At 39.6% G+C, this 243,793-nt stretch overlaps 3 protein-coding genes across 7 annotated transcripts in view; all 3 read right to left on the reverse strand.

Annotated features, from left to right (window-relative positions):
- The window catches only part of ADCY5 (adenylate cyclase 5), a 199,309-nt gene extending 184,077 nt beyond the window's left edge, over window positions 1-15,232 (reverse strand). Inside the window, exon 1 of the mRNA XM_062498190.1 lies at window positions 14,107-15,232. Coding sequence (XP_062354174.1) covers window positions 14,107-15,108 — 1,002 coding nt within the window. The 5' untranslated portion in view covers window positions 15,109-15,232. The remainder of the gene's footprint in view (window positions 1-14,106) is intronic.
- A 9,080-nt stretch (window positions 15,233-24,312) lies between these two features.
- HACD2 (3-hydroxyacyl-CoA dehydratase 2) lies at window positions 24,313-43,954 on the reverse strand. Of its 2 annotated transcripts, none has more exons than XM_062498066.1 (7): window positions 43,824-43,954; window positions 37,753-37,870; window positions 37,446-37,464; window positions 34,619-34,707; window positions 28,428-28,549; window positions 27,573-27,751; window positions 24,313-26,882 (listed from the first exon to the last, which is right to left on the reverse strand). In XM_062498066.1, exons 1-7 carry the CDS (start codon window positions 43,952-43,954, stop codon window positions 26,800-26,802), a joined length of 741 nt encoding a protein of 246 aa, XP_062354050.1. In that variant the 3' UTR covers window positions 24,313-26,799. The 2 variants fall into 2 exon arrangements, with proteins under 2 accessions (XP_062354050.1, XP_062354051.1); XM_062498067.1 differs by lacking the exon at window positions 43,824-43,954 and adding an exon at window positions 41,598-41,653.
- A 2,745-nt stretch (window positions 43,955-46,699) lies between these two features.
- Window positions 46,700-243,452, reverse strand: MYLK (myosin light chain kinase). 4 transcript variants are annotated; one of them, XM_062498730.1, is made up of 33 exons: window positions 243,258-243,452; window positions 187,612-187,769; window positions 166,412-166,619; window positions 164,805-164,853; window positions 162,146-162,311; window positions 160,074-160,239; window positions 157,246-157,282; window positions 154,861-155,420; window positions 153,032-153,235; window positions 151,811-151,945; window positions 145,161-145,313; window positions 128,924-129,061; window positions 128,072-128,269; window positions 126,657-126,903; window positions 119,433-119,513; window positions 118,184-119,073; window positions 108,449-108,565; window positions 105,014-105,094; window positions 102,020-102,022; window positions 93,657-93,707; window positions 91,927-92,054; window positions 88,445-88,598; window positions 76,119-76,421; window positions 72,581-72,616; window positions 72,388-72,481; window positions 71,201-71,404; window positions 66,808-67,025; window positions 61,736-61,859; window positions 54,034-54,186; window positions 52,939-53,062; window positions 51,636-51,765; window positions 50,633-50,752; window positions 46,700-48,817 (listed from the first exon to the last, which is right to left on the reverse strand). In XM_062498730.1, exons 1-33 carry the CDS (start codon window positions 243,418-243,420, stop codon window positions 48,561-48,563), a joined length of 5,850 nt encoding a protein of 1,949 aa, XP_062354714.1. In that variant the 5' UTR covers window positions 243,421-243,452; the 3' UTR covers window positions 46,700-48,560. The 4 variants fall into 4 exon arrangements, with proteins under 4 accessions (XP_062354714.1, XP_062354713.1, XP_062354716.1 ...); XM_062498729.1 differs by lacking the exon at window positions 102,020-102,022; XM_062498731.1 differs by lacking the exons at window positions 46,700-48,817; window positions 50,633-50,752; window positions 51,636-51,765; ... (1 more) ...; window positions 54,034-54,186; window positions 102,020-102,022 and adding exons at window positions 56,228-56,345; window positions 58,564-58,637.
- Between the last annotated feature and the right edge of the window lie 341 nt (window positions 243,453-243,793).

The following is a 243,793-nucleotide window of genomic DNA, read 5'->3' on the forward strand; positions in this document are numbered from 1 at the left end:
TCATTGAGTATTCAACTGCAAGGTTTTTGCCCGATTTTTCCTATTCAGTTAATTTTCAAAATATTCTGGAACAGTTAAAATTTTGGTTAGGAATCACATCACGTCACTTCATGTATATGGGACTTCTACACATGCCATCTATACTCCAGCATACATTCCAGAGCAATCACTGGTCACAAACACACACTAGATATCACAGATATTTGAAGGCCCTCATTGCTGTGCTATCTAGTTCAAGAAGATGGATAACAGAAGAATGGCTCTGCAGTTTCCCACCAGTAGGTTCCTTTGCCAGGCACTGCCACTTGCAGCAGAGCTCATCAGAAACCAGCCCAATGTTCTGCTGAAAGGAGGTCAGACACCAGGAGGGACAAAGCACATCAGGGAGAGATGGTGCTGGATGTCTGTGAGGCCCAACTGCAGCACATGGGCAAGTCATGACCTGATTTGCTGGAAATAGGGATCATTTCCTCTGCAGCACTGGGAGCAGAGCAGGCAGGTGGGCCAGGCGCAGCAGCAGAAGAAAGAGGCAGGATGCCAATGTAAGCCTGAAGCAAATTAAATATCAGAAGGCAGCAGGTTCCTTTGAGACTGCTTGGTTGATCTTTTGGCAAAGGAGAAAAGCAAGCCATTAAAGAGGCAGAATACACCCGTGTCAACTTCATTTGCAGCACTAATTGCCATGTACATGCACTAATTGCCCTCACATGAAGTGCAAGGACTAGGCACTACTTGAATCCCAGGTAGTAGGTGAGTCTTCCTAAGTAACACGTGTTGGATCTTGCTCTCACCACACATTCCATTTGTACCAAAGAAAAATGGAAGGAATCAGTGCAGTCTTGTTTTTTCATCAAATTATCCACTGCAGCTTATTTAGAGACCAAAAAGGAAGCTTTAACCAGGCCAACACAGATATTCAAAGCATTAACAAAGTTTGGAGCTTCTTACCAAGATAAGAGAAGGTAAGAGCCACTGAAAAACTGTTCCCTGCTGTCACTCTGGAGGACAGGGCAATGGAGATGTATCCTGCAGCCACCTTCTGTGACTGTCTTTTCTTTTGTCAGTAATAGCAACACTATTTGATTGCTCACATTAAAGCTGGTGGCTGTCAGGGCTCATCCTAGGCACCTGCACAGGTAAAGTGCATCAGAAAAATAAACACTGGTGGCAGGAACACAGGGCTGCACAGCCTGGGGACTTACCCTGGGGCTGTTTACATCACTGAGGAGGTGAAAGCAAGGAAAAAGCAGAGGGAGGGAGGACTGCAGCAGGTGGACAGAAATTGCTTGGACACCCTCTGTTTTGTTAAGGGTTTCCTGGAAAAACAGAATTTTGAGAACAGTGCAAGAGATTTTCCAGAGAAGCTGTGGATGCCTCATCCCTAGAAGTGTTTGAGGCCAGGATGAATGGGGGTCTGAGTAACCTGGTCTAGTAGATGTCCATGCCCATGCCAGGGGTGTTGGAATTGGGTCATCTTTAAGGTCCCTTCCAACCCAACCATTTCATGATTCTACAAAAAAAGTGGGTTATGTCCTTCCCTCCAACAAAGTCTGAAATCAGCAGTTCCTATCAGGATGTTAACATGTCCTTAACATCCTTCAGCTGCATTTGCTCCTATTTCATTAACACTCTTTTCTGACTAGATGATACCTACCCTCTAAACTGCTTGTTCAGGTGTGTATGTGCACCTCCCAGACTATTTTGGTTCAAATATACAGGCTAAACTAACTCTGGGTGAGTTGGGCTGCAAAAAACATTTCAGTTACTAAGTCTGACAGTTTGGAAGTAATGGTATTGCTGTTGAAGCACACACAACTAAAAAAACCTGGAAAACCAGACTCAGTGATCCATTACCACATAAGAGAAGAAGAAGAAATGCACCTCTCACTACTAAATTTTTTACAGTATTCCTTGCCATATTTTTTTTTTTTTCCTAAAAAAACCCTACAGAGAAGTCAAACTGGGGAGAGAGACAGGAGACACTGCAGACACATCTTCCACCAGCATGTCTCTGATACACTGCAGGGTGCCTAGTACAAGACAGATGCCTCTCAGTAACATGAGGATTGATCAGTGTAAATCAGTCACTATTGTTCTACACCAGCTGTCCCTTCATACAGAAAAGACCTGAGGGGAGTTAAAGACATTTTGCAAAGCAGCCAGAGGGGAAAAAGGTTTTGTTGATGATATGCAGGAGGCATTTAGATTCCAACTCGTTTCTTGTCATGCTAAATAAAAACTAGACAAGGCAACAATGATTTAGGGTATGGTTCAAAGAGAGGTAAGATTCCTTTTAGATCTAATTGGGACAGGGAATAGCAGAGGGAGAAGTAAATATCATGGCCATTAAGATTAGAAAGTTAGTTGACTCAGTCCTGAAAATTGCAGCTCTGCATAAGACCACTGTTTGAGCTGAAGGTATCCTTCAGGTATTTTTCCCTTCTAGTGAAAGGATATCAACATTTTCACTCTGCCCAGACCCAAATGCTGTTTCAATGAGCAAGCCAATGTTACAATGCCACCCATTTGAAGGGAGCACAATATTTCTCCAATAAACTTCAGCAGGAGGTTTGGCAGGCAGGGAGCTGTCACAGCATCTCCCCATGAAGTTTGACATGCAGAAGATATGCTCACATTATAGCGTATGGAGTATTGCAAATGGCTTAAACAGAAGGAGAGCTGCTGGAAACCAAAGGAGCTGCTCTCAGGAAAGACACAGAGCATCACCTGCCCCTTCTGTGGCTTTCCAGGTGGCAGCCTGGCATCTTAGACATACAGTATTTTGCCCTGGTCACAGCTGCTAAGGAATTGGCAATGAAAAGGTTTGGCCTCAGATCCAAGCAGGAGGTCATGATCTGAGAGCAGATAATTTCTCTGGAAGGATGAGTTGTGAGCAGTCACCCTTTGAACAGAAACAGCCATAGAGGGGACACTCGTGACTAGGCTCCTGAAAAACAGCTTTGGAAATGGGACCAAGGGCTATCTAAACATGACAGATAAGCTTCTCTCTTGACTCTGTCCCCATCACAACCAAACTCCAACCCTTGACAAAGGGGAAGGCACGTAGCAGAGTTACACTACCTCTTCCAAAAGAAAATAACATACAAGAGAAATGCGCTAAGCTAATTGTATAAAGTACTCCTTACTTACATAAGCTACAGTCTCAGCCTGAAAATATTATGGTAAAGATTGGTCTGTCCAGAAAAGTTCATCAAAATAAATTGAAGAAAATTATTTAAACCTGTGAGAACGCTTTTTTAACAAGCATGACTTTATTTAGTTTGCATTCCCTCTGGAAGTGAATTAAATTAACTAGGTCCATTTGCATCTAACATAGACAAGTAAGGTGGTTTCAGCAGTGGACTACAGTTTCTGTATAGTGGTCTCTATATTGTGGTTTAACTAATCCACAGAGTGTTACCTTTCCTAGACATCATTATTTGGACAAATCTTCAGTGCCATGACACAGCCAGATACTCATAACCTGCATTAGGGAAGGAAAACAAACAAAAACCAAATTGCAGTTTCCAAACTTTCCCTCTTGAGATATGAAAATATTTTCAGGAAATACTTCCTTAAGTGTTTGTTCACAGTCATTTCAACCACAGTGCAAAAGGCATACACTTTTAAGAGTCTCTGAAGCAGGCCTGGAGTTCTAAGGAGTTGCCCAAGTACAGCTACCCAAACAGCTGAGAAGGGCCAGGCACAAAAAGGAGGTCACCTGTGAAAGGACGTCAAACCTTCAAGTTTACTGCTTGTACTGCAGTGCTTTCAGGAAGGCCCAGCTCAGGAATGAGACCCAGCTGTGCCAGATGTCATTCAAATGCACTGTCTGTGACAATAGAGAACGGCAGGCTCTGGGTGGGGTGGGAAATAAAACCAGGTGAGACAAGGAAACTAAGCACCAGTTTCATCTGAGAACAGCCAGAGAGCTCTAGTCACAGACAGCTCTTCTTTACTGTCTGCTCCTACCCAGGACTGTGCTTGCTGGTTTGCTTAAAAAAAAAAAAAAAGACCATCAACAAAACAGACACACCAGAAAGCACATCAGTACTTCTGTGACCCCCAAAACCACATTTTTTCAGACAGATCTGTGAGTACTACCTACCCCAAATAGTGTAGGTCTTGTATTGGTGCAGCAGAATGGCAAAGCTGAGCTCTGGAAGTATCATATAATTTCTGGTTTTGTACCTTTCAAAAGTTATCAGTGCATCTGTCATATCAAGGGGGTAGCACTTGTTCTAGCACACCAACATGACAAAGGAGATAAAAGGCTGAGATCTAGTCCCTCATTTTCATGGCTTGTCAACAGCCTTGCAAATTTCTCAGATATGATAGTAAACCCATATGCACAGCATCTATTTGGTGGTGTATTGCTAAAAAGTCCAGAATAGACATGGAGCAAAGAAAAATGCCATATTCAACATCAATTAAGAGGGCAAAAATGTAATTACCCAGTACAAAATCTAGGCATTATGTCAGAACCCCTTCACAACTAACACATTAATCTGTTTTATATTTAGGTAGATGCCACCAACTTGAGCAGAGAAATATCCCCAATATATTCCACCACAGAGTATTAAAATCCTGTCTTACTAACAGAGAAAGTATAAAAAATAAGTGTTGGTTCAGTTCACCTACAGTTCAGAAACCACTGCAGATTGCTTTTTCAACTGACAAATACTATGCAATTTGGCATTTAAACTTTTTCTTTTATTCCATACCATCTGAATGGGAGAAATTTTCGAGAGTAAAATTGTTCAGTGGGTACTGTTAAATGAACCCAGAAGTCCATCCCGACCTTAAGATCCAGAGTTCACCTCTCAACAGCAGTTCCCACTCTAGTAACCTACTTCATGTTCAATGGTCTGAAAGACTGGATTTAGCTTTCAGCATGAGTGAGACTGACACTGTGATTACACATTCTCCCACCACACTGCAGAGCCTCCTCTTTCCTTACTAGAGCATTTCTTCCTCTCCCCTAGGAGATTACTAGTAACCACCTGCCCATATAAAAGAAATCCCATTTAAATGGAAACATCTTCATAAATTACATGTTCCTTGGTCCCCCAATTTGTTCAATTCTGTGTATAAAATACCCACACGTTAAGCAAGAATACACAGAGAAAGCCTTTGGGTACCTCCCAGCAAATGGAAAGAGTTCATCAGTCAGCGAACATGTCTGAGGAACTCTGTCATCTGTGGGTTGACCAGCAAACTACTGTTTTTAAAAATACTGATTTGAGTAGTCCCTTACCATATCACTGTCTAAGTCTAAGAATTCAGTCTGCAGAGTGAGAAGGACACAGGGATCAGTGCTTGTAGCATTTAGTCTAGAGCAGGAAATTAAGGGAAGGAGACAAGGCTTTTTCTGGAAGGGAAGATATAGCCAGGGAACTGTTTGCATCAGCAACATTTTATGACAGATTCTTGCAAGCAATGTCATAGCCTTTTATTCTGACTATGAAGTGAGACAGAATGTCTTATACAAGCTGCAAACATATTTGAAGAATAAACAGTTTGCGTAAGTTGTCTCTTTGAGAGATCAATTTCTAATGTTTGGGGAGAAAAGAAAGAGAGAACACAAACCTTTCTTTATTCCTATTCCCCCTGTGTTGCATCAGCACAGTCCTTTGTTTACTGTCTGCAAAGATGCACTCTGATACTAGTGGAATGTGTATATTGAATTTGAAGAGCAGCTGTAATTCCCAAAACTCAAACCCCCAAAAGCAAAATTTCCCAGGAAAATACAGGATGATAGCCAAGCACAGCAACACCACAAAGACCCAATTCACAGTAAAAAATTTGATGGGTATTACATGGGTGTGTAAAACTTCTCATGAAAAGAAAAGGTAATTTAATATTTCATCTGGAAACTCATCACTCAAACTGCAGAAGTAGCAGTCTAGGTAAAGGAATTATAAACAAAATCAGGGCAGGATTGAGGATGCTTTGAAATATACTTCTCTTCTGCTATTTCTGCTGCTATGAAGTAGAGAAGCCACAAAAATGATGACTATACAATGCACACTACAGACAGTCCTGATAACATCTTAAATACACAAATATGATTTGTGTTCCTGATGTCTGGGGAAGGGAATAAAGATACATGGCAATTACATTAGTGACATATAAATATGAAGAAAAAAGAACATAATGATATTTTATTTGCAGAACAAAGCCTGACAATACAATGAAATATTCTATAGTGAATGCTGCAACAAAAATGCTACTGGGCATTAGTGAGGCCAGCCTGGCACCAGAAGCAATACTGTTGGTGATGCCAATGCTGCCCATTAATTCTTCAACTGTGTGGGGTCCTACCATTTGTAAACACATCATCTTTGTGGTGCAAAACCAACTGTGTCTGGCTTAAGCAGCTCACAGGTTTGTCTACCCACCAGGCTCCTGGGACATTCACAAACGCTCAAGTGGGACAGGACATTCACAAACGCTCAAGAGCAAGACTGGAAGCAAAAGGCAGAACTTGAAAATGTGTTCAGTCCATTTCTCTGAGTATCAGAACAAGACATCTCATGCTATATTCTACTGCAGGTCTGCTGAATGATGCCATTCCTGTACCTGCCAGTGATGAAACCAGCAAGAGTCAGCACCATCATAAAACATCATTGAGAGTTTCACTGGGAGTGGCCCAGCTGCAGGTACTAAAAAGCATTTTGAGTCTTGTCTTGGCCTGACAGAAATATTATGTGTGACCTTATTAAGTGCTAGAAACTTCAAACTTTCTTATGATAAGGTGAGAACATTTAGGAGTTCAGGAGACAAATATTAAAATTCTTGTCTGTTTCCCACACCCCCTCATAACCAGATTATCCTTTTTAATATCTTTGGGGTTGTGTTTTTTCATTCACATGAGATTTCCCCTTGGGTTTTTACCTAGCCTAAGGACTCCATATAATGAATCAAATTAAATTTCTGGCAGCAATGGGCTACATCTCAGGTAAAGACAAAAAAAAATATTTAAAAGTATCACCAGTGTCAAAACAAAAAGAAGAAAGAGCATCCCATGGATGAAAGATATCACAAGTTCAGATCACTAGGCTAGACTTCAGAGGTAGGGAAGGAGCTAACACCAAGCATATCCCACATCAAAACACAGGACTTGCAGGAGATGAAAAAGTCACACAGCAGTTACACAGGAACCCCACCCATTTCCCAGAAGCTGTAAATCTTCACATTCCTTGCACACACTTTGCCACTGTCCTAACCCTCTGGGCCATAAAAAACCAACATGTAGCACACGTGAAATCATGTAGCAGCTGGAAGTCTGGAGGGAGATTCTGGTGCACTCCAGCTCCCTCCACACTGCCTCTCCTGGGCACGGACAACCTGTGCAAGGTGCCATGTAAACCCTACAGTATAAAGCAGATGGACAGGAGGACAAACCTTGCCCAAGGCTGGTAAAACTTGGAGCCCTGTCTTCTACCTCCTCAGACAAAAGGGGGTATTTTCTCTGAACTGCACCCATCTGCACAGGGAAAAAGAATGAAAAGCAACAAACAAAATTTAAAAAAAAAAATCAAACAAACAAAAAACCCAAAATATAAGAAGATGGAAAAGAACAGAAAAAATTAAAAATACGTAAAGTGAGACAAGGAAAAAGAAGAGATGGGAAGGAAAAGAAGAAAAGAGAGAGACAGGAGCTTTTCAAAGCACAGGTTCTCAGAAGCCACTGCCAGCTACAGGGTGGATCACTTTACCACATGCATGGAATCTGCTGTCAAAACAATTTTGATTTTTAACTCTCAGTTCTTCAGCTGTTGCTGGGAATTTTTCATTGCATCTTCTACCAGGACAGAAGGAAAGTTCTTTTAGTTCAATTAGAAAATGAGCGTAATATCCAGCAGTATCAAAATATAATGACCAAACCAGCTAGTCTCAATAGACTGTAAGTATTCCAACTTCTGCAATGGCTAAAAAGGTTGTTTTTTTGTTTTTTTTAAAGATTGCTCCACTTCTCTTAAAAGACTGAGAGGGAGCCATGGTACATGACTGAAAGATTAGCTAATCAGACTCAAATTGAATGCATTTGGAGAACAGCCTGGTGCCCAAAGTTCACATTCCAGCTGGGCTGAGTCCCAGTCCTCTTCCACCCCAGACCTTGGCAGCGCTGCCCACACCACAATGGACTCAGAGCAAAAGGGCATTTAGGAATCACTGGGCCACTCAGGCTCCAGGAGGGCACAACCAGTACCAGTGAGCTTTTAGCACCAGGATAATCAGCATTTTATATCCACTGCTGTTCAGGTTTACAAATAATCTGAATGAGATTAATCACAAAAGACCACATAAATAAGATGTCCTGCCCTGGGCAGGTCTCTGACAGAGAACAGGGGTCACATGTCTGTCAGACTGAGCCATCGTGCCCAGGACACCAAAAGACAAGTTAATGGCTGCTTTGTAAGATCAGGGCATGGAAAGTTATCCTTCTGCCTCCTGTACCATCATGAATCCCAGTGTTGTCCCAAGGTATCTTGAATTCTCTGGAAATAAGAAGCAGCACACCCTGCCTTTTCAAGCATGTTATAAATGCCTAGAAGGACAAGTCGTTTTGCTATGCACCTCAATCACCCCATCAGGTTTTGTCTTCAATTCACCAAGATCCAAGCCAGCTATAAAAGTGCAATTACAACCACAAGGCTGAGAGAAATTTATTAAATAGGTCAGTTTATCAAGACAACAAACCTATTAAGAATCCAGGAACATGGAGAAATTAGACACACGGCACTCTATTATTCTAACAGGTTTTGATACTGGTGAACATTACAGTGAAATATCAAACTAATTCAAGGTGGGGGGAGGAGGATAAAGCAAAGGGGTAGATTAGGAGGTAGCAGGATCATGGGGTAATTTAGGAGGTAAGAAAAACAGATACGCCTTTGTAAACCTCAAGCAACACATGCCCAAGAGATAAAGACAATATTCTTACAAAGGACTAAATTGATACACAATACCTCAGGGATTTACTTAATTATTTCTATTAGAGAATTACTCTAGGGAGGCAACTATCAATGCAACAGCTACTGAGTATTTCAGGTTGCTATTTTTCTCCAAACAGAAGATTGCAAATCAATTTTCACTAACTTCAGTGCGACTGCTGCTCAGGCAGATTCTTCAGGAGTGAGCAGTGCTAGAGCTCTTATTACTGTACAAGAGCCCTATTGATATCAATGTTTATGCAAAACAAGGCATTAAGTGCTGTTTGAGGCACCCAGTACCTGGCCCCATGTGGCTGAGCACCTTAAAAATCCCATCCTATACAAACATTACTCAAATCTATTTTCCAAGTGGACAAAAGTAAAACAAGCAGCACATAACCATAGGAGAGCTGACACAGATCCATCTGCATTCCAGGTAGTTCATCTCTCCTTCTTGATGAATAAAGACAGTGCTGCTTGAAGAGAAGGAAAGCACAGTGCAAGGACTTGATTAACACACTGCTGAGAATCTGTCTCTAAATCAGTCATCACTTACATATATTAAGCCATGCTGAGGCTGAGATGGAACATACAGTACTACTTCTCCTACTGTGTGACTAACTTCTTGTTGAATGCCATTCAAATTGCCAACAAGAAAGCATCTCTACGAGGTGCTAGGAGATCTCCACAAGATTGAAGTTGATTCCCTGTTACAACAAGAAATTGTTTTTAGCCCTGCTGAAGTGAGTTTTTTATGAAAGGGAGAGAGACTGGTCTTCATACCAATGTCTTCTGATAAATGGTTAAACTGAAATGCTACTTTCAAGAGAGCCACCGTGCAGGAGCAGATCAATCATCTACCATTAACATGCACTGACAGAGAGAAAGGCCAAGACATGCAGACTTCTCAGAAGTGAGGGATGAGGAGTATTAATGTAACGCTGTTATGATGGAGACACTGAAAAGGGTTGAGCAAGAAGGAGCCCTGAATCAGAGACACAAACAAAAGATGTGCTGAGGTAGTTCAGAATTTTGCTATCAGAGGTCTTGTGCAGGTTTCCAGTAGCATTTGGAGAGAAAAGTGATCAGTGCATTTCAGTTTCTCTTGTAATGAGGTTACTGACACAAGACAAAAAAAAAAAAAAGCATTTAATTTTCGTGGTACCTTAACACTCACCCACTCACATTGAGTTAATAAACTACTAAGACTTAACTGTATCCTTGAACAAGGAACCTCAGAAAGTTACAATAAAACAGGTTTGGATGGGAAAACAGGAGTAAAACCAGCCTCAGCCTCAGTCCACGGGCTTGTTTGATGTTTGTATATGGCATTCTTATCCCCTACTCCTGGTCCCCCACCCACTCCCACACACAATCCTCATCCCTTTTTAAGTCTGATTCAGAGTCCAATAAACTCTCTTGTGAAATTCCCTGTCCCTTAGCCCATGTCTTACAAAAATGCCAGTGCTTACCCAAGACTATCTGCACTGAGGGCAGCTGGTCTCCTCACATGACTTCAGTTAAGCATCTGCAACCCACAGGCTGCAGCTCTTCCCATGCACCGCCCGTACAAGTCTGTGGGTCAGCTGGGCACTGGCTCCCATGGGCCAGAGAATAAATCCCACTCTTATCTCTGTCCTGAATGCAAGGGAGATTACTGATAAACAGTACACTTTTTTCTCAGTTAAGTATTAGAAAGCCTCATTCACATGTAAAGCAATGCTTACGTGAATTCTAGAGCTGAGTGTTTTCAGAGGCTGAAAGTGCATCAAAGCCAACACATGGAAAAGGCTGGCCTGAAGACAGATACACTTACATGCAGAGAGAAGAGGACATACTTCCATGCAGTGAAACACATTTGGAACCTGTCCCAGAATAATACAAGGACATAAACGTGAAGACAAATACAGTCATCCCCTCTCCAATAAATCCAAAAGCAGTTCCTCTACAGCTAACTGATCACAGAACACATGAAAAACCCTTTCTTTTAAAGCAGTCGGGATTTGTAGTTGGTGGAGGATCACCTATTCACTGTGTTCTGCTTCCAGCAGTATGCTGCCTTTGGAAACAAGTAAATTCTCAAACACAGGATTTCTTTTTCTCCCCTCCCTCAGCATTGGATAACTTTTTAATACAATGCAATAATTAGCACTTTCTTATTCCAATCAAACCTCAATTCAAGAAGCCAAGATCATTGCCTCTAGCTGATCCGACTCACAGAGGTACCAACTATACTCATATTTTTGACATGGATGCTTTCTCTTCTGAAAGACAGACTCCTCCAGGTAGCAAAGAGAAGTAAGAGCCTGCTTTGCAAATCGAGTGACCCCAGAAGAATTACCTTAAAAAGCAGTTCAGTTAAGACTGAACAATGACAACTACTTTACTCCTGTCACCTTATGAATTTAGAAACAGCAGACTGAATTAACCCTTCCATGAAGTCTGAGTAGCATAGCCTCGGACCAGAGAGTCTGGGGACAGAAAAATCCAGCAATTACAGGAGAAGATAATTCAGACAAACTCATGCATCCTCAGCTAGGAAATCCAACAAGCTGGGCGTCCCCCAAAAGGAACCTACTACCAAGGATTTCACTCTCTTGAGAAAGAGGAGCTTTTAACAGGCCCCAGAGCATTATAAAAGTGCCCAGGAGTCAACACAAGAGTCACCCTGCTTTAAATGTCGGTGGGTCATAACAAGAGTATATGATTTCTCCTGGTTTGGAAACAATTTGGAGAGGATTAAAAGCAGAAAAGCTTCCACAAAGTAAAACTTGCTTAAGTACTATAGTTTAAAATGCCCTGAAAAAGAGGGGAAAGGTGATATACATCCTAACCAGCCCTTCTTCTATGACTGTTGGATATAAAGTACCATCTCGTCACACAGTCACAAATGCATTCACATCCACTCCTGCTCCACAAAACCCATGCTGATGTGACTGTCAGTGTGAAGTCACAGAAAATCTTAACTCCTTCTTCTTGACTTTTCAGGTCTTCACTTGTCTTTGCCTCTGGTAGTTTGAAGGAAGAAATAGGGCTTGTGTGCATTAGGGGGGGCAGAGCTGAACCCAGTGGATTTCCACGGCAACGAGATACAGCCCCAGTGAGGAAGGTCTGTTAATAGCTGTGAGGCAATGTGCTCAGCAGAACAGATTTTTCTATCAAACAGCCAGAGATAGCAGCTTGAGTAAGGAATCTGATGCTTGGCCTTGTACAACCCCACTGAATTCAGCCCGTGCTACCCCAGTGGAAGCCACAACCAGAGACTGTTAGTAGGAAATAAACAGGCAACGTGGAGAGACACTCCACCTTCGAAGACAAAGCAAGAGTGCTCCTAGAACATTCCTCATAAACTGAACATTTATTGCCAAACCATAGGAAAACTCCAGCATTACTATGGAAGTGAAAGTAACTGTGCAATGCACAGATTTGTGCATACTGTACCATCACCTACTGCCCATGCTTCTACCTTTGACAAGTGCACATTCATACACAAGCCAACCCCTTACAACCTGCTATTTGGAAAGGGAGGAAGCTGTAATTGCTCCAAATTTTCTGAGGGAGTCAATCATTTGGCCTTTGTAATTTAGGCTCCTTCCCATTAAAATACAGTTACCAACACTTCCCAACACGATGATATTTTATTCATTTGTTTCTTCCAAACTCTGCTCATAACAGACTGCTAAATCATCTAGCCACAATCATGATGGGATTTGCCTTCCCATGTAAGGATACAGTCTCCAAACACACTGATTTCAACAGGACAAGTCCCAGTTTATAAAGCAAAAAGCTCACATGAGGATTTGCAAGACCAGATCCCCAGTGGGGAAGAGCTGAGGCCATTAGCAAACTTTTTCAAGTCAAGCAGAAAAACACCAACTGTCCCACTCACAGTGTATGCTCTGCTGGAAATGCACAAAAAGCCATTTATATCAAACATAACAAAAACACGTCGCGTACAGTTTATAAAAATATCTGTAACAAGCTAAGAACAAAGACAGAAACTCTCCAAGTAGGCTTAACCAGTCTGGGGGGAGAAGAGAGTAATTTCATGGGCTATTTTGTATAGCAGAACAGTGACAGCCTCATCCTGATGAGGTTTTATTTAAGTCCTACAACTTTTCTTGCCACTGCAATAGGCAGAACTCAAAAACCCCAGAACTCAAAGACTCAAAGCAGGCACCAAGCACTAGGCTTTATTTTGTATTACGTGTTAGGGCTGTAAAACTACCAAATGCCTGATTTTAATAAACAATCCCCATTTACACATAAGCATCAGGGCTGACTATGACAAGCTCATCCTTGCTCAGAGTCCTGCACATCAGAAGGGTGACAACTGCCTCACAGCTTCAACATTTTACATGTGGTAAGCTGAAAGCACGAGTCCCAAGGCTGCTTGTTTTGCTTGAAGAGTGGCGCCTTGTACTCCTGTTGTTTATACAGATATGGTAATTAAAAATTGCACTGTAATGCATTTGATAATAGTCTTATTGTTCCTGTGAACTGAACTGCTTCAGTTAAACATGATATCACAGCTAAATAACGACCTGCATTTATACTTTTTTTTTTCTTTTTATCCTGCCTGTACAGGAACTCCAGGCTTTTTCACCATAGAGATTTCTAGCACATCTCAGAGCAAAACACCTTCCTGCTAAACCAAAAGCCTACACCACATTCCCTTGGAGCATGCTCTCCTAAGATGCCTAAGTACCAACACTGAACCCAGACTGCCACACAAGGATAACCTCTACCTCATAAAACCAGCCAGACTTTCTACACATTTCTCAGTAGAACAGCAGCATGCTCAGATGCTTTTCCATGGGTGTGCTTAGCACAGGGCTGATTACATTAAATACAACTTAAGGGCGCTAGCTAGCAGGGCTGGCTGACAGTGTCATGGGAACCCAGTAAGACACACTTCTTGTATGTTGAGAGCCTTAACTTGGAGCAGAAACGAGGTAACACCACAGCTACAGAAAAAATAAAAAAAAAGATTACAGGCTAGTCACCTCATTGCACACCATCCCACACAGCAGCAGGTAACCCAGGAGTTCAGCTGGAAGTCCTGTCAGCCTTACAGCCTCAGGAAGGCCTATGGAAGTCAGACTACCCCACTCACCCTTGCCCTCCAATGCTGAGCACACATCCAAATCACCCAGGGCTTGCCTACCTGCTTCAGGAGGAACTTATCCTCTGCGTTGATCTTGAGGGAGATGGCCAGGTGGATGGCGGAGAGCACCACCCCGCTGATGACCGCAGCTCTCATCCGCACCGGCAGCAGCGTGTAGATGCTGTAGATAAAGAAGACGGTCCACCAGATGCCCTCTGAGGCACTCCTGGGCCACACCAGCAGAACCCCTACTACTTGCACTGCCAGGATGACCAGGATGACAGAGTAGCATGCCAACCACATGTGGTCCTGGTGGAAGTTGTTGCGGTTGCACACCATGCACAGCACCACCATCAGCACGATGGCCAGGGAGAGCACCACTACATAGGATACCTCATAGCGGCCGTGTGCGGCATGGAAGATCAGCATGACCACACAGACCAGCACCAGCACGGCCATAAGCATCGTGAGGCTGCTCTGGTTTAGTCGAAAGAAGTAGCGCTGATAGAGACGTTCCAGTTTCTCAGACTGGAACTTCTTGGACCTGAAGATTTGCAGCAGGCTACTGCAACAACTGCCCATGGAGAAGGCCGCCTCGGAGTCCCCCTCGTCCCCGTCCTCTTCTTCCAGCTCCTCAATCTTGGCCTTGATGCGTTTCTCATCCAGCCCCAACTCCACAGAGCGGGGCCGTACCTCCCCCTGCTCCCCCAGCTGCCGGGGGCTGGCATTGTTGGGGGCAGCGGGGGAATCACTGCCGGGAGGGTGGCGGGACCGGTGACGTCGGCTGTCGTCACCGTGCTCCTGCCAGGCGGATTTGGACCTAAAGCTCATCATCCTGCAGCCGCTTTCCCCGCGGTTCCGGGGCTCGTAGTCTTCCTCGCTCCTCCACCTGCTCGACATGCGGGAGGCCTTCTTGCCCGAGGACCTGTTGGGAGGCGGCGGGTAGGAGTAGCCATTGGCCCGGGCCTCCGCCTCGCCCCAGGCAGAGCGGTGCTGCTCGGTGCCTGCCCAGGGCGCGGGACCGCCGAAGCCCGGGGGGCTGACGCTGTTGGACCGGGACATGCCCTGAGGGACGGGGCGCAGGGGATGAGCGGATGAGCCGCCGGGAGAAAACCCCAAAAGGCAGCAGGGAAGGAGTAAAAAAAAAAAAAAAAAAAAAAAAAAAAAGAAGGGGGGGAAAAAAGAAAAAAAAATTAAGAAAGAAAAAAGGCAAAACCCTCAAACGCCCCCAAAGTCTCCGGAACGGCCGGGCGTCCCCAGAGCCGGGGTGTGCCCGGCGGGACGCTCAGGACAGTGCCATCGCCGGCCCCGGCACTTCGACACCGCCGAGCGCGCTCGGCACCGCGGGGACCGGGACGCCCCCGGCTCACGGCCGCTCGCCCTCAGCCGCGCCGCGGCGGCCGCAGGGGCTCGGGGCGCCGAGAGGGAGCCGCATCGCAGCGCGCCCGCACCGCTCCGGCCCGGCCCCCCGACGCTCGGGGCCGGGCGCAGGGCGGGCGCTTCGCCGCGGGCCGGTCGGCGGGGAGCTGGCGGAGGCTCAGGCTCGCAGGGATGTCGCAGCCGGCGGCGGCGGGAGCATCCCCTGCCCGAGGGGCGCGGCGGGGGGGCTGCCCGGGGCGGACCGGGCTGCGGCGGCGCTCCCGGCTCGCCTCGCCTCCCAGCGGCGGAGCCCCGGCGGTAAGGCACGGCTAGCGGCGGCCGCCCCGCTCATGCACCCGGCCGCCGCTCCCGCTACGCCGCGGTGCCTTCGGGCGGCCGCGGCGCCTCTCCCACACGCACCGGGGGAGAAGGGAGAAACCGGCAAATCTCAAAAATCGGAAGGGTGAGGGGAGAGAAAAAATCCCAAAAAACCCGAGAAGGAGCGGTGGCGAGGGCTCGGCGCCGGCTCCCCCGCGCTGCCGGCGGGGCTGTGGCGGTGCCGGTGCGGGGCTGTGGCGGCTGCGGCGGCGGCCCCGCGCGCGGCTCTCCCGGGGACGGCGGCGCCGCGTCCCGGCCGCGCTTTGTGCTCCCCATTCAGCCGCGCGCCGGCCGCCCCGCCCCCTCCCGCCCCCATTGGCCCGGCCCCGCCGCCGCGCTCTCCCATTGGCCGCCGCCGCCGCCGCCCCGCCAATGCGCGCGCCCGGGGCGGGGCGCCTTAACCCCTTCGGCGCCGCCCGGGGCCGGCTCCGAGCGCGGCCCCAGAGCTCCCGCGCGGGGCCAGCCGCCTCCTGCTCCGCACGGCGCGAGCGGCAGCATCGGGCAGCGCCGCCCGAACGCTGAACAGAAGAAAATCAAGCCCCAGAAAACCCTCCCGCAACATCAGCACCTGCTACAGGACCTACCTTAACACAGAAATTAAGGGTAAAGCGCACGTACAGGTAGGTTTACCTTGTTTTTTCAGCCACTTAAGCTACAGCCCTCACCTTCACCCGACAGCGCTGTGACACCGTTTTATGGCGTATTCCCTAACCTGGGAGCGAGGCGTGACGACACCACAGCAGTTCCTAAGTTTCAGTCTCCAGACTCTTCCACAGTGTTCTTTTAGGTGAACCACTCTTTCTGCAGATGCGAGTGAGCTAATTAATGATTTACAGTGTTTTGAAGGTAAGCATCATATGTACTAAGAATAATATTATTGTTTGATGTTCTGCATCATGTTTTATTAAAAACAAACTGTCAAATCAGTTAACTGCTTTGCTCAAGTTGCTGAAACTGGTAATTGTCTAGACATTTGTTCAAACATTGAAAATCCCTGCTCACAAGTAGTCCTTAGCAGTAGTAGTCCTGAAGCTGTGGTTATCAAGGGACAGAGATAAGCAACGTTTGTAGAGGTAATATTGCTGGACACAGTTGGGAAAAAAAAGCCAAGCCAGATAACCTTCCAAACAGAAGCCCTTCACGTGTCCTGTACACGTGTGCGCAACTCCACAAACTACAGCAGTTTAGGCCTCTTTGTGCATTTCAGTGGTTTGTAAAACCCTATGTTGAATTTTCAGCAGCTTCTTCCACAGAGCATCTTTTAATTACCTGGAATTCACGGTTAATACACACAACTATGTCAGTGGGGCTCACTTACATGGCACTTTCTTGACAGATGCTACACACTGCAGCTGATCACGACTGGACTCACAGTTTCCTTTCCATGAGGAGAATTTTTTATACATGAACACCACTGCCGTTCAGATGGGATTTACCATTTCTTGTGATGTTATACAACACCGTCACTATGCATACACTACTTTTGTTCTACTCGAGTAGAACACTCAAGAACTGCGTGGTTGGTTACTCTGGCTGCACACTGCCTGAACCCAGGGGATTATGACAGTGAAACAATTCTTCAGTGAGCTGTAAACTGGGACAGGTCTTTTTGTTTTGTACACAAAGTCCCATTTTGGAGTTCTTCTCTCAAAGCCAGCAGTAAAACATCTCACTTTTCCACACTAAAACCAAGCAAAATGAAAAAGGTGATCCACAAAATAAACTGGTGACCCTAAAATGAATTCTGCTTCACAGAAAATTACTATGAAGGCAAGCATGTATAGCATCCACACCTTGTTACATTTAGTTCTGGATATCAACAAAGCATTGCTCACATAACAGATCAAGCAATTTTAAGGTTTTTATATTTCACCATTGTAACTAAATGAGGTCTTACTTAGCTTTTGCATTATGATAGCCTCTGGAAGCCTGAAGCCTAGGCAGGACTCCAGTCACAGTAAGCTATAGCCCCTTTTCCAGAAAGTTTATATACAGAGGTACCAGGAAAATGGTAGTTTCAATTCTAGAATATCATTCCTGCTTCTTGTCACTATGTCATTTAGTTTGACATACAGTTTTGCTTTTCTGTACTGTCCTAAGAATTGATAATCAACTTTAGCATGTTTTAGAAAAAAAATCAGCCAGAGGGGAAAAAAAGTTTTGTTCTTGCTACAGGGGAAAACAAGTCTTCAACCAAAAGTGTGTAACTTTAGAAATATGTAGGTAAATATGAGGTGTTGAGTTTAAAGAGAGGTAAAGGAGCATTTGGAAGAGATTATGCAGAAAATCTCTGAAAACAACAAGGATGTTAAGAAGCTAAAAAATATCTTAGAAGCTAAGAGCAGCACCAACTAAATGGGTACTTCACCCAGTGAGGACATATAGGACTATGACAAAGAAGATTACACATGGATAGTAAAAAGTCTTTAATGACCACTTCTAGCTGATGATGTCACTGGATCACACAGAACCGTAGTAGAACAAAGGCAACAAGCAGGATATTTTAATATTAAGGATACAGACCATAATACAGACAGCTTATCTACAGCTTTCCTTCTAGTTTCTTCAAGTCCTGGCTCTCGTTTCTAATTCAGGAACCTCATTACAAATAGCAGTAACATACAATGTTTGTCTCAGCCAAAAAAGTTATGCATGAAAGCAAAACACTGCATATTCTGGGTGGCTGTAAAGTAATTTAAGAATGCCTAGTACTTGATTACAAAATCATTCAGGCAATCATTCTTTGTTAATGAATTATACATAGATTGAAGTTGCCTTTTTCTTTCACAACTTAGCCCAGCCACTTTCTGAAGGATGAGTGTAAAATTAAGGAGTTTCTATATCTCAGTCCCAACATGACTATGTACAAATTATGACCTTAATCTATACAAGTGTGCTTTGCATAGAAGTCCATATAAAATGAGAATATTTACTTGCTTTGTTCAGAGGTCAAACACAAATATCACAATACTGTGTAGAAAAAGAGAGAAACTTCCTACTCCTTATTCAGAAAAGCTAATGTTGCACCTTCCAGTCTAGCTTAGCCTCCACAAATTCTACCTGCTCCATCATGAAAGTTTTTTTTTTTTTTATTTTTTATTCTTTGTGGGTGGAGTAGTTGGGAAAAATTCCATTCAGTACCTTTAATCATATCTTTATAAAATTCTGAATTAAAATTGAACCATGCCTCTTTTTCAAAATGTATTTATCTGGTTAAAATAATACCTAAATGGAAGTAAACACATCAAAGATTTAGAGAATGCTTGCACAAAATCACTCAAATTATGTCACCCCCTCAAGAACCTTCAGGAAGCCATGAGTGAGTCAACAGAGAGCTACTGTGGCAGATCTAAACTTCTTCAACATACAAATTCACATAAATTCTGGTTTCAAATGTAGCCTCATAATTTGTATAAAAACATTTTTTGCTTTATTGTTATTACAAGAGGTGCAGTAGACAAACATTTGCATTCTTTTTTACATTATTTACTTCAAAGAGGGAATACCAACTAGATAGCAACCACAGAACAACTGTGTCACATTTCACTCTTCATGGTCTTCACGCACTATAAGATTCATAGAAGCATTAAATCCAGAATGTTAGAATATCCAAAGCAGCCCTCTGAAACCAAGAGATAATCACACAGTCCAGCTTGGAGCCATGAAATACTCAGATACTGTTACAAATTCTCTTGTTCCACACCACTCTTCTCCCAAGAATCCGATGATTCAAAATTAACAGAACCAAAAGTAAGAAAATAGTGAAAACACAAAACCACAGCGACTTAAACAAAAAAGCCCAACCCAAAACAATCTGACTCATTACTGACTTCTGGGGCTTTTTCAGGATACACAAGAAGCCTAGCAAGACAAGGTGCTTAGTGAATCACATTTATATATATATTTTTTTTTTTTCACAGCAACACCCATATTTTACCCCAAATGTAAAAATAAAATGTTCTGAATGACCATGCCGTTTAGTCCAAGCAAAGATGGGGCATAGATATATCTGCAAGTGCACATTTGCAATACAGGAGGATTGCATCATGAAATTCACTGTAACACATGTAATTTCTGTGGTCATTCCAGGGATTACACATAATTCTGACAATAAAGAAAAAAGCAGCCAAGGATTCCAGTTCTTGACACAGAATGTGAACACAGCAGCTCGTTTCTTAACTGTAGTGCAGATTTATCTGCTCACATTTGAGTAACAGCAAAGTAATGAAGAGGACTGAAATGTCTGTACTGAGTAGACTCCTGGAGGCTGCATGAAGCTCAAAGCACAACAGTAGTAGTCTTATGTCTTTCTGTAGGAATTTTTCATCTTCTTTCAGCAGTTTATTTCTTCAAAATCCAGTATGCTTAGGCCCCATCTGCAGCCATGCATCACCAGGAGCCTGAAGCTCAGCAGCCCATGAATGCTTACATCTGTCCCTCATCCGAACACACCTGTAAGCCTAGAGCAGGTTTCCACACATTGTCTGACTTGACAATACCGTTTGAAGAATAATTCAGCATTTTCAGACGGCAGAGTTTGCTTTTGCTAAAGGGCTCCAACAGTATCAACTGTCTTACTAAGTAACTACTTATTTAGTAACAGTATCCAGCCCTAAGTAAACCAACCAGCAATATTGGGCTTTCCATTTCACATCCATTTTCTTGCTGATGCAAGACAGCTTTCTCTGCGGTTCCAGTTAGCTAACAAAGCACTTTGTTTACTTAATTTGAATTGCACCAAAAAGCCGGGTAAGGAAACTCATTTGATACTCAAACCAGCAACTTTCCCAGCAGTAGTTTACACACAGGAACTGAGGACTAAAACAAAGCACCTAAGTCAGTGCATCCAGTTCCTTATAGTCTTGTAATAAACACCTGGAGGAAAATAATACAAACTTCATGTCATCAGCACACTAGACTAAACATTGCAGCATCCCCATTAAGTGCTGCTGTTCTGTCTTAATAAACAAACAAAAAATTCCTCCCAAAACCAAACACCGCCCTTGCCCCAAAGAACAACAACTACCACCACTGGATTCCAAAGGGAACAGGAAGCAAGTTTCATGTTTGGTTAATGCCCAAATATTCTTTGGGAAGCACACTGGTAGAGAGCTTTGTAACCTCCAGTACCTCTCCTCTTCCATCCCATCATTTTATCAAAGGTCACTATGTAGGGAAGACCAGCACTCATTATCTTTTCTTATCCAATAAGTGGATGTATTATACCTAAAGAAACCTTTAAATGGCCAACTGATTTCACAAAAGCCATCTAGTGTCAGGCTGATTGGAGGGTCCTCCACTTCCTATGTACTCCACAACTGGTGGTTTGTGGGCATGCTACATGTAGAAAAGAACGAAATGCTGATCTTTACATTGCCATCAACTTAAAACTAATGTTAAAGATACCTGAAATACCTGTATCCCTTTATATGTATTCTTCAGATTATCTCTGTAGAGTGAGACTCATCCACTGTCTTGCCCAAAAAGCTGAATGTAATTACACAGGAGCTACGATTCTGCAAGTTCAGGTGTTCAAACTATAAAATGTCAGTACTGAAGTTTTTCATATACATTTCCTGCAACTGGTAACAGTTCACAGAAGACTGCGCAGACTGTCTGTAACAGGAGTCAAAAACACAGGACAAAATGCAATTAATTGTTCACAATTCAACTGAATAAGCCTCTGCAAAAACTTCCACCAAAGATTTTCCCAATAATAACATTCCCATGTGGTACCAGGTAGCATAAAATTTCTGTGTACAAACTGCATAGAATAAATTAAATCTAGAGAGAGGCAGCTGTGACAGTTTGTGCAAGTATAACTAGACACAGAAATGTTTCTAAATATTGTGAAATATGGTCTCATAGTGGAAGACTGAAATAATATGCATCTACTTAAAACATTCAAAAAACTAAGATATAACACTAATAGCAACTTCTCTTTCCTTAATATTGGCACATTACCAATGTCAGCACATCAAAGAAAAAAAACAAACCTCTGACAACACTAATGCCCAAGCTAACTTGTGAGGCCATAGAAAGAGCTTTAGGATCTTTCACAGCTGTAAAGGAAAATATTACTCTGGAAATAAGTGATCGACAGTATTAAAGGAGTTACAAATTCTTCATCCACATTTGCAATTGCAGCTACTTCAAAGGTGGCCTCCAGAAACCACCTAAGAAGCTCTATTAATTATCTTACTACTGTAAGTCTTCTGACAAGTGTGGAAGAGCATTTGTTTAGGAGACAGGAAGCAGAATTTAAAAGCCACTTGATATTGAATGGAAGTTCCAGGCAGCTGGGTGGCTTGAATCAATCACTCCCAACTCTAGAAATGCTCAGTTCACATCACATGAAACTGAATCACACAGATATTCACACCTTTTTATTTTATATTCAGCAGCCCAGCACAGATCCCTCCTCTAGTCTTATGTCAAGAACTGCCAATACTTTTAATATGAGCCTTACACATTATTGTGACATTAACTTGCTGACAACCACAGAATCCTTAAGCTTTTCAGACTTTTTACTGTTACCCTATGGAATTAAAATTGATTCCACACACACTGTTTTCAAAATGCAGAGAGGAAACACAAATAGCCAGTGATAGTTACTGCAAGGCACAAATGGAGCTCAGCACCTCTCCATGGCAGAGCATTTCTGAGATTTTAATTACACAGCAGTGCTAAGTCACAGCCATCATGCGTAGGACATGTGCTGATGCTGGGCATGACAACAGCATTTCATCCCATCTTCAGTCAACAAAAAAATCACTGTAGTTGGGCAATCTTATGACAAGCATATGCCTAGAATAATAGCACTCACTCTGCAGCTACCACTCAGCTCCTATTAGAGGATTATAACTTGTTATTTATGAGCGTTAATGCCATCCAGACACAATTTTAAAGTCTCCCAGGAAGTGTTAAAAATGCTAAAAACGTTGCCGTGGTAGCAGACATATTATATTTAGTAAATGATCTCTGAAGTATTCTATTGCATTAGTTAAGCATTCCACTATATTTATAATACTCATTTTTGTTTTTGAAGGAAACCATCAGCATCCAGTGTACAAATAACAGCAGGAGAACAAAAAGCTCACACTCAGTGGAGGATCCTTCAGGAAGTTGTGTGTTGACATAGTCAGTTAAGGTGTTATAAACACTTCTTTTGAATGTGGAAAGCAGAACATTAAAAACAGTATGAAGTTTCTTATTTCTTTTGTCTGAGCTCCAGAGTTATGCATGCTAAAAGAACTTGTAAACTAAAAGGTACACATTGTATACAGATGAATAAAAATATAGCCCTAACTCACATTTGTAAAGTATCTGCTTTTGTTCTTTGAACAGTAACAGCACAACGTATTTTGTTGGGAATTATTTTATTTGGATTATAGCAATTAGTATCACTGATCAGTAGGCCAAATCCAGGCAGAGAGCACATAACCAATTTCACAAGGCAACAACACGGACTAGTATTTTAGCATACAAACCATTTCACTGCATTATCAAGTTGAAATATCTTTCAACCATGCATAAAAAAAATCTATGCTTAGTCTTTCAGAGCTCCAGGTAATACCAGATTCCTAAATATACAAAAAATACATTTAACTTATAATAATCTTAGTGAATCAGACTTATAAAATTACAATTTTATTCTTCACAACATAGAAAAAAAATACAAAAATGACTGTATATAGTTTTCACCCAAGTTTCACTGACATATACATCAAAATATATGATTTGATGTATACTCATGAAAATTTTAAGCTGAAAGGTTTTAAAATGACACTGCAGATTGGTCCACACAAACGCCAACCTTCACAATGGTAAGAGACCCTCTGATAAAAACATCACATTGTGAAAAATTACAATTTACCTGCACTGTAACCTGCATTCTTAGTGTAATGTACAATTATGAACATTTCTACAATTCCAGTTGTAACTACACACTGGTGCAAACCTTGGTCTTTTGGAGGGTAGTGACTAAGTTAGTAGTGACTAACTCAGAGCTGGCAGGGTAGAACATAAAGTGCTGTCAATTGAACAGTGCACACAACAGAGAGTACCAAAGCAGGGGAGGGAGGCCTGCTGGTTTGGATAGGCTGAGAGAGAACATGCAAGCCAAGTAAACAGTCTGTGGGGAAAATAAACCCCTCTGCATCTGTGACACAGCACCAATCAAAGCTTCTATTATAGAGTTCATGGAAACCACTTTATAGTTTCAGTGACAGAGGAGGGGAAACTTCTTTTACAAGGAGAAACCCCACATGTGTCAGCAAAATCAGTATTAGGGAAAAATCCAAGCAGTTTTAGGGCATCACACTATAGTTCTCTCTCAAGATCACCTTTCAGTGATTTCCACAGAAGATAAACTTGAAAAAGCACTGCAAGATGAAGCCCTGAATTTTTGTACATAGTAACTGCATGTTCAGACTTCAGAATCTAATTTATAAATCAACTTTGCTGGTAAGAATTCTTACAGTGAAAGCAACGTCTTTTGAAAGGAAAAGTAACTCGATTTTCTTTTAAAAGGCCATAGTTTATTTGCATTTGTATCATAAATTGATATTTCCAATTAAAGTAAATATTCCATAATAAAGCCTATTCAGCAAAGGTGTTGGTTGTAGAAGCTTTCTCCCTACTGGCAGCTTGCTCTGCTTTTCCATGGTGCCAATGCTATCTGCTGTAGATCTGTACTGTATCTTTCTCATCAACAGAGCCAGGAGTTTGGTTCATGCAGTATTACACAGCCATTTTTTATCTCCAAATTGGACCAATAAATTTGAAACCAAATCTTTTATTTGGGCAAAGAAATCAAATAAAGAGAAGTTCAGGAGCTGAGCACTGACAATATCCAGTAACCTAAGTACATCAGGATATCACATCTTTTAGGTGACACCCTTCAGAAATATTGACACTAACTTTTTTAATAGCAAGTATAAGAAAAAGGAGATGTTTTGTTCATAGGTGGAAGTTCACACTTTCAAACAGTAAGTTCAGAATAATACAACAAAAGCACATAACCTAATACAGAAATTAATTGAACTGTTGCATCTTTGAACCCAAAACCATTTTGAGGTTGTGTATGGCCACAGTAAGAGAATCACAGAATTGTTTGGTTTGGAAAAGACCTCTAAGATTGAGTCCAACATTATCCTAATACTGCAAAATCCCAGTAAACCATGTCCCCAAGCACCACATCTTCAGTTTTTTTTTAAATACTTTCAGGGATGTGACTATCACTTCCCTGGGCAACTTGTTCCAATGCTTGACAATCCTTTCCCATGAAGAAATTTTTCCTAATATCCCATCTAGACCTTTCTTGGCACAACACAAGGCAGTATCCTCTAGTCCTATTGCTTGTAACTTGGGAGACAAGTCCAACACCCAACCTCCTGTGTTTTTTAATCCAGTCAATAATTGGCTCCAAAATGCTGAAAATAGAAGCAAAGATTATTATTGTCTCTTGTCCTCTCTCTGCTTATAATAGTCCTGTTTGTGTTGAACAGGAAAGGCTCTATATAGTGGGAGTTAGGAAAATTCAGTCCTTTTGATGGAGCCAAAGAAAATTACTGAAAAATACCAAGTTTAGTTATTTTTATTTTTTAATATAGCTCTAACAAGCATAAACCTAAATAATTGTAAATCTAGCTCTTCCCATCTGCTAGAACAGAGAGCCTGTGTCCTCAGTACTTCCTGGCTGCGTTCAGGGAGAGCTGGGATGTGTCAAACACAACCGGGCTGTTGTCTCACCACCAGGGGAGGTGCTGGCAGGCACAGGAGGCAGCACTGCAGGTAGCTTGGGAGTGACCACACCTCTTTTATGCACTAAATCATGTAATGAGGGAAGCCAGAGAAGCCCACATGGTCTTGTCTAATGACACTGACTGGATGCAGACAGGACTATTTAGCCATCAATTCCTAACAGAGTAAAGCCATAACCTACATTTCCTTCAGTCTCTGCTGGATATTCACTCCTTTCCCTTTTCCTTTTGCTCCTATCATTCCCCACCCTTCTACTCCCAGTCAGAAGTTCCTTCTAGACTTTGGGCACAGCTCACAGAGCACTAGTGCTTTCTGCCTCACCACAAGGCTTTTTCAGCTCTTTCATTTTCCTTTTACCTTCCCAAGGGAAGGTTAAGCCTGAGAACTCAGAGAAAGCACCTAGGAGAATTTATAGTAAAAAAGGGAGAACTGCACCTGTTTCTGGGTGACCTACCTCCTTATATTTAGCTTCATTGCTGATACCACTAGAAGTGTTACAGTTAGTATTAATTTTGGGGGTTTTTTTCACATGTAAAAAAGTATTCAGGGATATAGTACTTGGGGTAGTTCTAATGTTTCAGAGAAGAATTACAGCCTCTGAATTAATGTTAGCATTTGAGTGATCAGCTTAAACAAGATCTTCAGAGAACACACTCTGGGGTCAGAAACTGTACTGTTTAAATTCCTAAAGAAGCACGTTCCCCTAATTTTCTGTAACTGGATTCTTGTTCTTGTTCCCATTCATCTTTTAGATATACAACCTACCTTTCTAAATTTGATACTTTGCCCAGGTTACATTCTCCACTGAAGTCTCTGACATTATCCTGAAGTATTCCAGAGCATATTGTTTGCTTTCACAGCAATACATACACTTTCTGGCATGCAGTCAAGCACTTAAAAAAGAGGTATCAGTAATATAATCCCAATTCAGGCATTTAGTGGGTACAACTTCATCACTCATACTGCAACCTTCAGGCATTTAATAATAAATGAAAACCATTTAGCACATCATTTAAGGAAAAGGTTAACTGCCAAGCCATATAAAGTTAAAGTTTTCTGAAGCACTGCAAGCTGAAAATTATTTCAGTGTTTGACATCCTGGAATTTCACTGAAATCAGATTTACTGGTTATTCTCACTAAATTATTGGTCTTTTACCTCTGACTTATCTTGGTATACTCTTTACAAATGTGCTGGGTATTGAAAAACTGCAGCATTTTGATGTTTGAAAAGTTCTGAAAAAGAGTTGGAATTACTCCGACTTCTTATGTTCTTCAGTGTGGGAGAGGACCTTTCGCCTCTGATGCAGCATGTGGAAATACAGCTGAGGGAAGACTGAGGAGAAAACAGACTCAGGTCAATGAAGTGTGAAGAGAGGCCTGCAAGATGCACAGTCACACGGTCAAGGTCACCAATTCTCTATTAAAGGATGTGCTTATCCACTTTTTGCTTAAGTTATCTATTGACTTTTACACTCTAAAGAGATGAACTGATATTGTTCTTAGGCTTCAGGTACTATTATTTTTTTTGTTAGAGCAATCAGATTTTTAATTGAACGCAAAATGTCTTTTTTAACTCTAAACATAGAAGCAGATGACAAAAGTTGCCTTAACTGCATGCACACAATACAAAGAAAAACAGAGTGCAGGGCAGAAAAAGTCCTTCAAGAAAAATTTCCAGATTTGATTTTTTTTTTCCTAATTCTAGTGTCACTTTTTCAGACTCTAAGGCATTTTATACACATCAGTGCCTCTTTCATCGCTCTCTATTCACAGCTTTTTCTCTTCCTTTTTCTAAGACTATGGCACACAGTATGTTTGCAGAACAACAAAGTAGGGGATGGAAAACATACAAACAGCAAAAGCAGAAATTTCCATGAGATACTAAACCTTTGTGAACCATGCAAAAATTAAGCACAGTCATCAGCAGGCTAAATGGGTTACTTCTGTGTATGTTAATCCCACAACTGTTTGCTTTCCCCAGTACAGCTGTTAATACTAAGAAATCTAACAAACTCATACTTACTTGGAATGTAAGAGATCATGACCAGGATCAGGAATGTATAGTAGTCAAATGAGAAATTGTACTTGTTAGGTAAACTAATGGAATACAAGCCAGATTGCCTGACGAAGGGTAATGCAGCATATATTGTGAGTAGTTCACCTGAGACTCCCATTGGATACAACACTATAAACAAAGTGTACCTAGAATGAAACATACATAGAAAGAATTAAAAGTTATGACAAAACCAGACAAAATATTTGTTAAATGACATTAGAGATACTCAAATTTTGAATTCTCCACTCAGTATTTGTTTTTCTTAGATCTTATTTGATTAGAGCACAGTTAGGTATGAACATTATTGCAAGGTAAGTATTCAAATCAGCAATTGTTTGGAAATATTTAAAGATGGTATCTGAGAATCTAAAAACTATCTTTAAAACTATTCTCCACACACACCCATTTTATTATATTGATTTTTGAACTCTTTGGTAGAGGTTGTTTTACTACTTAAAACAGGGCCAAATATAGTTGATGTAAATCAATGAGCCTAAATATTATTTCAAGGACAACCACTGGATTCAAGAATTACTGATAAATGTCAGTTTACTTACTGGCGTCCCTACTGTTTAATATCAGTTTCTTACATACAATTACTTTGTAAATGGAACTGAGTTCAGACAAACTACTCTTTCAGCTTGCAATGCAGTAGATTTTTGTAACCTGAAAATCTGCTGGAAGGAAGCAAGGCAGTCACGTTTACAAACAGGGCAATTACCTGAAGGCAGAATCTAATTTTTTGCACTGCAACTACTTTACAAGATAAATATCCCTGTCAGATCAGTGCTTTGAGGCTGTAATTTTTGTTATGCTACCGACCTGGCCCATTTGATGAGGTAAGGGAGATGGTTTAACAAGCTAAACGTGTAAAAAGAGTAACGGATTATCTCGGTGATTGTCCAGGCCACTACAAACAAGAGGACACTGTCTTCAGTTTGTACCTGTGAGAATGGAAAAAAGGCTTCGTATGAACTTGAGCATTACCAGTTACTCACCAGACCCAAGAAAACCTCACAAATCAATTCCTGTGGGTTGCTTTACTGCATCATTTTAGAGAACAGACTTCAAGAATGAGCTAAAAAGCAACATTAGTAACAACAGCAAAAAGCCTTTCTTACTGTGCTCTGTATTTTCCTAGTTGCTTAAGAATAGCTCTGCTTCATGATTGGGTAACTTAAGATCTCATATGCTGTGTAAGGTAAACGGGTACAAGAAACCCCTGGAATGCTGAGTATAATTCTGAACTCTTCCCATTCTTGTAAAGCACCAACCAGCTTCAGTCCTGTGATGTCTCCTAGTGCAGAAAGAATGGCTTAACACTTGATACCTGATTTATACTTAATATTCTGATACTAGCTTATAGTACTTCTGAGCATAAGCACTGTTTTTCTTTTTCTGAGCAGAAACTGGGTCCTACTTTTGAGCATCAGCAAAACAGCTAACACCAGATCCCAGACTGGGAGGAGAGAACGATGCTCAGATTTTCTCACCTCAGGTAAGCTTGGTGGGTACCCAATTCACTGTTCCTTGCTCCATTTTCTGCATATTGTAACTAGCATAGCTCCTCTAATGTTACCCTCAAGGCAGTATCATGTTTCACTGCTTTACACCTCTTGGAGCTTTTATGTCAGTCACACATCAGTGAACCAGCTGGAACTCCATCCACATTGTTACCCTGAGATCAGCTCAGCTGGTCTGAGCGTGGCACTGACAGTGCCAAGGTTGTGGATTTGATCCCTGCATGGGCCATTCATTTAGGAGCTGGACTCAGTGATCCTTATGGGTCCCTTCAAGCTCAAAATATTCTGTAATTAACTGCCTCTATCTGTAGTATTTATAATGTCAATCCTCAAAAGCATGTACTTTAAGAGTTATATTTATTAGGTTATAGAGCATCATTAAGAGGTTCAAGTTCAGATGGATCAAGTACATGAGGGGTCACATACCCACCATACAAACTCTTGAGGAAGCAGACATGATTTTTATGTGCCCTTCTCCCTCTCTTCCTCCCTCCCTCCCTTCTTCAACAGAATTCCCAGTGGTATGAGCACCTTAAGCCCAAATTCAGTGCTGGACCATGGGAACAAAAAGACCTCAACCACAGGGGCCCATTTTCTCTTTTCCTCCAACTCTTGAAAAAAGGGAAAAGGAAGTCAGATGTGGGTGGTGCACTCCATTAATCTTGGACAAAGTACAAACCAACAGAAAAAAAGGAACAAGAACATATATATATATATATGTATATACACACACTTATATGTATTGTATGTATGTGTGTGTATATATATATCTATATATATATATATATATATATATATATACACACGATCAAAAGCTTTTTAACAGTAAGGGACTGATTATATACTTTGGGGTAAAAAAAGGGATTTCTTTTTCAAGGGAATTACCCAGAAAAAGCTTTGTTACATACTGCAAAACCCAGAAAAATTTATACAGAAATCTTGAGCTATCCTGGAATGCAGAGCTGCTGGTAAGCTGTATTGTGCTGTAAATCCATGTTCTGCTGTGTGTAACATTTCAGGTCACTTTCACTGCATTTTGCAGCAAAAGCACATTATTCTTTTTCCACATTCTGATAATTTGTTTATATATTAATCTCCCTTACATCATCACAAAACAGCAAAATCCAAAAATTATTTAAAGATTTTCAGAGAAGAGACCAAACCTATTTTTACACATTGCTGCAGGATCCTAATCATGTTTGAGGTCTGCTTTATAAGCAAGACATAGCTCTCAACACGGAAAAGCGAGCAGCACTTCCCAGATGCTGGTGGTCCAAAGGAGGAACGTGCTTGACAAGCACTCCAGAGCTGCATCTCCTGGTCAAATTGGGAGTAGCAGCTTAGTGATGAGTTCACCTAAACCTCTGAGTCACAGGCTTCAACCTGTGCTTTAAATCCCACTTCCTTCCCTAGCTATGGAAATCAATAAAGTCAAAACCCCAAAGTTTGTAGCTTGAAGTAGCATCCAAGGATATGAGCAAGGACAAGAAACTGGGATGCTACCAGTGGATCACCTACATGGAAGTAGAAAATTACAGCAGTTACAGTCCAGTTCTATCACATGACATCTCTAACACTGCCTTCAAGGTCTGGTCTCCCCCCTTTCTTCTGGACTATAAGTTATTAAAACAGTTCACACCATTAGGAAACACACATCCCTGTTAGGTCACTTAAAGGATCACTAATAAAGCCTTCACAGTTTGTGTCCCTATTTAAGGAAGAAAGAAGACTGGAAACTGCTGGTTATCATTATAAAGTCTGTTTCTTGCACACTCACATAGCTGTCACAGTCTGTCACTATCAGAACACATCTTTAACAGTATTTCAGTACTTCAGATAAAGATGACTGAGATGTACATTACAAAACTGATTCACAAAACCATTTCTCAGGGGTCTTTTTCTCTTAGCCTCTGCTAATGCTGCATTTGCATCATTCCTCCTCCAGGCTGAAGATAGGGCAAATACACAACAGATCTTTAATAAACCACTAAGGCCAATGCTCCCTGAGAATTCAATTCTTCTTCCACTACTTCTTTTCATGCCAGTCCTTTAAGGAAGTTTTAGACACAAGTCAAAACACATTTTACACTTTATTTACACCTTATCTGTCCAACTCTCTTAATAGGGGTCAATCAAACAATAGGCATAATTTTTTGGCATATGTTTAAAGCCAACATATCATCAAGGGGGGTCCTGAATGTATTTCAGCTTTTCTGTGAATAGCAGAAAATGTTTGCTAAAATATGAAAGAAACCACTGTCTTTTAAGATGCAAAGATGAGAACTGGGAGTTGACAAAATAAAGCCTGAGTGGTTTTTAATGTTCTCCTTAAGATTGGAAAGGGAAATTTCTCTATGTTAAGAGCAACAGTTTGACAAATTTGCAGAAAATTTCAGCCAAACACATAATTAAGCAATCCAATGCAGAAGAGCAAAACCAGCAGCACTATGCAAGTGTAATGATGGAAAATATTGAAACAGCACGTCTCTCTCCAAAGAGCTCGTTCTCTGGTACAGTAATTAAAAAATAAAACATAAAATTAAGGGGCGGGGGGGAAGGAAGTTCCACGGTAGGCACAAAAGGCCTGACAGACTATTGTGTTGTATGGTATTGCTTTAACTTTACATATATATAAAGCAGTCATGAATCAGGTTTTTCAACTGTACTAAGCTATTCAGAGTTCTGACCCTTCCAGCATGGACTTTTTACTACAACTTTGTCCTAAATATCTTAATATGTTCTTCCCTCTTTTAAGTAAGTATGCTTTACTACTGATTGAAGATATCAATTCCCAACTGCAGTCCCAACTAGAGTCCAAATTACTAGCTCCATATGCTGTATAAGTTGTTTTCACAGCATCTCTTGCCTCTATGCTCTACAAAAGTTCCTCTAAATATACATTACACTTATTTGCAACTTATCTGTAACTGAGCTCAATGGGATAAGCAATAAATGCCTGCTGACACCATTTTTAAATACACATCAGAACTGGCTGCAGAATTATCTATCTGAATGGAACTCCATGAAGGCCTGCCATGATGTCACCAGATGATCTCATTGCTCACACAAATTCAAAAAGACATCTTTTCAACTGAAGGGCACTTTCTCTTCTCCTATGCCTACATACTCCCAGCCCTTCATACCAGCCTGCTCGTTCTCCACCCTCCTTTGTAGGGGAAACAGCAAAATTCACTTAACTGGTTCCTTTCTGACATAATAGCCAGCACTGATGACATGCCAGGCCCTCCTCCACAACACCAACAACTGCTCCTACAGTGCAGGTAAGGAGAATCTCAGTGTGAAGTGCTTTAACATTTGCCATGCTTCAACATTTACTGTGAACAACTTCATATTGAGTTTAACAACACATCAGCACTGAAGTCAACAAAAAGCACAAACATGTTAGTGGCAAGAAGCATGCTTCAAATCACATCACATTTCTAGAAGTGTATCCTGACAGAAGGAGGGATGCAAAACACATTTCTTCTTTAAGCTGTATTATATATGAAAACAGTTTGGAAAAGCAAGATACTGAACAAGTCTCACTCAAAAAGTTAAAGAGGAAAACTGCGTTTTATTTTACAAGGACCTCATCATGCAACTGCATCGCTTACAAGTTCCACAAAGCTGTGTGAGAATTTAATCCTGGCCTTCACCATGGAGCTCATTGGTGCAGACAGCCCTTTAGAGAAAGTAGAACACTTGTGACACTTGCAGTATGTCTGCCCAGGTGAGCCTGCAGGCCCCCTGGTTGGGGGAAGGGGAGGGGTCAGAATACAGCCTCTCATTTGATTTATTAGCTCTAAGTCACAGTTCAGAAATTCATCACAGGGTTCCTCATCCTCACCATTCTTATACCCACTTTCTAAGACATCAAAAAAGTAACACATAGCACAGTCTCTTGCAAGACTTTAACTAAAAGACCACACAGGTGTGAGGAAAAATATCTGCATGGAATGTTGTTGAAAGAATCCTTCTTAAAAGTCAAATGTTGGGCTAAACTCATTGCTACTATTTCGTTGTTTTTTTCTGGTAAGAATGTGGGCATAAGCTTCAAAAAAACCTAACTCACAACCATTATTATAGGTTTTTCTTTGATGCCTAACAGGCAACACATGGAATCATTCTAATCCATCCAATCTAACCTTTAATATTTGGGTTACTTCAAAACCAAGAGGCAATTCATAAAAACAGATTATCATTGTTCTTTATGAAGCATCAGATATCCTGACACGTATACATAACAAGCAAAACTCCAAGAGTATTTATTTTAAAGTATTTTATACATATATATAAAATCTAATGTCTTGAAATGATGGTGGGGGTTTTATTTTTTTCTTTTTTGGTTTTCTAAACTTAGTACTTATTTCTGGTGAATTAACAGAGACCAGAGTACATTAATTTGCACCAACATGGAAGTCCATTAGAAAATAGGTTTTCTGTTTCTTGAGAAAAATAACATTCCTCCAAGTAGCATGAAACTACAGCTTCACATGAACAAGCATCACAAAACATCACCAGAAAGGACTGTTAATTGCTAGGAACTACAGTGACCAGCATGTCTGGTACCAGGTTTGGAGGAAGGAAGAAAAAGAAGCTTCCCTCAAGACTTTGTAGTAATACAAGTTCCTTAAGCCATTCTCCACATCAAGTCACAAATAATCTCATGCATAAAGTGACTGTCACTTATTTCAGGCACCATGCTGACGCCGGTATCAAGACTAACTTCTTTCTTTAATGAGAAGAAAAACAACAAGATTAGCTGGCTAACATTACAGCAAAGATGCAGCATATTTGGGCTACTACAAGGATTCAGATTACATGAATCAGTCACCATAACCTGTACCAATTAAAGCATGTCTAGATTTTAAAACAGCTGTCAGGAATAATCTTCAAAAAAATGGGTTCCAAAGGATTCTAAAGAGAGCTGCATAAAATACAGTATTATTTGGTGTGGTGAGCCCTGAGAAAAAACACAGCCCCCAGAAATTACCTATGTTTGAATAAAAGAAAATTGAATGAAGGACAGAGGGAAAATTATCCTGGAGAGTGACAACGGAGAGCATGGAGGCACTGTTGTGCACAAACAACTAAGGGGGAGTTTCAGATGCCACAGGAAGTGAATTGCATATGCAGGAGGGCAATGAAATTTTGCTTTTAATTATGGCACTAATGAGATGAACACTAGAAGGCTGTACCAAATTCTGTGTTCTGTATTACACACTGGAACCTGTTTAACTGTCAGTAAGGAGTGCAGAATCTATCCAGGAGCTAGATGTCTTACAGAGAGAATAAGACCTTGCTCCATTTGACTGTCAACAAAAGATGACATTAGATCTATTTTTTTTTTTTTATCCACAGAAATTCATATGAACAATTTCCCATGTTGGGATACAAACAGAAGACATTTTAAGGAAAATAAGACAGCAATCAACACTTGCTTTTCAGCATGGACCAACAGTTTGTCTATCAATATGTAGCTTGACTTACCTCTTTTACACTATGTGTTACTGCCCATGTCAGGAAAACCCTTGACATCACTTGGAAAGCAGTCAGAACAACAGAAGAGGGAACAATGCCTGGAAGATATTTTGTAATTAGTAAATATTCCTAACTGACAGGGTGGGAAATAAAACACAGCTAAATCAAAGTCCAGTTATTTGGAATTTCTGGAAGGAAAACATTTAATTTTTTTTAAATTTGGAAATATGAAGTCAGTGTGTTCATACAGTGTAATGCAGTGCAATCCCCTGACAAGGCTTTCTGCATCAAAATGCAAACAAATGTAATTGATCTTGTTGCAATCACAGCACATTTCTCAATACACAGAACAGCTCAATAAGAATTTCAAACAGCTTCTGGGATACAGTCTTTCAAATAAATCTTGTTTTATTAAAATATCCAAGATACTCTTCATTACTATGATTTAAAAAGTAAAAATGATAAATATGTTTTGCACTGTATATCCCAAAAAAAACAGCCATCAAAAATTTCAAGTGTTTTTTCAGAAACAGTAATTAGCCCATATTTTGATAGATGCAAAGTTTGCAATTCCTTCCTGGAAATACAACTCAAAAAAAAAAAAAAAACCAAAAACAAAAACAAAACCCAAACCATCCAACCAACCGACACAACCCTGCAACAAACAAAGCCCAGGGAACACCTGATGCACTGGCAGGTACAGAAGCAACCTGGAAGATTTTTCTCAAGGAAGCAGATACCACTGGTTCTTCCAGCCAAGTTCTGAGGTACCAACTGGCCTGCCAGTAAAAGGATCCTACACAACCAGGTCTGACAGAGCAGAAATAGTTTTAGACTGCAAGATAACACAAAATTTCTAAACTTCCCATCACAAAGTTTTATTTTCTTCCAATAGCTAAATGATAGAGAGCAGGTGCAGCTGCTAAGATACAGTAAAAAATGCCTGTAAAGCTAATGCAAACCACAAGCAACACAAGCCTCAGAAAAGATGTAGAGACCAAAGACGAAAATGAGATAGGAAGAAAGAATAAGAAAAGTCAAAAGCAAGTTTCAACTTGAATTATTATTCAATTATTATTATTCAGTTTGAATTATCTTCATTGACACGTTTGGCTTCCTTGAGAGGAAAAATGAAAATCCTACAAGCATAGTTCTCTTCAGTTTTATCATGTTTTCTTGGTCTCTGGGCTACACATTGCCTCCTTTCCAGGTAGAGCTCTGTATTTTTAAAATCTTTGCCATATGTCAAAGTTTTGTTCTCAACAATGCTTCACAGAGACATTCCCCTATCAATCTTTGTATTTTGAAGGACTTGCCTCCCAGATGCTAAGCTAGCATTTCAGATTCTACTGAAAAGATGTGGAAAGTTATGCTGATACACACAGCCATCTGTCACACATAAACCCTCCCACTGACAGAGAATTGCAGCTCTAGTTAGAGCAATTAGTTCAGCAGGGGCAAAGGAATCTGTGAATTCCCTGTTTCTCCTTGCATAGAAACTTTTGCTAGAGTCAGTAGGACTGCAGCAGACAGCAGCAATGCATCCAGCTGTGCAAAACCCCCCTACTTTACTTAGCTGACAAACACTTCCATTAACAGAAAAACATACAATCCGCAGCCAGTTTTAAGAAAACCAGTCTTTTGCAAAAGAGCTTTGTAAGGGAAAGCAAAAAGAGAGAATAATAAGGGCATAAAATGCTGCCACTTTCCCCTAATGGCTCTCTCTAATATTAAATTGTGCTACTAAGGAAGACATGGGCTAAAAGGATCCACACCTCAAAACAACTGAACCAGAATGATTAGCTTTGCACACAAGCAGGCTGTATAATCATCTTATTTGTTGTTCTGCATCAGTCTGGAAGGTGAGACACAGGACTGTCTCCTGCTACTCACAGATTTGATGGACATAGACACCCAAGTGCGAGGAAATGAGAATCCAACTACATTTTTTACATTCTTAGATTCTAGTAGATGCTGGTGTCTGCACACCAGTTTAGCTTAAGAAAATAGCAGAGCATTAGGGATTTAGGATGGTAAAACCAGCACCTTATCTGCAAAGTTTTCTCTCCAGTGTTCCAAGATTCCACTTCTCCTTCTTGCTACTTGTTAAATAAGACCTTAAAACTGGGACATTTTAATATTAATTTTCGGCAATTTTTAAAAGAAGTATGGTTTATTCTGGTAAAAAACAGTAACTGAGATTTAGTAAAATTAAACAGTGCTGGAAGGATGGCCTTGGCAGCACAGGTAAACAGATGATAAACACAGTTGACTCTGAGAAGCCTTTACATGCATTTGAGGTGTATATGATCATTCATTTCTTGGGATGATCTGTGCAGTTTATGAACTGCCTTTTTAAGACATTTTCAGAGTAACTGGATGATCCATGAGAGCCAGAACTATTCCATCAACGACAGAACCAGACTGCCCTCTGCTGACACATTCCTAGCACCAGTTCTCCCAACACCTCACGTGGTTATTAAAACACCCCACAGAACTCACTATATAACCCCACAATCTAACACCTCCTGCAATATTTGGCTGACTGAACAATGATGGAAAAACAGCAAGTTTGTAGTTGCAGCTTCAGGAACCTCAACGTCATCTCACTCTTTAAACAGTGGCTAGTGAACATTCAGTTAGGAGCTGAAGCACTTTTATTCTTTTGTGACTTTTCAAATTAGGGAGCAAAAAACTAGAATGTATTTCAAACAAAAATTAGTAAGTGATGAAAGAATTAAATTTGGCAATTCACAGACTAACTTTTTTCTTGCTAATATATTGCTAAAAGTGCAGTCTTCTACAGAAATAATAAACTGAAAATTTGCAAGCTTACCAAGTGCACAGTGCAGAATCTAGAACAAAAAAAAAAAAGAAATTCAAATCACTAATATTTCAAATTAAGCAATTCAGACACACATTTAGTTCTGTTACAAGATCTTAAGATTCAGTATTTGCATTTCAATGATTAATATTTAGCTCTGCTCCCCAAGCTAAATAACAGACAGTAAAACTTCCCTCATGACTTGCTAAAAGGAAAATTCAGCTTTTGTGTAAGAATTAAAGTAGAATTAAAGTAAGTGTAAAAAATACAACACATTCATGCAAATATTAGTAATGCCAGGGAATAGGACTACACCCACCTCAAGCAAAGCTCCAGTTTGGAAGAATTTCAGGGGCTTTTCTATTGAATAGTAAAGGCTGTGGTAGCTGCCTTTAGCCAGATATGCTCGAACTAGACCAACTGCAATAACAAGCCACCTGAAAGAGAGAAAAAAGGGAACATCAAGCATACAATAAGTAAGAGAAATCTTTAATCCCTTTTTCAATACTTGAGAAAACAACAGGCAGAACTGTCCTGAAATACACTAACTCTGCAACACTGGAAATGTTAAATACTTGCATCTTCTACAAATGTATCCAAGAGAAAGATGATGCATTTTTAAGCATTTTTCAGCACCAACATGGTACCAATATCTATAATGTCTCCATTTATTTTTCAGTGAGGTCTATTTAATTTAGTTATGGAATGTATTCATGGCAAATCAGTATTTTGTTTAGTTTGAGCAAAAAACCCCTGACAGCTAGTCAGAGACTTCTGACCAACTTACAGCAGCATGACATAAACAAGATTCAGAAGGCATTGATTTTAACATTTCAGTTCAAAGTAAACCCCTAGACTTCATGAGAGGTCATCCAGCTTAGTTGGTAACATATATTAATGAGAAATAGTTACAGATAAATAACTGCAAGGAAACTGAGCTTGCTAAAGACTTGAAGGAAGCATGGCCATTCCCCTCCCAGTTTTCCTTTATAACCAACAAATATATCTGAGCCTATGTTAGTGCTTATGTAACTGCAAGTGTCTGTGAACAATGTGACCCTGTTGATTTTCCCTTCAGGTAATTTAAACAAACCTAAAAATTTTTCATCCTGGCTGATGAAGCTTTTGCTAACTACCACAGCTGTCCAGAGCTGGTGCTTGCCCACAACATGAGAAATTCTTCAGCTGAGTCTATGCCAAGCCACAAACCCAAGGTGAGTGGTCAACCCTGGCCAAATACTTTGCATTTGAAAGTAGTATTTACAGTTAACTTCAGTTTCTAATTACTTTTGGCAAATATGGGAAGAAGGAGTTGGTTGGTCAAGAAGAATCCTTAACAGAGGCTCCCAAACTTTTCACTGACAGGCTCATCCTGGCTGTCTTACACCCAACTACTCTGAAGGCCACTTAATTTTCCCTCCATCTCCCTCCGAACCCCTCACGTAAATCACCAAGTGTCTCTGCTAACCATTCACCTCAATGTGCAGACATGTAGCAAGCCCCCTGACTCCACAATAGTTTTTACCCTTTGGAAAAAAGTGTGTAGCTGTGTTTTTGTAACAGGGATGATGAAGAAACTCCCTTTATTAATAGCATATTAGAGTCTTACAAGTACTACATTAGCTTGGATGTTGCAAGTATGTGCACATATTATCTCAAATATAGTAATTGTTTGAAACACATAGCAAAGTTCAGATTTTTCAACAATAAGTAATTCTGGCACCCAAGTCTGTGTTTGTAACAAAATCTGTTAGAAGAAAGAAAGCTAATTAATTTCTGCCTTAACTTCTGGAAGACATGCACCAAAGAAAAGCAGAGGGAGTGGGAAAGAAAAGAGAAACAAGCCCTCCCTTTTTTTCAGAGAGACAAGTTATTTCAGTTAAAGCCATCTTGTGACCAAAGGACAAACATTTGCCAAGTAATTGCTGTTTACAAAGAGTAAATCAGATTCATTTTCTATTTGGACTTACAGTGTAGAATAAACCAGTAAGCACTGCAGTATTAGTGATTCTCCCCTGCAACACCAACTGCTTCTTCTTTACAACAGGAAATCAGAGCAGGTTGACATTGGGCTCTTCTTATCTGTCAAGTTTCTCTGTTTTTCCTGATCTTCCATGTTTGTTGAGAAACTGCAGAATTGAGCAATTTCTCCAATTGCACAAGATGCCACTTCTTGGCTGTGCCTGCATACCTTTCTCACCTGAACTGAGAGACTGGTAAATCCCACGGCTCCCAGAGGAGCTCCAGCCTTTTGCTCACCTCCACCCTCGTGCCAGATCACTGCCTCTAGCAAGACTGTACCTTCCATTCCATTTACTATCCTTCAAAAAGCATTTAATATAGATCAGAGCACAAATCCCTATGAAATTAAAAGCTAAGTTTGTGCTGAAGCTTTTAGTACCTCTGTCCAGCTTCTGTGATTCTTAAATAGTTCTTCACCCTCTAAGGCTAGACAAAATGGAACAGGAGAAGGTGAAAGCAAGGAAATCAGCTGAAATAGAACTTGGCGAGAAGTTTAGAAGGGCAGCAAAAGGCACCACTGTCTCATGAATGCTCATTTCTCTGACCTACACACTGAACTCTACTTGATAGCCCAGCTGGAGTTACATTTCATTAAATTACTGCTACCCTGTCTGTAAACTCCAAAGTGGATGACTACCATTCTTTGATTAATCCCAAACAAGAAAAATGAATACTGCACACAAAGAACATTTTATTTTCATTTGGTCAGACTTGATAGACAAGCTTTGTGCTCAGGTCCTTAGGCTAACTCCCTTGACTCTCTCACAGGTCACAAAAACATATTTGCTTATGCAAAGTTTACAGAGGTTCTGTAACATTTATGCAAAAGAATACAGCAGAGCTGTGCAGTGAGTGCACCTGAAAGGGAGAAGTGTACTTTGACTCTCAACAACCACTCACTGAAGACACGGACAATGAAACTCATAATCCGGAACACTCTTTGCTCAACACTGATTAACACAAACTCTTGCAAATTCAAAAGCTATTACATTACCATCGACCTTGTTGAGTGAAATCCTTTTTAAACTCATTGTTTATACCACCACCAGCTACTTATACCCAGAAGTACTAGTCAGTTACAGCACTTGACTAAAAATAAGAAACTTAATCACCTTTTAAAGCAGCTTATGTAACGTTTACATTCAGCTCTAACAGCATGCCCTCTCTCCCCACACAGCACTATTCAGTGATTTTGGTCAAACACAGTTTTCAGGAAAAATAATTTCTATGCTGCATCTATGCCTCCAGAATGTGCTTCCTCAGGTCAGGCATGACTACACAGCTTCACACTGTGATGGGAAAAGAGTCTGCCTGAACACAAGAGAAGCAAGATGCAGAGCTTTCTGCAGCTTAAGGCTTTGAACCATGGGCAATAAACCTGAGCAAGTACAGCTGAGAACCAACTGCAGTGCTGGTTATTCCCTGCTGTACCATGTTGGTCCCACTTCTGAAAAAAACAAACACGAACCAAATGGTAAGTGCATGCAGCTCCAGCCAGGGATCCACAAACACACATGCTTTTTCAACTGTTTTGCTCTTGTAAAAAAAAACACTGTATCATTTTTTTATGCAGGAATCCACACACTACGTGCACTACAGCATAAAACCAGAAATAAGATCTATTATTTTTGGAGTAAGTTCTGTTTTCTTTAGCTAAGTCAAGATAAATGCAAAGTAAATACAGTGGCTATGCTGATTTTTTTCAACTATTACTTGACCCATTTTAAATAAAGTAAATAGTCAAGGCAATTGTGGTTTTAAAACACTTACTTTAGTACCTATTTACTGCACGACAATGTTGTTGTGTACTTCAGTTTATAAGCCTTTTATAAACCAAGCAAACCACTTCAAAAAAATCCCATGTGCTGTTAGAGCATCACTTCATCATACGGGCACCTTGAACTTCTTTGGTTTTTCTTTTCATAATTCTCTTTCCAAGGCAGAGCAGCCTTTAGAGAAACTAAGTCTGAGCACTCTGGTTGACACGGGGTCAGTAAATAATCACTGCCAACAGCTGTGTATCAATCTTTTTGATTTTTTCATCTGAACAACTGAGCTTCTGTCAACCAGCTCCAGAAAACTACCCCTTTTAAAGGTTTAATGATAATAAGAAACAAACTGAGCTTTTTTGCTAAGCTCAGCCTTGTATATTGTGGAATCTCAGCAGTGTCCAGGGAAAGCATAAACTCCTCATCCATTTGAAGAGAAATTATCAGTGAGAGCCCCCAGTGACCTACCCCAAAAGAAAAGTGAGAGACAACAGAGATGTGACCATGGCCACAGAGCTCATACATTTGGTAACTCCCCAAATTGCAGAAATCACAGTCTGATCACAACCAAGTCCAGAGAAAAGCAGCTCATGTTAAAGCACCATAAATCACATCCCACCCAAGAGTGGAATTTTCTAAAACATTTGGTGTAAATCAAGAAAATGGGTAACACTGTGATCAAGATTTACATGGCAACAGAAAGCTAAATAGAGGTTTATGTTATTTATTTCTGAGGTTTCCAGCGCTCTAATTTTTTTAAATTTTTTTCTTCTGAAGAAACAGAAATTTCCCATGCTCAGAAGCTTGCATGCCATAACAAAAAGTTCATGACCACAAAGAAAGCTTTCTATTTATACCACAGCTTCATTCTCAGGTTTTTTATATCTTTTATAAACACACAAGTGAATTGCATATGAGCAGCAAAACAAGCAGAGAAATGCTTTTATTTCTTAGAAAAGTTCAGAGGTGAACTTGTTAACATAGTGCAGGGACACCACAACAAAACTGAAAAACCCTTCTGACTGCTTGCAATGTGTTGTATTACTCATGCAATTATTTAGGAAACAACAGATTACTTAAACTGGTGGCTAATTATCCTTGCCCTTTGAGTGAAATACTCTCCAAATATCCTGTGGAGCCATAAACCTGCTCAGTAACATTTCAGAATAACACATCTGTTGGGTAACAGTGTATCAAGCACCTCACAAGAACTGAGCTCTCCTCACTCCCCCACCTTTGATCCAGACAAGTGTAAATATCTTGTAAGCTGAAATAGCACCAGCTGCCACCAGCAAAGACAGGAATCTTCATTTCAACTGCCTTACTGAAGTGAATTGTATCTGTATTAATTTACACTAACTTCCTCCCCAAAATGTGACATTACTGGGTTTCCTCATCTTCTCACCTGCAATGGTTTATCTACACACTCATTTGGGATCCATTTTAAAGGCTCTGTTCTATTCCCACACAAATAGCCTCAATCTTTCAAAAGATGGTTTTATTTTTATCTAGATTCCAGTGAGATACCACAGCCAGAATTAATTCTTAAAAAAAAAAAAAACAAAACCAAAAAACCCTCCTTTTCTTTTGAAAGGAGAAAGAGACTCCCCAGTTGTTGCTATTTTAATTTTTGTAGCTAAGAACACACCTGAACGAGCACCAATTGGCCCCAGCCTGCATCGTACCATGCAAGGCAAGCGCAGAGCGCCAAGCTGGTCCAGGAGCTCGCGTGTCCCAAAAGCAGCTTCCAGCCTCAAATTACAGAGCAGCAGAAGGGTTTATGGAGAAACCTTGCAGGGCTCAAGACCTTTGCCTTTAATTACTGCTGTGGATAAATTCCCTGTATTTAAGATCACCTCTCTAGTGAAAATTGCTGGAATCCACATCACAGACACGGTGATGCGTGAACGTACAGCCACTCTGACGTGAGAATTGCTGCAGAGCGAATTAAGGAGTCACCCGTGAAACACGGCAGCTCCCAGGGAACACTCACTTGCGCTGCTGTGCAGAACTCCTTCTGCAAGGGGCAGGGAGGCCGGGCTGCGGCCGGGCAGCGCGGAGGGGTCACAGCGGGCCAGGAGCTGCCGAGGGCTCCACAGGCTGGGCAGGGCCGCGCAGGGCCAGGCCCGGGACACCCGGCCCGGAACACGGCCACAGGGCACGGTGGAGAGCCGGGACAGAGGGACGGCAGCAGAGCATGGACGGGCGGGAGCCCCTCCCTCTCCAGCACGAGGACCAGCGAGCGAGAGGAGCCGGCCGCTCGCTGCAGCGTACCCAAAGTGCGAGGCAGGGCCTCCGACAGCACGGGGGGCGCGGGGCACAGCCCCGGATCCGGACCCGGCACCGGGCGGTGCAGCCGCACGGGCTCGGGCAGATCGCAGCGCGGGCACGGCGGCGGGAGAGGCCGCTGCTCTCGGCCCGGCCCCGCTCCCTGCCCTGTGGGGCAGCCGCCCTGCCCTGCCCTGCCCTGCCCTGCCCTGCCCTGCCCTCCCTGCCCCTCCGGACCCACCCGCGGCCGCAGCCCGGCCGAGCGCAGCGCCCGCGCCCCGGCGGCGGTCGGGGCCGGGGAACCCCGCGAGCGACCCCGCCGCGTTCTTACCCCGCCGTCATCACCACGTTGTAGATAACGAGGTAGCCCGTGGCCAGCGCGCCCGGGCCCTTCCTGCGCCGCGCCTGCTGCCCGCCGTAGCCGTTGTCCGCCCGGTTGCCGCCGCTGCCGGCCGCCGCCATCTCGCGGCTCCCGCGCCCCTCCCGCTGCCGGCGCTCGGCGCGCGCGGGGCGGGACTTCCCGCGGGCCTGGCCGGACCGGCCCCGCGCAGGCGCACTGCTGCCGGCCGGGCCGGGCCCGGAGCCCGGGGCCCGGGGCTCGGGGGGCGCTCCCGGGCCGGGGTCCGCGGGCTGCTCGCTCGCTTTTTAGGACTGGGTCAAAACGCCCCTCTGCAGGGAGGAGTAGGTCTGCCGTGTCCTTAGAAACGTTAATAGCGTTAGTTGGTGAGGTTATTTTTGGAGTATCTCGTAGGTTTTCTTCACTTTTGTAATATAGTTCAGAGGAGAGAAGACTGAGAGGCGATCTCTATTAATGCACACAAATATCTCAAAGGCAGGTGTCAAGAGGATGGTGCCAGACATTTCGGTGGTGCCCGGCCACAGGACACGGAGCCGTGGCCATAAACTAAACCAGAAGGAGTTTGACCTCAACATGAGGAAGAACTTCTTTACACCGAGGGTGGCAGAGCACTTGAACAGGCTGCCCGGCAAAGGTGTGGAGTCTCCCTCTCTGGGGGCATCCCAAACACACCTGGACAGTGTCACCTGCTCAGTGACCCTGCCTGGGCAGGGCGTTGGACTGGATGATCTCCAGAGCCTCTTCCCGCCTTAACAATTCTGCGATGCTGTGTGAATAAGTTGCAGCTCATTTCCTGCTGAAGGTCTTTTACAAGAACAAAAGCCTGGAAAGCATTACTTATCCAGCGACAAACATTAAAGCATCCTTGTCAGGGCAGACAGAACTGCCTTTCTGAACAGCCACAAAAGAAGAATTTTATTTTTTTTTTCTCCCTTACAGGAATTGTAAACACGACTTGGAATTACTTCTCCACTCCTGTAAACATCACAGTTTATTTCCCATACATGTCGTTGTGCATTCCCGTTATGAGCAGTGCAGAATAACAGCATAAGCCTCACTCCCCATCTCAGAAAATTCTGCTTCCATGTGAGTATTTTTGTGGCCTAATAAATGCATGTGCATGTCTCCTGCAGACAATAGGGCTTAAAATGCAAAGATGATTTATGAGAAGTCCGTTTACAAACAGCTATGTTTTAGTGCAATATTTCAGTAAACATACTGAGAAATTTTAGAGAAATCATTCATTATTCATATATGTGAGTAAATAAAAAAAGATCTCTGTTTACAAAGTCTGACAGTCACTGCAGAGGAGAGGGCTGTGCAGTCCAGTGCTCTCTTCCTTGTCAGCAAAGGGATGCAGGGGCACAGCCGACTGCATGCTGTGCATGCAATCAGCAAAGGTCTCCTCATCAACAGAAATGTGCACAGGATGCTTGGGAGGTTGGACAGAATGGTCATTAAGTAAATTAAGTTTCTGAAAATCCAGGAACACAAGTAGTGAAAAACAGCAGTCAGTCCTAAATTCTCCACTGTCTCTTGAGAAGACTGAATGTCATACAAAAGAAATACAAGGAGAATTAAGTGGTCCACCTCAGGCAGAACCAGTGTCTTGCATAACCTCTGCTATTGGGGTTTCATCCCAATGACACCTCAAGAGTGGATTTCTGCAAAATTTTACAACTAAGGCAAGGTTTATAGAAAGAGATAATGCCTTTTATTTGACCACAACTGGCAAAATGAGACGGGGTTCAAGTACATAAATTATCTTTCTTCAGTGGAAATAGAATTCTATTCTTCAAACAAAACAAAAAATTCAAGGTCAAATATAGCTTGGAGTCAATTGCTCAGAGCTGAATCAGATGCATGTCACATAATTTTGGAAGTAGAAGTCATTGTTTCCTGCAGACTAGATTGGATGTTAAAAGGAAGCTAGAAGGAGATGGTAAACTCCAAGGAGTTTCCTTGGGGCAAAAGAAAAAGAGGCAGTCTATAGCCTAGGGAACACAAAAGGACTAATGAAGGAGGAGAGGGAAGGGAAGATCTGTGCAGGAACAGCCATTCTGAGTCTGGGCTTTGATACCCAGTACGTGCACCCCCAGACCTTGCTGTGAGCAGCCCAGCAGATCCAGACCTTTTCCTGCTTCAGGCGTGTGCTTACCTGGGTGGAACCAGCAGTCACTGAACAAAGCCAGGAACACTCACAAGACAGTGGGGCACACCTTGCAGAGAGAGCTGTTTGACGGGCTGAGGATTTGCTCAAGAAGCATGTTGCTACAAGCAGGGTGTTTGCACATCCTTCGCTTTAAGGAGAAGTGTGGTCCTGCTTGGTCTGTGGTGATGTGGGCTGCACGTTAGCAGAAGTCTGAATAAAGGCAGCATGAGCGGATTTGTCTTTATCTCTGTCTTTACAGTTTTTAGAAACATTGGTGTAAGTCCATACCTACATTGAGACTTCCCTGATTTCTTTTTCTCTCTTCCTCCCACAGTCTTTCAGAACTCTACATTTCCCCATCGTACAGGAATTCCCAGTTGTGAAACAAACCCAGAGCTGCCCTTGTGCCCCATTCGTGTTCCCACTGAGGCCTGTGATGATGCTGGAGACATGGCAGAGCACGGGGCCAGGAGTGCCAGCCCCAGGCTGTAGCTGGTGGTGCTGGGGCAGAGCAGCCTCCGCACAGCACGAGCCGGGCCAGGAGAAGGGCAGCAGCACCACAGACATCAGGGAGGCTCCACTGTTGCCACCTCATGGGTTTGTGTGGCCAGCAGCTATGAGGGACAGGAGGAGAGGCTTGGCCAAGGTGAACACGGTGACGCTGCAATAGAGCATACGAGGAGTGTGCTTTGTGGTAGTATTTATTTAGGAACCGTGAGTAACTACAGCCGTAGCGGTCTCATCTTTGCAATTCTGATGGTTTAACAAACAGGGAGAATATTAGCATATTTTTATTAAGGTACAAAATACACCCCGTTGTTGCCTAAAACATTTAAAAAAAAGTGAGGAAAGCTCTGTATGCTCTAAATCAGATTCAAAACCTTTCTGTATAAGGAATTGTGGCAATACTGTGTTTAGTATAACAAGAGGTTTTTGTCAATCAAAAAGAAAAGACATGCTGGCAATCTGAGCTTAGCAACAAAGAGTAAAGCAGTTACAAACCATCGTGTCATCCACATTAGTTGAGCTTTGAATGTAGAAGAGCAAATCGTATGAAACATACACAACTAGGTAATATCAAACAACCTAAGGTTGATAATGTACACACCTGTATTAAAGTACGCTGGCTACTTAAAGGTGAGGATTTAAGGTAATGTCTTTTTTTAAAAGAGGTAACCTTTGAAATGCAAATGGTTGCACTTTACACACAAAAAGTGGAAAAGAAAATCACTTTTGGAATGATATATAGATATAAGACACACTGGTTTTGGATTATGCATAATCACCTTGCAGCCTCTGATATTACCTCTGAACAACAACAACAAAAAATTAAAAAGTGCCAATACTGTGAAAGGAAAGCAAAGTTACTAAGATTGAGTGTGTTAACCATTTCTGAGAAAAAAAAATGGGGTTTGGGTTTTGTTTTGTTTTTCTGCGTTTTTAAAAAACGCAACGGCCTTACTGGTGCAGGTTCAAGACAAAAACAAGACAGTCAAGCTCATAAGGTAGAAATAAGTCCTATATAGGTTAAGATTCTTTGGAAATTGCTAAGAATAGAGGAGTTTGTAATCCAGGCTACTAACTTTTTGGCTACTCAAAAAATCTGTGGGAGTTTCCAGCTTAATCATCAGTTGAAATCTGTTTTGCAATTGCCAAATAAATGCAAGTAAAACTTTAACTAATCTGGGATTCCGTTCACAGACATGCACAAAGCAATCACTGATTGTGCAATAACTATTTTTTCACAGCAGTGTATATATGATCCATAAGTCTTTATTAGACTGACCAGCAACACAGAAAATATTCTCAGTCTTTGTGTTTTCAGTCTGTTTCTTAAGTAGGCAGCTGCAACTGCACTGAAGTGACAGGCTCCATAAGGGAAAGATGACAAAGTGGGATCAGCTGGCTAAAAGCAAGATGAGGAGTATCTCAGGAAACCACTTGGATGTTTAATGCTAGCCAGTAATACAAGGGCACTAGCAGCTCACTGACAGAGGCAGTAAAAATGTCTGAAGTTTGGACTGTGAGACTCTGCTTAAAGCAAACAAGAAATGAACCGTGCCAACATACAAATTGCAGTGCTGGCTGTGTCAAACCTTCCCTTACAGAAGATACTTCTCAGGGGATAGCCTGTTCCTCAGGACTAGAGAGATTCACTGCATGTCTGGCCAATGATTCCTTTGAAGTAGATCTTGGGGAGCCAACTTAGCTGCAGTTTTGGCTGAGAAAAGTGATGGTAAAGAGCAATGAGCTCAGTAAATAGGCTACTTTTCTTTAAGATGTTCAGAATATAACTTGGTTTCCATACATTTGATTTTAAGATTTGTCTGGGCAACTTTGTTGATGGCTTGCTTAAAGTCAATCCAATCATTCTAGCAAATTAAAAAGCCTGCTGGTTTGAAGTAATGCCCATACATAAAGCTAACAGGTATCAACTGATCATGCTGAAATAACAACCCCCCAAAGACCTAAGTTTCACACAAGGTGCTTTTGATAACTTGGTTTTCTGAGCCTTATAAGGAGAGTCTTTAAATATTTATATATTTTTTAGCCTTGTTTCATTCTTCCTCCTCTTCATCTTCTTCTCCTTCTCCCTCTCCTTCTTTTGCCATTGTTTCCACAAGAAGCTCTGCGGTGCACGTGGCTTCCCCAAGGCTGTTAACAGCTTTGCAGGTGTATTTGGCATCATCGTCCCCACATACTTCAGAAATAGTCAAAGAACAGTTCCCTTCCTCGTCGTAATCTATCTGGAAGTGACGGGACTCCTTGACGGGCTGATCGTCCTTAAACCACATCACCTCAGGGTCGGGATAGCCTGGAAGAGCGGAGAGAGAACAGTGACTGCAATAAACGAGCATTAACTCAGCGCTAATTACCTTATGCTCTAATTCCTGGGCATGGAGGTGCCAATGTGCATACATTGTTGGTAGACAAATATTTCATTGACTCCTATGGAAAATAAATGTAGATGATGTGAGACTTTTTTAGTTCACATTTACCTGAAATTATTTTTTATGAATAGCAAAAACTGCACGTGAGCACTGCAGTACTCGCTGGATTCCTCCTTGCAGTCCTTTAGCAGTGCCTGCAGACAGCTTTCTGTGTGCTGTAGCCATCAGCCAGGGACTCCTGACAATGCATCTGAGGCTCACTTTACACTGCAGCTTCTCAGGAGACAACAGTTCCCAACACCGAGATTTAGAATTTCAAAGGTAAGCTCTTTTGGGCTTAAAATTTAGTATCTTTCTCAGGTTGCTTTGCTGTGGTTAATCTGAGTCTTCCTTCTCCTAATCTGCTCCTTACATTGCACTCCCTTTTTCAGTGTTTGTTCAGGGTAAGTGAGGAAGTCTAAGAAAAGCATTTTGATTGTGCATCTCAACAGGAGTTTCAGAGCCTTTTATGAAGCAAATGGCTCTGCTAAGCCTCGAGCAGCACTCCAGCAGTACAAAGCCTGCTGCAGAACAATCCCTTATACAGTACTCTTGGCTGCTGTAACAAATTGAAGCTTTGTGGTCTCAGCCAAGTTCTGGACTGCAACGGGAGGATAACTTCCCACTGAGCAGAAATAAAGTGTAGGAATCCCTAATACACAGCGAATATTACAGCAATACACTGCAAAGTTTGGAACATCAGCCGTGGTACGTCCATCTGTTTTATTCCATGCAGTACTTGTGCACGTACCCCTCATGCTAAGCATCCATCAGCAATAATATTCCATCCTCACATCTCCACTGTGAGGTAGGAAAACCAGCCAGGGAAGGATTGGGAGCATAGAAACAAACAAGCAGAGGGTCGATAAGGCAGTTTCTGATTTCCTCATTTTAAGATTATGAATTAACTTGTACACATACTGCAGGATGGTACTGACCCTACCCATTTTGTTTTCACAGCTCTTCTTTCCAGATTTCTAGTTTTTATTCACAACTGAGATACACAAGGTTCAGTCTCATTGCAGGAGAAATGGCAGTGGTCTTGGCCTTTAGACTCTTGGGCTGACCATGCCCACACTCCTTACGTGTCTTCTCATAAACTTATACTTTGCATATTCCAGTCTGAGGTTTCTTTAAAGTAAGTTTAAAAACCCCAAGAACGGTATTTTCTAGATGTGACTTATGTGACCAGCACAAGAATATTATCTTTCCTTCTCGTGCATATACAGTTAGGGACTTGTTTGCCTTTAATAAAATGTATGTATGGCTTAAAGTTACCTTGAGGTGACCTGAAACTGGTCAGTCACTTCAGACAACTGACCTCCTACTAATTCTTAGTCTCTGGCTGGCACTGTCTACGAGTATACTATTGGAATTTATGCTTCTACTTTGCATCTTGCTTTTATTGTTCCCTCAAAAATCAAATGACAGTTCCCGTTTGCTATTCTAAATTAGTGATTTACACATGGACTCCTGAAGACTTCTGTTCTGTGGCAAGCACAGAACAAGCTCCAAATAATTTCTGTTATTGCAACACATTCGTGCTGTGATATGCAGATATTGCTAAAGCAAAATGGCACCAACTCCACAGTAATACAGAAGTAAAAATTGAAAAAGTGAAACAATTGGCCAGTGCAGAAAGCTGACAAGGAAGGAAAGAAAGAAAGAAAGAAAGAAAGAGACACACTTATTCAAAGTACCTTCAATTTTGCAGTCAAATCTAGCAGCACTTCCTTCCACAACTTCCATGTCAAGGATTTTTTTAGTAAAATATGGCTTTACGTGGGGCTTTTCTTCAGCCACTTCTTCGAGGAAAGCATCTGGAGGAGAGCAAAGAGGTAGTGAACAATTTTACAGGGCATGTTCTCAAAAGATGTATTTTAGTTTTTAATTACCAGATGATAATGAAATATTTTTTTATTTCACTTAATTCTGTCAGACTAACAGGATAGCAAGGACAATGGCTGCTTAGCTTTGTGCCAATCTTTTGCAGCTGGACAAGGATTCAGGCCATAAATAGAAAGAAATGTACGTGCAGGGCCACCATGCTACAAATCCTCAGTATTTTTCCCTTGAATTTGTTTCTAACCAAACCTGGACTTTTGCTAGTCAGAGGGATAAATGAGCTCCACTTGTATCAGGCCCACAGTCTATGTGTATTTGTCAAAATTACTTGCTTGATTTTCAGCAGTGTCAAACATCTGCACCTCTGACTGTTACACACCACTAATTCTCATTTCATCGATGTACTGGAGTAACAGACATTTCCTTAAATGCCCTGTCTAAGGAGCACGTTAATGCAGGGTGTGTGCCATGGTTACAGCAAGTGTTAATACTTTATTGCTTCCTTGCTTGCTTGCTTGCATGAGAAGGCAATATATCACTGTCATCTTTGTATAAACATGCATTCCCAAACTCAGAGAAAGTGCAGCTGACAAATCTACCTTAATTCTTTGGCTTTAAAAAGAAAAGAGTTTACTGCCTGTGCTTATACTGTGACATTTTGAGTAGCAGGACAATATAAGAATAGTGGTTTTTTGACAGATTTCTTTAAAAAATAGGAAGATAAAAACAGAGAGAGAGAGAGAGAGAGCGCACACAGGAATATCCAACTCAAAGACTGATTTCTAGCAATTTGCTTAAAGTTTTAGTAGGATTGATTCAGATACAGGTGAAAATATGGGGCAGAAAAAAAATCCTTACCTTCATTCTCTGCTTTGTCTGCATTTATAGGGCTGGTAGGCGAGCTCCCAGAGGCCTTCCTCCCACTCATACCAGAAATCATTGCCATGGATGACAGTCTTCCTATTGCTCGGACAGCATGGCCTGTTTTCTAAGACATAACAGAAAAGGCTGCTGATCAATCCAATCCAACAGGCATGTGATTTTCTGCAACAATCGTGCTTCGGACAAATTATCTGGGATCTCTGCAAACCTCACTGGAATTGGTGGACAAACTGCTTATATATAGCTCAGTTGTTCTAGGAGAGACAGAACAGGCTGGACTGAATTACCAAATTTAGTTGCAGATATAAACTTCCCCTGATGAACTCATACCTAAATGAATGTCTCTGTTAGCTGCGGATAAAAAGCACTGTGTGAGAGGAGAAGCCCTGTCCTGTGTAACTGGAACTGAACTCTGGTGGGGGATGCCACTCTCCACAGCCTTCTGGGCTGGGCTGAATTTCATCCAACATGGATAACAAGCTGATATGAAATGAATGAGAAAGCACCATCTGCATGATGGGAGCAGACCTCTGACAGGAGACAGGATCAACCACCAGGCTACTAAAATATGGTCAAACTATGAGGGCTGTAGTATAGACATTTGTATTGCATGAGCTTCAAGAGAGTAGAACATAAGAGGGAATATAAAGTAGATTTACATAAATTAGTATTTTGTAGACTACTCAAAAGGATCCAGGATTTCACACATCAACTCCTGTAGATACCAGCGTGGCACAGATGGACCTGCTACTCCAGTTCCAGCATTAAGAAAAAAGAAGATATGGAGGTTGAATACATTAGAGAAAACCAGTCTGACTGAATGCATGGGAAGCTGGAGAGGTTCCAACAAGACAGAACTCTTGGCATAATAGAATGAAACTGCCACAAAATAAGGTACCTTTAGGGAGGTCAGGCAAGTAAGTTTTACCTGAACTGTTCAGGTTTGTTAAGACTTACACAATCCCCCAGCTCTCAGTGGCAGGGAGAGGGCAGGGGAGAGACCTATCCCCAGAAGAGTAAAAAAAAACTATACTTGAGTTCATGTATCTTTTAGTAGCCTGAAATGTGATCATCCTGTGTAATCCACGTGCAGCTGTGCACCCTCCTACTGCCCAGCTGCAGGAACCAGATCTGCTGTCCTGCATTCCCACCCTGGCCATGCCAGAGCTTTCACCACCAGCAGAAACCCTCTGGTATGACGTGTTCCCCAGAATCATAAACATTAAAAATAAAGAGACTTATTAGGATATCCAGCCCAATTCCACGTCCTCTTCATTACCTGCCATTTTCTTCTGGCCATATATTTCTTCATCCTATCTTTGGAAAGTTTTTTGGCTTCCATGTTTTTGGTGTCTTTTTGCAGCCAGGGATGCTGAAGACATTGAGTACAATTTAAGCGACTCCTGTTTTTTTATAAAAAGACCAGTCAGTGTTGCCAATAACAAGAGGGGAACCTACCTGCTGTGACGTTATTTTGTGCTGTCTTTGCTGGGAGCTAATTTTTCTGTTTCCTAAATTTAGCAGCAAAGATCACATGGTTTTGCTTTCCCAGCCATTCTAACATCTTAAACTCACTTTTACAATTTCTGTAGATCTTTTTGAGAGAAAATTGTGCCTTTTTAAGTGTTAATAAAACATTACAAAACAAAGCAGGAAAAGGCGTTATGTTTTAGGTACGGAACACATACAGCAGAGCCACAATGGCAATGATTCAGCTGCTTCATGCTGGCAGAACCTTGTCCCAGATCTTCCTTTCCTTCACCATCCCACTGCTTAATACCTCCTGAACATCTAGCAGAACAGAAATGTCCAAATCTCTCGCCACACCTATTCTTCACTTTGCTCAGGATGCACAGGTAAATAACCCCTCTGTTCTCCATCCATTGGAAGAAGTAGGTTTCTTTTCCTTGGTTTGTTCAGACACTTCTGCAAACAGGGCTTCTAACTCTGATTTTATTTTTTCTTGCCCAATTACTACATTTATAGGGAAGCTGCCTGTTCAGAGATATCACACTTAGAAGGGACACACGTCAAAACTGCAACCCATTCAGAGCAAGACAGAACGTGTCATGCAGGAATGTGTGTCAGCCAAGAGTGAGGATCGGAGTGGCCACACAAAAGCCCCGGTGCCCCTCGCCCGAGGGGAGGGAAGAGCACAAAGAGCCTGCGATTGAAGCAGAAGCTCCGTTCAGCGCCTGCACCCGTGAGTGAAACAAAGAGCGCTGCACACTGCAGCAGGGTGGGCACGCACAGCTCCTTATAAAGTATGGCCAGAGATGCTCCGGCCATGTGGAGTTCCAGGGGGGAAACACGAGTGGCAACTGCAGCTAAATGCAAACACAGAAAGTGCAGCTACTAAGTCCAACAGCTTTACTTCATGTCTTTCTTTAGTAGATTGCTGATAAAGTCCTTGGCATCGTCAGAGATTTCATCGAAAGCCTCATCATCGAAGTCCCACGTTGCTGAGGTGACATTGGCAAGGGTTTCGTTGTCGTTGTCTCCCATGAAAGGAGAAAGTCCGCTGACCCTGGGGACGGAACAGACACAGAACAAACCACGTCAGCTTGCAAATTACTGGAGGAGCAAGTTAAAATCGCGTGTGACATCTCCCATGCTCTGCAGTTCTTTATCAATAAAAGCTTGCTTTAAAAACTAAATTAAATTAAAAGGGACTCAAAACTAACTGCAGATAGTCTTATGGGAAGCAAACTAGAATTTTTCCAGCAAAACTGAAAGGCACATTTTTCTAGTTTACTTCTCTTTTCCCAAGACATTTTTGAGGAGAATTAGAATTAGGTGAAATTGGAGCAAAGTAGTTTGTTAAATGACTTGTCTAGTTCTGCATAACTAATACTGGATTTTTCACACCAAGTTCAGTGGAATATCTTTTTTTTTTTCCCCTGGCATTTTCTCAGAATCACAGAATTGTTAGGGTTGGAAGGGACTTCTGGAGATCATCTAGTTTCATTTTGCTGCTTTTACTGTCAAACCAAGGTGGGGTTTGTACATTTTATTGCATTTACTTCTGCAGAGAGACCCCAAGAAGAAAGATGCATAATGAAATAATGAAATCCACAGGGTTATTCTGTAAACAAAGCACCCTGAATTATGCAGATAAAATGATGCTGCATCACTGCAGGCTGTGGAGTTATGCAGATGCATCCAGAAGTGATTTGGTCTTTATGTTCTCCATCAGTCATGATGATGCATGAAATGGAAATAATGCTCTCCTATAACCTAAGTTGAGCTTCCAAAGCTTTTTATACAATATAACTGATAAATTGCCAGTGAAAGGCAATTACAGAACATCATGGTGTCATTATTGCAGTCTCTGCAGTTGAGCATTATCTTTATTACACTGTGCATCTGGATACTTTTGATGCCTGTATATATCATACTTTCAGTAAAAACTTAGAGGTGAAAGGTTGCTTATTCCTTAGATCTACAAGTTATGCACTTTTCCAGGTCCTCCTGGAATGCAATTTACAGAATAAACTCTTCTTCATGAATTTTTACAGACTTTATTTGGTTTCTCTGTACAATCGTGTTAACCAGTATTACTCTTTATTTTTTTTTTAAATATAGAAAAATAACTGTAACTTATTAGGGTTCTGAAAATACTACATGGAAGTGATACTGTATGAATATAATGGTGCCACTGAACATCACAGAACAGACTGGTTTAAAAAAGGATTGGGGTCAAATAAAGTGAGCTATTAGATTGATAATGTTAGAATTATCTCCTTCAAAGTTATTTTGCTTCTTTTTTGGCTCTTATTACATTCAAAATCTGATTTGTTCCTAAGGATTTTTTTATAAGCAAAGCAGAAACACTCACTCTTTGAAGTCTCACACAGAGCAGACACTAAATCTTTTACCATTTCTGGAAGTTGTGTGCAGTACAACAGACTCTAGAATCTTACGTGTATACTTCAGAAACTTCTTAGTAATAATACATGAGCTGAAGATAAAAGGTTTGTTTATTCTCAGGCAGAACAAGGTAAATCAGAACAGAATGTATTTGCTGTCTTATTTTCCATTATATGTGGTGCACTCGAATGCAACAGTGAATCCTGACTTTGTAAGTGTGTAACGTGGCATAAATCTATTTATGAAGATTAACAGGCACAAGTTACCAAAGGCTAAAGGATAAATATACCAAAAATGCCCCCCTAAAGCAACTTCACCACGACTGTTCCCTGTGTTTGGCACTTGCTCCACTGGAGGAGAGAAGGTTTGTGCCTGACAGGACAGCACTGCAGAGCTGGCACAGCTGTGGACAGCGCGAGGCTCTGCCCTGCCCGCACCCCCTCCAGCCTTCACGGCCAGGTACATCCGAGAGGCACGGGAATCTCTGTCCTGGAGTCACAAAGCATTGCTGCAGGGCCTTAAACCCACCTCCTCTCCGACACCTGAACGTCTGCTCAGTTATGGCAATGTCAGTGTTCTCCATAATATTTTAGCAAGCGAGCAAATCTCGTGCAGTTTGCAGTTCTGATTTTGGGTTCCACATACTGACTGCTGGTTTGTCTCGTTTTTTACCTTGTGGTGGGAACAACAGTCTCAGCCAAGCCAGCAGCTTATACAAGGACAGGTCTGTGAAGTGTTCCTTTCGCTTATTGTCGAAAGAGGGGATGCACATTTTCTCTTCATCCAGTTAAGCTTCCAGAGGATGCACTTGGGCAGCTGGAGCAATAACAATCCCTTTTCCCTTCAATACTTGATTGAAGTATATCGGGGTGATCTCTACACAGTATTACCACAAATAGTGCTGTGCAGCTCTTGCACTACATTGGACAAGATTTTGGCCTATTTCCAGAGGTTAAAGCTGCAGTAGTGAGAGATCATATGCATACTAAAAACCTGCTATAGGTAGAGGGACATTGCCTCATGTGGAAACACCACTTTTCCATGGTGCTGTAAGTGGCAGTGCTTGTACTGCATGTCCCACACAGCTTTTGAAGGGTGAGGATAAATTAAAGGATGAGAATATTAGAGAAGGAAAAAGAAGTCCTTGGTTGTTGTTTCTGTGTGTGTGTATTTGCTTTTTTTTTTTTTTAATTTTAGAATTGTACAACAGAATCTGATAAAATTTTAAATGCTGTGGTAGGATTGCTCGATCCCATGCATTTCATAAATTACCAGGTGAGTCTCAGTTAAGCCTCCACTCACTTTTTAATTTCTGAACACTGGTGTAACAGTGCCCATTCAAACATTTAAATGAACCTATTTTCATATTCTGAATGTGCTGTTGCAGATTTACAAAGCTAAAACAATTTTCTTTCTCTACTACAGTTTTCCACTGTGAATCAGTTGCCTTGTTGTGGAAATACTTCTAAGGGAGAACTAGATCCTTGTCTATAGTCAGAAAACAAAATCCAGCAACTAGTGTGGATTATAGCCAGAAATTTTTATCTCTAGCACAGATTTCACTGACTGAAGTCTTGGTTGTTCATTTCTTAATAGCCATTTAAAGTAATAATGGTCCAGCAACTCTTTTGACAGATAATGGAAACAATTTTCTTTTGGAATGCTGAAGTGATAAAGATGAGCTACTGCTCCAGAAAATTAACACTGAGCTTACACTGCAAAGTTACTCTTAGACAAGCAGCAGGCTGTTTACTGAAAACATTTTTCCAGCTACTTTACCAGGCATCTTCCTGGCATGCTAGAACCATTTGTTTAGAAAGTCTTTCACAGTTTCCACTTCTAAATAAAGAAGAAATATATTTTATCCTCTAGGAGTTCCTTAACATTTATTGGTCCATTTTAACAAAGCTCTGAGTGCAGACTTAGAAATGTTAAGATAAAATGGTCCAATGTGGATGCAAATTTCATTCCTCTGCAGCAAACACCACGGCATTTCAACTGGAAATCTTTGCATTAAGACTCCCACTAATCCAGAGAGGATGGCTTTGCTGCTTTTCTCAAAGGTTCAGACTGTGAGCATTCCTCTGCAAGCAGTGTTTGCAGAACCAGCTGCCTAGGACTGCTGGCACTCAGCTCCTCCTTGCAAGCTTTGCCTTGCATTGGCAGCACAAAAAAAGTAACAGATCACAGTATGAACAGATCTTGGTATCTACTTCTGATAAACCTGTGCAGGGCATGTCAAATAAGCCTGTGATGTTGACACCTGCACCCTGGAGATCATTTAGAGAATTAATTCCTTTTCAACTGAACTAAAGCAAATAAATAGTCTAAGGATACTTCGTCAGGGACACACAGCTATGAGACACAGCCCCCACTGGTCCTCTCTGGAGGAAGCAGACCACTGAGCCAATGTAATGGGAGACAGCTCATTGCTGAAGCAAGGGTGTTATTGCTGTTCTCTTTGTTTCACATGCCCAATGGATTAATGAGGAACAACAGTTTGCCAGTGCCACTGAACAAATAAACATTTTCTTTCGAGCAGTGCAGTCTGACATTAAAGCCTTCCTAACTTAGTTTAAGGAAAGAACAAGGAGTGCTCTCACATCTTTAATATAAAGAGGTATAAATTTTTAACACGACTTGGAGCTGGGTGTAAGTCAGTGGTGCCTTACTTTATCCAGGTTCCAAGCCAGCACACCCAGAAGATGAACGATGCTGAAAAATCTTTCGGCCAACCCAAACTGCCAAACAAGGGAGGGGGAACAGCAGTGATGAACAGTACAATGGATAAAAGGGGATGTTTGAAGAATCAGGGTGTGTACTGTCAGGAAGGTGTTGAAGGAAAGGAGTATACAGCAAGATCAAATGTGATATTAAAACACAGCCTAAGATAAAGTATATTAAAAAATATTAATTGAGAGAGATCAACTGTGCTGAAAAGATAAACACAGCCTGACACTGATGAAGCAAGGAGAACTATTGGAACACAAGCAGGGGTTTGAATCAGCCACAGACAATTCCTCCCCGAACCTACTTGGATCCTATGGTGCCAGAAGGAAAAGGGAAATTCACATTCCATATACACCCATGCAGTGCTGAAACCTTAGACTGAAAATTGGTTTGAAATAAAGATTAGAAATTGTTTCAAATTGCTAAATATTTAAAGCAATGACTATCCAAATTAATCATAAGAAAATAACTAGAAATAGAAAAAACATGCAAATTCAGCAATGCCCTGAAGAATAAATGGAACAGAAAGAGCTGGAAAGAATTCAGGAGGTTTAACCTTCATTAGATAAAGATTATTGTAAATGCAGAAAGAAACACCGAAATAGACATAAATGGAGATGGTATATACAAGCTATATTTGTGGCCTGTTATTTCAAAGGCAATAGATCAACTTAAGTATGTGGAACAGTACTGTGATACAGAACAGGACAGAGTACAAGATAAAAGTGGAAGATAAAAAACATGATGTGGAGAATACAAACGGAAATTTAAGGAAGAACAAAGACAGATGAACAGACAGGACTGAATAAGTTATCCAGGAAGATTAAAAGGATTTAATATGTAGTTTAGAAATGTGGAGATCCCCATGAACTGTAGGATGGAATTAAATCAGTCATGCCAGAAGGAAGACAGATGCAGCATCCCAGCAGGGAGTGCAATATCTGTACTTGCATCTGCATAGCAGAGGGCTGGGGAGAGGTTTTGCTGCAGGGTTTTGGAGGAGTGCTGTCACCCTGCTTCCTACTTAAGATTACATCCAACCATTTATTCTTCTGCAGGGAAGAGCCTTCACTTACAGAGCTCACTTGAGCAGCTCTCTCTCAACTAAAGCTGGTTTGTTTCCACTGTTGTGCAGCACATAATGGAAACACAGTAATTTTCTAGGCAGGTGTTACGGCAGGTGACGCTGTCATGTGTTCCCAGCTGTTTCCCTTGGGACAGATGATAGGAACAGCAGCTCTGGGCCATCGGCTGCCTGGAGCAGGGCTGCCCTTAAGTACAGTGCTCTCCTCTGCCTGCATGGCCCCACTCCCACGGCAGGGGAGAGGGGATGCTCATGCCCAGGTATGAGCACAGTGATGGTGTGTGGGACAGACACCAAGTGAATGTGTCTTGCACTTCAGGTGTGAGATTTGGTAGTCCCGAGCTTACAATCAAAACGGGAAAACAGAGCTGCAACTAAAGAGAGATGCAGTTCTCAATGACTTTTATTTGCATTCTGTAATGATGATGTGATAGTTCATTTTGGATAATGGCTCACAGTTGTGAGTCTGTAAAAATAGCTGAGCTGTAAGAAAGTCAAGACCGATTGGGAGCCTCTGTCAGTCGGGTGGAGAGGTAAAGTCCAAGGGATGACTCACGGGTCCTCCCTAACTTCTATTACTGGATTCTTACAGCAAGAAAGACAAAGCTGATTATCACCGCTAATTATTATTGCGGCAACAGCAATGCATCAAAATAAATATTTTTCATGGTGTTTGGGTAATGTAGATTTCCCCTCATGACAGGTTAAATGAGCTTAAATCCACCTCGGCAAACAAGTAATTCCATAATATATTTCGCAAGGCATATCGGTTCAGCTGAACGAGTGTAACACCACCCAACCCCATCAGCTGAATGGTACAGCATCCAAACATCGTGCTTGGCACAGAGGAACTGGGAAGAAGAAGCAGACCGGTCTTCGGCAAGACACGTCGCCTTTTCCCCACTTGTTCCCTTCGCTTTGTCTCTGCCGCTGCTCCCCAGCTGCGGCAGCCCTGGCTGCATTCCCCGGGAACACCCGGTGCCGGCACCCACTTGTGCCTCGCTGCTCAGACTGGGAGCGCACGGCAGCTCGCCAGGGGCGCTGGCAGCAGCGAAGGGCCCCGAGGACGAGGAGCTGCCGCGGGCCGGGCGGGCTGCAGGCGGCGCTGCAGCACCGAGGGATGCTCGGTCCCGTCCCGGAGCGTTTGTCACCGCGCTGCTGCCTGGGTGGGCTGCGTGACTGCAGCCACGGAGCGATCCAAAGGAGCTTCCAAGATCTAGAAAGAAGTGCTTGTGAGTGAATGGAAAATAGAAGTCCTGTAAATAAACTGGCAGAGCGAAGTGACCTCGAAGCGTCGAGCACACTTCGCGTATGGAGCTGAAGATAACAGAAATATTCCGAGTCTTTGCTGGGAGTAAGAGACAGTCGAGGTGGTAGCTTTTGCATAGGCCAAGTAAGGAAATTGTGTTGCTTAGTTTGGAAATGAGAAGAGCGCGAACAAGCGCAGGCTCACGAGAAAAGCTGGAGCGCAGAACGACTGAGTAAAAACGAGGCAAAAAATTGGGCATGGCCAGGTGTCAAGGAGTGGGATGGCCAGGGCAGAGGGCACTCTTTAATAAAGGAAGAAAGGCATTGAGAAGAGTCTTTTAAAAGAACCAGTGCAAAGCAGATCGACCACTGCCTTATTACTGAAGCTGGAACAAGGGAGAATGAACCATGCTCCAAACTAAGCTTCTCTTTTCACTTGTTTATATGGCATCAAACGTGTAAAATCACTGCTGGAAGAAAACCACTTGCTGGTCTAGGCATGGAGATATTATATCCACATAAATTTCTCTAGATCCACTGATGTTTATAAGCATGCTGTATCAAATCATATATAAATATAAAATCTAATACTGAAATATGTAACCAAGAACTGCAGCCAACCATCCTCTAAAGTGTTTCCATGAGCTTAATCCATGCTGCTTATAAAATGTATTTATACAGCGGCTTCTTCTTGGTAATAAATTAAAATGCACCGTGAACAGATATGGTAATGCTGGGATACTTCAGTGTGTCCCACGAGACCCCAAAGTTTCACAAAAATTTTCTCTCATGGAATAAAATAATGGAAATTATTGGTTATTAGTGTATACCCTAATATTTCTCTTCAACATCTGGAAAGGAAAAATAGTTTTACTTTAATAATATAACAGTCACATTGTGTTTTTAAATGAGATGAAGCATTGCTGGTTTGTGATGTAAGAAGTACAACACCAAATAGTTGAATTTCCAGAACTGCCAATTCTGCAGTTTACCAATTGCACCCTTCAGAGAACTGCAAAGTTTTATAAAACATGCTGGAGGTGCTAATTACAACACAAAAGGCCTGAAAACTTCACAAGTTGATGAAAATTTTCTATGTTCAGACTGCCAGGATTTGTGAATTTAAGAATGGAAAAGTACTCACAAGATGTAGCAGATAACTCCTATACTCCACATATCTGTTTCATATCCAATAGGTTCATAGTTTATAACTTCTGGAGCTACAAACTCAGGTGTCCCAAACAGGACTTTCAGAGAGCCTGCATTTTCTGTGAAGAATGAAAGAGAAAATCATTAACTGATGAATGAAGGTTTTTAAAAAACAGTTATTTTCCAGTAACAGGAATACCAGATTTGCCCTAATATTTGTGATTTTGTTAAAGATGAATATCAGAAGAAATAAATTATGTCTAAATTGCTGTTTTCTTAGCTGACACATGTCTAGCAATAAAGAATTATTTATTAAGCATCCTCAAGCACACAGCACTGTATAAGGCACGCAAAAAGGTTCCTATTGCAAGGAGCTTCCACAAGAGCAACTATAAAAAAGGAGAGCCATCATTACTTAATTCAGATTTATATGTCCTGAAGTAAAAGAAGTGTTTCAGCCTTCATCCCTTTAGCAGTTGGACAAGAGAACTGCAGAGTCAGAAAGAAGCTACAGTTTTCACAAACTACTGAACATTCATCAAAGCTTGGGGCTCTGCATGTTGTGGTAAACAGAGCCAGTACTGCTAAAATTATAACAGTAGGAAATACCTATTTCAATCCAATGCATTTTCTGCTAGTGTAAACAGGAAAGAAAATCAATAGTGGGTTGCATGCCTCTTAAATTTGAAGGGGCACAGGCCAGCAGTGAAACAAGAGAAGGAGCAGATGATATGCACCAGTCAGATCACTACCTCACAGATAAAGCTAGACTTGGGCATGCTCTTAAAACCAGGCTGCCTACAAGCACACCTGTGGTGAAGGAGAAGCACAAATCATCAGCTGTCAGTCATCAGCTGCTCCAAACTTCTATTCAGCTGGCCTGTAGCACAGGTATTCTAGATTTGCAATGCTTCAAAACTCTGTGGAGGCTTTTAAAATGATTTACAGTGAAGCCACTGCTACCAGTATGAACTGAAAGAATGAGCTCTTGAGACACATGAATGGGCTTGATGTTCTTGTGCTGACCCACTGGTATTGCCTTGCTGGAAAATACAGTGATAGAGGTAAGAGGAAAACCTTTTAGGAAAACCTAAAAAATTACTGCCAGATTATGCTGCTGGTGTGCAAGTGAGTGATACCCTCTAGTATAGTCATTAAGTTAGAAATTCTTAAGCAAATCTCAAAGGGCTCATTTTTGTCTGTGCTTGTTCTAAATCTGATGGGAAGAAGAAAAGAATAAGCAAGGTCAGGAAGAAAGAAAACTAAGGACTAGATTAGGGACTGGGGAGGGGGGGGGAAAGAAAACACATCCCAATAATAGAATTGTACTGTAAAAAATATAAAAATGTCAGAATATAAATTGTGTCTAACTTGAAACAGGCATGGATTTACATTGAGAAACTCATGTCCAGTCTGCACATCTGCTTGAACCATCAGTGTATGTCTTAACTGAAATTCATTGCATTAGATTTAATTTTTGTGCAAGAGCAGCAGCCAGATTAGGCACAGTAGAATATCCTAGAGAGGAACCATTGCTCTCCCAAAGAGATTGCCGTCTAAACAAAACAGGTATGGATGGGAAGGCAAGCAGATGTAACATAATACAGTCCTGCTCCTGTTATGGTTACCATGAGTACAGGGATTTGCAGCTCTATAATCAAGAGAAAAGCTTAAAAAATGCCTGGGAGCAGCTGCACGAAATTACCCAGATCCTCCCATGCAAGTACACCAACATCAAGACCCTCCTGCTCTCTGACTATCTTTCAAAAAGCATATTCAAAAAGTATTCCACAACATCCCTAGAGTCACATAACCAGAGTTTTCTTACTCCCAAATGTATGATGTTTTTTTCTAACATGGCATCTAAAATAACTTAGCCTGAAAGAAGGGAAATGTGTTCTCCACAGTGGCAGCAAGGACTGAGAGATCACCTTCCTTTTTGAAATGCAAATGGGAAACCTAAGGTCACATTTTCTCATCCACCTTGATTTTAAAGTGAACACTTCCATTCTTTTTTCAGACTGTCCTTACAAGAAATTACTGAAATTTACCACAATGAATCTATTTTCTAAAAGCTTCATCATGATCATCCAAGTCTCAGGCTCAGATTTTCACATCCAAGTTTGGAGGCTTTTCTGTGCACCGTGTAAAGCACCATGCACAACTGTGTATGCAAAAGGTTGGTGCATAAAATGTGCTGCCCACAGGTCAGAGAAATGTGGGGGTTTTTTTTTGAAAACATGGCATTTGAGTGCAAGCACACAGTGTGAAAGAACTGACACAGCATTTTCTGTGTATAAAAGAAAAAAGACACTAAAAGAGTAAGACCCTTTCTATGCAGTTATATGTCAGGTCTTTACCCTGTTATTTGCAAGCTTAGTACACAAGTAAGATCTGTGTTTGGATATCCCTTAGTTCAGATAGAAAGCTGACAAGCTAGCTGGAAACTGTTGCTGACACTGTGTATAACCAACTGATTAACAATTATATCTTTACAGTACTCAAAAACCATTCTCTTTTCTCCTCCAGAAGTTTATCTTAAACAATTTTCTACATGTGTTCCTCAGCACACCAAAAAAGGTCAGGAAAATATCCCGCTGCAGCTTTGGTATTTCCTGACAGTGCAAGAGAACTAATTAACTGCAGAAGATGTCTGCAGAAGAAGCTGATCCTAATACCTTTAAAACTGATCAAAACACTGAATATTTAGAGGCACTAGTTTGCACTTGTTACAAAAAGTTTAATCTGAGAAGCTGTAGTGCAGAATCGGCCACTGCTCTCTTCAGCAATCCCTTGGCTGAGCAGCTCCTGCTCAGAAAGGTCAGGTCTGTAGGATGAGAGCTCCAATCCCACATCCATCAATGCCAACGTGAATTTGACAGCCAATTTCAAAGTCATAAAGCTTGAAGGAACACAAGGAGGAGGAATGTGCCCTCAGTGAACCACATAAGACAACTGGCAACAAGCAGGCATTAGTGCAGTGTTTTTAGCTATTTTTGTAAGTAAATGAAACATTAAAAGTTGTTTTCTACTCTTGAAGACCATCTCAACTGTAATGTTACATTGATTTTTGCAATTAAAACAGTGTTTATGTTTGCTGGGCACACAATGGAATGACCTCTCTCTTCCTAAGGAATACTACCACAATGGAGTTACCCAGAATGGCAGTTCTGATGAACAGCAAATAGCTGCAAGGGAGCCTGGCAAGAATTAGCAGCATATTAAGACAAGTGAATGTACAGTGTTGTAAAATCAGAATCAGCATTAGTGCCCATGGCTCTCATCCTTCTACATTGAGAGAAGTTATCTGGAGTTTAGAGATTTCCTACCTATGGCATGACTGGAGCAGCTCACAAGTTGGTGTCAGCCATGCTGTGCACTGTGATGCCACAAGATTAACAGAAAAGTGGAAAACCTGATGGATATGATCAGGCTACTGAGAATAGGATCTTCTGTTTGCTAAACATGGGCTTGACTGTGGTCTGAAGTTAAAGAGGTAGCTGAAAAAGTTTCTGTAAAAAAGCCATTCTGTGTTTATATCTCTTGTTGATGGAATCCACTCAGTGCAGCAGTAAATGTACAGTTTTCAGGCTGACAGCTGGAACATCATGGGCTAAAATCTTTCCCACACCTCTCACACAAAAACACCAGCACTGGAACTTAGTTAACAGTTCATCTGTTTCCTGAACAAGAACTAAATCAGTTCACGTTCCCAGAACACTACTGGCTCGGTATTGATGAAGGAACAAAAATGGCAATTATCTCATTTTTTAATAAATAAAATAAACTTCTTATATCTGAATTAACAGTGTCCATGTGACCAAGATCCATTTAGTACACTTTTGGAACAGAGCATCATCTAAAATTCTTCAAAGCAGACTTCTTTTCCCTTATTCATTCAACAAACCATTCCTGGTTTGTTTTAGTAAAATTATAACCTTGGGAACACAGCAGTCTGTTACTTAAGTGCCAAAAGAAGTAGGAAGAGCTGCATTGACGCAGATAACAAAAGCTAGGTGGTAGTAATTCACCTGTACTCTCTCAAAAATCATTATTTATTTTTAAATAAGTATTAAAAAATTTTAAATTATTGTTTTTTCAAAGAGGGAAGGCAAAAGATTTCAAGTAAGAATCCACTTGTGGACCCCGTTATATGAAGAGTAGGAATTCATATAAGTTGTCCCAATCAATTAATTTCAGGAGAGCCACAAATCTCAGCTCTCCCAGTGTAACAGGTTTGTAAACTTATTTTGTTCCTTTTAATTCCTGGAATGATTTTTTTTTTCTTTTGTAAAAATATAAGATAAAAAAAATATCAGTGTGGGATGTTGGTATTGTTTAACACTGAAAACACAACTGAAGGGCTGCTTTTTAGAGCTGAACAGTATGAAGACAAGAACCTTTGAAGGTCTTTGACTTTCAAGTTGCAGAGCACGTTGGAAGTTTAGACCAAAATGAATGATAGAAAGCTGATAAAAGGAATCTTAGGAAGAGGAAGGGCTTGTCAAATTTAATTTCCCCCTGTTGCATTATCTTTAAGTAGTGCTATTACACAGCTCTTTATAGAATTCCTCTGATGCTTAACATGTATGACAATATCCTGATGTTTAAGATAAGAAATTATAAAAATGATGGGAAAATATAAGATTACTGTAATTATCTGAAAGGCTTTCTAGACCATCACCTTAATTTTTGGTGTTAAAAAAGTTTAAAGGAATTGTAGTATTCATGAAGTATTTAGTTAGAGAGTTAGTGCTTTATGGCACCAAATGTAAATATTTTTTTTTAATATTAGTATTACTGTGTATTTTAGGTGAAATCTACAGGGATACTCTGCTGTAGAAACAGACAGGTAAATTCTGTACACCTCACTGCAAACTCCTCTTGAAGATATGATGCCCTACTCTCATTCTTGAATGTCTTCTTTTCCCATGTTTTATTTTTTCCTAAAAACAGAAATATTTATAGGAAACATCTATTTACTCTCTATATAATAATTACTTGAATGAATTATTGTTTGTCCTGCCCTTTCCCCCATGATAGTGAAATAAGCAGAGAATTTGTTACCTAATCTTCTTGCGAGTCCAAAGTCAATGAGTTTGATACTTGTACCAGTCTTGTTGACACACATAATATTTTCTGGCTTCAAATCCAAGTGGACAATACCCTGCTTATGAATGTATTGAACTCCTTCTGAAATCTGCTTCATGTATTTAATGCACTCTCTCTCAGTCAGTTCAAAGTCTTCATCAATGATTCGTTCAAAGAGTTCTCCTCCAGAAACCCTGTGAAAGACAGAATAAAGAGAGACTTCTGTAACATATTCATTTGGGGAATAATCAGGCTTTCTTTTTACAGCAATACAGAGAGTTCAAGCTTGCAGCAGTCACTTCAGGATGCAATCTATGTTTTATAATGGCACTTTCTATAGACACAAAGGCCACCTGGGAAGAATCTTCTCTTTTGTGTGGTATAAATAAGTAGATCTTTTCTGTTCTGAATCTCTGTTGCAGGTGAGGACTGTGAAACGCTGATATTGTTATTCCAGGCAGGAGGGATTTACAACCTGCCTGTAGGACTGTGTCACCTGCAGCTGTCAGTGAAGTGTGTGCTCTGTGATTGCCACCCTGCAGACACATGCTCGTAACACCGCTCCTGACTCCAAGCGCACGCTTCCCACCTCTTCCTTCCCTCCTATGATCTGTCAGTGCACAACTGCAGATAACATAATTTAGAACTAAAACTAAAATACATGGAATGAGTCTCAGGGAAAGAGGACAAAGCTGCAAGCAGATGAGGAAAAATTCAGGAAGAAAAGAGATTGAGAGTGACAAAGGCTGAGGGAGGACAAATTCCGATGCTATGTTTAACTGGAATGCAAACTCAAAGGGTAAATTACTGACCCAAGTGAGCTCAGAGGGAGTTTCCTCCTCAGCTATGACTGAGAAGGATATAACCCACAACACTTTTTGTGTTGGTATTTTTAGCTGAGCCCTCATCACACTCCTTGTAGGTCAATTCCATTTTAGTGCTAATTTAGGATGTGAAATGATTGGGTCTTTCCAGGGTAGCATCTCCTGGATTGAACTGTTTGTGTAACTGAAATGGGACATTTTTTAACCTAGATTTAATAAAGCATAATTGAAGCTGTGGCTTGTTGGGTTTGGTTTTTTTGTTTGTTTGTTTGTTTGTTTTTGTTTGAGTTAGTGTTTTGTTTCTTTGGGATTTTTTGGTTGATTTTTTTTTTTTTTAATTTTTGAGTAATCTCTCTACTGGTATATTTGCTTGCATCCAAAGATGGGAAATATTTTTTTCTTATGCTGCAGGTGAATGACCCATAAAGAAAGGAGCACATAGTGAAGAGCAGCTTTGCTTTTAGAAATTAAACACACCATGGTCTCTATATGGTTTAATATTTTGCAGCGTTCATGGTTGTTGCCAAATGCAATTGTACATTTCAGTTACAGAAGGAAAACATGCAACTGAAAAGCAGCCTTGCCATGTTTGCAGGTCACCAGATACATGATTATATCCCTCACGTACCAAACTGAATTTGAAACATCTGAAGTTCTGGATTCATTTCTTGCTTTGGCTATAAAAGTTCAGAAAATAAGTAATTAGAAATGCTATTGTGGTTTCCTATGAATGTGAAAAGAGTAAGAAGAGCATATGCTTGACAAACTGAGAGGTTATGTTGGATTAGAGCACATTTGTAACATAAAGTAATAGGATTGCCAGACCTGTTGGATAAACACTCAGGGGATCTAGTGTGTTGTTACTTTTCTAAGACATTAACCAGTATGGGTGTTTATAAAAACATCTGCAGCCAAAATGTTTGTATCTGGAGTACTCTGCAACCCCAAATGATAATCATCCTCTTACTGAAATGCATCAGTTGTTTCTGATGGTTTAACACAGATAGTGATGATTTATTTGTACTATAAAAGTGCCATCCTTTTCAGATCTCTAAAGGAAAAACTTTTCAGAAATTGTACTATTGTCTCAAGCACCACTTTTTAGCATATTTTTGTAAATGAACCGCTGTTAATACATCTGCCTGCTGTTTTTACCACGGGAGCTCTCAACACTCTGGTAGCAATGGTAGATTAAACTGCAATGCATTTATGGAATAAATACTGTTATATTTATTTTAGGGGCCAAATCCAATTTAATTTTTGCCAGGTTAAGAAGCAGAATAAAATCCGTGTGGATGAGGTTCTACACATACACAGGAGGAGAAGTTGGCTTTGTTCAAACAACTAGTTCAGAATCCAAATCTCTATTTTTCTGGATTCTCATCTTTTCAGTCTTCTCTACATGAGTCATATAGGAAAATATTCTTATCTATGGAATCACAGAATACTCATCTAAGGTTTTTGGTCCAGTAGGAACAGTGAGAAGAATTTAATTTGAAGTTGCCCAGGCAAATACTCAACTGCATTTTTAAAAATCTATGTTAGAAAAAAAGAAAAAGCCCAAGTAACTTGCACTATCTTAAATCACGTCAAATGATAGAATATAGTTCTGAGATTTTGCTCCAATAATCTTAATTTGCAATACAATAATCTCCTTCAGATCTATGTAAAAATAAACTGACTATCTGAACTATATAAAACTTTGAGGCACTTGCTGAATTAAAGTGCTGAATTAAAGTGACAACATGCTATTATTTTCAGATTTACCTTTTCCACCAAGATTCTTACAGTGGAACCAATATATTCCTATATTTGAAAAGGAAATGCCTGAGATTTGCCTCTGACTTCCAGTAAATGTTAGATGGAAAGGTTTCCAGGCAAAAGCACATCATTATAGTGTTTAATTTAAAAGTAATAATAAAAAAATCTGCTTTTATTTTGAATATGAAATCAAACCGTATAAAATGGTGTAATGAGAAATATTAAAAACAGAGAGTATGAAGTTTAAAAGGTTCCAGGAAAGGCATGGGAATAAAATTAAAATGAACAATTTAGAATAAATATCAGGAAGAAAAATCAAAGGGTGCTTCTCATCAATTTGAGTGGAAGGGGAGCTCTTAACTGCCAGTCACTGCTAAAATCTGATTTAAAGAAACTGATAGCAAGTGGCTTAATTTATTTGAAATCCAAGCATTGAAACTCTGATGGAAATGAAACAAACAGCTTGGAATTTTTAAAGGTATTTCCCACAGTTTCTTTGATATGCAAAGAAATATTATATTAATAGCTACAGCAGAAATGAACCCTTGGAGGCCCTTATTCAATACAGGTGCAGTTCTGGGCTGGGATTGTGTCAGATGGGTAATGTGACAGCAGAGAAGCTACCAAGTCATTGGCACAAGGTGCTACACGAGCACCTCACTGCCCAGACCTGCCCTGCTGCTGCTTGACACAATGGAAGTGTTCGGGGGGGCTCAAAAACCAGAAAAGGTGGCCACCCCAAAATAAAACCACATCCTAGTGAGGCTGGGTAACAAAAATTCTGTAAATTTGATTGCAGTTTTCTACATTTTTAAAGAGTAAAACCCCTTTGCTGTCAGGGGGAACAAATGGAGTGTAAAGCCATATGCTATTCCAGACTCTTTATACATCTCCCTGTTTTCCATTAGGTCTGCCAGCTCTCAGATCCAAGCTAAGTAGGGGCTGCCTTCCCTTACCATCATCCGTTTGCTCAACTGCTCAATTTAAAAATAAAAACACCTTCCTGCACATAAGTTCCAGGGTTGTAACATCCAATCTCTGAAATATGCCAGTGCAGTAGTAGTTTGCACATAATCTAAGCAAGTGCCAAGCAAGCAAAATAGACATATAGTCTCTTTTGCCTCTAACAATTTAAATCTTGCTTAGAATTTCCAGCCAGCAAGAAAACCTGCTTCTCCTTGCATCACAGAGCACATGAAGTCGATGTGGCAGCAAAACTGTAACTAATGTAAGTTTTTGGGGAAAACATCAGCACAGATCAGGATTTCATCTTCTTTCCATCTGGTACTGTCACAAGTATGGGATTTACACTACTCAGGTGCATTATGGATGATGTAAACATCAGTCATGTTGGCCATTATTGTTTGTGAAGACTGTTCAGCACATGTTTGTAACTGCCTAAAGTAAAACAAAGTTCTCCTCTTTAAACACATTTTAGCTTCTAAATGAAAGCCCAAACACTGCCAACTTTGTTCTCACCTCTCCCAAGAGGGCAACAAGAGTAAAGCTGCAAAAGCCCACCACATGTACTTTAAGAAACAAGCAAACTTGACAATAACAACTGCAGCACATTTTGACTGATTTTTAAAAGATTAACACAGATTCACTTAAACAGTTTAAACAAGTTGGATAAATCATTGGAAAAACTTGCAAGATCTGAAAATCATCTAGGCCCTGCAAATCCTGAAGCCTTTGACAGCCCTGTGTCTGTAAGTTGCTACTTTCATATGCACAATTATTTTCAACATTATTAACTTTGTCAGTATGCTCTGCTTTATACTTACATTTCCAAAACCATAACAATGTTGGCTTTTTCTTCAAAGGCATCTACACATTGGACAAGTTTTGGGTGATGTAGGCAGTTCATGATGCTGATTTCATCCCTTATGTTTTCTTTTTCCTTAGCAGAATATGCTTTGAAAAATTTTCCTGCCCAAACTTTTCCATTCTTCTTTTCAACAAGCCTGAAGACTTGTCCAAATTTTCCCCTGAAAATATATAACTATTTCCATAAAATATTTTTGCAATATATGGACCACCACAAATAGCAACAATTTATTAAATAATGCAGCACAACCATTCTATTCTGAAATACAAATGTCTTACAATTAAGTATTATCCTATACTGATCTGCAAAAACTTTTGAATGAATACCACATTTAGAGATACTCTGCCATTCCAGTTAACAAGTCTTATATCGGAGGGTTTAAAAATTGGGACACCTACCAGGATTTACTTCAGGCCTTTCTGCACACAGTTTTCTATAGATCATACACCTCTGAAGGGGCAGAAGATGGGACATCCCAGGTACAGGATTTAGGTGAAATCAGAATCTGAATACCCAAGGCTTCAGTATTGTTGTTTCCCTTGGCTGTAATGATGATTCTACCTCTGTGTTACACTTCTCAGGATTTTTTCATGGCAGCACAGGGGATCCCCTGGCCTTCAGCACCAATAACTGAAAGATTATCACGGCTTGCAGTTCACAGCACCATGAGCTGGGGCCCTGAGAAACACATCCAGGCTAATCACTGACCTTCTCTCAGCAATAGTATTAATGGTCTTGGGATTAGGGCTGCTGTCAACAGAGATTCCAGCCTGTGGGCAGGATAATCTTATTGCCACTAATGGATAGAATGGAAATGCAAGTTCACAATATGTACCTTTTTTTTTCCAGATAGCTTTTAGGACACTAAAAAATGAATTAATCCTCTAGCTTTGTTCATTTGTGGGCTCCATTTTCCTTACCAGAAATACATGTAGTGCCTATTTAAAATTATCAGTTAATAGGAGAAAAAGATCTTTATGGAATGGAAGCCAACGTATGTTAAAATCTATTTTTACCGCATCAAAGGAGCCCAACGGGGATGCTGAAAGTGCAAGACAGCCAAAGAATAAATGCACATGATCTTTATAACTGGCTGCTAGCCTTGAAAACTGTGTGTCTTCAAAAGCACAGCCCAGTACTTACGATCCCAGTCTTTCTTCAATGTTATAGAGATCTGACACCTTCTGTTCTGTGTTGATCGTAACTGTCCGATATTCAACCTCTGTTTCTTTCCCCTCTACAAATAAGCATTAAGGACCATGATTAAAAACCTCCAGAAAACATGAAGGAAGATCACAGATTTGCATTTGTCCTGTTTAAAACATACACTTCTTACCATCGTCAGATAGCTCTGCTTCATCTTCTTTAGGTTCTGTGATGAAAATAAAAAGACATTAATAATTTTTATATGGGATATGGGATATTATATAAGATATTCAAATTATTCTGAGTGACATGGACAACTGATAGACCCTATGGCAAAACAGCAAAAAGCAGTCAGGGAGTTTGTGCATTGACTTCATAATGAAAATCTCTCAACCACTTCTTCATCACTATTGACTATCCAATCACAATCTAGTCACCATTTCAGAATAAATCAAGTTCCTGTGGTTTGCAGTACAAATCAATTATACCTGCCTACTAGAAACATCAGCATACTGCATCAATTCAAATTCATCTAAGAAATACCTTTAGAATACCTCAGGGAAATAGAAAATAAATTAAAAATATTAAAATCAATAACACTTCTTGTTCAATGACAATTTTTTTTGAATTGTGAAACCACAAGTTAGGCAAGTTTGTACATGAAAATATTCCCTGAAAAGCATCCAGACAAACTTTTCAGACTCAAGATATTGAGAAAATCTGAACAGCATGCATTCACCTGAGTATGGCTGAATTTTGTAAGCACTGAGGTCCAAAAGGAGCCTCAGTTCTGCAGGCAGATTCAAAGACAGGTGAACCCAGTGACCTAAGTCAAAGCTGGCCTGAGTGTCCTGATTTTAATTTCTAATTTTCACAGACATGAGCTGCCTGTAGCACTGCTTTTTGCCAGCAGGTATGAGGGGAAAAGGGCTGTGGCTGGAATGTTACAGCGACCTGTTAATTCTCCTGTAGTTGCTGAAGCTGCACTTTGCCATCACAGAGTGCAAGCCTAACCAAGGGATTTATCCCCCCTGTGTCAACAGATCTGTGTTATGAAACATTAATGCAGTACTCTGGGTGCTGTTAGGTGCTTTAGAGCACAGAGTTAGATGCAGAGTATGAGAAGAAAACAGAAATAATGGGTGCAGGGGGAACAGATAGCTGGTCTGAGGCATCAACCTTTCACATCCTACACAAAATGCTACAGCATCTGTGTGCTGGTAGAAAAGCCAATCAAGTGGATAAAGTCTGTCCCTAAATACTTCATCTCTTTTTTTTTTTTTAATTTTTTTTTTTTTTTTTTTTTTGGAGTTGCAACCCTTGCATATTCCTGCACAGATGAGTTGGTTTGCAGAGATCTACCAGAAGAGCAGGGAGGGAAGGGAGCCTTCCCCACCCGGGCTAGCTGTCCTCAGACCTTCCTCAGCTACAACCACTCCTGCACAGAGCACATTACATTTTCCTCCCCTTTTAAGGGCTGTGTAAGGGAGCTGCTCCCAGCCAGGCTGCCAGTAGGTAATGTCTGCCAAATAGTGCTTAGGCAAGAAGTCAGTGCCTGGTTCTGCAGTGACACTGCATTGAAGCCTCTGAACAGAAACACTTTGGTCCACCAGTGGAAGCCTAAATTATATAAGTGGTACATATCTGAGCTTGGCTGAGTAGCTGTGCTAAAACCTTTCTTGGAAGTGAGTTAACAGAACCAAATTTTCCTCAAACATGGCAATGCATGCTTTAATCTGTTGAGACTCACAACCATATTTTAGTTTTCTTTAAATGCACAGTAGTAATGTAGCCACGTCTTTCTTCACTAAGATCATACTTGTATTGCTTTTATGTGCTGGCCACCTTAGTATGAAAATCAGTAATCAGACTTCCTGGCAGCCTAGAAAATCCTGAGTTACTCAGCTAAGTGTTTACATAGATGGCAGCTTAAGGTCCTGACTTTGACAGGTGCTGAACGCATACATTTTCCACTGCTTTTAATTAAAGCACCAGTTATATTCACACACTTGAAAAATCACACTTTAGATGATCTGCTCTTTTTCCACACCATCTGCAGTACCAAGCATTGAAATCAATAAGCCTTGGAAATGAGAGCACAAAGACCACGCCCCCCCACCCTGCAAAAAGAACACATTTTCTTTTTGCTCAAAACAACATTTTTTGTTGCTTTTTAATGTGTGTATCACAATGAGTCATACAATTTCCAGCCTTTTGTACTAAATCTGTGTAAGAAAATGCTCAGACTTAAATGGAAAAATAGCTTGTTTTCTTTGGTCCACTATTGGTAGTGGTTGCTCTAGGAAAAACATAGAGAATAGTCAGGTCTCCAACCCTAGAAGGTGTTTGTCCTGCAACTAAAGAAAGAGGGCATTCAAACACGGAATTTTGTTATGAAGGACCAATATCATATAGCTTCCTTTCAATTTTTTTACTACTTCTAATCTTATTTTTCCCACTTTGAGCAGAAGATGCATCTTGATTTAGATTGATTTTAAACCTTGCAAATAGAGGGAAGTAATTCCTCAGCATGCTTGCCATTTACCACTTGAAGAGAAATATGATTTACTTTTCTTTGAGAGGCCTATACAGTTGTGTGATGCTGCATCACTTTGCTATCATTTTGTCTTCCTTTAGCAATAAAACATAATTTCACAAGGGTTATGTGGAACACTTCAAGCTCCAAAGCCCTGCACACATAAATGAAGAGGGAGAGATACAACACACAGTTCACTCCTCAAAGACAGGAAAAATGGCAAAATTTGTTATTCCTGGTCTGGGCTTTTTGGTAAGGTGACTATCAAAGTCATCCTTACACAATAGATAGATGGAGATGTGCACAAAAATATGTGGTGACTTGCTGGTTTTGAAAAATAAAGCTGACATTCGTGTGTTTCAAGTCTTAGTACCAGTTCCTGAATAATTTCTACAACGATCCAGCTCTCCCTTCTCTTTGAGAACAACTTAAACAAAAATAAAGAAGTAAAAGATACTGAAAAAAAATTTGGAACTACATGCAGCTGTAACCAAAATCCCTAAAAAATATTTTTGGCGTCCATAATGCTGCAAAACCAACATGCTAAATAAGATAGCCTCGAATTCACAGGCTGGGTGTACTAGGGACACAGGACTGAGGTACACTATCACGCTGGGATTGAAAGCATTGCAAATACAGCTAGCTACAAGGCGCCAATTTATTTTCTGCTTCATATCCTGTGCTTGGCTAGCAGCAAACACATTCATTATTTCCAAGAGCAAATTTGGGATAATGTTTATGGTTTGTTTTCCCATGGTGCTTCCAGTATAAACTACAATGAATCCATTGGTGTATTTCAGGTAAGCCACCAACCATAATTTTCCAACTGGGCATGGACTGAATGTGTAATATCTGTGAAAGGTTTCATTTCCAATTACCTGTGCACCGAACTGCAGAATTCTGTCAGCCAGCACTCACCCAGCAAGCCAGAATGAGAATTAGTGCTTGCTTTCACAAGGCAGGGATTTGGGATCCCTGAAGGCAAGTTCCCACATTGCAAGTATGCAAAACTGATGTGCTCAGAGCCCCAAATGAAGTCTGTGAAGAACTTGAGCACAGTTACAGCCCAGCACAAGCATTCACCAACGGAGACATGTGGGAACGAGGGTGTGCCGCTCTCTGGCCTCACTGAAGAACTCTTAAGGAAGAGTTCAATTGAACTGAGATGTTTTTTCCCCTTGTAAGAACTAACCTTCTTGTTTCTCTCCAACTTTTACCAGCTCAGACTCTTGGCTGGGCTCGCTGACGCCGTACACGTTGGCAGCTCGCACGCGGAATTTGTACTCCCGGTCAGCCTGCAGGTCCTGCACGTTGAAGGAGGTGCTGCGGCAGGTGGTGAGGTCTGTCCATTTGTTATCCACTGAGTTCCAGATCTCCACGGTGTAGGACTGCACGGCGCTGCCCCCATCATAAGAGGAGCCGTACCACGAGAGGGTGAGCGAGGAGCTCCGTATGTCTGACGCGCAGGGAGTTCCGGCAGGTGGGTCTGGCTTATCTGCAAAAACGTACACAGCGCACACCGTGAGGATCAGGTGGAGCTTCCAGCAGGGTATTCCTGGCCCTAACTAACAGCCCTTCCCTTTCCATTCCATTGCTCTGCTTCACAGCTGTTTTATAGCAGCTGTGGAGACTAAAACCGGTCCCAGCTATGTCTGCAATCCCCCACAGCAGTGCAAAACACTCCTTGGTGATCTTCCTCAGAGGAACAGCCCTGTAACAGTCCCATCACTGTGATGTGCTTTCTTCTGCTCCCTTCATCTGCTTCTACACTTCAGGGCCACTGCTCACCTTTCACTGCCTCAGAAAGTGACACTCACCCAAATACACCTGGCTAGCAGAAATGCTAGAACCAGTTTGTTGGCATGGAGACAAGGCCTTGAAGGGTGGCAAGTTTATCTGCCAATGATTTAGTGAACAAATTCAGCTATGTGCAGTTTTTGGAAGTCTAGTGCACTGTGCAGTAAGAAGGAGTTAAACTCAGAATATATAATTTAAATAGTGAGATTTTAAAAATCTCATATGCATTTTGGAAATTTTTGAGGAAGTGGAAGATAAAAACTTCTGTATTTCCTCAGCTGAAGATTACTACTGAAGTCCTTATTAGATAAGTAGATACAATAGGACCAGAACCTGGTTTGCAGATGTGCAGCCAACTATGCAAACACCTGAGAAAATACAAAAGCCTGGCAGTTATACTAATTTTTCAATATTTAGTCTAATGATTAATTATTTAAGTCCATGTTCCTTTAAGACAGAAAAATTATGACTTTTGAAATAAATTGCTAGAAAATAACTGTGGAAGTTAATAATTTCAAAAGACTTTTAAGGGAACAAATAGCTTCTCTGGAAATAATCCTCTCAGAAACGATCTAGCAAAACCTACAAAATAATGATGATGTTGATGTGGATGAACTAGTGGCCAAAGGTTGAAAGAGAAATCAAAGGATGGGATAAATGAGAGAAGAGGAAAAGATAGGAAGTGTGAGATGCTACAAACAGTGGTTCCAGTGAAGATGGACTGATAAAATACTGTCCCATTTTGCTTGTTCAAGCTGCTAATGGACATTATCACTTTTTCTGCAGAAAAGGCAGACCTGACAAAGCAGCCAAAAATGCTTCCACTTTCTCAGCAATAAAACGATCCAAATGCTGGGGGAAGCTGTTGTAGACTTCGATAAAAGCCTCACTGTGACAGCCTACATCCCTCTATACTCAAATTATCATTCCTAGGAAAATTACCGAGCTAACAGAAATAGCCACAATTTGTCAGAAACGTGCCTTTGGTTCTTGGACAGAGGAACCTCTCCTCTGACTACTGTGGTTTAACTCATAGAGTGGGAAATTAGGACAGTCGAATCTGATTAAGATAGCTAAGCATCAGTTCACTATTTGGAAGAGTGCAAGTTTAATTGCCCAATGACTTCCCTTAAAAAAATTTTAGTTCTGTTGTGATGAAATATACATCTCCTTTCAAAACTTAAACATATCAGAAGATATATAAATAGAAATTTTTGAGTATGAGGAAAAAGTCTGAGAGGGAGGAAGGGAGGTGGACAATGAATATGCCACTGTATTCAGTATGAGAACCCCCAGGTGGAAGAAAAAGTAACTGCCAGAATCCAGATTACCTTTATTCATTTTGGCAACACTTAAAACACCGTTCCACTAGGAGTCATCATTATACAGCACATCTCTTGTAAAACACATGTCAGAGACCAGATGTCCTTAACCTCTGGAACAGCTTGTTGCCCTGCTTACTGGTCACATTTTACTCACCTAATTTTCTGCCAGAATGAAGGGGCTATTAGCAAGCCTGAATTTATAGAGTAGATATATAATGAACTGAATCACAGAATTGTTACATGATTTGTCTAAGATTAGAAAGAGAGATTGTAGCAAAGATGAGAACTGAATCTTGATCTCCTGGTGCCCATACAGCAGCACCCCTCTTCCCTGTACTGGTCCTGTCTCAGCCTCCCTGGAGCTGCAAGAAGTGAGGATCCAGTGCCCACACCATTTGCAGTATCAGCACATTTGTACCATACACATAGCAGCCATCAGAGAGCTGCTGGCATGGCACACGTGGATTGTATGATTTTAGTCAGACAGTGGCAACAGCATCTTCTTTTCACTACAGCTTGTTTTCCATGCAGACCTTGCTGGGAATGATTTTCTGTCCTTCTCAAAATCTTTACAGACGTGGAATATTCAGGCCTGTGTTTGGTTTTCCTCCTATGTAACCATCACTGCATCATCTCAAAATGTAGATAGAACTTGAACAAGTAACAGCCAATTTATCCTAAATCCAAACAGAAGAGAGCAGTTGTAGATAGCAGGAGGAAAATACTTTGAAGAAAAAGCCAAGCCAGTAGTTCATCATGTTACAGTGGCATCTGTTGAGATTTGTCAAAGCTGTACAGATTCTCTGACATCTGCTATGCACACAGCCAAACCTGGATGTATGTGCTGCTTTAAAAAAAAAGTGTTCAGTGCTGTGCACTGAATTTATATGAAGAAAGTGTGCCTATGTTTCAGTATTTGCAGAGCACAGTAGCCTGCTTCCTGCTCAGGACATGAAAATACGCTCTCTCATTGCTGACTTTCAACACACTTCTGTTTCCAACTGAAATGCTGAGCATGATTTACCAGTTTCCTAGGCCTCAGTTTCCTCAGTGAGCTCTCTTTCCATGACTCACCTAGACAACTTGAGTCCCTCTGGCCAGCATGGTTTACAGAAGCAAGGCTTAGGTATGTGAACACTGCAGAGAAAACATTCATGGCCAAGAGGATAGCAGTGGCAAAGGAAATGCTACGTGGCTTTAGACTAGTATCTGTTAGCCTTGGGAACATTTCTGTATTCCTAAGGCATTTTTAGGCAGACATGAAAACCTGCAACCTTGTCAGGACTCTACTGAGCCAGAAAGATGCACGTTTCTGTTTGAAGTCTATTGTGCTGCTTCTGCTGCAGATCTGTTCAGTGTATAAATACTGTAGTAGCTGCTATGGGAGATCATAAACAGGAATGAAAGCCTAATCTTTGCTCTTTTTTAATATGACAGATGCATATGTACCATTTTACCATGCTTAAAAATGACTTGATATCAGACTGGATGGTATTCTACAGCTCTGCGCATTCAGGGAATCTGCAGATGGTCTCTCCATGTGTCTGTTTTGTTTCTCAATAGTTTACTCTATGGGGATTTTAAAGGTTACCCTGTATTCATCTGTCTGTATGGAAAGCTAGAATATTTTGCCAAACTAAATTCCCTTCTGGAATATGAACTCTCTATCAGAACAATTAACTGCTTCCAATAAAAACATCCCACGAGTTGAGGAGGGGTGTGGAAGACAAGCACAGTTCTCTACTTTGTCCTTCTATTTTAGTGTTTCCCATTAATGTCCCTGAGCTGCCTGTCTCCAATATTCTGCTGCATGTCATGTGCAGCTTTTGACATGCACAATCATATTTCATACTTAGGCTTTTATTATGAGGGCTTTACATTGGCTTTAATGAACCACAATTTTATTCTTCCTCTTCTGGAACAAGCCATAGCTACAATCCAATATGTGAACTAGAAGGAAGGGAGAGCATCCAAAAGTGCATTTGTGCACATTTCCATAGTAGAAGGAACTAATTTAAAATATTGATGTCTAACTTCAATTTCACTGTTACATGCAACAAAAGAAAGTCACCATAAGGTCTCTTAACTATATGAAACTGGGGGTACTCCACCCTTGGCTAACTTACAGCACATATTTAACCCCTAAACCAAGACTTATGATGTTCTAGATGATCATGGTCAGACTGGCTGTATCCACACAGTCCTGTTGAACCTGGTCAGAATCCTACAAACTCCAATGCCTTTGCATGTAAATCTCTCTAGGAATATGAGTAGGGCTGCCCCAAGCTGGCTTCCAAGGCCTTGTGGCAGGCAAAGGAGCTGGACAAGCAGCTGCCTTGGCCTCAAACCTGACTCAGGCACTGCTTGCACAGCAGCACAGAGACTGCATTAAGTTGCCGGAAGCATCAGGAGCAGCTCCTGTGTGCTGTGAGTCATAAGTCAAGCAGAGAGGAGTAAGAGGAGACTGGAGGTGATGTGAAGGAGGGCGCTATTGCTTTGTAGCCCTTTGTGCTCCAGCAAACCAGGCACAGATTAAATCCCCCTGCTTCTCGACAAAGGGAGGCGTAAATTACCACTAGCCCAAAAGCAAGGAAGTCAGATTCCAATTTATTCTTTGTGGCATATATTCCTTAGGGCAAATGAAATTGTGATGAGCTGACCCCACATGAAGTGTTTAAGCCACTTTTAAGACCATACCAGCACTGAAACACACACTTGTTATTTACTCTCAAACTGAATTCAGCTGCACTCCTTCCTCAGCTAAATTCTCAGAAATATTGTGGTAAACAGGTTTTGATGATACAGCCTGAAGTAAACTTTAATTAACTTGTATTTGTGAACTCTGAGAAGCATAAAACATAAGCATGCTTGGTCTTTAAATCATTGCTATTTATCAGACAAATTTGACTTGATGCCATTGCCTTTTTTTTTCAGTGGTGTATTGGTTAGAGCATGTTGCTAATAACACCACGGCTGTGGGTTCAATCCCTGTACAGGCCATTCACTTAAGGGCTGGACTCGATGATCCTTGTGGTTCTCTTCCAACTCAGAATATTCTGTGATTCTGTGAAAATTCCTTTGCATAAGCAAAGGGCCTTTCTCTCTTTCTGAAGAGGTGGTGAACCCACAGCTCATCCAGGACGCCCATGTGACATGAGACCGTGCTATCTAGACCTCACTGCCTTCTCCACATGTCTCAGTTTACAGAGCCCTCAGAACACAAGAACCATTCCAAGAGACCAAAAAAGGCAGCAATCTCCTTATCTAACTAAGTGCAGGGAAATGGAAATTGTTCTGCTACTTACTGTGAGGGTCAGGCTGAGCCAAGGCAAAGCAATAGAGTTTGCTGTGCATTAAGAGCTTGCATGGCCCTGGCTCTTAAGCAGAGATACTGTTCCAGCAGAAAGCCTCTGAAAACTGAGAACAGTATAACCACAGCCTCTGAAAAGTTTTTTTTTCCTTTCGTTTATGAACAGAGACAGCACTGAAGCAATGTCTCTGAAGAAGTTTTCTTTATCTGTTCTCAAAATTGGTTTGTTTTCTTTCTAAATCCAGTTATCATATTACTGTATAATACTATTATTAACTATTGTGATATTTGTCTACCAGATAAAGAACAGACAGAAAGAAACAATTTAATTCCATTCCACAAGCTGTTTAGCCAGGGAAGGTATTTAATATGCTGCAAAAGCCAGTTGAACACTGTCCATGCCGACAGCACTGGCAAAGCTTTCATTTGAAATCCATCAGCAGGAGAAAAGTGAAACCATAAAAGGTCATAACTGAACTCGGCACTATCGCTGACAGGGCTCGGGGTCATGGCAGACCTCGTTGCTTCGCTTGGAAAACTACGCCCTGCTTCTCTTTTTGTAAGGGAGAGGAGTGCTACAAGTGGATATATTACCCCTTAACACCCGTAAAACTAATGTACACCCTATATGTTGCTGTACCACAGGTTTAGGATAAAGTTAAACTACAAAATGCCTGTGTTTTCCTGCAAAATAACTCAAGAGAAACTGAAATGAATGTGAGTTTTCTCCTAATGAAACAGACTCCCCAGCAGAGGCAAGGACCCCATGGAAAACATTTTCTAGTCCAGACTTTAAAATTTACATCTCCCTTGTAAAATATACTGCAGAATACTGTCCACCACATTGCTCCTCCTGACAACTCTGGCATAAAACTAAGTTATTTAAAAATTGCCCTTATGAGCTGTGGATAAAGCAGCTCACAAACTGGTGGCCCAGAGCATCACTTTGTGCTGTTGGGGTAACTGAGGCATGGAAGTGTAAAATGACCTTGCCCAAGGACACACAGGAGAACGGAGCTGGGAATGAAAGCAGAGCTCACCACTCCCACGCAAATGCCCTCAGCACAAGAACATCTTCTGCCACAGGCCTAATGGAACAAACAAATACATAATGTGTTCTCAGGAGCCTTTTTCTAAACCATCTGCTCCTAAGCCTGAATCAACAAGCTGTTCAGATTACTCATGCGCTGCATGTTAGGTATCTGCTTTGACTACTGATTGAATTAGAGCTCCCAAACCTGCCTACTAAAAGGCAGAATAAATTTTAGGAGTTTCCCTAGTAGGACTATCAGTGGATTAGTATCCACTGGAGTGAGTTTGGGTCCTAGGAATCCCATGTTTGTGTGCAGGAGTTGTGATTAATAATTTCTGAGTAACTAGGTAAAATACAGGAATTTTGTTGCAATTGTCAAGATATTTATTTTCTTCCTCAAAAAAATGCTGAAGTTAAACATCAGGAAAAAGCAACTATGCATGGAGTTTTACTGAAATTTCTCCTAACAGAAATGACATTGAAACTACATGGCTATTCAAGGAATAAACCTGGATTAGTGTGTCAGAACTGATGCATAGAGCAGCATAAGCTGGTTTTCCTCTACACATTTTTGTCTTTCCATGAAAATTTAGTTTTGGTATGGCCGCAGAGTTTTGCCACTATGAATCAGTGGGAAGCTGACAGTGGAGGTTACTATACTCTTGAACTACAACATCAGCAACGTAAGACATCTCTTCCTTAACCACTAGTGTAGTTGCCTTTTAACCATAAAACCAGTGACAAAAATACTCCAGCAATCCAGAAGAATTTGAAAGATTGAAGGTTACAGAGTGAGTCCACCCACATATTCTTAGGAAATTCACTGCATTCTTGACGTGATTGTAACAGGGAATCACATGGATACTGCAAGATATAATCTGATGCTTTTCAAAATAAGAACTTCATAATCATTCATATTTGCACTTCTGAGCTGCAATATTCAGTGTCCAAATGTCTATGGATGTCGCTTCATTGTCTGCTTCCCAGATGTCTGCACTTAACTTTTCCAGAGTGGGAACACAGAGCCCTGACCACTGGATCCTCTCTGTCTGAGTGGTGAGCACTGCGCCAGATTTCTCAGCATCTCACACAATGCATTCACAGTGCTGAAAGGGTTACTGTGCACTGCTGGTTTTGCTATCACATTTCCTTTTTGCAGAGTTTCAGGGCAGAAAACAAATGCTAATAAAGCTTGCATATATGTGACTTGTGGAACCAGAACCAAGCCCTTCATAGCAGCAATTAATGATCCTACTATTACACTCAATGACTATTGGAGTTAGTGATGATCAGACTTTTTTCTCAAGTAAACTTGGATTTTCTCATTTGTGCTTGGAAAGACTGTGCTCACACAGATTCTGCTAAAGGCACAGAAGTAACACCTTCCTTACAGAAAATAACTTCCCCATCCCAAGTCAAGTATGGAATGGAGTAGAGGAGCAGGCATTAGTGAATTCATGTTATACTACTTGCATGCCTGTATGCAACATGCTTATATAGAGATATATGTACATGTGTGTGTGTGTGTGTCCTTGAGTACTTGGTTTATCACTTTCCAACAGCAGAGAAGGCTGCAAAACATAGCACATGAACCAATGATGAGAGTAACCAAAACACCTTAACTTTTAACTTTAGGCCTCTCAGGGTCTAATGACATTGCTCTCATTCTTTTGCATTTATCTACCACAGAGCTTACTAATCACCATGATACTTATATATCTGTGTTTGTGCATAATACATATAGATATATATGTATACAGTTATACATATATACAGACAAAATACCACATCAGGAACAGTAAAAATCCAAAAGGATTTATGAAAGACAAATAATGTTGGTGAAAATCAGCCTCTAGTTAGGCAGTACGTGTATTTCTGCTTCTGTTTTTAAAAAAGTAAAGGACAGCACTTATATCCAAAGTATTCACTAAACACTGATCATCAAAAAGCCCCTGAATAGTAGGCATGGAAACATGAAGCAATATGCCCAAAAGCATGTGGCAGGCTTGTGGCATAGCTGCAGAGCAGATTATTTCTCTAGTGCCAGATACCCTTGTTGAATACTGTGTTATTTTTCTGACTCTTTGTTATAGTACCTAGCTTTAGCCAGTAGGAAAACCAAGTTTCTTTTTCAAAGGTGGTTATAGACCAGGGCTATCACACAGCTAAAATGTTCAGAGTCATAAATTTGATAAATATATCAAATACATCCAATAAATGGCATGAAATGAATGAATATTCCTTGCTTATTCCTTGAATATTCCTTGAATATTCATTGTAAAGTGAGGGCTCTACCTTGCCTAAATCAGTTATACTTTGCACTAAGCTCCTCATTGGCTTGTTCAACAGCTTTGGCAACCCAAGTCCACTTCAATCTGACACACTGTCTGCTATAAATCATTTGCTCAATCTCACATCAGGCTGTTTTGATTTTGGAGCAGAAACATGTTACAGTCTCCCTAGAGAGATCAGTCAGCTAAGGAAATTGCTTATTTAAAAGAGCTGATCCTAACAACAGAGAAGAGCTCAACATGGACATTTTGGGACCAGTCAACCCTTTAAAAGAAGATACTGTTTAACTTGGATGTCTCACAGACTTGCAGGTCAACCAATATTATTAGTGCTTGTACAAAGTTACACAATGAATCACAAGGCCTAGTCCTTGTGGCTGAGCTGTGTGCTCAGCACCACACCATTATTTAGAAAGTCTCCTTTAACTTGTTTATGTATCACTGCATCTGCCCTGTGCATTGCACACAGCTCACACTGGAGGCTGAGTGTAAAGGACATTTTGTTCATTGATATTCACTAAAGGAAATAAAATTCCTTAGAATGAAGTTGGGCTTCTTTCAAGAGCATCCTTTCCCATGGCCCAAACTGCATCAAATCATAAACTATTTAAATACTTTACATGTCAGAAACCTTGCACAGTTCAATTAAGATTGTAGTTGAGGCCTGAGTCTGACAGTTAAATTTAAGATTTTAGGAGCTAAATGCAAAAGAATGCAGGGTATTTTTGTTTCCCTAAATATCATTCTTAAAAATAATTTCTACAAATTGTACTCAGAGTTTACAATTTAAGACTCAGGGTTTAAATCATAGCAGGATAATTTCTGATTTGAATCCTGGCAGATAAAGTCAATCCTTTGTCCTCTGGTTGGAGGTTAAGTCAATGATGTTGGCTTTTTTGTTTGTTTGTTTGTTTGTTTGTTTGTTTTTTGTTTGTTTTTTTGTGAAGAAAAGTCTTTGACAACTGCAAGTATAAAACCAAGATCCAGGATGGTTTTAAATACCCTCAGGAAGGTCTTTAGACCTTCTGGTCAAAGCAGGATCAGCTATAAGGTCAGACCAGATTGTTCAGATGCTTATCCAGTCTGAACTTGAATACCTCCAGGGATGGAGACTGCACAACTTTGCTGGGCAACCTGTTCCTTGACAGGTTACAGTTGGAATTTAATTTGAGAAATGTTTACTGGAGTCTTTCACACAGGAAACTTGCCCATCAGCATGAAGACTTTGAAACCTACATGGTTGTAAGACGTAATAATAAAATAAATATATCTTTATTTCCATATTTATTTAATTTTATATTTTAACAAATGTCTTCAATTTACTAAAATTCAGAAAAGCCAAGCCCATTAGCCAGCCCTTTGAGAAATGTAGCTCTGGGTCTGCTCAGACACACTCCTCCAGAAAGCAAGTGTTCTGTATTTGTAGTTTCAGCACATTCAAGGCTCAGTTGTGCAGTGTGGTCAGGCTGCAGTGTTTTGAGCACACAGCACATGCATAGATGTGCCTTTTCTCAGTAAATTCACAGGGAGGCAGCTCATACAGAATTTAGAGCCTTATTATAAAGGGCTGAGGCAAATAGAGCTGATCTCTAACACCAGGACTTCCTCCACCAGTGATTGTTATGAAAGTGGGGTCAGAGCAGGCAGGGCAAGTTTCTTACCAGTACTTGGGATGGAGCAGAAAGAATGAACAGGCAGGAATTTAGAACTAAGGATAAGCTTTGATAGACTCTGAAGTCTAAGGTTTTGCATATTCAGAGAAACACAGCTTTCCTTTTTTGAAGGACATGCTTCAGAGAAAAGTATCTTCCAACTTCAGTGAACATTTGACACCTTTTAAAGGTGCAAGCAGTGTGAAGGATTTTATGTCTCACTAGTGAGATTCTAACCCCCTTCCTAGAAGAAAGACATGTTTGCTCCCTTTTCCCACATTTTTGAGTGCCCAGATGGAAAAATCTGGCCTTAAAATGCATGTGTAGCAAGCTGGGAGCTGGGAGGCCTTGTCATGCCTTCAGCAGTGCTGACATCAGCGAGATGTCTCACTGAAGAGCTTGGCAGTTTTACAAGATGGAATTTATTCTTTTTAGTTGGAAACAGAGAGCTTGTCATCAGCCAAAACACATGGCAAACTCCTGCACATTGTAAGGATTTTTCACCCAACTCTCCAAAAAGCATCTCTGGGAATCCCACAGTTCTCTGGCACATTTCTTAGGGAAGAGCAAAGCAGGAGGCTTGAGATGTAGCTTTATAAGGTTATAGAATTCAAAGACTTTCAAACCAATTAAATCCAAAGGATATAAACCAGCAACTTATATAATAAAGAGTCGAGGCTCACACAGTAACAAGATTATAGGAATTGTCTGCCTTGTGCAGCTAAAAATAATCCATCTTGCCCAATAACCTGCTACAATTAGCTCCCTGCAGCAGTTGCCTAGGAAAGAATGAAAAGGAGGGAAATGCAAAGAGCAATTAATCTCCTGCCATTCTTCCAGCTGCTAATTAGCTGCGTTGGGGTTTTGCAGCCAAAAGCTATACGCAGACCAATGGATATGTTTATTCAAGGACCAATGGTGCTCATTTTTAACCTAGCTGTACTTGTGACCTGTACAACCCACTGTTGGAAGAGCCATCTATGTGTTGTAGGAAAAATATTGATTCCATTTTCTTCTGTTCTTGAATTCTCTGTCACATTGCTGGAATCTACTTGATATTTATACTCATCCATCTTGTTACCTTTTAACTGCAATTAAAGTCACAGACTGAAAGGAATTAATTTAAATAATCTATTGACAAGATGTAGAGCAACATGCAATTGAGTCACATTTAGTCTGCTTCATTGGATACTGTACCTGAAAGTGTGATTGTACTTGTTAAACCTTGTATGGTATTCACTGGATTGGTGGGATGAATCTCCAGTCCAGCTTGGGTTTAAGGTATTTTGCCATTGGTTTAATTGGAGTCAGACATTCATCTCTAGCCTTACACTCACATTTCTTGCCTTGCTCACACCCATGTGGCTGTCGGGGCACCACCTTATGTGATAACCTCTCTGCAGGCCACAGGTAACAGAGCCCAGAAAAAGACCCATCCCACAGACTCATGTTTTAGCCAAATTGCATCTTTGCTTGTGGAACTTCCCTGGATGCTCTCTGATGTGCATCCACACCGAGGTAGGTTCAATTAGCCCTTTCAGAGCTAGATGTCACAGATCTAGATTTTGGCTGATCCTCATTAGGCTGCAGTTTTATCTGCAAATAAACTGCATTTATCTGCCAGTCTACATCTCTGTGCAGCTGTCCACAGTCTGCTACAACAAACCTGATGGTCTGGGAGTGTCACCTGACAAGGCTGTTTCAAGCTTTAAGATACCTGTGTAAAAGCCCACAGATGAAGGGCTCCGTATTCAAAACAGACTGTCTTTATTCACTGCTTTCTGTCCCTGTGCAACAGTAGACTGTGGTAGGGATTTAAAATGGAGACATGAGCTGATTTTATCTTGTGGGCGATTTTTTTTAAGCATGAGCTATTTTATGTATTTTATACCTTCATCACCATGGAATTTTTACAAATAAAGACAGTGTAGCCCTACTAATCTTGCTCATAGTCCTTATTGCAATGTCACTGTCCATCTTCCTACAGCTTTTATTTCAGTCTCCTTAACTGATTATTTTATTTAACCTGTCGGATATTATTATATAAAATTAAAATGTAGACTGAAGTCTGAAGAATAAGTATATAAATAAAATAAGATTATGGACTTACCAACAACTGTAAGGTTGACTTGTGCTTGTCTGCTGCCAAGTTTGTTCTCTACAACTAGGGTGTAACATCCACAGTGTTCCTGCTTTGTTGATGATATTGTTAGCTTGCTGCTGTTTTCAGCATTCTCAATTTTAATATATTCATTTTCTTGAATCTGCCAAATTAAAAGAAAAATTATGTGATAGATTTCTTTGTATCTGAAAGAGCTCAAAGCACAATGCAAAGTTATCTTACTGAGTGTTATCTGCAGATAACTCTATTACGGAAGTCAGTATGTGCAGCTGGTAAACTGTAATCAACACAAATCACCCAGAAATGCTGTGGAACATCATAATGGCTCCAGTCCTGAGAAGGCCACAGGGAGCATTGGTGTTGCTGGAACCCCACTAAGGAACAGGAGTGTCACTTTTAAACTTCTCTTTGACAGGCTGAAAGTGCAGACTGTGCAATTGTCAAAACAACAAACTTTGGTCTCACATATCTTAGAGAAACCACGGTGGAACGAGGGTTTAGCCTTAGCTCATTTGCCATTCCCCCTCTGAGGCCCAACATGCAGACCGTCCATAGATGTGACTTTTGCCCTCTTATTTTAAATAGGCTTATTCTGTACTTCCACACAAACCAGGGTTACAGTTACTTGGGTTTGAGCAATGGAAGATAATGCTGTATGAAACTGAGGTACAACACTACAGCTGTACAGAGAGACATTCAAAGAGCAGATTGAGCTTCCCATAGCTTTTTAACTTTCCGGAGAAGCAAAATTCCAAATCTCTGCTGAATACCATAGGCATATTATGAACTAGTTTTTAATTGAAAAAGAGCTCCCATAGCATAAATGGCCAAGGTGACTTAGATTTTAATCAGCATTAGCTTGAGACATGATAGTTCTTTAAAAGCCTCATAATGCTACACAGCAATTATAGAAGCTGTACACTGTGTTCTTATGAAACAGACAACATAATGTCAATGCCCTTCTTCCTCCCACCACTTCCTTCTTAGATAAGTGACTCGTCCAAGCCATTCTCAGAATTCAATTAAAAATGAAGGCTATTTAGTTTGCCTTATCTTGTCCCACATATTCAGAGAAGAAGAAATCAAAATTTTAAGAACAGGACTTTCCCTGCTCTTTCCTCAACTGAGACAAAACACATGCACTGATATCTGCCCAAAAGTAACTTTAGAAAGATTTTCCTACAGTAACTCAAATAGAAAGTTAGGAAATGGGGTTATGTAGGATTAAATTATACTGAAAGTTGTTCCACCCTGCCAACATAATTCTGAGATTCTAAACTGTCTTTTATGCTTTGCTTCATTAAAATTAGTCAAGGGGTGTTGTAGAACTAGATCTGCATCATTCAGAGAAAGCCCAGAGAGGCTATAGAGAAAGCCCTGAAGGGATGCAGAGAAATCCTTGAAAGGATGAAGAGACAGCCCTTAAAGGACGCTCAGTGATTTGCAGTGGTTGTGGGGAACATGGGTTGGATCCTTGAGATCCTGAAAGTCAGTCACTGGTCATAGTTAAGAAGCTTTAAACAGCTGGCAGTGCTCAGTGATGGACTCAGCTAATGAAACATCTTTCCAAGGCTTTCCCCTCTTTAGCTCAGCACAGTTCCAGCACCCCTCCACTACACTGCCATGGCATAAAACAGTATGGGTCACAGATTCGTGACATTCCCTCTTCAAGCAAAAGATACTGTTTTGGAATATACCTGAGAGAGGCCACTGTGGCTCTCCTGCACCTGAGGGAATGTGAGGAAGAAACATGGGGAGGATGCTGCAGCAAACAGTGGCAGGGCTGAAATCACAGCTCACCACTTGGTGGATCAGCTCAAATAACCACTACAAATAACTCCCAGTAAATTGTCAAAACACTTGGCTGGTTTTCACTTTTAGGACTTGGAATCAAACAGAGTTGAAATCAACCACAGTTCTAGAAAAGGAAGAAATCAATATGTGATGAAGTGTAAGTGAAAAATAAAGCAAAATTATGGTGTAGCACAGGGCACAGTAAGTGGCTCCCCTTTTCAATTAGCAAATGAGAGACTGCTGCCCTCACTTGTCCTCCTATAGTGTTTGGTAACCTTCCTGAAGTTTTATTCTTTTGAATCTCATTCACCAGAATTAATAATTTTTAAACTTTTGTCATTTAACTTTATGATTTTGCAATAGTTCCCTTTGTGGATAACCAAAGAAGAAAGTATAAAGGTGGTAAAAATATCATTTTACAAAGGAGAAAATACCTTGTATCATAGGTTATGGATCTGATATGAGCATTAGGAACTTCTAGTCCCTGTTATTACATAGATCTTGCATATAAAAAAGGCCCTAAAATTTAGCTAAATAGGGTTGTTGCATTTAACAATGAACTCAGAATTCTGCACAAACCAGAATCTCACTGTTGAGGGGTACATTTTATCTAAATGTTAAGACAGACCTTAGCAAAATCAAACACTGAATGCCACTGAAGCTTCTGAGACTTATGTTTTTTGGAAAGCAGTGGTTAACTCCAGTCTTGAAGTTAAAGAAATTTAAGGAAATATGAGTTCAGGAAAAAAACCATCATTTTCCCTAAAGTAAGAGGTTATTTGGATGGGCTCTGGAATACCCTTTGCACTAACAAACTGTTTTGAATTCTTTCAATTAAATGCTGACATGTCTGGATTTAGAGTCTAAACTTCCTTCTAGGAGGAGATGTTTTTATTTGTGTTCTATAGAGTGCATAACAAGTTCAGAACTAAAGAAACAGAGCAGCAGCTACAGTAGATATTTATATTTGCTCTGTCCTAACGTGACACTTCATCTTCCAGTCTGAACTTGCATTTTGGGTTATTTGATTTAAAGTTATTTTAAATAGCTTTGTAAAAGCGACTCTCTTTAGACAGTGCCCTTATGGACATGTGATATAATTTAAAGATATTAATTCAAGTAGAAGGAACTTTAAACCTAGGGAGTGAGGGCACTGATTGCTGTTGTGCCGTGTACAGTGATATTTGTGTTGCAAGACAATTCACTCAAGTTTTTTATATGGTATTTTGCCCCTATGACATAAATTTAGACCCAGCATTAACAAAAAAGTGGTCATTTTCAAAGAGAAACATGACAGATACTTTTCAGATACCTGTATCTTTCCCATCATTTACCCTTTAATTCATGGTCTAAGGTTTTCACAAAGAAACTATAATTTGTTATGGGAGGTGCCAGGCAGCAAAGGGTCTAAACTGTAGCAAGAAAGATTTGGGTTTGGCATTAGGAAAAAAATTCTAACACTATGGCTATATAAACACTGCAATAATTTGCTAATGGAGGTTGTGAAATCTTCATCAATGAAATGTTTTCAGCAGAGGTGAGGAAAACATCTGCAGGAACAACACGGACTTTGCCAGTTCCTCAGGAAGGGAGATGAAAAAATGGGATACAGTCATAGGTGTTCCTTTTCAGTTCTGCTTTTTCAAGGATTGTTAAAAAGAGACCAGAAAATGTACCTGCTTACGGAATTTCATCCAGGTGCAAGTTATGGGTGCTGTTCCTACCACCTTGGCAAACAATTCCACTGATTCACCTGCACGAACTTTTCTGTCTTCTGGGAACTGAGTAATCTGAGGAGGAGCAGCTGAAGGGAAAAAATAAAATAAATAAAATATCAATTTAAATGACTATAAGCTTTCTTAAATTTCAAAACACATACATTTCTCAGCTAAACTGTTTCAGAGCAGCATTTGAAATCCAGATTAGCAGTTACCTGTTGCTTGCAATGAAAAAAATTCAGTGGATTTGTTAAATCTAGGAGAGTGAAGCAATAACAATTTATCCATCCAAAGTTTGCTCATGCAAAACCAAGGTACAGACATCCAAAACACAAAAATATTGGCACCTACCACCAATTCCAAATATACACTTTATGAAATTTTGTTGTGTGTTTTTCAGAAAATATTTTTCTTTTGAGTTTTGCATTTTTGAAGTATGGCTTCAGCTGCCTTCTTATCAATTTGCATGTGCTGAGGGGGTCTGCAAACCTGCTCCCTGATGTCATCAACAGAATTCAGAAAATTTAAGACTCAAGATCTGCCTATGAGGATTCTGGCTTCAGTAGCCAGATAAACATTATGTGGCACAGAAACATCATGACAGACAAGGAAGGAAATTGATGTCTTTTTCCATCATGCTAAATTTTGCCATGAGCAATGATGGATCTTTTTGTTTGTGTATCACAGTGCTTCTTTTAAATCTTGCAGTCCCATTCATTCCTCTCTATTCCTAAATCAGGCATTCCTCCTCCTCCTCTTGTCTCTCACTGCCTGAGTAACAATAGATGGCAGAACATCTCCTGCTAACAGTGCTCCTTCCTGGCTCTCATCTGTGCAGCTGAGCTGTCAGATCCCTGGTAGCTGCTCAGCACAGATGGCAGAAATATCATAGGCTGGACAACTCCAAGGTGAAACCTATACTGTTGCTTATAAAATCTGCATGATAAAAAAATTATTCTTCTGTTTGTGTTGGAGAGGAAGGGGGCAGACTGGAGGACATATTGACAGAAATTATAAGGGGCATTCTCTAATATTACAATGACCTCAATGCCAAATGTAACATTCTTTACAAAGCACAGGGCTACTGGGCATGAAAAAGTTGATTTATTTTCCTTTTCAAAGTAATTAAAACAAAATGGATTTCCCCCCACTTTAGACCTGACCTTTTAAAAGTGTTCTTCTTTTGAAAATATCTGAAGGAAACTAGGCTGAGGTGTGTATCTGGCATAGAAAGCAGCTTGAACAGTTTAAAAGACTGATGAAGTTTTAAGACACTGAAAACAGACTCCTATAGAGAAAATTTCCTTGTAACGTTAAATATAGATAGCTTTGCCTTGGAGACTGCAAATGCACAAAGAGGTTACCATAATGCCAGTGATGAAGAAGTGTAGAATCTATCACCTTCTCTGTGGTAGCTACTCATGCAGAAGATTCTGTGATACACAGAAAAATTTCTTTCACAGATAGCCAAGGTGTGTTGTGGATATGCAAAAGGGCATAAGTTAAACACTACTGACACTTTGTAGAATCTTGGTATAGTTCATCTGAGTAACTCTTTGGATGCTCATAATTTAATTCTTAGTACAGTGTAAACAAATTTGACTTACCTACCATTTAATCACATATGCAAACAAACTTAGCAGGCAAACAGCTGCATAGGTAAATGTGGGTGATGTGCAACAAATTACCTGCTTTTGGAGGAGTCTTTGGAGCTGGTTTCTTCTTCACTGTTGCTTCACCTAGTTAAAAAAAAAAAACAAAACAACAAACAATAAACCATGTGAATTCAAAGGTGAGCTTTGGAAGGTACCAGACTAGCCACAAACATCCTTACCAATGCTTTGTTGGCACTTAAAAATATAATATGTTCTTCCAGCATATTAAATTAAAGAATTAAAAAGATCTTTAAAACCCATTTTTATTATCCTGGAAGATCCTCAGAATATTCACAGTTGAAGCTGAAACTTTTAAAAGAATCAAATAAATCTTCTACCTTCTCCCATGACCTGTCATCATCCATTCCTTATAGCAGTTTAACAGGTGAAAACACTGGGCCAAGACCCATCTCATACTGAATTACTGCTCAGATTTCAGCATAATCAATGGTGAATGATCTCAGTTAAAGGTAGGGTAGTTAACACTATGTGCTGCTTTTCATACCACTTGTGAGCTGGCAAAGAAACAGTGGTATACCAAAAGTAAATATTAGCACCACCCCTCTTCCTCATCCTCTTCCTTAAGCAGGGACAACATTTTGCTGTATTCTCAAAAGAAAAGGTCACAGCTACAAAACATGGCTTAGAACTTGAAATCTGGATCCATAAATTTTTAGAAGACAATGTTCTACAAATTGTGCAGGGTAAGTAGAACAGTAGAGAAGACATAGGTAGAAAGTGGCTATTAACTATTTTTAACAAAACAAGAACTAGAGGCCACTCAATTAAATTACCAGAAAACAGGCATAAGAGAATCACCAAGTTAAATATAACATCCATAATCTATCTTCACAAACAAGTAATGTTTTACAATACAGAAACATAAACGGGTTCAAAAGGACAAATTCATAGGAGTTATGTATAGTGGTGGCCATTAAATGCAAATCTGGATGCCTTCAAACCACTGAACTCCAGAAGGGAAGGAGTTCATTCCTTTTACAGCACTCTCTTTTTGCCTGCTGTTCTAAGCCTCCTGGTCAGAGAATGGTCTCTGCTGTGAAAGAACATTTCTTATTTTCTTATGCTCAACCAGGCAGCATGATTGAAGTAGTCTGGCTTTTAAGATGTTAATGCCTCCAAAGGAAGCTGCATGTACTAAGTGCTTTAGAGTATCTGGCAGATTATACAGAGGTGCCTAGTGATAGTCATAACAGATGCAAAAGTTTTGAAATTTTGGGTCTTTTCTTTTCTTTTCTTTTCTTTTCTTTTCTTTTCTTTTCTTTTCTTTTCTTTTCTTTTCTTTTCTTTTCTTTTCTTTTCTTTTCTTTTCTTTTCTTTTCTTTTCTTTTCTTTTCCTCTTTTTTCTTTCTTTTCTTTTCAAATCAGAAAGACATTGACCAGAAAAATTCCCCCCTGATTTCACCAAACCAATAAAAGCAGGTATCCAATTTTAAGCCTTTTGGTTGCAGCAAATTACAAGCTGTGCATGGTACCCTGGAACACATCATGTGATGCTCCATGAAACTCGGGAGCCATGAGTTGCAAAACCACTGTGGGAGTCTAATGCTATAGCTCAAATAACAGACTGATTTTTAGAGGAACTGGAGATAGTACATGATGTGGTATAGGATACGAAAAATCAAATTACTTTAAAAAAAAATCTAATGGCTTAACTGTCAACAGCAGTGTATATTCAGTTCATTCTGATGAACTTTATGCAGTGAATACAGAAAAGTTTTTTCCATATTGTTTCCATTTCTTAGTAATTTTTCCTAAAAGTATGCTTGGCTTGTATATGCTCTGAATTTATTGATTTTGTAGCAACCAGAAACACAAAAATGGAGGGGTAGGATATTCTCACAGCAGTTATGGCTGAGACAAAAAAGAATAGTTGGATATCTCCCAATGAAGCCTTTCTTTCTTTGACAGCTGCCAAACCAACAGAACTAGTTAAAGGTAAATTTAGGTAAATGCTTGTGAGGTGTTTATCCCAGTATTACTGGATTACCAGGGTGTAAGCAAGGTATCTGTCCTGCCATATCTTCCATGGGGACTTAACCCTCTTTAAACTGAGGCCTTCAAAAAGCAGAACTGCTCATTAAAAGGACACATCACTTTTTGGGCCAACAACAGAGTGACACGTACCCTGGCTGCTGTGGTGAGTGACAGCAAATGCATTTCTACATCCTTTTTCCTGCCTGACTTGTACAAGCAAGGCAGCAAGTGGTGTTCTCAGAGCAGCTTTCCTCTTTGTCATGGTGTGGTCACACCCTGAGCTGAGACTCTTATTTCAGGATGGAGCCATATTATGCAGATGAAACTATGTACATGATCAGATGCCAGCTGGAAGGCCAGTAGAGTCTGGCCTCTCATCTGCTCTTAAACATCCTTGTTAATGGAAATAACCCATTAGTTACTCATTAGATGCATAACCCCATTTAAACTCACTCAGTTATATGATTTAGAAACATGTAAAGATGTTTGTTTGTGTGTGTGCTGCATTTGACATCAGATTTTCTGCTTTTCTCTAAACTGAAATGAAGTAGCTGTTGGGTCTGTTCTCAGAGCTGCAATGGCTTTTAATACAAGCTACAATGACAGGAATTTGATTGCTTCCACACTCCATTAAGCCTGACATGAGCAAAGAGCAAGGATGAAGAAAAAGCACCATTTGTCAAGTGCTACCTTGGCAGATACTGTTGCTATTTTTCAGGAAAAAAGCGCAAATCCATGAATCCAGTATGATTTTCACTCAAAGATCACCCCTTGGCCTACGTTGTGTACTAGTTCCAGTACCTTAGTTAATAGGCAAGGTGCAGGCATACTGGAACAACTATGCTTAAGCCAGTTTAAAAGACTCCTACCTCAGTGAAGAATTCCATAGTAGCAAAGCAGAGAACAGGAACTCATCACTTCATTCAACTAGGGCACTGCTTTTTATATGCAAGTACAGTATTTTTTTTTTTTAATTTTAGTTTTTACCCACCACGACACTATATTCTCTTAACTGAGGATATACAGACTGTTACTGGACTTCATCAAACCATGTAGACTGCCAAGGGTTGCTGGAAGGTCTGGCTGAATATCCTGTTTTGCAGACATAAATAGCCCTGAGTAGAAATAAAAGGCTGGGGCAGGGTGGAAGGGGATGAGTACAAGGACAGGCCTCTGGCTCTGTGTAGCTGTCTTCTTTGGCTAATAGAATATACTCCACTGCTCTTAGATCTTCCTTAAGAATACCAGCTCATCTTACGCATCTCTTTGAAATGCAACTTTTTTTTTTTTTTCAAAGGCTTCTGGAGACAGCTAGCAAAAAAAAAAAAAGGCGAATAAGATTACTCTAAGTTGACAAGGTCAAATGATTGTTTTCCTTAAAATATTTGAGCCTCTTGGAAATGTTCGTTCAAGTCTATTTCTGCTGCATTTTTTTTCTTAAAGATGATTTGTCTTTCTTTTGGTATTTACATTGAAATGGGCTAATGCTGAAAAACAGCCTGGAAGTAAAAGGTCTAATATTTCCCCCTTAAATGAATCTGCCCTCTAGAAACAGCATAAACATTACAAGGCAGGTTTGCCTCTTACAGAGCTTGCTTTTGAGTAGGGGGACCTAAAGAAAAAGGGGAAAAACCCCAAACAGGCTGGTAGCTGCCAGGCATTTGGTTGTGCTCTTCCTTTCCCTGATGGTGTGGTTGTGAGAGCAGATATGCTCAGAAGCCTCCGTCTTTCTTTTCTGCTTCCCTTTTTTGGAATTTTACTAAAAATAGGAATAGCCCTCCCCTGAAATGGCTCTCTGCACAACTTGCTTTCATAAAGCATGAAGTAAAACTCTTAGGATCTGAAAAGAAATCAGTGCTCAAGATAGTTATTTCCAACCAATAAATAATTCCTACTGTCTTCCCTGAGGGACATGCCTAAAATTATGTGCTTGTCTTCTGTAGTGATGGATTTCAGCACCTGGTAAACAAGTACAGCTAATACCTAACTCCATTGACATAAGGAACAAGACCTATCCCTGCTTCTGTCTGCTTGTGGAACAGCCTCATTTTAGCTCAGGTGAGCAGAAGGGTTAATAACACTCTCATACTACAGGCATAGAAAACCATTTTCCTCTCATGCAAAACTTGTCAAGATTTCATCTTCCTAAGGGATCTAAATTGTTTTTTTCCAGCATTTTCAGAGTTCAAGAGCAACTGAAAAAAGAAGTCATGTCTGTAATGTGCCAGACACCATGTTAAGAATATTTATGGAAAATTTATGGAAAGCCCATATTTAACTATCTTCTCCTTCCTCCCCATCTCACTTGGATCCTTCAGGCTTGTGGGATGTGGGATCATGAGGTCTCCCTCTCCCTCATGTAAATGAATCCCAGTGTAACCTCCTTCAGATCCTTCTGGGGATAAATACTCAGGTCTGAATCAAAAGTGGCTGTTTTCTGTCAACCTTCACCGCTGCCTGCTTTGCCAGAAATCATGGAATGACTGAGAGCTAGAAGTACAGAAAAAAATTAAACATTTCGCCTTGTGGTCAAAGTAATCAATTATTTTGTTCTATCCTTGCTTCTGTCACAGACTTAGCTGATGGTACAAAAAACTCACTACGGATTTTAGCACAGATAAGATGAAATGGGAGAAAAATGATAGCTACAATTGTAGCGGAAAAAGACAACACATCATTACCTACCAGTTTATTCATACAGTTATGAACCTGTGCTAATTGCTAGAAAGGAAAATGAGAGATGTAATGCTCTGAACTCCAGCAGGTTGAAAACTTCATCAGGGTTTGGAAGTTTACAGTTTCACTTCATTGCATCCCAAAGAGCAAATTTCTTATAATGTTTCCAAATAACTGTTTAGTATCTAAACACAATAAAACAGAAAGCAACTCTGTTTAAATTTGATGACAAGCAGAAATTAGAGAACTTAATTCCACGCAAGTCAGTTATTTGTGTTTGTGTGCTTCACAACAGTTTTTTAAAGCTTTTATTTTCTTTTTCATTAAAAACAACTGTCATTTTGTTGCAACATCCCATATTTAGTTTCTAAATCATGCAGAGATTTTCCTCTAATTGAGAAATATACAGCCTCTGCCTTCTGAAAACAAAAATAAAACCCAGGAAATACTCACTTTTGTATTCTAGTCACGAGAGAGCTAGTATATACCAGCACACTCAGAGCTTCAATAATATCATCTGATACAGTGAAAATAACACAGTATTTGAAAACAGCTCAGCTGAAGGAATAAACAATCCCATAGCAGTTTAGTAACACAGTTCTTGAGCAACTTCTACAATTAAAGCAAATCTGAGGAGCACAGAAAACATCCAGTACGAAATAGAGCTCACAAACCCAGGCCATGTAAAAGGCTCTAAAGAGCTCTGGTAGGAGCAAGACAGCAAGGTTTAGTTTCTTAAGTATAAGTTTAATTTGCACCTTTTTTATATCCTGGGAGAACATCTACAATTAGACACTAAAAAGCTGTGCCCCAGTGTGTAGGGATAGGAATCTAAGGTAGGTTACTATCCTGCTACCCAGTCTGTTCCATAGGAAAACACTGCCAGGTCATCTGGACATTCAGGAGCTCTAAATGGTTTCAGTGGGAAAAGCTAGGTGCTATATGCTTATGGGCATTAATTAGCCAATGGATTTATGTCTGTTTTATAGATAAGAAACTTAATGCTTCTATTATATGCCTCAGATGTGCAATTTCTAGTCAACTGCTTAACTGGAAATTAGTGAAGCATGACACCTCTTCAGTTCAAGGCCACATTGCAAAAACTATTCATTTTTCTCTGCATAAACAGACAATAAACATTTCTGTCTACTTCTGTCAGCATACAGATATGTAGGATGGACTCCATGAAATACACATGGAAAAAACTGTTCTGTGCCAATATTAACTCAGAAAATGTCAGTAAGATGAGAGCTGTAAAGTAACTTGGCAGAGATTCAAAATGCATGCCCAGCATTAGAGAAACTGCTGAAAGGGGAACTCAAGAGAAGGGATTTGGACAACAAAATAGTGTTTCTCATTTTATACATATGTTAACAGATCTATTTTTCATCTGTGGAAGCAACCAACCTTCAGTCACCAGGTTAAATCTTGCACTGCCTTTTTAACTCAGCCCATCTTGGCTGTTGAGCCTTGTGGCACAGCTATTCACCCTTGGACCCCCAAGCCTCAGGAATGAAGGCAGCACCTTTCATAATTTAGAGTTTCAGAGAAATCCTGTTTAGGCCTTAAAAATAGCTAATGGCAATTTGACTTACACATACTAAGAGCAGAATTTTCAGCTTAGGAAAGAAGATCAATTTTTCCTTGAAAATTTTGGTTAGAGGCTTCTCTGACAATGGATTTCATATTATTCCACCACACTAAGTACTTGCACTCACTGTGTAGAAAACATCTTGGATCTCACAACAACCAGGAGTGGAGCAGCATGAGCCTTCTGGGAAATGAATGGGACTGAGGGAACTGGCTTGGACAGCCTCATTGACCCTCAAGAGCATCTCAGACTATCCCAGCGACCAAAGAGGTCAGCAGCAGCCACAGATCACAGCTGCTACCCAGCACCCACATTTCTGCAATTATAAGAACATCTCTGACCAGAAGAGTAACTTCCTTAGTAATTGAGTTCTTCACTTAGGAAGAGGTAAGTTTTACACTTGTCAATCTGTCATGAAATGAAGATTTTGAAACATTTCATATTAATCTCTGCCCAGTTTCATATTATTTTCATAGAATGGAAATCAATAGAAAACTTGAAACATTAACTGATGTAGTTATAAATTAACTAAATTTAACACATCAAATTTGATGTTTTAATAACATTTTCTTTAAAATGGTGCTTGTAAAGTTGGATTCTCTGACAAGATTGTTAAGTGAAGAGTAAATAACAGAACTGCACGCTAATCACTTGGCCACAGACTCATAATTTTTCCATGGAGATTAACACTTAGAATTCTCCCTACTATGGACAAGAATATATTAACATAATAAGGGGTCCTGTCTAGCATATTTACTTTTATGGTGCATTGTTCCATATATGTCACTACTCAGCCTTGCATTCAAGTACCAATAATGTTAAACCTTCAGATCTGGGAAGGTAACAGTGAAACCTGCCAGAGGATTTCATCTGGACAGTGTCAGTGGTGACATTTCATTAATAACCATCAGCAAGAGAATACAGCCATCTAATCAAAAATATGTTTTACATGAAATGTTTTGTATAGTAACATATATAAAAGATTTCTATCAGCAAGCTACCAAATACTGCTAAATAACCTGCAGGTGTGTAGATGAAGTTGTTTTCTTTGATGTAACTTTATTTTTAACTGAGTTGATTTGTGAAATCAAACTCTATGCTGGGTCAGCCCTTCAATGTATGTGGTCTGACTATGAGAACAGTGGGTTTAAGATGTATTATTCAGATGAGGGAATCCAGGATATCCTGTTAGCTTTTCATAACAATGATTGTGACAGGTGATAATTGCCATTTCTTAATATTTACTGGAAGTAGTGCTGTGAATTAGCCCTACAAAAAACTCTGGGCGTTTCTTTCCAAACACTTCAATCCAATGCTTAGATTTATGAGGATTATTTTCTAAAGCATTATTTTTTTTTTCTTAGTAGCCATAAGTGGGTTACAGTTTCTTCCTACTATAGTAAAGGTATGTTGCACGCTCAGCCACGGTGAAGTTTAAAAAATAGAATGTGACTGCTGTAATACTCCTTTTTCATCAGCAAATCTTGAAAATAGCCTTTGAGAAAGAGTGCTTTTGGAAAGCTCATGTTTTATGTAAACTACTGTTATTCCACTTTAAAAAAATGCATACTATCTTCAATACTGCATGCAAACTAATTTTGAGACTGAGCTATCAAGAAAGCTGGGTTCTAGACCTGCAAACAAATCTGCCTCATCTTGGGCTAATTCCTTCTGTTTTAGTCCTCTGCTTAAGACACATTGAGGACAACAAAATATTTGCAAGTGGGGAATAGTAATATATTTTTTTTAAAGGAATATTAATTTGTAAACATTCAAGTCTTTATTTACTCTTAAAAATCTCAAGCAGCACTTTGATTTTTCCAGTCTGTTGCGACAAAAACATTTGTTTAATAGACACTGAAGATTTTGCAAGTAGCTTTGGTAATTGAAGTAAGCAATTCCCTTTAAGCTTAATTTGAAGTAAGCTCTAATTTCAAAGGGAACTGGGTGCCTAAATTCCTCCACAGCAGTTTCAAAGCTTTCTAGAGAAATGCTCAAGTGGTGAGAATTTTTGGCTTAGTGTTTCTGCTACAGGGCTGTGTCAAGCCAGGAGACCCTTACATTACCCACTGATTGTTCTGGCATGGCACAGAGTATGCAGCATGATAAATAATGAAAGGGTCCAATTTTCCACTGCCTCTTTGAAGAAACATAACACTTTCTTACTCTAACTCAGTAACATTTGACATCCACTGAGCAGACCCAAATGACAAAGCCCAAGTCAGTGCAGTCAGGAAAGAATGAAGCAGTTCCAGAAGTGCCCTTCCCCTCTTCTCCCTTCTACTTCACCCAGATTCAAAGGTGAATCTGTTTCTTATTCTCAGAAAGAGTATTATTTATTCTATTTATCCTTAGAGGGTGTAGTGGTTTTGGTTGCATAACTATTTCTAAATTCTGGTGACACAATATTAATTCTAAGCAAAAGGAAATACATTGTAATTTTTGTAATTTGCCAGCATGGGAGCAATCTTTCTGCAGTAAACACTGCAAGCATCCATTCAGAGATGGTGTTAATCACTGAATGACACACAACTTCCTTCACAATGCTCTTCTTATTCTACACCAGAATCCAGTATGTATTGCATACCAAAGGAAGCACTGCACCAAATTCTGCTTACTATTAGATTTCTCCGGCTTACAAACCTGAAGCTTCCAGTAATTAAATAACATTGTCAGAATGAACAGCCAAATCACCTGAGTCAGCAACTATTTTCAGCATGAGACAAATCCTGCAAGTTAACATACTGACAACATTAACTCTTTTCCACAAAAAGAAATGTATTGATCATTTCTTTCAGGAACCTAAAGTTAATTACTTCCCTTAAAGTTTCTACTAGGGCAAAAAAACCCCAAGGATCTCTTGTAATTTATCTGAAGGGAGAAAAAGATGACATAGTTAACCATGAAATTTGACTTGCACTTCTTTACAGAACATGGAAAATAGGGATCATTTCCCTGAAAAGAATTTCTAAAAAGTACAGAGTATATAGTCTCTCTATCCCATAGAGCATATAGTGCTGTGAATTAATTCACTACTCAAAATTCAGAATTTATTCATTATTAATTCTAATCACATTATTCGGAATTTTTGTTCTCTCTTTCTTCAATACCAATATGTACACCCTACTTGCCATTAGGACTGTTAGTAACTTGATGTGGCAACAAAGACCAGAAAAGATTAGAGTAAAAATATATCTCTTTACAAGACTGGGACATCTTTATTCACAGTTATTCTCTATTACCCTTCTTTTCAAGAGATATACAGTAAAGCTAGGCAAATATTTGACTTGTAAAGCCCATTCTCTTTCAGCAAGGGACCTTTACAGTCTCTACATCTGATAAGAATTTCAGTGTAGATTGGAACTGTGTAGTACACTGGATCTGTTTTGTATATTTTGCCCCCGACAAACATACAAATTAAAACTTATTTCAGAAGACAAATACATTCCTCAGAGACTCAGATGTTAAAAAACCACCTGTGAAATCTCTGCTGCCAAATCCCTTTAAAATTAAATATGTATTTTTCAAAGCTTTTCCAAAAACTCTTTCAAAGCCCAGTTTCTTAATATTCGCTCTGGTTACCTTGATGTTTACTGTGCAGCAGGAAAGATGTTTTAAAGATATTTTGAAAAAAAGAGCTTATGAAAAATTCAAGGATTTGAAACACTGAAATAATATGCCGAGTAGAAAAATCATTCCCCATTATTTCAACCTCCTTTCCCCAAATATTTCTGCAGCCAGAATTGGTAGCTTCTGTTTTGCTATCTATTTTAATTTCCACTAAAACCAGAAGCAAAAGAAGCAGGATGTGGATCAGGTCATAGATATCCATATTTAGACTTAGTTCCCGACTCACACTTTCTCCTGGGAAAGCTGCAATTGATAATACTGCTGGGAGGATCAGAGGAAATGTGTGTGTTGTGTGCATAGAAAACACAATTCAAAACACTGTTTCATGGACATTTAAAGGGCTTAAAAATTTTATTTTCTAACGATGTTCAATAACAAAATAATTGTTCTTGTTATTATTTATTAATATTTATTTATTAATAAATAATAATTATTTATGTTATTATTTATTATAATTTATGCATTATTTATGTTATTATTGAAGCTCAGGTGTAGAGGTGGAGCATGTCAGTATGACTTTTCCCACATCCCCAAAGAGAAGCTGAAGAGAGAGTTACAATGCTCAGCCAACAGCTCAGAAATAGCTGTAGCCCAGGGCATAGTTTTATGTAAGTCACATTTCCAGAAGCACAATTATTACCTGTGATCATCAATCAGTATAAAACTGCTCTGAGTCCTGCTGAAAGCAGCTGAAAATGTTCTTGCTGGAAGACCAGATTAGAGTTTATTTGGGTTTTATTTTTTCAGAGAGCTGGATAAAATATTTCATGTTTCTATTAAACCAAATCTTTACATCTTTTTAGAAACTCACATGGTGGACATCTTAGACAAACAATTTTCAAAGCCCAGTTTTGATTTAAGAGATATTTGTATTCCTTTATTTCATAAGTAGTAAGGGTGTTAGGAATTCCTAAACTGACATTATTGTGCTGCCTTTACAATTTAAAATTTTCTCTTAACCAAATGCATATATGCTGAGTAGCAAACATGGGAATTTATAGCTATTATTTCAGAAACTATTAAAAGCAAATTAAGCATTTAGACTTAAAACAAAGAATGCAACATTTGCAAAACCACTCTCCACGGTCATGCCAAAAAAGGGCAGATAATTCTACAGGGCATTTCAGCCAAGATGTTTTTGCCTACCAATAGTAAAACTTCATATTGTCTACACAGGGCACAACAGAAATTGAAGCAAACTACTCGCGTATTTATGTGCTCTTTGAGAGGCAGCCAAAACTAAATCGGTGTCCCAAGTTTATTGCACCATGATGAAAAACACAGAGTGGAGTGGGTGAGGTCTGAACTCACAGTCTGGGCTCTTACTTCTAATCCCCACATGGCAAAAACTCATTTCATATGACTTAAGTGCAAGAGCTAAAGAAACAGCCCAGGCTTCTGATACTGATGTCTGCAAACAGAAGGGAATGACCAAAGAATTCCAAAGCACTCTTTTGTTTCTGCTGAAAAGAAAGCAAATCAAATCACAGTCACTTACTCTCTGTTGGCAGCACTGGGGGAAGCGTGGTCTTAGGCTTCTTGGTCTTCTTGTCAGTAGGCTTTGAGGTCTTTGAGGCATCTGCAATCAAAACAAACAATAAAATACAAATCCTATTTGAAAATCAATAATAAAAAACCAGTCTAATAAAAGGTTTATTTTGGATCTTTCTGCAAAGTTAGAGGAAATTGCTGCTCTTTAGACTTTTAAGAAGAATTTTCTCCACAGATTTGCTGGAGACTGTCACATTCTGAAAGGAAGAGGGAGCAGAGAGGGAAAATCCCTCCACAAAAGCAGCTGCACTAAGAACCCAAGTAAGCATCTAGATAAGAGGTCTCATCTAAGCTGATAGGTATTTTAGCTGAATAGACCAAGTACAGTGTGTTCAAAGCTGTGCTGGGCAGTGCTGAGAAAAGGGAAACAAAGCTGTATCAAAATATAATTTCATTCAAAAGAATCTCTTGCCATGTAATTCTTCTATTCCATTGTCTATGTGATCAACTGATTAACACATTTTGAAAAGTAACATTTCCTCCATCTGTCTAAATATTTCCAAGAAGATAATATTGGCCATTTGTTTATTCCTAAATAGAAACAGCAAAAGGGACACCACAGGACTGAATTTTGATGGATTGTAGTATTTTCAGAACTGCACAGCTCTTACCCTGAAACTGCTCATCACTGCAGGCTACACCAACAGCTAGGAATCAATAAAGCACCCTTACACCTGTATGCCACATGACATATAAACAAAAGGTGTGACTTTTTTTAAGGCTATTCTAAGCTGAGCATGATCACAGGGCTGGAGTACCTCTCCTGTGAAGACAAGCTGAGAGCCCTGGGGCAGTTCAGCCTGAAGAGGGCTTTGGGGAGACCTTAGAGGCCCTTCCAGTACCTAAATTAGCTCCAAGAGACCTGGGGAGAGACTTTTCACAAGGATCTGTAGTGCCACATCCAGCAGGAATGGCTATAAACTGAAGGAGGAAAAGTTTAGATTAGATATTAGAAACAAAATCTTTACTGTCAAGGTCATGAGGCAGTGGCACAGGTTGCCCAAAGAGATTGTGGAATTCCCATCCCTGGGACAAGACCAGACTGGATGGGGCATTAAGCAACCTGATCTGTGGGAAGGAGGCCCTGGCCATGGTAAGGATTGGAAAAAAATTGGTCTTTAAGATCCCATCCAAAACAAACCATTCTAGGATTCTATGACCTAAAATGCAAATCCTAACAAGCTCTGCTTGTTAGATTGTTTGATCCTGACATTTATCTTTGGAAGAAAGATTATGGTTATAGATTATGATCTCACTCTTGTGAGTGAGAGAGCTGTTAGCTACAGAGAAAAAGATTATATAAATGTTATGGAAACAGCTATTTTAGTCACCTTCTGCTAGGTGTCAGTGTGTGAAAATTCATCTAAGTTTCCTAAAAAGTTAACAGATGTAGAGAGAATCTCATAGTAAATAATTTAGAGCAGGAGGCTGTACGAGAGTTCAGACACTCAGATTCTGCAGATCTACCAAATGAAGTCAATCATTCCTCCAATCTTGAGACCCTGATGTCAAAAGAAGTATAATGACTACAGTTACTTAGTTTAAAAATCAGCATCTGGGATCCTGACAGTGGACTGAAGAAGGGAGAAATCTGAACTCTTGTTTTAGAACACAATTCTAATTTAAAAATAACAGTCATCCCCTCTGCCAGTGTCAGACATGGGATATCAAATGGCGTCTTTCCTAAATAGCTGGAGTTTGCTATGGTGCCATTCGTCAAAAACCTTTTCTCAGCAGCATGCCAGTGGAGAATGAAAAAGACAGATGAGGTGGCCAGTATTGAGGTAAGGAATGTGGTCATCCTGGTGCCCAACATGATGTGAGCAGTGAGCTCCTAATGCCATGGGTGCCACCATCACAGAAAGCCAGACAGCTGAGGCAATGTCATTCACATCATCAGACAAGGAGCTCACAGCCTCCCATGATCAAGACTTTGCAAGCCAAAGTCTACCTGCAGCCTCCTAGAGCATGCATTGTCCAGCAGGAAACTTGAAGTGGGAAATAGGCTAAGGGAAGCTTCAGGAAGAAAAGCAACTACTTGAAGGAGCTCAGAAGACAAAGACATAGTGACTGGGACTTTTAAAAGTTACTAGAGGAAAATGACATAAGTGACCGAGACATTTAAAAGTTTCTAGGGCAGCTCTAGAAAACTACTGTATGCTAAGCTTTTGATGATCTAATCCCTCAACACTCTGGATCTGTGGCAGTTAAGGTGTTTCAAGGACTAGATTTTGCTTAAAGCCTCTTCTTTGAACTTCAGCACTGACAAAATTTATTACTGTAAATTACAGAACCATAAACAATAGCTTATCAAATATCTAAGACAGATTACTCCATGGGTCTGTGATAGCATCACAGAAGATACTGGTACATTTAATTGCAAGTTTATGTGTAATTAATTCCTTTTCCAGTTACATGAAGACTGACCTTTAGTGGGGAGTTACAGAGCCACATTCTTACCTTGTGTCATGAAACATTAGGAAAAAAATAATAGCTTTCTTTTCTAGACCTCCAGCCACAAATACCACATCTGCAACACAGCTGTGAAGGTCCAGTACCCAAGTTCTGTTATTAGGCTTGTTGTCTAGTTTTGTGTTCATTTTAGTCACAATGGAAAGTCTCAGAGTATTCAAAAATAAGCTCATCAGAAGGTGAATTCATAAGGATATTTGGTTACTTAAAGCCCCTTAAATAATTTAAACTCCATGGCAGCTTTATACGTCTGTGTCTCACTCAGCCTCACCTAGGCCTTGCCCAAAGCCAAGACTGTTTAACAAGAGTACAGTGTCATCAGCATGACCATGACTGAAAACAAGTACCTCAGTCAGTAAACGATCCATGTTCCAAGACTATGGAACATAAGGGTTGTTGAGCTGCTAACTTGTTTATTTTTGTTCACTTATGCTAGAAAACCAAATGACCAAATATCTGTGAATGCAAAGATCTGGGGAGTTGTAGAGTGAGAAATGTGCCACACACAGTCCTGAGGCAGAGTGATGCCCAGACTCACAGGGGGTATTCTCACTGGCTCTCAAAGGATGCACACAGCTCAGAAACAAATCTTACAAGTTCAGCTTACTGCTCTAAAAGCCTTCTAGAAATACAGTGGGCAGCAGGAGAATACAGATTATTCCACAAAGCATCCAGAGCCCTTGGCTCTGTACTATCTCTCTCTTCATGCTCCTTTATGGTAGACATTGAATTAGCTATTGACCAAAAAGTGCAGAAGGAAAGGGGATAGAGTTCTTTTGTCTGTGTGTGTGTGCGTGTGTGTGTGTGTGTGTGTGTGTGTGTAAGTAGCTCCTAAAGGTCATTCTTGGGAAATGAGTTGGAAAACAGGAAGTTTTAAGAAGGGCCTTTTTGTACCCAGCACAGTACTTACCTTCTACCACCACTTTGCACACACATTCAGCTTTCCCTGCTGGGTTCTCTGCTATGCACTTGTACTCGCCCCCATCTTCAGGCACAGCCTTTTCAATGGTCAGTGAGCAGAGTGTCCCTGTACAAAGGAGGGAGAGATCAAATGCATGTTAGGCTGCAGCTCACAAAAACCTTAGTGCTAGTAAGGGGCAGAAGGCATCAAATGACCCAGTCCTTTACTACAGGTGACCTTCTCTGCTAGAAAAAGCTGCCCTTAAAAATTCAACCTTGTTGAAGTCTTATTAATGCTAAATAAATAAAAAATTGAATCTTACTGTTCTTCCCTAGGATACTCCAAGTTGTCCCCACAGCCCTGAACTGGTTGCTAAAGGTAGAGAAGACCCAGAGCAGCAACTCTGCTGCTCTTCTTTGTCTTACAGCAGAGATCAGAAGTTCTCACTCAGGTGACTTTTTTCCAGAAGTGCTCATAGTGTAGGACTGTAAATAAGAGGGTTACTGTCCAATGCCCGTTATTGAAGTTTTGATTCAGCCTTGTCTCTAGCACTCCCCTGAGCAGTCACATGTGTGAGAGCAGGACTTCAGCTGAGTGCCTAAGTTTCAAAATGGTACTGAAAGACATTTTCTTTTTGCTTGAATTGCCTAATGAATAACTGTCTGTAAAATACCCATTAGAAAGTCCAATATATTAGTGGCAATCAAATTTATCACTGCAAAAAATCCATTTATTTTCAAACAAAACCACAAAATTTGACTTAATTGGGTTTGCAGAAACAGGATGCGGCATAAGCTCGTTATTTACCAAGGGAAGCTTGGTATGGCCCAAGGGAAATATATTTCCTCTTAAAAATTAAAACTCTGTGAACCAAAAGAGAAGTTGTTCCCAGTAGATGTGGGATGAGGAAGAAGAACCTTGTCCCTTACTTTCACTTGCATTGCTTGGAACAATTAAGTACTTTCCTCCCCAGGGTGAATCCCAATTAAAACGCTCCACACTCTCCCCTTCCAAATATCCTTCATTAAATGAAGGTGAAGCGTGAGCTTGCTTTCCCCTTCATTGGAAATCTGGATCTGTCCCCTAAACACGGCCTGAGGCATTGTGCACTTCTGCCCATTGCTGTTGGCCTGTCCCGAGCACCCCCACGCTCCATTTACCTCAGCTGCAGGTTCCCCCTTCCTCCATTTGCCTTTCTCACAGTCATTCCTAATTAAAGACCTGAAGTGATGGATTTTTTCAGATATTTATCCTGTTTCCTGAGATGTAAGGAAATTTCCCAGCACCTTCTCTCTACCGTAACTGGAAGCCTCCCAGAATGCTCAACCCCAGGCTTCCCATCAAATGTATCCCCTGTGATGTGGGAGATGGCACAGGCACAGGTGATACTGGCCCATGAAAAGAATTCTTGAAAAGAATTCCCCTCCATCTGAAGAACTTTGGGAGTTTACCGGTTTTCTTTGGAGATGAACTCTGTTTGGACATGGAAATTATGCTCTTGGCACTCAGATTTTTCTCTCATTTTAAACCTGGATGTCATTATTCAAGAAAATAAATCTTATAAAAAACATTCAAAAGGTTTCTAACAAATTTGGTTTGCCAGAAACACACATCCATTAGAAGAAAATTACTTTTCCCCTCTTTATCATCCTCAACAAAATCAAGCAGCTCTAAATAATGACTATTTTCCCCTGAGAAATGATGTGAAAACTGCCTCAGAAGAGGAGCACTGACCCCTCACTCACATGGGCTGTGCTCAGCCAACCACAGGGTGAAAAGAAAATCCACGAGCCGTCCCTGAGGCAACGCTTTTCCATGAGTCAGGCTGAAGCCAAAAATGTCACGAGCTACAGTTCCATTCCAAATGGAGGAGAGACAGTAGAAAAGTATTCTTGCAGGCATCTAGCAAATATAAATTCACATGTCTCTGCTGTTTAAAGAGACACTTGGAGAGCAAGCCAAAGATAACTTCCAGTCTAAGAATTCATATGAATCTATGTAACATGATTAAGAAAGACTGCACATTGAAATCTAAAGATGCCATTGAAAAAAACCATAAACCATGGAACAAAGACATATATATATGAAGGAGACCTCTGGCCACCTTACTGCAGGAGAGGAGCCTGACCTATAAGAATAACTGAATCATTAAGGAACTGGAACAATGCAGAATTTACTTCTGCTTCTGCAGTTTTCTACCTGCTCAAAAGCCCTTCCTTAGCTCATTGAAGACTAACGTGACACAGGGTCACTCCTCAACACTCATTTATTGAAGTTATTTTGTGAGAAAGAGGGTGAAGGAAATCTATTTTTTTCAAGGGCCATGTCCTTTTTTCTCCTAACTCCCATTTCCCAGAAGAAATAATCTGTGTCCTATTTTCTTCCACTTCCTCTTTCTCCCCAGGAACTCCACAGAACAGCACATGTAAAATACATGGGGATTGCTGGGCTTCTTGCTACCACCAGATACAATGGTAGTAGCCCTCACTGGAGGAGTGAAGGGAAAATGAGACAATTTGGGTCACTCTCCTTTATATAGCCACTAGTATTCATGAAACTGTGGACTACTAGAACTAGGTATGAAATTGGCCAATGGATCAGAAAGATTTGGCCAGGTTGGATCGGGATTGTAATGGGAGGCTGTGGTTGTGGCTGTCGAAACCTCATTTTCATGGAAAAACCACCGAAACTCAGGCAAAAGTTGATGAGATTTCATAAGGACAGGAAACTTCCCAACCAGGCCTATGCTCTGTGAGTTAGAGCTACAGTCAATTCCCGGGGCTAGAAGGCCAAATGTCTTTCAATGAAGTATTTGGTATTTCCTCTGGAAACCCCATCAGACCTGAAACAACCTTATCTTCTCAGAACTCTAGAATGCCCAGACTGATTACTCCAGTTGGGTATTCTGAAATCCTGGCACTTCACAAATCCCAGTCAACGAAAAAATATGTGCTACTTTGTCCCCCCAACCCTCTATTTTTTTTAGGAACCAGGCCATGGATGATCCTTAAAAATTGTCACAAAGTGCAGGATTGGAATAAACCTGAACACTGGAATCTACCACCTAGACATAGGGACTGGTGCAACTCTAGGAAAGACCTTAACAACCATAGAAGCTGGTGGTTTACTGCAGACACTGGTTTAGGTACACAAAGCTTTTCCCTTGAATTTTGAGCTATTAAAGGATTCTCTGACTTGCTCAAAAATAGTGCAAGACAGTTTAAAATATCTCTAGGCTTCTGCATTCTTTCCATGAAACTCCACAGAAAGACAACCTCAGAAATAAAACAAATACACAAACCAACAAAAACCAGCTCCTTAGTCTCATTCCCCACACTGGAATCTAGCCAGCCAGCCTCCTAATATCTACCCATGATGTAGACTTAAGTTTATGGCTTTCTCGTTTGTATCCCATGGTATAAGAAAGTACTGTGGAGTATTTTGGCAATATTAATAAACACTGGTCTGTCAGAAATCGTTCCTAGGAAATGTAATAATTTTTTAAGGAACTCATTAGGTTAGAGTGCTAATTTTCTAATAAATCTCCAGTTGTCTGGGCAAGTTCAAATAGGTGCTAGTGTCACAGTCATGTGTAGAAATGAGAAGTGGATTGACCAGGAAAATATTGACTTACAGTTACAATGATAACAGAAGAAACAGTGAAAAACCTGCATGAATTTAAGAGAAGAAAAAATGTCAAATGTAATTATTGATAATTGACAGAGTTTTAAGGAAAACAATGCAAGAAACCTACTTCCATGATTCACAACATTAGACATTTAATCATCAAACGTATCTGTGCAAAGGTATTTTTCTTAACCTTTACTGAAATATCTGTGATATATAACATTATTCTGCTTGTAATTAATGCTACATTACCATTTTAATGACATTGATTTAGGAGGAGTTAGAGCTGCCAAAATAAAAATCTCCTGAAGAAGCTGATAATAGGAAACCATCACTCAGTCTGTTTCTAGTGGATTTCCTCTGTGATCAGACTACGACCCAAGTTATTAAATATTTTAATCTATGATGTGGAAGTACTCATAAATTTAACTTTTATAAATTTACAGATGCTAGAAAGAATCTTGGAAAGGGAAGGGATAACAGGGTAGTCCTACTAAACAATCTCATTTACTTACTAAGCTGAGTCCCATTCACTCATATAAAATGGGGCTTGAGACAGTGAAAAGACAAGCACCAATGGCAGCAAGGGATGCTGTGTATTCAGAAGGTTTAAAGGTTTAATAGAGAAATGACAAACAGGAGTTCCAACTTTGTGAGGTAGAAAGAGGAACAACAACCTCCACTAAGGGGAGCAACAGGAAGGTGATCTCACTGATGCTTATACCCACATGTGATTCTGCTTCCTCTTTTCTAAATAGTATAATAAACCAACAGACAGCAACTGGAGAGGAGGCATTGGAAAGAAAACCAAACCAAAACAACCCCAAGCCTCCAAGGGCTGCATGAGGTGCATCATGGAGAGAAAGTTTGTGAGAGCTTGACTTCCTAGGTCAAGCCGGAGGTCAAGTTTCAATAAAAAGGAGAAAGCTATCTTGGTTAGAGAGTCAAAGTATTTCTATCAAGTTAGAAATAAGGCATTGTTTTATTTCTTGATTTAATAACAAAACTCTTACTAGAACAGTTAGACTTTGCAATAAATTGCCAATGGTTATAGGAAATGGCTCTCATTTGCTGTGTTTAAATCCACACTACATGCATTTTCTGGAAAAGGATAGATTCAGACATAAATGACAGTGCAGAGAGAAATGTGGCTGGTGACAAACATGGTATTGTGTCAGAACTGATGCTCAGATGATCTCTCTAAGATTAAACTTTCTGAAAAAGCTTTTGCAAGGTGAAAAATGCATCCACTTTCAGCAGTACATAGTCATGCTAATTATACACCAAATTCTTGCTCAAATTTAATTAAAAAGAAAACAAAAAAGTCACAGCAGATCCTAGCTAGACTGGCAGACACAGATTTGCATGACTGATAGGAAGATTTAGGAGTTAAGTCACAAGAAAGTTGTTAAGGCATTATTGCTAATAAGATTACCAAGTCTTTACATGGCCAAGAAACTCGGGGAGAAAAAAATGCTGGATTAGACAAAGGAATAAACTCAGGGCATTTTCTAAGCCACACCATCACTGCTACCTGAGTCTATATTAGACAATTCCTCTTCTATCTATATAGTCACAGAGTACTAAATCTATAAAAAAAAAAAAGCCAAGCAAACTGACTTAAAAAATGTCAAATGTGTGAGTTTAGACTTGCATTCACTTCTACACCTCAGCTGGCCAGTTTACTAAGGATGCTGTGTAAAATCCTTTCACTGCCATTTTATAGATCAACTTTTGGAACCATGCAAGAACTTTCTCTGTGGATTTTCTGTCCAAAAGTGAGACACACAGCACAGGGCACTGCTTGGCCAGTGCTATACAAATGTAAATCGAGATGGGTCCTGCTCTAAAGGGTTCACCCTGTGAGGTAAACTGTTCTACTCAGTCCTTACGTGTCTAACTTCACTGCAATGTCTGCTAGAGCCTTCTTAAAAACTCTTTTCCAAACAAAAGGCCCCCCATAACTTCAAGCAAAGAAGCCTCTCATTAAATTGCCTCTTAACCATGCATCATCTACCCCATACCGTATGAACATATAATGCTCTGATTTATGAGTACCCTCTTTTTATTGTTAGTAACCATTTATTTTCACCTTTAATGGGCAAAACCCACATAAAGAGCTATCTTGGGAATGTAGATGACTGCACTCTGACAAGTTTTAAAGAAGAAAAATATAAAATCAAGCCATTAACAAAACTGTACCATGTCAGAAAAATCATGCAAGGGCTCACTTCATCATAAATCATGCCAATCAACCAACATAGTACTATCTGGGGAACTGTAAAAAGGAATGGAAGAACAAGTGTACTGATGTTCATTATCTCAAAGGGAAAATAGTTGAAATGTAAAATGGAAGGAACATGACATGATATAATCTATTGTGATTGTGACATTCAGGATAAAACTGCCCATATTCTGACTTCTAACTACATTTAACCCTGGAATAATGGAATACACTGCAAGCCCTAGATTAACTACCAGAAATCAGCACAAATGCTGCATAAAATATGCCTGAGGATGAAGGTCATTTTTGGATGGGTTTAGCTCTTCTTTTAGCAAAGGCCTTACCAGTCAGAGATTATGTTGATTCTGGGGTTTGTACACAGGCTTCTCCAAAGGCAGAGAATCAGGGATAACACTCTCCCTTCTCCTGCACTCCAGTGGCTAAACTGCCTTGAGTGGGCAATTTAGTGTCAGTCAGGCTCTGCAAGCACAGAGGAGACCTGTGAACAACGTTGTTTCCAACTGGTAAAGGGCCTCACTATCAACCAGGACTAATATGCCAAGCAAAGTTATTTTCAGTGATTGACTACATATAGTTTATACCTAGGTTGCCCATCCTGTGAACTTGTAACACTCAAGTATACTTCTAAGTTTGTCCTTCCTGGCCAAATACGTCACTGTTTAATCACATGTTCCTGAAACTGAATTTTATGTATTTATCTTCACAATATATTTGGCACCAGGAGATGGACAAACTTTTTTTTTTTAATTTTCTTATTTTCTCTCTTTTGGCAATGACAGAGAGGAATAATTCAATTTCCAAAACACAAATGCATAGTATTCTGGGGGTTTATGCATTATTTACACTGACCAGTTTGTGGGACAGTATTCCTTACTAAGATGGGCTAGTAGTATGGCTAAGAAGCAGATGGACATCCGTTACTCTAGATAGGGAATTTTCCAGTATCCAACTCATTAAGAGTAAGTTACACTCATTAAGTGCAAGTTATTGTGAAATACCTCTGGTGAAACTGAAAAAAACCCCCGTGGTCACCACCAAACATCACAACAGCAAAAAAGGAGTTGGTGAAATGCCTAAGAACAGACCTAGTCTATCCTTTTCCATAGTGGACTTTGTTGCTGAACACAAGGAAGAGCAAGGTCATACCAAAGAAATAAAAAATGGTTTTGCAAGATCTAAACCCGCAAAGGTGGGCTAGGTCTGTTTGCACTGAATTCCTTTTCTTCCCCACAGACTCAACCTTCTTTCAGGTAAGGATGACTCTAGGGTATTACCTCCTGGGCCTATTAAATGCTGCTCCAAGCTTTGACAAAAGCGCTGCTGCTGAAGTAGAGCTGTGGGTGTGACAGTGTTGCATTTTCAGTATTTGTGGCAAAGGATGGAAACTGGGATTTGCCTTTGACCTGCTGTATACTGCTTCCAGTGTAAATGTTCCTCTCTGTGTTTAAAGCTGCTCCAGACATTATCTATGACACTAATCCAGTAGTTTCCCTCTTGAACAGTATTTCCTGATGCTGAATGAATTTGATATTTCTCAGTTCTAGTCTGTTATTCCAGTTATTCCTTCTCCTCTCTTGGTTCCCTCAAGTATGTATGTGTTCCTAATTAGAGAAAAAGAGAAAACTGAATCTCTACAAAATCTGGAACTTACTTAAAGTATCATGCATACCTAGTTAATTACTTAACAGTTGGCATGAAAGAACCTTAGAGTGACAGAGCAGCAACATATTCTTCTCCAAGAGCCAAAGCTAGCAGGTACTGTCAGGAAAAGACCAAAATTGACCATGATGCAATGCACACTTTCAGTGTACCAGAGGGTATGCAATAAGATTCAAAAAAATAGTTCTAATCCTCATTCCTTGTCTTTCCATTAAAGGACAAAACTTACAGCCATGTGTAATATTTCTTTCCAAGTTCCTCTGCAAATACATGCAGAAGAAAGCCTGACTTTGAGGTGCTGATAACACTGACTACTGAGCATGATTCAAGGGTAACAGTGCAGGTATAAGTGGAACATAAGGACAGTGTCTTCACACCCTGCAAGAAGCTCTCCTGGAACAGTAGATTCTTTATGCAGGACTGACCTTTGATCCTGATCTCAATGGAAAGCACTGTTAATGTGTGACACCCTGGAGTGTTGTGACCAGGACTGTCACCCAGCCCAGACAAACTGGATGGGAGAAGCCTCGTGCCCTGCTCAGACAGGTGGCAGAGCATTTCTGGACATCAGGATCACTTCACTGTAAAGAGCTACTCTTGTTTTGCAGCTCCACAGTGTCATTTTATAGAGTGAATAAGAGTTGGGGGATTATAATAGCTAATTACTCAGATTATTTCAGTGAAGAAAACAGCTTTCTGCAGCACCATAACACTAAAGCTCAGGACTTTAGGAGGCTCCACCATAGCTCAGAATCTTTGGTACAGAGGTGCTGTCTATCTAATATATTTTGACAGCAGTCATGGAACTTTGGGATGCATAATTTCTTTTTCACTCTGAAATCTTTCTTTCAGCATAAGGCTAGCTAAAATGACTGATTCTGTCAGTCCTTTTCATAAGAATGGCATTTCCACCAGACAATGTTTTCTCATGTACATGACACTTTTCCTTAGTCTATACAGTCCCCTTGGGTGAAAATCAACATGTACCCACAAAAAAAAACCAAACCAAAAAACATTATGTGATTTCAGACAAAGGCCAGACAAATGCACCTGCTATCATTTGCTTTTCTCCATCTTCTTACTTTGGTATCTCCTCAATGCGCTACTCAACTACCCCAAGCCTCTCTGAATAAAATGCTATTTCTGACTGTGTCCACTTCAGGAAAATGCTTGTGTTACTCTGCTTGGAACACTGCACAAGAATCCACTGGTTGTGCTGAATTGTTCTGCATATTAACTTGATACTCATTTGCTAACACCAAAAACAGTCTGGATTAAACAAAGGAAGATGCAAAAGTGAGAGTGCAGACCCCTGTGTCAAGATATAATTCTCACTGTGAACATGAACTTTTTTGCTACAATGTGCCAGAGGGTACCATTCTCCAGATAATTCCCTTAGTGTTTTATGGAACACATGTGAAGTAAAGAAGGTGGGTTTTTTTGTGCTATCAATTGTGTTTCCTTCTTATTTTTGCCCCAAGGAAAATATATTTTGTCTAGATACAACATTAACTTTCATGCAAAAAACAATTTAGCAGGTTTGATCAACCAAAATATGAAATATAAAGGAATCACGCAGTTTGAAAACAATAAGTATTCCCTCTAGGGACTTCTACAAAATTTTATGCAGTCTTGAAGTTAGTTAAAAGCCACCAAGCCAGTGGAGTTCAAATATTTCAGTGCTCGTAATGGAAACAGAAGCACCTGTGGTGGGGCATTAAACACACTGGAAAACTGTTCTCAACTCTCATCTTAACTTGAAGTTGTCTGTGACACAACCCCTCTTTGTTTCTGTGTTTCTTATTGCAATAAAAAGCCTGAAATATTAAACATACAGAAGAATTCAATTAGAATTTGTAAACCAGCAATAATATAATGTTTTCAAGGTTCTAAATCCTTAAATTCAATTTAAATAAGTATCATGTACCAGCTCCTTAAACAGCATTAGCAATGTAAACAGCATTTAAAAATGCAAGAAGTTCAACTTTATAAAATTTACATCTGCAGCCTGTTAAAGGGGAATCTGCAAGAAATGTCAAACAATACTGTTCCTTGTGTACTCCACTGAAATAACAAGAAAGCTGCATCTGGAAACAGTTACTGGCACGGGACTTAAATAAATATTGCATTACCTTTAATGAACTAAATATTATTAATCAAGAGCCAGATATAACAGTGTGCCATCCAGCTGGCTTGTAATGCAATTAATTTACCTTCTTGGGAGATGACAATAGACTTTGATGATTTGATGGCTTTGCTGTCCAGAGTCCAGGTGACAGCTGCAGGGGGATCCGAGGAAATCCGACACTGTAAGACCAATTTTCCCCCATCAGCTACTTGAGCATCCTGAAGCTTCTCTGTAAAGGAGGGTGCTGTTCCTTTGCTTGCTGGTGGTTTGCTTGCTGGTGCTTTGTTTTCAGCTTTTTTCCCAATTATTCCGCCATCCACCACTGCACACCCATGTTCACAGTTTCTGTCATTCTTCTCCTCTTTTTTCACTGCTGGTTTGGCAACAGGAGCTTGAGAATTGGGGGTTGCCTTCTGGGCTTCAGAGTTGGCACGAGCATTTGGTGCAGGGGTGCCAGCGCTGCCATTCTCCGCAGGTGGCTTTTTCTTGGAGCCCAGCACAGACCTGAAATCTGTAACTGCAGGTTTAGGAGGTGGCACCTTCTCTGGCAATGGGGTTTTTGGGGTGCCCTTCTTGGCCAGTACAGAGCGGAAGTCCACCTGCTGGGGAGCATGGACTTTCCTCTCCTCCTCTGACAAGGTCTTGGGTTTGACCTGCCGCTGCAGGTTTGCTCGGAAGTCCATTTGCTCGGCTGGGATTTCTTTCAGTTCCTCCTCAGAAAAACTTTTGGTGCTGACTTTCTTGCCTAAAATATCACGGAAATCAAGTTGTTCAGCTTCCTGCTGCCTCAGGCTCTCCTCTGTGTGCTCCCGAGTTTCCACTCGCCTCTTCAGCACGCCTCGGACGTCTTCCTGCTCTTCCTCAGCTACTCTGGTTACACTGCTGTTCTTTTTGAAGCCACTTGTTCTACCAAATGTTAGTTTACCATGATCTCCACCATCTCTTTGCTCTCCAGAGCTGGCTGATTCCCTCCCACTATGATCCGAAAAAGAAAAGAAAGAGAGAGCCAGGAAAGGGGCTGGTTTAAAAATGTCAGCGAACAATCTCAGAGCAGGAACAAAATGTGTTTATAGAAGGGGAGGTTGATTAGAGGAGCATACTCCATTAGTTTATTGCATCAATGATGACTTCAGGAGCCATATAAGGGCACAAACAAAAAAGATCTTCTCTACTCTGGCTTGGTACAATGTGCTTAGCTTGTATGATGAAAACAATTTGTTAGGTCACATTTGGGGATTAGGTTGAACAGCAGCCAGCCTGGGTCTGTAAGGGCAGGGAATTAACGGAGCAAAAAATAGAACCCACCCATGCAAGTCCCTGGGAAAAATACTCACTCTCTGAGCATTTCTGCTGTGGAAGCTGAACTCTCCCGCAGCATCAGAGACACCTGGCAGCTGCATTCTCCAACTTGGTTCCTGAAATATGTAAGTGAAACAGAACAGGGCTTTTTTCCTTTGTAGCTTTCCTCAGTTAAGTGATTGTGTATTGCACTAAAGCAGCTCAAACCCAGTGTGGCATTACCCTTTTCTATGCCCAGAATTGTGGGAATTGACTGGGTGGATTTGGTCCCCTTCTATTTGGAGACAAGCTATCTCAGTTTTACTGATCTGTTGCTATCTGTACTCGGAACAACATACTCCCTGAACAAAAATCAAAGCAATTTACTGAGCAAAGCATCTGCAAACAAACAAGCTAAAGGAAAATAAATAAAAAAGCTGGAAAATCAAGGCAGAGGAAAGGGCTATTTTGCAAAACTGAAAATCTTTCCAACTCTGCCTACTGTTTATTTATTCAAATCCAAGCTCTTAAGTTTTCTAATGTTAAGATATTAAAAACAGGGTCTCATTTCCTTCCCTCCCCTCTGGCCCAACCAATCAGCAAAACCCATCTACATGGATTGCTCCAGCCTGTACATGTTTATATTAAAAAAACATAAAAGTGTCACCATATATGGTGCTGAGTACTTATTCTTCCTTTTGCAGAGGAATACCACAGATGCCTTCTGGAAAGGGCTCCCATTAAAGAATTCATTTAAAGTGCTCCCCGCTCCCCTGCAGCTCCCTCCCTCCCACAGATATATATCATTCTTCCAGCCCCAAACAGCTCTTCTCTGCTTAACACAGGGATGCCAAAAGGAAACTTTAACTCCCCCAGGGCAGAAGTTGTGTAAGGATTGCCACCACTCCCCTGACTGCTATTAAAAAACCAGACTTGAATTGATTAAGGACTAGAGATATCTTTGATCACTGAAAACACTTCTGTCCTTCCCAGTTTAGGTATAAGTTTCTAGAATGTCATGGATTATTTATCTTTTTTGAATAATAATAATTTTTGCTGCTGAAAGCATTTCCTGGACATGAGCAAAACACGTGTTGGAGGGGAGGAAGGCAAGAGAGGCAGGTTTTCCCAGCTGTGTTCTGCTTTGAACTTGCTAGATAAGAGCACCTTCAAGTCCACTTAGCCCTGAAGTTTAAAACATGGACTCAGGACTGTTCCTTGCCATAAATATACTGTCTGGTCTGGTTTTTAAATAGAGCATGGAAATACTTTCCTAGATATGGTACTGTTTGGGTGAAAAAAACTCTCTAACTTCACCCATTAATATCTTGCTGTGAAGGCAAGATGATTAACATAGATCACAGAATCACATATTAAGCACAAAGTTTTGTCTTTATAAGAGCAGTTAGTGCCATCAGCTTCTCAGATGGACTTCCCTTGATTTCTATTCATTCAGAAAAAGAAACAGTGGATCAGCCTAATATGAAAACTACAAAGAAATTGGTTTGGATCAAAGTATCTAGATTGCAAAGTAGAGGCCCCGCTGATAGAAACATACCTTATTTCACTTTAAGACCACTAACAATAAGTAATCAGAGAAATGTTTTTAACACTTTTACATCCAGTAAATCAGAATATGTGCACTACAAACTGCTATTGAAGGCAATCCATGAGGAAGCACTGAAAACCACAACCCTTGTTTCTTTTGATACAAAGAACTAGATGACATCTGAGTACCAAACAGAAACCGTCCAAAGGGCAGGAGAGGATCCAAGTCAATGTAGGGAGTATTTAACTCAGCCCTGCACTGGAGACCTGCCATTCTTACTTACTCTTACATGTGGCCTCCATTTGGAAGCAAGAAAAATAGAAAGCAGGCAATACAAACGGAAAGATAAATAAAAAGAATAGCACATCACCTCCTCCCAACATATTGATTGGCATAAAATTATGGCAGGGTAGCAACATTGCTGAAAATCTGTTGTTTTCATATAATGCGTTTCAACCTGGCCACTTTTACCACAGTTGGAACTCATGAGGTTTTTTTTCTGTTTCTCCAAAGATTTTAAGGAAAGCAGACACACTCTGGAACTGCTCAATCACAGGTGCTGCAGGGCTTTAACAGGCTGTTGGTTTAACTGAAGAGCCCTCCCGTTCAGGACTTTAAACCAATCCAAAGCTGACAAAGGGCAAGCCAAGCATGCTGAAATATAGACAACTTGCAGAGTACATTAAACGTTGAGGAACCCCTGCTCAGCTTCTGTCATGACTGTTTGGCAAAAATATTTGTCCACAAGAATTGTGTCACCAGTAGGAGAGGTAGAAGCAACAGGGACAGCACTGTCCCAGGAGAGGAATTCAGGGATACTGAATGTGGTCCTGACCACTGTGAAGAATAGTAGCATTTCTACAGGAACCATTTCTGCAAGGCAACTTTCCCTCTGCAAATTCTCTGCATATGCAAAGAGGCAAATACGGCAGGCAAAGTAAATCCTTCTAAAGTAAGCTATTTTTCACAGGGTTTGGAAAATAAAGGAGGGGGTAAGAAAGTAGGAGAGCATTTTGTACTTTCTATTTTTAAAGCCTTGGGAAGCACTTACAAATTGTGGCAACAGTGGGACAAACAAGTACCTAGATGGAAAAATGATTCACAAGGTAATTTTTTGATTTTAATTATGATTTCTGATTCAAGTGAATGGCTGAAAACCAGACTACTGGATACAAACCTTGGAGTCTGTGTCTGTTTATAAGTGTAGACTTCCCAGGATAAGGCCTGCTCCCAGTAAAATCAAAATCATGATTTCAGAAGCAGGGAGAACATACTTTTGCCTTCTGAATCCAGTGGCAGAGTCTAAAAAGATGAAGTTAAAAACACCAACCCACCTTGGAGATCATAGGACGGAAAAAGAGAAACAAGCCAAGAAAAATTAAGAAAGATTGAGTGATTTAGACACCAACTTCAATCACGAATAATTCTGGAACCTTGATAAATATTTTTTACATTTATGTCATTTCAGAATCTAGGCAAGAAAAAGATGCATAGGGGCAGCTAGAAAAAAGAAAGCCTTGCAGTACATAGGGACATCTTCAAGTCTTCCATGTCTCTGCTGTTTGGAATCTTGGCAATAACAATATTACTTGTGCAGCTTGAGGTTCTATGTGTTGGCATTTTATCAACAAAACCCTAGACACAGACAGATCCTGTGGCTCAGTTATTGTTGAATAATGATAGACATGCATAAAACCTACGCTTAGTAGCTTTGCGGTGAAGAAGTGCCTGGAAGTGTTGACTTTTGCAGGACTATGCTGTAGAATGCTCATGCACAGGACTTATCTTTAAAACGTCAAGGAATATTAATGAAAAAGCCCACCAAAAACAAATAAAACCCCAGCTGCAAAGCCTGAGGCAATTTTAAAAATAGCTCTGTGTCCTATTGTGGGATCAGTTTTCCTTGGAATGGCTTTTATGTTCAAAATATCTTGAAATACTAGTTTCTTGGCAGAATCTACTCAAATATTTTCACTGAACCTTAGATGAGACTTATTGTCTGCATGTCCCTAGGAAGCACTCCCTGGAGAAGCAGGAAAAAAAGCAGTTGTAATTATACTGGGGGGACATACTGAAATTTCCTACCAGCCTACCAAGTGTGAAATAAATATTGCAGACTAAATTACATTTTTTCAAGAATGGACTGAAAGGGGCAAAGAAGTTGATCCCTTGTTATAGCTGGTGCTTCAGTGCAGGTAACTGCAAATTTTCAGAAGTAGGTTTTGCAACTTTTCTGTGAGTTAAATGGAGAGATAGTCCAGACTCCACGAAGCTTTAGCCCCAAAGAAAGCAACTAATCTACTGGATCACAACTCTAGCTGGTGCAAAGCAGAAGATCACAACTCTAGCTGGTACAAAGCAGAACAGCTCTACCTGCTTCAAAGAGGATGCACTGATTAACCTCAATTGAAGGTTTTTGCCAAAAGATTTTTATACCTGAAAGAACAATAATTTCATTTGCATTTTACAGCACAAAATGGGAGAATGGAACAAGAAAGAGTAATGGTTTTCTTCTCTAAAAATAGACAATGTATTGATAGGAGAAAACAAGGTTTGCAAACTGAATGATATGGAAAGACAGAGCTATATTTACTGTTTAGCCTAATGAAATGTAATCTCAGGAGTAGTTTTTATATAACCTGAATTGCAGAGTATTTGAGGTACCACTGATTTATAAAATAAATGCTTTCCCATGATTTTAAACAGATTATCAAAATATCTAAATCAATATTAACCAACACTAACCAAACTTGTATGGAAGATGGCGTTAGGGAGAAATAAACCACTTAATGTCCGAGAAGCCAAAGGTTAACAAAGTAGATGATTTGTTTAAGGAATTGCAGGATGATTTCTGAGGTCTCTCATGTTCACAGCTTTGTTATAAAGGTTTTGCTCAACAAACACAGTCTCTGTCCAGTTCTCGCAGGTTTTTTTGTTTACCTCTTCATTTATGATGTACACACTGAGTGAAAGAACATGGAAAAGTCATATTGGGATAACAGGATATCAGTGACTGCATCACTTGGAAGGATGCAAAGGACAGGAGGGGAAATAATATCTTTGTTTTTTATGAGTAAGGAAAGGGATTTTTATTTTCCATTTTATGTATTTTTCAGGCTGTAACATGTCCAAATTTCAACAGATGAACTGCACAAGTGGGTAAATTTCTTCTTTTAATATTTAGGCAACCCTATTCCTCTGAGCCTGAGACATAACAGGCTCAATGGAACATTATTAGGACAATTAAAATGAAAAATGCGATTTTAGAGGAATCATAGTAGGTTTAAAAAAAGGACCAGGAGGGACTACATTGACAACTCTGCTGAAAACCAGACTTAGCAGTCTGCTAAATACTAAAAGGCAAAGCAAAGATGTATTCTACATAATGCTGAGGAATGGTAAGGCAGAAGGCCAATGAGCAATCATGGATGGATCACACCAGGATCACGCTGGGCTCCATGGACTTGTCAGCTCCCTCTGACTCGAGGAGAAAGAACCAGCAAGAGTCAAACAGATCTTTTGTTAAACCCACATTTTTAAGATCAGAGCTTTCATTGGTGAGCAGCCAACACAAAAGGAGAATTGTGGAGGTATTAGGATAGAATTCAGAGCTTAAGAATAATGGAGAAGAAAATTGGAAAATAATTAACACTAGTAGGAAGCCATGCCCAGACTAAATTAAGAGAGTTGAAGGAGTCACTCCCTAAGAGCAGCTATTCAACCTGTTTCTAAAATTAATATGTGAAAAGAAGCTCCCCATTTTATTTGAAATGAAAACTATTATGTTTAAAAATAGCCTACTGTCAACTCAGTGGACTCTTTAGTGAATTGACTTATGTTTTCTCAGTTATTCCATGTTTTTTAATGGACTTTGTAGGAGTTTTTGACAGAAAGACACAAAATGCAGCTCTCTTCCTCTCAGTTACTGTTAAAACTGTTTCTGAATATATAAACAATTCTCAGTCCAGTATTCATGACAAATATAGCCAGTTCAACACCTATTTAGAGCTGAAGATTACTGCAACTCTATTGCAAACTTGAAGTTACATAGCTGGCTTTTGGCTCCTTGGATATGTCTGAGTCTGTTACCCCTCTGTTACTCATAGGACACAATAGTACCCGTGCCTAAAGACATATGACTTTCTGTTCCCTAAACATTAACTGGAATTTTACAAATGACAGCAGGGAAAAATGAGGTATCAGCATTCCCTTTGCACTAATTGCTGCACAGCATTACTCGTTATGGATTAGAAAAAGCCAACATGAATGCACTGATCTTTGTAGGATCTCCAGTTATTTCTCCAGTGAAAGAATTAGGGAATAGCTGCAACTAGCATGTAATCTGCTGTGTTGTTTTCTAGCTTCAACTTTACTTTTTCCTCCTTCCCCCCCCGCAAAAGTTCCCCTCATCTATTAAATGAATGAAATAATTTAATTTCTAGTTGTAAATTCTGCAGTTGTGATAATGTCAGAGTTTCACTTTGAAAAAAGGGCTCCAGTGATGCATTTGGCCTGAGCAATCACCAGCTACACCTGATCAATACGGTCAACTTCCAACATCAGCCCTAACAAAACCTTCCACAGAGCTCTCTTGGCTCTCCTTTGTCCTCTTTCATTCTTCCACCCATGAAGTTTTGCTGAAATGTCCCATTCTCTTTTCAGTTCAAGTGAAACCACCAGCATATCGTAAGAGAAGATGCCCATGCCCAGGACACACACGCTGAAGTGTGGAAATGTACCAGCAGAAGGTAGCAATCGCCACAGTTTCTGCTCTCTCCTGTCGAGGTTGGTGACCTGAATGAAATTGAATTGGCATTTCTAATCCTGCCAGAGGTAATGAGTGTTAGAAACACCCCTGATCACCAAAGGAAAATAAATGCAAGGATTTCTGTAGACACGACCTGCTCAAATGAGCATTATGAATGCCCCAGATGACCTGGGCCAATTGCAAAAAAGCCAGTTCTGAAATGAGCCACTTCACAACTTATTGCAGACTACAAAGGGCGTAAATATACTGAAGAGCTGATTTGCAAGAAGATCATGGTACATGTGGCTCTACCTACATAAATATTATTAATGAGGCTTGAAATTAAATGTAGAAAAACTTCATTATAAGAAATACTTTTATTCAACAGCTATAATTTTTAAAACACCCTTTTCTGGTGAAAAGTGAGCGCCCCATTTGACTTTAAATACTAAAATATACCAAAGGTGCTTAATTTCAAAGATATATCGGCAAAAGGAGACTGCAAACTTGCATGTAAGATTCAGACATTTCAAATATGGCCAGGAAACACTTTTTCCCCTTAAAGGTATGGATCTTGTGTAACAGCCCTCCCTAGACAGATTATTCCCACAGAAAGAGCATCCTTACAAATACCTAGACAGATGCCAAGCATGATAAACAATAGCTCCAGAACTCAGGACATTGATTGTGGTTTTCCTTGCTAGAAATTGCTTCTCATATTACTGCCACAACACTTTGTTTTTATAGGATCACAAAAAGAAAACATACAGTTTTGTCCTTTTTTCTTACTCTTCTTGTGTTTCCTCTCTTCTCTTGGAGTTTTATTTTTTCGTTTTTATCCCTCAGAAACATTCTTTTCCTTTTGTACCCTAATGTTTCACTTGAATAGGATGGAACTCCTGTCTTCAAATGGGAATTTTAACTTGAGGGTAAATACAAGTAATTGGTCAAAGGGAACAGCCTTCTTTTTCACAGCAAACATACCTGAGCTGAATTTCATATTGCCCTGAATGACGAGACTGCACATTCCTCAAGACCAGTGTGAAGATGTCTTCATTTTGCAGGATTTCATATGCTGTACCCGGCATTATTTCTTTCCCATCTTTAAACCAGTGAACAGTGGGGAAAGGATCTCCAGCAATGGCACAGGATATCAGGACATTTTGCCCAGGAACTGCTGTCACTGATCTTGGTTTGCTAATGAACCAGGGCTGAATACCATCCTGAGGTTCTGTAGTTTACAAACACAGTTTACATGTCAGAAGAAAAAGCCAAGCTTGAATGTCACCACCAAGCTAACTAATTTCAGGGAAAGCAATCATAGGCAAGGAAAGTTATTTTGAACATGCAGGGTATAAGTTTTTCATCTGAAAATAAGTCAGACTTTAATTTTGGAAGTAACTTGTGTTCGTACTGAAATTAATCATTTACTTGGCACTTTACTGGCTTAATCCAAGCTTATATTAAGAGCAAAACAAAGGGACTTTAAAGCTGCCCTAAAAGGAATCTTGGAGATTTGTCCTTAGAGAATAGGGGTAGGAATAGCTTTAAGGGCAAGTGTGTACAGTACTATGACTGCTGTGCAGTTGAGAGCTCATGCAATAAATCATCATTAACCATTGCATAAAATAGCATTTAATATAGAAGACTAACCCCAAGGCTGGATCTCAGGGGGGATTGGAGGAGAGAGGAAGGTCTGAATTCAGAGCAGACAGTGGCAACAGACTAAACAGCTCTCAAACACTGCAGATAAGATATTCTACATTAAAAATAATAGAAGTCTCACATTGATTTCCACTAATCCTCAGTAGTGTCTAGGAGGAAATGTCAATATTCAGTAAGAAAAGTAGCGTGTGCCCAGTCACAGGAACTTTGTTGGTACTTGAATGTTTGCTGTGGTATTAACATCATGTGAGGTGATTCAAAGCCAAATTTTTTGCAGCTAGTACTCAGATTGCAGAAATCATGTCGTCCTTACCTGCTACCACTACAAAGCTAACATTAGAGCCAGGATACCTAGTTCCTACAAAGCTTTTTAAAATACTAAGGACTTTAATTAGAAACAAAAACATATTAAAAGGTTTACTTTAATTCATATAGTTAAGTAAGCCTGATAGTCACAATCTGAAGCTGCATTTAGGAGAAGTTTTGCACTGTCCCTAGAAATAGGACTCAGGAATGCATTTTTGAAATAGTAACATAATGTTCCAGAGTGAAAAGATTTTTTTAAAGCTGCTTCTGCTCAGTATCCTTTTTAATTCAGATGCAGAGACTGAGAACTTAAACGTCCTTCACAACAAACCTTACAAACACTCATGTATTTTAAACAGACAATCCACCAGCACATTAGAATAATAATTTTCTTTCACCATTTTATAGGGTGAAGAGGAACTTTATACCTTGAACTGTCAATGTAGCCTGTGTTTGACTTTCTCCTACTTCATTCCAGGCTTCACAGGTGTATTTGCCTGTGTCTTCAGGAAACACCTCCTGGATGTACAGACTGTACTCATTGTCTTTCTTCTCAAAGTGGAAATCTTCTGTCTCCTGGATTTCTTTCCCATTATGCAGCCAGATAATTTCAGGAGATGGGTTAGCTAAAAAAAAAAAGCAAGCAACAAAAATCTGAGACACACACAAAACCCCACCATATGTCAATTACGGAAAGGAACAAGCTTGGTTTGTGGGGTTTTTTTTGCCACCTGATTCTGCAATTTCATCTTCAAAACATTCAGGAATTTCTATTATTAACTCTGTCAGTGCTGTGTAATGTGAAATAGCCTGTCTTATTATGATTAAAATACAAATGAATAAGGCAAGCATGTATACAACAGAGAGGGAGAATGAGTTCTAGACACCACAAAGATGGTTATTAAGAGTTTCTGATACCAAAGTTCATACCAGGACTGCTCTTTCTGCAGGACTAATCTTACCCCAGCTGACAGGAACTCAATCTTGTTTGGTTCACTACAAAAGCTCTTACAAGTCCAATTCACCAAGAGGACCCATATTAAAATTGTATCATTATATCATTCCAATTAAGAAACACTTCTACAGGTCTGAAGACGTTAACAATGGACAATGTCCAGCCACGCTGAAGATCAAATTAGACCAATCTAGCTTTTACAAAACTGGTTCCTAGAAATATTATTTCCAAATGCAAATACACCTGTTAAAAAATATGGAAAAAACCCACATACTTTGCAGAAGGATTTCTATTTTTTAAGTAATGCTGATCTATAGCTACACACCTGATACCTCCACAGTCATTATCACTTGACTTCCATCCATTACTTTGAGGTCAGTAAGGCCTTTAAGGAAGACGGGTGCAAAAGTCTTGTTTAACTTTGCAGCCTGTGCACTCTCTGCCTTCTTGCTGCTCTTCTTTTCTGTGAAATCAAAATAAGAACAAAAGGGGTCTCTTACTGGAATTTTCATCACAAACTTTAACAAACCTTAGGATCAATATGATTTTGAGACAGAGGTTTTGCTTCAGCTCTCAGAAGGCAAAAAAATCACCTAATGTAGCTATTTTGCTTTCACAGTATTCCAAGCACAAAGACAAGAAATAAGAAAGGAGCTGTTCTCCTTCCAACAAGCCCCTTAAATTATTGTTAGCAGAGAGTATCACTGAGAAATTACACTCATTTTCCCCCAAGTACACGTGCTCAGGTGAAAAAAATTGAAAAAGCAAACCTTACAACCAAAAAGCTTGTAACCAAAAATTCAATGTCTGTAATCACTGCTAAATTAATCTGAAAACCAACTACAGCACAGGATTTGTAACTCTGTAAGAAATTACAAACCATTTAGATTGTCTGGTGGTCAATATCCAATAGGTTTAAATTCACCACACTCCTCTCCTGTACTTTACTTCAGCAATTGATTGATGATAGGAAAGACTGAAACCTGAGGTTATCAATATATACCACAAAACAAACTGTCAGATTAGGGCTTTTAAAATTTTTCTTTTGAGGCTCTACAGTCAAATGCTGAGGGAATTTGGAATTAAATAATTCACTCAAGTCTATGTGTGATATGCTGTTTCCAGCAGCCCCTGGAGGCTGTGAAAGAAGACCATTTAACTGTGATCTATGTGGTACACCAGGCCAGGAAGTCCACTCCTGCTCTAAAAACTTGAGCAAAGACACTTCTGAAGCCCAAGCAGTGATCATGACCATATGTAAAAAGTCATAAACATTTATTGGTCCCTTGGATACACTTTTTGTTTGTTTTAGCTTTGTTCAGACCTCTTACATCTTGCCTTTAAAATTCCAACCCTACATCCTATTCACATGTGAAAATATTTTTATTTTGCTTATCCCTACCTTCAAAATTTTCAAATTAATATCAAGCACATCCAAAATAGTATTACAGCAACAGAAAGTGCCAGGCTGGAGCAAAATCACAATTCATAAAACTAGTGATTAAAAAAAAAAAAAAGACAGAAACTCACTGAGAATGCCACTGAACCTCCTGGAGGTAAAAAGTTAAGTTTTTACTGGGGTAATTTGAGCTCAACATAAATTTGGAAGCAGCCTGGAGGGGAAGTTTTTCCTCTTTAGCAAAGCTTTTTGTAGCTGAAATCTTGTCTCACTGGCTCATGCTGCAGGTCTTTGCTTGGCACTGAGCAGGGAGACATTGATGCAGGTGAGAATGGAAATATGGGACCTAATGAGACCCATTTGGACCAGTGTTATGGAAGCATGACTCTTTAGGGCCTGATTCACCATCAGATCACACTGATCAGTCTTAGGGCTTCCCAGAGCACCTGCTTGGAAGTGACTAATGCTGTACAGAAAATAGCCAAGAAGTTGGGTGAAACTCATCTACAGAAACAAACTCCTGTGGTTCACCATAGCCCTCTGCTTTGTAATGCTCAGTCAGAGAAACAGCTTCAAACAACTGCTGTACTAAGCAATATCAGCACGGGCTCCTTCACTGCTCTAATGTCTTGCAGGTAATTCCTTTATCCCTCAAAGTGAAACTTTGTCTCATGAAATTTGGGGAAAAAAATCCCCATAATGAAAGAAAGGAGAAAAAGAAAACAAAGAAAGGAAGAAAAGGAAAAAAACCCAATAAAATAGGAAGACAGGAAAGAGGCATAGAAAAAAAAAAGAACGAAAATAATGAATAGCTTTAAAAAGTTATTGTTATCCTTTTTTACTGAAATAACTGATAACACTGCAAATCTGGAAGACAGATATAAGAAGAGGAAAGCAGGGAAAGAAAAACAAAAGCAGAGGTGTGGCTCTAGACCAACAAAGAAACAAATCCCAGAGAAGTTCAAGCCATCAGAGAAGGACAGGTAACAAAAAGAAGACCTGAACCAACTCCCATGAAATTTAACAGTGACCAGGGATCAAGTTTGCTCTTAGTGGTTCTAGCAGCAATTCTCCCAAAGCTCTGGTACAAACAGCATTAAGTCTGAGCACTCCACACCCCTCACAACTGGCTCTTTGCTCTGTTGGACTCACATGCCTTCTACATGATGTTTAAATAAATGGATTTTTATAATCAAGGAAGACAATACGGTATACCAGCCTCAGCTTATTAAAAAGAAATGTGTGAGCAGCTACAAAAGAAGAAGAGCAGAATCATTTCCCATAAGGAATTTCTCAGCAAGGCTAACTCCTCCAAAACATGTGCTGCAGACATAAAAGATTCGTGTACTGGAATAAAACCACCTTCTTGCACAGAGCTGTGTAAACATTACATGGAAGCAAGCAAATAATTCACAGTAATCATATATATGACTCAGAAGCCAAAAAAATTTAGGCCTTAATTTTTAAAGTTAGCTCAGGCAGATGTATCCTATGGTAGTGAGGAGACCCACAGGTATGAACGACATCAAGATTTACTGGGGGTGCAGGCATCTACTCCAAAAATAGCAAACTGTAGGACTGAAAGGATGAAAACCAACTCACCATTGCTACTGATCAGCTCACTCTTTGTAAGGGAAGCTGTCAAACTGAAATGAAGGGAGCCAGAACCTGCCTCACCACTGCACAAATCTTAAAAAATAATAGTGCTTACACTAAATTTAAGCACCACATCAGTTTATGCTGACCTCCTGGATGAAGACCCTGTGCTTAAACAAAAATTTAGGATGGTAAGTATAAAAAAAATAGAAGTCTGTGGTATGTGAGTAGTTAAAAACTTTAAAGAATAGAGCTTGAGTAAAAGAAAAGTTACTGTTGAGACTAAAGAGCTTTTTCATTGGAGGGAATTAATGTAATCATGCAGAAGAACATGAAGATGGATCATTAAATCTGAAATACTGAAAACTCAAGGCTTAGTCCCAGGACAGAAGAGAAAAGCAGCTTTCTGAAAACATTCCTATCCTTGTGAACATTCCATATAAAAATGCAGATACACTTTGATTTAATCCTTGAAGTTCAGTCCTTTAGCCCCTGAAGTACTTGATCTCTCAATTGCTGATGTAAGGCAGGAGTAAAAACATCTCCCTGTGTATTGCTGGTGTTCTCTGGAGCACAGGGGAAGTGAAGACATTTCTTTACCAACAGATACAAAAATCTATTGTACATAAGAGCTCAACAATTAGAACCTATCATGGCTAAAGCAACCAGTATTCTTACATAAATGTGTGTCATCAAGGATACAGTAAATATATGGCTAATAAGTCTGACTTCATGGCAATTTGAACAGGCTTTCTACAAAACACAAGCTTTCCCCCCTACTCTAAAAATATCTATATTTAAAGGGGATTTCTCATCTTATGCTACCGTTGTTTAGAAGTGTATGTTAATCAGTAGCATTTTGTACCAACAATTCAATCAGAATATCACAAAAATAATCAAATATTTCTTGATGTAGCATCAATAATTAAAAAGGCTATAGTTCTAGCCCATAAATAATTTTCATTAAGAAACCATAAGGGCTCATTTAATGTAATTTTTCTTCCTTTACTTAAAATTTGATGTTATGGACTTCTACACTTAGAAAAAATTAAAATGATCCACTGACAACTTTTGTTTCTCACAGATGTTTTACACAGGAAAACACAGTCCATTTTAATTCTGTTATTTAGTCTAAAATAATTTCATTTTCTCAGAAGGGACTGGCACAATCATGCAGAGGCCAAATTACAAAGCCTGAATGTTAACTATTTTCAAATTCTTCCAAAGCTTGTAAATACTTTTAGTTGTTTATTTATGATAGCACTATGCAGTGACTCAGTGTTTGTCTGATAAATGCTTTAACATTTCACAATTTTAAGTTGAAATAGCAGTACTCTACATATAGTATACCTAAGGGCTTCAATTTTAGCCTTACAGGTCTGGTTTGGAAAAGCAGGAATAAAACTGATTTTGGAGTGAAAAGATGGAATGCTGATCATTCAAGATTAAGCAAATAACTCTTGTTCCTATTTATGTTGAAAAGATACTGTGTGATTTTACTTCCTTTTGAAAACACCTGGCTTTATTTTGACAGCAAAATATTTAAAGGAAAACTACACACAAAAACCAAGAAACTGTTTGCAAAAGGGTGGTTTCAAAAAGTTCAACAACCATAGAAGTTCACATTCCCTGGCCACATTAGGTGTGTGCTAGTTTCATATGTCAGGAACAAAATCCATTATTTGCACCAGGAAAATAGTAGGGAAGCAGATATGAAAACTGGACACAAATAAGCAAACTGCACAGAAAATCGTGGCCAGGATTAGGGCTTGCTTTCCCTCATTCCTCCGAAGTCCCCTTGACCACATAAACTCTCCTGAGTATCAAAATCCATATGCTCTCAGGGAGCATTGGTTTCAGGGTCCAAAGCAGGAGGATAGAAGGAAAGGAAGAAGGCAGAAGTAAAGCTCCCAGCTGAGATACTGCAAGTCACTGTGCTTCTGGCTGAAACATCCTCTTTCGTAACACTGCAGGGTATTTCTGCTGCCAAAACTACGGACAATAAAAACATGGCACATCTGGCACCAGAAAGGAAATCTGGAACCTAAGGAAAATTTTCTTTGACACTAGCCTAAGGGCATGACTTCATTATGAATCTATGCAACCTCAAGCTTGTTCAACTGGATGTGAAAAGAGGAGATCTGATCTCTGTCTATTGTGTTAATGCTCTCTAATCGCCTATAGCCATTTAATAGCTCCCTCATCACTCTTAATTCTTATTGCTCTCCGGTAGGAGTAGGTTCACCTCTAAGAATGAAAACGAAGAATGTAAGTGTCAATACACAGTCACTAAAAATTTCCCTGTCAGTTAATTTTCTCTGTCCCTTTCCCCTCCTCAACCAGCTTCTGCTGGTGCACTCAATTCCCCCCCTTCCTGAATCATGCCAAGGCAGTTCATGGGGGACATCAGAGAGCCCTACCTGCTGCTCCCATAGATGGGCTTGATAAAACACATGTACATTTCAATGACTTATTTTCAGACCTTTCAGACCTTTCAGATCTAGTTTACCTCATTGTAGCTTACAAAAGCTGCCACGATTTTATAACCACAGCTGTTGGTTTCATGCAGGACAGATCGTGTAAGACAATATGGAAGAGAGCTATGATTTTCTCAAAAGCATCTTACAGAGAACAGTTTTTTTGCACAGAGCCACAGTCTGGCGCAATGTGCAAGCCTAGATGGAGCCTTTCTGGTGGGCAGTGATCTGTCTGTCATTTCAACAGGTTTTTGATAAGGTGTTACACAGGGTGATAGATTTAAAAGTCCACCACAATGATCCTTGTAACACTTATAAGTTCCCTGTCTTTTTGCCTTTCCTCAGGCCTTAATGTGCATGAATGTTGGGAAACTGTAAGTAATAAGATGCACAGCTCAGTGGGAAACACAGCCTGGGAGGCCAGAAAAAGTAAGCAAAGTGTGTAAGTGGTACTTTATGTACCCACATATATTTTCTACAAAGCAAAAAGAAAATAGGCTTTTCCCACCACATTCCCTTATCCCTGAGGGTTCATTTTTTATTAGAAAGACACTCTAATAAGCACTCAAATCTATGTTTAAAAAGCCTCTTACTGCATTAAATCCATATCGATTAAGGAGAATTTAAACTCTTTCAATTTCTTAGGAAAAATAATAATTCTCAACATATTTGGATGGCAATGGGAAAAGATATATTACCTTTGATGTAAAACTATTTGTATTAATCTCTTATTCTGTGTTCCAGTAATCAATATTGTGTAAACTATCTACAGTGACTATATCATAACTTGGATTATTTATTAATGTGTTTATTAATATATTGTTAGAAATATAAGGTGATAAAAATGTCTTCTTTTTATTTGAATTTTTTAAATCTGGTTTTAAAAAGTCTTTACATAAATTTAACCTCTGCATATATTCAGACTGGAAGTTGTTGCAAGAGAAGTCATAATGTTAGCTGTGGGTCTAAACCAAAATAAACTTGAATTTTTTAAAACCTTGACCTGGGTCAAGACTTAGAGCTTGAACATGTTTGTGAACATATTTATATTGATAGGCAATGGTGTGTTATTGAGTTGAAGATCTATATCTAACAGAAAAGGGGAAAATTCATGCTGCACTAAACAGTTAACCGAGTACAAGTCAATTGCACAATACAACTGTACCTGTTTAATTGCAATTATGCAACCAACTATCTATATTCTAAGTTAAAAGACATGGATAAATCTATATCCTTGAAAAGAAGGAAAAAGAGAATCAATAATTGCACTGTGCCATTCCCTTTCCCAGATTTGCTGCTGAAATTGAAGAAGAATATCCATGAGTAAATAAACTTTAAGTAAGTTTCCAAAGACTGGACCTGGGTTTTACCTGGCCTATAATCAAACCAGTTAACATTTTATGGATATCATCTAGTCTAGGAAATTTTCTTGTTCATTTGCCTACCCTGAAGTACTGAAGCTGCAGAATGCTGACATCTCCTGTTGAAATATTAGGACTTCAGCATGCTGAGCACTGCACAGAATCACACAATAACTGAGTTTGGAAGGAACTCCTGGAGATTGGTCTTTCCAGGCTCTGGCTCAGGCTGGGTCAGCTGCAGCACTGCATTTACACACAACTCCAGTGCAGCAACCCAGCAGCCAAGGCCAGGGTACCAATTGGTCACAAGACAAGGACACGCAAAGAACAGAGTTTGCTGCGTTTTGTTCAGAGCACTGCAGAAACTCACAATGTTTAGTCTTACAAGAGGTTTAGTTATACTGGAGGGATCTGTTTGCCAGCATTATGAGGTTGACTGCCAACTAATGCCTGGTCCAAGCTGTGCGGAAGGGCTGCCTCGGCAACATTTACCATTTATGGTGTTTAAAGATCATTCTGGCTCACAGGCTAATAACTCAGCTGAGCTGAGGAGAATGCTTAACTCAAAAAGCTCTGTGTGAGCGCGCTCAGAGAGAAAAGCACCAGATTCCACTAAAACCTCTCAAAGCAAGACTCAAGTTCACACACAGACCTCAAGCTTGAAAAAAGTTTCACATACACAGATGTTTTTGGTGTAAACAAATCCAGCCATTACCAAATGTTAAGCTAACAATGCTATCAACTGTAAAGCTGAGATTTTATAAGGCAGAAAATTGCTATGAAGACACACATTTGTCTTTCTGTAAAGTGTCTTTGCCTCAGGCCTCGGCATAACATTTTCTGTGAGTTTTTCAAAAATTCAAAACTTGATTTATAATGGCATTAAAAGTATCAGACTTTTATATTCCTGAGACATCTAGTAACATTTCTGCTTTATTACAGATCTCAGGTTAGTATGCCATTTTGCAAACTTAGGTCATGAGAACAAGGTGTTCTAACTAGCAGTGCTATTTACATATTTACCTCCCATCACTTATTTTTGCAGTTATAATCTGTTTTTTTGTAAATGGAAGGTAAGATTTAAGAGCTGGGACAAGTTATAATCTGTATGCTGCCCTTGCATTACACAGAACTGTTAACTTAAGACTGACAATGCCCTAAACCTGCAGCAGTCAGGGTGGTTGGGAATATGCAAAGGAGACCAAGTTACACTTTATCTTGTCTGGAAATCCTTATTTTACTCTGGGCTAGGCTTCCAGCCCTCTCCTGCAGCTACATGTATGTTCCTTCTTTCCAGGGTCTTTCCTCTGCATGGGATACATCTAGGTCAGCGTTTTAACCGGGTCAGCATTTTAACCGGGTCAGCATTTTGACCTCTTTTGCCAACTCAGTTTGTTCTGCAAACAGAGCTGTTCCAGTGGAACACTGGAACAGGCTCTCCAGGGAGGTGATCACAGCACCAAACCTGTCTGAGGTAAAGAGCCATTTGGACGAGGCTCTCAGGAACACGGTGAGATTCCTGGGGTGTCCTGTGCAGGGTCAGGAGCTGGGTTCGATGATCCTGATGGGTCCCTTCCAACTCAGTATGTTCTGTGACTCTGTGGGACTGAGGTAGCACCCCACTATCAAAAGGCTGTACCAGTAAGAGTCATGATGTGGGTGAACAGCCAGAAGAGAATAGACTATTTCAGCTGAACAAGGTCTACAAGGATTATCTAGTCCAGCTGCCTGACCAGTTCAGAGCAGACCAGAAGTTAAAGCCTGTTTTTAGGGCCATTGTCCAAAAACCCCTTAAACACTGACAGGCTTGGGGCATTGATGACTTCTAAGAAGCCTGATCCAGTGTTTGAACATCCCCTCAATAGACGATTCCTAATGTCCAGCCAGAACATCTCCTGGCACAGCTTTCAACCATCCCACGAGTCTTACTGCTAGATTCCAGAGAGAAGAGAACTGCACCTCCCTACCTCCCTCTCTGCTTCCCCTCCTCAGGAGAAAGATCCATAAAGAGTGCAGGGGTCAGACACAAAATAGATGTCTGGGTTCACAGCAGATCACTTTGCAGTCAGCAGACTGAATTCCTCCCTGACAGTCTCACTGGAAGCTTCTGCAGCCAAAGTGGTGTTTGCTTTTGCCTTCAGAACTGTCTGCCTTATTAATGACTTACCCTGTTTGCAAGTTATTTACATCAAGTAATTGCTCTTTTGTCACTGACACAGACAGCAACACCATGGAAGGCCTGAGAGCCTGTACACCTACCAAATACATTTATAAGGCAGCTCAGCTTCCCACTGCTAACAAATTCCCCAGCTTTAGATGCCAGTCTGACATAGAGAACTTCAGGAAAGGTGCTTCATATATGCTAGATCAAGCCAGGTCAGCTCCACAGTGAAAGTACGCATTCTACTGAGGCAGGATTTCACCTCCACAGGTATAGTCTCAATTTTTGTGTGACTACCCAGGTAGATTTTAATTTCTTTGCACGGAGTCATGATGTATAGATATACCAGATCCATTAGAGAAAAAACTGAGCTGTGCATGAGCTGAAATGCAATGGAAGCACAGTAAGAACAGGCAGTCACATAAAGCACATATGTCCCTGAAGATACCACTGATCTAAAGAGTTACAGCCCCTTCAGCCTTTCCCTTCTCTGGCAAATCCACACTGGCAACAAAATTAGTTATTCTGTGGTAATATTAAAACAGTTCAGCTCCTCTCTTGGGTGAGCAACTAAAAGGATGCTGTACTAAGAATGCTGTTAGGGAGTCCCTCAAAGACAAATAAGACTCAAATTGAGAGATCTGAAGTCAAATTTAAAGTTAGACTAATATAAATTGGAAAAAAAGAAAAAATACAACAACATGGTATTTCTGGGTATAAGCTGGTGTCAGAAAAGTATTCTAAACCAAGACCTGTTTGGCATTTAAGTCCATAAAAGATAAGGTAGCTCTAGTAGAGCACTGCTTGTGTGTCAGATTTCCCTTCTTGGTTAATTTATATTAGCAATATCTTGAACCAAGATACTACCCTGAAAAAGAAAAAAAAAAAAGTCAGTGTATGTGGGCCAACAGTCAAGCCTTCATTAAAATGAAGCTGCAGAGAAGCACTTCCAGTAGCACTACAACTATACAAGGTTCCTACCCTCTCTTCCATTCCTCTGCTGCAAAGGAATGGTAGATGCTTCCCTTAGGCAACTTCTGGAGAGTTTTAAAAATTGAGCTAATCCTGTGAGGTAGTTTGATGGCTGACTGTTTGACTTCCCATTAGCTAATCCACATCAGCTGCTCTTGAAAACATTTTTGGGCTAATATCACAGCCCTGCTTTCAAAATTACACAGGCATATATTCAGTGAACAGGTTTTATATTATTTTGATGACTTCCACTTTTCAGCTGAAACTTAGAACACTATAGAATTTGGCAATCCAAGCTGGAACAGTCTGCCCTTTGACCAATGCAGGACTGTTCCCTACTGTTATAATAATCATCTGTTTCTGTCATTCTGGCACATAATAATTTAATTTGATCATGTGTCACAGCTGATTTAAGGGTAAGTTTTTCTATTTTATTTCTTGTCTTTTAATTTTTTTTTCTGTCAACATCTCATCTTTTAATTTCATTCATAAGAAATGTTAATGTAATTTCTGACATTTAAATTCTGCATGCATTCATCCCTCATTTTCACCCAAATTTGGTTCCCCTTTTCCTGGAAACTATTTATAATAAGAAACTGTCTTTAGAATGCATTTTTTATATTGATGGCACATCTTCTATCATTAACAGCTTTCACACATTTTGTTTCTGCCTTTCAGTTTTGGTTTCTAGCTGGCATTCTGTTCCACAGTTGGTCCAGAGGTCCTGCAAGAAAGCAATTTAGAAAAAAACAACAAAACCCCAAACTTAGAATCATTTAGCTATGGATGAACCATACAGAGTCCTGGACTGAGATCTTTGGGATACTCTTAAAAGCTTTGGAACAGAGATTTTTTGATGTTCATGACAGTTTACCTACGACTTTTCAATACAGTAACAAAACCCCCCTCCCTTTCACTTAGTGTTCTGAAACCAATTCTTACACAGGTCCAACCCAGCTACTGGTCTGGAATGCCTTTTGGACATTTAATAGGACTAGACTGGCATGTTTTGTAAAGTCATCTATAGTCATTTATGTTATGCTTGAAATAAAGCAAAATGCTTTCAAATAAGCAGTGACTTTGAAAAGTTGTCACCAGCATTTGATCAGTGTTGGCAAGCTCTGCTCTTTGCTTACCTTTGGCAGAAATATGGATCTCAGAGAAACAGAGCTGTGGTCTCTCCATGAAATCTTCAAAGAGAGGCTGCTTATTGCAGTGATAACCTTCTTTAAATGATTAATGTCTAAGAAGGGTCATTCTGAGATGGAAAGAGAAACAGCCCACAATCTGAAGAGAGCATCTCTCATGACTGCAGGAAGAGATTCCTACCTGAAAGATTTTCTTCCACCTGGTTATATTTTATAGTCCCACTCACACCAGATGGAATAGTGACAGGAACAAAACAAACTGTTTTTTCAGAAAGCATCTCCCTTTGCTGCTCTGATAAACTGGGCACAGCAGGGACTGTGACAGGCTTTCAGGTGGCTCTAATCTGCTCAGCCAGTGATCAATGAATGACTGCAGTAATCGGCTTGGAAGGGCTACAGGCTTCCCAACATAGACACTTGTGCTGGGGAGGCTGCCCTGGGAAAAAAGGCACGAACAGAAAGTGGTGGGGGAGCAAGGGGAACAGATTTGAGTCTAGGCAAATGCACTGCTGGCAGGGAAAGAGAAATGAGGTCAAGAGCCAATAAGCAGGAGCAGCACTACCTGCTGAATCGTGTTTGCTTACAAAGAGTATTAGGCCTGTATTAAAAAAGAAACAAACAAAAACCAGCAGTGTGCAGAAAACAAGCATCAGCAAAATGTGTGGCTGCAGAGCATTAGAACCCACAGAAACACTGTGGCTGCCAGCCTGCCCTGCTGCTCTCACTGCCCACACCTCATGTGCTCCATCTTAGAAACAGTCAGTGATGCAGCTGCCTGGTGCAGGGAGGCTGGAGAAGTCTCAAGGAGTGTGCAGTGGGTCAGTAATTTTGTCATTTACTGCAGACATTCTCCTAGGAGCCAAAGCAAGTGCTCTAGCTTGATACCATACCTAGAGAAAGCTGAACCAGGCATCCACCTACCCTCTGACATGCAGAGTCTGTTTGCAAAATAAAAGAAGCTTCCCACGTGCAGTGTTGATGTGGTTTGGCACACCAAAGCCCACACTCTCCCCATTTTCCCTGCAGTTCATAACAATATGTAGCACATTCAGGTATTGGAATGAATGTCAGGTAATTAAATATCCCTTTGACACATTTTTTTTCCACAGGTGGACCTGACCTATAACTCCTTGTCAGTGATTAGTTAACTGATAGACAACCACATATCAGAAGGCTTATCTCAGGAATGAGGCAGACTTGAAGAACTGTCACCACTCCTGGGAGCTGGCCTTACCTTCCAACTATACCAGTTATTATCTCCATCTGTTTTGCTTTTATAGTCTGATTGTCACAGCCTCAGCAAAACAGTAACACCAACTCACTACACATGTACATCCAGAGTCAAACAAATTTTCCTCACCTCAGGTCCTATTAATAAAAAACCTGATTACAATATTCAACTACCCTGATAAAATTACTAATAAATTAATAATAAATAACTTCATAATTTATTCATAACCTGATTCACAAATTCATAAATAAACCTGAGTATCTGTAATCCCCATCAGTATAGAATTACCATATATTTCAGGTGGCCTGAATGTACCCTGGATATCCCTGTTAAGAGCTAGTTGGTTTGTTTTTTAAGTAGGATGCCTGGTGTATTTAAAAATGGCTTGTCTGCTTATTTACATATCATAGAAAAATAAGAAAATTTTAATATGAAATGTGAAAATGTGAACACAAATATAATAGCTCGCACATACAGTAAAAAGAACAAGTCAGTCATGCATGAGTTGTTTAAAAACTTTAAACATAAGATGTGCATCAGCTCCAAAGCCTCTCAAATTTTGATTTTCTTGTGTGTAGAAAACAATGCATAAGAAAAAAAATAATTCTACATTTAGTAGAAAATGGTACAATTTCAGGAATATCTATAATTGAGTGTTTGAGTAACACTGAACCTTGTTTCTTACCCCTCAGGCTTTCATACACTAGGCCAATTGATCTAGTATTTACCCAGTGTACCCCACCCACTGGGAGGTTCAGTTAGAAATAATTCTCGTGGTAAAGTCATTTGTTAAGCTGTTTATTCCAGGGAACACTGCTCAGTCTCTGTAGTTTATCTCTACCTGTGTGTCAGCTTTGAGAAACTGCTGACAGAGGGAAGACTGCTCTCAGGGTTCAGCCTCATCTACTTAGTCCTTTACAAGGCCAAAATTAGCTTCATCTTAATTAACTTACTTTCTCCACAGACCACATAATGGATCTACCCCAATTTGTTCAGTCTTCAGATCACTTAGTTGAGTAGAGAGATCAAAAGTGATCTGAATATGGTAATTTCTCACTTTAAATCAGCAGGAGACTGATGAATTTGAATTTTAAAGACCATTGCATTTCTATATGAGTCCCATCCATATGAAATATGGGACTTCTTTTGACACAGTGACAAAAGCCTCCTACAAACAGCTAAGTACCTTCACCATTTTCCATACAAAACAAAGGAGTAATACTGAGGTTGCCCAGTGTTAGACAGAATTAATCCTGCTTAATAATAAGGAAGAAAAAGATAACCATAAATTAATCTGAGACTGATGAATTAGAGGAAAAGTTATGCCACAATTAGCTTAGCTAATTATCCAGGGCCCAATGCAAATCTTGCTGAAAATACTGGAAAAAATCCCACTTGCATTTAACTGGACTTGAAACACTACCCTTTATTGGGTAAATGGCCTTTAAAGTGTTTCCTACAATAATTTCCTTTCACAAAAACAAAGTAATAGATAGCCAAAAAGGCAAAGAATGCACAAAAGTTCATTAGAAAACATGGTATGTGGCTAGATAACACCTGTAACCTACCAGCAGGTTAAGGCAATTCAGATGTGAACTGAACAGTTTGACACTCACTATCCTTGCTGCTAACTTTTCTGAGTTATCTGTGAGCTGATTTTCATTTAGAAAAATGAAATTGAGTTTCACTGTGAAGACATGCTATTCACTCCAGGTAAAGTTTCCCCAGTGATTAGAGTAGATATGTCCCTTCATGAGATCCTTGCTACAGTAAAATAGCAAAGCCAAAAATAGAAGCAAGAAAGTGAAATGTAGACCTAGACAGAGATGTGTCCAAGGACCACAGAAGCAAGTTAAGGAAAAGCTGGATTCTGACATGGTCTGACACTGATGATACGCCAAGAACATCCATTCCTTCTTAGATTAAATATGGATTACTTCTCACATACAAAAGGAAAATATTTCTCTAACAATGAATGAACAAACTGAGCATTGCAAGAAACTTGACATCCTTAAATCATGTCAGAGACAAAAGGGACCTGGATAAAGATGGGTTACAATTCAGAAACTATTTTACAGACTTTATTCCAAAAATCAGTGTTTGGTCAGGAGAAGATTTTTGAAGTTTTCTCCCTTTCTGCACATACAACCATTTTCTGTTGTAATCTGTTTGCACAGGCCGAGCGTTTAGAGAAGCCTTAGTAGCACAGTTCACAGACTTAGAGAACTCTAATGCCAACAAGCTTTTGATAGAGGTTCTGATGGAAAAAATATACACAAACAGACAAGAGAGCTGGAAATCAGATTTTAAATTTGGTACTATTTTTTTGGCAGAAAAATCCACATTGATCTGAGTTTTGGGGAAAGTTACTGTAATCCTCATGGCAACAGGGACATAATGAGTTTCAGGGAGGAAGAAGAGAGCATAGCTAAAACTGTAAAAATATTGAACTTGTAGTTTTAAAGCCTGTCATGTATGTTCTTAGTTCCGCTCTTATTCTTCCCCCTCCCTACTCCATGACTCCTAGAAAATGGGATGCAGATGAGAGAAACTAACTCCCCATGGTGGTGGCAATGCAGAATTCTAGCCCCAGACTGTGCAGAGGGCAAGAGGAGTCCAACACAGGGCAACAGTGACTACGTGGCCTGAAACAGCTCAGCAGAGCACACAAGCCCAGGGAAAGGCTCACTTACTACTGCTCTCATGTTAGCATTGCCTGCCAGCCCTAAAATAACTCAGAAACACTCAGTAAGAGGGGACTGACCCTTTGGTTTCTGAGTTCCAGTCAAGGATCAGAAAACCCCAGGTCAAAAACAGGTCCCTTGAGGTGGACCACTCTTCATTGGCCCTTAGCTAATACAGATTAAATGCTTCAGAGAAATCATAAATTATAACTTTGAGAACAGATTATTTCAGGCTTATTTTAAATGGATGTGTTCTTGCTTCTTGCCAATATTCAGGAGGGGTGGGTGGAGAGGCAATGACTGTATTTTAAGTTTGGTGATCAATAAATTAACTCATAGGTTTACCAGAATTACTTTGTTTTTATTTTACCTTCATCATACAGACAGAATAGGGACAGGCATAGCACTGAAGAGGTGTAGACAAATACCCCAAAACACTGATAAATAGAGACAAATCTTGGGTTCCCAGGGGTCAGAGTAAATTTCTCACCAAAGTGAATGTACAAATTTTGGGCAGGTATTATTTAATCATAAACAAAAGGAATAGCTCCCTTGGCAGTTGTCACTCAGCAGTCTGTTGGACAGGCAGTGATAAACTATTATACCTTTGGGAAAAATCATTTGCAGGTGAAAAATACCAAATACAGGCTTGATTGTAGAGGGAGGGAGAGTCTGAAATATGGGGGATTGAAGAAAGAGGCAGGAGGGGATAATCTCCAGGCCATGAAAAAAACCTCTGTATAGACTGATGCCAGGGGAGACTGAAAGAAGAAAGACCATTATATTGATGGATACTACCTCACTGTTGAATTTATCCATGGAATTCTGTCCCCTCTTGTCTTCATTTTGAACTCTGGTCTTTTAGAATGTGTTTGTTGAGATTCTAATACAGAATTATGGCTTTCATGAACAAAGCAATACTGTCAAATCAGCTCTTGTCAGATTTCTGAGACAAGAGGTCACCTCGAATGCTTCCTACAATGTTCTTCTAGCACTTTCACTACCAAAATTCCACTTATTTAGAGTTATACAGTCATTTTAGCTGGTAGATGTGTGTTCAGAATTATATCTGATAAATCCTGGTAACAGAACAAGAATATTGGTCTTTGTTGTCATAACTGCAGTCCCTGGCATTGTTCTCTGCTCTGCCTTTCAGGAGAAAGAAGTAGCATTTGCCTCTTCCTGTAAGATTCTCTGATGGGTGATATTGGTGATACTGTAGTTTTTTTTTTTTTTAAGCAGTCCCAGTCCTTTGTTACACTGGTAGACCTTTTCCAGAACAGCTTCACTGCTCTGTACACCAAGCCCTTGGAAAGGTCAAAGCACTAACACCTTTTGCTGAAACATGCTTATTACTTTACACTACACTGTCCTTAAGCACTTAAATCGCACTCACCTCCAAGGCGCACCAGCTGACAAAACCTTGGAAAAAACATGGAATCCACTTACAACCACTTCTGTTAAGGATCCAAAGTTATTTTTGTTAAAAAATGTTATATGACTGTAGTAATTACGTTAGTCAGAGATATTCACCTTTGACTGTGACCTGAGCACTGCAAGATGTCTGTCCTATGTTGTTTTCAGCCAGACAGGTATAAATTCCATCATCTTCTGGTAGGGCATCTTGGACTGTCAGTTTTGCAACTCCATCTTCAAAAGTGGAATGGGCATATTGAATTGGCTGGTCTGCAGATAGAAATTAAGAGAATTGACTTAATATTTTAGCCATAAATTTCAAAAGAACTTCAGTTTTCAGTGAAACCTGGATGCCTAGCACCAGGACAGGCTATGAAAGTGCAGAGCCAAATCCCACTCTGTGCACAGCCACTGCTCTCTAGTGACTAGAACCAGCAGCATCCCAAGCACAAAACACAACATGGTTGTCAGATAAAGCTCACCATCAGATTGACTGTGTGCTACCTTGAGTAGCAGCAAAAGGAGAAAAGTTTATTTTTGATTACTCTTTGAGGGGGATAAGACAAAAAATGTATGCTTGCTTCAGACATGGTCTCCATCTTGTAATTTTCCTGGAACTACATAAAATACAGATAAAGCTAGATGTGCAAAATCTGTTGGGCATGGAGAAGCACTTGAAGTCCTCCAAGGGGTACTTTGTGGAAGACATTCCAAGAGTTAAAATCTGCAGCAAAATCTCCAATGGAGCCATTAAGCTGATTCACAGCAGCAGTCAATCTACACTACAGTATGGCCAGTAACAGAAGGGTGCAGTCTCATCTGTGGTGATGTGACTATTAAAGAAGCTCATTTTAAGAAACTGGTTCCTTGAATTGGTTTGACATGCTTAAATATTAGTATAGATGGCTTAAAGTTGTCTTGTGGTTCCAGGAACTGCCACAAGTCTCAGCCTTCCTTTCTGAAAAGCTTCTACAACCTCTTTCCCCAGTATTAAATAGTTTCCATTACTGACTCATCTTTGGTTGCTTTCCCAGTGTTTGCAATACTTAAGACAGCCTTATACCTATGCATAAACATCATGATGGAAATAGAAATGATGGTCATCTAAGAGAAGAGGATGAAACAGCAGAGAAATTGTGCAGGACTGATCTGAAGATGTCTGTCACTTGGGAGTTTGTGGTCAAAAAAGATCAAAATTTATTTCATTGCCAAAATATTTTTAAAGAACACAGCTCTGGGGTTTTTAAGAACCAGTTCTGCACTATGAGCAGGACAAATTAAATGATGGGACAATTTTTTCTCTCATCTCTGATTTTTGAAGGAAGCCAACTCAGAAGGCAGTTATTACCTGTGCACTATCTATATGCATACAGAGTTTCATTCTGAAATATAAACATATGCCAAAATCATCAATCCAGTACTTGCATGTGGTAGATGATCATCATCCTTTGCTTATAAGCCATCTGTTAAGTTAGCAAATTTCCTATTGCATGAAAAATTGGGGTGAATATTTAATCAACTACCCAGAAGAATTTTAGAATAAAATCTCTTCAACCTTTGTCACAGGTCACATATTCTTATTATTGGCACCTCTGAGCTAATTTACACTCAATCACACACAAACTGTTGGAGCTATTACATCAAATCACAGTGTTTCTGCATGTGGGAATAGCACTACATTCAAATATGTACAGGTAGAGCTAAAGCCCAAGCAAAGACTTCTGTTAGAGGACAAGGGGTGCTGGCCTGCTTTCCTAGTCTAACTATAGAATGTCTAAACTGACAGGGTCCTTGCTTGGCATCCTGACTTTGAAACTGTTAAGTGATGACAAATGATACTATGATACCATACCAGAAACATTGCATAAAAGGGATAAAATCTGCATCATGGAAAGCAGAAAAATGCCTTTACATTTTTGTTGTAAGTAACCAGATGAATAGGGCGAGTGATCTGCATGGAAAAGCAAAATGTGATAAAACATCTTTACCATGTCCTCAAATTTTTCCAGGGCTCTTTAGCACTTCAGCTCCCAACAAAACTGGCTATTTTTTAGCATTATTCAAAAAATGGTGAATTCACTTACAGACACAGCCTTTTCATTAGACCCCCAAAAAAGAACACAAGTATATCAGCCCTTAGGAATAACCTGCAGAAAGATTCTGAGTTACTTCCACAGTACTTATATTTTGATGTAATAAAAACAACTCTCCCAGTAGTGAAATGTTCCCTCTGCAGAGGCAGAACACTCAAATCTCCAGGACAGCTTGGCAGCAGGAACAATAACAAAAAATACCTTTCTGCTGGCATGTTATGCCTGAAGAAAGGAAATTTTCCCCTGGCCCATTTATTATAAGCTTTCTGCACAAAACACAAAGCTATCCTAAAACCAAACACTACTCAGAGAATTGTTATGCTAAAGTCATGGTCATATTGTTCTTAAATTCAGAAGGAAGAGGTTCAGTTAAACTTTGGGAGAAAGAAAGCCCACACAGAAAGCAATATGAATAAAAAGTTACTTAAAAAAACCTAATTCACTCCTTATTCCTGCAATTGAAAAAGAAGTTAACTAGAAAGTAGTTTAAAAAGATAAAGTAAATTGGAGTTACACACTCAAACACACAAGTGTTGTCACCGAGAGCACATTCAAAAAGCTTTTTATAAGGCCTTGGTGAGGCCAGAACTAAAACACAAGAATTTTACTTTCAGGGAAGTTGCTAGTAAATCAGTGAAAATTCAGGAAGAAACTTAAATAAAACATAGAGGGAGAACAAAAGAAGAAAAGAACCGTCTTGAAAACGTTGGGGAAAAAGCTTTAATGTTAGATTTGTAGAGAAGAATAAGAGCTTGGGTGAAATTCATAGTTCAGTCAGGTAGCTCTTATTCATGCAGTCTCTATGAATATGGAAAAACTACTCGTCCTTACAGATGGTAAGAAGTAATTACAGACAATGCAGAGCATACATCATCTATTTTTTTTTTGTCTCACTTGACCTGAAGTAGAGGTCAACCTGTCTAATGCTTAGAAAATGTTTTGAATTGGTATGTAGTCACAGCTGGTAAATATTCTTGGTATCTAAAGTGGTACTTGGATGTAACATTGCACAAGAACTTGTTGCAAGGCTTTCAGTTCTCAGGTGGTGTGGATTCCCTGGAGATTGGGAAGGCAGACTGGACACCATGCAGCCTGTTCAGTACTGAGGGATGGCCAGCCTGGAAGGGAGCACGTTCTGCTGCCTTTGTTTTGTTTTTTTTTTTTTTTTTTCTTCTTCTTTATTTCTCAAGGCAGCCTTCTTTCTGTTTATGTTTCTTATGATTGATAACTTGGTCTACACATTCATTATTTCACCAAGATATACATTATTTCCTCACTATTGTGCTCAAATTAAATCTGGTTTGTTATAACTGTCATGCTTGGAAGACAATCCGCATTTTGTATTTTCTAGTGAACTTTACACCTCCTGTTCCATGTGATTTTTATTTCTATGGAGTTCTGTAAAAGTTCTGCATTTTGAACAGTAGTGGGATTGCTCACAGCATGTTGCTTTTTCCTCTGTCCTAGCAGAGTTCAGTTGAGAATATAAAAAGGTTTATATTCCAGACATGAAGAGCAGATGATAATAAACCTTTTATTGAAACAGAATTGGTCTGCCTGCCTCCAATTATATACTGTGAATATACTGTTTTCTTCATGTGGCCAGTTGATGAAAGATCCCACCATGTCATTTTGCCAAAAGCACTGTTATGTTTGCTTGGAGTAATATTTCACCACTTTCTCCTTTATTTGATCAGGGATATAAATATGAGGAGTTTGTAATATCTAGCTAGGTGGTAGACAGAAAGGAAATGTTTGCATTCAAGTGGATATCACAACAGCCAATTTGATTCTGAAGTAAAATAATAACCCTAGGAATGTATGTGGAAGTATCAACATTAAACAACTGTTTATAATCCTTTCACATTTGTATCAAAATAGTATATAAACAGTTATGTCTCACAATCCTATGCAAGACAGAAAAGCATTAAACTATAGTGATATGTTTCAGCAACCTGGAATGAAAGTCTTGCACTTGTGTCTTCAGAGTAATATATGATGTGTCCAATTTTTATTATTATGAGAGTTTCTTGTGCTTCTGCTACGCAGAATCAACACTGCCTTTTGATTTAAGAGCAGAGTTAATGCACTGACTTCACTTACAGAACCTTAATGGTTTGAAATCCAGCTAAGTAAAAAAAACCCACCTACACTGTGGTGGGTATCACACTGTGATATTGAGCCAATTGCAGTTAGAAGCTTGGTGGCGATGTAAACATGATTATACCTGAACAGGGGCAGACATATGAATTCAGTGAGAAGAGACATCAATATAAAATAAATGACCTGAAAAGAGGCAGGGGGGCACAGTGCATCCCAGAAACATGTGGCTTATTTATCTCTAGGCTTTGTTTTTCAAGAACAGAGACAATGCTCTGATGAGAGACAACAGTGTTCTGATTAGAACATGGCTACATAAATGGAGACCATATATCTGTGTCTGATGAGCTGTAAGTCATTTGAAAATCAACCCAAAGTCAGTCCTGTGAGACAGGAAGAGGCTCTGTATGTGAAGATAACTGAGTATAACTACATCAATCAATGTCTAAGGGAGCACTAGGAGCAGGGGTACCTCGGAATATGAACATGAAATGACTGACTCAGAGTTGCTCCTGAGCTCCAAGACAATTCTTGCCCAGCCAAACAGATCCTACTCACATCTGCAAAGGAGGAACTTCAGCACAGCCTTCAGACAGAGAAACAAAATATGTCCAATGGGAGAGTGTCAGAACCTTTACTCACATGTTTTGTGTTGTAAATAAAGCACTGGCTTTTCTATTCTAGACATGGAATTATTGGGAAGGGGAACAGTCCAGGCTGTGGGAACATACCAAACTCAAGGTCACTGCTCATTTGCCCTGCCACCTTTTACAGTTAGCCCCTTTACTCTGAATAGCTAAAGGAAAACAGAGATCATGTGAAAATAATTAATTTTAAAATAATCCTGGAGCACACATCTTTATGGCAAAGCATGCTACTCTTTGTTTGTAACCACACACACAAAGATAGATAGCCTGGGAGAGTCTGAAAAGAAAATCAATTGCACTTCAGGGGTAAAGAAGGTGATCAAGAGTTAAGCTTAATAAATTTTTCTAGTGTTTTGCAGATATGGCTTTTAACTGAAAGAATCGTCAGCTGAAGCATGTAGTATCTGGATCACTGAAATAATTTGGAATCTAAGCAAAACACTGATGTTTGGGTCTAAGTCTGATATTAAGAGGAAGTTAAGGAAACTTGACTGTTCAGCTGTGTAATCAGTACAGGGTAGGAGATTATACAGTCTGATAAAAGTAAAAAATATTTTACTTTTTTAAAAGTCAGCTTTAGGCAAGCATTAGAATCTCAAGGAATATATTCTAGTTGCAAAGCAACCAGAAGAGCTTTGATTTCAAGATCTTGGGAACAGAGCTGCTAACACCAATTATGTATGACCTGTCCAGTCGATGGAAGGGTGGAATCAGACATTGGTCTCCTTCCTACCTTAAACAGTGAAATACTGCACTCAGAGGGAAAAGCATAAACACATGTATTGAAAAATGAATAAAGTTTAAAGAATCACTTGCTTTCCTATATCCACCTTAAGGTTGTTTGCATTGTATAGCTGGAACTGTTCATCTTGGGGAATGGGTTGATTGTTTGCTATGTCTGTTGGGATACTAGAAGTGATTCCTGATAGGTCAAAATGAGCAAAGCACTTTTGATGTAGTACTTCTTTATTCCTATTAAATTAACCTGTTGTTAAGTTTCTGTGCAAGAAGCTTTCTAGGGCAAAACAGATGCAATTCAAGACAAGCCAAAAAATGAGTTAAAACAAAATATGAATATAAGCTCCCTCACGACTTCTCCTATGTGCTGGTAGACCCTTCCTACATACCTTCTGTAGCTTAGGTTATAGCATTCTGGTAAGTTTTACATTCCTACAGCACAACTCTTAAATGATTCAGAGTCTTTGGAGTGGAAACTAAATAGAAATCGGGAGAGGTACCTAGAGAAGCTGAACCAGAAAGTTTACAGTTCATCTGAACATGGTGCTAATAATGCCAAGGTTGCAAGTTTGATCCTTGTATGGGCTATTCATGTGAGAGTTGGACTTGATGCACCTTGTGGGTCCCTTCCACCTCAGAATATTCTGTGATACATTGCTTGGAACTTATTATCTTTTCAGGACCATGATGCCAACCCGTTATGCTGGGAGCAGAAGCTTCTGCCAAAGGCAGGGGGCAGCACAGGATTGAGCACAGGAGAGCAGCAGCACACCTGTGTGACACAGCCCAGGTAACTTAGCTGGCAGAGCTGTGTGACACAGCCCAGGTAACTCACGTGGGTACAGCTGTGTGACACAGCCCAGGTAACTCACCTGAGCACAGCCATGTGACAGAGCCCAGGTAACTCAGCTGGGCACAGCCGTGTGACACAGCCCAGGTAACTCAGCTGGGCACAGCCGTGTGACACCGCTCAGGTTACTCACCTGGCACAACCATGCCACCAGCGCACTCTGCTGGACATTTTGCAGAACTGCAGCAACACAGACCCTGCTCACAGCGCCTTCCGCGCTCTCGATGCTCGAGTAAAGGGTTTTCCTGAGGTGTCCCAGCGGGTTGTATTGGGGCGATTCAGAGCACTTCGGGGTGTCAGTGCGTTCATGCAGGTGTTTCAGAGCAGGGGGTTCCTTACCATTGAGTAGCCATGTGATGTGGGGCACAGGGACCCCTCCGACGCAGCACTGCAGCACGAAGTCTTGTCCTTCGCTCACAGTACATCCTTTCAAAACGCTGGAAAAGCAAGGAGCAACCTCTCCAACTTTAGGCCCTTGAAAACGAAAATGAAAACAGCTCCTTTAACTGGTACTGATAAAATTAGCTTCACCCTTTAGAGCCTTTTTCTAAGTACGCTTAGATGTCATGACTGGGCTAACCATGGTGAAATGTTTTATTGAGGGATAAAAATAATTTTGAGAAGTGGACTGGTATTAAGAAGAGATTCGTCTCTCATCTCCAAGGCAGGCATTGCTGGGCCTCAAGCTCTGTTTTTGGTGGTGATTTTCTGTGCCAGAATCCACCATCTGCAGCCAATCACTAGAAGTGTATGCAGCATATTAACAGAGAGCTCAGCACAGAGAAAAGGATGGATAATTTTCTCCTCTTGTCTGGCCTTTCCCAGACCCTCTCCCAGTGAGAAACTGTGAGACTTAAAGATGCAGCTTGTAGGTCTCTCATAAGACAGAAATAAATTATCTTGGGTATCCTGGTTTAACTTCAGGCACAGCAAATGAGAAAAATTTCATTAATACGAACATCGATCCAGAACAAAACTTAAAACCAGGTCAAAACACGAGAACTGAGGACAGGATTTGCTAGACACAACAAAAATTTCAACCAGACCAGTAAGACACCGCCTGCATATAAAAAAAAATTGTCACTGGGACATGCTCTTGAATTTAGCAAATCACAATTCTGATTCCTTCCCTTTTCTTCTTATTCACTTTACTGCACAGAATTGGTTTCTACTTAAAAAAAATAATTCAAATTTGGGGTGTAGAAATGCTAATCAACTTAAAAAAAAACTAAATGCAGAACAAAACCACTAAAACCACTGACAGGCTGTATTAAATACAAGCATTAATAGGAAACGTGAGTAGAGAATGGGCCTCCCTGAATACAAAACATGTATTGAGATGGTTTTAGGTACACAAACAACAAAAAACACAATATGTCAGAAGGGCAACTAATGCAGAAAGTGGCTTGCCAGCTATCACACACTGCATTATTCACAGAGGTAGGAATCAGAATTAACTTGCACTGAGAAGTCAAATTAAAGTTGTGGTAACCACTCTCTGACAGCTTAAGAAAGCCCAGTCCCAGTTTCCCAAGTGCAGATGGGCTCACAAGAACTTACTTCTGACAGTTAACAACCAGCTGGTGGAAGTCTGGCCTTTGGGGTTGACAGCTGTACAGCTGTAAGATCCACTGTCCCTCAAGCAGGCTTTCTTTATCCATAGGAAATGAATTCCATCTTCCTCATGTATTTGGACATCTTCTCCAGCTTTAATAGGTCGGCCTTCTTTGAACCACTCCACATCTGGTTTTGGCTTCCCTGAAACTAGACAATCAGACATTTGGATTTTATGAATAGGTATTCATAATTACTATTATTTAGTATATATTTATTTAGTATTATTTAATTTAATATAAATTAGGTACACTTTACACATACATAATTATATAAGCCTTAATGGGTAATACACAAAATTGTTGTCAGAAAGTTTGATATTTCTGATCTAAAACTTGTGGCCAGTCTATCTCTTAAAATAACAAATACTTGTTAACATGTAACACCATATCTGAAAAAAAAAAAAAAAAGCTTCTGGCTGAAAACTGTTCTTCTAGAAGTCACAGAAAAAATGGAAATGAAACTGAAACAGAGAAGATTCTGTCCAACCACAAACCTTTCTTTGCTCAGTACTGGCACAGGTTGCCCAGAGAGGCTGTGGACTTTCCCCACCTTGGAGATATTCAAAGACCTCCTTGGTATAGTCCTGGACCTGCCAGAGATGAGGCTGCATGAGCAGGGAGCAGGGCCAGTGAAAGCAAACCTGGTTACCCTGGGCAGAGAGGATTCTCAGGAGAGTTTCTCAGATTACTTATTAAAGGGCATTAGGGACTTCCCACTGTGATTTCCCTGCAGACACTTTGCCTTGCATCTAAGAGTTTGTGCTTTGGGTCCAAAGCCAAATGAAAAGACATTCACTGTCTTCATAGAAACTGGATGAGCTCCTTGTTTCTCTGTGATAGGGACAGTATTTCCCTACCAAACAGGGTCATGAATTAGTTAAAACTTGCAAAGTGTGTGAGATACTCTGACAGAAAACAATTTATGTTTTTAGTAATACACCTGCAAAATAAACTGTTCAAAATGTGCTGAGATCTTTGGACTCTTTTCTCCACTCCAAATACTCTGGACTCATAATAGAAATTATGTTCTGTACACATGGGACAAGACTCATCAAGAAATGAAATAAATTACCATGGTGTTGTGTGGGGTTTTTTGCCTCATTTATGTGAACACTTTAAAGTATAATTGTTATTTTTTAAAAAGCGGAGAAATGCTTCCAGATTATTTTCTAAAATTGCAATTAGAAAAGAAAAAAAGAGAGAAGTATTCCAAATCTACTATCCAGATTCAGCAAAATGCAACTCTCATTATCCCTCTAGGAGGTTAAAACCTGTTCAAATTCTGCAGAGCAAACTCTAAACCTCCCTTTTAATTCTCACTTAATCATTTCAGCTGTTAGGAAACACTCAGATCAGGCTGACCAAATATGAGACATAAAAATAGATGCCACTAGGGACACGCAGTGAATGATTATATTTTCTCCTCTGATTTTTTTTGAATCAAGGACCGTGTCACTAATTACAGTTCTGGAAAGCATATCATCCATTTTCCCTCTTGCATCCTCATATAAGAGGGCCTAAAAGTACCTCCTAGAAGAAGCAGCATTGGTTGCATCTGGGGAAATCCCAGATGAGAGAGGAGATGGACACTACGGCATAGGACGATTTGAAAATTTCACCAAGTGCTGTGGAAACAGTGTTGAATTCTGCTCCAAAAGGCTTTAGGAGCAGAACAACCTTGAGAGAAGCAGGAATTGCTTTCCACTTCTACACATAGCAAATGAACACTTTTCTGACTAAACCCAGGGGCTCCAACAATTTTCACCCCCTTACCTTTGCTCTTGAATTTAATCTCCTGGCCTTCTGATACTTCCAGGCTCTGGGGATGGATCTCAAACTGAGGGGGAATTCCCAGGGGCTCTCTCTTCTCCATTACAGTCCCCTGGACTCCAGACCTGTTTTCTGCTTCTCTGGTCCTGGGACTGATGTGCCCTGGCAGAGGTGGAGTTTGTTGAGCTGACATCAGGAGCTGCACACCCATTTTCCTGTTTTCACCCTGTCTGATGGAAGTGGCCTGGGTTTCTGCCTTTGGCTCTGGTTGCAGTTTGACAGATTGAAGTGTGATGGTGCTTGAAGTTTTCTGCAAGACCTGAGGTCCCTTTTTTCCATCTTTATGTTCTGTGTGGGTTTCTTGGTGCTGTCCTTGCTTATTTTCTTTGGTTTCTGTGGTGATGTAAAAGGACTCCTTCTTTGCTGGCACCCTGTCTTTGGTTTCAACCATGAGTTCTGGGCTGCTGGATTTCAGCTCTTTAGCAATCCCATTGCTGGTTGCCTGTTTGAATTCTGAATTTTCAACAGCTTTAACGGCAAGTGTGGCTGGTTTTGATGGCACACTGAAGGAAAATGAGAAGTTTGGAGATGCATGACACTGTATAAAGACTCATTATTATTATCAGTAATGATGTAAATATACAAGCCTTTAGCAAGACGGTGAACTGATTAGCCTTTAGATTCTTTCACACAGATCAAGAAGATCAAGGGTCAAAGAGGTGAAGTGAAATCATAAAATGAAATCAGGGCTAAGATACTATGTCAGCTCATGAATTTCTGGATATAAATCCACTGTTCAAGCTCTAACATGTTTTGTGAGGAAAACATTAACCTTGCATGCACTGCTTTAGATGGGAAGCAATTACACGAGATCTGAATGACCATGATGTAACACTATTTGATGGTTTAATAAATTGAGGTCATGTAGAATATAGCTCAAAATGTCACATAAAATACTACCCTAAGGGGAAATGAAAATGTAAATTGTGAGGTGATTTTACTATTTCTAATTATGTTGTCTTGTAATTCAGATAATTTCAAAACAGGATTGATAAGAAACTTGACCAAAGTCTAAGGGAAGAAGAAGGGGTGTTGGCACATTAAAAGCTTGACTGGATGTAACAATATCAGCTATGGATTTATTAGGAAGAGTTTCTCAGAATTATGATGGATCTGCTTCTCAGTACTTTGGGGGCACAAGAGTAGCTGACTAAGTGGGGACTTGAATCTAAGTGTCTTTCAGTGAAGGTGACTGCCTTGATCCCTAAGCTTTTACCTGTAGGACACTGTGTCTGTGTCTCACACTTCCACAAAATTACTCCAAGGCAGAAGTGGAACACATCTGAAAAAAGGGCAGTAATTTCTAGCCCAGCTGTTTTGCTACACTTGATGCCATTAACTTATTCTATCAGGGAGACTTGGGATAAATACTGGGATACTTTCTTCAGCCAGAGTTTGATGTACTGTTTGAGATTTGCAGTTACATCTGTAAGACTTTTTAATTTTACAAAATATTTTCTTTTTCTTTTTTTTAATAAATTATGGAGGATACAGAACTACTATGGAGAACCATATGCATGGGGAGTTCTGTCTGCAATGCTGCACAGTATCATTTACACTAAACTTACTTTCAGGTATGTTCCTAAAAATCACACAGATCTGAAAAACAGAATAGCACAGCATTTTCAGTTCCACTTTGCAATTAGGACATGCCATTTAGAAATCTCTTCCAGGGCATGTGAAAACAGGTTAAACACCCCAATGACTAGAAAGCAACTGGCCTTCACCAAAGTGTCTTACACAGACAGCCTTGAATTTTTCATTCCTGCATTTTCCATTCATGAGAAAAGTAATTTTAAAAATAATTTTAAAATACTATGGTAATTAAATTTTTAAAATCTTGATAAAGGCCTAAATATTATTTTTTTATTTCTTCTTATTTTACCCCTACTTTTGTATGTGTTTTCAGACTACAGCAGAGACCATGGCCATACCATGTTTAGTTTATGACAGGAAAGAACAACCAGCTCAGTACTGACAAGGTTCACTCACATTGTTAACTCCAAAAATGAAGTTTGACCCTCTGGTACAGCACACAATTTCTACTCACATAGCTCTGTTTTTTTTTCAAAATTTTGCTTTCCTGAACCAGACCGGAACTCTGTACTTCATAATGTTTCCACCAATTCCACCAACTGTTTCCTATGAGTCTACCAGGACAGCTAATTGGGCAGCAAGAGAGAATCTCATTCTAAGCAAACATTTTCTTCCAAATACAGACTGACCCCCCAAAAATTTATCACTTTGTGAAGAAAGCATGTGCAGTAAATGTCAAAATCAATGCACCGCAATTAAATAGTCAAAGCAAGTACACCAGTAAAAACATACCAAGGCGGCTGAGTGTATGTGTCAGTCTTATCTGGACCTGAAATATAAAAGAAACAGGTAAACTATACACACAGTCCTGTGCACAATTCCAAAAATTTGAAAGATTTTAAGCAAAAAATACTTAAGAACATTCACTCTTCAAATTTTCAATACACTGAAGTCAAGATTGACTATCACCACATCTGAAATTGATATGGACAACAGGAAGCTGCTCAGATGAAACACAAAGAGGTCTTGGTCCATTTTGAGACATTGCTGCACCATATTCTCACAACCCTGCAGAACTAAAGGTTCAGGGACCCTCAAAAGGTCTGTGTTGGGGGGAAAGTAGTATGGAAGAGATTCAAACTGGGAAGCAGCTTGTCAAATCTTATGGTAATTCCTCAGAGTTTGTAGAGGTAGAGAAAGACAAACCATCAACCAGTCCTACACCTGAGCATGCTCACAGAGAAACAGCAGCTGTCCTCTGGCTAAAACACAGAACCAAGTCAACAGGACTAAAACCTCCCAAAACCTGAACCTACCTGAAAACATTTATCAACCCATTTGCTGCATAGCAACAATTATCATGATTAACATGAATAATACAAAAGCTAATGCATCACACTTCTTCACTTTGCCAATGCCACCAAAAAATCTGGGAACATGGCTGAACTGTAAAGATTTGCCAAGGTGCCTCATCAGTTGCATTGATAAAACTGAGCACATACTGACCCACAATCAGTCTCCTTATTTGTAATCCTCCATGAATTCTCAAAAACCTTGACAATGTTTGTTTCCCTTAGGGGCAGCATGAGATAATAAATAGCTGTGAGGAGATAAATGCTATTCTAGGTCAAATACCAACCACATCTCTCCATTACCCCCAAAATAAGACTTCAGGATGCAATATGTTTTCTCCTGGTCAGATCAAAGCTGCATCTATGCTGTTGTCAATTGTGAGACTAGAAATTACATTAGAAAGACAAGGAATAATTAATTTGCAAGATAAGAAATTTTTCAAGTCATCAACAAGCACTTCATAAAAATGCTTTCAGAGTCTCTGCCTCAGGGAAAAGAAAAAATTATGTGATGGATGATATCCTGACTTCCATTGTGTTTTGTAAGCAAAACTCCACATCTAAATTCTTGTACTTGCCATGCCATTCAGAGTGACCAAAAGAATCTATTTACACACAAACAAAAGTTGAGGTTAGAGATGGAAAAAACCCCATTGACCTAATTTCAATAAACTTGTCAAACTGTAACAGAAGTACAGAAATTAAAACTTAAAAGGCTGGATAAACACAGAAAAGGAAGCCTCATAACTAATGGTTGCAGACAAATAATACCATGCAAACCTGTCTATCAGAAGATTTCCTCTTCCCTCTTCACCTTCCACTCTGGGGAAAAGTGCAACTATTGGAGGAAAATATCTATATATGAGATTGCATGTCTTTGAAAGAACATGTAGTACTTCTGAGCCACTTGATTGTCTGCTAACATCTTGCAGCAACTCTGAAAACCTGTTTTAATTGATAATGAAAGAATTAGGTATTATATATTGTGGTAAGTGGAATCATCCAATGAATCAAGAGCATTGCAAAAGAGTGCCTTTTTTACTGACCTGCACTCATCTAAGAAAGAATGGATTATTCAGAGATGTGGTCAGCTTCTGAAGCAAACATATACCACAACTGACTTTGTGACCCTCATTCCACATCATCTCTCAAGGTACATGTAGCTATTACAGAACAGAAAGCTCACCATTTCAGGGAGAGCAATTAGGGATTGAGTTTTATGTTTAGATAAAAGGCTCATTGAAAGAAACAGGCCTTTCTGCACAATCTCTGTTGAACAGGCAAACTGTAGAAGCTTCTTCTACAATGGCTTCATCAGATTGGAACTTACAGATGAAAAGTACAGCTTTAATTTGTAGAAGGGTTAGCTGTGGTTTTGAGCTTCCCAAATGTACATCCTCTTGTTATTTATATTCTTGATACCTTAGTGACAGCATTGATGTGAAACTAAAGGTTTTGCAACAAAAAACTCACTGCTGGGTGCATATGTAACCCATTGACCTCATGACTGCAGCTGAAGCCAGCAGCTGTGGATTTAATTATTTAATTGGGTCCAGTGACTGCTTACCCACTGACTGATCAACTTGCTCTTTAGTGTGCTTGCTGAAGGTGTATGATTTTGAGGCTGATGCAGAGGGCTCTCTAAGAAGCATCAAACTGCAAAATGAGCTGTATATGATAATGCATGTGTGGAATAGAACATTCTACTTATGCAGAGACATTTGTTTCCTTAACAAGCAGTGAAATATGCAGGGTTCAGAGTTGAGAAGACTGAATTTTAATCTTATTAAGATTTTTTTCTCTCTCATAATTTAGAATTATTCCCTTTTACTTTGCTTTCTTATTTCTACAAATACAGATAGAATTTTGCTTCCCTTAAGGGAGTTGGTATAAATGTGCATCTGGTGCTAGTACCCAACAAATACAAAATTAATTACTGATTATAAGAAGTGCCAGGTTCCATTTGAAAAGCAAATCAATGTTCAAAACACAGAAATCAAAGTCACAGTAAAAGTGAAAAGGTGTTTTTAAAGGAATATGTTACAAAGCACTTGGATAACCTTTTCTTCCCATTGTACCCACACAAAGTTTCCAGCTGGAGCATGCTCCAAGCTATCACAGCATCATTTAATGGACAGGAGAGAGACAGAGAGAGAAGATAATGGGAAGAAGTGAATGTTTCTTGTAAATATCGAGAACACAACCAGAAACATTTTAACAGAATGTCTGTGGCTCACTTTTCTCTGTCCTGCAAACTCTTTGCTGTACCTTGCACGGTGAGCTCTGCAGACACAGATGCTTTCCCAGCGCTGTTCACCACTGTGCACGTGTAAATTCCTGAATCAGCAAGCTGAACATTTTGGATCTCCAAGAACTGGATGCCCGTTCTCTCATACATGTTGAAATGCTCGTTTTGCTGTAACTGAATATCACCCTGAAAATATCACAGGACAGCATAAGAGAGCAGCTATTGTTAAGAGAAGGAGGACATGAATTTTTTTAGTAAAACATTAGGTCAAAATGCCTTTCTGCTATTCTTTAGCCAAATTTCTTCATTGAATAGTTCTCATATGGCATAAACAAAACAATAAATTATGTCCAAAATTCTGTAATTCATATCTTCAGGAGGCTTCTTTTTTCCTCTATTTTGCCACCTATTCATCTCATTTTGATTTCAGCCTCTCCCTGTTTATTATACTCGGATTCCTAGAAAAAATATTTTCATTGTATATGGGCTCAAACCAGTTTTATGTTCTTGTTTGTTCCAGGAATCCAAATGCTTTTAGACAAAAGCCTTTTTTGCTTTTCCAGTCTGAAGAATAGTTCTCTATCCCTCAATAGCTACACTGGAGTTAAATCTGGATCCATAATCCATATCTAAAGATTCAGCTTTGAGGCAAGAAGAAATTTGTATAGTTCTGTTCTCTGTTACACAGAGTAGATGATCACAATGACATTTTTTTGCTTTAAATTCTATAAGCAATTGACTAATACCTCATCTGTGAGCAAATCAGTGCTTTTGCTTCAGCATCAGCCATCAAGAACTAGTGCCTTGCTATCAGACACCACAGCTTCTCCCATCCTAAGTTTAGGAAGGGAAAATATACACATTTATTACTTTACTTGGGCAGTAAACATCAGAGAAATGTCACAGTGTTTACAGACACTGTCATTCTTGAAGTCTATCAACTTCCTTCTATCTGGGTTCTTTAGGTCCTAATGGAATATTAAAAAGCTAGTCCACATCCAGGGGTTGCTGATGATACAGAAGCTTCTGTTAATTGCAACCTAACAAGTAAGAAAATTATAAAGAAAATAATAAACAGAGTTAGTTACAAACAGGCTTAATGATTAGTTGAGAAAAGTGCTATTTTACTTGCTGATAAAGCTCCCATGCTGTAAGGAAGGTGGTCATCTATTAGTTCTACAGTATCCAGATATGGCCCAGCAGATATGTAAGTTAATTTCCATTATATTGAAGGTGATAATCAATAGCAAAATATTTAATATAACCTCCAGCAAATTGCAAAAAAAAAAAAAAATGTGTGGAGAAGTACCAAAGTATAGATCCAAACAGCTGGATTGGTAGTTCCTATTTCCCATTTACCACACAGCCCTGAACAAAGAGAACTGAGTGGCAAATCCTGTTTTGCACGGAGCTGCATGGCTGGAAAACCTGAACTAGCCTGGTGGGACTGGAACCAGGCTGTGGTGGAGCAGCTGCACTGCAGAGCCCCAGAGAGCCAGCAGCTCCCACAGAATGGATGGCAGCTGGAAGGAGAGGCAGACTCCAGATGGAGCCACCAGCTGCAGGAGATGTCAGAGAGTGCTTCCACTGCAAGCGGCTGGGGATGTACCCTGACATTCTTGTATTTCAGACAAGGTTAAGCCTGGAATAAAGCAGACAACTTGGAAGCATTTCCCTGTTCTCTGAGAAGTTTTCTGAGGCTTTTTTTTTGGTTTCTTTCCCCCCCATCCTGGAGATACCAAGAGAAAATGCAAGCACTGATAAGAGTTGCGTTTTTTTTCTGTTCACTATAGCAAAAGGTATTTTTCTGTTGAAGGGTGGAAGAGAGCTGGATGCCACCAGAGCAGCCATATATTTGGTCTTCCAAATTAAAGAAAGGAACTGTAATTCTCTAGAATACTGACAGTTTGAGTAAAAATTACCTAATCAGTGTAATACCTAGTCATCACCTGAAAGCTCTCTCCTTACAAACAACAAATGTGTTTGGAGATCTTGCGTATGCCCAGAGGGCATACTTCAATGTGCATTTCATCTTTTCAAGTCATAAAATTTCAAAAGGAAAGGAAAACATAAGTTTTTGGGGAAATCATACCTTAAACCAAGTTACTTGAGGCAGAGGTCGTCCAGTTATTTTACACGAGAATTTGCCTGTTTGGCCTTCACGCACAACAACTTTGTTGGGTTTTGTAGCAAACTTGGGTGGACTTTCTCCCCAAATGCTTGGCCTCTGCTCCACAGATGGAATAGCAAGTCTTCCCCTGCAAAGGCATTTGACATTCTGGTTTTACAGAAGAGCTGGAAGCTGCTGTGGTTAGAGCACATGTCAGGAAGCATTTTAGACTTGTGGTCTGCCAACAAGGGTGTGTCATTGATGGCAACCTAGACTGCAGTTGCATGGTATTTTTCTTGGCCATGGAAGAAATGTAAATGCTGGTGATGACTGCTCTTGACTCCTCATGCAACTAAACAGTATTGTGCTACGCACCCTCATCTGGCATACACAGAACAGATATTGGGGACCATTTCAGTTGTTCATAAGCAGAGCTGGGCAAACCAAAATGTAGGAAACACTATATGCAATTAGTTTCCCCTATTTTCTATTTTTTAGTTGCCTCCTAAGAGCTTATTTGGGCATACTTGTTTACTGTTCACAGGTTTTTTTATAATGTAATTAGTTTCATTCTTGAGTGCAATTGACACAGTAATTTCTGATTTATGAATCAGCACCTTGGTTTTGCAACATTTCTGACATGTCCTGGGTAAATATTTTTAGTCTGGGTTAAGATTTTTATTTGTAACCTCATTTACTACCATATTTTAAAAGCAAGTATGAAGAGGGCACAACACCCTGTGCCCAGGTGTACACCTGTCCCAGGTAAATTACTGTTTAAGTGTAAATGCCCAGCTCTACTTACATGGCTGGCACAGCTGGGAAATGACATGTGGGATGAAACTAAAGTGGCATCAGTGACTGCAGTGCAAAACTGTAAACAGTTACACAACCATAAAACATAAAACACCAAGAGCATTATAACATGAAAAAATCTGAAAAGGTGCAACTTCAGGTCTGTTAATGTCAAAGGGAGCACACTCACTCTTTGCTCTGAAGCCTTGGTACAGCAAGGACACATTAGCAGATGGCAGATGGTGATTTCTTTTTCAAAAAAACATTTCATTTCTAGCAAACTGGACCATTTTCAAGGCCTTTTTTTTTTCAGATGGCCTTTTACCACATGCAAGTAAGATGCATCAATACCTCAGCATCTCTACCAGGTGTCAGATACTAACAGAGACTGCATTTTCTTAGTCCAAGGTGATGCCAAGGCATGGTGGTTGCCATATGGGCAGCTCGAGGTTTCTAAGCAAGAGATGATACCATAATGAAAGAATTTACATGGAAAAGAGGACCATAACAAATTATTGAGAGAAGGGTGATTGTAACATGCTAAAATGAAAATCACTTTATCATATAATTGAATATCTGATAGCTTTTAATGTCATCTCCCTCATACGAACACTGAAGAACATAAATGTGTACTAAAGAAGTATTTTAGTAACCATCTTTAGGTGGTGACTCTATATTTATATATCTATACACATCAACATATTAGAAGAAAATCTACTGTTAGTTGGGCTGCAGCTTTATGGCTGGTTCCTAGATGTGAACAAATGAAAATGAGTAATTTTTTTTCTTTTGCCTTCTACCATAGAATTAATAATACTGAGTAGGAGGAAAACACAGGAAATCACTCTAACTCTACGCAATGCAATGAATTAGGATGGTGCCCTGTAAAGTCTAAGTATACAACAAAATCTAACAGCAACCTGAACTGTCCTTCCTTGTTTTGATTATTTATCCTGTGTGTATATCTGTAGGTCATTTGCCATACAGAATTTAAAATGTAAAAGCCCGAATACTCAGTTTTACTTTAAATTTTCACTGTTGTAACCTGTTTATTTCAAAATTTAAAAAAAGGTTCAAGTGTTCAAATCAGTGATGAAATTAAAATCTCCAGTTTTAATTATCTGTAGCTAAACACTGACATAATTAGATCATGTATTTTCCCCTACATCCAGAGTGATTCAGTGGCAGAGATATAAGTCAGAGAAAAATCTGCTTAAATTAAAACTGTTTATAAAGGAGTTAATTCAGCTGTTGGAAGAATTAGGCATGAGGCTTTCAAAATGGTGACATTCACATTGTAAATGCTTACTGAAGTGCAGAAAGCACAAGTAGGCTTTTGTGTGCCAGCTTACATCACCCCATCAACCTGTTCTTGGTACAGTTACTCCAAACCAGAACAATTATTTCTTCTGGACAGTTTAGCCACTGCATTGCTTAGAAATATTTAAATTCTGTGTGCAAGAATGATGCTGATTTCAGTTGCTCTTACTTAAAGCAGTATTTGCTCTGGCTTTAAAATAGATTGTTGGGTCATGGAAGTGGGGAAGGATTCTTGAATATCAGAGAGCAGAGAAGAGGGTGCAAAATTACAGCAGAGGAGGGTGCAATATTTAGGTATCAGCAGGATGATCTGTTTTCAGCCACATTAATTCCTCAGTCACTATGCTGCAGCAGTAGCTGTGCATCTTCCTGACTGCCTCAACTGCTCTGCTTGGCCAGCAGCTCTCACAGTAGCTACTCTGCTTGGGGAAAACGGAGACTTTTAGAAAGAGTAATTTCACTTGTTTTCCTACCAAAATATATTTAAGTGTCTGGTAAACAATATGAGAGTGAGTATACTGCTTACCCAGAGGTTTTGGCACTGGATGGCAGGCTGTATTTCATCAAGGAGTTTCCTGTAAGCACAGGACAGAAACACAGGAAGTCGAAAGCTTTGTCAAGCCCATTGGGAATTACAGATAATAAAGATAATGTAAAATATTTATCCAGGTTAGAAACATAAAGGAGGAACGTGACACCTGCAGTATAAGCTCATGTCACCTGTAGTTCAAAGTTAGGCTCTCCAGTTTCAAAAGCAAGCTTTAGCAGCCTCAGTTGTAACAACACTGAAAAAATACTTTTTTGAATGAAACACTGTATAATTTGTACAGTGCACCAGCACTTCAAGTCAGTATAGCAGGAGGTCTTCAGACTGTGAAAACTGTACTTGGCTGGGTTTTCAGCCCTGTGCCAGTCCGAAGTACCTTAGCTGTACACGGCACAGGAGCTGGTCCCTCGCAGCGCGGAGATGCCGCGGGAGCCCAGCGCCATCTGCTGCACACAGAGCCCGACCCGGGGTCACCCGGAGCCGCACATCAAACCTACAGCTCTGGGGCTGAGAAAAAACACCTGCTCTAGGGCCTTAGGAGAGCCCACATCACTGTCGGACGGGACAGCCATGCAGATGGAAAGAATAGATCGCGTTTCAGTCACTCGTTTTTCAAACAGCAGGCAGCCCCATGTGGTTATCTTTGCAGAGAAGAGATTTTTTTTTATTTGCTATATTGATGGATAAAGGGATTTTAGAACAAAGACCATATCATTCTTAAACTCAGAAATTCAGTCATTGGGTAATGTCCCAAAGTTGTTTTGAACTGCAGCAAAAACCAGGTCAGAAAACTGATATAAAAACAGCTTTTAAAAAAATCCTCCACCTCCATGTAAATTGTCATTCATAAAGCAGTCCCAGCTTAAAACAAGGGGAAAAAAATACGTCACATAATTTTTACAACAGAAGGCAGCAGCAATCATGTCAGATCTATGCATATTTCAGTATGTACTCTGAGTAAATTAGAGTTTTTCACTCTGAATAAACCCAACTACCGATAGTTTCAGGACTGCTGCAGGTTTTTTCTGTACTTCAAGATTTCAACACTAAAACCTGAGAGGTTTTGATATTCAACAGATCTCTTATATCACCAAATTGCAAGAGGAGAAGCAGTACAATGGATTTCAATCCTTCCCTGGCTTTATGTCACTCTTTAAATTTGAAATTTGGCAGTTTTCAACTATCTAATATGCAGATGTGCTCTTAAAAATTCCCGTGTTTGATCCTGGCTGTTTCCTGTGTGATATTAAACATGCAATTACAACCATGCGTGCAGCTTAGCAGTTTCTGTCCTGAGTGGTGACTTCCATAAAGATTACAAAGCTTAGAACAAAGTCTTTAAAGCTAGGACTTTTGTTACCTGCACATCATCACCCACACCTGAAACAGAAATTACACTTTATCTAATTGTAGATATGTAGCTCCCTGCACAATGTCTTAACCTGTGAATTGCAGTAAATGAACCTTACTCTTGCATCAATGAGAAGGCATGTGAGTACAGTTGTGATTTTAACCAGACTGTTTAGCACACCTTGTTCCTTTATTAAACTACAATCACCAAAACAACAGTGTAAGAATCTTCTGACCTTCCACTGTCAGTTCCACAGTCACTTGACGAACACCACCATCATTTGCAGCCTCACAGGTGTATTTGCCACCATCACCTTCCTGCACACCTTTGATGACCAAGCTGAACACGCCCCGGATGCTGCGGTCCACAACATAATGGTCTCCCTCTGGGACAGGATGCCCATTTCTGTACCATGTGATCTGTGGCTCAGGGTAGCCTCTGACCTGGAAAGATGTGAGAGAGAGAGACAGAGTGGAGAAAGAAGGTAAACTTAACAGATTATGATATCAGGAAGAAATGTGGGACATTTCGCAATACAGTGGAAAGTTCTTGACACATATTCTTTAATATGCCTGTTAAAGCCATATTCTTTGTAAGCCAAATGGCAGAAGATAATGAAATGAAAAAACTCTTGGATAAGTCAGACTTAAAATCATAAGACTAGTCAGGCAGATAGATACTCATGCAGAAAAAATTCCCACTAGAACCATTTCTAGCTCCTGACAATATACAGGCAAAAAATGCAGACGCATACCAAATTCTGTCTTGATCTTCAAAAGTAGAAGATAAGGAGCTGCAATTTGAGAAAGCATCATTAAGAGTTAGTCTTATGTTATGGTAGGAGAAGACTATAAGCACCTACACATAGTCACAAAAATATACAGCTCGACTTAAAGAGACTTCTGGTCTACCCCCAAAAAAAGAATTTTCAGCAAAATGAACCTGTCCTGTTCTTAATAAATAACAGCCATGCTGGTATATCCCTGCCTCCTATGGCATTAAGGAAGCCTTCAGATTTACAGGCCGATCCTAGGCTGGTGTAACTGAGAACTGAGTTACTGATTTGCAATTGAGCTCCTGAAACTTGATGAGGATCTGTGACTTTTTTCTGCAAAAACAAAATCAGAAAAGCAGACATACACCAGTTTCCATCAAATAAAAAACTACTCAGACAAAGATTCTTCCTCTGCTTTGTGAGAAATGCCATCCTCTTTGAGGGTCACTTTAGAATGTGTTAATTGTTAGCATGCTCGCTAAGTCATCATAACAACTCCTGATTGCAGCACTCCTTTCCTATCCCCTCTCTGATATGTCAGCTCTCCATCTCCTGGCTCTTTGATCCTTTGCCTACAAGTCAAGAAGTAACTGAGTGAATCAAGATGAGCCGGAATGAGTAATAGCTGTGGCTGTGTTTGCTCACTGGGAAAGAAGCAATGTTGCCTTCTGAACTACATATCAAAATTTGGCAACTGAGCAGGAAGTCCCTTCAACCTCCAGGTGGGCAAAATATTGATGATCTGTCTTGAAGTAAAGAAGGCTTGGTTGTGGCTTGGGCAAATTCCTCCCAGCATTCTCCTCTCAGTTTCCAATTCTCATTTCAGCTCTGCTTTCTCTGACTGCACAGCACTTACTATGCAAATAACCATATTTAGCCCTAACAACCTTACCCATTCTTAGATTCTCTTCTTTAAAAAACTTTCATTTTTAATCCAGCCCCACCTCACTCCAGCTGGGTTTCTCATCTGCTGCAGCTTAACCTACATCTGTCAGAATTTTTTTCTGTTTCCTTTAAATCTTGGGATATCAGTTCAGACAAATTAATTTTTCCAGTGATGTGGCGACCTCTTCTCCCTGGCACTACTTACTCAATATTAAGGACATTAACATTTGCCATGAGCTGAATATGCTGAATAAACTGGAGAAACTTTCCACTTCTGATATAATTTCTCAAATTCTTTTTGAGTCTATCTTTAACTAAGCAAAAGCCATGTTCCATGAAGTACAAACTCTGGGATCCTGCACAATGGGGAGCTGATTTCTGTTTAAAAATGCCACAGCATTTTTCTAAAGCTCTTTGTGGCCATGTCTTTTTCCAGTTTTTTCTGATAAACAGCAGCTCCTTCTTATCCCAGACCCCTCACCCTACTCCAGCATATTGATTTAGTGCTTACTCAGAGTGCATGCTCCAAGGAATATCTCTCTCAGCACATATCATTTGCAGAAATAGGAAGTTGTGAGGCAGCAATATGAGATTGTTACAATACTGTAACTCCAGTTACTTGATAATGTGCTCACTGTCACAGAAAGTGACTTGCACCAAGTAATTGTTTCTTACTATTGACTTGTCAATGCCCTTCTACCTGTGTTTTCATTCTAGATTAAGAAACCAACAGAGAGATTAAGTGATTTACCCAAAGCCAGAGGGTACATTAGAATAGAATTACTAGTTCTCATTTTTGCTTCATTGGATATTAAGATTTATTTTAAATATTTGAGAAAAAATTGCTTTCACACTGATGTATCAAGTATCTACAGTACAGTAAAATGGAAGAGTAGCACTTCAATTGATGTGAAGACAGAAGCACCTTTTCAGTGGTTCTGTCTTCACATCACAGCTTCTTTATAAGCATCAGTCTAGCCACATCTGTTTACAGCTGCTGAGATTCTGGCCTGCAAATGAATGTCATCAATTACACATCACCTAATATATTTACTGTTTTTTTCCAGTTCATAATAATTTCTTCTGGCGATTTCATTGAATTGTTCAACCCAGCTCCAAAGGCCCCAAGCATTAACTTTCCATCACTAGTAACAGGGAACAATTGGGGTCAAAACAATGGGAAATAGCCGTCTTCCTTTTCAATTTTGTTTTACAATATTCTGAAGTCCCTCTTGGACCACACAAGGCCATTTTTAGCTGACCCTTCAAGCTCTGGTAGGCCATTATGTATGTACTTCTAATATCACATGGCTGAAGCTACATTAAGTATTTTTCCATTTCTTCTCTGTGTCTTTATTTTATACCTGCTTTTTCTGTATTATTGTGTTCATCCACATCTCTACACTGAGGAAATGCCACACCAAAAACTACAAAAACAGACAATCAGCATTCCATTTCCTTTCTAAAGGTTGTCATTCCCTTCCAAAATGATGATTTTTTTTTTCTTTAATTTTTTTGTCAAAAGTGAAATAATAGAAAAGCAGAAGTTTACAGAATTGCTCTGTTGCTAGGATTTATTTCAGGTTTGGGTTTGGAATGTGTTTCAAAGTGAGCCAGCCCTCTCTGAATACATGGTCTTGCCATAAAAGTGTCAGGGACCCTTAAACAAATCACTGGTTACCAGATTTTGATCCTCATGGATCAAATCCAGAACTGCAGCAGGTTTTATATTCCTCCAAACCTTTCCAGAGCTCACTAAAAACATCTGCCTTGAATAAATCCACAGCAAAGAGAAATTCATCTGCTTATTTAATGCCCAGCAGCAGCATGCTATCAGCCTTATTTACAACTTGGTTTGTGTGAGTATTGCCAGTCCCAGTGAGGCTGCAGATTCTCTTTACCTACTCTACAACAATAACAAGTGGAAAATTGACAGCAAGCACCAAATAACCATTGAGTTTTGAGTTTTTGTCTGGACCCTTCAAGTGCTTAGAGCCTTCCTGGAAAAGTCTGGTAAGACAAAACAGTGCATCAACAGCAAGGGAAAAGAGCTAAGAGAGAACCTGTGGTGTGTGAAACTCCCAGAGTTCGGGTCCTGCATCTGGGTGTGAGAGAATGCTATTGAAAAGGGATGGTGCTAGGTTCCCAAAGAAAAGGAAAAAACTACAACAAATCCATGGAAGCTGTACTCTAAAGTATTATTAGAAAATGTGCCCCTACAAACTATTCCCCACTGTCACAAACTGAAAGGAAGTCAGTGACCACCAGCACCAAATACATTCAGCAATCCTTTTTCTTGTTCAAAAGCACAGGAAATGTTTTCTAAAACTTGGTCTCCATATAAGCTCCATAAAAGAGCTGTTTAAAAAAACCCCATAGGTTTGCCTACTTCAACACAGTTGCAGTAGAAGTTTAAGGCAATGGGATGCATCCTTTTGGCTTGTGCTTTTAAGTTCAAATTTATGTCCTGCATTATAACTTCTGTTGGGTCCAGTAAGGTCATCAATGAACACAAACCTACAGCATCCAAAAAAAAGCAGCCATAAGTTACAATAAACCAAAGTGTAAGTGTGAAACATTGGTGGGGTGTGTACTGTTATTAAATATTGTTCAGTTTCTCAGTAACACCTAAATACTGTTAGAAATGATGGCAAACATTACATTACCTACATCCATTGTACTGGCTGAGGTTTTCAGTGCTTGATCTTAAGGACTAGATAAATGTCCCATTTTGTTGTTAAAGGTCACAGAAGCAATGAGACCAGGAAGAAGACATCAAAAGCATTTATTGGCTTGCAAAATCTCCCTGGATTACATCATATATACATGGGCATATCAAAAGTCATACTAAGACTGGCAATGTTACAACAGTTAAGAAGTTGCTATTCAAAATAACTCCTGTCACAGAGATGATTTCATATACTGAAATATTAATTCACTAATGACTAAAATTCCTCTTAAGAGACATTCATTCTCCCATGAAATCAGAATTTTAAAACATCCAGGTTCTGTCAGCATACAGCACTCAGTTGTGCTATTTCTGCTGCCTATCTTTTCCCTAATTCCCCAAAGTCCAGAATTAAGACTTTTGTGTGTATAGTTCTCAATCATTGAATGAAAGAATCATTTTTATTTGGGTGGTTCAACACATCAAAAGAAAATTGATTTTGAATATACATTTAAAACACAGAAATAATATCTATTCACATGCATGTAGTGTAGTTAGCACATTCACAGTTAGACTGTGGTGCCTGGAAGCAGTAAAATAACACAAAAACAAAGTTCAGATGACCTGGGTAACAAGTCATAAATGAAGAATGGCAGTAATGAGAAATGTTAAATGTTTTCTAATGCATATAGGCACCTGCAATGCAGAAGAGAAGAAACTATTTCCCACATCCACAGTGGACTGGGCAAGCAATAAACTTTCAAGAGAAATTGGCCAATGTGTTGGTAGACGATGTCTGTCAGCAGTCACCTCCTTTAAAGGAACAGCAGGTGTTTGGTTTATTTGGCTGTCTGCCTATCTTTACATTAAGAAATGCCAGAAATTGAGGAAAGCTCAAGAAGGCTTTGTAGCCTATTTTCTGTTCAATGCCCATCTTCAGGAGGAAACCAGTAATTTCTGGGTTCTGCGTCTCATAAGGCCATAAAGATCAAAAGCTGCAAAGGAATAAAATTAGGATAGTCTCAGCCAGAGCTGTCAGATGTTACCACTGAGCTCCCAGACATGTACTTTTGGCAGATCCTTAGAAATCACCATAAGGAGGCGTTAAGGGAGATGTGGAAAACTACTCAGAATGTCTGACAAAGTCTGACCTTTATTCTGCTGGCTGCAAACCTGGCACAGCAAATTTCTAGCAGGGAGTAAACTGCTTGCACTTTCTGCAAAACTTAGAGTAATAACCCATCAGATTGTATCAAGAAAGCAGCAGAAGAAATGCCATTAAATAGCATGACACATTTTGCAAGTGTAATTATAATCAAAGAAACAAAGATACAGGAAAAGATGTTGTATAACACATTTAAAATGTAGTAGAGACTGGATAGTGTGCCTCTTCTTCCATTATCTAGGTATAGTAAAAACAGAATATTATTGCCTTTATTGCAAGTAACATATTAGATGGGCTCCTCTGAAGGTTATACAGTTGAAGGCTCTCATGCAGCCCCAAGAGATTCAATCCAAACTGTAGCAGCAGTTCTGTGAGTGTGGCTCATCCTAGGTCCTATAAATAAAGAGGTGTTTGCCATAGTCACCAGAGGGCCAGAGCCCTCTATTTTACTTGAATCAAGAGCTAACGGGTTTTGGTCCTGGACCTTGATCAAAAGACTTGTGAAGGGAACTTAGCAGAGGATGCTAAACCATAACATATACTCTGTCCATGTAGACACAGCTCTGTATCTCTCAAACTAGAAAAAAATCTGCTTCCTGTTTTAATATTTCATAATGCAGTGAACTCATAATTTCAGCCTTAGGAAATAAGTACTATAAAACTGATGAGACTACAACACGAAAGTTGCAACTATAGCCCACCTAATAGGTGCTATATTTTGATTTAGATTTAATTTCTGCTGTTAGTGCAAGTGGGAAACATGGCTCTGGCCAGTGCAGCTCTTTTTAAGTCTTGTAACAAAGCTTCTGTTAGGCTCAAGCTGCAGTTTGCTTTAACAAATGAACAGCAGATGTTCTTGATAAAGGAAAGTGGACATGATACATTGTTAAGCTCCTTCTGAGACTTTAAACACACACAAACCATACCTCAAGAATAGATTATCCCTCTTAAAAGCTTGCTTCTAAAACAGAGAACTTGCCTGGCAAGGTTAAATATGAAAATGTTAAATATTTGGAGACCTAGCTATGACTTTGCAAACAAAGCGAAAAACCTATCTCTTCTGCAGAACAGTCTAGAATCCACAGCTGTGTCATTAAAGCAAAAATGGAATACAGAGTAGGAACAAACGTGTTTACTTCAAAGCATTACCTACTGTACACACAAGAAAAAACAATGGTCTTTCTGTAAGCCTAGGATGTGTTTTATTTTTCTACTTTGCACTCACCAGTGCCAAACGGCATTTGATACTTTATAGTCCAAGCACCAAACACAAGATCATTCTGCAGATGGCATCCCAAAAATTTTAGTTTTGACTCTTAAAAGTAGTCCTGCATAGTCTGTTCATTCAGTATCACACTATTCAATCCCTTTTTTTGCAGATTGCAGACGTGTAGAACACTACACACACTACCACAGGTCTTTAGGGGAATCAGTTTTTATGGTGCTCAGCAGGGAAGAATTTATGACCTATCCATGGAAGACATGGTCTGCTAACTGAAAAGCAGACAGCAGCTGCACATAATTTCTTCTTCAATCTTCTACATCTATTTTTTTCCTTTTTTTGGTACAATTCAGTGTCAAGAATTCCCAGAGGTGCACAGACTATTGGCTTTGTGCTCAGCCACCAGAATTTAACTGTTTTAAAAAGCATTGCTATCCCAGGTATCATAACCTCAACAAGTCTATTTGTCTTATGTTATTTTCTGAAGAACTCAAATGGAATTTCAGAGTAGCACTGGGTGTCAAGCTGCCTTGAGTTTATCCAAGTTCAAACATCAGTCCCAATTTACACAGCTCTTAAGAGAATGTTTGAGCTCTATTTACGTCCTTTGGAATTAATCACATGTACAGGTGCTTTTCCTAAATTAGATTTTCTTTAATTTAAAGAATAAGTTCAGCTGTATTGCTTTAAAGTAACATTGGTACAGGAGTCTTCATACAACCACAAAATAACCTGAAACTTCAGCCAGCTGAAATACAGAGCTAAACTCTGCCATGATGGATTCTACCCTTTCCTGTCCAGAGGACATGAAGGGAACACATTGTATAGTGGAACACGTCTGTGGAGCTGGGATGTCAATCAGCAACTGAATCTGGGGCTCTAAACCTCTGCTACACTAATGGGGCGTTTTCATACAGCTGTTACTGTCTCAGACTGGCAGAGCTTTTCTGATGCAGCTGTCCTAAATCATTCTACTAGCAGCAGCATCTGCCTTTTTATTCTCCCCACATTGTAGCCAGCTGACCTGTAGTAATTAGGTGTGTGATGAGAATTTTATGCAAACCACCCATAGAGTTCACCTCAACCTATTCTGCAATTACAAGTTTTCTGAACTCAATATGGAATTATAGGTAGACTGAATTTCTAGCCATCTTTATATCTTTTGTTAAATTTGTATTTAGTCATTGTTTGATTTTTCCTATTTTTAAAAAGCCTTCTTCTAGGCTGTCAACTCAAAAGCAGATGCCACAAACCTTGGATAAAGTCTAGAACAAAGCTTAGGCTATTTCCTCCAATGCCACCCAGATGCTGTCCTGGCACACAAAGATGATCAGATCTCCATAAAGTCGTAACATTCTGGCATTATGTCAAAGTAGGAGTGTGCAGGAAACTGAGTTACATAGAAACTGAAGATAATTCCAGTCTAAATTGGGTAGTGGCAGCTGTCACTTGGGAAAGTGTAACTTTGACTTCATAGCTAAGAATCTGAGACGTGGAGACAACCAGACTTTGCCAAACTAACACTTAAAGGAACTTGCTTTCAATATTTAGTAGTATTAGGTGAAATAATCTGACTATATTTCCTCCTTTCCAACAAATTTGCTATTGGAAGAATCAATGCAGTGTCTGAAGACGCAGCACAGGGGAGCCACTGCTGTTTTTATGATGAACAATGACTGAATGTGTTTGTATACAGATACCAAAGTGCACAGTATTGCATGAACAGTGAAGAGGATCCAGACCGAATATGCCCAGAGCCTTGGCCGTGAAGTAAAAACCACACAAAATAGTGTTATAAATAAGAGAAGTAAAGCCACTACCACAGGAAAATATGATCAACATGGTAAGGAACTACTCTGTCAGGTCTCAATAACTCCAGTACTGCCACAAAGTATGGGCCAGAAAGATTCCAAAGGCAAGGGCAATTACAGGAGCTCTCAACACAACAGTGAAGTTTAGCTTTACAGCTCACTCTTGAGTGAAACTCTCATCAATTTTAATGAAAGTTTTCCCTGGTTCTAAGTCTCTCCTTAGAAAAGAAAAGGTAAATTGCTAAGACAAAGCTTTCTTCCCATGGTCCAACTTTAAAAAAATGCTAGATTTTATGAGGTGCTGAATAGCTTAAAATGCTAAAAAATTGCAAAGAAATAGCTGACCTATGTGCACGGTAAAGGGCCATTTAAGATTATGCAGCACAAATGTAAGGGAGTTCAAAGGGAAAGAACTGTAGCTGTGGGAAGCAAATAAGGCTCTTGCTAATTGTTCCACACAGCCCAGTAAGTCCCTAAAATTTGCTCTCTTTCCCTATCCTTCTCCTAGTCCCATGTTTGGTGATTCTGAGTCAAGATGTCTATCAAATATTAGTAGAAAAAGCAGCTGCTTTATGTCAGTGACAGTGAACTTAGGAGCATGTCAGAAGTTTCCTGATAGGACTGGTGTTCATTTCAGAGCAGCAACAATCTTTGCTACAGGAAACAAGATTTTGAGAAATCAGACCAGAGTTTTGAAAAGCTGTCAGAACAAAAGTGGTTCATTCATTTCCAGTTCAGCAGGACAGCCTGATTTATGATGTCTGCCATTACTTTTGTTCATAAATTTTATGTGGCAGCACTACAAGAAAGACTGAAACATAAAACAGTTTAACACAAAAATAAATCATTGGGAAATTTTCTCCCCTCTTCTCATAAAAAAAACCAGCTGAACTTTTAAGACATGAAGATTTTTACTTTCACTTGTGAATCCTTCATTCATCCTTCATCCAGTAATAATTCAGAAAGGTAAATAATGATTTGTTTAGACAAAGTAGAAGCAGGAGGAAGCTCCCCGAGCAAGTACAGGATGAAATGAACACCAACATTTTGCTCTGTCATTAGCAAAATGTGTGTGTGTCCCCACTTAGAAGGAGAACTGTAAATATTTAACTGTTTTATCTCACAGAACTGATCATGGAATCCAGATGCTTTAAGCCACAGCCTAAGACTGGGATATCATCAGGTCAAAAGACTCTTCTGATACCATAGGAAAGTGGCACAATCAAGCATCATCAATTATTTTCCTAACAATCATAACTGGAATTCATAACTGTAATGCCTGGAGCTGGAATTTGCAGTCACTTTTGAAAGATGACAATTCACCCTGTTTCTTTCCTTTCACAAGAGAATGTTCATCATTTATTGCAATAAAACTTGCAAAAATAGATTTCTCCATTGCATATTACCTCTGAAAAAGAGAAAGATTTTTGTTTCAAACTTTATTTTTACTTACTGATGTAAAGTCTTAATAGGGTAAGAATTTATTTCATATGTCACTGAATACTAAAGGCCCTATGTTCCTGTAGGAATAATGCCACTGACCAAATGAGCCTCATACTTTCCTCGCTTGGGGATGCTGTTCTTAGCATGCTAGCAACAGATAAGGAATCTCTACAAATTTACATGAGTACACACTGTATGCATGACCTAGTAGGGAAAATTATTGAGAAAAAATTGCTTTCTTTCTGTGCCCAAAACACGCAGCCACTGGAAAATACATTTGGAGCTAGGAAATTTGTAATTATGGGCAGCAATGCACTTCTGAAATGTAAGGTGGTAACAAACACCGTGTGCTTTGAATGAACATGCCCATAATTTATCAGTTTCCAAGCAGACAAGATTTATTTCCTGCAATTTAGGAGTCTGGCCATGGCCACAGAAAATGCTGAAACTGGACTGTGTTGCTGGTTTGCCTGCAGAGTTAATGACTGTCTGCTGATAGTGATGAAGACTGCTGGAAAAGGCTGTGCTCTGGAGAGGCTATAAAAATTGTCCTCAGTTATGTGTACTGCTTTGTTAGTGCTACTTGGTAGGGCTGAGAAAGTACTGGGTGTCAAGTGCCATTTGTTACAAACTTCACTAAAAAGTGATGTGATTATGAAGTGATATGAAAAGCAATTTTGGATTGTGAAGACATGAACTCACTAGAAAGCCTAAGCAACTGGAATTTCCCATTTCACCATTCATTCCACCACATGCAACTTACTGCTATGCCTTAAATAATTAAAACTTCTCTACAAAATCCTACTGGAAAACATCAACTGCTCACTAGCAACTGTCAGTGATTCTTTTGCCCTGCACTAATCCATGAAACAGAAAAGCCTTTCTAACTTCACGTATAGGTCTTTTAATAACATCTTAGCAGGGGTAACTAGTTAGTACAATGCACAAATGGCTGGGTTTAAAATAAAATTAAAATCCAAGGGCTGAGCAACAACAGTTTAAAAGAAAAAACCCTCAAAGTGCTAACTAAAATACTAAGTATAAATGGCTGTGACCATAAATTTCTAGTTCAACCATTCAGGATAAATATTTATAGACGTGCTGAGTTCAAGAGAAAGTTTGTGGTCTCACCTCTTCTTTCTAATGCTTTCTCTCAAAACTAAAATTGCTGTGCTCTTGGTAAGAGAAACATACGTGCCTTCAAAAGTAGCTGTTTAGGTTGTGGGGAAACTGCTTACTCTGCATACACTTTCAGCAGAGCTCCACCTAACTGCAGTTGCTCCATTCCTACTGAGAGCCCTGAACAAATCCAGCATCGTGTTTTCCATTAAACCTATGGCTGTGCAACAGTCTCCTAAGCAGACAAACCTTCTGTTCATTTGCATACCCCAACAAACCAGCTTTGAGTCAAGGCTCTGAAGACCCAGTTCTGGCATTGTGAAAGTGATGCTCTGAATCCAACGGGAGTAACTTAGATAGCTGTGATATTCGCACCTATTGCACATCTTAATTTTCTCTTCCAAAATCAGAAGTTATTTATCTCCCAAATGGATAGGTTTATGTCTAGGATACTGGATGGAAATTGAACCTCTGGATGACATAGCTCTGAATTCAGGCATGTATCTCTGTTTCTCTGTCATCTTGCACAATACTATAAATCTCATGTGCCTTGGTACCCCACAAAAATGTAAAGGGGGTAACAATGATTATTTCCTCTGTTGTTTTAGCTAGAAAGGCCACCAGAGGAGGATCCAACTCCACTCTGGCCTTTGCATGTGCTAAATACTGCAGACAAATACTAGGACTCCAGTTGAATGAGGCTGTTTAAGTGGTACCATTAAATGAGCAGAAATCAACACCATTTGCAATAGTTCTTTAATCTGTACTTCCAAGATTTTATAATAATTTTTCTTCCAGTGCTTTGTCTTTTACCATGACTTTGTTTTGAAATATTTATATTTGTCTCCCTGCAGAGACAAACTGCTGAGTTATTCTTTTATAAAGGAACACTAGATTTTATATAGACAAAAATAATCAAGCTGAAGTATATTGAACTCTTGTTCCAGAGAGTTCATATAACAGAAAAATTCTTTATTCACTGTTTGCCAGTATGGGAGTGTAACAAAAATGAATTAGATTTGATATACAAGTCAGATTTCATACTGCCATGTGTGTGCAGGTGCTTTTACAAACCTTTTACAAAACAGTGTGCATTGAATTTATATTCTGAGCTTTGCAAAAAACAATTTGAATTATACATGCACTATAAATAGAGGCTTGCTTGTGTATTATGGGACATACTGAAGGAATGGCAGACTCTCAAGCCTCACTGTTACTATTTGACTCTACCATGCAGCTGGAGGAAAATTACCATTCTCATTCAATGTGACTTGAGAGAGCACAGAGCTGGATGAAGTAAGCTCAATATCCCATTGCCAAAGAGCAAATAACCATGAGCAGAATTATTTAATTTGTCAGTCTTTGCCTCTCCCTTTTCTTTGGGCTCCATGAGCAGATTGTTGTCATCTTTAAATGAAAAGTTGCACTTGGAATGCGGTTAAGACTTTTAATTAGTGTTTTAGTAATCTCAACTATTCTATTTATAATAAATAGTATATTCCAGAAAGTAAAAATTACTATAGAATTTTTAAAAATATGCAGAAAAGCAGGGAAAATTCAAAAATAAAAGAGATAACTTATTTTTCCATTTTGCCTCATTCTTCAAATGAATTACAATGGTCTCCATCTAAGCAATAAAAAAAAAAAAAATGCAAAACTGACTTTGAATTTGTACCAGCTTTAGCCATGGTATTTTCAGAAGAGAAAGATTGCTTTGTTCCGTCTGGCTGCAGGTTTACAACAATACACTGACTTACAGAGAACAAAGCTACCTTCGCCATCAGAAAGCCTAGAATTTTAGTTTTTGAGAAGAAAATTTTCTAAGTTTTCACTCTGTCTATTCCTAAAACTCCTCTGAAAAAGAAAGGTGTAAGAGCTTAGATCATCTTTAGAATCTCACTGCAACATATTCTTCATGTGTGATGGCTAGCTTGGATGCCAGGTTACTGACTTGTGAGTCAAACATGATTTAATTCCTAACCTATAGACTACTTGTTAGGTTCCCTAGAAGAATAAAATCAACATATTCAGGCAAGTAATTCAAAGTGCTTATATTGGACTAGTCACCCCAGGGACAACCAGTCAGTGGAATGCCTTGATTTCCTGGCTCCAACCAGCGCAGAGCTTTGACATGTCACCTCTGAGAGCAATAGGAGCAGCAGCGCTCAACATGGCTCCTATTCCAAAGCTTATGTCCTCAACATAAGAGAAGAACACAGAAATTTGTATTCACATGGGATGCTGAATTATGAACTGGGATGACTTTTGGCTTAAGAATCATGATGAAGGCAGGTTTGTCCCCAGACACTAAACAATGAACTCTCAAAGCTTAAGTAGAAAAATGGATGCTGTTTTGGGCCCCTGCTGGAGATCCAGTAACCTCTAATGACAAGATAATGTGTTACAGACTGAACATTAAAAACTGAACTGGAAACCTACAGAGGTACAATCTGGCCTGGTCTCTTGGCTGTATTCTCTTTTGGGATCCTGACCCTGGTTGATAGTTTGCCTTGTCTGGGTGCATCAGGGGTGTGTTAGAGCACATGGCAGTGCCTGCTGGGAGCAGAGCCTGAGGGAATGTGGCTGGTGCAGGGCTGGCCAGTGTGGCCAGCTGGCGATGGCACAGCCCGTGCATGACTCCTCTTGGCTCTTGGCTCACACTTCTTTGGGCAGCAGCCAGCCCTTGCTGCTCCCTGTCAGACAGGGTTTCTCCCCCTCATGAATGGGTTGAATTCACAGCAATGCAATTTTCTGTTCAGCATGCACTTAGATATTGGGAAGTCCAAATTTTACATGGAAAAATATTATGTTGTCTGGTTTTGCCCAGTAGGTTTCCAAGCTCCATACTCTATCCATGAGTGAACAGAGCCAAGTAACATGTCAAAAGTAGAAATATTTAGCTTTGGAGTTTAGGTGCTAGACTGAGCAAAACCACAATGAGTAATGATGTGTTTTGATTATAAACCTTCTCCACATGTGGCCTTCTGCAGATTCTGAATGCATCTTGCTTGCTGTCTATTAATGACTACTCTCTTTTTCCACATGGGCAAAGCAGAATTATACCCAAAAGTGTGATCTGGAGTGATTTGGTACAAATTCTCAAGGACATATTTACAGACAGTTAAAAACATATTCTGCTGTTTTATGTGGGGTTCTCATTGCTACATATGGCGCTGAACTCTTCCCTGACCTTTCTGGTTTCATCAGCCAGAAGCAGGCAAAGGGCTTGAAGTTCAAACCTTGTTTATGATGACAGAAAGCAAATATATTACTAGTTAGCCAAATGCACATCTGATGATAAGCACTCTGTCTTTCCTTTAGGGTGAGCTAGAAAAACAAAATTTAAAGCTTTCCAATTAGAGATATACTTCTGAAAGAAAAAAAAAAAATCAACCAAAATAGTCCCCCCCCCTTTTCATACCTCTCGCACCACTATAGGCTATTGAAGCACCAAGAAAAGAAAGTCAGCTACTCTCAGTTCTGTGGCAGTTACTAGATCTTTTTTTAACTTTCGAACCTAATATGAGAGTCAAAGGCACAATTCCCTAAAAAATCAAGTTTAAAACATCATAATACTAAGCTGCAGTTATGTTTCATGTACTACTAGAACGTTTATTTAAATAAGAAAGCACAATCCTACATGATGAGTTTTATTGCCAGTGGAATCAACCACAACAAAGGATTATGCACTGACCCAGAGGAGCAAGGGAGACTAGTCTGGAAAAGATGATGATATTTTTCAAATTAAAAGCAGAACTGAAGAACTTAATAAGACATTGTTGAAATTTGAGAGATTCATGATTAACCATCATGGGACAGAAAACCTGAGAAGAATTATAATGATTGGTTCTACTCTGACCTACACCGATTCAGTCTCTGGGCATATCTTTGTTCAGCTATTTAGGATATGCTGATCAGCTCTTTTTCTCTTTGGAAATAGCTAGATTTTAGCTACTTCTTTTTCAGATATAGGCATGTTATCAAGCCTAAACAGTTCTTTTACACCACAATATGAATATTTTATGTTTCCTATTACCCAGTAAATTTGTTAAATACATAATTTAGGAATTTTTTTTTTACTTTTTTTTTTTTATATTCTGCTTAATGACTACAGAAAAATAGCAATTCCAGAAATCCCTGCTAATGAAGTAAATTTTCTCAAATCAACTCTATGCACATCCCTATGGATGAATTCTTAACTGGATACTCTTTTCCTCTTTAGTTGACACGATGTCACACTTTAAAACAATACACTACAGTAATGGGTGACCACGAAAAAAGAAATTTATCAGAGTCAACAGTTTGTTGGTTCCCCCAAAGCAAACTGGGGGCAGGTAGATGCAATTAAATCACACAGAGTTTTACTGTTTTACACATTACAGAAAAAGTAAAGAAAGAAAGAAAGTGGTGACCAAGAGCAGCACAAATACAGAGTCTGGCTTCAGCTAAAAGAACACAGGTTTGGGTAGATACACAAAATAATACAAGATTCTGTTTAATTCTATGTGTACATTAGTTGTAGTTTTTAAAAAAGCTTCTATTATTATCACCATCACAGTTATTAGATTTGTTTTTTATTCTTTTAATTAGAGTAGTTCCTACCACGACAACCAAAAATAGGGAGCCAATCTTTCTGGCACTGCACAGAGCAGAACTCCTGTCACCAGCTGTTGGTAGATAAGCAATTAAGGTGGGAAAGGAGACAGAAACAAATAGAACAATAAATGTGTTAGGATCAAACACTGCATTTCTTTCACAGTTTGGAGGTGGGTGGGTTACTGAATGCAGGCTCAATTATACAAAAGAATAAAACCAACCCTGAGGAAAGACAACTAAGAACAGGGATATACTTTTAGTGTTCCCTGGTCATGGCCTCTTTCCTCTGTAGAAATTTTGTCTGGATGGAAACTGAGGATAATTCAGCATTGTCTAGGATTTCTGAACATCTGGCAGACGGAGAAAAAAACTCTGCAAAAGGTCTGACCAAATTTTGCTGCCAAATATCCAGAAATATTTGCTGTGGCCTCAGTGCATGCACAGATCAGTTGCAGGGGACAGTGTTTTAAGTCCAGCACTATTGAGCATCATCACATGCTCTGCACATAGACTACACAAGGAATGCTTAAATACTTCTACCAGGAAAATCCTGAGTATAGCTATGATGGCCACAGGTGACAGGGAGACAGATGTGGAGAGACAGAAGTGGAGCTCACAGGCCACCACTCCTGCATAAAACCTAGAAATTCCTTGAGCAGGAAGCTGAACACCTACAGTTTTTCTAAAGGATGTAATTTGCAAGGCAAGGAAATGGGTGTCAACACATGGGTGCTTGTGTCAGTTGATGAAAGGAAATGCATTTGAATAATTCAGTAGATTACACTGTGTGGGGAAGTGCTTTTGACTGGATCTCACCTTAACCACTTCCCAGCAGAGCAGCCACTTCCACTTTGACCTTGTGTAAAGCTGACACTGTTTCCATGTGCCAATATAGGGTAATACAGTAAAATAAACCCAAATAAACTATTGATGCACTACTTATGAGAACATGCATGTGGTAAGTGAATATGATGGGTGGTGGATTACACCAAGGAAGAAGATACAGCAGTAGAAGATCCAAACAGAAACCAGCATGCAATAAACCATTCACAGGCATACTTTGTGTTTAATTTTGTGTTTGTGGTTTTTTCTTTTATTTCAGCTGTCTATACCTCAATGTCTGCCTAACACAAAATGTCTAAGTAACTTCTCAATGGACCACATTTTTCCCAAGAATGCTCCAGTGTTACGTGGAAAGGAAGATCATATAAAATCCACAGTCACGTGGAGAACTTTTTCAATTCTTTCCCCCTCAAAACATGCATCATATCAGGTTTCATATCAGGTTTCTGGGAGTATCACAGTAACACAGGTCAACACAAGTCCTCTCACAGCACTCACTTCCATCAGACAGCTATCTGCCATGTAAACATGGGTGTCTCCTGAATCTTTTCCTTATAAGGTCCAGAACAGGCATCCCTCCAGAAAGTGCAGATCCAAAGCCACAGACAGCTTTGTGCATTTAACTGCCCAGCACATTTTGAAACAGCAAATATCTCAGGCCAACAGCAAAGGACGTTGTGCCATGTCATCATCCTCTGTCATTACATGGGCTCCTCTCAGATCCTGCCATCTGAAATCCAGGCGTGTGGTGTAATTAAAGAATTCTTCTGGAGTGCCTGCTGACTGAGGGCTGGAAATGGCACACACACTGCTGCCCTGAGTCCAAATCTAAGGCAAGATACCAAAGGTTTTGCCATGCATAGCTTGCGCTATGCATGTAAAACATGCCACAGTAAAACAAATAGGTTAAAAATTAGTTTTTACGTTGGAGGATAGTTGAAAGTATTTATAAATGCTGTGGGAGTGTTTGTCTTTAACACAGTCTTCATTCTTGTAAAGCTTCCCTATTCTTTGCCTCTTAACACACTGCAGAACTGGATCTTCTCTCTATCCCAGAAAAAATGGCAGATCTGCTGATCTTCCCATTGCCTTTTGGTTCTTACTGCCTTATCCCAATTAATTTTCTCAGTCAAGTTTTTCTGAACAGTACCTGTGCAAACATCAGCAGCAAAAGCAACTGTAATACATTGGACGTAACTGATTTGAACAGATACAACAGCTGAGTGGTAGAAGAACAAACAGAAAGCACATTAAAAAGGGCAGGATTTGACATTGTTCGGACTTGCCTTAAAATTTACCATCCAGCTCCCTTACCTGGAGGGTGATAGAAGGGGAAGGGCAGAACAGTAACAATTTAATGGGCACCAAACTGAATTTAGTACCCCAACACCTACTCAAACCATGAGCTACATGAAATCTAACTCCCTGGGATTAGAATACCAGACTAGATTTAGTAATTTGATATGTTGGTTCTGGCAATGGACCATGTATGACGGTCCACATGAAGCAGAAAAACCACCCGTACTACCCAGCTGCCAAATGTACAATGCTTTCTCCAAGGAGGAAAAAACTTTCCTGACCCCTAGGCAGTGGTTTTGTGGTCTGTAGAACATTTGGCTGTTCCTCTCAAGCAGAGTTATAGCACAAGTACTTTTTTAGGCTCATAAAATTAATGACCATCAATACGACCCTAAAAAATCATACATATGCAAACAAGGCAGGTTAAGTCTTGCTACAATCAAATTAACATCCAGTGTTCAATACAATCAAGAAAAAACTAGCTTAAAGCAAAGCCTGGTAACAATTTGGCCTGCTCTCCTTTTCTAGGAGTGTTTCTGATAGATGAGCTGAAATGTCTTAACACAGGGCATGAGATTATTGCCTTGAGCTGTTCATCTCCCACATTATGTGCCATTGAAGAACAGCAAATCAATCCAGTCCAAACAAGTTGAGAACACACAACACAATTTCACAATTGTATGGGGTGGTTTTCCTAAAAATCACCTTAGCATTTTATTGATGAACAGCTGAGATGTCCATACAGCAGATCTTTGGGGAGTATCTAGTGAAGGTAACCTTGCCTTTGCCTTACTCTTTCCACCCTGTGCTCCAAGCCAAAATCATGCTCATACTCTTGAAAGCTGATGATTTAAATTTCTATGCTGAGGTGCCACTGGAAAACTGAGACCCGCAGTCAGATACAAATAAAATTCCTGAGATTTTAGTAAGAAAATTAGGGTGCTAGTTGTAGGAACAGGAAAATATTCCTGAAAAAAATTGTCATTAAAGAAAGTGCCAGTTTCTTTCTACCTCAAATTTCCTATATTTATGGGCTATTTCTCAATTTTTGCACTCTCTTTGATCTTGAATTGCATTTTCACACAACTTATCTAATGATGCCGCTGGAAAGAAAACCAACAAATTTAATTCTGGGGCCCTCTCTTCCTTGTTCACTTAATGGGAATACAGGATCATCACAATATCAGATTTATATCCTGTCTTGGATACTAAAAATGTTTGTTCTTTCTGATAAGATCAATTCCACTGCAAAGAAACTCTTTGAAGAAAAGCTCCTGTCTAGCCATTTAAAAAAATTTTATTTTTCTTTAGCCTGAGTCTGGTTTAATATTTATACTGCAATAACATCTGTAGTCTAGATAGGTTTTCCAGGATAGAAAAATGTAAGTATCTTGAGTAGCTTCTATTACTAAATCTTAATGAACTGTTTTTGTTAAGACTGTCCTTCTGAACAGGTCAACTGTCCTTCTGAACCTCTGAAACATTAAAGTGGCAGAAGAAGCAGCATTGTGTTGCCCAGCTGAAGATGGAGTCAGATGATAACAGCTCTGCAGGCTCCTGCAGCTGTTCAGTGACAGTGCCTTTCAAACAGGGCTGCTGTGTTCCCCCTCTCCTTGCCCATGTTACTACAGTAAGAGCACAAACAAAATTCTAATGCTGTCACCCCCACTTTAAGGATGGAAAACTAAAGGTTTTGGCCATGCTCATATACTTAACTGCCAGAAGAGATATTCAGATTTTTCATCAAGTAAGTCCAAGCCAGGACTTCAATCAAAGTTTTGTTCCTTCAAGAAAATTAAACTTGGCAGTTGAATTAGTATTGAATTTGTGTACTTTTTTTTCCCAAGCTACTAAAAAATCCCCTCACACTTTACCCTTCCAGTCTTCAAAGTGGCTTTAAAAAGCAGATAGGTATCCCTGGAAAATTAACACTTTAAAGCCAGATATAAAAAACAATGCAAAGCAGTGATGGCACTCTAGCTTGTAGGACATTATATTTTACAACTGTTTCCATTTGACCCAAATAATAAAAAGTCTGCAGAGTGCACTAAAAACTGGAAATATCCCACTTGAGCTTTTAATTAGGAAACATGAGAACTATAAAGTCAAATCTTAGCACATGCTTCAACTTTGATTTCACTGAACTGTTATTGCAGCGTGGCCTAGAACACCCAGGTGGAATTAGAACAGCATTGTACACAGGTGTTAAAGGAGAAAGTAGAAATGTTCTGCCATTTTCCTACTGCATTTGCAACAAGATGAAACAATGAGGGGAAGAGAAAATAAGGCACAGAGTAAGAACAGAAGTGCTCATGGTGACTGGCTAATGTCATACACACAAAGCATTTCTGACTGGTGCCTGAAAATCACCCAATAGTAAGCAAATTTAAAAAAAAATATATATAAAAATTCTTCAGGGTTTGGTAAAAAGCTGTTCTTTGGTTTAAGCACTTTATTGAAATTTGATTTCTCTGAAAAAAAGCCAGCTTTTCTTCAAAAAGTAAAATCTAACTACTTCTGGGTTTTGCTTCAGCACTTCAAAATTAATATACTCCAAAACCTGTTTTCCCACAGAGTCCCTGTTGAAAAATCCCAGTTCCTGGCCTGGTCTTACATAAACAAATAAGATAAATATCAGATGCCCTCTACCGGCCCTGTGTTTAAGTTATAGTTTCAGAAGTTAAGAATTTCCCAAATTCCTTCTAGCCCTTGCTTTTGTTACAGTGGAGTTGCAGTTTCCTGCCTCAGTCAGACGAGTCCCACCACTTCAATGATTAAAAATGTGGTCAGTTTGATGGTGCAGCTGTCAGCGTGCAATAGGAGCGTGACAGGAACCAAAGGAAGCTGAAAGAACTGGGAGGGAAAGCTAACAGCTCCAGGAAAAAGAGCTTGATTAAGGGAAGAGAAAGGAAGATAGCTAGAACAAGGATGAGTACATACCAGGATTGACACATGAGAGAACTATGGATGCCAGGATGCACAATTCAATATCCCAAACATGAGGAGAACGGGAGATACGCACCCCCACTGCACAGCCTTCTAAACCCTTTGAGTTAACAAGTTTTCCTGAACAAATTAGTCCTTCCTCTGAAAATACTCTTTTGTCTTTCAAGTTAAGAACATTATGGCAGGCAGTGCAGACACACAACTATCACAACACTCATTGCAGACTCCTACCTTGACTGCTAGGAAGGACATGCTGCAGCAGGGTTAGATTTATGTCACACATTAAGATTCATGAATGGGCAGATATTTGGGATGCATGAATATGCAGTAGCAGAATATGTAGAATTGCAGTAGGGGAGCATGCTGTCTAGACAGCCCTTGAAGCGGTTTCTCATTGATAACAACTTCAGCTCCTGACACGTTCCACGAGGTTATACTTCACAATACTCAGGCTTAGAAGCACTCTCCTCTACACAGAAACAGACCTGTAATGTTCCTGCCTGCCTCCCAAGAAGGGTGAACACTGGTATTCTTCTTGAAGGGTATTCTCCTTGAGAAAAGATCCCATATTGCAGAAGCAACTTCACTATCTTTGCTGTCCCCTTGTCAGGTTCAGGAAAGGGTCAAACCCAAAGCAGAAGCCCTCCATTATCTGTTTCTTACCTTCCCCTCAAACCTGGCGGTGGCTCCCAGCTGCACCCGGATATTCCGAGGAGGAAGAGTAAATGCTGGAGCTTCAGTGGGGACAGGGGGACTGAGTGTCAGGGAAGTTTTGGAGACTCGAGTAGATGTCACCAATTTCACGTCCCCCATGATGTGGACTGCAAAAGAGAAACAAGTGGTAATATAGAAATTATGATGTTTAATTACCTTTATGACAGAACCAGCTAGGTATCAGACCGAGGCAGAGGTTCTGTACTTGTGCTGTGTGTGTGCTGTACTTGTGCACACAGCAGGATCTTCAGCCTAAGGGGACAGATGTTATTTTCTGGGAGAGGAACTGAGACCCAGGAATGGTGCCTGTGCCCACAGCTGTGGTCAGGGTCACAGTCTTGGGGTGAACTCAGTCTGAATTTTCAAGTCCCAGGCCAGAGCCTTAATCAAGAAGTCATCTTCCACAACTGCACTAAAAGGTAGTAACTTACTTCAGGAGGATATTTTCATACCGTGACTTTGATTTTCCTGGCCTAGAATACAACAAAATCAGTAAGTCTCAGAAGTGAGCCAGGGTTAAACAAGTGCTTATGAAATAAAGAGACTTCTGTTTGCACTGGATTTAAGTTGCAAGCAAGAATGTGGAAAATCGGATTTTTCATACCCAACTTTCAAGATCTTAAGAAATATCTGGATATCTCCCTGCAAAGTACTGCTAGTACAGAACAAATGCTTTTGCAGAAATTCAAAGTCTTTACTTTACTGAAAATCCTTCTTACAGCACATAGACTAGTAAAATAGCATGGAAACCAAATTTCATAATGCTACAGGAATGGTATTTTAGAGACCTATTTACAGTTATCAGCCTCAGAAGTTCTCCTGAACAGTTCATATTTCACAAGAAAAAGAAAAAATTTTAAAAAATGTATTTTTTAAAAGTAAACTTTTATGGTTTTCAGGAAAAAAAGTAGTAGCTGACCCCAGTACTAATTCTTTGAATTGTCTATGTAAATTAGAAACCCCACTATAAAATGCGTATTTCAGACACAAGTTGAACAAAGAAAAATGGCTTAACCCACTAATAAGTCATGTTAAACCAATGAAAAATACTGGACTTCCAGGCTTAATACTCTGCTATACACACCAATCTGTGTGTATGGACTATGCATTTATTCATCTGATTCTGAAAAAAGTTGCAATTAACAATATTTTACTAAACAGCGCAACTTTAATTCGAACTAGAAAAAAAATCAGTTAAACTAAGGTCACATTTTTCTTGACTGTATGAAGGATGCTTTTTCTAGAATGGGCTGTAGTTATCTGGGGAGCAGGGGAATAGAAAACTCATTAATTTACAAACAGGACTTCCACTCCAATGTCACACGTTTGCACCTGGAAACTCAGTCTGAAAACTTAGTTTTCCATAAAACATATCTGACATGCTCCATGAACAAATACTTTCTCTACATTTATGCAAAACAGTGTAGGAGGGCAGCTCCTCTCAGAGAAAATATTAGTCTAAAAGTTACGTATTTCGTCTGAGTTTTTTCTCCCTCACAGCCAACAAAGAGGCACCTCCAGAGGATGTTTTGTTCGTAGGTGTGGGAGCCACAGAGCTTTCTGCTTCACAGCATGCACTTGTCAGGAACTACAGTTTAGAAAGCAAACCCTTTCAAGATATCAGATAAATTATACACACTGATTTTCAAAAAACGCTTGGAATCTCCTTCCTCACTAATAAGAGCACAGATGATGTGGATTTCCGATTTCTTCTGGCATCTGTCAGCATTTCTGTATGTATATTGACATTTAAACCCCCAGAAAATCCTCTAGAGTTTCTAGCATTTAAATTGCTGAGGTCAACACAGAAATGGGATAAAGATTATTTCCTTATCCATGATGTAAAGCTTCAAACTGAGATATTCTACCTTCATTTCCACAAGTAAAACTTGCAGTACACATCTGTATTGACACCCAATCACTTGAGAGCACTGCATAAGTCTTCCTTTCCAGTGTAAGCACCTCTTTAAAACACACACTGAAAAAAAAAAATCTTTGTACTTTAAAGAATGATATGAAATCACAATATAATTTAAATAAGAAAGAAACTGATTGCATTTCCAAAGACACAAGATGAAATCAAAGTCTTACTTCTCTTCTAACAAATGTACTTAGTACCTGAAAGGAAAAACAATGAAAGTCTCTCACAGATAAAGTCACTGCAATAAACAACAATTTCCCTGAAAACAAGGAAGAATTATTTGTTCTTTCATTAAGGACAAGACACCAAATTCAATTCACCACTCAGCTAAAACCACAGTTTACCCCGGCAGACATTCAATCAACTACACAGCTGTAAACTGTTGCATACTGAGTCCATATGTGCCAACACGTTACTAAAATATATTTTTCTTTATAGATGAAGACAAAAATTTTCAAATAATCCATCTTCAGTACTCCTTCCCACATGTCCTTCTTCCCTGCTAAGATACACCTTTCCACAGCCTGTTAATTCCAGTATTTGCAATGTCTCCCTAGCTTTGAACTCTTAACTAACAAATCAGTCCACTACTAAAAACCTGCAATAAAATTTTCAGATCACCAATCATGACAGTAATGTGCCAGCTATAATGCAGATGATATGAAAATCTTTTCATTCAGACAGGAGTGACAAGACAGGAAGATCAGAAGGCACTATAATGCAACACAGTCTAAATTGCAGTGAAGCTGCAATACAAACCATAAGAGGCCAGTAAAAAGTCTCCTTCCCCACACATCTGTATCGACTTTGCAGAGTGTTTATGAGACCAAAACATCATCAGAGAAAACATATGCCACCAAAATGTTGTTTTAAAAATAATGTTGTAAGGGTAGTGAATTGAAAACAAAGCTAAATCCAACAGCCAACATCCAGAATCCAATTCAAATTACGTTCACTCCACTTTAGTCAGTGCCATTGCAACGGCTGAAAATGGCAAGAGGGAAAATTATAGGTACTACAGATGCTCACAGGACTTCTGCAGGGACAAAAATGCTCAAGTACCTGTACTTGGGTACAATGCACTACTGTCACTGTTACAAGATGACTGTGACACAGAAATCCACAGAAACCAGGATATGGTACCAAGCACCTGAAACAGCTGCTGGCACATGGCTGGACAATACACAACATTCAACATCCATTCATCCTCCAAGCATCACTGGGCTCAGGTATACATTGGACAAACAGTCCAACTCCAAGCTCTACACAGAATGAAATGAAATTGGAAAGAAAGAAGAAAGAAAGAAAGAAAGAAACCGTGTAGGAGGAAGTAGAAAGAATGAAAAAAACAGAAGCCCTGAACAATTAAGCCACTGTTACAGGTCAGGTTTCAGTTCTAGTGAATGTTGGTAAAATCTCAAAAACTATGGACAAACTGATGTGCAATATAGTGACACTGTAAAGGATAAAGACATAGCTAGCCTTTCACATAATAACATCTTGCAGAGATTTAAGCTTTTTCTAAATAAAGTCTCTAAAAAGGATTGAATTTACAAATTAAATACTAGCTCAAATCAGCACAAGTAGTTTTGTAGCAATATAAGCCTCTAATCATCCACATTTAGAAGTCTGACTTTAATTAACTATGGATGGTTCTAGCAAATAATTAGGAAGTATCCTTTTACAGCTTAGAGGATGTTTAACAATTCTGTTCCTAAACAAATAACTAATTCCATGTTGTGCAGTGTGGTGTTACTAGGAAATTACCATGTCTAAATATTTTAAAGAAATAATGTTCCTGAGAACAAACCTTGTTCAAGCTTACAACTTGATAGACAGGAAGAAAGCATACACTTAAAAGCTATGAAATGTACCTGATTTTTTTTCTTTTATTTAAGCAAATCTGTAGAATAAGAATATCCGTAAAAATATTTTTATTAGGTATTTCAAGCTTGCTCCTGAATAAGATTTCAATGATGTTACATGAACTCTTAACATTTCATCTCACATGCTGTGCACACCTAAACTATGGTCTTTAAATAAAACCAACTGTAACTAAAGTTGCAATACAAACATTGTGGTATTAAACATAAAAGAAAACCACCATGCAAATGTTGGCCTGCAGAGTAGTGATGTGGTTAGACAGCATTTCTAATCTGGATTTTTTATTTTTTTATTCTTAATCCTCTCTAAAAAGCACATAAATCCTTACAAATTCTCACAGTGTGCCCTCTAATCTTTCTAATACCAAAGCAGACTAATGTGTTTCAAGCATTTTCTACTGGGAACAAATCTCCGTCACTCAATACTCTGCTCCCAAAAATAAACTCAAAAAGGCAAGCACTAAGAAAACCACCTCATAGGTTTTTTTTCCTCCACATATTTTATAAAAGTAAATACTTACCATCAGCTTCCTACATAACCATTTAATTATACCAATTTCCTTTCACCAAGTCCTTCCTCCGAGGCAGGAGAAAAATGAGTTGCAGAGAGTGCCTGTGTGTGTGTGTGTATGAGAGAGCAAGCTCAGGCAAGTGAGAGGAAACCAGAGCTGCCAGCGGAAAAACCTTTATTTGACTTACTGATATTGCAACTCTACACTAAGCAGCACATTTTCACTTGGTCCAGCTATTCTGTTATTTTAGTCAGACTGGATTCAATAACCCCTGAACCATCTCTGAAATCTGGATACAACCTTTTGAGTGCTTTAAAAATACGAGCTAAAGGACAGACAGCCCTGGGGCTGGAGCATTTGTCTGCTGTTTGGGAGTCCTGGTTGAATTCCCTGCTCCATAATGGGCTGCCTGCATGACCTCAGGAGAGTCACTAAGCCTCTCTTTTGCCATGGCTCCCCACTTGTAAAGTGGGGATTATTGTACTTCCTTACCACAAAGAAGTGCTGTGAGGATAACTATATTAGAGGGTGGGAGCCAGGCTACAGTAAAGGACCACATAACTAGAACAACTAGCAAAAGGCACAAAATTACCATGAACTTAGAGGAAGCTGGATGTCATTATACCTTTCTTTCTCATAAATCAGTTGGGGGGTGTTTTTTTGAAAGCACATATTTTAAAACACTGGGTACAGTTTATTCCTTTACACAGATCACTGAACTCAGACTTTTGCCAGGGACTAAATGCTATCCATTATGCTTCAAAATCTTCAGAATTTAAATGAAGGTCTTTTTCTATTCTAAACCTGCTAGAGTTTTCCCTTCTCACACAGTTTATTTGCTTTCTTACAGCTTCTTTTTTACCACAGGACTGACATACTCAAGGACTAACATGTGGTTACCATACTTCTGCACAAATCTATAACTTAACACGTTCTCCCCTGAAATGCAGACATGAATTTTTGCAGCCATATGACTTGTGCCTATGTTTTCAGTCTTGCCCTACAAGACCACACAAGGAAGTATCCTGCCTTCTGTCAGCTACTCAGCTACTGATACTCAAAAAGCAGCATGTAGGAAGAACAATAAACCATAAGCGATCAGCAAAGGTGATAAATTTGTGTGTCGTTTTAACAGAGGAGAAGAGGCTGGAACAAGAAGCAGGGGACTTGGAATGCCACCAGTCATGGCCATGCTGTTCTGGGCAGCTTCTCCTTCAGACACAGGAACTGTAACAAGTATTGAGCTCTATAGGAACAAGATTATGATGCTACAAGTAGGACTCACTTGAATTGGCAATTAATTAATTAATACGAGTGAAATAAGTATTTTTCTTTCTTGAAGGGATAATAGGATACTGCCCACAAATCATGTTTTTTTGTGAAGTTCAGATCTTGTGACTGTGCTCTGCTAGTTGTAGGTCTTTCTAAGTGCTGTAGTCAAGCACAACTTGAATGTGTCCTGACACCACAGGAGTAAGAGAAATTTCCTATCAGTGCTGACTTTTCTAGAGTTTCTTCCACTGTTGTCTCATCAACATATTTCTTACTCTCTACAGACTGGTTTCTAGAAAAGTTAGTTGTTAAAAAAAAAAAAATGGTAGTTTTCGACACAGACTCCTAAATGTCCTATCCTTTTCCCAGTAAAGTTTGATAGCTGCTATTAGACATCACAGTAGGAACGGAATCAGATGCCAAGACTTCATGCACAACTCCATGATCCAAAAGTTTTGCAAGCTAAAGTTTTGGCAAATGTATGTAAAATCCTTGAGTACGTTCCCACAATATGCTTTTGCATAACTGACCCACACAAAATGGGAATTACAGATCAACTGCCAATTCTTGCTAAAGCTTAGACTCAGTAAAGTGATGGCAAAAAATTTCCAAACTAAGTCACTTCACAGATTTTCCCAGAAGCAAGTAAATTCTCCAAATCCCACAATTTCAGTGCCTTGAATTTCACATTCAGCACATCAGCCATGAGGCTTTGCATTAGCACAAATCTTGCCTATACACAGAAAAAGGAAAGAACAACTTCAAACAGTTCCAGGTCTCATTTTAAGAAAATACTGCATAACATATTGCAGCCCCTATGTTCCATCCATTCTGAAACAATAAAGTTTTCCAGGATGCTTCAAATACTGAAATACTGTCAAGCTCTCATGAAGCTGCATGTGAAATTCTGATAAGGTTTGAGCTAGGAAATACAGAAGGAGCTTTCTGAAATTATGTGAGACCATATTTTTAATGTAGCAGTGTATGATATCATCTAGGATACAGAAGATATGGTCTACAGTGCTAGAGATAAGAGGTGTTCTGTGGCAGACTTCCTTTATTGTATGTCTTGTGTATCCTTCCAAGAAGTGCAACTTATTCCTATGTCCTTTTCCAAGTTCAATTGATTAGTTTTTGTTGAATATGCAAATCACAACAGTGGCTACTGTAGAAGAATCTGTAGGTAGAAATGGTTGATCTGGTGTGACTCAGAACAAACTTTATGACTAATATTCAGATGATAGATCTCTGAAAGAGACTAAAATATACAGCTTGCATGACACAGAACTTAATTATTTTTAGTGGAGAGAGGTGTAAGAAGCTGACCTGTCTAATCAATAAACCTTTTGCTTTTATTATATTTGCATAACTAATGCAGCATGGACTTAAACCTGAAATGGTTTCCATGGTACAATGACACAGATGGGTGAGGAATTTCATCCTGATCTTATGTAAAAGAGTATCTCAAGATGATGCTAAGTGACCTACATTTATTTAAAGCCAAGTTTATTAAAGGACAAGGATGGGAGTAAAAACCTTTATTTATATAAATCCTATAAGAAAACAAACAAATGAAAAATCACCCATGTTCTTTTAAAGGAAAATCATGCCCTCCATACAAGCCTGTGCTGCCTAGGAAATATTCATTAGCAATGATGACTTTCTTCCAATTACAAACAGTTGTAAATGTCCTCTAACTTTCCCCAATTTATCAGTGCTATTTAGGGAGTAAATAAAGATAATAGGTCCACTGGATATCACTTACTCTCAGTAGTTCATGTGGCTGCAACGATATGTCTAACATGAGCCCTGATGTTTGCCCTTGAACAATTACACCTTAAAAGTCTATTGTTAAATTACAGCAGCTGTAAGGGGTATTTCAGGTATTTCAAGGAAGGCTACAGAAATAAAAAGTGAGAAATAAATGTGTACCTTTGGTAACACAGAATCATCTTGATTATAAACAGACATGCTACATTATTCAATTATTCCACAACCACTAAGCATTAAACTGTAGGAAAGAACACACCCATTACAAAGCAGCTGAACATGTCTTAAAAGAATTCATTGACATTTGAAGACTCAGGTTTAATTTGAAACATCAGATTAAGAAGCAGTAAATCAAGAAAGACCACAAGAAACAGCTTCTTTGCAGTCATTATCTTGGAAGAAATATGAGTAACTAAATGTGACATGCATTGGGCAGGTTCAGTAAAGCATCTATACCTAAGAACTGTTTTATAGCAGCAAATTGAAGCCAGAGGGAAACCCAGATGGCAAGTGGGATGCAAGTTGGGCTTGTTCTTGCCGATTCCAAAGGGGCTTCCTATAGAAGCACACTGGGAAGAGTAATTCAATCTGACTTCAAAACCTCCTACAATTCTAGTTTATAAGCAACATTTAAAAAGAGGGAGAAAAAAGATCTATGGAAATGTTTTCAGTGTACTAAGCAGCAGGTCACTGCCAATAAAATTCTACTGGTTTTCCTTTAAAGCAACATTTCTAGCACTCAATATATAACAAAATCCAAACATTTTGTCTAGAGAAGGTTTGGACTAAAAATTTCGGTCTGAATTTCACCATTGATAGGTGGTCTCATAAAGGATCAAACTTTTAGTAACACCTTCCATAGTCCTTAAAGAAGGATTTTCAGTCTATGCAGAGCCTGCACTTGCTGCAATCTCTGAAGAGACTGCACCAGGCCTCATCTTGCCAATAAAATTTTGTGTTTAATTTGTGACTTGTATCTTGTGCTTGACAAGTACGGAATAACCAGTACAAGTTGGTGTTTATGATGGAAACACACATGTGACAAAGACCATCCAAAATTCAGGGACACTTGATCACTGAACAGCAGGACCTAGACTAGTAAGCTGTTTGTGCAAGAAGAAAAACAATTTTCCCCGGCCTTTCAGGACATACAGTGATGCAAGCAGAAGGGAAACCAGTAGGAAGATATTTGTTTCAGATCATCTTCTCACAGCAGGTGGAATTTGTACTCTTTCTCCACAACCTCTATGTGTCACCAGTGACTGACCACCACAGAACACCTGAGCATCATCTGGGAAGCCCAGATAAGAATGTATTTAACAGGACTTGCATGAAACATTTGGAAGAGAGGCTCTTGAAACCATCTTGAAATGCAACTTGTAATTACAGAAAAATTTTCAGTGGCAGTGGATGCGAAGCTTGTCAGTATAAGTTAATAGTAGCATGAAGTTTCAAGTACACAAGATAAATTTGCAACTACAGCCGGCTTCAGACCTTAATACTCAATATACACAAGTCCAACAATACTGATTTGCTAGCTTTTAAACAACACCTTCCATTCAAGCCTCTTAGAAGAGATTTATATCTGGACTCTCTCAGCATTGAAGAAGAAGAATGATTCAGTGCTTCAATTATTTTGTTTAGGATTATAGAGCTGAGATACTTTAAAGGAAAATGTAAAAACAAGATCTCAAAGAACCAAGGGCTGAATAAAAATAATTTGACTTCTATAAAGAAAGAAAATTCTTATTTCCTATTTATTTTGTATGGTACTTCCTTCTAGCTGAGTGTACATTTCAGCAAGGTGTCTAGCAGAGCTAGAAAGTTTTATTCTGGTGCACATTAGCATGGGACAAGTTTCAAGAGGTCTGCCTACCCTTTGATTTAAATTAAAGGTTTTTCTGTAAAAACCCTATTGTTGTGATGTCTTAGCAGTGGTGGAAGGTTATGCTAAATCAGCATATTACAGTGAAATTTCTGCTGGTTTGAATTTTTTTCTTTTTATTTTTCCAGGTTCCACATTTCAAAGAGCTACCACATTAACTTTCCTTGATGCTGATGCTGCAGGTGGTCAACTGCTCTTGCCTATTTCCAAGCCAGTAGGGCCATAAAACTGCATGAAAGGTGAGTCATGGAAGATCAGTGGTTCATAAACCACAGAATTTTTAGCCTCTAAATTTTGCTTTATCCTTTAGTTTCAAATATATCCAGAACACAAAAAAACAAAGACAGACCCAAGTCTGCCAAGTTCTAAACCATTTGGGAAAATGAACACACGTACTCTACTGGCTGAGGTGTGTGAACCCTGGGGTAACATTGGAAAGAAACCTATTGACTTCAGCCAGAGATAGACTGGGCCATGGATAAACACCACTAAGTTTCAAATTATATTGCAAATACTTAATCCTAAAGGAATTAGTTGTTCATTTGAAAGAGCCACTGATCCTCCACGCTGAGATACTTTGCACAAGGCCAAAGTCTGAGCTGCCTTCTATTCTATGAAGTCTCATTAACTGTCAGCAGAAAGCCCGGAGCCGAAGCTTTCCTGCAAGTTTATTTCTTCTGGAAACAGACATTTCTTTTCATGCATGCAAACCAGCATACTGGGTATACATCAATCCTTAACAATGTATTTGGCACTGTAAAACAAAGAGAAGCACCACCTTGCGCAAAAAGTTATAACCTTGGTCTGAGATGGGGTTATACAATGATAGCTCCTATTTTTTTCTACAAGGAAAACTTCTGGATAATGCAATGTCTATCAGAGAGAATGGTTGGTCCACAACAGCCACATTTCCCATCTGACATGGAACATCTTCCTGTGACCCTTCTACCCATTTGTATTCATAGGTAGAAGGAAGTGAAACCCTTAAGAGTGTCATCCTAGCAGAACTGTAACAGACATCAAGAAGATTAAGCACTCTTTCAATAATGAAATGTGAACCCCTACATGCATCCTTCAAGCTGGGGGTTTCTTTTCTACTTTACCTCTGCTGTCCAGATTTTAGCAAGGTTGTAACCAAACAAGACTGACTCCTAACACTGAAGCCATCTGTCTGCTCTTCTCACAGGTAGTAAGGTTTCACAGCCAAAGCTACCCACTGCATTTCAAGCCTAAACCACCTCAGGCTTCAGAAAAAAAAAAATTAAAATGGTAGCATTTTTACAAATTCTTAAACTGACTAATACCCCATAAGGGCCCCACTAGGTAAAGTTAAGGTGGTAGTTATTTTCAAACAATGAAAAGTTTGCTGCAAAGAAAATTAAGACAAATTTATTCTCAATGTTCCTGGGAAATTAGATGTGAAGTCCTAAGCTTTTAATTGTACCATGGACAATTCAAACATGGGAAAAATTTTAATAACTAAGAATTGAAGAACTCCTGGAAGAGATTGCTCCAGGAGTCTGTGGAGACTCCAGTGCTGGAAGTCATACAAATGTCAGTCAGGACTGACACATACTGTTGATTAAGCCTTGGATATGGGAGAAACTGGATGACCTTCTCAAAAGTCCCTTCCAAGCCCATGACTCTGATTCATCTAACAGTTGATGTTAAGTTTGAACTACAATCTAGGACATGCGCATGCTGGATACGGGCCAGCAAGACAGCTCTTACTCTGTAGAGAACACTATAAATCTGAAAAGAAACAATTGCTATAAGGTGAAAAAAATCAGCCCATGAAAATGTCAACAATATCAATATATAAATCATTGCAAAGCTTACTGAGAAGCAGTGAGACAGAAGGAATCTGGTTTAATCTTACTTAAGCATCAGTTTTCAAATCTCAACCAAATGTCCATTTCCCACAACAAGTGGAAACAGCTTTCATTTGAGACTGCAGAGAGTGGGACAGGCAGGCAGAGATATTAATGCCTTTAAAGACGTTTCGATTTTCAAACATAAACTGCCCTGTTACATTCAAACACTACACTGCATATAAAAGTTCTTCTACATACATTTTACTGGATTTGTAAAGTAGAGAATTTCACTAAGTTACTTAGATCACATCACATTTCTTTAGCTATGTTCTACAAAAGCACACAATAGGTGTTCTTGAAGGTAACAGCTTAAAAGTGCATAATAAAAAAAGATTCAAATGTGAATCATTGATTTGGAGCCTCTTCACATTTCAATAGGGCTTGAATGAACAGAAGAATGGTTGGAGTGTGTGAAATCCAGGTCTCCTGACTGCCCTGCATCCAGCTGGGAGACAAGGGCCTGTTTTCCTTCTGCTTGGAGCTTCATTAGGATGGCTCTTCTCATGAGATTTGGACCCCAGCCCATCCTTAGCTTCTCTTTACATGCTATATCTATTCAATGAGCATATCAACATTTACTCTATCAGCAGGGAAAAATTGGTAGGAATAATGAAATCTCTCCTTCAAATCCTCCATGTTTTCCTAACCCTTTCTGAAAGGCCCCAGTTCAGCCAGACATAGCACTGTGATGCTTTTGTGAAGATCTACAGAGACTTGATCCCATAAGTCACATCAGCCTGTCTAACAAGTAACTGGCTGGCCCAGCTCTCCTCACAGGCAGGGAAAGGTAGGAGGTGATTACACTGCCAGGCAGAGATGATGCCTAGAAAGGATGAACAGAGAAGAAAAGGAATGATTGAGATTAAAACCAAAGAAAATGAGAGACTAAGAAGGAAAAAGAAATCAATAGGAGGTGAAAGAGACAACTCAGAGGGCACAAAATGTTGCCAGGGAAGGGGAGGATTATGGTCACACAGGGAGAAAACATAAAGAAATTATGATGAAGGTGTCTAAAGAGCAACCAATAGTCAGATACATTGGCAGTATGGCTCAGATTCATGATGGCTCAATTTTCCAATTCCACAGTTTTAAATAAAGGAACTTCAGGACTTCCCGCCCCCCCCCCCCCTCCTTTCCCCCACATAAGAACAAACAAATGAACCAAGAATAAGTGAGGTTCATACAAACTGCTTTTGACAGAATTTCATCCACAAAGTTGGTTGTTGAAGAGTCATTCTCCACAACCCTCCTCCCTGTTTCTCAAGCTTTGTTGTTTGCAAAGTGCTTTATATTTCTCCCCACCCAAGTGCCTCACTCAATCTACTTGCCAGTTTAGGGCAATTCTCCTTTATCTGAGATCCCAACAACTGTTCTGCATGCCAATACTGCAAGTGAGCAGGTCAGAAAGACAGCAATTATCCAAGTGTTTATACAGATGTGAATAAAAATGTGCAATGTTGATATTAGAAACAGAGAAATGCAGTCTTCACCTTTTTTATTTTTTTTTTTAGATGAAGCATCAAAGAAGATTTAAAAAAAAAAAACAACATATGGAGAAGCTGTTTTTTCAAATGCTGCCGACAATTCCCATCCCACTACCTCTGTGGTATAGTTCTTGCATATACAAAAATTGATTGTGCTTTCTCCATCCTTTTTTTTTCTACCTTGTTTTGCATGTAGCTTCCTTCAGAGATTCTTTCTTAAATGACAGATTAAGAAAATCATCCCTCTATTCCCTTTAAATTAGGTCCCACTTCAATACTGAGATAGTTACACTTCTTAGCAGATGAGCGCATTAAAGCCTTGAGATTAAAATTTGACCTCTCTCTGTTAAATTTATTCTGACAGCCAATTTCAGCCATGAGGACAAAGGGCAGAACCCAGCCAGATTCTTTGTTTTGTTCTTGGCCATAAATTTTATTCCATGAGCAGTATAGCAGAGGTGAGCAACAGGAAGAGTAATGTCATCTCACTTCAACTTTGCTGAAGTCAGTAGAAAGACTGTGAGTGCCTGCAGTAAGACCTGAAAAGGGAACCAGCTGCAAGGCAAGCTCTTCATTTACAAGCACTTGCCAAGAGACTTCTATGAGCTCTGTACACAGCTCCACAGGCTCTGAAAACCAGTCTAGAACTGGGTGCACTTAAACTCTACAAAGAAGTTCAAACCACATGTGATTCAGGAATTCATTTATCAATTTAAAAATGTATCAGTAGGCCTCAGTTCTAGGTGTCCATGAACAAGAGGTCTTTAATTAATTTGGAAAAAAAGGAAATGGGGAAAATGATCTCTGATTAGTATTAATGAGGTGGAAAATATCAAAGAATTTTACAAATATTGGAGAGGAGGATTGAGAAATTATCAGTAAAACCTGTATCATTTTATACAGGGAACAACCAGAAGGTTACCCTATGAAATTGTCACACAAAGTATCAAAATTAAATGAAAGCTCCGAACTCATGTGAGTTCCTCCTTTAGAGAAAAAAAAAAAAGAAACAACAACTCAATGTACTAAGAAGGTAAGAGAGAAAGATAGAAAATTGTTTTTCCCAGTATACCCTTGGGTACAGCATGGATACAATTCTAGCAAAAGGTGGTTTAGCCTGTTACAGAAGGAAATTTTGGTCTCTTTGGAGATAATTAAAACAGCATTCCAATAAAAGACATTTATATAGACAATTTATATCCAGAGCTTGTAAATAGGGAGCAGAAATAATTTCACTGAAAACTGCAAAGGTATATAAACAGTAGGTTCATTGGTCATGCTGAGGAAATTCCTGGAATATTTGCACCTCGTGATATATATCCAAGTCTGCTGATCATGGAATGTATGGGCTTCAGATTTAAAAGACACCCCGAAAACAGTATGCAAAAGAACTTATTGTTGAAAAACTTTTGAGTACAAACACTAATTAAGAGAAATACTAAAACACCCAGTTTTTCAAAGAAAGGAAAAATAAAAAGGTGGGATTTTTTTAAAACATCAGGTACAGTTTCTGAGGAATCTAGCTGTGAAGTCAGAGGAAAAAATATAAGATAATTAATAAAAATAAGACTGTATGAATATATAGTTTAGTAACATGCATCATTAACTCCAAATCACCATAGCACTATTTTGACAAGTATCAGCAAATTCTAAACCCTCAGGAAGTACCTCTAAGATCCATAGCACAGGAAGCTAGGGTGGCAGGAAAAGCACAGAGACCTGTTTGCATAGCAAGTTAGAGGTCTGAAGGGAAATTCCTGCTATGTAACATTACAGGTCACAACACAGGAAGATTTCCCCTATTCCTCAAATACTGTTCCTACTTTTCCTGTAAGCACAACCACTTGGCTACTTTTTCCAGTGGCCATGGATGCCTTCTCCAACAACACAGAATCATTAAGGTTTGAAAAGACCTCCAAGATCATGGAGTCCAACCTTTCAGCAAAAATAATGCTTTTAAGATTACTTTTATGTTTTCATAAGGGAAAAGAATGTTTTAAGGTATGAACCTAGGATTTAAGTTGGTTTAAATCAGCCTATTTTCACAGGGCCACAGAAGTGAGCCATCTTACAGCAGCCAGGGATCTGGTAGCACATCTTTCTGTGAAAGTTTTGGCAGATCTGCGTAAACCCATTAATCTTAAACTACAGGACTACAGTTCTGTGAGATCTGCAATCACCATGACCCTGTAGTATTTATTCTGTTTCTTATCTGACAGGAAAAACCAACCTCCAGGAATCTGCCTGGTGAGGTACAGGACAATGAACAACTTCTGTCTCTGAGGCAGCAGCCTCATATTTGGAATGACTCAGTTATCTGAAACCAGAGGCAGGTAGTGAGCATTTTCTACTTTAGATCAAATAGATGGTCCTGCTTTCAAATCCTGGAGATATTTCAAAGCATCTTGGTATTGCTTTAATAGATAACTTTTAAACAGAGTAACCCAGGCAAGTCTTACACAAAATTTAGTAATTTGAAATGAGGATTGAGAATCCAAACTTCTAGATTTCTGAACTTAATTCCTAGCATTTTTGCTTATGCGTGGTTCTACAGCAAATATCTGAAAGACTCACCCCACAGATGACAAAGAGAACAGCTTTCCTAGGATTCTAAAGATGATGTTACAAATGATGTCTGGCAAAGCATCAATATTTTTAATACACACAAATTCATGAACACATAAGGAAAAGAATTCTCTTTAGAGAAGTCAGAGAAAAAATAAAAAAAGGAAAATTCCACTCAGGACAGCTACCAAAAAGACTTGCTACTGCTCTGTTCTCTATTTTAAAGTTTCTGATGGGGAATAACAGCAAGAACAACTAACAGGATGCAGCAGAATTCCAAATAAGAATTGGTTTGTTGGTTTAACAGACAAGAACAACTTTTCCCAGTGTAATTATCTAAGTCTACAAGATATCCAAAGCAATTATTAACCACTTATTACAAGGAGGTTGCTGCTCCTGTGCTAGAAAAGACAGGCACTATCTGGATTTATTGGTGCTATGTATGAAGAGACATCTGGAAGAAAATAAGAAGTTAACTAACCTTTACAGTTTTTTGATGTCATGATTGGAAATCCTTAGAACAAAACTTAAAGAACACAATTGCCTAATTTGAAGTTGTTTCTTGTAAGTCTAAAACTTAAGCCAGTTTTCTGAAGCTGGCGAACATTTCAGTTACCACTGCCATTCCTAATCACAAGTTTTTCCTTCCAGTATTGGCTTTTCTTTGAGTTTGAAACCCAAGCTTAATGCAAAACCACATCAAGCAGAAACAGGACAAAACAGATCCATGCTGAGCCTGAATGGGTAAAGCTGCAGAGATTCTTGCTCATCTAGTCACAATAATAGTTTCAACTTTAAAACTACTGGTCCATTTGAGCAAGTGGCTGTTTTTCTGCTGTGCCACACAAAGCCACATACAAGTAAAGCTAGCCTTCTAGACTTTTTTTAAAGTGTACATTATCTGGGACACAGCAGCAGAGAACCTTGGAAGCTTGTAAAGTGAATTAAGCAGACAAATGCACTGTGTTTGTTTTCAGTTCGATAGGAGGCTTTAATATTAAATACACATGAAGGATGAGACATGCCAAATTGAACGAGCCTGGAGGCTTAAAGTGGTATTAATTCCACTTGCAAGCAGCCATGTGGATCCAATGATCAAAGAGACTTGGAAGCAAGAAGGGAATAATGGAAGTATCAACACTCAGCAATATTCTGTTGCCTTGGGGCAGCACAGGACCTGAACAGATGCCAGGAGAGCAGCAGAGCTATGTCTTCTCTCATTGAGGGGAGACAGGAACTAAAGCCACACTGGATTGTCATGTACCAACAATCTTCAAGATGCTGCTGTGAAAAGGTGCAAATTGTACTACTCTTTTTCTTTATAAGATTAGGTACTGCCCTGGTTTTGACTGCGATAGAGTTAATTTTCTCTTAAACTATATCACATCAAACCATGACAGAAACTTTATATATAAAGCACTGCTAGTGCGACAAAGCATGACTTTGAAGAGATGAGAGATGAGCACCAAAACACAATTACTAAAAATTATCAGATAATTCTTTAAGGAGACCAGAGACAGGCCTATGGAATAAACAAGTGTTTATTTTAGCAATAGCACTTGCTACAGGAGATAAAATATTGGTTTAAGCTATTTGTAAAAGCCTTCCCAGATCTAGCACATGCATTTTGCATTATCCAGAAGAAATAATGAACTAAACTAGAAATATTAGCTGTTTAAAATGGAAAAAAATCAAGATTAACATGGTTGCACTTTTGAATCAAACTAATCATGAAAGCAAGTCCTCATAATATGACGGATTGAATTGTTCCCTATATTCTTGTCACAAGACAGCTGAAGGCCAACATTTGAATTTTTCTTACTTGATGCTAGGCCTTAGCTCTGTGAAAGAACAGACCCAATATTGACAAGGGCTTTAAGTTTAAAACAAGTGGTCAAAACTTGACATGTAATGAACAACTTCATACCTAATTTTTCTATTCAACCTGCCCCGTGTTAAAATAAGGTTAATACTTCCCATTCAAGTTCTGTTGAAATGACTGGGAAGGTTCTCCTGATTTAACAGAATATTATTGATCATGCTTTTTGGCAAAACTTCATCACTCAGTCTTTCATTGTTCTGCGCAACACATCCATCCAGAAAAGTAGAAAGTATTCTCATAGTAACTGGACATTTTTGGAAGAGTATTTGACGAAGTCAAATTTGATCAGTATCAAATCATTATTTGATCAGTATCAGTTAAATCAGTATTTGATTTAACTCCTTGTTAAGTGTGCTTGTTTTGTTTTTAAAAGAACAACTGTTTTCAAGGACCAGAGGATTTGGATTTTGTTCTTCAATATTTAAGTTCTTTATCTTCCTGCAATAAGTTTAAAAAACTGTTAGTGATAACTTTCCTGATCTCTTGCTACATTTTTAAAATAGCTTAAATTTACTTTGGGAAGATCCTCTGGTACCTTATAAATCTCCCAGAGGGTAGAAAAGGATTTTTGTGGCTTTCTTTTTGCCAGATTTCCCTACGCTATGTGTATTTTAACTACTACTTTCTCTAGACTGAAGTGCTGCCTATGTTTTAACCCCTCTTATGCAGAGCTGCTGTGACTTCTGCATGGGAGATTCAAACCACCAGAGCCCTAAATGATCTGTTGCAGGCAAAAAACCATACATATCACTTAAATAACTAATAGATGTCTATTACTCTTCCAAAAAGGGAAGATATTCAGTGTTCTGAATAAACTCAAAACAAGCTCCTCATAAAGACATACAATTTCACGTAAAAAAGGTGAATGCTGAAAAAGAGGTAAATATCTACTTACAGTTTTCTAGCCTTTTCAAGCTATCTGTGCTGTTGCAAAGTTATTTCTTTCCCCTATTCTTTCAAGTTGACTATTAGCTATAAACTGCTGAAGGGTTTTTAAAAATAAGTTTACATCTTGGAAGAAAAAAAGAACCAGTGGGAAATTTATTTGTATTGTTAATGTTAAATACTTGAAACAGATAATGCAAACCATGCAAAACACATAAGTTTGAAAATACCAGCTGTTTGTCCCTAATTCCTAGTCCTAGCTCATATCAACTCCTTTCCTTAAGGACTTTGTTGCAAGATTTGTAGCCTTGCATATACATAAAGCTCTTTATTAATTTAGTGGGTTTGCTTACATAAGTAATAGAAAGTTTGCAGACCTAGGTCAAAATGGAAATTAAGCAATAATCATGGAACAAGGATAAAAAAAATCTTGGTACAACTTTCAGTCAGAAGAAGCATGGTCCTGTGAATTCCTTAGATGTAATATTATTGGCATCTGACTGGAAGTGCTGTACTTTTCCATTTAAATTCAGCAGATACTGAGGAAAGCAAGTGTTTTAATGGCAGTGATTAGTTCTAAGCTTACAGGGCATGAGAAACCCTACTGTAACACAGAGTGGTGCATTGCTGACAGGTTTAAGGCTCAGGATCAGACATCCAATGAAATCTAGACACAAAAACACAGCTAAGTGAGACATCTGCTTCATGTTACTCAGTTCATCCACAGGGTGACACTGGTTTGCATTGTTTACAAATAAATATAATAAATAATCAGGCAAATCTGTTCTTAGTTAAAGCATTAGGAAAAATACACCCTTTAAAATGCCTCTTGCAGAAAGACATCTGTTAACTTGAGCTCTCCAACCCAAATTATTTACAGAATCCTTTATTTGGGTTTACCTTTTGTCTCTTTCCATTTAATTTTCTACTCTCACTGGTCACTTTATGAGTTTTATTTAAGAAGGAAACATGTTTTCTAGCAACAAAGGACATCATAATTTTGGCCATATGCTTACAATTACACTAGAGACTCAACAATCAAAAATTGTTTAACCAGAAGAAGATTCTAGTGTTTTCAAAATACTTTGGAGACAAACTTGCTCATCTATAAAGAAAACAGACAATTTGTTTGTACTACTACACATGTAGTATCACATGTAGTAGAGATTAATTTGCTTAAAAAACAAAACCTTTCTTTAAGGGAATCTGAGTAAGAAATTAGAATGAGGGGTAGGATTTATAGCTGTAAATTCTTCTCATGACAAGCAGTTTGCCCATTAGTGCATCTTCTACTGTTATCTGCTTTCTGTAGTGTCCTTTTTCATTCTGATCCCATTGAGCAGAGAATCATTCATGGCATAGTGGCTTCTCCTGAGCTGAGCCAAGTGCAGAGCATTCAAGCAATGAGTGTTAGAACCAATATTTTATATATATATAAAATAATTTAATTCACAGATGTTACTAGCACCAATCAATAAGGAAAGGCAGCACATAAGAATGTCTTCCACTGTTCTAAAAGAAAACAATCAATATCAGCTTCAGAGTATTAATTTTTCTGTCCTAACACACAGTTTAACTTCCAGGCTCAAGCTAGCTTTCTAAACTGGATTGATTCCTTTACAGACTCTAGTTAGGGCTGTATATCAGCTGCTATGGAATAAGTACATGATAAATCCCATTCTTTGGGGAAAGATAAAAAAAAAAAAAGCCAGGTGAACTTTATTCTAATAAGTGTACTGAATTAACATTCTGGAAACTGGCGTATTGTCTTTATTGAAGACTGGAGTCTTCTGGCAATGGGCAGTGATGCACCTTGCTGTGGTTAAACTGGAGGTGTCACTGTCAGCACCAGACTACACCTTTAACACTCCTCTCTCAAGGAGGGATTGTACTCATGAGACAACAGGGAAGTGATAAACACTTTTGTATCCTTCTAAACTCCCACATGTGAGGAATAAAGATGAAAATAAGAGGGAAAAAAACATGCACAAAAGGACACAATTAAGCCACTGTTGACAGCCCAGCACCAAAGCACCCCTTTGCAGGTCAGATATTGCCTGTTCTTGGCACATTTTATGTTTTGACTCAGTAGGGACAGAAAAGGAGATGTGTAACTTGAACTACAGAGTTTCTTCTGAATACCAGGAGTTATCTTCACTTGCCTTTACTCAGTACAATTGCTATTTTGTTTCTTGTTAAAAATACATATTTATCACTGCAATGCAAACCAGACACATGAAACTACAAAGAATTCAGGATTTTACAGTTGATGGAGGATCAAAATATCTGCATTTTATTGTATGTGGATCAAGAGATTGGCTCTGCTATGAAATTATTACAGCATTAATAAGAAGAGAAAATTGATTTAGCAATACCTGCTTATGGCCAGTTTTTGTCAGCTCCTCACCTCTCACTAGTGTCAAAACTTGGAAAAAAGACCTAAATAAAAACCCAATGTCTTTAAATGCTGGAAAAAATTACTTACTACTCTGGAATGAATCCCTAATCAAAGAAAAAAAACAACTTCTTCTGCTCTTGTGAGATTTGGCTGCTCTATTTCTATTCATATTCTTTCTTTATTCCTACAATGACATCACCCAATAATAGCAAAAATGGAAACTCATCACAAACTTAATTCACAGCCTTTTAAAGGATTCAAGATCCAAATGGTACAGAATTAATGAATTTACAGGAATGGGGCTACTGCCTTCAAAAGTTTTATATTGATGTTATTTAGAGGTCCAGATACCCATGAACAGTGGAAAATACAGTATACTGAAAATGTCATCACTGATACATCTTTAACCAGGAGAAGGCCACACAAGATTCCATTTATAATCATAAAAGGAAGAAAAATAACATCAGACATTCCAGTAGTTTAAAAGCTGATGATTTTAATTTGTAAAAATCTTTTCATCTGGAATTTTCAAGTTTTTAATGTTTAATGCTTATAACAGTTCATTGCTCCCCCTTTCACTCAGTATGTGCTCACATACATAATACAATCCTGTTTATCTGAAATCCTTTGGGGATTTCTAAATCCACTTGAGAAGCAGACATTCATGAGAGGGAAATAGAAGGATTACAGTGACTTGCATCAGTTTTCTGAAGAGTTATAACTCCCTCAATGTAGTCTCTTAAAGGGATTCTGTGTTCTTTTTTTTATTGCACTGAAGGGTTATTTGGAGAGGGAGCAGGCTGGGAAGGAAACTCCAAGCACATAAAATATAGTGAACTTCCCTTTAATTGAGATTTCAATTAATCATAGATGTTAATCAATCTGGCAAAAATATGCACCACTGCTAGTAAAGAAACAAAGCTGAACCACTCATGGTCCCCTTGAGATTTTTAATAACTACAAATGCTTTTACTCTGAGAGATACCTAGCAAAAAAAAGAACCCCTCAGTGTGAAAACATGCTGTACTACTCCTTGCCTCTGGATATTTCCAAGAGATATACAAAAAGTCCACAAGAAGCATGAGGAGAAGAAACTGACAGTATCCATAGAAGAGAATTTGCCACCTCCCTGAAGATGATCTCTTCCCTAGACTACCCAAGAACTGCAATGAATCCTTCTTCCACATACATTCATCACTGCAATTTATAAACCTAAATGCTTCTCCACTGTGCCAATCACCACACTATTCAATTTCTATGGGTCTGAGTGAGACCAAGGCTTTTTCCAACCAAAACAAATAAGACAATGTTTACAGCTTTCACCGAGGCTGATTTGTTGACTTTGGCATAAACGGTCTCATTAATCTTTTGAGATTACTCAAAAAAGAGAATGTACTCACATGAAAAGCACTAGCATAGGACAATTTTTCACTCAGTGGTGGAAACTGGGCTACTGTTGTTGCTAATTTTGCTTACTAAAACCTGATTGCTTTTCAGCTTTTTATCTCAAACTCAGATCTACATATTCATAATTAGATGTTATTTGGGCTTACCTGTAATTGATATAATGGTAACTCTCTTTAAAAGATTTCAAATTACTCCCAAAAAATAAGTCATTCTCCTTGTGCAACACCATATGTGTTTTCATCACCAGCAGCTGACAACTCAGTCAGACTAAGGGTAAAGACAGTTCATTCCTCTTTTGTGTTTCAATTTGTGTATGAGCTGAGAAGGGAGGCATTTTAAAAGATTGCCAGTTTTCCCCTAGCCCTGACAGAAGGAGACAGTTGTCCTTCCTGTGGCTTGACACACCTACAGTAATACTACCCAGCTGCTCTTTGTGGCTCTCTTCACTCAAATTACCATGATTGTTTGGAAAGGTTACAATTACAGTGGACAAAATAACTCAAATCACCTTTTGAAACTTGAGTTTTTCTGAAGTTTCTTTGTTTTGCACAACAAACTAACACTTCCCCAAGCTTTTCTTGCTGCTTCTACACAAGTCTCACACTTGAGCATGTCCTGGGCAGACACACACACTTATCCTCTGAACATTTTTGACCAAAGTGCATTCTTAAAAATTGCAGAAATGGGATAAATGCTTGAAACGTTTGTCCTTGTCCTGTGTTCCAAGGCTTGCTGGATACTCCCGTTTTTCCATGACATATCCAGTCCTGCATTCCAGTCATCCTAAGAAGTCTCTAAAGACATATTACTTTTTAAGGCTGTTGAACATTTTGGCATCTGAAAATTAAAATTTCCTTTGAACTCCAGCCTCTGGGTCTAATTCTACCATCAGTGACTGTCTGTCCAGGTAGGTACAATTTTAATCAGTCATGTCCTTAACTTTTTTAAACATTAAAAGGACTGAGCTTTAGTCTCTGTCTTCACAGCATTTTTCCAGACAACACATCACTCTTTGCTCTCTTTCCTGAACCATTTCCAATTCCACCCTCCGTGAATTGTAGTTACCAGAAGTGGATGTGCTAAGTGTATCATTATCTCCGTTGTTTAACAAAAATGTATCATCCCCACCTCTGTTCTCCTCCACTTTTCCTTCACTTCTCTACATGTCCAATAGGGCTTAATCAGATTTCTTACCTACAGCATCACAAAACCAAACCATATTTTCTTGTTTATCAAACCATTTCCCCAAAATATTTCCCAAAAAAATTCCCAAAGCTGCTCTCTCAGATATAACGTCTCATTTTATGTCACCCACATTCCACTCCCATATACATGATCTAATAAGTGACTGCTACCAAACATAAGTCTGTCTTGTAATAAGATCCAGAATAGCACATATTCACTCCTTACATTATTGGTTAAAAATCAAATCTGAAAACAGAAAGAAGGTAAAAAAAAATCCAGTTCTCTGGCCCACTGAGGCTCATATTCTGTCAGCAATCTCTTGGAATTAAGCCCTCACCTAGAATGAGACCCTGGCATGCTACAGGCAGGGTTCTGATAGGAGGGAATTTCCCGTACGATTTCAGTAGACGCAAAGGTCAGGAGACAATAACGCATTTGTATGCAATGTATCAAAATGCTGATTTGAACCACACTGTGGATGAAAATAAGTATTGAATTTGATCCACTTCCAGTGACTCTTGGAAACAAATTCTGTGTTTTTACTGACATATTAATAGATGAACATCACCTCTGATGCAACTGATGCCAGTGATGGATTTATTTGGTGCATTTAGCCTGCTAATCCCATTAGTGAAGGCACAGTTGATAGAAAAAACATCCCTAGAGATGTCGCTATTTTCTCTTCCAGAAATACTATGAAAAACCAAGTGAATGAGTTAGGGATTTTCCACACATCATTCATACAAATATTCCATTGCTTCATGCTGCTGACAGGCAGACAGGTAGCAAACATCACAAAATGGCAAAAACAATTTCATTGGGAGAAAGGAGAAAGGATTTGCTAAAGTTGTTTTCTACTGAAAAATTCCTAAGTGGAAACTTATTTGGCATCTCTGCTGGAGCTGAACTGGCAGAGTAAGATGGAAAGCAGCCCTGTATCTCATTGCTTTCTCTACTATCACTAGCTGGAAACATTGGAAAAACAGGCCCTTTTTGGTTTAGATACAACTGTGCTACTGCTGTACAATGTCTGGCTTTCTCTTTCTTCCTTAGCATGGATGACACCTGTATAGAAAGGTTCTTTGTCTTTTCAAAGCTTTACCTACTACTGCTTATTTTGTACCTGACATCTATTTGTGATATCACAAGTATTTCCTAAGGAACAATTACAATGCCAGCAAGGTGGATAAAAAGCCACCACACATATATAATCAAGTGTTCTCAACTTAATTTCAGTTTAAGTTGGTGTAGTAAGTATTTTCATCAGTTACTTAAATGCAGACAGATACAGCTTTCTAGGATGACTAAAAATTGGTACATGGGAAGAGCAATACCAAGAGCTGCTCAGTCTTCAGTGGAGCCCAAACAAGACCTCGATTTAAGGTAACCAGTAAGTGGCAGGAAGAAGTAAGATGTGTAGGAAAAACTCTTCTTTTATGTCAGGATTCCCCAGAAATAAAGAATGGTGGAAAAGGAGATCAAAAGCTATGATACATGCTTGACTGGGTGAATTACTTCCAAATAGCTACATTGATAAAAGAGACATACCTGTTACTTTACCAGAACAGGAAAGGTGTTCTTACACCTCACATAAGCCTCATCAGGGCAGTACAGTATTTTATAGACATATCCAGGCCAGTTCAAAGCTAAAATAGCAACCAGAGCATGTTAATCCACTGGACTAATTATCACTCTTGAGACCTAAGCTAATTTTTCCAGGTGTTTCTTTGCATAAGATGTATCAGCACAGAAAGCAAAACTGTGGGCTCCTGGTATTCTACCTTGCTTTTCTAGTTTAGGGAACACAGTTTCCATGCAAGAGCAGCATAAATCTGAATTCCATCATTACACTGTTTAAAGTCTGACACTGAAAAAACAACTTGGCTTAGCAGGCAGAACAACCAGCTAGTAGAAAATTGAATAGCTGACACTATTTCTAGATAAATGTTTCATTTTTCTTTTTCTTCTTTTTAGCTGCAGTTTTTTCAGTGCAAAGGATCTGTGTGCTTTTACAGAGCTGAGCACAATGGCATCACAAACAGTCTCTTTTCAGTGCAACAAAAATGCTACGTTTTTTGTTTCTAGGCTCTCACAGTAGGTTAGGGCTGTATCTCCCACTTAAAGATGTCTGGGAAATGGAATACTATATCCAGATTAACACAGTAGAAAACAAAAGCTTAAGTCCATCATGTAACAAAGAACCATAGTCCCATTGCACATCCAGTCTTTAAGTATTTATTTTACAGCTAACACTGGAAATGAGACCCCCACCATCCTCTTCTCTGGCTAATAAACTGACTGAATTCTCTTACTCACAGACACTCAAAGGGCACATTTGTTACAATGAGGCTGCATGTGCTCAGACAAAACTATCTCCAGTCAGATTGGCCTCTTTAGACACAGTGAGATCAAACAGCTCACAAAATCCTTTGATGGAAATTTAATTCTTTAAAAATATGCATGAGGTAATTGAAAACACATTTTACGATATTTCAGATTATAAACAGTAGATCTCTGGCTGGGTTGAACAAATAGCATTAAGCCTTTTTCTTCCTTCTAAGAAACCACAGTCCTTGGCAGTATAAAGCACCGATGTGTCTTCTGTACCAGCACAGGGAAGCCAGTGGTTATAATGAAGAGCTTGTGTTAGAATGCAAATTGTACTCCAACAGAAGAAACTATGTGTAAACATCAGTTATTGTTAATTCAAAGCCATTTTGTGATATTAGCATGTTTTTCCAAGACCTAAGCATAAGGTCTGGGTTTATTATACCCCCCTTTCTGCCTTGCACAAGTCTTCAGGAAAAAGCAATAATAAGTATCCTTTGCTCACAATCTCCAGTCCTATCATTAATTCTGCACACCCTAGAACAGAGTAAAAACTCCAAGTCAAGCTGTACTCACTTGGTATTCAAACCAAGTATTGGTTAAACTTGGTAACTTGGTACCAAGTTGGTATTTAAACTTGACTTTGCTAGTACTGTGAAACTTTGATGAAACAGATTTGTAGCAAGCTTCATAAAAACAACAGTTACAAAAAGAGATACTACTTTATCCATAAACTATCACTTCCACACAGGCGGAGGTCTGTTTGGCTCCATCACTAATGTTACGTGCATTTGCTATATGAACAAGGAAGCTCTGAGCAGCAAATGCCATGGGGCTGTTCTGTTCAGCACTTCATGCTGCCAGACCACTCTAACTTTGCTTCTATCTTCCTGGCAGCAAGGTAGAGCTGTTAGATGTCTGTGTTAGGTGCCACAGAAACCACATGCAAGAATATGACAACCAAGGTCTCTTTTTCTTCATCTGAAGAAGACAGGATGTTAATGGGGTGGAGTGAGTGAGAACTTTTCTGGTCAAACTGTTTTAGAAAACAGTACATTTTTTCAGAGCTAAAGTACTTCATTCAGGATGGTGTGAAGCAGATCATTTCCAATCAAAGAAAAAAGGTGCAAAACCAGCCTTACCTTACCCCAAAGGAATTGGGATCCAGGAGTGCACAGGTGTTCAGAGCCTGTGGAAGACTCTACTGGAATCATACATAGGCCACCTGTGTACCTCAGTCTTCCATATGACTTCATGCATGGGAAGCATCTCAATGCATTTAAAGGTCTTTGAGGAGTAAGAGCATAATGAGTCCGTGACACCCCTTTCTCCTGTCCTCAAGGGAAAAAAGGTGGGGAGAATTCAGAACTGTCTGGGGTTTCTTCTGTGGTAGAGATACAGGAAAATCCTCATGTTCCACACACCTCAGGCTCAATTTCAGTTCATGCTGCTCTTCATTACTTGTCACACTTTTGATAGACTGCAAAACACAATCGCTACACTTTCTTCTCAAACTGCAAATTACACTCAGTCCTAAAAAGAAACCTAGCTATGATTTTTATTTTCACAGACTTCTTCCAAGACAGTGGACCTTGAGAAATATAGTTTTTCTCCTGAGCTGGAACAGCACAGATCAAGGAACGGTCAAAAAGCAGGCTAAGACTGATGTAGCCTTTCACCAGGGTATAATGCACCTTGCCACTTGCTTCAGCTTTCTCAGTACTTAAGTCACAAGTGAGAGAGCAAACATTTGGTAAAACAATGGTACTCATCCTCTCCCTCTCTTCCCCTTCTGTCTGTTTCTATTGACAGAAGCCTCTTCATTGTGTAAGGGTGAAAGAGAAACCATTGTTTTAAGGAAAATGCTTCCCCCACCTCAGAAGTTGTTGATGTTTAAATATAGCTTCCAAGTTAGTTAGATTCACAAGAACACACACAATGTCTGAAAAATCTATGAATTTGAAATTTAGGGTATCATCCATGCTTTAAACCATTGTTCTTGTTTTCCCTGGGTCACTGAAAGAATGTGCTGTACTTTATACAAAAGAAGTAAAAAGTTAATGTGTGAAGTCTACAGGGCTCCTCTCTTCCATAAATTCCTTTTAAGGGATTGTTCATCATAACTGAAGTTTTGGAAAGTGCAACAATCCAAAAGGCCAGTGTAATCTAATAATAAATCAATCTTTAAAGGGAGAGCACACTCAAACTGTGCAAGAGAAATTGCTGTGTGAAGGGAGGCATCTGTGCCTAGGTAAAGCCTAGCACACAGTGGTGAGGCAAAGCCGAATGGGTTGCTTATTGTGCTGCACCACACTCCCTGGGTGAAGGGAAAGTAGAGGAAAATGAACTCTTTCCCTCTCACAACTAAAGCTAGAACAATGAAAATCACAGGGCAGCATTGACTTGTTAAACAGTTTCTGCTGGCTCTATTTTAAAACTCTAAAGGCTTTGAAGCAGAGTTGTAAACTCAATTGATTTCAAACAAAAGGCTAATGTAATCCACTTTCAGCACCAGTACCATGCTGGCAGTGAATATACCCTTCTCAGTAACAGAAATTACTTATTAGTGTTTAAAGCAATTCATTTCAGTATTTTCAAGCCACTTAAGAAGTTTGATAGGAATGCTCTTGGCTGAATTCAGCCACAGAGAAACAAAGCCAATATCTGGACCTGTTTTAATGGGGAACAGTGAGGCCTCCAGGAACACTGGCATTAATAACTGTCACATTCATGTGCCCTTTCTGTCCCAAACTGCTTTCCAGGTATTGTAGTTTTACATATGACTTATTACACCTAGCCCTGGACTGCAGCCATCTCTTAGGTGGGATGTACAGATTTAGCTCTGCAAGATCAGCAGGATCAGTTAGGACAGTAGCAGACACTGCATCAGCTCATAGGGTTGAGCAGCTCTCAGATTCAGACACTGGAATATGGAAAGTTTGGGAAATACTGGCCACCCTTAAAAAAATTTATAACACAAGTCATGAGAATGTGGCAACAAGATCCAAAGTCTGCAAAAACAGCCAAATGGAAAAAGATCTAGGCACGAATTGATTAGAAGAACGTGGAACAGACTGAATGGAATTATCAATTGTAGCAAGTCTAACAAAAACAAGAGCAAGTGGAACATAGAACAGGTCAAAAATTTTAAACGTTTCCAACAAGTTTCACAGTATTTGGCCCCTTTATTTGGAAAGTATATGTGATACCCCAGGGGAGAAGAATGACTCAAGGCTGAGTGTGAGACTACGCAGATATTAAAGTGGTCTTGACATAGTTTTACATGTGCACAAGAAAGCTGCATTGCCTGGTTTCACTGTGGGTTTGAGTTTCTAACCAAAAGGTTGAATTTGTGTTAGCAGACCCCTTGGCATGGAAAAACCTCTAGAATAGTCCAGAAGGCCAATGTTTGGCCATGGGCACCCAGGATAACAAACCCAGGAGTGATTCAAACTTCCTGGGGTAACTGGAGCCTGTGAAAAGCCCAGTGACTAGAATTCAGATCAACAGATGTATTCTGGGCTACATCTGTTCTTTGAGCTTTCAGGCCTCTTGGCAAAAATCTCCCATGTCATTAACATCCAGATAAATTTGGATAAGGAGAATCTGCTTTCAAGAATTTTAAAAGGAGGGAGAGAGGACACAGCCTAAGAGGATTTTGCTACAACCAACTATAAATATTTGAATTAACATTCCCATATTGTTGACAGTTTCTAATGTCTATCTATCCTTGCTTCTGCAGAACTGACCTGCATGTTAATCCAAGAGCTCTTCTTCATGGATAAAGTAACTATGCTGAATGTCTTGCAAAGCTTTACTACTTTCCTCTTCTACTTTCATATAACTTGACCTCATTCCAGACTTAAGAACTTTGAGACTAGCCATCTCTTCCTCAAACTGGGACACTGAAATCCTGTAACATTAACAGCAATTCAAAAAATATCAATATCAATCTGTAATTAGAGGAATTTAACCATGTTAGATAGAGATTTTCAGATGTGTCTCAGCCTCTAAGAATAGTTTAATAAAATTTATTTTACTAACTAATTAATAATTTTAAAATAATTTTTTCATTAGCTTTGTTCATTTTTTTTATTTTAATAAACTTAATGTGAATGTCCTCCATGCTTTCTAATACAGATGAGCACAAAGCCAATTTTAATGTGAACGCAAATTACTCCTGAGTCAGGTTACGCAGCAACAGCACTGTCCCTCTCAAATTACATTTTTACTCCAAACGAAGTATAGAAATTAGTCTTTACTTTTGTTAGTAACAAAATACCACAGGCACATCCATATCTCCAACTTCTTTTTACCAGGTAGGAAGTATATGCAGTGTCTCTGCAGACCAGACAGGGGACAACCCCAAATCCAGCAAGTGGACAAAACCTTTTAGCTTTACAAGGATGAAAAAGAATTTGGTGAACATGAGACCTCCCACAGGCAAACGTGAAATGTTACGACTAAGGTCTGTTTCCCCTATTTTTTTTTCACTCAATACTTCCCACTGTTTGCTGCTGCTCATCAAGAGTTCATGTTTAATTGAGCAGAGTGGGGCTGCACAGATACTCAGAAGCCAAAGTTTATCTCACCATGAGCTGTTAGAAGAGTGCCCAACACAACGTTTCTCACTTTCATTACACACTCCCCTATTTTCCCAGCTGCTGCGATGCACAGTGAAACTGTTAATATTCACTGTTAAAGCTGTATCAAAGCCACTGGAATTAGCCATCCATTTAATGAATGAGAGGAATTCAGCACCTCAAGGCTTCTTGTTTCAGGCTGCCTGCCAACTCAGGTGGCTGCAGCACTTGCTGCTCTCTTTCAAACAACTCTCCACAACTCCCAAAGCTAGAAATTTACTCACAGAAAATAGAGTATAACTGTGGTATCTGTCCAGTCCCAGTTTCTACCGAGTTCTTTTGAAGAGGAAGCCAGTCTCACTAATTTAAAAGTCTTATGTTTACCTGCAGTTCCTTCATTTTCATCAGGACAGCATTTTACAACAAAACAGCCTTTTTAGGAGGGCAAAAACATTTTCTCTGCTCCCTTATGGCTTGCTTAGGGTTGCATACATTTACACTGTATGCGAGCTGTATTTTAATGTGCATGGCCAGGGAGGAAAGCTGTCACCTCTGCACCCCCAGAGGAGTGTGAAAGCTGGACTATGACACAAACCACAAAAACAGGCAGTAGGCCAGATCCCAGAAAGCCAAGCAATTCTCATTCCTAAGTACTTGCCCGTTTCCTATTGACTGCACTGGGGAACTTCCAAGTTCCCACTCCCAGTCTCTGGGACAGTAGCAAAAAAAATACACAATTTCTGAGCACAGCACTACAGTGGTTAACAAATCTGCATGGCCCTGCAGCTTCTTCACACTGGCTCACATACCACTAATGGGACACTGGCATTGACCTGGAATTTACTCATGGCAGTTACAGATTTAAACAAGCAAACTCCAGAACAGCCACATCTCAAAGGCATTTTGCCCATGTGAAACCCAATTGTCTGTCACTTATCAAGGGAGCTTTACAAAACTAACTGCTTACAGTATCACTTCCTTCAAATTCACAAACATGAACCACAGCACCACACTTCCATCCCTCCCACAACAAAAGCAGGAAATTCCCCCCACCCATTATTCCAGTGGAGGAATATTTAGAACCCCAAGTGTAGAGAAGCACGGGTCCCAGTTAGGCAAGCAACAGCTAAAGTACTTGGATAACAACAGTAAATAACTTCAATAAACAGAAATGGAAAAGGCTTCCAAGATGAGTAAAGCAACAACAAGTGAAACTGAAGTGAATGTATAGATGCTACAGAAGGCAAAACAGAATAAGGATCAGCATCTCACAAAGAAATCATTCTGATGAAATTGATGGAACCACACTGAATGGGTAACTGAGAAATTCCTGGATGAAGTTGTGGCAGACAGTGCTACTGAGAGCCTTGATGTATGAAGACAGGAGAAAAGAATAAATTATAGGATGTAGTTTGATCATTAAGTACAATGATACCAAACTATTGTGTCTGTAAATGAAGTCAGACAGCTGGAGATGTTGGAAAGCAAGCCACAAAAATGCCCCAATGTCTCATTCTTATGCATATCATATCTCTAGTGACCATCAGTAGCACTTGCCTTGGGAAAGAACATAAAGCCAGGGTAAGCTTACAGCAATTCTTTCCCAAATACACCCTCCTGGCTTTTGGCAGTCAGCAGTTTATGGACTTAAGTAGTCAGACCATCATGTTTCATAGTCCCTGAGTTTAACCTCTATTAATTTAACCTCTTTCCAAACCCAGTTTGGCCTTCTTGACATTTTATGGTAGTGAGTTCCACAATCAATTGCACATGCCTTGCATGAAAAGAAAAAAAAAATGTTTTAAGCTTGTTGTCTGAGTTTTACTGACATCTCCCTTTATTCAAATGAAGCTATGTCTGATTACTCTTTGTTTACCCTCTCCACATAATTTCTAGTTTTATGACACCCTTGGCCTCCAACCAAGATCTTTTGCTTGAACTGGAGAGTCCTAATTTACCCTCTGGTCCTATGGATGTCTTTCTGTACCTAGGGGGTTTCTGCACATCTCTGAATCCTCAGTTCTACCAAGCCTTTCTGAGTTGTAGTCAGAGCTGCAGATACAAGTCATGAAAATACCAGAATAATTGTTCCTGGTTTATTCTGGAGTTTGTTATTTGGCCATCTCTGGAACTGACAGTTTGAAAGAACTATCCCCTTGCTCTACATAAGAATTTGAATTACATCATTCATTAACATATTGCAAGCAGGTTCTCAAATCATTAGTTGTATTTATAACTACAATACTTTCTGATAATCTGCCTAGAATTAACGCAGACACAATTCTCAGTGCCACATCGCAGCAATGCTGTACACACAGGTGAACATTCATTCCAATTCCATAAAGTTTTTCAAGTGAAAGTTGGTTTGGGAATAAAACATATCATGAACTAGTCTCATATCATCCCTAGCACTCAGAGGTATTTGGCATATATAGAGAAAAAAAAAGGCGCCAAAAAAATTCCTCATTTTCTTCTAAGTGGATCTATAATGAAGAGAAGCCTGAAGAAAAGCTGTGTGCTCAATTCTCACTCTTAGCACTCTTGTTTTACCCCCTTCTCCAAAAGCATGATATATGGATATAAACCAGTAGCCTCAATGCTTCACACACACACACACCTCCCAAGTTAACAGAAAATATGAAAACCAGCTGTATTCTAATTTGCCTCTGTTCTAAGCAATTCCCACATTTATCAATATTTCATCTAGCTTTTTTTGGCACCAACATTTTCCATATTACTTAAAGGGGAGTCTACAGACAGGAGAGAAGAACATAAATATAACTCCCACACAAAAGAAAAAAAAATCACTTCTGCCAGGTTTTACAGTGAGACACTTGCTTTGCAAGATCATTCACTGCCTTTTATGATTTTTCTCTCTTGCTATAGGACTTCCAATAATTTTCTCATTTTGAATGACCAGAACAAGCAAAATATAGATTCCTTTGGAAGTAGAAGAAAGCTTCTAATTCCCTAGTTCTTCAGTGTTAACTTAGAGAGGTTAACCAGTTTTAATCCACTCCTAAAAACCAAATATACTTCAAAGGGTGCTTGGAAAAGATTGTTTTTTGCTCACCCACTGAGAGCGTCCAGGTTCTGCATATGCAACAGCAAGTTCCAAAACAGCAACTGGCTCAGGAAACTTCCAAGGTACCAAATCCACAGGTGGAATGCTGCTTGTCTGGACAGCAAGTGAGAGAAAAATACGTGTAGAGGCTCTCGAGGGCAGTGCTGTGACTTATCCTGTGCAGCAAAACCACACACACACTCACTCCATTGCACAGGCAAGGGCTCTGCTGCCTCCCTGGTAACCAGCTCTCTGTTTTGTTGACCAGACTGTTGGAAATCATTAGGGGAAAAAAGCATGACTTGGCAGTAATGCCCTGGAATCAGAACACATGAGTTGTGCCACTATCCATTTCTGTGAAAAGGGGTAGCTTCAGTGACCGTTGTCAAGGTACTTCAATCTTTCCAGGACAGAGTTCCTAATTTTTTTGACTTATAAAAGGATGGGACCTTTGTGTTTCTAAGTGCCAACTCCTTAGCCCAGGAGCTGTGTCTGTTGTTAGTGCTTATAAAGCAACACGAATACATTTCTGATCTTTGGTCCTGAGGGACCTTAGAACCACACTTTAAGTATCAACAGTTACCAATGACAACATTCACCTCCTCCTTTCTGTCCTCCTACCCCCTGTTCCCATATTCTTACCCTACCATTTTTAATAACTCTAGCATTCACCCAAGCACAGAGGGATCTGGATCAGGACTGAATATAAAAACACATTGCATTCAAAAGGACCTGAATATGGAGTTTGAATATCTTCCTCTATTCCAAGATGTAACTTTTCAAAGGCCCCTCTCTCTATGGTGTCTTAATAATATATTCTAGGTCAAATTCCTGAAATTCCTTGTTGAGGAGAATAAGAGAGGTAGGACAATATCATTTCCATGAACAGAAAGATTGTTTGTCACATCAGAAAAAAACCCCCAGCATATGAAAATGAGATCAAAAAGTACCATTACTTCCTGAGATCCAGAATAATGCAGAATTGGGATGGTAGAGACAGCTCCAGAAACTTCCCAGTGAATGAATTGTCCACATTTATGAACTGATAACTGGAGTTTTGAGCAACCTGGTCCTGTAGAATGTGTCCCTGGCCGTGGGATTTTCAAGGGCCCTTCCAACCCAAACCATTCTATGATCCAATGAACTGGTGAACAGAGTTCACCAGTTTTGTAAGATGCTGGAAAAGGTCTTTCCCTTACTCAGGGATGAGGATGAAAGAAGGAAAACCAATAAACATGTAACATAATGGGCTGAGCCCCAGGAAGTATTAGCTGAGAAGGACCTCTATGCATCCCTCACCCAAAATCTTGCTTGAAGCAGAACTACCATCAACAGAGGTGCCACAGCATTTCCAGGCAACCAATTTCACAACTGCACTACACTCATAAGCTTCAATAGGAACCATTCAAGCTGCAACCTGTGGACACTGCCCCTCATTTTTGCATCTGCCGCTACTGAGAAAAAGCTTGGCTGTGCCACAGTTGTAGTCCCCCTTCAAATAATTGTAGGCTGTGATTTGACTGACAGCTCAGTAGCAAGACTAAGCATGAAATCTTTGTAAATCCACCATCGAGTAAGATACACTCAGCAATGAAATGTCTTTGAAAGGGAAATAGTGAAGCTATTAGAGAGTTGAGTTAAATTCGAAGTTTAAGAGTCAAATTTTCAGTTTCCTGCTAATTTAAAGACTTCAAATTAAATACAATATCACAGAGTAAAATAATATCTTCCATTAAAAGCAGAGTTTAGTTAAAAGTGATATTTTTCTTCCATGCTATTTGAAGAGAAATAACTTTTACCCTGGTGGCTGTGATTCCCAGCTCTCAATTCCTCCCAGGAAATAAAATAAGAAATTTCAATGTAAACATTTTTCTCCCCTTTAATGTAGGAGTGGAAAAGGGGAAGAATTTAATGAGTATTATCTGCTCTGTTGGCACTCAGAATGGCTATGATTGAGAGAAAAAACACCCCATGGAATATGTATAAATGGATTTCATTACAAAACATAATTAGTTCCTGCAAAAATACACATTTTTAATGACTTCTTTTCCAAATTCAATGTCATCATCACAGTCTAAGTTATGTACTCAAATCTATGCCATTACAGGACATTTGTACAAGCCTGTTTCCTTAACCAAAACAGACACACATTCTAACTAGAATAATATGTGTAAAGTTCGTGTGTTCATGCCAAGACACTGCACTTTCACTGTTATTTGCTTTTCTTTCCTCTGCTTCTGAATACCTTTGGGATGTGTCTTCATAAAGCAGCTATTGAATCAACATACAGAAAGTTAGTATTTTGCAATATGCATTCAAGTTACTATAAAGGTAACATTTTGGGTCAACTAACTGATTTTGGGGGAAAATTTAATACATTTAACTCACTAAAGCCAAAACTCCTCCCTAGGTAATTCTCTCTAACTCTTAAGGTCAAGAGTGCACAGCATTCCCAATTCAATGTATTTGTGTTCTTGGATGAAAACAGGTTAATGACCAGATCCAGACTAGATGCAACTCCTATGACTCCATATGTTCCCAAACACTTTGAGAAGCATAGTCATGGTAATGATAAGCATGAGCTGATCCATCCAAAGTGTGAAGCTGCTCATGGCTGAGTGAGAGTTGTCTCAACCTGGCCATTCTCATAAAAAACAACATTTCCATACTGCCTCAGTCTTCTATGCAATGATGTCAAATTGCTGAAGACCCACAAAACGTTTTTCTACCATTTTTCTACATAAATTTCTCTTACTAGGTTTTCTATTCAGCTCATACTAAAAAAGTTGAAGTCCAAGAACTGCTGCAGTTTTAGTCAAAGATGCTATAGGGTTTCTCAAGAAAAGATATCATAGTTCAGACAGAGACATGACTGGTATGGTTATAATCTTAAAATAGATACAACTATAGCTTAAAACTATAGTGCTTATTTGCAGAGTATGCTTAACTAAGAAAAATCTGCAGAATAGCAAGTTTGAGAAGCAAAACGGAAGGAAGAACTCAAACACCACAATATTTGTTACATGAAACAGCTCTTTTCTAACAAGAGCTTGACCTTCCTTTTCAAAGGGAAAAGCATCAGTTATGAAAAGGTGGTGATGCTGATGCTTGGAATTTCTCAGTGGCTACAGGATGATCAGGACAGGGGGCAACACAAAACATGAAATGTACCATGTTACCCTCTCAAGGATCTCGCTTAGATTAGTGCACCTATTTATCAGGGCAGAATAAACAAAGACATAAAGGAACATGCATACTTTAATCCCACACTGGTGTAAAGTGGTGTTTTCCTCAGTAGATAAGTAGGAGGTGGAGGTATCTATTTTTTTTTCTCTAAACACATGAATGCAATTTTTAACAAAAAAACCAGTAAATCTACAAAAGTAAAAATATGTGGAGAGGGCATATTAAATGCAGCCATCAGGAAGGAAGCAGTAGTCCGTCAAGTCAATAGTTGGCTAAGCCAGCCTTGTTTCCCCATCACCACCTTTTCCCCAGATCCAACTGGTAGGGAAAAACCTCAGACAACCAACAGGAGTATCCCCACTGGCAGATGGATGTCTTCTATAGAGGTCATCTGCAGTGGTATTCATGTCCCTCTAGGCCTCTGTTTGAACATTGTCACTATGGAAACAGATCTCTGATGTCCTGCACCTTACCAGACCTTCTCTATTTAAATTCTTTTCTTGTGTTTTCAACAAAGCCATTCACTGAACCTCAACTAATCCAAGATTCTGTTAGGGGTGAGGTTTTTGCTTGGTGGGGGTTTTTTGCCTTCACTATCATGCCTCTTCCAAAAGGTTCTCTCTCCCACTAATGCCATCTGACAGGCTTTATTTAACTCACACCTCTTCAGTTCCTGACTCAAAAATATTATGGCTGCATTTATTGCCAAATAGATTCTATAGGTTTTATTCCCCCCCACCCCACAGGGTACATAGTTTTCAATGAAAATTCCACTCATTCAACAGCAACCTTTTCATTTTGGTTCTAGCTGTTTAGAATCTGCCTGCATCGACCTCAGATGTGCCTGTAAGTTCTCTCAAGAGCATTCCTAGGTTAGAGGTACAAAGGGTTACATCTCTGTAATACCAACAGTTTATCAATTCCAGATGCATATGGAATCCAAAATCCTGTGTTTACAAATTCCAAATATTAGAATACTTTTGGGGAACAGAGAACAGGAGGGGAGCTGGGAAGCATCAATGTTACATTATGCAAATGAAAGAAGGCAAATCTGGGTTTGACCTCACTGCATCCAAATCTGGTGCACAGGCAAGAACCAGAGCAACTCTTCTGCAAACTAAGCAAATGTTAATCCTGCAAGTGCCCCTGCAGTAGTAGCTGAAATTCATGCTACAGGCCTCCACCTAAGTAGACAGGAGACAAGCACTATTTACCTTTTGAGTTTTTAATAAGGCAAATAATTTGAAATGAAGCTCCAAGAGGCATTTTTAGGGGATTTTCTGATACTTTCTAGTGTGAGAAGCGATGGAGTCATATCAATTTAGATGAAACTTCAGTGCAGAGATGAATGGGAGTTATAAAACAATTTTATTTTATTCTTTTAGGCATCCTTAGGTATTCTGGGCTGGCTGAGGAAGCAGAAAATACAGCAACACAGTACCTTAAGACATGCTGTGGGTCTCACAGTTCCCAAGGGGTTTGTTATAAACATAGAGACAATTGCCCCTTACTATGGAAATTACCTTCAAAGCCTCATGACTTCCACTGGGACAAAGCACCTCCATGTGTGATGACACTTTACTAAAAGGTGAAACTGGAAGAAAGGACACACCTCAAACATTCCCCTTCATAAATTTAAGTACATTATTTCTAGGCTTTAGTTGAGTAAGCTCTCTGATGGGAGCAGGACAGCACAATTCACAGGCAATACTCACTGGAGCTCTGTTAATATTGCTCATGGAAAAATCACAGTTGCTTTCATGTGTCGATACTGCAGATGTATATTTATTTTATTTACTCACTTCATAATATACCACCTAACAGCTTTTGAGAGGTGTAAAACATGACACATCACAGTAATGGACTTTAAATAATATTTTGTACAGCTAATTTTGTTTTACTGAGGAAAACATTTCAGGTACAGCCAAGGAGAGGACTAAACACACTGCTGATTTTCAGGAACTTAAATGTTGAGATATAAAGTGAGTAACTAGGAAGAATTGTGCTAATTTAATGTTTTGGCACAGCTCACTTTTCACTGGGTAAAATCAGGGCATTTGCAGAGACCATGGGCAAAACACCATCAGTGCTCCCATCTCCTCTTGAACAGACAGCAAAGAAGCACAGTGAGAGGTCAGTGGTGCTTCTGAAGAGCAACAGTTCCACACCAAAACCTTCATCTTTTCAACCTAATTGGGTTAACTTCCATGTGCACATAACCTCCAAGTAAATTTTGTTTCTCGTGATAAATATCCCTCTTTTGAGTTTGAGCCCCACTCTTCTTAGCCGCTCTTAAGTGATATCAAACCACCAAAACCAAACAGAAAAATACTAAAATAATTCTGAGTACTGGGAGGATGGGATAACCAGAGGTGTAACAGTCATAGGTGCAAAATGAACAGTGAACATAATCAGGTAGGAAACCAGAACACTCGTTCCAATATGGCAAAGAGCAGCATCCCACTAAGTAAAGAATCCTAATTCCACCTAATTAGCAGACTATGAAAGAGGTTAAGGCACAGCCATTGTAAATAAGGCTGGACAGGCCCACCTGGGTCTCATTCACTGCAAGGACAGTGCTGGAGTCAGATACTTCTGTGTACCACATTATCCTCTCATTATTTCATGTAGTCCTCTCTGAAGCTACTGAAAGTTGTGCTTACATTTCTGAGGGCAGATCTGGGCAATATGCCTTTAGCCTCATACCACTGAATACACTTCCTTTTCTCCCTCCCTGCCCCAACTTTAAGAATTATACTGGGAACATAAACCTCTATTTCAGATTTCCTTGGTTTAGATGGACCAAGCCAAGACATTTCCTGCCCCTCTCAAACATCTATAGCAATGAACCCAATTTCTTCTCCTATGGAAAAAATTATCCAATTACACTGATATGTATTTTCTGTCCACATTAATTCCATTTTTTAACCCAAACTAGAGCAAGACTTGGGTTCCTTCTGTATTTTTCAGGCTGCTGTGGGCCTTCAAAAGACAATTTAAGTGGTGAAATTAATTTGGAATACTGTTTTTCCTCAAAAGCTTTCCCACAGAAAGCTTTAGTGATCCTTCCACTAGAAACTGATCACCAGGCAGTTGCCATTAGTTATGGACACATTTGGCCAGATATACACAAAACACAAATCATGCATTAGGGATTTAGCTGGTTTAGAACTATGGATTTGGCTTTCTCACACAGTGTCTTGTATCCATAATTTCAAACTCCTATGGCATTTTTGCTGATCTGGCTGTAAAAAGAAGCAAAGCAGAACTCAGGAGTGAAGCTGATGAAGGACAGGTCACAAACTGAATTTAAATGAAGTACAGAAATGGAACTTCAGCTAGAACTGTAAGCATCTCCTTGCTACACTGCACCCTACCAGCCTACTGGCTGGGTGAAGCCCATGTCTAAAAAGAAGGCACTACTTCATGGTCTAGGAGAAAAAAACATTTGCTGATTAAGAGAAAAACCAGGGTTTGCAGCATTGTTGATGTCAGCAGTAGTAGAATCAGCTCCCAGTCCTTTTAGAATGGGGAGGCATATTGCAATAGGAACCACATTGTCTCTAAAAAACATCTCAGAGAACATTATGAACAAGTGGTCTCCAACATCTCAGATTTATAGCATGGCCTGGCTCAGAATCACTGCAATTTCAGAGCTTCCTCTCAGAAAAAACTGTTATTAAGGCCTGAAACTCTGGCCAAGACTTTTATTCCTATAGTAGTTTATTATCTTCCTTTCTTCTGACCCTAGAAGTTCAACAGCACAATGTTCTCCCTAAGCTGAATGTCAAAGTGTGTGCAATAACAGTTTAGAACTACAGCATCCACCTCCAATAAAGCACTTTCTCTGCAAACCAGTGGGGACATGTGGAGTCTCAAAATCATCAAAACACATCTCATTCCACCTTATCTCTTCTAACATTAAAAGAGATCAACAAGTAAGAAAGAAGAAAATTGTGCCCTGGCACATCCATAGGCAGTATCAGGAATTTATGCGGAAACAGTGTGAAACAGTAATGCAATGAAGGTGGAAGAAAGAAGTTCAGGGAAATTTCAATGTAAGCTGTGATGCACAAAACAAATGGACAATACTGTTTGCACAGACAACAACTCGTCCAAACAGTTGAACTGGTTTTAAAATGAGTTAGAGATAGTGAAGCAGCACAGCTTACAAATCCCACCAAAAGTAAGCACAAGTTTATCAAATCCAGCTCTTTTCCCTTCATGGAACTGAAACATTTTTCTAGGACTGGGAGGACCCGGATCCAAAGGCAGATCCACTGTGTCACTCCAAGTCTCCCAGCTGATTCTTCTGCCCAACAAGTCTGCACTTTATATACTGATATATGGAAGAAATCCCTGTGTAAGAAAAAGGAGATTAGAGGTTAATCTTTGCTTTAACAATAAAAAATAAGAAGCTACTTCACAAACCATTTCAGTCTCATGGGTTAAATGGAACCAGCTGTACATGTGGCCATCATGCAAACACAACACTGCCAGTAAAAAGAAGCAATTTCTTTGTGGGTCAGAAAAGTGGGTTGGACACTACACTGCTGTCACAAAGGGGCAGCTCAGCCAGTCTGACCCAATGGATATTGTCAGTAATTCAATTTAACCCTTCCTCATCTATATTGAACCTGATCAGTGCTGCCTGGTTGAAGCACAAAATACAGGAAGAAAATTCTAAGCAGTCATGTTTCAGGAATTTTTAACAGCTGCTGCCTGCTTCATTGCTTGGACTCAATTCTCTGAATTAAATCCTGTGAAATCCAGTATTTGCCCCAAGAAACACGTCTGGGATTATCCCAGAGATTTCACATGCACAGGATACATGCAGCTTCAAAAGACAGCTCTCTGCTGACTGAAGGAGGAGCAGGTATTACAGGACTCTTGAGTCTCTGCAAGCAATATAGATATCATATCCTTTTCCTGTATTACCCTATAGACTCCAATAAATCTACAGAATTCCATTTACCACAAGGCTACTGTTTTTCAGACCAACTGACCCAATGACTGGTATTTATTTGCTGAGACAAGCTCCATTAAAATAAAAAGTAAAAATCCACGCTCTTCCTCCTCATCACCACAAAGATGACATCTTGTTGCCAATCTGCCTGCCAGGAAGCCATCTGGAAATAATATCAATACCACAATATATAGGAATCCCTCCAATGCATTAATCAGGTCATTAGAGTTCAATACTGACAGCATCTTTAGGAACTGGAAAGGATAAAGCTGTGGTAATAAGGCACAGTGAAGATGGATCCCCAGGGCCTAGTCAGATCTTCCCCTCCTTTTTTCTCTAAAAAGCATACAGCATTAGCATTTTATTCCCCAGTGTTTGGTTTAAATTTACCATTCCGGAGAACTTCGAAGCTCGAGCGAGGCCTCTCAGTTTGACGCACAAACACATAATGGAAAATGTCTTCCACCTCACTCCCGTCCTTAAAAGGACACTGGAAAAGTCTGGAGAGAATTAAATGGGGCATGACAATGATTTGGAAACTGGGAAATATAGCTTTAAAAAAATATGCACATATACATATATTCATATTATAGCCAAAATGCATGCAAAGTTCAATTTAAGGGGGTTACAAGCTTTCTTATCACACAGAGCAGTACCTTCAGAAGAAACCCAGCAGTACCAGATGCTAAAGTTATCTCAGAGACATACCAAAACCCAGGGGCTCGAAACTGAAGAAATATAATTTGAGAATGTCTTTCTTCTAAAGCATGAGGAAAAGTAACAAATTAGAAGGGAACAATAGTAATACAAAAAAACCCCAAGCAAACAGCAACAACAAAAAACAAAAAAACAGCATTACAAGAGACTCTGGTCTCCTATATTTGTTTCTCAAGTGAGAAAAAAACTCCACATGACTTTCTGAGAGGTCTGTTTTAACACCACCAGTTACTGAATATTGTACAAGATGAATGAAATGACACACATTTTTGAAAAGCAGCAGAGTAAAAGCAGAAGATCAGTAAATCCCCTGAGATTAAAGAAACAAACATATCACAAATATTCAATTTTATCAGTTCAGTACAGCTCCCCATTAGAAAAATTAAACACATATCTATCTGTCTATATGTATATATATCACTGTAATAGAAGTAAGTAGCTGTTTATCATCTTGGACAAAACTCATTAGGGGCAGTGACAAAGCTTTCCTCAATGTTTGCACAGTAGGCTGGCATAACATAACTCCCAGTTAATTGCTGTAACTCCAGTATGCAAAAGGAATCAGTCAGTCCTTGTTCTGAGTTTAAGTTAACCAGAGCTTCTCAAAATAACAGCATGAAATTCTGATACTGGACCTAAACTCAGGCTGGCTTTTTTGCAAGTTGAGATTTACTTCAATTTGTGGAACAGTTGAAAACTTTTAATGTATCTATTAAGCTTTTTTTGTTTGTTTTTGTTCTGATTCCAGAAGTATTTCTCTTCCTCCTACAAGGAAACTTTGCAGGGCAGTTTTCCTATAAACCACATTTAAATGGTCTCATTTGAAGTAGAATAGTGTGAATAACTATCATCTGGAAGGGGCAAGGTACAGGGAATCCATGTAATAAGTTTAAAGGGTTATTTTTATCCTTATTTCTTTACTTTTTTCAGGCCACAAACTCCCAGAAGTATCTTGTAGGAGCTTCATGTCTCCTTTATAAGCACCTAAAAGTCTTCTTGATCAGCAGAGACAGTAGAATGGATAATAAGACATCAGAGTAAATGTAAAAACAGTTTCAAAAGAAACTATTGTTTTGGCTTGCCACTAAGCTAAGTACACATTTTTGAGCTATCCAATCCAGTTGAACCAACAGAACGAAAATTAAATTTCAAGTATGGGGGGGGAAAAAATTGCACATTGGAGACTCAGAGAGAATTAGGCTAAAAAATTCACCCCCAAAAACCTTCTCCAGTGAACTCCAGAAATTCAGCACGTAAAACATTCAGTTTAAATTTAAGAGTTTAAATATTCGATAATACCTAATACTCTCATGGGTACATTTGCTTTTCTAAGTGATTTTCTCAGTTCGTCTTTTTTTTTTTTCAGGTACATTAAGCTAAATCTAGGCTAAGCCTGCATTAAAGGCAATGCAAGTATGTTCACTCCTAAGTTTTAATCAGTGACCTCCTAAATTGATTTTAGATTAAGACAACTTTTCATTCAGACATAGAAACAGAAGATTCACCTTTCTTACCTTTTTTTCAAGCCTTAGAAAAGTCCTTTCAAACTCCTTTCTCTTTGATACCTCTTTGTAAAATGTTTTGAAACTTAGTGATGAAAGTATTAATAACTACATATTTGACCATACCACTCGTGAAACATTCCAGTTGAGATCCTGCAAATAATCCAAATTAAGGAATGTATTGTACAGTTAAAAATTAATTGAAAGCAATGAATTATTATTCTGTTGAAATTATTGATACCTAAGTATCAGACAAATGAAGTCTGGCTGCAGTAGATATGTAAATCCACCAATCCAACTGCAAAGTAGAACATGGTCTCTAGATAACAATGAAAATCCTTCTGAAGCCTGGCACTGAGAACAGTACCACAAGTAAACCCTCCACAGAAGTCAAGGATCACAAAAGATCCTGAGAGCCACAGAAATTTCACTTGATAGGAAATCACTCAAGACAATGGATTTGTCAGATTCAGGACTGTAAGAAGTCTTCTCTACCATGAGAGTCAGCTCCTCTCCATGACAAGCAACTGTTTCACTTAACATCATTTCCCTTGCATGTGTCACAATGAAGTGATGAGGTGCAGGTTTTCACCACAGATGTTATTTCAGTCGGCTTTGATGAAGAAATTGCTCTGGACAATTTCACTTTTTTTTTTTTCAGTAACTATACAGGTATAGAACTCTGCTTCATTATTTAGCTCATCATAGGATGGGGAACTCCTGCAACTCATCAATAAAGTCATCACCCAGAGATACCTTTACATTTCCAATAGCCTTCTGGTCCAGGAAGAAATGTAGTAGTCTTGAATCCAAGAGTTTCAACAATAAAGCACAGACACACAGCTAGATTTGAAGCAAGACTGGTCCAGCAGCCACAGGTTAAGTAAAGGCTCAAACAGATGAAAACTGCAAATTTAGGTGTTTCCATTTACAGAATGCAAGGCATTCTGGTATTAGCAGGGGACCGGATGCACTTTAATGGTTAAAAAAAAAAAAAAAACCTCAAACAAAACCACAAACACTTTAATCCTGTAGTCAGGACAAAGAGAAGACAGTACCTACATTTATTCACCTACCTAGTTATTATTGATTAATATTAGCTTCAACTAGCCAAACACTATTAATCAACAATAACTGGTTTGCATATTTTGTTTCAATGCTGGATTGCATCTGTACAAGCAGCCCTTCAAAGTGCATCTGTAGAGAGTAAACACCTGTACTGCTCCCTCAAATGCATACACATGCCTCATGGAATAAGGACAATCCTCCAGTAATTGCACAGGACTTAATATAAACAGACTTGAGCTCTTGTAAACAAGTCCACAGAGACTTCTCATATAACCACAGAGTGTTCTCCTTCAGGTTCTTTTTCATGTCTGCAAAACTGGAAAAGCAAGGTTATCTTCCTGTTGGATGTTTCAAGTGCATAGGTTTTTAATTTTATATATAATTTAGTCCAGGATTACAGGAGTGCAAAGTTTTCATCACCATTGCATGTACTGTGTGCCTGCAAAAGATGATAACATATCCAGTTCCATCAGCACCAGAACAGTTTCATGCAAAGCTTGTGTCCTTCAGTTTTGATAGATGGCTTTCAGAGAGTATTACAATACTAATAGCTGCTGTACACCAAGAACACATGAGGATGTTTATAAATACTCAGTACTAGCCCCTGTGAAAAAGAAAAGGATGATATACTTTCATTTTTCTAGATCTGTATACAGTTCTCCAGTGGAAAAGAAACTTCTAAGTACAGGGACCATCCAAACCAGAGAAAGCTATAAAGCCTACTTGTTAAGTAACACAAAGAACAGCTCTGATGTAAAGGTCACCAAACAAAACCTATGTACAGTTATTTAATTTTAAGAAAGGGAATAATGTAAGGATGTGCAAAAAAAGAAAAAAAAAGAAAAAAGAAAGAGGACACTCAAAAGGAGCAGTTCAAAAAGCAGGAAGCCTCAGGGAGAGTTAGGAGAGTATTGCAGGGCATAGGTCAGCTCTTAGAAAATGGATTGCTTAAGTAAAGACAGGGGAGCCCATAAAACATGGCAAGTAAAATGTAAGCAGGAAATTAAAAGGGCTAAAAGACAATCTGAAAACTGCCTGCAAACAAAGATCACCATGCTAGTAAACAGGTCTTGAAATACATCAAGGATGGGAAACCAGCTAGGAAAAGCAGTCCAGCTGTTGGATGACAAAGGTGTATAAAGCGCAGATGGGGATGATAAAGTTGTAGCAGAGAATCTCAGAGAATTCTTTACATCAGCCTTTACTGATGAAATCTTTGGGGAGATTTCCACACCCAATGCACTCTCTGTTGCAAATCTGGTAGAGGAACCAGACCATTCTGAAGTAAAATCAGGAAATACCACACCAAACAAGGAAGTCAGATGTTAATAAAGCACTGAGACAAAACAATTTTCACACAAGTTCTGAAGAAACTCAAATATTAATTTAAGGACCACCAGCCAAGGTATGTAACCCAGAGCTACAGAGAGTCTCTGTGCTTGAGAAACACAGATCCTGCCTGCATAACTTCCAGCTGCAGGAAGGACAGTGCAAGGAACCTGGAAACCACAATCTGGCAAGTCTGAATTCATTTAAGTAGGAGGAAAGTGAACATTAGAGAGAGTAGTGCTTCACAGGCTTTTTAAGATGGAGAGGAATCAGCAATGCAATTCCTGGGATCAGTGCTGGGACTGGTGTTACTCAGCATGTTTATCAGTAACAAAATTATTTAATTTGATGGAGGAAAATGTCGGCAGGCAGGCTTTTGTGTAGTGTAGTAATTCCTGAAGGCAATGTCAATTCTAAATATTCCTATGTGGGAGCCAGGGACATCCTTGACAGTTCTCTGAAGCCCTTGGTTCAGTGTTCAACAGCAGTCAAAAAAAGTGAGCAACATCATTGGAATCCTCAGAAGAAGAGGAAGGCAGGACATTTCTGCCACTCCTCACAGTCTGAGAGCACCCACAACTTTAGTACTGAAATCTGCTCTCCGCATACCAAGGAGGACATTACCAAGGTGTCAAAAAGGACAACCAGATGGAAACAGAGATACTAAAAAGGCTCCGGTGCAAGTCCTCAGTTCAGAAAGAAGGCATATGTAGTGGATATGACCAGGTATAACAAAAAACCCATGAGCTAGTACAGGCAGAACAGTTGTCTGCCTAACCCTACAAAACTAGAACAAGACTGTACTCACTGCAACTAACTCATTTAAATAGAAAGGACATGTTTATTCAGCAGGTTACAAGCTTCTGGAACTTGCTGTCACGCAAGTCTCTGAAGGCAAAGGATGTTCATGGGTTCAGAAAGGGATTAAACAAACTCCAGTCAACAGGTCCATAAATAGACACTTAAACGACTAAACAGGTACATATCCTCTAATATCCTTAACAGAAGAGCTGTGGAAACTGGAGATGTGTGGAGAGAAATGGGTCTCAAGAAACAACTTTTGGAGGTTCTCCAGTTAACTTGCCAGACGCAATACTGAGCTAAGTGGAACACAGGTAGTTCTAAAGTTATTCATTTTTTAGGTTGAGTCAGTGCTCCCACACATCACACCACTTCCTGAGGATTGGCAATGATCCCAACAAAGGAGAAAGGTGATAGAAAGCAAACATTCATTACCTCTGTTAACAGGGGTGAGAATGGGACAGGGACAGATACAACAAGCAAAGAAAAGGAAATGAAACAATTTAGATCAGTTACAGGTGCCAGAACTTCTAACACCCTTCCCCTGAAAACACCTTTAATATCTGTACACACAGTACAGTAAGTAATTTACCCACCCAATTTAATTTTTAATTCAAAGTTTAATTTTAGAAACATTTTTAAAATTAACACCATCTTTGAAGACAGTAAGTTATTTATAGCTCTAAAAACACAATCAGCAAGGCGGTATTTCCTGTCTTGTAAGTGAAATATTAGCTTGGACAAAAAAAAAAAAAAACCTCACAAGAAATGCAATTACATCAAGTTTGTTTTCAAGACAATAAATCCCTTTTTTTGATGTTCATTTCATTATCTTGTTACTCTTAGTTTTGGAAAAAAAACCTGTTCGGTCCTTGGGGAAAAAATTTCTATGTGACACAGATAAAAACCTAAAAGTTTGACAAAGTTCTCTCTCTTATTCCTGCCCTTTACAAAATCAGTCTCAAAATCTTACACTTGCAAGCTAGCTAGAAAGGAGCTAGCACTGGAAAGCTCACCACAGAAATTATGACATGCATGGACAGACATGAAACATCGTGCATTTTTGTCCTTCTCCTCAATTTAATGAGAAGTAGGCTTATTACTACAGTCTCCTACTCCAACATCAATAACCATACATCACACCTGTATTATAGGTGTATATACATACAATAAACCCACAGGATCCCCCAGTGCTCATGAACTGAGGATCAAGCTCACAGAAGGTTACCTCAGTTGTCCAGCAAAGTGCAATATAACATAAAATTAATGTAAGACCAAGTACTAAAACTTATTTACACATTTATGTTTATGTTCACCCTCTGAGACAAAGCAAAAAGTGGTAAAGCATTTGCACTTAGAAGATCCTACATTAAGGCCAATAGCACATGTGGAGCATGGAACAAGGTCCACAGTTTGTTACCTGGAGAACATCTGGCCATGTCTGACTGTCCTTGCTGGTGAGATGCCTGCAAGTCCTTAACTTGTGTAGCCTCATTTTCTGGCCAGTCAGGAAGGGAGCCCACACTTCTGCTCAGGCTAACCAGGACCACAGCTATGGCTTGGAAATACCTTGGAAAAGGAATATAACTGAGCTCTGGATGAAGAAAGGACTAAATAGATTGAATGGGAGCTCAATAGTCATCTGAGGTGAACTTGATAAAGGCACAATTTCAGGGAAATTGAAGGAGCAATGCCTCTGCTGACTGAGTTTAGAAGCATTTTAAAGAAACACACACGAAACTGACTTTTACTCTGCACAAGATGGGATTATTTGATCAATAAGTACCCCAGTGCCCATGTTCAGGCTGACTTTAGCACATAACTTGAGCAGAATTCCCCGTCGGTTGCAATGAGGCCTCGGGCCCACAGGCCGCAGCTGAGGTAAAATGGCGGGAATTGCTTCCAAGCTGGCATGGCAGGAGGCCAGGCCTGCACAGCCCCGCTCCTGCCTCCTCACTGCCCCTCACCGTGAGGGGATTCCCTCCTGGATATCCACTGCCATCCCACAGACACACCTTTAGGCACATCCCTGAGCAGCACTGATGGAGTAAGGAATGCAAATCCTGCCCCTCCCTTGGGAATGCTGGAGCTCAAGGCTTCCCAAACCCACCGCCTCTTCCATTCAAATGTGCTCACTCCACTCACAAGCACAGACACTTTCACAGCGACGTGAAAAACTGCTGTGCTGCAAAGGAACAAGAAAATGAGTAGGAAGAAGAAAGGGAAATGTAGGAGAAAATAAAACAAACCTTCTTTCACCACTCCCCTGTCTGTGAGAAAGAGGCAGCCAGAATGCACAGACTCACAAGCCAAGATCTCTTCTTAAAAAACCTGCAGGATACATGCTCGGGTATTTGCCTGCCTCTTTATGTAGAGCTCAGTTAGCACTAAATGCCTCCAGCTGGTTTCAAGTTACAGCCAGAGGAAGCAGTACCATAAAATTCCTCATAGCCACCCAAACCATTACTCTTGTATTTTCTTCCATGTGGGGTCATCACACCCCCTCTGGAAAGCTTAGAGGTATGATACCACTGCAGGCCTCTTCAGAGAGAGCCTGACAATGGTGTATTATGAGGCTTGTTGTAACATCCTTTCAAAATTCTTAAGGTCCAGTGGTTTAGAGAAGAGGGTCTTTTGTGTCTGCTGTCAGCTCCAGGAAGCTCCTGTCACTGGCATGGAGACTGCATATGGAAAAGAGCTGCTAAATAGACCAGTTAAAAGAATATAGGCCCAGTTTTGCTCCCACGTCACTGAAAACCATGAATGCTGCAACTCTGTTGAGGTCAGAGGAGCTGCACTGCTGTGATGCTGGGGGTGAGACACCAGCTGTTGTTTCCAAGCCAGGGCTCCCTCTGCAATGTTCTCTCAGGCTCAGAGCAAGATCCACCCCCGAGGCAGCCGCAACCACAGTGTCAGCTCTCAAACAGCAGCAGCAGCCTGTGCAGGCAGGGCTCCCCAGTCTAACCCACTACAGCTCTGCTCTGAACTCACCCTGCACAGAGCAGAAGGTTCTCACCTCCAAAAGCAGGCTGGACTTGAACTAGTGATGAATCAGTAATGCTTTCAGTCATGAAGCACTGACTTAGGATCTTCCTCTTCTTCCACTGAAGGAAAGGAAAGCTTATGATCCTCAAAGTTCTGAGGTAAATAACCTAAGTAAAGCAGGCCATTCTTGATAAATTTCTCTTTCCTCTGTAATTTAAACACAGCTTGCTTATTGCTTTAGGTTTGTAACTTTCCTTTTGATACAATCAACAGTGCAAAATCATACAGTGTATGTCTGACCTGGACTTTGTGAGTGCTTCTCACATACTTAAAATGCTCTCATACTTTATTGAGTGCTTCTCACATACTTAAAATGCTCTCATACTTTATTCTTTTCACCCAGTCAGACTTAATCCTTGTCCAGGAGAGATGGTCAGTATTTTGGTTCTGAGGGGGTTTTTATTTTTTTTTAATGACACTGATTACAATTACATGACATAAAACACATGAATGAAAAAGTCCTTTACTTCAGTATTAAAAAACTGCTTACACCATTCTAAAGAATTCATAGAATTATATGTTTCTTCCATTAGGAGACAAGCAACTTCTTAATAGTTAACACTACCAAAAATATTAGGCAAGGGCATTAAAGCAGACATCCTGGTTACTATTTGCACTGCAGATTCACATAGTAAATTAAATTGTGACTGTCATTTAAGAGATATAGAAAAATCTCACACTCCTGTCTCACCTTGTTTGCCTATTGTTTTGCATGGAAATGTTCATCAGTTTATAGAATTTAGAGAATGCAAAATCACCTTGAAATCAAGTGCAACAATTCCCTGCTTGGAACACAGAGCTGGCAGCTCTAGTTCCTGTGGCCCATGCTGCCTGCAAAACACAGTTCTTGCAGGCCTCTGCAGCAAAAAGGAAACTTGCAGCACTTCCAGGCAGATAAGAAAAGCTAAAACTGGGATCCTTTCATTGTTTGGAATATCTCAGAGGTCCTGTACCATACTGGGTACCACTGTACTCTTACTCTTACTCCACTTACTCTTTGTAAGAGTATTTGCAACTCGGTCCTTGGTCTCCCCATCACTCCGTCATCCTTGAGCATTTTGCTGAGGTTAACAATCAGGATAGTGATTTTTGCTGTTTAGCAGTGGTTCCCACTGAAAGCTGGATTACACTGGTTTAAACAGTATAAAAAAGGTCTCTGGGTGAAACTATAGACTAGGTGATCAGATTATCCTTCACTACACAGTTCTAGTATCCTTTTTAGGCACATTTTCTTTGTTCAGATATCATCCTGCCACTCTTCAAATACCTCAGATCACAGGACTGCTGAAGAAAAACAGAAAAAAAAGTAAAAAAGCAACTCAGAATAATGACTTTAATCTGCTGTGCAATAATTAGAAATAAACTGCAGTGAGTGTGTAAAACAGCACACACCATCACTCACTTTTCTCATTCAGGATGCCTGTGGCCTCACAGCAATTTATCACTTTTCCCAGAAGCAGCAGCAAGTGATGAACGGGACTGGCAAACAGAACAAGTCATTTCTTCTCCGGGTTAGATCTTCTACTTTCACACAGAATGTATGGTCTGTTTGAACCCTTCTTTGATGAAGAAAATAACTGAAAACATCCCTCTGTGACAGTTCTGTACCCTGTGACACATTGGCTGCCTCACAAGTTCAAAATGCCTTTGGTACCATAGAACCTATGCACACAAAACAGCACTTCAGTCTGAAGAATTAATATGCTGTCAGCTGGTCGTGTTCTTGGCAAGTGAGTGAATTTAATCCAATTACAGCAAAGGTGATGAGGTCAAGCTGACTCTCAGTAAAGAATCACCAGAAAGACTATCCTCAGAACAGAAGACACTGCAGCTTGCTAGACATGCTGTAGTGAAGTTTAGCAATGCTCAGACTTGTTGTAACAAAGGTAAGTGCCAAGAAACTGCTTAGTGCCAGCAAACAGAAGAGGAAAGGGATTCAGCAAGAACACACTTTGTAAAGCACACTGTAATCCTAAGCACTTAATTGCCTTTGGCAAGAGCTGCATCCCATTGCTCTCTCAGAAGTCGTTTTATCTGCAACTTGATGCTCACAGCTACAGGGATGAATGGAGTGGGGGAGGAGAAGCAACTGGGGGAACTAGTGAGAGAACTACAGTTACCAGTCTGTCTTTGATGAGCTACCAAAGCAAAATATAAAAATTACTGGTATGTGCAAAGCCTGATCTGCATATCCAATGACTCTCAGAGAAGCAAATGAAACCAACTCTCCTCTAGGCCCTTTAAATTACCTACAGAGACAAAGAAATTTGTTGTAGAGTTACACACCTGTATTTGTACTTTAGCATTTATGTATGACTGGCCTCACTTTCAGTCATTCTCACTGAACCCATATAAGTCAGTGTGAATTTGAAGGTGTAGCCAAAGTTTGTTTCTTTTCCCTGCTTATAACACAGCATTCACAAATATTTTACAATGTGCTAACCCAAACTCATTGTTCCCACATAAATCGAAGATTTAAAAGTAAATAATGCACCAAGCCTCTTTAATTAAATAAGGAGTTTGGGGGAGGAGTTTCTGCAGACCCTTTTAAATCTTAAAGCCTGCCAACTGGATGAACAAAAGGTAGATTAGGCTCACATGATAAATCCCAGCAAACCTGAAAAGCCTTTGTTAATAAGTCACTAAGGGAATTTTTCTTTTTCCCCTAGAATTTCTGCTCACTAGAAGTGAGAGTTAAGATTATTCAAGCAGATTTGCTTTCCAGCAGCATTAAATGGGTATATGCCTCATGGAGCTCTAATCTCCTCATTTCTATAGAGCTCAATTCTTCTTTCATTCCTACTAAAGCAGAACCAGTTATTCCTAGCTTTTATAGATGGAGCAGCTGCTGAAAGTTCAGAGGCAAAAAAAGTTTATGAAATTAGTTAAGATTCCCACAAAAACTAAGCCGGAATTCTGCATCAGCTTTAATAGCAACAACAACAGGAATGTAAATGTATTTTCATTTCACTTTGGCATTTCTTTAATGTAGCAGGTTACTAATGAGCCTTTTAAGTTTCCATTCATAAGTTAGTGTTCAGTAGCTTGTTCACAGAGTCAAATGACATATTAGTCTGGCAATTAGTTTACTCTTCTGTCTGAAGAGACACTTAATGAAAATATTATTAGAGACAGACCTTGCTGTAGCACACTCAATAGACCCTGTACAATTGCTCAGAAAAGACACAGATTTCAGCAAAACCCATACTGTAAAAGACACAGTCAACATAGGTGTGTTGTGTGCTGTGCTAAATTAAAAAAAAAATACAGAGTCCATCCCACCTGAAACCATCTGGCTTCACCAATTAATCCTTTTCAGCACTATAGATTAATCATATCTTCTCTGTATCCAGTGCTGAAATCCGAACACCATATGTAACCCTATTGTACATCATGGAAACATTCCCATCAGTGGGATGAAGGCAGCTGTACAAAGCTTGCTAAGATCCTGTTTGGTAGAGTGGATGCCACAGAAAAAGTTTAAAAAGTCTACTGCAACAGGTGCAGCAAAGTGTTTCTAGAGCCATGAGAGAAAGGATCACCTAACCTTCCATGGGAGATTATTAGCAAAAAAAAAAAAAAAAAAAAAGTACAATTTAGCATCAAAGAGAGAAGAGTGTGTTAATTGGCCAAGGGAAGAAAAAATTACCTTCATTACTCCTAACTCATACCTGTGGAATAAAGTTTGCAAAAGCTATTGAGTACAGCTCTAAACACAGCAAAAGCAAAAAACCACAGCATGTTTTATTATGTACTTGACAAGTTTATGAATGAAAGTAGATGAGTCTGTCTGCAAAACCAGGATCACTTCCAGCCCATGCTCAGACCTGAATTCAGACTACCTAGAAGAGTCCAACAACCACAGACTGTGGCTACCCATTCTCCAGAGTCTAACCAGAAACTTCAGCCATCTCCTCACATGGCTCTCAAATAGAGCTTCTGAGCAAATTTTCTGGATTTAGACATCCACAGCTTTAAGGCGCAGCATTTGGAGTAGTTCTGAACTCTGTTTACATCTGCATTTTGTTTTAGGAAGGCTCTGAAAGTAATTTGTAGCTTTTAGTTTATAGTGTTTCTAAGTACAGTGTACTTGGCCTGCGTAAGGATATTGGTATGGATTTTGATTGACTGTAAAAATCGGATCATCGCCCAGAGGAAGTCCTAATGAACCTAAAGGAGGAGCCAGGGAGAACAGAGAACACAAAACAGACCAAAAACTGGTGAAAAATTATGCGTCTCTTACATTTAACCTAAGCCAATGGCAATATGTAATCCCAGCTTATTTCAGACATTATAAATTCCCTTTCAGCATTATGCAAGCAAACCAACAGAACTTCACTGAATTATTTCATTCATTCTCCTTTGCACCATGCAGCAGGGCAACTAAAGCTATGGACACATGCTTGCAACAGCAGAGTATCTGATTTGTAACTTTCTTTGCAGCAGACTTTTTAAGACTTCCCTACAAGACCAATAAAAATGGGGTCAGTGATATTAATTGGTATGAGCCTCCCACATTTACATAAAATTCTAGCTGCAATGTTTATTAAACCAGGCATTTTCTTTATGCTCATGTCCATCTAAAAATGTTAAATGACATTAATAGGTCACACACCAGCACAGGACATCCTGCCTATCATTCTAGTGGCTGGTCCTCTGGTAGCAAACTCTCCTACTACAACCAACAAAGTCACTCTGGTTATTTTTGGAGTTAAAACACTTGTCCTGTAGCATTCATTTGCAAAAGGCAAAGGATGTGTGTAACATGAATGTATTATTAAAATGTGTTATCATGAGCACTTTGTTACAAACTGCAGAGCATGCAGTGACTAGCTGCAGACGCATAGTATCACTTGAGGAAACAGAAAATACTGGATATGTGCCAGATGAAAATTAACTAGTCAGTTATTAGTAAATATAATTTTGGTTTAAAAACATAAGGCTCCTGAAATGCATTCCTAGAACCTAGTTCCAGGAACATCTCAGTAAATACATAGTTGCACAGGAAGACATATATCATATTCTACAAATAATAATGCCAGTCATTAGCTGAATAAAATATAAAAAAGATGTGTTCCAGAAGTAGGGAGAGAAAGATAGTAGTTCTCCTAGGGATTTAAAATGAGAGAGAAATTACTATTTCTCTTACAGCTCCACCGACAGAAATACCATTCTCGGCATTCCACAAAGAGGTAGCATAAATTTTGAGGAGTTTTAGTGAGGAACACACCTTCTGCATGTCATGTAACTCCACACCCCCAACCCCCAGATGCTTGCAAACCCCTTAGAAGAAGGGTGTGGAATCAGGTATTTGCACTTATCCTCTCAGCCATTCCCTTTGTAGGGAGAACAATGCAGCCCTCAAAACACTTTTGATTACACTTCCTGACTCTAGGAGAGGTATTTCTGTGGATTTATTCTGCAGAAGACAAGACTAGGGCAAAAAAGTATATTTAAAGGGTAAGAGAAGGGAAGGATCCTCTGTCTTTTCATCTCTAGTCTCCAGCCCCTGCTAGTCTGCCATGCCACTCCCTTCCAGCCTGAGTGCAGGGAGCAGTGCCAGGCCAGAGTCCAGATGTGCACATACAGGAAAGAGGATTAAAAGGCAAAAAATCCCCAAAAGCATATTGCTCCATAGCGTTAAGGCAGCCTGCAGAGGAGTGATTTCCCCGCCTCTGCCAAGTTAATGATTTTAAACACTCATCCCCTTCCCCCATCCTCATGCAGGATGTTTAAGTGGTGTCACCAGGATTTATCCTTCTCTGAGACTCTAAGCATGTTGTGCAACATGATACAAATTACTTTGAGAACAGCAGAAGTTAAAAAAATTATATCCCAGCACATACATTTTGTCCGAAACGTTAAAGACGTAGATCTGTAGATGTGCAGTGAAGGAATGTTGCTACATGTGCCTCCTCATGTGCACCTCTATATTTGAAAGGCTCAGGAGGGCAAGAGACAGCCAGAGAGATTATACTTACAGCCGAGCCTATAAACGCTTCATTTTAAATATCCTTTGCTACCTACCAGCAGAGAACGATAAAACTGTAAAAAATCATACATAAAAGATGACAAGTACTTACTACCAGGTTTGCTTGCTCTGGGATTAATGCACTCCGGGCGGGGAGCCGTAGGTGAGCCCTCCTCCCTGCCGGAGCCCAGCTGACGCTCTCGCCGGGGAAGGGCCGGGAGCTGGGCTGAGACACCCGTAGGAATCCCGCGGCTCCGGTGCTCTAAGCCCGGCATGTACCCGCAGCCCGCGCCGCTAGGCTGGCTCGCTGCAGCGCCGCTACCTCGTCCCCCTAGACAAGCAGGTTTCCCTCTTCTCCTCCTCCTCCTTCTCCGCCTACTTCACCTCCCCCTGCGGAGGATGCCGCGGTGCCCCCACCCGTGCCCGCCCACGGGCTTCCCTCCGCGTCCCGGGGCGCAGCCGGCAGGGAGAGCCCCGCGGCTCCGGGGAGCGCTGCCGGAGCCGCCTCGCCCCGAGCTGCCCAGTCCCAGATCTACGGCTCCGGCCGCAGCCCACCTGCCGCTCTGCTCGGCCGGGCCGGACCGGGCCGGGCCGGGACGGCAGCGGGGGAAGCGCGGATCCCGCGGGGGAAGCGCGGATCCCGCGGGG

This window comes from Cinclus cinclus, chromosome 9, assembly GCF_963662255.1.
Source record: "Cinclus cinclus chromosome 9, bCinCin1.1, whole genome shotgun sequence".
In the NCBI taxonomy this organism is placed as follows: domain Eukaryota; kingdom Metazoa; phylum Chordata; class Aves; order Passeriformes; family Cinclidae; genus Cinclus; species Cinclus cinclus.

Bases quoted from the DNA above. Each gene is read 5' to 3' on its own strand.
- HACD2 (XM_062498066.1), bottom strand. From the start codon at position 43,954: ATGGCGGCGGCCGGCAGCGGCGGCAACCGGGCGGACAACGGCTACGGC. The intron at 27,752-28,427 runs GTCGGTAGCATA...GTTTCATTCTAG, and splicing joins TACCTCATCAAATGGGCCAG to GTACACTTTGTTTATAGTGT. The intron at 26,883-27,572 runs GTAAGTATGAGT...TTTTCTCCTCAG, and splicing joins CATGATCTCTTACATTCCAA to TCTTCCCTCAGCTGTATTTC.
- MYLK (XM_062498730.1), bottom strand. From the start codon at position 243,420: ATGCCGGGCTTAGAGCACCGGAGCCGCGGGATTCCTACGGGTGTCTCA. The intron at 157,283-160,073 runs GTACAGCAAAGA...TTTATATTTCAG, and splicing joins TGCAGAGCTCACCGTGCAAG to GTCCAGATAAGACTGACACA. The intron at 61,860-66,807 runs GTAACAAATTCT...CATTCTTCACAG, and splicing joins TGGACTCGCAAGAAGATTAG to AAAATGCAGGCTCTCTGAAA.